At 40.8% G+C, this 288358-nt stretch overlaps 1 protein-coding gene across 2 annotated transcripts; it reads left to right on the top strand.

The window, feature by feature from the left end:
- The first annotated feature begins 64589 nt into the window (after nucleotides 1-64589).
- Nucleotides 64590-262423, top strand: SEMA3D (semaphorin 3D). 2 transcript variants are annotated; one of them, XM_067564559.1, is made up of 18 exons: nucleotides 64590-64843; nucleotides 127622-127813; nucleotides 159088-159248; nucleotides 172408-172470; nucleotides 174686-174805; nucleotides 184973-185066; nucleotides 188714-188842; nucleotides 198065-198207; nucleotides 219892-220006; nucleotides 220405-220474; nucleotides 224005-224149; nucleotides 237315-237537; nucleotides 240442-240530; nucleotides 242380-242421; nucleotides 244010-244167; nucleotides 246490-246554; nucleotides 248660-248799; nucleotides 259933-262423. In XM_067564559.1, the coding sequence occupies exons 2-18, from the start codon at nucleotides 127663-127665 to the stop codon at nucleotides 260359-260361; spliced, it is 2337 nt and encodes a 778-aa protein (XP_067420660.1). In that variant the 5' UTR covers nucleotides 64590-64843; nucleotides 127622-127662; the 3' UTR covers nucleotides 260362-262423. The 2 variants fall into 2 exon arrangements, with proteins under 2 accessions (XP_067420660.1, XP_067420661.1); XM_067564560.1 differs by lacking the exon at nucleotides 64590-64843 and adding an exon at nucleotides 109583-109670.
- The last annotated feature ends 25935 nt before the right edge of the window (nucleotides 262424-288358 follow it).

The following is a 288358-nucleotide window of genomic DNA, read 5'->3' as shown; positions in this document are numbered from 1 at the left end:
GTGGTTCTTGTCACAGCTCTGCCAGTGGTGTGCTGGGCGATCTTGAGCAATTCATTTTAGACTCTGTGCCTAAGTTTCCCCATCTATAAAACGAGGACAATAATTCTTACTGCCTAAGTAAAATGTTTTGAGATCTACAGATGAAGAGTGCTATAAAAGAGCTATATGGTATTTATTTATTTCATTGTATTGCTTTTTTAGCCTGTCTCCCACGCTTGGAGATATTGATCTTTTGAAATTCTTGCCAACCTAAGCTCCAGATGAATACATGAATTTGCCACGAATTACTAAAGGGGTTAGTTTGAAAGTGGCACTTGACACAATGAGAAGACATTGACCTTTCTGGGACACATGAGTAATACAACAAAAGCTCCAACAAACCTCAGAAACTTAGACCTACCCTGGACAGCTGTGATGTCTGTAACTATTTATTTTAGTGGTCTACTACAATATTTGTCTAATTAAAGAACATTACATTATGTTTATAATGCACATGTGCCAAGATTAAACCTTCAGACCCACATCAAAACCTGTAATTACTTTCTGGAAGGGATTTGCAAAATTTTAAAATAATGTGATGAACTTAATTCAAACACATGGTGCCGCAGGAAATATTTTCAGTAATATTTTCTGCTGTCTTTCTATATTAAGCCAGATTGTTTCTCAGCCTTACCAAATTATAAATGAATTAGGACATAATTTCAACCAGCCTGCAGTTGTCATTGCTGTACCCAAGCCCATTTCAAACATTTAGATTTTTGCCCAGTAGGAAAAGTAATATCTTCACACACAATATATTTCCACCTCCATCACCAGAAACTAAAGATCAAAGAGAAAAACCAGTAGCCATAACTTTTGTGGGACCACCCAAAAACCCATGCATAAACACTTTTATGCTTGATTTGCAAGTAACATTGACCTAAAAAGAAAACCCTGAGAGTTTTGCTGTCATCCATTCTGTCCTGAATCTTTTGTCTTCCATCTGACAAGAGGTATTTCCTCAGCCCAGGAGAATGCTGATAAAATATCATTTCAGGACCCAGCCTTAAAAACCTTTAATCATCTGAGTAGCCGCAATGAAGCCAATAATACATTATGTAGGAGGGTAATCCGGAGCTTGTATTGTGTAATGTCTTAGAAAGTGTGTCCCAGAGTGCTTGTCCAAGTCACATAATAGAAATGGAGATAAAGAGCAAAAAGATATTAGAGATACTGTCCACTTACGATTTATCTTAACAAGATTAACAAATGAGTGTGTTTAAAACTGGACATATCTTACAAAAGAACTTTCATTTAGATTCCTACCCTTTGCACTGTTAATAGGGTTTTTCCATTGAAACCCCTCCAGGTTGGGCATTCGCTGAGAGCAGCCACTTGATTCATCTTTTCTCTGCCCTATTGTTCCCTTTAAAACTGCTGTCACTTCATCTGGTTTAAAGCAGGAATAACTCAACTAAAGTTAATGGCACTTTTTATTTATTTAGGTTTAAGTAATAAAGAAGATTTCTACACTAGGATCTAGATGCTCTAACACATAATTATTTTAATGCTTCTGGGATTTTGTTGTATTACAAATCATTGAAACAGGAACCCAGCTACCTACAGAAAGTCCTTTCCACTCAGTCATTATTCTGGGAGGCATGCCCTCAGGCCTCTCTACAAACCCAATTGAACAGAGTTTTCTCGTATAAAACTGTGATGTGAGTGTGAGGAGAATCAGAACCTCAACTTTCTTTTTCAAGTTCTGTTAACCTTCCTTTAAGCAATATGCTCTACATTATTAATTCTTAAAAATAAATGTGTATTGGTATTTGGCTTTTCATTCTCCACTTGGGTGATGAAAATAGACTGGTCAGATTCATATAGTTTCTAGTCAATATGTTCATTTTGCCTTTAGTGTACATCGGACTGGAAGGGAACCCTGGGGTTATCTACTCCAGTCCCCTGCTATTACAGGCAACCCAGTCATATAATCCTTTTTATCAATTTATCAAGCTCCATCTTAAAACTAGTTAAGTTGTTTACCCCCTTGCTCCGGATGGAAGGTGTTCCAGAACTTCTCTCCTCTAGTAGTTAAAAAATGTAATTTCCAGCTAAAATGTATTCATGGCAAGATTAGACCCATTTATTTATGTTCCAACATTGTCCTTCTGCTTAAATATCATTTCTCCCGCCCTGGTGTTTACCTTCCTGATGTATTTATAGAAAGCAATCATAGCCCCACTCAGCCTTCATTTTGCTGGGCTCAACAAGCCAAGCTCTTTTAGTGTCCTCTCATAAAATAGGCTCTCCATTTCCCTGATCATCCCAGTAGCCTTTCTCTTCACCTATTCCAGTTTGGATTTCTCTTTCTTGAACATGCATAACCAGTTTCTCATTCACAAACACAGTGTTACAATACCTGGCTTGTAAACATTGCAGGGGAATACTGGTTTCTTTAAAAACATTTCCAATGGAATTTCTAAAAAATCATGGAAACATTTGTTTAGCTTAAGAAAAAGCTTTACCTGGCACTTTTAGGCCCCAGAGTAGGAAAACTCTTACCCATTGACTCTGATGAGACTTAAATACATGTTTAAGTATTACCTGAATCAGGGCTGAAAATGTTAGGCCATATCTGACCTTGTGATTTCTCTCTAGATACCACTCTCAGGAATCTTTGTTTCTTATTAGAGCTCCTGTACTGATTTCACTCTGTGCAGGAGTAAAGAGGATGTTTAGCTTCATTCTGTTAAACTTAAATTCTGTTAACTTGGGGGTTAAAAGGGACCCCAGTTCTCCTTATACTAGTTTCTCCAATACACGCTCCTTATCCAAACCTACAAATAGATAGTTTTATGCAGCTAGTCTCAGTGACTTCTAAAGAACTATTTCTGTGAGTAAGCATTACTGAATGAAAGGACTGATATCTGATATTCAAAAAAGGTGTTGATAAATTGGAAAGGATCGGAGAACAGCCTCGAGGATGATTAAAGGTTTAGAAAACCTGCCTTATAGTTATAGCCTCAAGGAGCACAATCTATTTAGCCTAAAAAAGCAAACATTATGGTATGACTTGATTACAGCCTACCAGTATCTGCCTGGGGAACAAATATTTGATGATGGGCTCTTCAATCTACCAAATAAAGGTGTAACACAATCCAATGCCCGGAGGTTGAAGCTAGACAAATTCAGACTGGAAATAAGGCATACATTTTTAACCATGAAGATAATTAACCTTTGGAACAATTTACCAAAGATCATGGTAGATTCTCCATCACTGACAATTTTAAAATCAAGATTGGATGTTTTTATTAAATATATTCTCTAGAAATTATTTGAGGGAAGTTCTATGACTAGATGATCACAATGGTCCCCTCTGCCTTTGGAATCTATTAATCTATAACTGGAGGATCTGTCATTAAATCATAATGTCGACATTTCAGATTTCATGCCTGATGTGGAACATGCATTTGTTTTTAATGTAAAGTTCCTTTGTTCCAATTTAAAAACACAATCCCTTCAACCTTTCAGCAGTACGTTAAAAATGCCATTTTTGTTCATGGAAAAACATATATTCTGTTACAATATTACAAACAACGACATTTACAATGCATCAACAAAAAGTTAAATTATGCTAAATACAAATCAACTCTTTGGCTCAGTCAGTGTCAAGGTATTCAGTTACTGGCTTTTGTCTGGTTTCTTGAAATCCTCAAGAAATCTGACATTAAATGAGAACAAGAAAGGAACCTTGTTCTGATTTAATATCCCTTTTGGCATATTCTAAGTGCAAACACATTTGAATAATCTGTAAGAGTTCTAGTATTCTTCAATTTGTTTGCATAGCAGCAGAGAATCTTAAATCTAGGGAAGAACTTGTGATAATGATATGCAGGCAAATGTAGGGTGACCATCCATCCCATTTTGGCCAGGAGAGTCCCCTTTTTAAGCCCTGTCTCAGGTGTCCCGATTTTTTTTGGCAAATCTGGGTATTTGTCCCATTTGAGCAAATGGGACAAATGTCCAGTTTTGCCAAAAAAGTGGGGTGTGCCCTCCTAGAGGGACATGGAGGAACGTTGGGGAGGGGGTAGCAGTAATGCCAGCCCTGTGCAGTGGGGCTTGGGTGACAGTGACACCACCATTGACTTGGGCCAGCCCTGCGCACAGGATGGAGGGCTCTAAGGCCAGTCCTGTGCAGAAGAGGCGGGGCTAGGGTGAGTTGCTCAGGCCAGCTCCATGGGAGAGGAGGAGCTTCGGGTGAGCCCTGCATGGTGTCCCATTTTCCCTTTAAGAAATATGGTCACCCTAGGCAAATGTGACCGTTATTATGCCAAAAGAAATACACTGATCTGTGTGTATTGGTATTACAGACGTCTGAAGATACTGAGAGTGGGAATCAGAATCTCTCTCTCTTATGTTTCTAAAATAATGTCATGGGATCTTTAGTTTCCACTTGAACAAGCACTAAAGGAAGAGAGATGGAAACTTGGATTAACTTCTTATCCAAGTGACACCTCTTGCAATGTTTTTGACCCTGCTTTAAAGCTGTCACTGAGTGCCTCAATTTATGGAAACACAATCCTTTTAAATCCTCCTCTCTTATCTCTGCGGACAGTTTCCTGATTTACTTTGTTTTCTTTTAAACATACATCGTATTCTTTGACGGGGCTGTGTGGACAGCCACACTTTTGGTTGTGTTCAGAAAGAAAAATATTGTTCTGTTATAATGCAGGAGATGGTGCGGCATTTTTTGTGGATTTGCATGCCCTAAATCTTTCTCTCTCTTTTTAAGAATTAAACCAAGAACAAAATTCACTAAAAACTGAATGGTTTTGCTGCATGGTTTTGCTGCCAATCTATAAATCACCCCCTGTCATGAACCAGATCTCACTGTGCTAAGTGTTGTAAAAGCCCAGAACCAAAAAGATGGTCCCTGCCCCAAAGAGTTTACAAACTAAGAGGAGACAACAGCTGAATCCAGACTGACTGACGAAACAATGGGAACATGTTGGTCAGCATGACAGAAATGGTCTTGGTATACCAGCAACCTAGCCATCGTCAATATTTTTGTAGGCATCATGGCAAAGGACAGTTTTTAATAGAGGGATCTAAAGGTGGATAATGAAGAAACTTTGTGGATGTTTACAGGGAGTTCTTCCCAAGTGTGAAGGGCACCGTGGATAATGGTACGAAGGTGCTTATTTGAAAATTTAAATGAGCAATGACATCTGGAATCATGGGCTGATCAAAAGCAGGAGTCAACCTCTCTGAAAAAGAGATGATGGCTAGAATGGGGATAGATCACCAAGAGTCTTGAAAATGAAGAGAAGTAGCTTATGTCTGATGTGATGGGGGAGCCAGTGACGGGATGAAAAGAGGATTGATATGATCAAAGGAACAGGTCCAGGTTTGATCAGTATACTCCTAGCCCATGTTCTACCTTGTCCATTATCCTTTCTGATGTTGGCTAGTGCAAGATGCTTCAAATGAAGGTGTAAAACCTCTAAAATAGACAAATACATAAAAACCTGATCCTGGGGGAGATTTCCAACCTCATTGTTCACTGTTTGCAAATGCTTATTCTAAGCTTTGAGTTCATTTACGTGGAAATTAAAATGAACACACAAACAAATTCCCAACACAGAATATAAGTTAATGACTTGGGTCCCAAAGCGAGAGGCAATTCACAGACCTTTTGAGAACTCTGGACTGAATTTCATTTTTACAAAGTCATTATTTGGAGTAGAAACCCACTTTAAAGTACCAGAGCCTACATCTGGAAATACCAATGATTCATTCTCCTAAGTGTATCAAGGCCTGGACCCCCTACTGGTTCTTCCTAAATGAACTTTTACCTCATGCCACCATCAACTTTGCTAATATTGCTGGCTAAGAGCATGACCCCCGGGGTGCTGGGTCTCAACTGCTACTGACCTATTGCTGTTTGCATAAGGCTGGGAATGGGTGATGGGATGGATCCCTTGATTTTTACCTGTTCTATTCATTCCCTCTGAAGCACCTGGCATTGGCCACTATTGGAAGACAGGATATTGGGCTAGATGGACCATTGGTCTGACCCAGTATGGCCGTTCTACGTTCTTATGACATTGTAGGAGTGGGCTTTAAGGTCCTATCAGTTGGGCTCCCCTGCACAATCCTTCCAAGAAGGAAAAAAATGATACAATGGACATTTTTATCTCTATCTAGTGACTTCTGGGGGAAAGACAAAAATGCAGCTTTATTCTCCATTTCAGATGGACAAGTAAAGTGTCTGATGAGTGCTGATTCTTTAGACATAAAAATATAAACATAATTTTCAGATGATATAAAGATATACTGTATGCCCAGCATTGCAATTTATACTGTGGATTTTAAAAATGGCAGGGGTGCTGTTAATTCTAGCAGCTAACTTTACTCGATATATTATCTTCAGTTTTTTAATTGATTTAAAATATGTAAAGTTGAATTCTTTTTCCCAAAGTCAATTATCACTTTGTTCTGGGAGAAAAACAATTGTTTCACCATGTAACCCAGATCCTTAGATATTCTTGTGCATGAAAACCCTGTAATGCTTTTAACAATCTCCTAAGGTAAGTTTAGACCGGTGTGACTTACTAAAGTGGAGTACCAGCAGTCACAGTCTTCTGAGAATGTTTCTAAAGACAGTAACCACTGCACCATTGGAGTTAGGTATTACCTGGATGCCTTTGTGCGAATGTCTTACCCATGTTCTTATAGGGCATGAACTCATTAGGTTTTCTTCAGCCAAACCCTTGCAACATCCTTTGCAAGAAGAGAAATCCGTGCTATGTCAAGATTCTTTGTTGTCCCTGTATCTCTTCTCTCTTCTCTCTGCCATTGTAGCCACTTCACAGTTCAAAGGCCTAATTGTGGGAAGTACTGCAGCAAAAAACAAAATAAAACAACACAAAAAATGTGTGTTAACATCACACAAGTCTGTCATTTTAGCACCTTTTGATCATCATGATGATCTAGCTCTGAACTCTATTTGTCATCTTTGGTGTGGATAAGAGGTTCCACTTTCCTAATAGAAAGACAAACTGATCTTTCATAGACATTTTGGCTGTGTTTATTCCAGAATTCCTATGACTATAGCTATTATAACGATGCTCCTTTTTACTAGTGAAATATAGGCCAACTTTTGAATACAAATTATTCTGGTGTTTGGGGAGGGGAAAATGCCCGTAAGTGTTATATTAAAATGAGAAGAGGCTTTGAGTTATAGGAGTACATGAAAGCATCACAAATGATAACCATTATGTATATCATTCTTGCAGAGTGCAGCCCTGGAGTCATCTGGATACATCTCTGACGCATATTTTTGCCAGTTGTGATTTACAAGGAAACTGTGCCCCCCTGTCATAGAAAAAGTGTGGTGGCCAGCATGCCTTTGCCACTGCTGGGTTAGCCACCTATCTAGGACTACTTGCTCTGCCCCTATAATATCTTACATGCTGTCAAGCCATCTGTTTTCACCTCTGCTCTGCCAGCAGTGTCAATCTTTATTGTCCATCAGTCCAGTTTTTACTTATACATTCTTGAACTTTCTTCTGTGCTATTCTTCATGCATGGGAGGAGATCTATAAAAATCAGCCCAGCCTCTACACTGTCCTTTAAATCTCTCCTTAAGTCATCTTTACCACCATGCTTACAAAACACTTGATAATGGCTACCCAGCTGGCATGCAGTGACCCCACCTGTTTATGACCTTAACTGTAATTGTTTCACTGTTACCTTGTGTTCTCCCTATCCCCCACAGCTGAGGTCTCTTTGTATCCACCTAGTGTGTCTTGTCATATACCTAAATGTCATGCTCTCTGGGGTGTGGATCATTTTTTGATATTGAGTACAGGGCGTAGCACAATGGGGCCTTGATCCCTGAGTGAAGCTTTCTAAGTACTACTGCAGTATAAATAATATCACCGTCAGGACCCTCTTCTTCTATATGTCTTCTGAAAGAAAACAGCTCCCCCAGCACAGTGCTCCCTAGCACCATTCTTGGACAGACATCCAGAACACACTCAGAGGGAAGATTAGCACCTATTATATCAGAACTATATCTTGGCAACAGCTAGGGGCTCAAAGCCAAAGTACTAGCACTACTAACTGGGGAGAGGTCATGGCAACACATCCCTAAGCAGTATAGCTGCAGTTCAAGTCTCCAAAAGAATAAACTTCCCTGGTGGAGGCCATACACGTGGCCTGGAGATCACAATGTGCAGAGTGCATTCTTCAGGCTGGTGTGTTCCAGGTTAGATCATTCTTCTCTGAGATAAAAACTTCCAATGAGAGCTGGCAAAGTCTTGTCTCTTTACGTCCAAAGAACCTGAAGAAAGTTCTTGTATCATTTTTTTCCCCAATTCCTTCTTTATGAAGAAGGAAGGCCTTAGGCATTGCAGAGCTAGCAGAGTGCTTTTGAGGGATATGGAGCTAAATTATAGCTGAATAATTTCTTCTGTTGTGCTGCGGTTTTATTGTGTTTGGCACTGAATGGCTGAGTTGTCATGGGAATTTCTGTTCATGCCATATCCAAAGAGAAAAAAAAACCAAATCATTGTTTCATTTTTAAAATGACATAAATGTGCATAAGCATCTGCAAAGAGAAGGACCTCTTTTGGTCAGCACAGCTTTTTCTACTGGGCAAAAGCAGGACCTTATTGCCAATTACATTGTATAAACTTCTGCTTTGACTTACTGAGGCAGCTCAGTTAAAATCGGTGGGGTTATGGTGTAATTGAGGAAGAAATTGGATGGCTGTGTTTAAACTGAGCTACAAAGTAATTAGCAACACTGTTTCACACAAACTACTGGTAACTTTGAATAGAATCACCTAAGAGAATTAATTATCCTTGCCTGAATTTATCCAAAGATTCCCTGAGAAACACAAGTTGGGAAGAGTGGAGAGAGCTTAGATACACTGGCTTGGAGAGTTAGTCAAGTGGAACTGATGTCTGTGGAGCCTGATGTGAGAAAATAAAGGACCCCAGCCCTTCCTGCTGTTCGTGCTGTGAGTATTTGCTTCTTTCCAGTCTCCTCTCAGATGAGGACCTTACTCAGCATCCAGGCATTTTCTCCTAAGTGGAGTGACAGCAAACTTGCATTAATAAAAACTGAAGTTACTTTGGGGTTGGTTTGGTTTAGCATGTGTGTGTGTGTTTTCCTTCTCAGATGCTTGTATGCCCATAGCCACTTATTTTTCAGGATGTTCACTTTGTCATGTTGTTCTTGGATGGCTGGAATGGAGAATGCTTGTATAGCAATTTGCTTCACTTGAGTGAAGATAAAATGGTTCCAGTTGTGTAAATAGATCGGGGTGCTCTTCCAGCTTGTCTCCTCACTACCCCATGGAGATGAATTTGCTTAAGCAGGGCATGTTGTGGGAAGACACACTGTGGGATTCACAGCCCTTCCAGCACATCTCCATTCTGAACGGCCATGTCCCTGTCATTCCAGTCCTTGACATTTGCTTCAGAAGAAAGCTAGTTGTGCCACGTGCTAGGTCACAGTCTTGTGTTATTAACTCCTGGGTCTAACAGGAGTCACTAAAATCTCACATGACTCAAACCAGGACTCTAACTAGTGTCTCCTGAGACAAATGATTAATGCACTAGCCAACCTAATACTTACCTGTCCTTATAAGAGCCCCTTGAGGAAACAATGATACAGCGAGTAATAATATCCAATTAACACATGGGGTTGGATTCCACTCTAGCCTGGAATGTCTCAATTAAAGCAGAACTTGCATCTTTACAGGATTTATGAGGATTACATGAAGTGCTTTTTCCCATATCCATACTGAGTATGAGTTTCACCCATGAATGCATATTTGCTTAAGCCTTGTGAAAGAAGGGTTATGCACACCCATGAAACTCTAATTCCAGTGAAAATCACAATAGAAAGTTGGACAGAAATGAATATACATATAGTGTGTATTGTCCTTATATATAATTGTATTCCTTAGTTCTTAGAAGTTAAAACGAGGCTAAGAAATAACTGCTATTTTGTATGAACGAATGCCCTTGTGTACTTGGTAACTGGAAACCATGGAGATTATAAACAATGCTCTCACTCTACTACAAGTCTGAGTAATACTACTTGATGCTTATTATTTATCTCAGAGGCTTTCCCCCCAGATGCAGAGAGGTAATCAGAAGCAGGATTAGTCCTTGGGAGTTCCTGTTTCCCAGTCCCGTGTTCAGATGACTAGATGCTGCCTCTTGAGTAACTGAAAAGCCGTGCTTTGAGCCAGGTCCTGAGCGGCTGTGAACTGGTGTAGTTCTGTTGTCAGTGGAGCTATGCAGAGTCACACCCACTGAGGACCTGGCACACTTTCTCATTTAATAAGGGAAGGGGTTTTGTGTTTTGTGCAGTGGATGAATCATAGTCTCAGTGATCCTTCCTGTATGCTCACATACAACGCTTTAGAATGGTAAACATGAGAACCCAGTAGATGGGAGTGGGGAGGCAAATGAGAGTGTCAGGGGAGGGAAAGAAGACTCTCCAGGGTTCAGTGCAGATGGGAAATAGATATCCCCCATGGCATCACCCCCAAACTGTCAAAATTAACTTCCCCTTGTCCCCATTATAGAATCATAGAAGATTAGGGTTGGAAGGGACCTCAGGAGGTCATCTAGTCCAACCCCCTGCTCCAAGCAGGACTAACCTCGGCTAAATCATCCTAGCCAGGGCTTTGTCAAGCCTCAGCTTAAAAACCTCTAAAGATGGAGATTCCACCACCTTCCTAGGTAACCCATTCCCCTTTGTACTGTGAAATCTTCCTTTCCCCCAGGATAGGAGATTACAAACAGAGGAAGTAACAGAGAAGGGCCTGGCAGCGTAGCTTTTTCAGAAACTAAACTCTCAAGAAGTCATATTCTCAAGAGTAATTCATAGCTTCCATGCAGATGTCCCTGACCTCTAGGTCCCTAGAGATCTGTGCGGATCTCAAGGGATCTGTTAGCTCTGGTGGCTGAGTCACTTACTTCTTCCATGGAGGAGCAAACCAGGCCACCCCAATGAACTCATGACAAAAGAACACAAAGGAAATGCCAGGAGCTTCCTGATCCCTCTATGAGAATAGTCTGTCATGGCAAAGTGGGAGGAAGATATGCGCCGAAGACAGGGACCTAAACTTGAAAGCGACTAGTGGCTTTGGGTGCCCATCTTGAGACATCTTAAACTAATTGTGAGACATGCTGAGCACCCTCCCTCTAAAAATCTGGCTCTTTGGGGAGTCTCAAATTGGACACAAAATTCATTAGTCACCTTTGGAAAACTTAGCCTAAGGAGTGGTAATTTTGTGACTGAGCTGCTGCTGGTGAAAGTCCAGAGGGATTCACTTCTGTCCAGGGACGCTTTTCTTCTGGCAGGGACGCTTTTCTTCTGTCATTGCTGGTAAACAAAGCACAATAAAACAGAGTTTATTTTGTGCAGAAAATATGCATATTAAGTGCCCTTGTGCTTCATTCAATCCAGCTGTAAAACTGAGCTGACATGGAGTTCATGCTGAACTCTTCAGTCAACTTTTATTTGCTTCTCTGAATCTCAGAATTTTAGGTAGAAAAATGACTTTCAAGATAAAATGGATCTTTGCAGTTGAAAGGAGACTGGGGCATATGGAGAATCATGCCTTGTTAAAATAAATTTGCTTAATGTTAAAATATTTTCAATCCAAACACTGAAACTAATGTATGAGAACAATTACCTTTGTCCTCTGTTCTCCCCCCCACATTTCCTTATTCACTTGTTTCATCGTGCCTTAAATTACACTCCAATTCTGCAAAAACTAATACACACACTTAATTTTAAGTATGTGCAAAGTCTCCTTAAAGTTAATGGGACTATATGTGCTCTGAAGGTTACACACATGTATCTATTTATGGCAGGATTGGGACTTTAGATTAGTAGATCTTTCGAGCATGTCTTTCATTGTGTTTATATGGTACTGCAATGTAATGCAAATAATTTTAAAAAACCCTGAAAGTGAAATTGATTAGCCTATTTCCAATGCCTAACCTGGGAGAAATGTAAAAAGAAAGGGGCATAGTGAAAAGAGGGGTGTGAGGAAAGGGGGGAATAGGGTCCCTAACCTGCAAACTTGTACAGCTAAATGAAGCTGATTATGTGCATAAGGTTACTCGTGTATATGTTGTGAGATCAGGGCCTAGATTAATGTTAAGTTTCAAGAGTCTAACGCATAATTTGGCAGAGATGAGGATTCAATTTTTATTTTTTAAAAATATTTTAAATCTTTCCTCTTAATGCTGCAAATATCTATGAATCATATGCCCAGCAAAGCTCCATTAAGGTTGCCAATTTATGCTAGTTGAGGATCTGATCCCATATTTAAATAAAATATGGATTGTGTGTGTGTGTGAGAGAGAGAGAGAGATTCCGGGGTGCCATCCACACCAGCGAGGGGCTGTGTCACCCCTGCCTTGAAACCTTGGGTGCCTCACAGTGACTTGCTGCTGTAGCTCCCACCCGGGCCACTCACAAATAGCCTTCCAGCATGTAGGTCACATCCTGAGTGTCTGTGTAAAGCCACAGCCCTGGTCCAGCAGCTCTGACCCCAGCATCCTGTCAGCAAACACCAGCCACACTCTGGTTTCAACCCACCTTGGTTACTATTTGCAGGATGATCCCAACATACTCCCAGTCCCAGATTTTTCCCCCTAGATGAATGTTCTGTACTGTCCAGCCCTCTCCTCGACAGTCCACATATATTATATCAGTTGTCCCTCTTAAGGAACAATACACAACAACCTGCCACCTGAAATGAGTTACCCAGATAATTTAACTTAAACACACTGGTTTGGATTAAATAATGAAACAAGTTCATTAACAAAAGAAGATGCGATTTTAAGTGAGTACACGTAATGAATCAAAAAGGCAGAAGCAGTTACAAGAAAACTAAAGATAAAACGCTTCCTAGTACCTAATTTACCAAACTATACTTGATTCAAGGTAAAGTCCTCACCACATCCTTCCAACAATATTATTGATCAAAATCTTCAGGCCGGGACACTTCCTGCAAAGTCCAACGGCTCTTTCCTTTGTCGTCCTAAGTGCAAAGAGGGAGATGGGCAGGGTGAGCGATCACTTGAGGTGTTTGCCTCTCACTTTCGTAGTTCAGTCCCCCTCATAAAGTTCTTTCCAGTTGCAAGCCAGGAGACAAGTCTGGTGGGGAAAGACGATACATGATGTTGTTTTTTTTCCACCTATGCATGAGGAGAAGCAGATTTTCTTTGTCTCCTTCCTTTTCTCTCTTTGTGTGTCTGAGGACTCTGTTTACATGCTTATATGCAAATTGAGGTAACTACACATCCCTTTGTTTAAAATCTCCTTGACCAATTGTGCCTAATGTGGGTTAGGTGTGTTTGAACAAGTGCCTTTAACATTATACAGGGGAGATTTCATAACTTTACATGCAATTTTGCTACATACATTTCACCATGACATTATTGACCAGTGAGTTATGGGTTTTCAAAGGCATATTTTGTATCAAGATTATTACAATAGAGTGTAGTGTGTGAACACAAGGGTGCATTCAGTCACAATAAGTTTCTTACTCTGAGAAATTTTAGCAGGCTAGATACAAATTGAATTAACAGTGCCCTTTTGCAAGAAAGCTGTTTAGTTTTGCAGCTGAATCAAAATGTAAAAAATGCTATTGAATTAATTATTATTATTTCCTGGAAGCTGGTGATGTGGGTGGGAAAGAGACAGGAAGGTTTAGCAAACAATTCAGCCTCAGACTGTATAAAGATACAGAAAATTAATGCTCCATCTGGAAACTGTGTACTAGAAGGGGGGCTCTAATTCCATGACTGCTTTTTAGACTAGGTTTCTGACATGTTTTATTGTCACCAGATAATCTTTCTTTCATGTAAAAGGTAACAAATGCAAATTGCATTTGCCAAATCTGGGATGCAGATAACACTAATAGGATAATGTTATTTATGTGTGTGCTTGTGTGTTTGTGTGTTTTGTATTTAGCTAAAAACAAAACAAACAAAAAAAACCCGTAAAGGCAAAGAAGTTTATTGTAAAGGGTTGATAAACTGGTCTAAATTCATACTGCTGTAAATTCTCCCCATCATACGAACAAAGCTCTGCTAAAGCTGGTGTCAGCCTTGATTATTAACCCTAACTCAGAATTGCCATGCATTTTGGATTAAAACTGGGTTTTCCTTATTGGATATGTTGGGTTAGATCTTATTCTGGGACATGCAGTTCAAATAGAAGCTAAATCTGGACACCTCAATGTGTTTTTTTGGATGTGAACCTAAGAACCTATTCAGAAAGACACAAACAGAGTAAATCCAGATGAGGTGCCAAGGCCACCAGTATGTAAAAATGGTCTTTCATGTTGATCTCCTGCTGACTAGTCCAAACCCGTCAGCGTCTCTATTTTTTAGTAATTAGAATGTTTGAATTTGCAGCAGTCTGTGTTTTGTACTGACATCGGTAAAATGCGTTGCTAATTTTTTTAAGCTTGTATTTTATATATCCATTTTACCCAACAAAGCTTGATTTAGAATCAAAGAGTGACACTGGCAGAAGAATTCTACATACAAAGTATATTAATGTGACCCCCAAATGTTTAAAAATAAATCACGAGCCAGGCTTCAAACTCACCAGATTGGCTTAAAATCATGACCTTTTGGGGGTTTGGGTCTCTTTTTATCAGTCTTTTAAGCCTTTAGGATTTATGTTTTCAGGCTTCCCAGCCATAAAGGATAGAAACTTTTTCTTTTAATGGAAGCTTAGTTTGTCATGTACTCCAAGCTTCTTGAATCAAGGGTTTTAAGAAAAATACCACATATTGTTAGACTCACGAAACATGGGTAGAGTTGGCAGCACTGAAGGTATAGAATCCACTAACCCACCTCTTAGCTTCCTTTATACTCTAGAGTGAATGTTTATTGCACAGATGAATGCAAAATTCAGCGAGGTTGCATGAAATAATTCTTACAAGTTAAAGGATTTTAAAGTGTGTGCAGTCTTTGTGTGGGGATCTCACCTCTTTTAAGTGTAGTTCAGCAGGATGCTAAGCACCCTCCACTCTCCTATTGGCTGCACCAAGGCCTCTTAAAACTTCCCTGGAAACTTCATTATCGCCCAAGCAGGGGAATCTTGCTCAGCAGCAGCACTGCCTGCGTCAATTGGCTGCCTGAGCATCTGGGAATAGGGAGTCGCTGGAAAGCCTGCCTCTCTGACTATAAGCTGTTCTGATGGCTCCATGAGGGAGAGGAGGGAAGATTTCAGTGTGTTCAGCATCCATGCCTGACCAGATCTAAGAGCTGACTGGTGAATAGCTTGCTTCCTCTTCTCCTGCTCAGTCTATGATCCCCTCGGAGCTGAAGGGTCCCATTCTTGGGCTTTTCTTCGCAGTTATCTACTCGTTGGCCCTGGGAGCTTCTACACCTGTGGCCCCCTATAGCGCTGCTGCCAATCTCTGTTAGCCATGGGCTGTAATGCTAGGGAGAAAATAGGCAAAATTTTTCTGATTAAACTTTTTTTCCCCAAAAAAAACGCACATTGGGGTTAAGCAAAACAATTGGGGATTCATGTCTAATTTGCTAAGTGGTTTCAGCTGGAAAAAAAAAAGCCAAAAAATCAAAATGTTTTGTTTTGCCATCATTTACATGTTTTAATTTTTTTTTATTCAAAATGACTTGTTTCACGTTACTTCCATTTCACTTTTTCACAAAGTAAATACCCATGGAAATGAAATAAAATGATTCATTTGATCCAAAGATTTTTTTCCCCAGTATTTGTGGGTTCAGCCACCAAAGTGAACAAATGATTATTCATGCAGCTGAATAAGTGACTTGCTCAGGTTCATGTAGGGAACTGAGCTCCAAGCTGCTCGCTGCCTAACTACAGGACCATGCTCCCTCCCTCACTCTGTGAAAGTCACAATTTTTTTTCTGTACCCTTTAGATTTTCTTTCTTCCCCCCACAGAAAACACAAAGGTGTCTTCATGCATTTCTTCTGCCCCTTATTTCTGTCAGGAAAACGATTTGCCTTTCCAAATGGACTTGCTGTGATTTCTACGTTAGAGACGAACACAAATGGAACATATTAAAAGCAATCACTTTACTGTAGATCTCATTTAGCTTTGTTAAAACACCCCCATTTGGCAGTTTGCTTTATATACATAAGATAGTTTGTTTTATAATTTAAAAACAGTTTGATGGAAATAAACCTTACATCTGACTATTTTACAGCAGTGCCTTTAATTTTTTTTTTTTTTTTTTTGTAATAAGAGTTTTACAGCATGTATATATTTCTTGGATTAGTCTGTCTAAGAGCTGTAAAGGGGACTGACTGCCTTTTCTAATCCGCAAAAGTTTTATTCACTAGTTTATTAGACACTGGGCTGCTCAATGCCAGATAACTAAAGCTTATGAGCAATGTCACTTAATTTCAAAGTTCACAGGCAGGTTATAGAAACACTGGTGGTGTGGGCAGCATTTCTCTTCTCCCCGGCCCTGGAAAACCTACTTCTTACTACCAGTTAACTTAAATTGGGGTCTCCTGCCAAAAGCAGGAGAGAACCTGACCCTGATAAAAGCACAATACACATATTTCCACTTCTCTATGCCTGGAATGACAAAACAGGCCTGCTCAGTAGGCCTAAAAACAGGTCCCGTGGTATGACTGCAACCACTGCCTAGTTCCTGTGCAGGCTGCAGGTATAATGCAGGTCTATGGCAGGAACTGAAAAGGATCTATGCCATGTGTGCAGCCTCCATTTTCCACAGGATCTGCCCACATTTTCCAGAGGATCAACCCACCCAGGAACTTTTTCATGTGTGCAGCTTGCATTTTCCAAAGGGACTAGTGATTCTATTGGAGCTTCCTATTCGGCTGCCCACACTGAGACACCTGAAAGGGGCCTGATTTTCAGAGGGTGGGTGCTCAACACTTTCTGAATATCCAGTCCTTTTTAAGGTGTCTTGCACAGAGCTCAGGCACCCCAAGTCACTAGCCACATTGGAAAATTTAAAAGTGGTGGTGTGTTCTCCGGGATCATACAAGAGAGAACTCTAGAAGCTGTCTGTGAACCACTCTGTGATCTGTAATATAGATTACGTAGATTTCAGTAATACAGGTTAGTGGCATATAATGGTCTAAACTCACATTCAGGCTGATTAGGGATATGTATGGTTTGGTATAAAGGAGAATATAAGAAACAGCTTCATGTTAAAGTGCTGGCTCATTGGTTTTCCCCAGACACTTGGGTTTTCTATTACCACCGCAATTGTAACTTCAAAGACTAAACTGAATGTCTCCCTGGCTTCTGCCTTGGCTTCCTTGTTTAAGCCAAGGATTGGAGTTTGTATAGGCTGAGCAGACAGTGTCCTAGCTATTGTAAATTAGGATTCCTCATTTCCTTCTCTTTAGGAATCAGATCATTTGGGCTGGAGAAGTTATATCAGTCCTAGTAACTAAGATTGGTAAGGATTAACCCAAATCTTTCTGGCTGTTGGAGGAGTAGGAAGGAGGAAGGCTAGGGGAATGGGTAGAATGCTCAGACTTTTAAAACTAAACTTGGATGCCTGTAACATAGCCTGAGTGTGACACTTGATACAGTTGTTGTGACAGACATTGCAACCCCCAGTAATATCTTTGAGAACCTCCGTATTATACTGGTTCATGTATGATTGTGTTCTACTCCATGGGGGAGGATTACCACAGTCTCTACAAGAACTGAATAAACAGTGGGAGGTGATAATGGTGAATCACTGAGAATAAATAACTAGAGAGAAGTTCCACCCCTTGGAGTGCCTTGTATAGACTAGTTCATGCTGGGTTTTCCAGAGACAAGGCAACCAAAAAAAACAGGCTTTTGGTATCAAAGGATGAGCTTAGACTGACTCAGACTTTCTTTCTGAGCAAAACACAGGACATTCTGTTCAAAGGGGACCCCAGCTCTTGCAGAAGGGTTGGAAAGACTTTGGCCTACTGGGGACTTGATGCATGACCTTTGGTAAACATTTAGCATGTGTATAGGAACTTTTATTGCCTTCTATGTTTCCTCTGTAAATCTTTCACATTAACAATAAATGTGCTTGCTTAGAAAGAGCTGTGTGGTGTCTTGTAACTGCTGGCAGTATACTGTTAATGGCCTTCAGTGAGAAAGTAAAGAACAGGTACTGGGTTTTAGGCAGACTAGTTGCTGGAGTTATAATGTAAAGCAGGTTGCAGTACAGATTTGAAACCTACTGGTCAGAAGGGAGTGAGACGAGGGTCCCTGCCCAGAGACGGGTGATGGCTGGAGATCTGTGACATGATGGGGGCACTGGGGATGTAGGTGCAGTTAGGCTGAAACCGTGACATTTTAGTGGGGCTTCTGGTAGGTGCAAGAAGAAGAGTTTGCAAAGATTGGGTGAGAATGTGAGATTGGTGACTGGAAAGAAAAGGGGGTGTCAGCTAATGCAGCTAGGCTATACTAATAAAGTTGTTTCCTTTGCGTGGCCAGATTATCCCAAATGTATAAATGGAGAACCCACAGGAAACATAATATGGGAGTTATAAACAAGCTGCACAGTAGCTGGTACAGAAAATCCTATCTGAAAATCACTGAAAGTAACACAAAGCTCTCTTTGCATCCTTCTGACAACACAGATATTATTCCACTCCATGCAGTGACTTCAAATAAGCACACATGATCACAGGATTAAGAAACTCCCACAGTACTAGTGCATCTGCTCTTACCTGGTTATGGACTCTTGTATATTGTGACAAAAGACAAAGGATGGCTAAAATCACAATAGCCACTGCCAAAGGAGAAACAGAGTGACTAGTTACAGCACGAAATGGACAAAGGAGTGTTGTAGTAACCTTAGTAAATAAGCTTCACATTTAAATAAATTCTGAATTATTGTATTGCTTTGCCATCTTATTATTATAGTGGGAGTCACAAGATGGCTCTGTTACCTGAATTTACAAGTTATTTTTCTTTGCGCTCAAGCAGTGTACAGTCTTGGAGGAGGTGCTGCATTGTTAGATTTTTCGTGATATCCATTCTTCTGGGGGGAACTCTTGCAAGCAGCAAGAGTTTGCTGTCTGACTTAACCGCCAACCAGAGTCATTTCTTGGGGCTGCAAAACTTCCTGAGAAGGCAGCACTGGCATAGATGTTTGAGCTGAGAGTTTGAAAGCAGCATTTGTCTGTGTGCCAGTTGCAACCACCTCTGTCCTGGTCTGGTGTTTTAAAGCATAAACTAGTTTAGTTACACTAAAAATATACCCAAACTCTGTATCGCTGTGAAACTGACCTAGATGGGCCTCAGTTCTGCTATGGCTTGTCAGAGGGGCAATGTTACAAAAAGTTAGACTAACAAATTTGTTATAAAACAAGAACTGATGCAACAAACCTACATGCAAAACTTGATGTAAACCAAACCTTTGATGAGACAAAGTTAACTTTTATTTTATTTATCATTTCAGTGAATCTCTGTCCTTCCCATCTTCATCTGGAATCATTAGTACCCAAATAATGTGCTTTCAGCACCACAAAAACAACAAAAAATTGCATCGCTTGTGAGCCTGAATTTGAAAGGATTCCAGGGTTAGGAAATTGGAAGTTGTGTACACAGTTGTAACTCTATGGGCTCTGGGTCAGCCAAAACAGTGACACAAATGATGGTATGAATTAAATACGTGTTTTCATGATTGTGCAAAATGAGCATAATGTTACAGGTCAAGGATTCTGAAGAAGAAATCATAGTAGGAAAAGTATCTAATAGGAGGATAAGGCTTGATTCTGATCTTGCTCAGATTGGTTTTTACACTGGTGAAGTTCCATTGACTTAACTTGGCTTACTCCTGATTGGAGCTGGTTGAAGTTTTTCCAGAAGGTAAGGTTTCACCAAGCCAAAATTCTCATGGGAAAATGTCACTTTCAATAACTTTTTGCTTGGAAAATTAAAAACGAAACAAATGTTTTGCTTCATATTGTGACCTTAACTTTGATGTTTGGGTGTACGTTCCCTGTTTCTATCCCTTTTATACCTTCCCCCACTTCTTTTACCCAGTGGGAGGAATGGGAGGGGTGGAAGTAGAGTAACAGGGTACAAGAAAAAATATTGTGTCCCTGTGCAAACTTTCCATCCCCTTTCTATTCCTCCTTCCCTTCTGCCCCCTTCCATAGGATAGACGTTAGCAAATACTTTTAAAGGGACAGAGGGATAGGATGGTGTGACACCTCCTGGGGTACAACCTGGACTGTGGGACTGCTGTGTCCTCTTTTTCTCTCTGGATCAGGGGACCTCTCACACTGCTCTGCTAGTGACAAGCAGACCCTTCAGGCTTTGCTTTCACACAGCCATAAGCATGTGATGGCACGCTCAAAGTTACATACAGGCTTTCACAGCCTCTCACGAACTATACAGGGAGACACCAGCAAATCCCCTCAGCCCCAGCCTTGCACCCCATAAATGCACCATCTTCCATTGCCCAATGCCCTCTTGAACAATGCAAAGTCATTAATTAGTTCACCACTTCATCGAGGTTAGTGGACATGCACCAGCCTTTGTAATCTGAGCAGATCTCTCAAATTTTTAGGACAAACTCTCTGGTTAATATTAAACATTAAAATAAGTTTATGAACTACAGAATGATAGATTTTAAGTAAATTATAAGTAGTAGGTATAAAGGTGAGAGATGGCTATATAAGAAATGAAAAGTAAGCACACATTCTAAATCCTAAACTTCATCAGACTAAGCAAGAATTGAATCAAGCAATTTTTCTCACCATACTAGGTGTTGTAAGCAGTTCACAGTTCTTAATACACAGGTTGAATTCCCTGCTCAGCCTCGGACCAATCTCCCCAGTTCAAAGTCATTTTCTTCTAAACTTTCTTGTTGCCTTCAGAGTAGATGGTGAGAGAGGTGATCTCATGATTGCACCATCTCTTATTTTATACCCTCAGTTCATGTGCCTGGAAAAATACTGGCTCAAACATGCAGTCAAACATCACATATCCTGATATCTTGCTGACTCACGGAGTTAAGTAATCCCCATTGTGTGGAGTTTAAGCAACTGTCTTTTTTGATTTATAAATCTCTTGTTTACAATTCCCCAACTGATCAATGGCTGATGATGGTCGCTTAACATCTGTCAGGGCTTGAGTCACCCCTTTGTGGCTACTGGAGAGCTAGTTGTGGGTGTCTCCCAGATTCACAACATGTTTCAATACCAACTATATAGCAAAATCTCATAATTCCATATACAATGATGATATATGTATTTTGACAGAACAATTAGTTTCAGAAAATCATGACTTTTCACATGACATCTTACAAGGCATTCTTTGTACAAAATGTATCATAATCATATAACAGTGGTGAATATGTGGGGGGACAGGGTGTTATTTTGAGGTACAGTGTGTCGCAGCGGGGATCACAGAAATCCAAAAGCTGAAACCCACATTTTTTTAGCATTTATAAAACAAAAATATAATTGGAAACAAAGCACATTTTCTTTTTTCAATTTCATGGTGAAAATTGAATTTTTTCAACATAAATGTTGAGCTTTGAAAAACATTCACATAAAAAGATTTGGATTTTTTTTTTGCCTCCTCCTGAGCAAAATCTGACCAACAGTTTAAGAGGAGGAACCTGTTTTCACACATTAGCCTTGCAAAATTCCACCTGCCTGCAAGGAGCAAAATATCAATAGTTTTTTTTTTTCTCTTAGGAAGAATATATGAGTAGTTTTATACCTCTGATGGCAAATTTCCATCTGTTATGGAAGACGTCTGCTTTTGTGATTGTACCCATCCTCAATCTCCACCATATCCGCTGAAAAGGTCAGAGCTAGTTACTGTACTTCCATTTATATACTGGAAATCAGAGTCAGAATTTACACCACCATTTGTATCATTCTTGTAACTGGCCTAAGAGCTTCATGTAGACTTCATCTGTTTGCTTGATGCAATGGGATCTCTGAACCTCTTGAAGTTCAGCCATAGATACTGGCCAGTGGCCACCCCACAAGTTTGTTTGAATGGCCAGATAAGATTAAAATCAGACATGCCATCGGAGCAGCTCCCTCAGTTACCATCACAGTAACTCCCCCGGTACCATCAGAGAGCTATATCTCTTACTGCCTATTCCCTTGATAACTTGTGCAGAGAAAGCAGCAGGTCCTGTCGTGCTGGGAGTTGAGTGCTGCACGAAGTTCTGCTGCATGGTCTGTTCAATTCCTGACTGAGTCATTTGGCTTCTGTTTTGTCAAAGTTGGTGTTTGCTTCTGGGATCTCTGGATGGCCCATCTCCACCCAGCCTGGATGCAAAGAAGGGTGGTCTCTCCCACACCTCTTCTTCCAGGAGATAATTGCAGGACTTGCTGTAAAATCCTGCCCTACCTGGTGTGTCATGTGGAGGGACTGGAGAGCTCCAGGAGCATATCCAAACTAGATGCAGATGTGAGAGAATCCAGGCAGTATCCATCCATATTCATTTAAGGTGGGAGGCACAAAGCAGGGGCAGCCAGTTCTGCAAGACAAATGCTTCAGTGAGAATATTTGGAGAGAAGAATGGTAACAAGAAAATACCTGGTGTAAACAGTTGATCATTAACCTGAATCAATTAGTAGTGCAGAATGTGTGGTAGTCTTACTTGTGTTGGACTATAGTAGTAAAACTTATGAGGAATATACATTTCATGAAAAGGCAGGAGGTGGTATTTTCAAAAAGTACCCAAGGGAATTAGGCACCTAATCCTGTTCTTCCACTAAAAGATCTTACAACCACAAAGCCAGCTCCCTAGCTGGTATAAATTGGCATAGTTCATTGACTTCAATATAGCTATGCCAATTTAAACAAGCTGATAATGTGTCCCACAGAATTACTTTGGTTTACACTCCTCTTCTCTCCATCCTACTAGCACAACTTACTTTTCCTAGCAATTAGACCTGTGGAAACTTTGACTTGTGTGGTTTCTGTCTCAAAAATAAGAGGTTGTTTTGGGCAGAAGTGGTTATTTTTCATGTTTCTTTTTCTACTCTGACTGCACCTTTCCTTGGTCAAGTGAGCATCTCTCTCCTTTCTTGTGATTAGTTTAGACAGTCGCTGTATTTGTCTCACGTCCCTGATTTTTTCCATCAGCAAATACCACTTCTAAATGTCTTTGAGCTGGATGGAGGCTGCCAACACTTGTTCATGTGAGTGGTTCCATTGACTTCAATAAAATTACTCCATCTTCAAAGGAGTTTTCAGGGAACCAGTCCTTTGTGACTAGTGAAAAAATGCCTACAGGTGCCAGTAAAACCCTGCCATTAGACTCAGTTTTCCAGATGACTCTCCTGGAAATCTAATGTAAGCTCCAAGATTTCTTCATTTAGCTTGGTAATTTTAACAGACATTTTGTACAATGAGTTCTAGAAAACAGGCTTGTGAATTCAAATGTTCTTTGTAGACCACCAGTGTAGATATGTTTTTTCACTGTCTAGACCCTATTCAAGAAAAAAAGATCTGACTCAAGATTTTTAATTTCTTTAGTAATTCCCACCGCCATATGTTTCTGGTTTTTATGTCAGACTGTTCCATTAGAAATACCGGGATGGGGGGAGGGGGAAAGCGAGTTAAAACAACCAGAGGTGATGAAAAATGTAACTACACTGTAGCCAATGACTTTCTATGAAGCTGTCAAAAATGCCCAGATGAATGCAAAATTTTAATATGAATACTGTGCGCTTAACTAAATAATTCTATACTTTCACTATGACCTACAACTTTTCTATGTATACGTTAGATTTACATAGCTATCAAACACTGGAGGACCTCTTAAAATCATGTATTAAGAACTGCAATGTATAATTATCAGCATTTCACAGAGAATCGCCTAATATATAACTGAAAAGGGGGCGTGTTGGCTCCCCAGTGGCTGAAGTTGGTAAGAAACATCAAATATAGCACATGGTATTAAAGCTGACAAGCAATGCTTTATTTGAACATCAAGACTCCAGATGTGTTTTTAGAGTGGCTTGCTTTAATCATTCCTAGTCTTTGATAGCTTAATGTGATTTTAGTTTGTAGTAGTAGAATAGCAGCTCTCTTGTGTTGCATTGTCACTTTGGGAACTGGAAAGTGAAATATGTCACTGAGTTTACTAGGTGTGTTGCGGATGCAACTGGGAAGATCTCAGCATCATGAGCTCTCATTCTGTGGGACTCAACAGCTAAGACTATTTTAAGTCTATCTTATAGCAGGGTGAACTCTAAAAGGTTCCTAGGAGTTTGATTTGGTTTGGAATTGGCATCGGACCTGCCTAAAAGGCAGAAGCCCCTAGGTGGAAACATTGCTTTCCATTTTACATATGTCAAATTTATTCATATTATAAAGTCTCAAAGTGAACATCCCAGTTACACAAACTTCCCACATCTATCATGTCCCTCATATACACGCATCAATTGTCCTCATGATGCAGTGATTTTAACTCCTCCCAAGTCCATGGGAGTAGACCACAGGATAAATCAGTGCAGTGCAACAACTACATCAGATATATTGACTTACACTGTAAAGAAGATTAAACCAGTCTCTGAATGTTTTCAGGTGCTAGGACACACAAAAGAAGTACACCTGAATCTGCCATAGAGCATGCCACAAATGTTCTTGACGTGTGCAATAAAGGAGAGGCAGAAGGGTGTGTAGGCAGAGCAACAAGTTCTTCTCACGGTTGTCCAGGGTATCCTAACTAAAAAGTTAGTTAGCATTGGTCTATGTATCCACAAAGACCAACCATAGTTTGGTCAGTATTTCAAATCTTTCCTTGAGCAATTTGACCAATAAGATGTCACAGTGCCAGCCACTAAGGCCTTTCCTAGGACTAGGAGTGCATTTCCTGAGATACTTGGGAGCTCTGAGCAGCATGCCACAAAGGATGCACCACCAGCTTCCCTTGCCATGTACTTCCCACATGGATCTTGCTACTCTTCTTTTCTCAGCACAGAGGACCACAAATGAGGGGGTTATATCTAGATTCTCAAAGCGAACAGCTCAGAATCTGGTAATGTCTCTGCCCTTCGTTAGCTATGCTTGTTTCATAGGATATCTGCAATGTAGCATGTCTACCCTCTGATAGGATTAAATCTGTGCTGTTTTACATACTGTGTATTTTGGAATGTGTATGAGAGTAACCCATTTATCAGGAAGTTGTTCAATGAATCCCTGCTAATTTGACCGCTTCCTGTTCACTTCTTACATCCAAACCCTTTGTCAATCCCTCACCCAAGGCATTTTGGCATTGGCATATGCTTCTAGAGTAGCAGAACACCACATTGTGTAGAACTGAAAAGATGCCAAATTGGCAGTGGGAAGTGGTTACAAAATGATCTGGATAAAGAATTCTATAAACCAGCCATCTGCACTATTAATATATTAGGGAGGCATCCTTTCCCCATTATACAACATTCAGTATCAATAGGCTCTTTGCTGATCATCCTGGAACAAAGATGCCTATATTGAGCCATCTATATAATGGGAGGTGTGAATCAGGTCACTGATTTATGTCCCTAAATATGGGTTTCAGCACCTATCTTTAGAAACCCAACTTTGAAGATTTTGAACAAAGTAACTTGCCCCAAATTAAAATATTGTGGTGATGCCCAACTTTTCAAAGGTGTTGAGTACCCACAACTCCCACTAAAGTCTATGGGAAGTCTGAAAACTGAGTTACACTAGAAGTGCATTCCAAGCCAGAGCATTCCTGAGCCTTAAACCATCCACTAAAATAGCTCTGAGAAATGATGGAGTGATGGGTGATGGATGGGTGGCATGATCTTGTGGTCAAAGCATAGAGCCTGGGAATCAGAGAACTGGGCTCTGTTTGTGGTTGTGCCACTGACCTTGGAAGTCCAGAATCTTCAAATGAAGGTGCCTAAAGCGAGGCACTTAAACCCATACTTACACACCTAAAACTGAGACCAGATTTTTCCAAAAGGTTCTTAGCACCCAGCAGTTTCCATTGACTTCAGCTGGAGTTACAGAAGCAGAACATCTGAAAAATCAGACCACTTATCTAGGTACCTGGTGAGACATTACCCAGGATACAATCTGGACCGATGAACAGCTGTGTCCCCTTAGTTATCCAACCTGGGGTGCCTTTTACACTGCTTCACTGTGGGAGTTACCACTCCTGGTCTCCTCACTCACAGCCTCAAGCGTGTAAATTATTCCCAGTTATACTGCAAGAGTGGTATAGCCAGCCACTCATGAATTACACTGCAAAGCAATACCAGCAAATTCCCAGTCTTAGACTTTCCCCCAGAAATGTGCATCTTGTACTGCTCAGCTCTGTCCCGGACAATTCAAGTTCATATAACGTCTGTCATTTTATTAATAGAAAATGAAATACCCAAATCCTGTTGTCCCAGATAGAGTTTCCCAAACACTTCAATCCAAACATACTGGTTTAGATAAAACAATAACATAAATTTATTAACTATAAAAGATAGATTTTAAGTGACTACAAGTAATGAGGCATAAAAGTCAGAATTGGTTACAAGAAAATAAAACTCAACTAATACCTAACTTCAGAAGCTAAGTGAATTCAAAGCAAAGGTCTCTCTCACCACATGTTACAGCAATCTTACTGGCTGAATTCCTTTCAGTTAAAATCCCTCCCCGAGTCCAAAACTGTTTCCTTTGTTCTTCATGTGTTGTGGATGTCGTGAGTCAAGAGAAAGGGAAGAATAATTTGGGAAGGGCACCTCCTCTTTCCTCTTATCATTCTTTCTCTTCTTTAAGAATCTTCTCCAACTGAGGTTCAAGAGACAGAATGTGTGTGTTGATAGGTACCCCCAACTGTTTCTTTGCCAAGATGTGGATTTTTGCCCATGTCCTCTTTCCTGCTGAAGAATAGCTATTTAACCAGGTGATAGTCCATTTGATTTTGTTGACACCTGGCTGGAGGCGTTGGTGAGCCTTTGTCTCTGGGGAACTGGTTTGTGGCTGCTCCTCCCAGATTTGGAACATGTCTATTAATGACAAACAGAGGAATCCTATAACTTTACATGCAATATTGCACCCACACATTTCACCGGGACAATAATGATCAGCAAGTTATGAGTTTTCAAATGATATCTCACAAGGCATACTTCGTACAAAATTTATCGTAGTCCTGTAAAAGGGGTGATCACAGGGGTATCCAGAAGTTTCCATTGACTTCAGCTGGCATTGCAAATGCACAGCATCTTCTGAAAAATCAGATCACTTATCCAGGATATGGACTTTAAAGCATTCTTGAACCTGGGCCAAATGCATTATGACACTTTTGAAAGTGAGTCCTGAAAAGACCTTGATTTTGGAAGACACAGCAGTTTCACTATGGATGACTTCATATCTGAGAACAAACATGAGCACACCAAAGAATACTGATTGTGAATTGCTGTGATTGTTGCATGCTCTCACACAAGTTTGTGTTTTAATGGCCTTGAAACCTTAGGAGCTAAAATGGGGAAAGCTGGGCTGGGGGCGGGGGGAAGGGGAGAGAAAGGGAGAGAGAAAACATATGGTCTTGGCTTGTGTGCAGAAAGGCAGAAAAGAAAATGGAATAGGTCTGGTGACATGCACTGCATCCCATCTATTTGGTACTTTGGTTGCCATCTGAAAATAAGTGGGTACTTACCTCACATGGGATGTTGGAGCTTCGTAATCCTTAAAGCATGTTGAGAGCATTGGAGAGAAAACACTATGAGGGGTAAATGCAAAATATTTTCCTATTTTCCATTTGGCAAGATATATGATACAATGCTACTAACTATTCTCTAATTACATCTCATTTTACATGCCTCAAAAGTTCATTTTGATCAAGTGTTAATAAAAGCACATTCCAGTGTCCAGTTTCTCTTGTGAGGGGAGAAGGGTGGTGGCAAATGTTTGTCACTGCTTGTGATATTTGAAAGATTGGACTAATGCGGGGTGATGTTTGGGGGGGAAATGTGGGGGAGTGTCACAAACAGGTTCCAAGCAGTCACAACCACCAACTTCACTTTCTTTATGGCAAGATGGAAGTTGAAAGTGCTTCATTATAAAAGGGGTCATCAAATGGAGAAGAAAATCACTGATCTAATATAATTTCACTTATGATCTCTTCTAAAGGTAGCTGAGGTATAGGAAGTGGGATACCTAGGCTGAAATTGTCCATTAAGAAGCAAGGCTGAGGGTGTCCATTAACAATGGATAATTTATCTCCCATCGCTCAACTGCTTCTAAGTCAGAATTGCCTCTTTGCTTAGGACTAAAAATACTTCTTTTGAAGACATTTGGCCCAGTACATATGCAGAGCAAGGTTAGTGTAAATCCATATTTAGAACATAGCATCTAGTGGATAAAAATTGTCACATTGTGTCAAAACCTCTCCCATGCAAATGTGTTTTTGAATTTCCTCACATCTATCTGAAGAGGGACACAGTTCAGAAAAACAAAATAATTAATTACTGCATGACAAGATTAATAGGCTCCTGTTCTGACATGACCAAAACTGTAATTTTTAGCATCTCAAGCTAAAGCAGAATTGGAATGGTAAACATAGATAAGAAAATGTATGGTGAGCCATGTTATATTACTCAATAGTACCAGAGACATGAAGGATATTTTCTTTTTTGCTCCCCCTGACTAATATATATTCGAACGACACATGCTGGAAAGAGAAGCATGTGTTTTATAATAAGGGCATTTAAACAATGTCCACATAAAATATTCATCTTTTCTCAAAGTGCATTCTAAGCAACCAATCCTACCTGCTTTATTTTCACAAACCCAGATAAACAGTAGTAGTGAGAAAGCAAACAAGGCCGTTGTTTGTAGAACTGGCCAAAACTCAGAACTTCTGGTTCATGGGAAACTGACATTTTTAAATTTCCTGTGAACTGGAAACATTACATGGTGGTTCTGACTTTGGTCAGTTTCACATTTGCCCACCATTGAACAGGAGCAAGGAAGCTGAGAAGAATACATATCCATTTCAGTCAGCAATTACCAGTGCTTTCAAGGTCAGTGGTTGCCCCAGGACTAGGGGAGCCCTGGCCTTCAAGACTCCCCAGCTAGCTAGCTCCTCAGGCTGCCCGAGTTTCACTCAGGCAAAAACTAATATAAATTATTTGTGGACAAGCTAGCCAACGGAAATCTTTCCCGCCTTTTTTTTTTTCCAAATCCGTATACTGTGAGGTGTCAATTTATATCCATCTTGGGGGAGGGGGGAGGGGTTTGTTTGTTTTTTGTTTTCTTATTTTCAAGTTACAAAAAGCCTGGTACATAAAATACAAAGTAATATTCATTTGACATTTCATTGACATAGCATAGCCAACAGACTTGAGCAGAGTTTGAATTAGGCTCTGTGACGGTACTCACTTGGGGTGATTGCCTAGTGATAAGAGCTTAGGCCCGTGATGTGCAGGGGCATGGCTGGTAAGGGCCTGGCCCTTCCACTCCACCACACGCTGACCCAGAGCCCATTGAGGGCTGGCAGTGAACTGACAGCCAGGATGCTTAAGGCTGCCCTCCCTGGGCCACGTCCTATCCCCGCTGTGATTGTCTCAAGGTCTCCATCTGGGTTAAGGGAGCATGAGTGTTGTCTGCGCACTGCAAGGCACTTTCTGGTAGCTGCATATAGTGAAGTTGCTCTCTTTCTCTCTTGGGTGGGAACTGCCTCCTCCTGCAGTATGGCCCAGCCTCCCAGGCTAACACAGTCCTAGGGCTTTCCCCCGCTGGGGTAATCCAAACAAAATAAAGGAGATTCACCAAGTCCAGAGTTTGTATGAAAGGGAAAGAGGAATTCTTCCCTCTCAGGCTGTCTCTGCAGCAGGTCCTCCCTTCCCTCAGGGATGGACCTTTTGGCAGCTGTTTATGGAGAGATTCTGCCTTCCCTCAGCTCTTGTCTCCTGGAGCTGCAGGTCACAGGTCTGCTCTCTTCACTGGTCTGCCCACAAATGAGCTGCTCCACTGCCTTTTAATTACTCCTCCAGTTGGTGCATTTGCTGCAGGTGTGGTGGGGCGGGGCTGGCTGGGCCTGGAGGTTCCTGAACCTCTTGTTGTTGCCCAGTGTGGGGTTTATATACCCCATTACAACCCTTGGATATCTAAAATATTGCAAAGCTAATATATCTCTGAAATAAGGCATGTGTTTAAAATGTGCCTCTGGTTTGGGTCAGCTTTGCTTTAGTTGGAGAACAATAATTTAAAGTGAAATGTCTGTCAGCTCCTTGAACAATCTCCTCCATCCCGCCTTCTACGTGGCTGCCTAGGTATGTTTTGACCTGCCTGAATTCAGCCATAAGGCTCACGTTTAAGACCTTCTTAAGGACCCACTTCTGCTGTGCTGCCTATGTTGCAGGCCCAGTGCAATTTGAGTTGCCTGACCACGGTTCTGGGACCTAGCATAGCTTAAGTTGCTTGCTTGACTATTCTGGCCACTGCAGCCTGACGTCTTCCGGTTGGCAGAGACAAATAACAATACTGAGTAACCTTGCAGATGTCTCAGTTTCTACATGCCATGGCACATAATAAGACAAAATACATGACATGTATGCTTGCAACTGCACATAGATAACAGTGATGGGATAACAAGCTATCCTTGAATTTCTGGGGATACATTTTTCCACTGCCAAGGGGCATATTTTCTCACCGCCTCTCCTGTCACCAGATGTTGTTTTGACAACCCCAGTTATCATGGTGAAAATAGAATATAGTCAAGGATGAGTATCCAATGTAATTAATAGATAGGTAATGAGGTGATAGTTGTGTATAGAAAGGTATAAAAAGTCACCACTTAAACAAAGACTGCTTAGCTCTCCAGGTTTAGGGAGTATGATATATTGTAGTTAATTTTAGGCTTTGTATTTAACTAGTATATTTATAGAAAGCCTTGCACATTAAACCTTATTGATCTACAAATAGGGCATGCCATGTTGCACTGGTATCCACACTGATCACTAAGAATCCAGTATCAAAATCCTACAGTGAATCTAGCTGACTTGTACAAAGGCTGAATTGGTGGTTGTTTCCCTTCTGCAACCTGTGCTTTTCTATCCTCAGTCTGTGAGCTCTTCCAGGCTGGGACTGTCTGTTCCTGAATGTCTGGAAAATGCCCAGCACATTGTAAGTGCTACAGTAAACAAATAATGGAAGAGAAAGCATAGTTTCAATCCCTTATTTCACCTCTTCTACTGAATATCCAACATCCTCCTAGAGCAAAGTTCCATCTTTGGAGAAAAATCTCATCCATTTACTTATTTTAAACATTTTAAAGCCAGATTTCCTGTAAGACTTCTGAGTTTGGAGATGACATGCAAGGTGTTAAGCCATCAAGGGATCATCCCATTCAGATGAGACAGGAGGAATCTAATGTGGGCAGAAAAAAAAAAGTCAGCAGCAGTCTCCAACTGTGCTTTCCTGGAGGCATGAAATGCTATATGATAGCTTAGCCTAAGCTGTGAGTTTAGCAAAACAAAGCCAGCATGGATGTGGGCTGTTTGAGTAGAGCAGACGTATTTGAGAACCAGTCTGAACAGATTGCTACTGTGCTCTGGTTCCAATGAAGGAAGTAGGCCATTTGGAGAAGTTTCTTCCTGCCCTACTTCCCAACCTTGCTACCACTGTGTTTTGATTCCAAGAGGAGTGGGGACATTTGAGCAGTCCCATTTTGGCATTTCTACCCAAATAGCCTACTCTGACCACTTAACAATATCTTATGTTGCTTTTTTGGCTCTGTGTTGCAACATGAACCGCCTACTCTGGTGCTTTATTCTGAATGCAGGGCAGTCTAGTTGTCTCAGAGGACAAGTACAAAAGAAGTGTGTTGGTAATGTGGAGCAAAGTAATAACCACATACAACATTCCTGGAGTTGAACACATTTGTTTCAAAGTGATTTTTAAAAAAGAAATTGCATTCTTGTACAGATGGAATTCCCTTGCCTTTTAAGTTAAATGTAACTATCCCAGTCTTGACTTTAGCAGACTGCACAGTGTTTCATTCATAAAGTGTGAAGTGGAATACTGTTTATGTTGAACAAGGGAAACTTTACTAAACCCTGTGGACTGCTCTGTGCATTTGGCTGAGTAGCTTCCAGCCTAACTCCCCACATTCCCTGTTCTACAGGTGTCCCATTGTAGCAAGGCGCTGTGGCCTTCCTTGGAGCCCAGGCCCGAGGAAGGGTCTCGATGCCCCTGCTGGGCAGAACAAGGCCCTGCAGGCTGAATACCCTGGGAGCAGAGGGGTGGAGCCAGGACAGGAAGAGGAAGCTTAAAAGGCCGGCCTAGTGGCTCAGTCAGGGGAAAGATGATGCCTGAGAAGGAAATGCTTTCCCCAAGGCTGTGGTCTGGGCTTGACCCAGGCCCTGTGGTGGTGCGGAGCAACCGCCCCACTGATCAGATACTCCAAGGCCTGCCAGGGCTGCCATGCCCTGGGGATTGGACAGGGCTGCCGAGCCCTAGTGACTGGGGAGGGCCAACAGGTCCTAGTAACTGTGAAGAGCTACCCAACTGGGAGAAACCCCCTTTACCGGCCCTGACCTAGTGGAACTGCCCGACGCCGGGGACCCACTGGAGCTGCCTGAGCCTGGTGTACTGGAGGACCCCCTGGGACCCTAGGACCTGCCTGGGGGCCGGAGGCAACCAACTCCTTGCCAGCCCTGCCTGTTGGAAGGCTGGGGGTTATAGACTACTTTGTCTGCAACGCACTGCCTGAGGGCCGGGGACTACTGACTCCTTACTAGCCCTGCCCTACTTGAGGGCCAGGGGGCTAGAGAGTGTGAGGAAGCCCGCCCCGCTGGGGGCTGGGGCTAAAGATTTATAATCCGTAAAGTTTATTCCTATAGACCAAGGTGATGTGGCTGTTTTTGCAGCCTGGGCCCGACACCCCAGCTGGACTGTTGTCACCAGTTTACATCCATCAATAACAGTACCTCCAGGAAACATTTGCCCTCTGATTTCAGTTCCACTGATCATGATACATACAGTACATTTCCTATGTTTAGAGATCATAAAAATAGTGCTATAAAAAGGAAAAGTGGTAACAAAGGTGCAATATTGAATGTATTTTAGAAATCAATTAAAAGAAAATAGAGGGGACATTTTTAATGTCCTATTTTCAACCATGTATATGAAAGAACTACTAATATTGTTTATCCCTTAAATCTTCAAAGCTTTACACTGAAATTTTAATAGTGCATCCTTTTATCATCAGTGATAAGTCATATAATGAATTCAGTGTCTAGTTTAAAACTTTAGGTGCCAAAAGTACTTGCACTGGTGTAAATGAAAGGAGAATTTGCCCCACAGCATATTCAAGTCTACAAAAGCACTCAGTGTTTCAAGAAAGATATAGATTAACATAATTTTCTATCTGCTGTAGAATTTTATTACTAGAGACATCTCCATGAAATGCAGATAGTCCTAATCTGCAAAATGAGTCAAAATGTGGTCATTGTCCCATCTGGCCTTAAAATCTATGAATCTTTGCAAAAAATCAGATCCAGAAAGGGACATGAGACATAATATGCTAGTCTGCGGCTGAACTCCCACGAAGTTTGGGGTGTTTGGGTTTAGGGTTTTAATCTCTCTATAGAACTATAGGAAATTTTTCTCATGGCTTAATTATCTCAAAACTTCCATTTTGATTTGACATCTCCATTTCCCTACCTCAACCCCGTTACGCCTTCTGGGCTTGATACTTGTCTCCCTCATCCACTATCTGGTAATTTCCCCTCAATTCTTCTTCTCCTCCTTCTCATTCCTCCCATCCCTTTCCCCCTCCCCCTGTTTTCCCCAGTCTAGGTGGAATGTTGCATATTTCTTTTTCTCATAGTCATGTTATCCTGGTATGAGTGCTTCCCTCACAGCCAGCTCCCAAATGCATGAGGGCAGAACAAAGAACAGAGCACCAATTAGACCAACACTCCCTGTTCTAATACACTGAAACTGTCCCTTTTTCCTTCCTGTTGTACTTTACGGAGAGCAAGAAATTTGTTCCGAAGGCAATGCAAGTGCGGGAGCTCCCATTTGGTCTACAGAATCAGAAAGACCAATTTGGCAATGGAACACAAAAGGCCCTTTGGGGCTGGACTTTGAAATGGCATTCAGGATGCCTCCATTCAGTTCAAGTTCCTGGATGAGCCATCCTCATTAAGTGGTATGGACTATAGTGCTATTTCTGACATTTACCGTGCAGCTAAAACATAACTTACTGTCCAAGAACAGAAAGATACTTTCACCATGAGGGTAAAGCTCATCTGTGCAGGAGACAGAGCTTTCTTGGGGACTGGTCCAAGACTGGAATGAATTACCATAAGTACTAAAGACCATCACAGACCTTAACCTCTCCTACTCTGAGTGTACAGTACACTTCTTTTACCTGTCACCTCTAACATAAACACAGAGCAGTGTGGACATTTTAAAAAACAAAACACTACACTGCACACCTAATTCTCCCCCCATCAGAGAAGATGAAAGAGAGAATGAAGCACAAGTGAATAGAGTTTGGCAGGAAAACTTTTCCTGTCTCGTGATTTTTCTAAAGTTTGACATTTTCCCCCATTCGATTCAGGCCAAAAAGTCAATCTTGTATTCACAAACCTAAAAATCAGTTTTTGTATTCAGAGCAATTCAGAAATTTTGTTTAGATCTCAGCTTTTTTTGTTTTTTAACCTTTTTTTAGTCTAAGTAGCTTACATTTCGAAACAGTAATTTCAAAACAGAAACCCAGAAATGTAATTAATTTGAAAATCTCAAGATGAAACACTTCAACAGTTTTGAAGCTTTTTTTTCTCATCCTTTTTTGAGTTGGGAAATTAATCCAACCCAACCTGGATTGGCAAAGAGTTTTGTTTTTGATGCTTTGGAAAAAAAATTGTTGAAAAATTCCCTACCAACTCTATATATGACAGATGTTAGTCACATCTCTTAGTGCACTGCTGAATTGTATTCAGTTACTATGTTCATGAGGGCAGAAGAATAATCTATAAAGAACAGATTTTGTATCATTCCTGTTTCTCATTTTATATCTCTTTACTGTATAATCTGTATGAACACAACTAAAAATGGTAGGACCCAAAAGCCGGGCTATGAGATATATTCCTTCTGTAGGACAGCAACGACACCTTTGCAGCTGGATGCACTAGTTAAATGCAGACAGAACTGCCTGCAGAGATTTTCCTGAGGATTGGCTGTCTTAGCTTGTCCATCTTCTTCCCATCACTTCACAATGATTCACCTTTATTTGAGTGGAATGTTCTCATCAATTTAAGTTTGAGGGTAAAATTTTGACAAATCTCTCCAGAGATCTATATTTATGGTTGAAATAGGTAGCTTCATAGGCATAAATCTAAATTCTTTGAGGCTCCTCTTTCTAGCAGGGTAATATGTGAAGTACATTATCATTTTTTTTCTCTTTTGAGGTATGAAATAAACATATCTCTTATTGATAGCGAGCCAAAAATGGTCCTGTTCCCTTGTTCTGACACTTAATAATTTTTTTAGAGTTCTCAGTCCTAATCTCAATGGAAAAAGGCAGGGAACTTGTTGGCTGAGCCTGAATAAGAGACTGGGTATGGGTCAATTAAAGGATAAAACAACCTTAAAATTAGCGAGTCACTGGAGAAGTCTATTTAAAACTTTTGAGAAATTACATTTTAAGATAGTGGGGAAAGTGAACTAATCTCTTGATATCAAGGCAAGCTCTGGCTGAAAAACGGCAAACTCCCCCAATATAGTGCAATTTACTTTGTGTAATCTTAACTCTTACTATATTTGGAATAAAAGAAAAGTTTGTCAAGCTCCTTAGCAAATCTGCCCTTTCTAATTTATATTTTGAAGTTACATTTTGTAAATACAGAAGGATAAATGTGTAGCAGATTTGTTTTAATTTTAAATAGGGACTGAAGGTGGATTTTAAAAATCAACAACTGCAACTAGTATTTAGCTTATTTTGCAGTTGACAGGCTTAATTCCAAGCTTTACATATTTATGACTCCAAAATAAAGTATGAGGGCTAAAATCTGCACTGTTCCCTTGGTGAAATCTCATCCGGCACAAGTCAGTGGAGTTGTACTGGTGTAACTGACACTGTTTGACTCTTCAAAGATATTACTTTCATAATCTAACATACTCAGATTTTTTCCCCTCTAATGTCAAATCTGCTGGAGGATCACAACCTACTACTGCTATTAGCTAATGGAGGAACTTCTCAGGTAGTAGAGGTCTGTTGAGGTCCTGTGTTCAAATCTTGTTGGAGGCTTGTTCCATGAGCAGGAAAAACTGAGAAAGAGCCATAATAAACTAAAGCATTCTATTTAAATGTGTCTTATTTGGAAAGATTTCTATCTTTTTATTTTTTTTTATATATGCTATGTGTTAGCTATGATGTCGATCATGCAAGAGTCAACAAACCACCCAGAGGAGAAATATTTCTGCAGTGATACACACTGAGCTTTATTCTGTCTCTGTGGCATGTTTAACACTCCCATGATCTACAATGGGATTTTTGAGTATGATAGACTAGTAGGATTGGGCGATAATATCCTAAAATGACAACATGCAAACCTAAGAGTGAACTTTGTCCCACTGATTTGTTTAAAAAACGGAAGCAAAATACAAACATGATATAACCAAACTGCCATACAAATATAAGTTACTGTGGACGTAGGCACTAAAGAAATACTTTTACATTAAAAAGTAATAATTCATTGCAAACACAGCTAATCAATCATTCCCTTGGCTTCAAGAATAAGGTTTGAGGAGAAGGAGGATAGTTCAAACTGCAATTCATTAATGATGCTACAAAGCCAAAGGCTAAAATAATTTAATGTAAGTTAAAACCAATGTAAGCACTCTTTTGAAGTTCATATTACTTTTAGAGACATTATTTTGAAAAAAAAAGTTAATTCCTCTGAAGAACATTAATTTTTAAGACACTTATTTCATTCACTTGATTGTGGTATATGTGGCGTTCATGTGGTCCATATCTATTAACCATATTGTATTGAAATCTATCTCTCAAAACTCATGCAAGTAACACAGACGTGGAATATATTCAAAATACTGGAAGACTTAGGGAGCAGCCTTCACCCACAATGGAAAATTACTAATTTATAGTCTTTTTTTGTTAATAAACCTTTCACTGTTTGATATCTTGGAAAAAACACAGCATTTTATTTAGCATAATTGGTGGCAGAATATTCTACAATATACAACAGATGCGATATCTAATTGCAATGTTATGTCACAGCTGAATTGAGATCAGTGGGAGCTATAGCAAATTACATCAACTGAGGATCCGGCCCATAATATTTTGAGTTCAGCTGTGAATTGTGTGTGTAATACAGGGTAAAACAATCCTGCTCATGGTGACAAGGTGAGAACTAACTATGAATATCAGGATTTGTTCCATAGTTAACAATTTTCTAATCTCACGTTCACTGAAATTTTAATGTTAGTTGCCTTCATTGAGTGCAGAATTCAGTCCTCAGTACACTCTTCTGGAAAGATTTTGTTCCTGACCCCTAGCGATGAAATAGGGATTCATGAACCTGTAGCTCAGTTGGTTTCTGTAAGGGGCAACAATACATAAATACAATATTGAAAAGGAACATTCAGCAAAGCCACCTGAAAAGTGCAGCTAAAACACCCATCTATATTATTTATTCAGGATTTTAGCTCCTTAGTGCAAGGGGATAATCCTAGATTTCTCCCGCCCCCTCCCTTCCCCCTCCACTCCCAACCCAACTACTGATTGGCAGAAGGTACCTTTTTGTCAGCAGATGGAGTTGTCATAAGAAATCAAAGCTGGAGGTAAGGTACCAAGGCTTTCTATTTGTGTTTTACTTAAAACAAAAGTGTTTGTTTTAATGAAATCTAAGCACACGAGATAACATAAATCCATCTTTTGTCCACAGGACCTGCACTACCATACCAGAGAAGGGATTCATCTAGTCAGCAACTTGACTCTGACAGTGGCTAGCATTAGGTGCTTCAGAGTTCAAGAAAACTTCTAAACAGACAGTTATAGAATAACCTGACTTAAAGGAAAGCTGCTTGTGCATTCAGAACTACTTTTAAGGCATAGGACTCTGTTCCCATTGCCAGATGTGGAAGGATGGCAGGATTGGATCTTATTTTATCACCACCCCCTCCAAAACACTTCTCAAACTGCCAATGAAAAATGGCAACACTGCTGTATTGTTTCAGTTAAGAAAAATGTGACGGATTCTTATATTACAGCTTGCTTTATATATTGGTGAGATTATGTCCTCCAGAAGAGTATCCGTTCTGAAGTTTAGAACATATGTAATCTAATTGTTGTTGATTTAATTGCATCTTTCTTCTTGAGTGTTTGTGGAAAGGATAATGTGCTTAAAGGAACAGTGACAGATTGAAAATTAGGGGTCAATGGGTTTGAATGGGGCATAACTCTGAGTTGAGTTTTTATATTCAATTCTATATATGTGCATGACATACTAGGGTACAATCCAGACTAATGAGCAGCTGTGTCATCTCTGCTCTGCAACTGTGGAGCCTTACAATGCCTTCCTGCTGTAAGTCCCATGTGGGCCACTCACAAACAGCCTGTCAGCATGCAAGCCACACCCGGAGTGTCTGTGTGTAGCTGCAGCCTGTCAGCCACACTTGAGTTACACTCTGGCTCTCACCAGCCTGGGTTATACTGTATGGTGACCCCATGCACACGCCCAGTCTTAGATTTTCCCACAGAAATGTATGTCTTGTACTGCCCAGCTCTCTCCTGGACAATACAAATTATATTAAAATCCATTATTCCTTTAAAAGAATAACATGCACAGAACTTGTCACCGCAAATGGAGTTTCCTAGACACTTCAATTTTAAACACACTGAATTAGATAAAACAATAAAACAAATGTATTAACTAGTAAGAGATGCATTTTAAGTGAATACAACTAATGAGGTATGGAAATCAGAAATGATTACAAAAGAAATAAAGATAAGACATTCACTATTACCTCATTTAACAAATTATATCAGATTCCAGCAAAATTTCTCACCACATGCTTTCAGCAATCCTACTGACCAAATCCTGTAGGCCAGGATATCTACGCCCGGAGTCCAACATTCAGGTGCAGTGAATGAATGCAATGGGCAGGAAGAGAAAGAGGTCCTCAGAGTATTTGTTCCTCCTTTTTATAGTTTTCAGTCCCTCTCTTGAAAAACATTTCCAGCTGGGCACCAGAAACAGAGGTGATGTAGAAGGATGTTCCCTGCCGCATTTTTCTCAACAATTTAAGCTTTCTTTGTTTCTCTTCCTGCTTGATGACTCTGTTTACTCTTAAATGCAAATGAAGTAGCGCACACATCCCTTGGATTAGGATACACCTGTTTGCCAACCTCAGTTTGGGCAGGGCTGCAGAGGTTGGAACATGTGCTAGTAACACCATACAGTGGATTCTTATAACTTCACATACAATGTTGCCATACATATTTTACCAGGATGATACTGACCAGCAATGAGTTTTCAGATGGTACCTTACAAGACACACTTTACAAAGATTATTACAATAGTGTGTAGGCTATCAATACAGGGCTGTGATCTGTCATAATGTGGTCCCTTGGATTATTATTAAAGGCCTGATCCTGACAGGGGCTAAGTATATGCAATTCCCATTGGCTTGGAGATGCATCTTCTCAAGATTTCTGTCCCTAAAAGTGAAAAAATTCCAACAAATGTACTTTCTACCTTGAAAGATGTTCATTATAATTAGTTGCATATAACATTAAATTAAATTTCAATAGACTGAGGCATATCTAATATGCCATTGTTTTAGGTGATGTCTAGACAGTTTCTATCTCGAGCTTATACATTAGCACCATGCTGCAGTGCTTCGGTTTCAAAGGCTGAATGTGAATGTTTCAGTATCACTTGAATTCAAGACTAGATGTCTAATAGATACGCTGTAGCTCAAACAGGAGTTATAGGCTAGATGCAGCAATTACAAGTTTTATGGTATGTGTTATGAAGAAGGTCAGGCTAGATGATCGTAGTGGTCTCTTTTGGCCTTAACATCTATCAATCTAAGTCCAAAATAATCCCCATTATTTCCTTTGATTTAAAAAAATTTAATATTTCTGATTATGCTAGGTTTTGTAAAACCTTTCTCCCTTCTACTCTCCAAATCACCCTTCCACACCTTTCTTGAGCTCTGGCTTTGATTCCATTGCCACATGTGAACGGAGTAGAACCAAACCTGCCACCACAAATTTAGGCTGAAAATACTTGTCTTTGTGTCTTTGAAAAGAAAACACAAACAAAACAAAGACTGTTGTGATGCATGGTTTGGATTTGTGAATTCTTAATTGTGAAGCATCGTAAAATCAGACATATTTTCCAGCGATCTCTAGACTTGCAGTTCTGGAAAATGAAGAACAGTCGTCTGTGCATGTATCCAATGATATGCCATAGACACAAACCACGAGCACAAAACCCATTTCTACCACAACTGCCACAAAACCTGGAATATGTTGTCTTAGATCCCTCCAAAAACCACCTAGATGCTGCCAAGTCTGTTTTCCTTTATAGTTTAATTCTAAATTCAAGAAACAAAAAGAGAGAGTCATCAAGTGAACTGGGGCTATGTAATTTACAATTTGACTATGTAACTGGATGTAGTTATGTCTTTCTTTGGGTTGAAGTTAAAGAACCACAAGTTTTGACAACTTGCACCTGCAATATAAATTTGCTGGGGTTTTGAAACTTAAAATACTATGTTACGTGCATACTAAAACATGTTGTTCTAAAGTAGAGCCCCATTTTGAACCCTAGTTCCTGAACTAAGTTGCCAAAAGAAACAGCTTTTGTGCTTTGCAAACAGCCAATGTTGCATAAAACTAAGCTGGTGACTGATGTTATATAGGGTATGAATAAAATTATCAAAGAGCTGAAACTCCAATCAGGCTCTGTGGGCCAAGAAAACTTCATTAAAAATGACTATGTAGAAGGAAAAAAAGGCAGATAAAATGCAAAGAATGTAAATGTTCTCATGCTGTTGAACCTGAAGCTTTCCAAATGATTCTGAGTCAGTGTATTCCTCTTTTTCAATCAGACTTCTTACAATTTAAAGTATGTTGTTATACTGCACTGACTATTAGCAGCAAAATTACGAATCTATGATTCTGTAAAAGTTTTGTTAGGTGGCTCTATTGTTATCTGAGAGTTGGGCCAAATTTATAGTTGTAAGGTGAAATGCTGAAGTCAGTGAGATTTTTGCCATTAACATCATTGGAGCCAGGATTTCTTTAGAGATTTTAAGGACAGAAGGTACCATTAAAAGCACCTAGTCCAGTGTTTCTCAACCTTTTCAGGCTCAGGCCCCATTTGTATACCTTGATGACTTGTTGTGCCCAGAGAACTCTCCTGTCCAGAAACGGTCCCACCCCAATGTCCTCCCCCAACAAGGGTCCATTGGGGGGAGGCTCTGGGCTAAGTTTTCAGACACTGAGGACAAATGTAGACAGCTGGAGAACCCCTCCAGGCAGCAAATGAGGGGAAAGGCAGTAAGAAAAAACATTCCCCCAAAAACACAGAGCCACCCATGGCCCATAGAGGGCAGAGGTCAAGAGGTGGGAGGATGGGGGGCCTGGAGCTGAAGTGGGAGATCAGGATGCCTGGATTAGTAGTGAAGGAATTGGGAGGAGGCTGAGGAAGGAATTGGTGGGTACAAGGGTGTGGGGGAGGGGCAGCAAGCTGATTCCTCCCCCAAAACACAGCCAGGACCCACATATGGCCCATGGGAGGCAGAGGGTAAAGGAATGGGGGTATTTGGAGTACTGAGGTTAAAGGGGGGGGGTCTTGGGGAAAAAGTAGGAGGCAGAAGGAAGTGGGCATAGATCTGGGGGCTAGGATTGGTGGTATGACAGCAGGGGAGTCACCCAGCTGTGGGGAGGGGGTACATCAGGTGGCTGGTGCTTACTGGAGAACATGACATCACCTACTCACTCCCATCTCCTGTGCCCCAAGGGTTGGCTGATCATCAGTTGGAAGTGACAGAGGAGGAGAAGGACTTGGGCGTATTGGTTGATCACAGGATAACTATGAGCTGCCAATGTGATGTGGACATGAAAAAAGCTAATGCAGTCCTTAGGTGCATCAGGCGAGGTATTTCCAGTAGAGATAGGGAGGTGTTAGTACCGTTATACAAGGCGCTGGTGAGACCACATTTGGAATACTGTGTGCAATTCTGGTCCCCCATTTTTAAGAAAGATGAACTCAAACTGGAACAGGTGCAGAGAAGGGCTACTTGGATGATCCAGGGAATAGAAAACCTGCTTTATGAGAGGAGACTCAAAGAGCTTGGCTTGTTTAACCTAACCAGAAGGAGGCTAAAGTGAGATATGATTGCTCTCTATAAATATATCAGAAGGATAAATACCAGGGAGGGAGAGGAATTATATAAGTTCAGCCGCAATGTGGACACAAGATCTAATGGATATAAATTGGCCATAAGGAAGTTTAGATTTGAAATTAGACGTAGGTTTCTAGCCATCAGAGAAGTGAAGTTCTGAAATAGCCTTCCAAGGGGTGCAGTGTGGGCAAAAAAACTGGCTTCAAAACTGAGACCGATAAATTTATGGAGGAGGTGGTATGATGGGACAGCCTAATTTGGCAATTGACTGATCTTTGTCAACTGGTGGTAGATATTCCAATGACCAGTGAAGGAATGTTAGATGGGTGGGTTCTAAGTTATTACAGATAATTTTTTCTTGGGTGTCTGGCTGGTGAGTCTTGCCCACATGCTCAGAGTTTAACTGATCACCATATTTGGGGTTGGGAAGGAATTTTCCCCCAAGGCAGATTGGCAAATGTTCTGGGGGGTTTTCACCTTCCTCTTTAGTATGGGGCATGGCTCACTTGCTGGTGGATTCTCTGTACCTTAAAGTCTTTAAACCATGATTTGAGGACTTTAGTAACTCAGTCATAGGTTAGGGGTCCATTACAGGAGTGGATGGGTGAGGTTCTGTGCTCTGTGTTGTGCAGGAGGTCAGACTAGATGATCATATTGGTCCCGTCTGACCTTAGAGTCTATGAGTCTGAGTCAGCAGCCTGGAGTAAGCAGATGCATCCGACTTCCTCATTGTCCCGGGCCCAAATGAGCTGGAGGCTCTGTCTTTTATACTTCTGTCTCGGCTACCACTTGTGGTGGGAGGAGCAAAGTTGGTCTGGTTCCACGCATCTGGGCATGGAGAGTGGTTCTTCCCCTTCTGGGTCTGAGGGAGGTCACACCGCCTCACTACATTCCTGTATCAGGTTGCAACGCCCAGGGTGGGGAGCTGAGCCTAGTCAGCCTATGACCCTTTGACATATTCTGGCAACCCAATTTTGGGTCACAACCCCTGAGTTGAGAAACCTCGATCTAGTCTGACCTCCTGTATAACACAGGCCACCGAATTTTACCTTGTATTTCCTGAGTCGAGCCCACAATTGATGCTTGAGCTAGAGCATAATGATTCAGTTAAACCGTTGTAAATCCACTGAGGACAGTGGATTTATACTGTTTTAAAACTGGCACAAGGGAAAGAATCAGGCCAGGATTACTTAAGAAAGCTATGCACTAATCTTAAATGCATAAAGGTTCACACAAGTCAAATGAAAGGGGCAAAATTTTCCTCTCCTGTCTGCAAAGTGGATCCCAACTCAATCTGTTCTCCTTTATATGTGTACTTATTGTTTCAATTTTTGTAATACCCAAAGGCCCCTCTGAGTTGCAGAACTCATATTATGATGTATTGCTGTATAATTCCAGTTAGCCAAATTCTTTTTATATGAAAATCCTAGTTATCTGAATGCACAGTGTGTCCTCCCTGTAGCCCTGTTAGTTAATCAACTGCTAATAACTTTTCAGTTAGCTTCCTAGTGCTTGTTAGAGCTAATCATAGAATCATAGAAGATTAGCTTGGATCAATGGCTTTGTATTTATATAGTGGCTTTGAACAGTTACCTGCAGTTCCTGAGACCTACACAAACGACACACTAATTTGTCAGTTGTTTAAAAATATATATATATATCAGTAATTCAGAATTAAATTATGTCCGCTGTGGTTTTAATACATTTTTGCTGTTTTAATAAATTCCATAAAGTTGTTTTTCATTCTTTAATAAAGTACACAGTTTTCAGCAAACATCATCATTACTCTCTTTGTTCCCTGTATTTGTATATCAATGAAATTGCAGTTCAAAATAGCACTTATTTTTAACTGAACACCCAGTTATCCGAAAGTTCTGGCTGTCTCCCAGGCCAGCTAAATAGGAGTGCTCTGTACACAAATACACAGGAAGATGGTCTCTGACCAGGAGAAATTATAATCTAATTTGAATCTGGGCAGAGGTAACAAACAATGGTAAAGAGGATGATTGTAACAGTAATAAGATCACTTGATTACAGAGGCTAGCTGCATCCAGCTAGATGGGTATGCCCAGCTAGACTGGGCAGAATCTGTGAGTCCAGTTCTGTTGTATGGGAGTAAGATGAGAAATTTGTCTTTACAGAGGACCTTTTACAAGCAGCAGGATGCCAACCATCCAACCTCTAATTAAAAAATAAAGTAAATAAATCCTAAAGAGTTAGGTTGGAAGATAACGTTAGGGGCGTATTCCATCAGCTTTGAAATAGGTATGGAACAAACTGTGCACTGAGTAAGGGGATAGATGGTGTAATAAATACTACTATTAAGAAAGGTTTCCATAGAGCCTGGTATGTTCTGTACACAGTATTTAAAGCAAAAAGCAAAGATACGATCTGGTTCCCGAAGACATTGGGACAGATAATAAACTGGTATAAATTAGTGTTGTTCCATTGACTTCGAGAGAGCTATGCCTATTTTCACCAGCTGAGGAATTGTCTCTTTATTTATTTAGCATGGAAAGAATTCTACGAAGCCAAGTTGCAGTGACGAAGTTTGTATTCCATAGAGTACGGGGCAGCAGAAGGGAAGGTGTGGGGAAGGAGGGATAACTGGGAGAAAAAGGACGTTTACCTTTTAATCGGTCTTTTAAAAACTAAGCCAAATATTGAATTAGAGTGTTTCTGTTTTTCTCTGTGTTTTGGCTTACTCTGAAAATAGGAATCCATTAATATAAGCATTCTGCAACATACTGTTCAATATATATATACTGTGTAGAATCTTTCAGGATACAGGAAGCTGGATCAGTCTCTGTCACCTAGCGCCATGTGATGAATTCTCCATCACTCAAATCACTTACATCAAAATTGGATGTCTAAAACATTAGTTCTAACTCATTCAGAAGTTATGGGCTTAATGCAGGAATCACTGGGTGAAATTCTGTGGCCTGTGTTATGCAGGTCAGACTAGATGATCAGAATAGTCCTTTCTGGCCTTCTAATCTATGATCTCATAGCCTCATAAGTAAGCCCAAATCCACAAAGGGGTTTAGGCACCCAACTCCCATTGAAATCAATGAGAGTTAGACACATGAAAACTTTTGTGAATCCCACCCCTACCGGCCCAGTGAAGTCCACACACTCTGAGTTAGGCACCCAGGCTCCCTATACAATGCATAGAGAGAGACAGGCACCTAAGAATAGGATACACAACAGCCAGTAGGCTAGGTGGGGAGCTGCCTAAAATAGCTATAGCAGATGCTAAGGAGAAGGGTGGGTCTAAACCCTGCCCCTCTCAGGGAGTTAGTTGCCTCCCTCCAGCCTGTATTTAGGTGCCTGTCTCTTGTGGGATCAGAGCACGCCTATGGGCCCCACAGTTGAGATAGGTGCATCAAAGCCTGGTTTCTTCAGGTTTGAGTTGGTGTTTAGCCATGAGACAGTTGCTGGGCATCAGGACATAGGCGCCCGAGGGGACTTTAATGGAAGAAATGTGGGCATCTTCAGAGGTGGAGTTTTGGGGATCTCACTGGTGCCTAAGTCTTTTTGTGGATCTGGGCTTAAAACCTTATTTGATCCATTTTTACAGTGTAACTGTCCAAGTAATTTAGGCCCCATTTTTTTTTTTTAACAAAACCTCCCTTTAAAAAATGAATGAAAATATTTCTAATGATTTCAGTGAAAGCAGATCTTAGCTTGGATATGCAGAATAGAAAAACCTGAAAGTGAAACCTATTAATGACAATACGCAAAAGCCAAACTGAATATCAGATTTTTTTCTGAGGGGAATAAAGTGCAAAAAACTATATTAAAAATTTTGAAAATAAAGTTATGCAAAAATGCTTTTTTGTTTTAAGCATCTGCGGCACTGGCTTTCTTTTTGCACATACATCTTTGAGCACATACAAAGCACTAACACCTACATGCAGGGCTGAGAGATTCAACACCGCTGCACACAATTGATAGGGTGTTTTAACCTGAATGTTCCTTTTAAACATAGTCACCCACATTTGCTGCTTTTCTAAGGTCCAGATACTACTTCCACTGCCGTCAACTACAGAAGTTGCACTGACTTTACTGGGAGCAGGTTCAGCCGCCAAAAGAGAATATAAAGGGTAACTACCAAAACATGTATAATTCACATCACTTTATAACTGCAGTTTGATAGGATGAGATGGTACCTACCCAAACCACAATATTAAATTCTGTATCCAGAGATTATTTTTTTTTATATAAAGCAACATACCAGATTGTCCAGATTTCAGTTCAAGTTACTGCAGTCACAGCTGATACAGCCACTGAATAATTTTTTGATGTAGATGCACATGGTTTCAATGATGCCAAATTTATGAATTTGTCATGTTATTTAAACCATAGCCCAAAAGACTGAAAGGCAGCCAGACATAGCCACATCAAGAAATTTTGCTGACGTAAACTGAATTAAGTTTAGTATAAAACTGAACAAACTATTTGTATTGGAAAGAGCAATAAATACAATTCATTAGAAATATATTTATTTAGTTTGAATCAAGTATGGTTGTTTTAAATTTTGAAGGCAAATTTTTGCTGTCAGAAATGTAGGGAGAAAGGCTGTTGATAAGTAGACACCTGACACAGAGCATGCTACAGGACAGTGTTGAAGCGAGCAAATCCCCTACCATTACAAAAAGTGAGAGCAAATTGGGGGGAAAAGACTATTGCTGCTCCTCCAAGTTCGGCCCACAAAATAAACCCTGTCAGTCTAAAATGCTGTTCACAGTGGATTGTGCAGATATTCAAAATATGATGTGTGCTGTGTGGCCTCTGTTAGCCTCCCTGGATTTCTCTTCCACTCCCTGGGGCTCAGATGCCTCACTGGGCTCAGCTAGGTTCTGTGTTCATGCAGTGAAAGCCAGTCTTTGAATTGGCTTAATCCAGGAGCCCCAAACACACAGGCAAAAAATATGCATGAGACTCAGTTTCTCTACATTAGACGAGATTAGCTGACCCTATCATCTGAGGGAGTGCAGTTCCTTCAAACATGATGCTCAGACCACTACACCGTCTCCTTCTGGTTGGGTTTTTTTAAATGAAATGTTTTTTTCAAATGTAAGTGTGCATTGTAAACTCACTTTCAGCATTTGCACTCTGCAAGTAAATCTAGCTCTGACAGAAGCACAGCTTGGAGTGAATTTGAACAAAATACTAAAAAGAAGGAAATTGATGGATTAAAGGGAATTTAAAAAATTACAACGCAAAGAGACTCAGGTTTTCCCCTTTTGAACCACCATGAGGATGACCTATAGTTTTCAAATTGCATTTGACCCAGTTTGGCCTTGAGAAAATGGGCTCAAGCAATTTTAAACAATATGTTCTTGTAAAGAACCTATAAGTAATTTAACATTTGTCAGGAAAGGACAAAATCTTGTAATGCACTCCCAAATTGGAATTTACCAGAGACAACCTTTCAAGCCAAGGCTACAAGTCCACCCATTGCACTGTATAAATCACTAAGACATGTGGTTTCATTTAACAGATATTTTTCTTGCAAAGTGATCACTCATAATGAATCTTGCTCTGAATCAGGTGGAAAACAAAAATAGCTAAAAATAAATAATAAATAGGGGGCACTTTAGGCAAAAGCTGTATCTTGAAGCCACAAAGAGCTTTTCTATCTATAGTACCTTTGCTTGTTTTTCTTCAATTAACCACAAGTACATATTTTGGGTATTAACAGTGACATTCAGGAGTGCACAAAGCCTTGTTCATGCTAAAGATAAATAGAACTGGAGATCCTGTGTTTGGAGATAAGAAACTCTTTGAAATCATTTCTTGCTATGACACTCATTTTCAGGTGAAACAGTAAGGATACTTTAACATGGGTTCAGGTCCCTTAGAAGGGGAGATGTACCCTTCTAAGCATGAGCAGAATTTATCCCCATGGGCTTGCTGGTGGACCCATTGAAGTCAATGGGTCAACTGTTGACATTGATTGGCTTCAGCAAATGAAGTATCAGACACTAAGGGTAAGTCTATACAGCAAGTGGGGAGGGTCCCAGAGCCCAGGCTATTGGGTCTGAATCTGCTTCAACAGCCAATGCATTGGAAGTATTAAAGGGACTATATGAATTTTATTTCCCTGGAGCTAGCCTCATAGGAAGGTTTTATTCAGATAAACAGAAAGCCTATGACAGGCCAGAGAAGTACATTTTGTGAAAGAAGGTTCTGTTTCGTATGGCGGGAGCAGTGCAGCCAGATATTCCTGAGTTTACGGAAGCCTTATTACAGGGCTTGTTTCCCACACTGAAGGTGACTCTAGATCCAGTGGACCTCCTTACAATTCTCCTTGCGGTAATGGAGCACAAAATTAGGACCACCTATGAGCTGCATCGAGAAGCCTTCCTGGGACCCGAAAAGAAAGTTGCCGACATAAAAGTAGGGGAGAAGTTGGAAGGGCAGAAAAGGAAGGTGGCCTTTGAGAAGAACAGTTTTTCTAGAGCGAAGGGAGTGGAAGCCCACTCAACTGCCATCAGAAAGGCAGCAGCTGGGGAACATAGTATGAAAGCAGCTCCTCAGATATGAGGAGGAGTCAATTCATGGGTTACAGACCAGTGAGCTGCTTAGAATAGGGGCGTCAAACTCATTTGCTATGGTGGGCCAGATTTGAATTAAATGTACTTCAAGGGGGCCATAAATACCATAAATCAAAATACTAGGCACAACCATTTTTATGTAGTATTATATTTTATTTGCTAGATATTGGCAATATAAAAACTGCTGTAAATTCTCTTCTACAACTACTACTATTTTACGATTAAAAGAATCGATCAAGTACCCTCCTCAAGCAGAGAAAAATCTGCAACAGACAATTAATGCTCTGAAAGAACAAGGAGTGTTAGTAAGCATGCTAAATCAGTGCAGTTCTCCCATTTGACAGTGAGGAAAGCTGATGGGAAGATGTGGAGACTCACTGTGGATTACCGGGAATTGAACAGAGTGACATCACGCTTGGCACCAGTGGTTGTCAAGTTCCAGGATATAATATCAACTATCCTGGCGGGAGCCAAGTGGTTCTCAGTACTTGACCTACCCAATGCTTTCTTCAGCATACTACTAGATGAAAGGGACCAACATAAGCTGGTGTTCACCTTTGACTATCATCAGGTCACTTTCATGAGGCTCCCTCAGGGTCTATACAATGAGCCCTCACTGTGTCATCAAGAGGTAACCCAGATGTGGAAAGACCTGAAGAATAAACAGTATGTGGTGTCATATGTTGGGAGTACATTGTTGGATTGTCGCACATCATCCTTCATACCTCTTACAAGCCCATCAGGTATGTGTTAATGGGAAGGACCAATTAACCTGACCCTAATTAACAGAGAGATCACTGTCGACAAGGTTAAGCAAGAGGCTTTGGCACCCTATGCGCTCCTGTCCCAAGGTGCACTCGTCCATTGCCTGTGTAAAAGTTTAAGAAGTTTGAGTCTCCGTTCCTTCTAGGAAAGACCTTGGAGGAAGCCATGAAGGACAAATTGGAGATTTGGGCCACATATGGGAGCAGCGCATACATAGAGGGAAAACCACAGGAGGGCTATGCAGCACCCAACTGCCGGATGGTGTAAAAGTCCCCTCTTGTGGGAGGGGCTGGAGGCTCTCCCTCGCCATCAATCTCCGAGGGAGGCCAAACCTCCCAGCGCCTGCACCCTGTGGGGAGTCCTAATAAAAAGGGGACAGTCTCCTGCCCTTAGTAGGGCAAGCCCGAGTTCCAGGCCCAGCCCTTCGGCAGGGCGGGCCAAGCAAATGGGGAAGTAGTCTCTAGCCCTTAGTAGGGCAAGCAACTGTTCAAGGCCCTGGCCTTCAGGTAGAGCAGGCCAAGCAAACAGGGACAGTTTCTAGCCCTCTTCAGGGTGAGTAAGCAGTTCTGAGCCCCTGGTCCTTAGGCAGGGCTGGGCAGGCAGAAAGGAAGCAGTCTCTAGCCCTCCATAGGGCAAGGAGACAGGTCCAAAACACGGCTCTTAGGCAGGGTGGACCGACAGCAGGGAAACAGTCTCTAGCCCTTAGAAGAGCGGGGAGATAGTCCAAAGCCCAGCCCTCAGGCAGGGCAGCCAGGCAGTGGGGAAAACAGTCTCTAGTCCGCAGAGGGGCGAGCAAGCAGTCCCAAAGCCCTGGCCCTTAAGCAGGGTGGAGCAGGTAGTGGGGAACCAGTCTCTAGTCCTTAGCAGGGCAATCACCTGTAGGTCGGGTTAGGAAGCGGGGAGGAGGACGCATGCCCACCTGACTCCACTGCCTCCCAGCCCAGGGCCGTCACTGGGTCAGTGAGGCTCCAGCCAAAATGTGCTGACTTGGTGCAAACGCAAGCTCAGCTGGACGGTAGTCGGCTGCCCCTGGGCTACTTCCTCCCATCCTCTCCCTAGAGTACCTGGTCCCACGAGTCGCTCCCCGAGTCCTCGGGATACTCTGCCTGAGGGAAGTTCCAGAATCCCTCAGCCTCATCGCTCAACAGCAGGTCTAGGAACTCTTCGGAGTCATCTGCGGAGGGCAGCTCCTCTATGTCGCAGAGTCCTGGGGTCTCTTCAGGCTTGCAGGTTCAGCCCTGGCACCAAGGGAGAGACGTCCTTCTCCCTCACTCACCTTTTCCCTACTGAGTGGGAAGACCTGCCTTTTATACCTCCTGCCCCGCATACCTGCTTCCGGTCAGGTGGTGCTGTGCTCCCAGGCTCCGACCCCCAGAGGGGGTTTGGCTGTCCCTCACCGTCAATCTCCGAGGGATGCCACACCTCCTGGCTACAGATGGGAAGGTCCTGTAAGGGAGAGTCCATCCTCAATCTGCACAGGCTGTCAAAATAGCAACCATAGTTGCAGTTCTGATAGAAGTGGACCCACAACAGTCGATATAGGTAACATCAGATTCAGAATGGGTAATCCGCGCCTTAATAGTCTGGATGCCCATCTGGTTAGAACGGAACATGATGACTAGAGATGGAAAGCCTGTCACCCATGGGAAATTCTTACTTCATGCATGGGAAATGACAGAAGGAAGATCTGGTAAGGTTTGCCTGCACTAAGTCAAGGCGCATAGGAAAAAGGATTTGGTAGCGACATCATTGAATAGCTGAGGAGATAAATCAGCCAAGGAGGCAACCCGGATGAGATCAAACACTTTGTGGACAGCCTAAGATGACAGGGAGCACCCCATTCATGCTCATAGTATGAATACAGGGACTCCACCATAAGGTATCTCCACGATGCAACAGAAAGAGCCCGAAGTACAAAGTATGCTAGCCAAAAGTGAGGCAAAAAACCAAACAATTTATAAGGACAAGAATGGAGTTATCTTTGCCTTGGACAAGAATGTGTCAGATGACATCCTAGTACTTCTAGCTCCAGTGTGTATAAGAGATGAATTAATTAGATTGGGTCATGAACAGGGCCATTTTGCCAGAGAAAAGACTAACCTGACTGAAACCTGCAGCCTGGTGGCCTGAAATTTCGGAACAGACCGAACTATATATCAACAAATGCCTGAATTGTGTCATAACAATGCTGACACGCATATCAATAAGGGGCCACTAAGACATCAGCCCATAGTGGGACCCTGGAGAAGAATCCAGATTGATTATATCAGTCCCTTGTCACAGACCAGGTGTGGCAAGAAGTACATCCTAGTAGTGATCAACTCATTCAGCAAATGGATTGAGGTGAATGTGACAGCAAATAAAACAGCTACCACTACAGCGAGAGTGCTTCTAAATGAGACCTTCTCCAGATTTGGTTTACCAGAAAGCCTGGACTCTGACCAAGGGCCACGTTTCACAGGCGAGGTGACAAAGATCCTATGTCAGGCACTGGGAATACACCACAAATTCCACATCGCTGGTAACCCCCAGTCCTGTGGTCTCATTGAGAGGTCAAATCGAACCTTAAAAATGATGCTAAGGAAACTGGTGTGTACATTGGGAAAGGACTGGGACATCAGACTGCCCCTTATTTTGATGGCCATGCGTTCCATTGTGGGGGTACATGGTTATACACCTCACAGGTGTTTACAGGGAGACAAATGGTTATACCAGAAATGTGGTGAGTAAAAGGGGGTGTACCTCTTGATAACTTCCAACTTTGTTTGAAGGTTAGGGAGTTCATTGATAAGCTCTTGGAAAACATAGAGGACACCCAAAACAGGGTGGCCCACCAACTGAAACAGAACATCCAAGTTATGGATTAAAGACTTGGAAGTAAATTAAAAACGATAGCGTGGGACACTGGGGATAAAGTCCTTTATCAATATTTTTCAGAGAAGAGATATTTATTGAGTCCCTAATGGCTGGGTCCAGTTTGTGTCACCAACATGTCTGGGCCAACAGTTTATGAAGTAGAACTATGTGACCCCAAGGGAAGATGGAGTAAGAAATGGTTTCACAGCTCTCAGCTGAAACCATGGAAAGGAAAACCCTGAAATTTACAATTGTTGTTATGTTTCTCTACAGATCACAATATGTACATCAATGGCTCATATTATGTATCTTGTGTGAATGGGGAGCAGTAACATCACTGATGATATATGAAGGAGAGCATTATACGTGTGAGACTAGGGCACCCCCTGTGGGTATGGAAGCAAGAAAGATAAAGGCACGAATGAATTTGCCACCCCAAGGTCTTGGCCCTATTTCTTTGTTTGTATTCTTAGCAGGCAAATTCTGCTACTCTGTATGGAAACAGGAAAAGGGGGAGAATGCAGGTATACTGACTATTGAAGATCATTCTGGAACTGTCTTTGAAACCCTTCACAAGCCCCGTTGTGCCTGGGAAATGAAGGACTTGGTACTGGGAGAATGCTCCAATCCTCAGAAGGTACAAGGCATTGGGAGATGTTCTTGTGTGTACCTTCAAGGCAGTGAGTGTATGAAGGAGGGGTGGAATCAAATTAGATTGCTGTCCAGTTTGCAAGGGTATCTCCCTGAGATGAGAGTGAATGTCCATTCTCCCATCCAAATTTGGACTATTAGGACAAAGTGCAAAGTGTCCAATATACCAAGATATTGTTCACGTACTAGGAGTAGGGGTGCCCTGCATTAATGCTACCACCTGAGCTCTCACTACACATTGTATTAGAGAAAAGGTGGTTCAGGTGTGGCACAATGATTCTGGGATGTGGAGAGTGTCTGGAATTTATGGAGCATACGCTGTGGTAGAGGTATCGGTATTTCCCATCCTTATACTTACCGCTTAGGAGCAATGGTTATCAAAGAAAGTGGTAAGTGACAAGTACTGGTGAATCCAGAGTATATTCTAAGAAAAGTCATTACCCCAGTCCCTGTGTCCATCACCACAGTACAGGAAAGATGTAGACCATTTATGTCGACCACATTAAGGGCATGGCATGCATGGATCAATGATCTGGTCCTAAGGGTAAAGCAAGAAGGAAATGGGATTTGGCGGCCAAGATCTTGGGTGGTATGGGGACAGGTTTAGGCATCAAGAATGCTGTTGATGCAGGAAGCCTAGCCACCATGATTAGAAATGTAGGCCAGGATGTAACATCCTTAGAACAGCCCTTATCATCGTTCTTAGGGAAAATTGCCATTCTGGAGTATGACATCACCCAAGTCATGCCTGAATGGTTTGAGGCCTAGCAGGGCAATGACAGGGTTTTACTAGGAGGGTTGCAAAAATTGCAGGAGGATAAGGTGTCATGCTGGCTCGATTGGGGGGGAGTATTTATTATATTGTGTGACATCGGTATGTCAAAATCATAATAATTCATGTCAGATGATAATACTTACATTCATGTGTTATATGTATAATGGAAGTTATGGATATATTTGATATATCTGTATTTCAAATTGTGCTGTCTGAGACACTCCCTAGCCAGGGTGGCGGCAGAACAATAGCCCGCTTAATGGCCCATTGAGGCATCCACAGATGCAAGGGGCACAGGGGGGAAAACCAGAGGTATACCTGATGAGTCACCAGGACTTGCTCATGTGACTCTGAACTCCATTTTTAATTCCTGTAAAATTCCACAAACAACCTGGCAGGGGCCAGAGGATATATAAGGCAGAGGCCTGGGAATCCATTTTGTTCTTCAGTCGGGATTCAGCTTCAGCTTCAGCTACCAACCTACCTCTGGATCAGCTTATCTACAACTGAACTGAAGCTGTGAAACAAAGGACTGAGACCCATCAAAGTACTGGATGTATACCAGAGGGACTATACAAGCCTGCAAACTCCACTATTCTTCTAAAAACCTGATGTATATGGACTTTCAAATTGTTCATATGTATTTGATTGCTTTAATCCTTTATCATTTCTCTTATAATTTGTTTCTTTCTTTTTATAATAAACCTTTAGTTTTAGTTACTAAAGGATTGGCTGGCAGCGTGGTATTTTGGGTAAGATCCAAACTTATATTGATCTGGCTGATATTGGCTGACCCTTTGGAGTCAGAGGGAACCTTTTAAGTAAAGAGCATAGAGTTTAAATAATTGGTCTCTTTACTGGACCTAGTGGCTGATTGGGAGCCAGAGACTGGAATGCAGTAAAGGGGGCTGCATGTATTTGTATACTAGCTTCTTGATAACCAGTGCGGGGAATCAAAAGCACAGTTTGTGGCTGGTTGGGAAGTCTGGCTTCAGTGCCACCCCCCAGTGCTGGGAGAAACTGCTCTCCTTTCGCAGCCTGCCCTGACCTTGGCATTTTCAGGTGGCTACCCTAGGCACGGAAGGGTCACATAAGGCATGGGCTTTCACATGTGTGCAGGATCAGGCGTGGTTTTCTTCCATCAATAGTTCCATCCATGGAAGGATGGAAAGGAAATATTCCAGTAGAGCTGAAAAGGATGCTTAAAATGAAATTGGAGGCCTTTGAAATATGAAACAAGTTCTGGTGGGAGTTACTGAATTTTACCTACACTGCAAAAACTGAAACGGTAGTGGTTCTCATTTTAACTGTTAGAAATGCAACTGTGGAGTGGGTGGACCCACTGATACCACTAGGATTGCAGTTGGGAAATGCAACATTAGTATTCTTTGATATTCCAAAGGAAGTGAAGGCAGATGGAACAGCAGTAGATTTGGGGGAATGTCAGTGGAGGCATGGTAAAGGGTACATATGCAACAATAATGTATGCCAGGGAGGCCACATTTGCTTGAACCCTGATGCTGGAACATGTTGTTATCAACTAAGACCTGCTCCCCATAACCATTCAATTGCATATGTACTTAAGAGCCAATGTACTAAGTTCATAGTAAATGAGTTTTATATAGTACTGCACAATGGATCTATAAACTTAAGTATATGTAACATGTACAGTATCATCGGTTGTGATATCTATTTTGTGTCAGATGTTCCTAAGGTGAAGGAACTGGAACTCACTTTTGAAATGTATCAGGAGATTGAGCCAGTTCACCTAGGACCTGATGTTTCTGCAATAAGTCAATTAATTGAGCATCCAGATATTGGTCGGCATTTGGACCAATTAAGGGAGACAGGGAAAGATACTGTGATTTTGGTGCATCACGCTATGAGTGAGATCACTGCCATTATGAACCAGGTTAAAAAACACACCTTGTTCACTCATTGGTGGAAGAACTTGTTCTTCACACCCAAAAAGACCTGACACCTGCTGGTACGTCCCTTCTTTGTAATCATGGTTGTTCAATTTGGCTTAATAATCGTGTAGATAATTACATTCATTTGGTTAAAATGGAAGTTCAAGCAGTTAGCCAAGTAGGAATGTTACATTGTTTCATGTATGTGTGATATATATGGAAGACGAATGTACCACATCTTCCACAGTATCAAGGAGTGGATATGATGGGTCTGAATCTGTTTTTGTAATTCCCTTACTAGTCTTGTAAAATAGTTAGTTAAATGTCCAAATAGGGGTAATGGTGAGGCAAATCGCCATATTGAAAAGGACAAACAACAACTAAGATTTCATCTTGGAATCCCTTCCTCAAGGAGCATTTCCTGCCCTTTTTGTCCCTTTTTGGGAAAAGACAGGAAAATCTGCCTGGCAACAGGAGTGTATAAAGGTTAGCACACCAGTCAGGCTGCCTGTCCTAGAGACAGCTGAGTAGTGACACGCTCCAGTGAAGATTAGTGAAGACCATCACCTCTTGGAAGGAGAAGAGGAGAGCCTCCACACCAGAAGATCTATTACTTACCTACAGTGTTCCTGTGTTGGAGTTCCTGTATCCTGATGGTGCAGTCAAGATCAGCACTCCAGCGAGAGAGAGAAGAAAAACTGCAAAGTACTAAAGTACTGGACTTTGGGGCCAAAGGTCATTTTATAGTACGGGTCCTGGAGTTAATCTCCGATCCCAGTTATTTAACCCCGAGTGAACTTTATTATTGTGTTATCCCATAATAAATTGTTATTTGAATATATTTTATAATTGGTTCAGAGTGGTTACTCATAAGATCAACAGGTGATAAATATGGGAGGAGGACCACTAATTGAAGCACACCAGCAATATTTAATTACAGAGAGGGTTTGGTGTCGCCCAGTGATTTCTCCAGTACCAGGGCTCCAGCCTGAGCCTGACCATTTACATCACAATTTCACAGTCCCACAGCTCAAGCCTAATGAGCCTGTCAGCTGACCCAGGCCAACCATGGGTGTTTAATTGCTGTGTAGACCTACCCTTTATCCATGAGGGGTCTGTCACTGACTCCAGTAGGAATAGAAATGAGCTGTAAGTTACACAATTTGAAAATAAAGTTAACAATATGGTCTGCATTATCTGGAAGATGGTATTCTAGTGAAATTTTATGCAAATGAATTTCTGATCCATGTTGCCACACACATAGCACTGCATGTTTTCACCTTTTTCTAGTTAGAACAGACAGAGATATTTAACAGGCCTTTGTGTAAGTATTTACTTTACATAAATTAATATTTGGGTTCAGATTCCGCCTTTGATCATTGTACAAAATTCCTGCTCATGTGGCCATGGTTCTAAGGCAGTTTTGGGCCCCTGATTCCTCAATGTGGTGAGCACCTTTAGTGCCCAATGAGGGCAATGGAAATTGCTTATCTCTTAAGAGCACAGCCCAGCACAGAATTGGGCCCAAATAAAGGCAGGAATGCACAAAGAAACTGGTCACACTTACACGGTGGCTTAAGCTAAATTGGGTCCATTCCATGCTGAGCACCTTAAATACCCTTAACCTCAGTGGAGTTTGAATGGATCCCTCTTCAGGATCAGATTTATTATGGCTAAAAACTGATACCTTGCCATGTATTAGGTAGCAAAGCAGAACTCCATTACTCTTCTGTTTTTACCTTCCTGACACTCTAAATAGGAAGGCTCCACATATGTACACTCTGGAGTTGGAAGGTATAATTTCCTGCCTGAACAGACATATTTATGCTAGCTCTGACTGAGCTAGTGTCCTAAAGTAGAAGTGTAGCCATGTTGGCAGGAGGGGCTGGCTGCCTGCCCTGAGTACGGATCCTGTCCCAAACCCTAGGCCTGTATTTGGGGCAGCTAGCCCCTCCTACCACTCATGCTGCTGCAGCTGCACCTCTATTTTGTGTTCTGGCTAGATCAGAACTAGCACAGTTGTGTCTCCTCAAGCTGGAAATTATATCTTCCAGTTCCAGTGTATATATACCCTAAATGTCAGCCTTGATTTCTTTCTCCCCATCCTATGTTCTACATACACTTGTTGCTCCGTGTTCCTTTTATAGAAAGTGAAGTCAGTGGGTCAGGGACTATATTCTATTGAATAGCTACACAGCATCTAGCAGTCAGCTGGGGACCCGGGGTTCTAATATAATAAATTAGTGAATGTAAAGCACACAGCTTCATAAGTTCTAATATTCAACCAGATTCTTTTTCCTACAACCCTCAATTCACTGCTGAATTCTTTAACAATTTGGTAATAATTTCTACTCCACTCTGTGCTGATTAGGCCTCATCTGGAGTATTGTGTCCAGTTCTGCGCACCACATTTCAGGAAAGATGCAGACAAAATTGGAGAAAGTCCAAAGAAGAGCAACAAAAATGATTAAAGGTCTAGAAAACATGACCCAAGGGGGAAGATTGAAAATATTAGGTTTGTTTAGAGGAAATGACTGAGAGGGGACATGATAAAATTTTTCAGGTACATAAAAGGCAGTGACCAGGAGGAGGGAAAAAATTGTTCTCTTTAACCTCTGAGGATAGGACAAGAGGCAATGGGCTTAAATTGCAGCAAGGGTGGTTTAGGTTGGACATTAGGAAAAACTTCCTAATTGTCAGGGTAGGTAAGCACTGGAATAAACTGCCTAGGGAGGTTGTGGAATCTCCATCATTGGAGATTTTTAAGATCAGGTTAGACAAACACCTGTCAGGAATGGTCTGATAATGCATGATCCTGCTGTAAGTGCAGAGGGCTGGACTACATGGCCTCGTGAGGTCCCTTTCAGTCCTACGTTTCTATGGTTCTCTGCCTAGAGGATTCTTATCTACCATCTCCCAGCTCTGCTGCTATTTGTTGATCATATTTTTTGGACCAGGTAAAACCTGAAATACAGCGTTAAGGAGCAAAGAGAGAAGCAAAAAGGAACAACTTTCTGAAACGGAATATATTTGGAACATCTCTATTTTCTGTATATCTTTCCCAAATAGGTCCACACCTTGATGGAAAAGAGAATGGATTTCAGTTGCCCACATCACTGCACTTACCTATGCATGGTTAGTCTAAATTAAAAAGAAATAAAGATATTTAAAATCACTGAGAAATCAATGATATCAAGCTCTTCTGACAGCCACTGCATAAAAGTGACAGTGTGGAGGTTGCACTCAAGCAGTATTATAGGGAAACCAAAGAGCTGGATTGCGATCAGGAAAAATCTATATTCAACATATAGAATATTATGTGTGATTGTATTATGTCCTGCAAAATTGGAATGGAAGTGGGGGCAAGTGGAGTATATAGATCTATGAAAGTCTTGGAGGAAACCAAGTTCTGGGGGGGGGGGTAACTGCCCTACTTGCCCCATAGTAAATGACATCCCTGATCATGACACTGGCTGTGAACTTGTGCAGGGGAGTAAGAAGTCCCTGCACTCCATTGCATGAGCGCTTTTATTGTGGTTAATAGCAGTGGGGGTAAAATAGCCCCATCCTGCATAGGTGGCGTCCAGCGTCTTGTTTCTGCCCCTTGACTCTCTGGCCAGCACAGCTGAGATGGTGCAGAGGGAGAAGTAAGCTGTGTCCAGAAAAGGACTGACTTAGTTTCTTTCCCCTGGATCAAGGAAACCGGGATTGAACTGTGACTCTCAGAGCTGTAAACTGCCCTTACTCTGGTGACAATCCAATTTAATACTAGCATTTCTTCCCGTCCTTCAAATCCTTTTTTAAAATCCATGACTGTCATGAGGTCTTTTTATGCTGACTCCTTCATTAGGTATGACTCCACACCCTGTACCTTCTCCACAGTCCAGCTAAAATGGCTGTATATCACTCTGTTCTATGCTGTATATGCCCCTAGGCAGGCAGATCCAATACCCACTGTAGTAAATGAAAAGACTCCCACTGATTTCAGTGTGTTCTGGATCAGACCCATAGATTGCAAGATATTCAGGACAGAGAATTTCTTTGAATTATTTGACCCATTGCACTGTGCTGTGCACATTTATGGTATAGAAGAAATAATGGAGCTGAACTGAAATGGAGCACTGCATAAACATAAATGCTAGTAGCACAGTGGCACCCAACAGTCATGCTGTAGTTAAATATTTTCCGTTGTAACCTTTATTAAGAGGTTGTCTCTGCTATGACAATTCGCTGGGGAAGAAAATATTTTTATTTGCAGTTAAATCATTTAGCTAGTATTAAATAGCTGGACACTGTTTATGTCATGACCAAAAAATGGCTTATCCTTTACTCTATATTTGACTTTTTTTAAGACCTCTTTGTTCATCTAACTTACTCCTCCTTTTGCTGTAACTGTATTTAACCTCTTCCTACGTGAGAGAAGAAAAAGAAAATAGTAAAAGTTATACAATGTCCAAATTCTGCTTAGTTAAACACAGTACTGACTTGTATATGGTTGGTTGTCTACGTGTATCAGAGTGCGGAATTTGACACAAAGGGTCTCAAGAAAATTAATTTTTCTCATCTGTGAAGGAATCTGTGGAGCTCATCTTTTCCCTTTCAGAGAACACCCTCCTCCCACAAATTTTCAGCTATGAAATCTTCAGCCATTTGAGGTGCATTTGGGGAAATCTGCCTAATAGGTAGGATACTTGTGGTCCTACTGTGAGATTTTGTGAACTGCAATGGTTTAAAATACCATGCTAACTAAGGCTGAACATTTTGTACTGTCTGATCCTAAAAAAGATACTCTGTGTGGACAGTGGATATGTCTTTTCATTCTGCTCCTAAGGCATGACCTTGCGTAACCTGGCCAGTGGTTTTATAGCCATTCCTAACTTATAGAATGAAAAATGTTCACTCTATAAAGAAAAGACAGTTCTTCTTAGATATTCACAGCTTTTACACATTGTGAAATAGCCACAAGAGGGCATCTTGGTTTCATCAGCTTCAATAAATATATGGACTAATTATTTTATCACATATTTAGCATTATATGCTTTTGGAAACATTAAACATATTGATTCTATTGATTTGAAAAATCTTATTCTAATGAACGACAAGAGGAAAAGTGGACATTGAAAAAAAAAAAAAAAACTTCCTAAAGGTTTTGTATGTTGCCCTGAGAATTCAGGCTGTGTTCAGAAATGAGAAAAGGAGACTCTTTCATGATACCTTATTATTTTCGTCTCTCATCTGAAATAGTTCCAATATTTGAGTCAGATCCTAGGAAGTTCTGAGTGCCCTCAATTTCTACTGATAACAACACATGTGGAATGTGCCCGGCACCTCTCAGGGGTACTTGATCCCTTGTAGGATCAGACATTTTCAGAGCAATCTATAGTCCAGTCCTGTAGCTCTGATGGAGGCAAAACACTAATGAAAGTCAGTGGGAATTTTGCCTTTGTCAGTCCTATAGGATCCCTATTTCTTCTTCACTGAACTTTGTCTATTGGAAGAGGACAGCTACTTGTAACTTACCTAACATTCATTTAGAATCTGACTTGATTTGGGAAGACAAGAGTTAATCTAATCTCCATGGATTAAAAATACTTCTGATTTACATTGTATAAACCACTATCATATTCTAACTTGGCAGGCGTAAGGCCCCACCCGTCTAGAACCCAGTAGTGCAGGCTACCCAGCAGCAACTGTAACCAACTTGCGCTCCACTTCCCATGACCTGCTGTGGACAGAGACCACTAGAAGTGCCGCCTCAGAGGTTTCACAGACAGCAACACATGGCACCTGATGGGCTCCCTGCCCTATATACACCTCAGGGACATCATAGGAAGTGTCTAGGCAACAGTGTGAATCTTCTGTAGCTGACATGGCCATTTGTGCTCCTTGCTCTTGAATTCCTGGCTTGACCTAGGCTTGCTTTGGATTCTGACTTGATCCCTGAAACCTGACTTAGACTCTGACCCTTGCCTGGATCTGACTATGAACTCCTCTGCTACTCCCATCCCCAGGTTTGCCCCTGCTCTGACCGCCCTTGTTGGGATCCTGACACCAGGGGCTGGCAAGTAGTTAAAGCAAGGTTGATCAACATGAAAACTTTTTTGTGATGAGATCATCTGTATTTTCTATACAATTTAAAGGAGGAAACAAGGTATGAAATCCATTTCTGCAGCCCTTCAAGCAGCCAAAAAAAAAAAAAAAATCAACGCTGCCCTTATTGCTTGGCATTCTTTATGTCCCCTTGTTCACTGAATAACCATCCTGCCTTCTTTCAAATCATTCCTTAAAACATGTGACTTTTGTGAAGAATTTAACACAAGCTCTATGAAGCAGGGTCTGTTTATCTCTGTGTAAGGCCAAGTGTCCAGTCAGCTCTCTATAAATGCTAATATAATGTATTTATTCACATGAATGATAGCACCTAGGTGATCCAGCCATGGGCCAGGATATCACTGTGCTAACCACTTTACACACACGGAACAAAAATATGCTCATCTCAGATCTTACAATAACATTACCATCACATCAGATACCATGATGAGAAACTCAGTATTAAAACCAAGATAGATAAGTATCAAGTTGCTGTTCTGCAATAAAGGGACCATTTAAAATGCAGATATAGGTCCAATTTCTGCCCTTTTTTCCACCCATACAACCCAAATTACTTTGAAATAGCACTGGTAACTGCTAATTGATGTAGAATTTTGTTGGGGAATGTGGTCCTAGTAGAAATTTCCAGTATATTGTATTGGACTTCTTTGACTGGTCTCTTGTTTCTCACTGGAGGATCCACTGTTTTGTTCCAAAAACCAGTTGACAACTGGAAATTTTAATGTGTGTTTCCAGTAGGGTAAATAAAGCCAATTTGAGGAAGGATCCTAGTGCGTCCTGCCTGGGAATTGTTTTGATACTATCCATAAAGTCTCTACAGTTGTTCTCAACCTGTGGTCTGTGAGGCTCTTCCTGGCCAGCCATGGAATGACATACTTTGAGAGCCAAGCGTGGGGAGGATGTTTTGGTGTGGGAGGCGGCTCCGTGAGTGGAGTTCTCTCTTAGAAAGTGGTCTGCAGAATGAAAAGGTTAGACAACCACTGATCTAGTGCATTCTAAGGACCACCACCCCTCAAAAATGTGTGTGTATGTGTCTTTGTAGGGGGGGCAGATCTACCTCTCACAACTACTACTTAACTAGGGTGACCAGACAGCAAATGTGAAAAATCAGGATAGAGGATGGGGGATAATAGATGCCTATATAAGACAAAGCCCTGAATATCAGGACTGTCTCTATGAAATCCGGACATCTGGTCAACCTATGCTTAACTGAAACTCACTACTCCATCTGAGCAACTCTAGTTGTGGGCAATTGCCAGTCTCCTTTCCCCCAAATTGGATAGCAAGGACATCTTGCCTTTTGATTTTGTTTCCATTCACTCAGTACAGGATCCTTCTGAGAGAGAGGATCCACCACCAAATGGGTGCAGGCCCTGGGCCAGCATCAATGGGAATGGCTCTTGTGTCTGCTGTATAATGCTTGTTAGTGAACATAAAGTTGCCTCATATGCTGTGTCTCAGGCTATACTGACACTACAGCAGCACAGCTATGGCGCTGCAGCTGCGCAGCTGTAACACCATAGTGTAGACGCTCCCTACACTGGCAGAAGGGGGTTTTCTACTTATGTAGATAATCCACCTCTCTGAGGGCAGGTCTACACTAGAAGCGCTACATTGGGGCAGCTGCGTCTGGTGAAGATGCTGTATGCTGCATAATTACTCCACCTCACAAGAGGTGGAAGCTATGTCAGAGGGAGAGCCTCTCCCGCCATCATATCACCAGTGTAGACAGAGCTTAGGTGGCTGTAATTTGCGAGGCTCAGGGGGTGTCTCTTTCACACCCCATGAGCGATGTAAGTTAGATCGACTTAAGTATAGGGCAGTGGTCCCCAAACTTGCTGCCCCCTGGCCTGGCCATGCCCCCATGCATGTTATTCGGCCTCACAGTTTGAAAACCTCCGGTGTAGGGTGACCAGATGTCCCAATTTTATAGAGACAGTCCGGATATTCAGGGCTTTGTCTTATATAGGCGCCTATTACCCCGATGGCCCTGGGTCCTGATTTTTCACACTTGCTATCTGGTGACCCAGAGTGGCCTGCCCCAAGAGGTGGTAGCTAGGTTGATGGAAGAATCCGTCTCTTGCTCTAAGCCTTCTAGGCGGGGGTCAAGCCTGCCTGACTACAGCCCTGCACTGCAGCTAGGGCCACCTAAGTTTTAGGGTGCAGTGCCCCTGCCCGGGGTGGTTACAGCGCTGCGGGCAATGCTTAGCTCTGCGCCCCAGGCCGGGACCTGGCCCATGGCCGTGTGAGCTCAGTGTCTCCCAGTGCCGGGAGGCCACCTGATGACCAGCGGCTCTGGGACTCAGGCTGGGTGGCACCTGCCAAGGGCTGAGGCCCAGGGGGCGTTTGCGCCATGCCCGGTCATGTCACCGACGCTGTCCGCTGGCCAGGGCGACCCAGCGGGACCTGCTGCGGCGTCTGTGTGCGCTCGCTGACACGGGGGGGGGGGGGGGGGAAGGCGTGTGCGCGAACTGCAGCCAACTTGCCGGAGGGTGTGTGTGTGTGTGAGTGTGAGAGAGGGAGAGGGAGGACGGGGTGTGGGGGATAGAAGGAGGAAACTCCGCCACTCCAAACCGGCCGTGAAGAGCCGCAGCAGCCGCTCGCCCCACAACCACCCCCGCCCCGCAGGGCAGCACCGGAGCCGCGTCCCGCTCCAGCCGAGGAGCCTCTGCCGGGAGGGGAGCGGCGGAGAGGAGCTCCCGCGGCGCCCCTGGTTCCCTGGCTGCGGAGAGCAGCCGCTGCTCGGTCGGGTGCATGCAGAAGTGGAGAGCGGGCAGCCTGTGCCTCCCGGGACCCGCTGCCTTCCTCCGGGGCGAGGACGCCCAGCAGGTAAAGTGCCTCTCCGCCGGCTCCCTGCGCGGGGCAGGTCCCAGCAGCTGAGTGGAGAGGGAGGGACTCGCCGGCTTGCCCAGACCCGGGCGCGGGAGGCAGGCGGCTCCGCCAGGGGCCGGCCGGGGTCCCGTGTGAACGTTCCCCCAAGATGGGCTGCGGGCTCCCGGGGCTGCTTGGGCCAGCGGCGGGCTGGGTGGGACCGAAGAGGGGCGGGCTGCGGAAGGGGCTGCAGGCGGCGGCGGCGCCTCCAGGAAAGTTTAGCGCCCTCCCGATCCGGAGTTCGCGCCGCGGGGGGCGGTGAGCCTGAAAGGTGCGTGCGGGGGTGGGTGTTAATTTCCCCCTTCACGTCTGGTTTTAGGGGCCCCAGTGCGGAGAGCAGGGGGCTTCGTGCCTCCGCCTGGCACGCTGCTGCTGTCTGCGCGGCTCCCTCCCCACCGGGGGGCAGGGTGTTATTTCGGTGGGGGGGGGGGCGGAGGGAAGTGAAGTGAGGCTCCCCTGGCTTGTCACCGGGACAGACCGGAGAGTCACCGACGGTGCAGTGCGCCAGGAAGGCTGCAAACCAGCGTGTCCGGGGATTAGATTCATGAGTAAAAATCCACCCCTGTTTTCCCCCCTCCCCGCCTCCAGAGAGGTTTGCGCTGTCCATTTAATGGCTCGGCACTTGCAGTGGGTGAAATGACCCGCGTTGGGGGCTAGTCTGCTAAAAGGGACATGTCAATGGATACACCCATTGTCAGTCTTGTTTCAATAGCTCTCTTGGCAGTCTGCGGGCAGGTCTGCCTTACACGCAGGAGATCGGGTATCTAACCCCTTGGCAGCCACCGTGCGAGGTGATCGGAGTTCCTCCCTTGGCAGCTTGCACACAAACCATTTGCATGAGCTGCTCCGGGTGTGGGGCTGCAGCCGGAGAGTGGGTTTGTGTGTCAGCGGCGCAGCCTCCAATCGCTCTGCCTCCCCCGATCCAGCCCTGTCACGTTTGCGAGGCTCGCTGCAAACTGTCTTGTGGCTAATTCCCGCTGGAGGTTGGCTGGCATGTTCACTTCTGCCTGCCCCTTACGTAGGGAGCGTTTGCCGGGGGGGGGTTGGGCGCTTGCTCTCTGGCTCCCCGCAGATGCCGGCTCCATTCCTCCAGCGAGCACCCGCCGAGCGCCGCTGCAGGTGCCAGACACCGGGCAGCAGCTCGTGGGGCGTGAGCTAGTTAGCACAGCTGAGTCTGCGGTTGTCTTAAAGCTGACAGTGAGGAACATCTCTGGGGGCTGGGTGGTTACCCGAGCACTCTCAGTGCCATGTTCTGGCCGGTGATATCATCAGCGCAGGTGCTTTGGCTTTGCACTTAATTAATATACTGCAAATAATTATTAATGCACAACTAGGTAGTAATAACTATTAACTGCTCATGTGGGTAATATACATTTATAATAACGTTTGGAGTAGGGGAGTTAGGCTGGGCCACTGACTTGCTGTATGTGATCTTGAGTAAGTCCATTCAGTCACTGTGCCTCAGTGTACCCTTCTGTCCCACGAGGATAATGATATTTACCCACCATGTAACATGCTTGGAGATCACTGGGTGCACAGTGTTATATCAGTGCTCAGTATAACTTGTGAGCTAAACTTTGTTCAGCTCTTTTTATTTGATTGGCCTTCTGGAGAGCCAGGCACTAGGGGGAAATCCTCCCAGCGCTGCAGAAAGAGGGAACAATATGCCCACTGACTGTGATATCAGCCCTTTGGGACAGACTGTAGGTTTGAACCAGAGCACTGCACCAGATTATCATTACATTGCCATCTCTTGCCCAGAAGTGGGAAAAGCACTGCTTTGGATCAGAATTAAACAGACACAGAAAGTGCTCCAGTGCTTAGGTATTCAGACTGTGGTGATGAAGGCCATTCACGTAGACAGATTAGTTCCTCTGGCGTACCTGTGTGGAATTCCTTTGAGCTTTTTTGAACCAGTTATTGTTGAAATGTTTCCTTAGACAGTGGAGGAGAAGGAATGACAAAGGTGGGTGGCCATATTCAGTCCTACTCTATGAACTCTTTTGAACTCTGCAGTTGTAGTTGCTGAGACCAATGCTGAATATTTTTTTCTCACTGCTCATATACTACAGTGAGGAGTGTGGTCTAGCGGTTTATTTTCTTCGAATGCATCCATCTGTGTAGTATCTGAGCGCCAGTTTGGCCTGTGGTGTTCACTGGAATGGTATTGCTAACTTTCTCAAATTTGCAATGAGTTGTATATTGCTTTGTACAGGCATATGCATAGATGGTGCCCAACTGTAGTTGCCAAAACTCATTGTTTCACTATAAATATTGAAAATGGCTTTTGCTGTTTCTAGAGCAGAAACATTCCACAGTGTGTGATGCAATTGGTCTTTATTGGGTATTGAAGAATCACAAAGCAGACACTTAGATTTCCATAAAACAAAACAAGACAAAACAAAACAAAAAACCTTGTCCAAGAACAATAGGGATGAATTGGGAACAGTCAGACCGTATACCAAAAAGCTTTTTCTTGTCTGCTCAGAAAACAGCTCTCAAGTTGTTCATCTGCATAGCTATGTTTTTAGAGGCATTACTTACACTGATGCAAACTAGAACATTAGTTGCATCAATGTACTCAATCACCTTTTACTATTTTTTTGCATTTCTAGTCAATAGGAAAGAGATATGGATTCCATTTTAATCTTTAGTGAATGGATTAACAGGCTGCAAAGTAGTTATCTAGTATTCCTCTAACTTGGATTATTACATGCCTGAAATGTGATTTCTTCATTTTATCTTTATCTTTTAGTAGTTTACTCATCTGAAGATGAGAAAATGATGTACCTTTCTGTTTACAGTGTTTTTTTCCCGAGGGTGATATGTCCCTACAGATATCGTGGTGATCATTGACAGTTTGATCTGCATCCATTAATGTCAATTATAATTTTGCAATTGATTTGAATGGGGTAAGCCTCAAGGAGAGATTGTTGTGTGTGTTTCAAAAATTTGTGTTAGAAAATTAAGTATAAAAACTATGTAATTTATAAAGTGTCCCCTTCCTAAACTATTGTGATGCTGCACAGTTAACATGCAATAATTATAATAGCAACAATTAATTAAAAACACAAAATTACTATATTAATATCAAAGCATTAGAAAGCAAACAAAGAATAAACTACTCACAAAAAAATCCTTAACTCCAAGTTACAAAATAGACTCCAAACAGACCACATGCACCATCCATGGTATAACATAAGTGGGGATAAGTAATAGGGTCACGAGGACTCAGGTAGATTAGAGCCTCTATGGTTTAACCTGCAAAAACGCCATAATCATTTAATGAGATGTTATATGTGCAGACTTTCTGACTCAGATACTCAAAAGTATTTAGACACCTAATTTCTATTGATTTCAATGTATGTTAGGAGCCTAAATACCTCTGAGGATCTTGGCCTTTGTTTTTAAAATGTTCAGAATTATGGAATGATTCTGCTTGGTTGTTTTTTGGTTTTTTTTGCATCCAACACTCTAGTGAAGTTCACACCCAAATTCTCCCTCTGACAGCCAGTTAGCTGGAAGCACCAGAGAGTGAGAGAGGTCAAAGGAATACTTACCCACTAATGAGTAGATATTGTGACGGGGTCAGACCAGATGGCTACCGGAGAGTGCTACTATTTGGTTCTGGGAAGTGGACAGGCAAAAGCCTGCCCACTGCTAAAGGCCCCTCCCCCAGCCTAAGGGGAGGAGCCACTGGATCCAGGACTCAACTAATTATGGGGAACAAGGAATGAAAAACAACAGGAACAGGCATGGGGGGTCAAAGGGTCAAACAGTGCCCACTGCTCCTGGAAGGTATCTAGGGAGCCAGCAGATGCTGCCCAGAGGAACTCTGTCTGGATGCGTGAATGAAAAAAGGCCCCACTGTCGCAGGCCACCCCCTCAGCCAACCTCCTCTCTCTTGGTGTTATAGATGGCCACTTTGGCCAGCGCTAGGAGGAGGTTGACGAGGAGGTCCCACGACTTTGTGGGGCCCCGGATGAGGTGCACGTTAAGGAACAGGTGTGGGGAAAAGTGCAGCCAGAACCTCAGCAAGAGGTTCTGGAGGAGCCGGAACAGGGACTGCAGCCTGGCTGCCAGAGAGGGCTATAAGGCTGGTCGCTGAGCAGGGGTTACTTCTGATTAATTACTACACCTGGAGCCAATCAAGGCCCCACCTAGGACTTGTTAAAAAGCCTCCCCTCCAGAGAAAGGGTGTGGCTGGAGTTGTGAGAGTGAGGTGAGCTACGTGACACGAGTGTTTGAACAGGCAAGATGCTGTCAAGAGCTAGGAGAGCTTCAGAAAAGGAGCAGAACAGTGGCAGCAGAGAACCCGGCAGGTACAAAGATGGGGGAGGGAAAACCTTGCCCGAAGAGGGCAAAGGACCTCTCTTAGGCTCGGAGGTCTGAGGGAAGAGACCCCGCCAGAAGGGGATGATCGAACTGGACATTTGGTTTGGCACTACCACGCCCAGTGGGGCTGTCAGAGGTCAAGAGCCTCCCCTGGCAAGGAGGGCCAGGAAGGGTCCCTGTCTGAGCAGGGTACAGACATTGGGTCAAGGGGTGCGGGATGTAACCCAGGGAAGCTAGCAGCTTTCCTGAAGCCACAGTACGAGGCTGCTACTTATAGGGTCCCTCGGTTGGGGCTAGGAGTCGAGGGTGAAACCGGGCCCCTCCCTATCCCCCACCGGCCATTCACTGGGGGGCAAGAGCCCCAGCAAAGAGGCAAGGGCCTATGAGAACCAGAAACAGGTCTGGGAGCCAGCAGGGAGTGGCCATCTTAGAGAGGCTGTATTATCCTCACCCACCACTAGAGGGTGGAAGAATACTATGTGAAGCAGGTTCCTGACCTACCGCTAGAAGAAAGCGCTAGACCCACCAAGGTAGAGGAAGAGCTTTGTCACAATATGTAAAGGTTTAAGGGTGCACAAAAGCATGTAAAGTTGCAGATAAGATGCCTATTGGAACTTTCAAAAGCACTTAGGTGCCTAACTCCCATTGACTTCAGTAGAAGTTTGGCTGTATTTCAGTGGGAGTTAGGTTGTATTTGCCTCTTTAGGTGCCTAAAATAACTTTACAAATCTGGTCATATGTGCATTGCCTGCCCTTTTCCATCTGTAAAGCTTCCATAGTCTTACAAAGAACGAAAAGATTTACCAAAAAAAAAAAAAATGACAAACTTTCTATAAAATATTACACACAATGCCTCAGACTTGTTGGCCTTAAACTGAAATAAAATCTATCTATCTCCTTATCTTGCTCCTGTGACCATAGTATCTAAGCACCTTATCAGTATTAATGTGTTCAACCTCACCAGTCCACCGTGAGATAAGAAGTTATTATTTACTCCCATTTTATAGGTGGGGAATTATGTCCCAGAGAGATTAAGGACAAAATGTTCACATGGCCAGTAATTTTGCTGTCTCACCTAGAGACAGCTTGTGTTTTAAACTCTTTATGCTTCCCTGATCCCAGGGCCGGCTGGGGATAAGGGTGGTCTCCAGCATATATTAGCACATCCTGAAGGCTACCTTAATTTACTCCAAATAAACTGATTGATCAGCCAGGCATCAACTAGATTTCCTGTCTTTGCCTACATTTCCCTGACCACAGCCTCTAGACTGCACTTGGTGACAGAGCCACTATGCCAGCCTGTAGTCAGCTGATCCTCAGCCTGGTGTCAGCCATAGTTGAGTCTCTTGCCCGTGGATCCCGTAGGAGAGCCCCCGCCCTTGGCAATCTCAATGATCCCAGTGTGAGTTCAGCTCACTCCCAGGTCCTTCCTGAGTCCAATTACAGTTCACTTGCCTCTAGTCCCTGGCAACTCTCCCCAGGTTCCCTCCTGGGTCGCTGGATGTGAAAAGCCCTCTTGTACTCCTCATTTATATCAGGCTTGTAGTACCAGTCCGGGGGGGGGGGAATCAGCTACCTCAGACTGAGCTCCCCTTGCTAGCAGAGCTCACTACCAGTCACTGGCAGCCTTACTGCTCCTGGGAAAACTCTCCCTACGTTTATGTGGCCAGTCTCATCCTTTTTAGCTCCACTTCTCCAGCTTCTGCAGGTGTGCCTGAGTGCAGGAATGCTCATTAGCCCATCACATCCCTGCCCCCCTCCCGCCCTCAACACCAGAAGTGTTTCTTGCTTGAACATCTCTCCAGTCCCAATCTCCCTGGGGAAAAAAAAATCTGCATTTGCATGCTCTTCCTTTACTTAGTGTTGTACCCAGAAGCTATAGGACTGGAGTGCTAGATACCAGCTCATAATCCAAGGGGTTAAGTCCTTTTATTCAGGATGTGTAGTGTAGCCTCCAGAAGGGCATGTGGTTTGTGACTCAGGAAAAGGGATTACCCAGAAGGTAATAGCTGAGGGAGTCCGTAGCCCACTAGATTCCAGAGCTTTCTTCTAATTAATTGAATTCAATCTCTCCCTGGGCAACAACTTGCTGCTTAAATATATGATTGGGTCCTTTTGTCCCTCCAAATCCTGGGAGAGCACCACTCCCAGGCCAATGTGGTATATAATTTATTGCTTAAATCAGTCTCTGTACCAGATGACTGGAGGGTAGCTAATGTAACGCCAATATTTTAGGAAGGTTCCAGAGGCAATCCTAGCAGTTACAGGCTGGTGAAGATGACTTCAGTACCAGGAAAATTGGTTGAAACTATAGTAAAGAACAAAATTATCAGACACAAAGATAAACTTAATATGTTGAAAGAGTCATCACGTCTTTTGTAAAGGAAAATCATATCTGACCAATCTGTTAGAATTCTTTGAGTCAACAAGCATGTGGACAAGGGTGATCCAGTTGATGCAGTGTACTTAGACTTTCAGAAAGCTTGTGACAAGTTGCCTCACCAAAGGCTCTGAAGCAAAGTACGGAGTCATGGGTGAAGAGAGTAGGTCCTCTTATGGATCACTAAATGGTTAAAAGATAGGCATGGGGCACGGCTCACTTGCTGGTTGATTCTCTGTACCTTAAAGTCTTTAAACCATGAATTGAGGACTTTAATAACTCAGTCATAGGTTAGAGGTTTATTACAGGAGCGGGTGGGTGAGGTTCTGTGGCCTGCATTGTGCAGAAGGTCAGACTAGATGATGATATTGGTGTCTTCTGACATTAGAATCTTTGAATCTAAGATAAATGGCCAATTCTAACCATGGAAAGAGGTAAGTAGTGGGGTTCCCCAAGGATATGAACTGGGACCAGTGCTGTTCAATATATTCATAAATGATCTGGAAAAAGGGGTAAACAGTGAGATGACAAAATTTGCAGACAATACAAAATTACTCAACATAGTTATTTCCAAAGCTGATTGTGAAGAGTTCAAAGGGCTCTCACAAAACTGGGTGACAAAATGGCAGATCAAGTGCAATGCTAATAAATGCAAAGTAATGCACATTGGAAAACATAATCCCGACTATACGTGCAAAATGATTGGATCTAAATTAACTATTACAGCTCAAAAAAGAGATCTTGGAGTCATTGCTAATGGAAATGCTAGAAACCATTAGGAAAGGGATAGAAAATAAAAAAGTAAATAGCATAATGCCACTATATAAATCCATGATACCCCACATCTTTATGTCTTGGAGTTGTCTTGGCGATGCTTATGCGGCACCAATAGCTGAGTTCTCATTGCCCCCAGTTGCAAGTTCTGCTCCACTCGATACAGCCCCTCTTTCTCCAGCACAAAGTGGGGATACTGTCTCAGGCTCTGAACATCTGATGCCTCCGCATGCATGGATGACACTTGTTCATAGACGTGACTAAGTGTTGCATCATCATCCTGTTCTTGGATGAACGTTTTACTTTATGGTAATGCCTTGCGGTTCATGGCAGTGCCAGCCATTCATGCATTGCTATCGCCACCCCTGGTCCCTAGGACATCCCCTTCTGGGGGGTCTTCAGAATCCCCCAGTTGTGAGGTCTATGGTGTCCACGATCTGGGGCCTGTCATGGGGCTCAGCTGCAGCATTGGTCAGTTCATTAACAATTTGCTGAAAGGAGGGCCAATCTCTGCCAGTTCTCATGAGATATAGTAATTTATCAGCTAGCCCTACCATAATTGAATCGGTGTGGGTAGGTCCCCACTGTCAGTTCTGGTCCTCTACCGGGACAGGACTTCACATCTCCGTGTGTACCCTGCAAGCAAATCATTTCTCCAGGTGATTCTCTAACCTGCTGGGGCAGCTTGCATCACTGTTTGGCTACATCCCAAGTCTACAAGTCCCAGTACCTCCTTCCCTTGGACCCATACTGGGACTTTCATCTCGGTGACTGGGGGGTTGTGTCCCTCCTATGGGCCCTCTCTTCTGCCAACCAAGACCGGGCATATTCACATTCCATCCATAGGAAGTCTTGCATCATATGCCTTTGTTGATTTAGGATTAACAGGTTACTGGGATCATGCCCGTAAGCTCCTTCCTGGAGGGGAGTAGGTTTGACTGACCCATGGGACTCTTGTCTGGGCTCAAGGGCTCCAGCCTGGCTGCTTGCCTCACAGGGCAGGTATCCAGGTGATGCCTCATGCAAGCTCATCCGCAGGTCTTCCCCCTTCTGTGCCAGTGACCCAGGTCACTGGAGTAGGGTCTGTACATGCTTACTAGTGGGCATCTGGTTCTGTTGGTGGCCATAGGTGGTGGTTAGATAGAGGCTGCACAGGTCCTATCTCTAGCAATCCATTGGCTGTGAGAAAATTCTCCAGTAGCTGCATCCTGTCCAACAACGACTCAGGGAAATCCTGAAGCACCCACTCCTGGCCCCATATGGGTAGGGTGGATAACAACTGCTCTATAGAACCAACCTCACAACTTAAGCTCTGGAGCATGCTTCTCACAAAGCCACCACCAGCAATGCTCTTAATTATTGACCTGGGAAGTGCCACTACATGATATATCTCAGCTCCTAAAGTGCTGCTGATGCATCTCTTCTCTGACATCTGGGTAATCTAGAATTAGCAGTTTTCACTTCATTGTAATCTCTAGACTGCCCTGCTTCAAGGTTATGGTTGGCCAGCTGTGCTTGCTCCATTAGGTATGGCTGTAAAACCAATGCCCAATGCTCCAGAGGCCATTGAGAGGCCAGCGTCACCCTCTCAAAGGTGGTGAGCAGTTCTCCGGACTGTCCTTGAGGCCCATCTTGGTTGGCTTCACTAGCAGGGGACGTGGAGGTCCCCCTGTGAACCATGAAGGGGCTGTGGATCTTAGCTGTTGCAGCAGTTCCTTCTGGAGGTCTTTCTGCTGGGAAACAGTCTGCCTCAGCAGCTGCTGTTGCTGCACTGCTTGTGCCACTGTGGAGATGTCCATTGCTGCTAGAATTGCTGCTGATGGTTGACCTGATGTTGTTGCCACTCTGCCATCCATGTATGCCAATGTTCGAGGTCCGTCTCAGCTGAGGTACCCACTCAGTGGTTGGAGGAACCTTTTTCTGTCTCAGTGCTCTTTATCAAGCATAAAGCTTCATGCCCTCATTCTCCACCAGTTGTAGTTAGCTGACCCTCCTCCTGAACTCAGCTGTAGTCTCTTTCCTCTGGGTCCCCTATGGTAGCACCCACTCCTGGGCAATCTCACTGTTCCTGGTGAGAGTTCAGGTCTTCCCTGGGGTCCTTTCTGAGTACACTTACAGTTCACTTGCCTCTTGTCTTTGGAGGTGCTCCTCAGGTTGCTGGATTCGAGGAGTCCTCCAGGGTCCCTTGTCTGTATCAGTATCATTGTATCTGTCAGTCTGTCCCAAAGAAGGGAGGAGAAGTGAAAGGGCTGGCAACTACTTCAGACCGAGCTCCCTTTACTAGCTGAGTTCGCTAGTAGTCCCTGGAAGCTTTCCTGCTCCTGGAAAACTCCCAATTTTCTCCCTTCCCCATTTTGTGGCTGTCTCACTCCTTTAAGCTCCACTTCTCCAGGTGGAGCATGTTCTGCAGCCGTACCTAATTGGCACTGAGCTCAGGAATGAGGGATGAGGGCATGTCCCACCACACGGCCGTACACTATTTGGGTTTATCCTACATGGGGGAATCCTTTGGAAACTGGTTCAATAGGTGTTCCTGACGCTTCGTGTTATCAAAGCAACCCATTTCAGACAGAGCTATGTTTTGGCCCATTGCCATTTTAATCCTTGTAAAGCAATTAAGGTATATAATAGCTGTGACATCTAAATACCTAAATAAATATAGTAAATGTGTTACATGTTTGCTTTCCTTGCTTGGTGGAATTTCTTTAGCTACCAATAAGGAACAGAAAAGCTCAGAGGAAAGGTTCCCTCAAGGCATCTGAATCATGAAGAGCAATGACTCCATTTAATTAATGTGCAAAATAACTTTTTATGTGATTTGTGAGCTATTTTAATCTTTTTATAGTGCTGCACCTCAGTCTTGCTGCTTAAAAAAAACCCTGGCAACTTTGTTTGGGTTTCATGTATACAAACTTAGCAATGGCAGTGAGTCAATGTTTAAATTAGCCCTATATACATCCCTAATGTTTAACCTTCTCAGCTCCATCCTACTGTATTTAATCTAAAAACACCTATCTCCTATTTTTACTTTTCACATACTCAATGGCATAAGCACTCATATTATCTGACTGTGAGTAATAAACCCCCCTAAAATTCTATTCTCCCTTGGATAGATAGATCCAGCATAAAATGGAATGGTTCCATAATGAGTCAGCTGTTTGATAGCGATGCACTCCTCCAAAAGTCCAATTTGGTGTTATGTGGATAATGTGGATTTTTACAGAAAATGCCAAATAATTTATGGAGGCCACCTGACCTAATGGTCAGCACAAATAATGGAAAGCCCAGAGGAACCTGGGTTCCCATCTGGGTTGAATTACTCAACTCTTCTGGTGTGGGGTGTGGTATTAAAATACACGCAGTTAGATGTGACTTTAGCAAAGTCATTGCACCGCCCAGTAACTCTGCCAACACAACTAGAAAATCTTACTAAAATATAGAGACCTCCTGATACTGTTATGTAGTAATTTCAACTTTCTACAGTTTTGACTGGATTTTTGCTGCCCTATGCTTATTAGCTGTTTGCTCCAACCCTCTTCCTCTCCCTCCCTCAGTCTCTTCACCTCAGCTTCACTCCATCCCTGCCCCCCACTTCTCCCTTGCCCTGTCTTGCTGAAACTTCTTCCTTTCAGTGTCACCTCTCCCTTCACTTTTATTTCCATTTAGCTTATCCCTGCCTAACTAAACCCACTTAAAAAACGTTGGGGAACTAACATGACATTTGCCACCATCACATTTGGTCACTCTGCTTTTGTGTTCTACCCTTTCCCCCACCCTGGGTCTGTCTGTCTGTTTAGATGGTAAGCACTTTGGGGCAATGGCTGTTTAATACTATGTGTTGGTACAGGGACTAGCACAATGGGGCCTTATTCTTGTTTGGTGCTTGGCTACTACTCCCAATAAACCTTAATAATAATAATTATAATAATAATAATGGACTTTCCTAATCAAACCATTTCTCAGAAGTAGCATAGTAAATCACTACTAGTTAAGGGATAAAGACTCCACAACCTTGTCTCCCATGTAGAGTCCTGCTGGCTCAGACATTAGGGGGTGCAGGGGATTTCTCTCACCAAGTGGATGTTAAATGTACATCAGGCCTTAAATGATGAGGACCCTCTACACTGGGGTGAATTTCACTCATAGGGTACTGTATATATTAGTCTGCTCTTCAGTACCCTTACACTTGACAACACCGTTTAGCATTCTAACTTTGCTCACGTTGTGTAGACAGAGAGAACAGCGGTTTGAGTTTTCTCTCTTGATGTGGTCACTTTTAAAAAGAGAAAACCCAGAATTAAATTGTTTCCAATTGGTCGATGAATCAGGATTCCTGCAGGAAACAGATGTGGTACAAAAAAAAAAGCCTTTAAAAATCTACATGTAATGATTTAATCTAGTGGGATGATGGGTGGGTTTTTTTTGGAGAGAGGTGAGGAAATTACCCATCTTCCTGGAATATTCAGTTCCAAAAATGTAGATATTGCAGACCTGATTCTGATCTCACCTTATATCAATGTGACTGTAATAGGACATAAGCATACATTTAGAGTTAAGTCTGTGCTTAAGTGCTGCCCTTAATGAGGATGTTTTCCTGAACTGAGGCCTCAAACTAATGTAAGATCAGGTCCTTAAAATGTTAAGCATGAGTTTGATACCAGATGTGTCCAAATTCTCCAACCTGATGATTGGCTAGGAGTTTAGCATTCTATACAGCTATGTCTAATGGTATGTGCATACCTAGTTTATAATATCTCCCTGGAAGTTGTCAGTGACACATGCTATAAAATTGTGGTTGCTCCTTATCCTTTTGTAATGTAATGAAAAGAGAATATGCAAAGAATTCTTTCTGTGCCCAAAGGAAAATGTTGCTTTCTCCACTCCCGACCCCATCAAGAATACTGTTATGATGAGAGATGCTGGTGACTTCATGGATCACAAAACTCTTTGAGATTGGGTGTGAACTGTGTGAACACTCTTCAGTTAACATAGTCTGGATAAATTAATCCCAAGCCCCCCTCCATGTCCACCTAAGACTAAGGGGGTTGTGAACCCTCCAAGGAGTTTTGGACTGAGTGGGTGGAGGGGTTTTGCTGAGTATTTTTTTGTGTTTGTGTGTGGGGGAGGATGCAACACCCTGCATCTGAGAGAGAGAGAGAGAGAGAGAGAGAGAGACCCAGAGGCAGGAAGAAAGCCAAGCAGCAGCCTGTAAGCATAATGTGACCCTGGAGAGACTTACAGGAAAGTTCTAGGTCTGGTGCTAGCTAAAGGGGCTTGGGGCTGTAAGCAAAGAAGCAATCCCTCGTTTGGTTCCTTCTGCATTCGGAGAAGCAGGACTCTGTACATACACTTCCTTGTAAGTAAACAAGACTGCATCAAAGAAAATAGCAAACTCCATCAGTTTCTGCTCCTACCTGGAACAACCAACCAGACCCTGAATTTTTGATTAGCTGCTTAAGCCAAAAGGAGTCTCAAATTATTCTCAAATAAATGCCAAAGTATCTGCTAAAAAAAGAAAAGATATGATTGTTCATGTAGATATGTCTCTCTGGCATGTTACTATCCTTGTAACTTTTTATGGTGGCTGGTAATGTATTATAATATGGGACAGCTTTGGTTAGCATAATATGCTTTGATCCCGAAGTTGCCATACCTAAAAAAGCCAAATCATAAAGTGTGCTGGCAAAGATGGGTAGTGGTGTGTTGCAAATGTGCTTCTTCTCCTCCAGGTATAACTACAGTGCATAGCCACGTGGCCTGTAAGGGTAGGTTTACGCTGCAGTTAAACACCTGCTGGTGGCCCATTTCAACTGATCTGGCTTGTGAGGGCTCAGAATGCAGGGCTGTAAAATTGCAGTGTAGCTCTGGGACCCTGTGATGACCTCAGATCCCAGGCTCCAGCCTGATCCCGAATGTCTACCTCACAATTTTATGGACCCGCAGCCCAAGTCCCATGAGCCTGAGTCAGCTTACATGGACCAGACATGGGTGTTTAGTTGCAGTGTAGATATACCCTAAGGGTTTTCCAGTTTGAGCCTGTCTTTCTTGGCTACCCAGACATCTGCTGTCTCTTCTGCAGCATTACAATATCTGTGAAATTTCAGTCTTTCACACAATTGACCCATTAAACAGTTTCATGACTTTTTATATTTCTGTAACAAGTGCCTAGAAACCTTTTATTAAGAGCATAACTATTCCTTTAAAGCTAATACAGGGTTTTGTAGCTACAGAGTGATTTTATGCTTCTTCATTAACGATCCCTTGATGTTTCATGGAAAATGGTGGGGAAAAAAGATTTAGATGCTTATCTATTTGTATCCATTTTCTATATTTCTCAAGCCACCTCCTTATTACTAGGGAGGCTTGTGCAATATAGGGATCTTGGACTTCATCATTTCTGTTTGTTAATTCAGTTAGTTGCTAAGAAGGGGACACTGTCTAATCAAAGGATTATTGTTATTAATGTATTTGTATTGCAGTAGCATCTGGAGGCCACAGTCGGGGATCAGGGCTGGGTTGTACTAAGCACAGTACATGTAGATAATAAAAAAGAGAGAGTTTACAATCTTAGCGTGTGATGTAAGACAACAGGTGAGGAAGGATGGTCCAGTAGTTAGTGCACTCACCTAGAATTGGGGCGATCTGGGTTCAATTCCCTGTTCTACTTTAGCCCTCCTTTGGGGCCCGGGGCGGGTCTCTCTCTGTGCTTCAGTTCCCTATTTGCAAAATGGGGCTAATAGCACTGCCTGACCTTACAGGGGTGTTGTGAGGATAAATACACTAACAATTGTGCACTGCTGTGGTAATGGTATGAGTACCTTAGATGGTTTCCAAAGGTTGGGAAGACTAAGGAACAGATGTAGTAGAAGACAAGAGGATAGTAAAAAGACTATTTAGTAAGATAAACAGTCATCTCAGCACACCCACTATCTAACCCTTGTGTTGTGTAGGCATCATGGCAGAGGTGAGCCTCAAGGAGGGATTTGATGTAGGACAGTGTAGTGGCTTTGTGGGTTTTTACAGGGACCTCTTCCTAGGTGACAACATGGTTGAAAGCATGAAGATGTTTGAGGAAATAGTGCTGGGTGCTGAAAGCTAGCATCACTGGCAAAGAAGAGGTGAGCATTGATGTCTTCTTGGTAATATATTAGAATAGTGGAGTGGAAGGCAGAGGTGGATCATTCCATAATTGTCCTGCTCTGTACACCCCCCCCCAGAAGCTCTGGTGTGGGCCATTGTCAGAGATGTGGTACTGGGCAAGATGGAGCATGGCCTCACCCAGTATGGCAGCTCTTATGTTTTGTTGTAATAGGTAGGTAAGGCAGAGTTAAACCATGAAAGACATTAAAGGCAATGAAACATAGTTTGTATTTGATATGGTAGAGTAGGGAGAGCCAATGAAGGGATGCAAACAATAGGAGTGGTGTAGCCTTTAGAGTAATGAACCTGGAAGCTGGTTTTAGCAGCAGTGTTTTGAATGACTTGGATAATGTGTTATCTTCAGTTGGAATGAGCTAGTTCAGTACAAAGTATCATTAGGCAAGAGAAAGCAGGAAAAGCTCAATTGCTCAGGAACAAACCTTCAAATGCAAAAATGATAAAACAAAATCACTGAAGAATTCCCCCCCAAGCTCCTTGCCCATACACCCCTCTGTAAATATTGCATAATAGAAATTGGTTGTAAAATGAGTATTTCTCAATGTTTCCCCTTAGGTGTTAGCAGGTCTTGAAATTCAGCAGGAATTTATCTCACAGTTATAGCTTAACAAAAGAAACCTGTGTGGCACTCCATTAAAGTGGTGGGAGTTATTTTAATAATGATCAAGGTAATAACTAAAAAAACAACCCTCAACAGCACATAGTTGTGTGGGTAGTCCAGTTTTGCAAGAGCTGAGGTGTATAAATGTGATACATGTTAGGAAAACAAAATCCCCTTTTGGGGACATGCCAGAGCTTGCAGGTAGGGAATAGGTAAGTTTTTTGCAATTATAGCGTAATCTCATTGCCACATTTGCAAAGAATTCAGGACTTCATAAACTGGACCCACAGCTGATGTAAATCGGAGTAATGTAATTGAAGTCAGTGGAGTTACACTGATTTATACCAGCTGAGTGTCTGGTCCTATATCTGGAAAAGTGTCCAGTAACACCAACTACTTTAATTGAAGGTTTCATGAAGAATTTCAGATTTTCAATCACAGTGTATAGTGTGAATACACTTTGGGTAAAAGATTCTGAAATTGAGTTGCCATTGAAAGAATCATGGGCTATTTTGTCCAGGGTCTTAGATTATATGTGGGTATCAGATATGAAGAATGCTCAATCCTGAAAAAAAATGTAGTTGTTTGTTTTTAAATTTTAGTTATTTTTTCCCAATATGATCAGTGTTAAAGGGCCTCCAGGGTAGGGAAGAAGCATTTGGAATTTCAGTCCCAAACCATTGTGGGAGAGGGGGATTACAGCACCTGTTCTTTTAAAGCAGGCACTATCAATATTAATTCTTTTTCTTTTTAGAAGCCTTGTCATTGTAAAATTATGCAATTATGACTACTCAGTTTTATCTGCCACTTGAGTGTTCTATATACTGTTTATGCTATACTGATTTATGCTGGAGTTATGACCATTGTTACTGTCTTGTAGTTACACCTACAAAAAGGAGACCTATATCTCATAAAGGTGTTTTAGCAAGAAAAAACTAAAATCCATATTAAAGAAAAGAAGGGCCCAATATAATAGCCATAATGTGATCTCCCACTGGAGTTCTACATTGTGGAAAGATTGCATCACTAGGCTAGAACCATAACAGGTAATTCATAGTTAGGAGGCTACTTAAACCCACAAAATTAAGGAGATGCAGGAAAAAGATGAACCACCATTCTAAAATCATCCCACGAAAATTCTCCAAATGTTTTCTAGCATGCATGTGTCCAAAGATAGATAACCTTCCAAAAGTAAACCGTTACGGTATTGTATTCCTGAGTCTGCAGAACCACTGCTCTGTGTCTCTGCTACAGCTCAGAGGATTCCTAAGCAGCAGCAAGAGCAACAGAATTAAATTGACAGGACACCGGTCAATTTCCTTGGTGATATTCAGAATTCTTTGGGCATCAGTGAAACTGGCAATGATGATGAGAGTGTCATTTGGCTGATGCTTGGGAAAGTTGTGGGCATCATCGTGGGTATTAGCACCATGATCCTGGACCATGCTGGTGGCCTTTTCCCATCTTTCATGACCCTATGGCTGGTAGGCTTAGTCTCTTCGATAGTAGGTGTCTGGAAAATGTCTCAAGCCCTATGCTGTTCAGTAGCTCCAGTATAACAAACACTTATAATGAATGCTTGGTTGAGTGAAGAAATAAAGCTTGTCCACTATTACCACCAAATGTATGGTATAAATGGTATTTAAGTAACTGACTGAAAAATTATGCTAATCAAAATTTTCTTAATTTGCTTTTTCACCACTGGTGAAATCGCATTTGGCATACAATCTTTTCTGTCCTCCCTGCCGTGCTTCATCACCTCTGGGCCTACATGCATACTGGCCACTGTGACACGAAGATCTTTTCCTCTGCTTTGCCTGCTTTGCCTGCTCTCTGGAACAGCCCACCTGCACCAGTTCTCTAGCTCATTTCAAGCCACAGTATAAAACATGGATCTCTTTCCCTTGCCAGCCCTTCTCAGTTTCCATCTCTCTTGGTTTTTATGATTAAGCTCTCCTTTGTGGCTTAGGAAATATATAAGTAAATCAGCAGCCACAATTTTGCTGTATCCAGCTAACACGAAATAATGATCCAGAGGAAAACTGAAAACACCAGCTGCATCCCTAAGGGTGCATCCAAATTAGTCTCCATATTTCAACAACAGTGTTGCAATCTGAGTGCTAAGCTGCTAGCATAGAGACAGTTCAGGCGTTGACAAGTCTCAGCTCTAGGCAGATTTTCATGACAGTGGTAAAAATGCCTGAGTCCTGTCTGTCTGCATTTGCACTTACAACATTGCTGTCACCGATGCAGGTGCACTCACTGCTACTGGTCATTACTGGTAGTAATTTTTCTGCGCAGACAAGTCCTAGGAGGCCAAATCCTTGTTTTATCCAAGTCTATCATACTTTTTTTTTTTTTACTGGTAAGAAAAATAAAAGCTGCAGTATGTGTAATGAAAAAAGATTAAAAAATACTATAAATATTAAGGTAAATCCCACTAAAGAGATTTTAAAAAAGCATTTTGGAAATGAAGTTCAGTTCATTGTAATGGTTTGTCTCCTATTCTAGAATTCAGGATACAAAGGAAAGAGTGTGCCTTGACGCCTACAAGATAAATGTAAAGTAGCCTATTCATCTTTATGGAATAGCCCAGCATGTCTGGAGCACAGTGACACTAAGTGTGAATAGTATTGTCATCCTCAATATAAATGTCTGCAGGGAGTACCATGGCCCTTTGTAATATCTAGTGGGGAATCCCACAAGGTCTTGCAGTGGACACTGTATTATCTTTATTGTCTATTATCTTCATTGGCACATCTGATGGATGGAAGAAGAGATCTTTTTGACCTATGCTGTCTCTCTTTATATTCATCCTTCATGCTGGGTATGTATGACTAAATGAGAGAAGGCTTGTGCATGGGGAGGCAGAGGGTACAGGAAAAGAGCGTTAATGAATAGTGGTATTAATGTGTGTCAGCTGCAGAGACACTTAAGGCCCTGATCCTGCAATGAGGCCTGTGCCCACATCAATACCTTATTCTGTTACTGGATCAGATGGGCCACTGGTCTGATCCACTAAGTCAACTCCTATATTCTTTGCATTGCCTTGGACGTGTGCTGTTTTCTGGCTGTGAAGATAGTTTTGCTGAATGAGCAATCTCATTTTTTTTATATAGTTTTTCTTTTTCCCTCTCTTGTTTAAAAAAAATGGTGGTGGGCAATGTGAGCCAGTGGATAGGTCACTGGACTGGGACTTGGGAAACATTAATCTGCTGCAAGTCCTTGGACAAGTCACTATTTCCAGGAAAGGTGATGGATTCTCCATCTTTTGATGTTTTCAACCCGAGGCTGGATGCCTTTCTGGAAAATATGCTTTATCCAAACACAAGGGACTGAGCTCAAAACAAGAATAACTCGGTGAAATTTAAATTCCATGGCCTATTTTATACAGGAGGGCAGAGTAGATGATCTATTGGACCCTTCTGGCCTAAAACTCTATAAATCTAAAATGTGCAAAACCTTCTAAAATAATTAAAAACCACCTTGCTTACAAATGCACTTTACTCCAACTGAATATTAAAAAAATGGAACAGTACACGTAGTTTTTGAGAAACAAAATATAGATTGGCTTTGGTGAGGATTCCAGGAAGGAATGGGATTGTTTTTGTTTTTTGCAAAGATCAAGGCTTCTGGCTCAGTAAAGGAAAATAGCAAATGTGTAATGCAAAAGATACGTTTGTTCATATTTCTCACAGTGCTTGATAGTGCAAGCCTGTCATTGTTTTACGTAGATGATAATTTTGTCCCAAGGACAGCTCAGTTCTTTGCTTTTCCTGCCCCACCATATGTAGTTTGTGCAGGCTACAGCCCTCTAATAGGATTTGATCTTGGATTAATACAGCCTAATTTATAAACTCTATCCAGCGTACCTGTCATTCCTAGCATCAAATTCTGCCTTTGGATGCCCATGTATGGCTCCCACCGAAGTCACTGGGAACCTTCGGGGCACACATCTACCAGATCAAATCCCACAGTCAAGATAGGAAGGAGAATGCCTATCCTCACCTGGTTTGAGGATCCCACTGCAGTTTAGGTGTAAGATAGGCATTCAGGTGCATGCCTGAGCTGCACTGTGTATGCCAATAGGCAGACACTTAGGAACCTAAGGAATTTTTGCAGTGAAAATGTAGATGCCAAGTGAGTTTAGGTGCCTACAGAATTAGGTGGCAGCTGAGCGGTGTTTTTGTGGATCAGAGTAGCACTTAAATCCCATTGGGTATCTGGCCCTTCCCTCTCTGTACCTCAATTCCCGATCTGTAAAATGGGTATAATTGCACTTAACCTACCCTATGTGTGTATTAGGAGGATAAATACAATGGAAGATTGTGAGGTCCTCAGATACTATAGTAATGGGAGCCATATAATTATCTTAGACAGATAAAAGGCAGAGTAACTAAGAGTAATGGGATGAAATTAAGACAGGAATGATTTAGACTGATAAAAGAAAAAAAATCTGCCTGACAAATTTGTCATTCTGTGGAATATTCTACCAAGGGAAGTGGAGGAAGCCTCATCACCTGGGATTTTTGAAACTCACGTGGGCAAGAACAACAGTTATTTTATTAGGGAACAATCTTGCACTGGTAGCAAAGATTAATTAGATGATAGGTCGTTTCCATGGCTAGCTTCTCTGATAGTCATTACACGCCCATACATTGTAAGAATCTGTGGTGCCCTGTGCTGGCTTAGAGGCACTGCTCGCATGGCACAGCTTCCAGAATCAGTGTCTTCATTGCAAAAATGACTCTGCAGTCCACATAAATACGCCAAGCGGGCTGGAACTGGAGCTGGGTGTTTGGCACTGATTTTGTAAAGCAACTGTAGTGTGTCCTAGTGTATTTCAGAAATCATCAAAACCACAGGGTGTACCTAACATTCTGTGAATATTTGTACAATGTGTTTTTAATGCTGTATAATTCCAAAGTATTGTGCTGTTATTAACTGTTACTGAGAGACATTAAACACAACCATCAGATTAGTTTTAAATTCTGAAGTGTCAGAATACAAAGATGCTACACTGCATTGAATTCAGATGTGGAAAATATCTTTTCAAGAGTTCTGGTTAGGAAGAGAAACATGAATAACATACTCAGAGTGGTGGTATAAAAGTAATTTGGATACTGCTTTATTGTTTGTAGTGTCCTAGAATCAGAGCACCATTGTGCTTGGTGCTATATAAACATAGAGGGTAGTCGTATCTCTGAGAGTTTACAATCCAAGGGCCAGTTCTGCACACACTCTCTCTTTAGCACAGTGGAGTCCTGGTCAATGACTATGTCTCTTAGGCATGACAGTAACACAAATAATAAATAATAAGTCAATGCAAAACTACTCATGTGCCTGGGTGTTTGTAGGCTCGAGCCCTGTGCAGGGACAGAACATGACTGGTGAAGAGGATAGAGGGAAGACAAGGATTATAGGAACTGGAATGCAAGATTGCATATATATAGCTATGCAGCTGGTGTGCTGTCTGCTGCTTATTACACTGTTCATAACACCGTTCATATACATCTCACCTTTGCTCCATTGACTGTTTGTTTTATCCACCTGGAGTCTTTCCTCAGATACTTAAATTGTAAGCTCTTATGGGTACAGACTGTCTTGTTACATCTGTGTACAGTGCCTACCACAATGGGACCCTGATCCTTCTCTGGGGAGTCAAGGCAATGCCCCAATACAAATAATATATTACCAGTGTTACATCCATATAGTTTTTCTTGAGACCCAAGCTCTGTTTTAACAGTAAATTACACTCTTGTCAGGTGTCTGGTTCATGCAATTGCCAGCACAGACTTTCTTAGCGCTAGAAATGTGTGTGTGTGTGTGTGTGTGTGTGTGTGTGAAGTCTGTTTTTACTGAGACTGGGAAGTACTGCACAGGTGATTTACAAACGTGGGACAGAATGTCATATATGATGAGGACCAGGCTTTATCAGGTTTGTTTTGGAGTTTTTTCCAAGATCAGAAAGTTCATAAATAAATAACATTGAAGTAATTCCGCTGAACAACTGAAAAGTGTTTGTCAGGTCTGTGCAGCTATTATGACACGGGAGTTTTTTCTGCATAGTAGTGTTTTAAAGTTTGCATTTCTTCTGCATAGTAGTGTTTCAAAGCTGTATTAAGTCAATGTTCAGTTGTAAACTTTTGAAAGAACAACCATAACGTTTTGTTCAGAGTTACAAACATTTCAGAGTTACGTACAACCTCCATTCCCAAGGTTTTCGTAACGGTGAGGTTCTGTTGTATTACAGCAGTGCCTAGAGATCCCATCCAACACCAGGCCCCCATTGCATATATGGTATACAACGTGAGAGGCAGATTCTACTCAGAAAAATTTACATTTTAAATGGAGAACACAGGCGTCGGTGAGAGCAAGGAAGCTTAACCCCACTTTCCAGATAGGGAACCAAGGCACAGAGATTAGGTGACTTGCCCTCTTCTAGTTCATCCCTTTTTGTAGTTAATTGCTGCTTATAATTCAGCAGATGCATATGATTTGGTGAAATGCGGACAGTGTTTTGCATTAGCATTGAAGTACTCTTGGCAGATTCACATAGTTTTGTGAACATGCTTCGTTTAGCAGGAACATTCTTGTATCACTTTGAACCTAAAGCTTTTGCAGAGCTATAGTCTAATGTCACTTGTGTTTCTTTAATTCTTTTCACCTCCACTTCCTCAAGGAGGGAGCTATTGGGAGTCTTCCAGTCCAATTCCAGAAGATGCATGGAAAGCAGTGGCTTCAATATCTTCCCACACACAGACTAAGTCTAATACCTTTGACTGGTCTCACAGCTGCAACTATTAAAAGCCAGTGAACTTGGGAGAATCTTTTAACTGGCAGTGCATTAACCTCCATGCTTGCTAGGAAGACCATTTAGTCAAATAACTTTACCATGGTTATAGGTTATCAGCAGGATATTTAGCAGATTTTTTCTCTCTCTGTAATCTGTAGAGAGAAATGCAACATTGCCAGGTCTAGCTCAGATAGCAGCCCCGTTTGTACCTAACCTGGAGAGCGAGGCTTGAAAGTGACTTCTGCACTGTAGCTTGCAGGCACAAACTGTTGGGTTGTAGAGATGGCGTTCCCAGCTAGCCTACTGGGAGTGACCCTGAACAGTGATCATAGAGTGCTTTAATTTAAGAATGGCAGTTGATGTCTCTAACAGAGTTTTTACCTACAGCACATGACATCGATTTTAGCTTGCACTAGTCGTCGCTAAGGCTATCTAGCCTTCGGGGAGCTGCCTGCTGAAATGAAATGTATTAGCCTCCTGGGTGCTTTTTATTTCACATTACACATTGCATTAAAAAAAAAGAGGGCTTGAACATAACCAGGGTCTCTCCATTGACTTCAGTGGGAACTGGATCATGTCTATTAGGTTGAAATTAGGTCTTCAAACACAAAACATGCACCCAGGAAACAAAATCTCTTATTTTGGCTGCATGTTGTTGCACCTGCGTGGAGCAGCTCTTTCGGGAAATGTCTGGATTGGGGGTGGGTGGGTAATCCCTTTTCACCTGTACTGGGATGGGGAGAGGAAAGCTTTTTTGAGATCCTTTAACTCTACTCCAGCGTTTGCTCTGCTTGTACATGGCCTTGGCCTGGATAGGTTTTTTTCAAGGGAACTAAAAGAAAAAAACAAAACCCTTCGGTTTTTAATATGCAAGAGGAAGATACTAGTTTCCTCACTGGATGTCAGTTGTGCTCCATTGTCTTAACTCTCCTGTTGTCCTAGGGCTTGATTTCAAGCGGTGCGGAGTCCCTGGAGAAACTTCAGCTGGAGTTTTATTTGCGTTGCCCTGTGAAAGTAATGCCTCACGTATCTCCATGGGCTTTCCGATTCCAATGTCCTCCATACACAGGAAGTTGGACAAATGGCTTCAGTTATGCAATAGGCCAAAGAAGTTTTAGGGTACTTGGTGAGCTGGGTGTCCCCGGAGTTAGTGTCCACTCAGCTGGCAGGGATGGGGGGGGGGTGGTAATTTTAGGGGAGCATGGGCCCACCTACTCCAGTGGGCTCTGATCCAGGGGCCCTAGGAGAGTCAGCAGCACTGACCCCTGAGGAGAGTTGTGGCCCCTCTGCGTTACCCTCCCTGGCTCACTTCTTAGCACTGCTCTCTTTGCTTCCAGTCGCAGACAAAGAGAGAGAAAATATAAAAGGGAAACCAAACCATTAGCTAACTGAGCTCAGCATACAGTCCTTGGTGTCTCAGGGAGGCATCTCTAACTCCTTTTGCAGGAAGCTGTAGGATAGGTTTGCACTCCACCCCTGCCTCCCCCTTCTGAGATGGGTCACTCCCTTTTTAACCCTGTCTCCAGCTGGAGCATGCTTTGTAGGGTTGGAGGGGTTGGGCTAATTGGGCCCAATATAGTCGTTTATCGCCTCCTGTCCCAGTGTGGGGTTTGTATACCCCATCACAGCTTGTAACTGGACCTAAGAAGACAGAGACCTCAGTTTCCCTAGAGCCAAACAAACCCCTTTATAATAAGGGAAAGAAAAAGATGCTCTTTTCCTTCTTCTGAGGAAGAGTTGGAAGAATAGAATACTCCAGCAAGGGCAGAATGAGGCAGGAAGTGGTGAGTACCCTCCATTCATATCACTCACTCTCTCACACACCACGAAGAATGTTTCCTAGAGCAGGAGTGAAACCATGAAATTAAAGAGAAACATTCCCAGGGACTTTGGGGTAGGGGAGAAAAATGAAGCTACAGAAGTTCAACTCTCATATTTTTTTAAAACAGAACAAAGATATAGATGGCAAAAAGCCTGTTCTCCGCCATCAAATATTCCCTGCGACCCTTTCCTTCAGAACCCATGGCAAATTACAAAAAATAGTAAAAAAAAAAAAAAGAACCCCAAACAAACAAAAAGCAAACAAACCCCCAAAATACCAATCCCCCCCCTGCCTTTCCAAGAGTTGGCTTAATAAAAGAATTAGACCACCTTGCCTCAGGCATCATCTGGACCTGAAAGAGGAGGAGTGAGGGTTGCTTTGCCATTAATGTAAACAGGAGCAGGATTGGGTCCTAAGCTTGAACATGTGGCTGGAGCAGCTGAGAAGGAATGCAGCCTATAAGAATGCTATCTCCTCTAGTCTGACAATGGAGTATTTTAAAAATGGGGCCCACATCAAATACTGGAATGAGGACTCCGAATGAATACACGAAAGTAAGTAGAACTCTAGTTTAGAAACAGACTGTTCTGCAGACCCTTAATCAAACAGTATTTGTTTTCCTTGTGGCATGTGACAGCTTTGCTTTGTTTAAGGATCTGCCAACTGTTCCTTGAAAATAAAGGGATTGTATGGCAGTAAAAATCAGCTGGGGTTTTAGCCTAAGACTTACCTTTTTTAAAACCAGCTAAAGGGCGTGTCTACATGAACAATTAGTTTGCAGCAAACTGGGGTGTGATTCTAGCTGACACTAGCATGCCCAGAGCTATGTGCATTAGCGGTTCATTAATGTGCTTTAATTAGTCCCTTTTCCAGGAGCCCTAGATTCACATCCCATCTTGCTGCAAACTAAATGGCTGTGTAGACAAGCCTTTAAACTCCAAAGGGCATCAGCTCTCAGACAGTTCCATGAAACCTGTAAAATGTCCTGTCTCTTTCTTTTCCAGTTTTCACTTTCACTCTTTTGTAGCCCTGACTCCAACCTTACCGGTGCGGAGGAATAACTTTTTCACAAGCAGTCCCACTGTTTCCATTGAAGCTATTCAGTGAGAGGCAGTGTCGGTCATTAGATACTATACTAGGCTGGGCCTCAAAAGACCTCATTTCTGTTTGAGTCTACCACTGCTCTGAGCACATCACTTTGTGTCTGTGTTTTCCCTACCACCTTTTGTTTAGACTGTAAGCTTTTGCGGGCAGGGACTGACACTTATTACCAGTTTGTACCATACCTGGCACAATAGGGCCCCAATCTCAGTAGCATTCAGTGTAAATAAAGGTATCTAAATCTGGTCCTTATGATTTGTGAGGCACCTGGTGTGTGCCCTTATTATAATTCCATCACCAGGGAAAAACAAAGGGCATTTATTTAAAAAACACAATATAATACTTTCAAAATAACCTTAAGAATTTAATAACTTCAGCACCAGTTATCTTTTTATTTTGTAGTCTTATGTCAGACCCTAAGGTTATAAATATTTCATTTCTTGTTTGGGTTGAGTATTCAAGGGAACACTAAAGAGGAAAAAAAAATCCACATAAATTAGCCTAATATGATGCAGAATTGCCTGTTTTTCCTGATCTGAAACGTTTTGCAAGCTGGAGCAGAATAGGCCGGCCAATGTCAGTTTCTATCCCATTTTGGACTGTGCCCACAAAGGGGGGAGTGAGTCTCAGAAGCAGCCATTTGCTTCTGTGCTGTGGGGTATTTGCTGAACCTTTGTCACTTAATGTACGCATGTTTGTTTTTTGTTCATTTCCTCCACCTCCAGTAAAGTTTGAACAATCGCAGAGTACATAACTCTGTGATGAGAATGAGAAGCAGTGAGTAATAACGTCTTTGGGTCAAACAAGGTGCAGACATGAACTCTGCTGAACGGGCCTTATCTGGCAAGGTCAGGATTGTGACAAAGTGTATATCTGAAAGGGGAATCTGCGACTGAATCTGATGCTATAACCCCATTGAGTGATGAGCTGCTGACAGAATTGCACGCTGCTGTTAGAAGTGCTTTCTCTTGTGACAGAATTATGCCTCTGATCCTCTTGTGTGATTGCTTCAGTCAGCTTCTTTTGAAAGCTTAATCTCAGTATCAAGTAAGACTCAAATAAGAGGATCCTTGTTGTATAAATGTAATAGTACCTTGAATTTGGGGCTAGAGTTAAATTAGTTAATTTGATATGTGTTGTGAGGATGCCATGTCATTTTCCAAAGATATTCATAAATAATAATTACAAACAGATGTAAAACCATTTTCATTATTATTATTGTGTTTATTTTAACATTTTGTAATGCCTTTCTGCTAGTCCGTTGTGTATATCTGAAGTTTAGAGAACACATTCATGGAGAATGAAAGCATGGAGTTCTGATTTGAAAAGAATGATAAAACAATAACAATGAGGAAAGTTCAGTGTTTCACTAGCGTTTACGAATTTGAGAACATTATTCAATATGCTCATTGCAGACTCTCTCAGAATGTCTATTCCTATTTGTTTCCTTTCTGTGGGCTTAACTACTGGAATGCAGAGCCCCATAGGGAAAGAATATTCTGAAGAATGAGAGTAAGGCACCCTTATCCACCCTCCCTTATTTATTCATCAGGAAACATCAGGAAAAATGTCACTGTACCCTATAGGTCTGAACTTATCTGGGGTCTTCCCAAAAATCAGTGGTTCAGGTTTGCCTTTATCTGGAACCCAAAGGCTAGTTCTGAGTGACTGTGAAGGGACTTTGAATAACCTGTGATCTTAAGGAAAATTAGAAATAGGCTTTCAGCTCTAAAGGGTGATTTTGCTTTGGTTACATTTTCAAGGTCTTTGCAAAGGAAATGGCTAGACATTTACTTTTGAGGAAAAAAAAAGACAAAAGCTGAGAGTCTGCCTTACATTTCTAGTCCTACTGACTGTGCCTAGTCCCCTGGGAGAAAGACCTTCAGGGATGTATGCTGCCTGCAATCTATGACTTCTTGATTTCTGCCCACTTTTCCCTCTAGAATAAAACTCCCTATGCAGTATTTACAAATAATCCTCCTGGATTTGGTCTGTACAATTCTATCCATCTAATCCTATGTCCTATCATTGGCAGTAGCCAGTACCATTTGTTTCAAAGGAAGAGGGGAAAAAACCTCACAGTAGGCAGTTGTGTTGTAAAATCTGAGAAGACATGGTTCTATTTAGATCCTTCGTTAACACATTAGCACACACAAAGTGAATTTGCTCAGTTAAGAGGACAAATTAGGAAAGGCTGGGCATTTGACTGGTCTCCAGTAGTCTTAGTCTTAGATGCTTAGGCCCAATTACAAAAAAACAAGTTACTTAATAGAGTTATTTTAATTAGCAATGTAAGGTTAGAATTCGAATTTGAACGTTGTTTAAGACTGAACAGTTACAAAAGAAAAGAAAAATGAAATAAAACAGAAATAAAACAAGCATAGTAACTACAAAAGGAAAAAAAGTCATTTTTACATGCACTTGTGCTAGGTAGGCAGTAAGCCAACCCTTCAAGCTGCTCAGTGTCTGTGCATCTTTTCTCTCTGTGGTGTGGGAAGAGGTTTCATGACTACAAACCCTCCTTTCCCTTCCCAACTCCCTTCTGAGTTGATTTCTGAATGTTTGCCTTGTAAGTTCTTCAGGGCAATGACCATACCTTTTAACTTGTTAATGCGCCTTGTAAACCGCCATGCACACTGATGGTCCGGCATACAAATAAATATATTCATATGTACAACATTTGTTCTAAAAGATGCCAGCCAATCAAGATGTTTAACTTTCAGTTAGTTCATCTTTTACTCAACAGGTGGCATTAGCATATATTAAAGTAAAGACATTTAAATAGGCTTCTAACAGATGGCACCACGATGGAATCAAAACAGTAGGCCTCAGCCTACATCAGGGCACTCTTACTGGAATATTTAACAATGTTTGACAATGCTCAAATAATAGGTGGTCAGCTGACTACTCAATTGAGATTGGCTGGCTTGTCAGGCCTAAAATCTGGTGTTATATTAACAACCCAGCTGAGAACCAAGGGACATTTATACGTTCCTGTCCTGGATGATTTATAGACATCCCCTCCCTCACTGAAACCTAGGGTTCTTCTTCGAATGATGGATCCTATATGGATTCCAGACATGAGTGCCTGCAGAGGACTAGATTGGACAACCTCTTGAGGTCCCTTCCAGTCCTACATTCCAGTCCTAGCCTCAGATGCACCACATGGCCAACACACGATGCACGTGCGGGTCAATGGACACTACTATGAACAATTCTGGTTCTGATACATGGCACGCATGCGTACCCACGTCTGGAATCCATAGAGGGACCACACATTTCAAAGAACCTCCAGTTACAGTAACCTCCCCACAACATTTTCAGTGACAGTCCCTCTGTCAGGGTCCTATGGGAAGCTTGTCTCTGGCCCCCTGTGCTCATTGAATCATAGAATTGTAAGACTGGAAGGGACCTCAAGAGGTCTCCTAGTACAGTCTCCTGCACTCATGGCAGAACAAAGTATTATCTAGATCATCCCTGCCAGGTGTTTGTCTAACCAGTTTCTAAAAATCAGCAGTGATGAAGATCCCACAACCTCCCTAAGTAATTTATTCCAGTGCTTAACTAGCCAAACAGTTAGGAAATTTTTCCTAATGTCCAATCTAAACCACCATTGCTGCAAATTAAGCCCATTGTTTCTTGTCCTATCCTCAGAGGTGAAGGAGAAAAATTTTTCTCCCTCCTCCTTGTAACAACGTTTTTTGTACTTGAAAACTGTTCTCCCCCTTCAAGTCTTCTCTTCTCCAGACTAAATTAACCCAGTGTTTTAAATCTTCCTTCATAGGTCATGCTTTCTTGGCCTTTAATCATTTTTGCAGCTCTTCTCTGGAATTTCTCCAGTTTGTCCACATCTGAAATGTGGCACCCAGAATTGAACACAATACTCCAGATGAGGCCTAATCAGCATGGAGTAGAGCAGAAGAATTACTTCTCGTGTCTTGCTTACAACACTCCTGCTAATACATCCCAGAATGATGCTTGCTTTTTTTTGCAACAGTGTTACACTGTTGACTCAAATTTAGCTTATGATCAAATAAGAACTCCAGATTGTTTTCTACAATACTCCTTCCTAGGCAGTCATTTCTCATTTTGTATATGTGCATCTGATTGTTCCTTCCTAAGGGGAGTACTTTGCTTTTGTCCTTACTAAATTTCATCCTGTTTACTTCAGATCGTTTCTCCAGTTTGTCAGGATAATTTTGAATTTTAATCGTATCCTCCAAAACACTTGCAACTCCTCCCAGACTGGTATCATTCGCAGACTTTATAAGTGTACTCTCTATGCCATTATCTAAATATATTATGATACAATATTTAATCATGTGATGACAAGACATTTGTTTTGCAGATCCACTACCTCATTTATGCTATATCTACACTACAGTTTATATTGGCATAATTTTTGTTGCTCAGAGGGGTGAATAAATCACACACCTCCCCCCGAGCAACATAAGTTACATCAACATAAGCACTGGTGTGGACAGAGCTATGTTGGCGGGAGAGCTTCTCCTGCTTAAATAACTTCTGCCGCTTGCAGTGACTGGAGTTAAGTAGTTAGAGAGGTGACATTACAGAGCTTACAGCGGTGCAGCTGTGCCACTGTTAACTCTCTAGTATAGCCGTACCCTTAGTGAGCAGGCTGGGCCTGGAGAGAGGCAGATGGTTAAAAGAAGAGAAATGATGATCTACTGTTTTTAATGCAATGTACTGAGACACAGAAATTCATTGTATTCTGTTTCTGGATGTGTCACAGATTTACTACATGGTGCTGGGCAAGATTGTATCAGAACGTGTACATACAAACTTGTAGGAAAGACTGGAATTCTTGCATTTCCTAACTTCTGAGTACTTAACTTTGCAACCTCAATGTTCTTTTAATGTAATTTATTTAATTCTATGTACGTTTGGTTTGGCCTGGAATTTTCTTTTCTCTCCTTTCAACACAGGACAACAGGGAAAGTAAAATGGGGATAAACTGTCACAATAACTACATGTACACGTAACCGGCTGGTTAAATGTGTTTTGTCCCCTTCTATTGGCTACCATATAGAGGAAAATAACCTGCTGTCAGATGATGGGGTTATTCCTTTAGCTCAAGTGGTAGAGATCCATGTTTAAGGTTTTATGATCAGTCCCAGCAGGTGACCTATGGAGAGGAGAGTTACATACACAATGGTTGTATTTTTTTTCTTCAGTTCCAGACTGTGGCAATTTGATCTGTTCTTGTATCTGAGCATCCTTGGAAGTGTTTGCCTGGGAGAGCATAATCTGGTCAGTAAACATGTTAGTAAATGGAGGCCTTAGGATTTATTTATTACTGTAAAAAGAGGAATTCTGCTTCCATTCAGCTGGATTGGACCAACATGACCATGAATTATTATTTCTGTCCAAAGTGAGGTAGCAACCATGTTAAGATAACTCAACAGGCAAGGAAAGTAATTATGCATTTGTGATATCTGTGTTCTTAAAAACACTAATGCTCTAGGGCCAGATCTTATCCTGACTTCAGTTGGTGTAATTCTGCTGAAGTCAATGGATCTAACATGATTTATACCAGCTGAGGTTCTGGTCCCCAGAACTTGTTCTGTTACAACAAAAAAGAGTTTCTTACCATGTAATGGTTACAGTCTTGAAACACACTGGTATTGGTCCATGTGGAAGACAGTCATACATGTCTGTTATTTTGGCTAGAAAGGTGGGAAAAATTCACCATGATATAGAGAAGCGATCCATTGGAGAAGGAATGAAAGGAGAAAATCCGAATGAATAGATAGGAATATGCTGCAGTGGGATGGAAATACTGAGAAATCTATCTGGCCGTTTTAAAGCATCCATCAGCCTGGTACGGACAACGTAATTGAACTCTCATGGTGGCATGCCCAGTAAGTGTATGCTCTAAGAAGATTGTGAGGGATTCAGCAATGTATAATCACCATTCACGTGTAATATGATTCCGATTGTTTGCTTGTGAATTATAACTAAGTATGGGATTATCCTGAGAAAGGATGTAATGCTCATCTGGAATGTCATGCTTGAAATGAATAAACACTAGAGTTCTACAGTATTGGCTTATCTGTCTGATTGCAAGAGCCATTGGAACACATTTTAGGTCTGTAGTACTGCGCCCCACAAGAAATGACCTAAGAACCTCTGTATTATGAACAACTAGTGTGCCTCTTAAGAGGGCTGAATGACTTGAATGGGAGCTGAATCAGGCTCTCGGTATGCAGTACTTTAAAACACATTCCACATCTCACCCATGCGGTGGGTAAGACACAGCATCGTGCATGGCTTTGTAGCTCACAGATCTACACAAAAGTATTAGACAGACCTCTTACTTGTATTCGTACGGATGGGGCTTCACCTGCTGATACTGTCAGCGGCAAAAATCTCATTGACTTCAGTGATGAATGATTTGGTCTCCAAAGTACAGTATTGTTAAACAGTCTCACTATAGCATGTGGAGCCTGATGCTTCTTTCAGCCTTTTCTTTTTTTTTAAACAAGCACATTTTCCTACTGAATATTTGTTTTGTTCAGCAGCTTTGGTGTTTACACAAATGGTAAATATGTCAATTAATGCATCCTCTAAGACTGAATGGTGTTTTCCGATATAGGTTCTATACAGTTGTTTTTAACCTTGTTATTATTGCTTGTATTATCACTGGACGTTGGGGCCCATCAAGGCTCAGTACTCCAGCATGCTGAGGTACACAGAACAAAAAGATGGGTCCTTCCACGAGGGTTTACAGTCTAAGACAAGAGACAACAGAGGGACATAAAAAGACTGACAGGGTAGCACAAGCAAACAATGAGACAATATTGGCCAGAATGATAGGCAAGGATCTCAGCATACCAGCTCCTTAACTGTCGTCAAGATTTTTGTAGGCATCATGCCAAAGGAGGGATTTGAAAGAGGATATCGTGTTAGTTTTGTGAATATTTAAGGGGAGCTCCTCTTAAGCAGGAGGGACTGCATGGGAGAAAGCATGAAGATGCGTATTTTAAATTTCAGTTATTGGATAAGAGAATGTTTTCTTTTAACCTGCCGAGATCACCGCTACCAAAATTGTGTGTGTCTTATTTTGTAAGAGAAACTGAGTTAATTGAAATCTCCAGTGCAGAAGAGATTATAATACCATTATGTATTCTAGCCCTTACATAATGCTTGCGTGTCACTGTGTTGTACAGTACATGTTAAAGGCTCAGCCTTGTAAACACACACAACTGAGATCATAGGGACTACTCGTGTGAGTAAAGTTACTCCTGTGTGTGTTTGCAACTCTCGGACCTATGATTATATTATACACATTATTTAGGATCAAATTATCTGCCTGTGTAACTGATCAGTTCCACTGCCTTCAGTTAAGTTGTGCTCATTTACAGCAGGAAAGAATTTGACCCTATATAACAAAAAATACATTTACGATTTATTTTTGGCTTAGTATGTTGAATGCACACCCACATGTAAATATCCCCTCATGCCTACATGTTGTTTTGCAATGATAGTTTTGAATTATACTGCTTTGCTCTCTGGAGAGTCCCTGTTCCAGCTTTCAAGAAAGAAAAGGCAATGTAATAGATGTGTGTTCTGCTGTTTTACCTCAGATGGATTCAACCAATTAGCAGATTTCCTCAAATTACTGCCAACATGGAATCTTTAAAAAAAATAAAAAGTTACTTGTTTGTTTGAAAGAATTCTGTCAGCATTTGGAAACAGCACAGCTGCAACTATAATTACCATTAATGATTTTAAGGTACTGGTATTTTATATATTGCCTTAGTTACTCTGATCTGTTGTCATGACATTACTATATTTAACACAACAGATAATATGTGGCTGCCATTCCCTGAGGCCCCCTTGAAAACATGTTACATGTTTGTCAGAGTTTGTCCCACCAAATTGGCTCTGGTGTAGCTTATGTATCAACTTAATATGCCTTTTGTTTCTGAGGACAGTATTCTGTAGGAAGTGCACACAGTATGATGGACTCATGTTTCGACACTTCTCCCATTTCTAACTAATCTAAACCATCTTTGAAGTAATCTTCCCCTTCTCTGCCACGTTCTTAAACTTCTTTTCACCGAGTTGCTCCACAGAGTCCCATGACATCTTACGAAATCCAAACCAGCTGGAATATTCTGAGTTGTCGGAAGACTGATAAATAAAGACTCTCTTAGTTTGGTTAACTGGGTGGAATGTTTCTCTTCATAAGGAACTGTCAATTTAACTAGCAGATATATTCAGTCAGTTCTGGGCCAGTCTGATTAGCTCTGTGGGAAATGTGTTTGAGCAGAAGGGAAGAAATGTGCCATCTCTTCAGGTTGGTTTTTTTCTACTTTCAGTTCCAGTGGTTTTGGATATGCTTAAGGAGTTGTAATCAACCACCTGTGAGATGGACTTGGGTCCTTCATGGTTGGTTAAGGTAAGCATAGAAATTATGGGCCCATTGTCATTTGAATAGGGCAAGCTGCCAGCAATGGGTATGCAAGCTCTACTTAAACTCATACTATTTGCATTGTAATATTGCATCATTCGCTTTATGACCTTGAATCTCCCTTTTTGGAGAAAGGTTATTGAGAAGGTTGTGTTGGAGTAATTCCACCTACACTTAAATTCTACAGATTTTCTTGGTCCTTCTCAGTCTGGTTTGAACTGTTTGTGATAAAATTTGGCTAAGAAGGAAGTGATGGCTATTAGGTAGAGGAAGCACTTACAGGATTGGGTGGAGGAGATATCTACACTGTGACTGAGGGTATATGCCCTCCATTCAATCTTCTAATCCAATATGATCCATTACTGAAAAAATGGGAGAACAGCAATGTGGGCATTAATAAAAAAAAGCCAGAATTTGCCAACATCTCCTTGTAGTGATATCTGAAATATCAGCATTTTCACATACTTAAGACAGGAAATTACTGTGTGCTGTCAGTTGGCAAATGTTGACTTTTTAATGGTGAGGTTCACAACAGCCATGGTCTTCACTGCCTTTCACCAGGCATCTGTGATCCTTTCTCTCTAACGTGGACCTCACACTTGTCTTTGTCACCAGGCTCCAATACTCTAATGTGCTTTACTCAAAGGTCTCCTTGAAATCTGCCTACAAGCTTTAACTAGGACAGAGCATAATTGCCCACCTGCTGAATAGGGCATACTGCTGTGAGTCCATACACTCATAGAATCATAGAAATGTAGGGCTGAAAGGTTATGAAGTTCAGCCCCCCGTGCAGAGGCAGGAGCAAATAGATAGATGTTTGTCTAACCTGTTTTAAAAATGACAGGGATTCCACAACATCCCTTGGAGCCCTATTCTTGTGCTTAACTATCTTTATAATATTAAAGTTTTCATAATATCTAAAATAAATCTTCCTTGCTGCAAATTAAGACAACTACTTCTTGTCCTACTTTCAGTGGACACAGAGAATAATTGATCATCATCTTCTTTATAACGGTCCTTAAAATTTATGAACCCGTCGCCCCTCAGTCTTGTTTCCTCAAGGCCAGCTCATGGCCAGTCTTCTTTCCTCATGGCCAGCTTTTTAAACATTTCTTCATAGGTCATTTTTTCTAAACCTTTTATAATTTTTGTTCTCTCCTCTGGATTCTCTCCAATTAGTCCACATCTTTCTTAAAGTCCAGAACTGGACACAGTACTCCAGCTGAGGCCTCACCAGTAATGTGTAGAGCTAGACAGTTTTCTCCTGTGTCTTACATATGACATTCCTGTTAATACACAAAATGATATTAGACTTTTTCACAACTGCATCACACATTTGTTGGACTAGATGACCTCTGAGGTCCCTTCCAACTCTAATATTCTAAGATTCTATGATATTGAATTTGTGATCCACTATCGTCCCAGATCATTAACAGCAGTGCTACTGCCTAGCCAGTTATTCCCCATTTTGTAGTTGTGCATAAATTTTCTTTCCTAATCACAGTACTTTGCATTTGTCTTTATTTAATTTAATCTTGTTGATTTCAGACCAATTCTCCAATTTGTCAAGGTTCTTTTGAATTCTAATCCTGTCCTTCATAGTGCTAGCAAACCCTCTGAGCTTGGTGTCATCCACAGATTTTATAAGCATACACTCCATTCCATTATCCAAGTCGTTAATGAAAATATTGAGAAGTACTGGACCCAGGACTGACACCCGCAGAACCTCACTGGATACACTCTGACAGTATGACACTGAACCATTGATAACTACTCTTTGAGTACAGATTTTCAACCAGTTGTGCAACCATCTTATAGTAATTTCTCCTAGACCACATATCACTAGTTTGCTTATAAGAATGTCACATGGGACTGTCTCAAAAGCCTTTTTAAAACCAAGATATATCATGTATACAGCCTTCCCCATTATCCACTAGGCCACTAATCCTGTCAAAAAAGGAAATTAGGTTGATTTGGCATGATTTGTTCTTGGCAAATCCATGTAGACTATTCCTTATAAGCCTATTATCCTTCAGATGCCTGTTTAATCATTTGTTCCAGTATATTTCCATGTATCAAAGTTAGGCTGTCTGGTCTATAATTCACTGCATCCTCTTTGTTCCCCTTTGTAAAAATAAGTACTATGTTCCTTCTCCAGTCCTCTGGGACCTCACCATTCCTTCATGAGTTCTCAAAGGTATTTGCTAATGGTTCTGAGATTACTTAAGCTGCTTACTTAAGCATGGTAGGGTGAATTTAATAAGAACATAAGAATGGAATACTGGGTCAGACCAATGGTCCAGCCAGTCCAATATCCTGTCTTCTGACAGTGGCCAGTGCCAGATGCTTCAGAGCAAATGAACAGAACAGACAGTTATCAGGTGATCCATCCCCTGTTGGACAGTCCCAGCTTCTGACAATCAGAAGCTTAAGGGCATCCAAAGCATTGGGTTGCATTTCTGACCATCTTGATGAATAGCCATTGATGGACCTATCCCCCATGAACTTATCTAATTTTCTTTTGAACCCAGTTATATTTTTGGCCTTCAAGACATCCCATGGCAAAAAGTTCCACAGGTTGACTGTGCATTGTGTGAAGAACAACTTTCTTATATTTGTTTTAAAACATTCACCTATTAATTTCATTGGGTGACCCCTGATTCTTGATTTTATACACTTCTATCATATCCCTCTTTTTTCTAAGCTCAACAGTCCCAGTCTTTTTAATCTCTCCTCATATGGAAGCTGTTCTATACCCTAATCATTTGTGTTGCCCTTCTCTGCTCTTTTTCCAATTCTAATACTTTTTTCTTGAGATGAGGTGACCAGAACTGCATCAGTATTCAAGATGCTGGAGTATCATGGATTTATATGGTATCTATCTCTTTTCTAATGCTTCCTAAAATTCTGTTAGCTTTTTTGACTGCTGTGCACATTGAAGAGATGTTTTCAGAAAACTATCCACAATGACTCCAAAATCTTTCTTGAGTGGTAACAGCTATTTTAGACCCTATCACTTTATATGTATAGTTGGAATTGTGTTTTCCAATGTGCACTACTTTGCATTTATCATCATTGACTTTCATCTGCCATTTTGTTGCCAGTCACTCATGTAACCCCCTTCTATTTCTGGGTTACTTGGGAGCCGGCAACAGTTTGTTAACAACAAAGGAGAGATCCCAGCGGTTGTAACTCTTCACAGTACAGTTTGGAGTAAATTATCATGAATAATTTAATATTGTCTGCAACTTTGCCACCTAACTGTTTACTCCTTTTTCCAGATCATTTATGAATACATGGAACAGCACTGATCCCAGTACAGGTCCTTGGGGGACCCTGCTATTTACCTCTCTCCACTGTAAAAACTGACTATTTATTCATTCCCTTTGTTTCCTATCTTTTAATCAGTTACTGATCCAAGAGAGGACCAGCAGCTTCCCAGCAGCAGGCAGTTTATCCCATGACTGCCTACTTTGCTTAAGAGCCTTTGGTCTTCCCAACTGTAAACTCCCAATCAAGTTCCAGGAACCTTATCAAACAGGCTTTCTGAAACTGTTTACTCCTTTTTCCAGATCATTTATGAATACATGGAACAAGATACAGTCTATTTATTCCTACCCTTTGTTTCCTATTCCCTTTTATCCCATGACTGCCTACTTTGCTTAAGAGCCTTTGGTCAGGAACCTTATCAAAGGCTTTCTGAAAGTCCAAGTACAGTCTATCCATTGGATCACCTTTTTCCATATATTTGACCCCCACAAAGAATTCTAATAGACTGGTGAGGCATGATTTCCCTTTACAAAAGCTGTGTTGACTCTTCCCCAACATACTGTGTTCATCTGTGTGTCTGATAATTCTGTTCTTTGCTATAGTTTCAACCAATTTGGCTGGTACTGAAGTTAGGCTTTCAGACTTTTAATTGCCAGGATTGTCTCTGGAGTCTTCTTTAAAGAAATTGCATTACTTAACTATCCTCTAGTCATTTGATACAGAGTCAGATTTAAGTGGTAGGTTACAAGCCACAGTTAGTAGTTCTGGAATATCATATTTGAGTTTCTTCAGAACTCTTGGGTGAATAACATCTGTTCCTGGTGACTTATTACTGTTTAATTTATCAATTTGTTCCAAAATGTCCTTTATTGACACCTCAGTCTGGGACAGTTCCTCAGATATGTCACCTAAAAAGAATGGCTCAGCTGTGGGAATCTACCTCACATCCTCTACAGCGGGAACTGATGCAATTAATTCATTCAGCTTGTCCACAACAGCCTTGTCTTCCTTAAATGCTCCTTTAGCACCTTGATTGTCCAGTGGCCCCTCTGATTGTTTTGCAGCCTTCCTTCTTCTGTTGTACTTTAAAAAAAATGGCTCTTTTTGTCTTTTTCTAGTTGCTCTTCAAATTATTTTTTGGCCTGCTTAATTATACTTTTACACTTGCCAGAGTTTATGCTTCTTTCTGTTTTCCTTGTCAGGCCCTGCTGATTTGAATACATCTAAGTTATCTAAATATTCCTTAACCTGTTCTTTCCCTATTTTGCCTGGTACAATTTACCTTTTTAGTGAAGTCTGAGGCAAAATAGGCATCTCCTTTCCCACTATGAAGAGGACACATACTCTTCTTCATTTTTCTCTTGCTCCTAATTAGGGCTGTGAATTAAGGACAGTTAATGCATATGATTAATGCAAAACAAATTAAGTAAAAAAATAGTTTTGATTAATCACAGTTTTAATCGCGCTGTTAAACAATAATAGAATACCAATTGAAATTTACTATAAATATTTTTGGATGTTTTTCTACATTTTCAAATATATTGATTTCAGTTACAACACAGAATACAAAGTGTACAGTACTCACTTTATATTATTTTTATTACATGTATTTGCACTGTAAAAAAGATAAACTAAAGATATTAGTGTTTTTAAATTCACCTCATACAAATACACTCAGTCTTACTTGTAGTTCAGCCAATTGTTCAGACAAATAAGTTAGTTTACATATATGGGAGATAATGTTGCCCACTTCTTATTTACAATGTCACTTGAAAGTGACAATAGGCATTCACATGGCACTGTTGTAGCTGGTGGAAGGATTTATGTGCCAGATATGCTAAACATTCATATGCCCCTTCATGCTTCGACTCATAGTCTCTAACATTTTGTTTTTGAGTGCAGTTATATTAAAAAAAAATTCTACATTTGTAAGTTGCACTTTCATGATAAAGAGATTGCACTATAGTACTTGTCTGAGGTGAACTGAAAATTAATATTTTCTTTTGTTTATCTTTTTTACCGTGCAAATATTGTAATAAAAATAATAATAGAAAGTGAGCACTGTATACTTTGTATTCTGTATAATTGAGATGAAAATATATGAAAATGTACAAAAACATCCAAAATATTTATAAGAAATTTAAATTGGTATTATATTATTGTTCAACAGTGTAATTGAAGTTGTGATTAATCATGACTTTTTTTTAATCTCATGATTAATTGTGATTTTTTTTAATTGCATGACAGCCCTATTCCTAATGTATTTAGAGAACCTCTTTTTATTGCCTCTTGTGTCCCTTGCTAGTTGTAACTCATTTTGTGCCTTAGCCTATGTCAAGCATTGGCTTCCTGTTTGCTTCCTTGTGCCATTTAAGGTCTGTGGTGAAATGAAAGCATTCAATGGTCTGGGATTCTGAGACCTCTCACTGTATTTCCTGCTGCAACAGTTAAGATTGCTGTCATCCCTTGTGTTGACTAGTGTCAAGGATTTCTCAGTCAAGGCATGCTTTGGAGATATGGCAGCACCCAAGACTAATGACAGGATACAATTCAAAACACATGTTTATGTGCTCTATTTTTGTTGTTGTTGTAACAGTATTATTTAAGTTTATTTTTTATTCCAGACAAGATAATTGTGATTAATATTTCTGTAAAGAAAAACAGTGCTTCTTTAGTGCTGTCATTATGGGTAGCTTTATGTTAGTGATGTTTTCATTTTTATAAATATGCATGTCATTGCTAATAGTAATAGACATTCTATAGATCATTATAATGATAACATGAAGTTTAACAGATTAAATTAAAAAAATAGAGACACTAGGTTTTTGAACAATACAGCATTATATTGTTATGAGTTATCTCATTTTGATTTTTTTTTTAGACATACAAATAAGAAAGTGCCTTGGTTGAAATAGTCTTGAAATGTAGTTTTGAAATGAAATATTAATACTTTCTGATAATTTGATAGTATGATGGTGGATTTTAAAATTAGAACTTTTACAATAAAATATTTTAGTATGAATATTTAACAATTAAAGTGCAAGAACACATGTGAAGGACATACCCGGCATTCATGGTCCCTGCTGGAGCCCTGAAATCCTACCACACCACACCCCAGGAAAGGAGCAGCAAAGATGGGTCTTCCAAGCCTGCCTAGAGAGGCTGCATGGAAGCAGCCAATCAGATCCCAGCAGGCTTAGCTAGATGGAGGTTTCAGGACTTTAGCAGTTCAGTTCTTGTCCGGGGACAGAGAGGTAGGGAAGGGTGCTCCTTTTTGGCTAAAGACACTTGAGTAATAACCATAGTTTGGCTGAATTTCCTTAAGCTGGAAAAAAGATAGGACCCGAGAACTTTAACTCTGGGGTAAGAGGTGACGATAAAGGAGCCAGGTGGGAATAGGTCTGGGGAAATAGCAGCAATTAATTGAAGGATGTGGTACGGGGCTGCTGTTTATAGGGTCCCTGGACTGGAACCTGGACTAGCGGGAGGACCTGGGTTCCCTCACCAGCCACTAGTGAAGTGGTATAAACCCTAAGAAGGGGATCAACGTAGTCTGGAAGCCCAAGCAAAAGGATGAATTTAAAGGATCCAGAGTAGGGGGTGAAGACCTTGGTGAGGATAGATAAACAGTGTTGTTGAACTCTCTGCTACCCTGGAACAGGTTCATTGTGACTGTGTGATCCAGTTGGACAACTGATACTCTGTAAGCTAGAGGGGCAGGAACCTGTGGGAATGGTGTTCCCGCACTTTTGCACACATTTGGCTTCACACACGCTGTATGTGCAAGGTCATGCTGCATGGAGAATTATATTTTATACAGAACTGTGCCGGGGGGGCCTGCAAGTGGGGTGGAGTCACTCTCCTCACCTCCCAGTGTAACAGAGGCAGAGTACCTGCACTTACAAAATCAGGCGTACATGCCAGCTGATAACTTACAGGGGGTGCTAGGAGCAGGAAAGGGTTTGCTGTATCACTTGCAGAGCAGCAAGAGATGTTCAAAAGATGAATGTCCCCTGTTATACCACCACATATATTATCTTGTCTACAGCTGACAATTTCATATTTCCTTTGATCCCAACGAGATAACAACCAATTTTAGTAGTGTCCTCTTGAGGATGGGGTTTCTTAATATCCCAGTGCCTAGAATAAATTGCCTACATTCCAGATATTCAGTGACCAGAACCAGCATGGCAATACAGTACTTGATTCTGAATTCATCAGCTCTCTCGGATGGTTTTATTTTGGCCTATTTTTGAATTAACAGTCTGAGGCAATAAAATTCACAAAGAAGACAAGGAACACATAATTCAGAATGCATATAAAACTTGCAAATTATCACTCAGCATCAAAAGAACTAAACTGTGTGTTTCCCATTGGACTATCTTTTTTTTTTTTTTTTCTTGCCTCACAGAGATTTATATTCCTGTGGGAATGTGATACCAAGCAGCTTTTGAATGCAGCTGCAGATAGTAGTAATGGAGATAAGGATTTGAAGGAATTTTGATATTTCAGCCCTGCTATGACATCAGAACTCTTCTATGAGAAATACAGAATTAGGGCAGTCAAAATACAGATAATCAATGATTGGTGATTATTGTTATTTGTAAGTACTGTGTCTATTACCATGTTCTCATATTAATTTATAGTAAGTTGTAAGAACATAATTAGCCAGAGCTCAGCTGTTGTAAATCACCAGAGCTCCATCTAGAACAAGTGAACTATTATGGATCAAAATATATGTGACCTCCTTAAGGGTTGTAAAACTCCTTATCTATTGTCAGCCAGATGGTTATGGGGAAGGGAATGAGACGGAGACAGAAAAGGAGATAGCTCTAAGATTCAAGGATACATGCAGCCCATACAATATCACCCAACTAGCGGCACAATGAACTATGTGAACACTTGAAAGCCACTGTAAAAGGAATGTAATTCTGCTCCTACTGGAAACAATAGAAAAACTCCCTTTGACATCAGTGGATGTGAGAAGTATACAAGCTTTTCTATGTGTCTGTTTAATACATTTTTATTCTAGTATTGACAAGAGCTTGGTTCTTTTTTTTTGGAGGCAGGGAGGGGGTGTAAAGTATGGTAGTTGTATAGCCTCAGAGAGCTTGGAAACCTCACGGCGAGACTGATTCAGGAAGATGTGAGCGCCTACTCTAATCTGCCCACTGCCTTCTGCTTTTATAGAGTACATTCATGTGCTGTTGACAGCCACCCACTCCTGATGGAGCAGTTAGGTGTCCTATAGCAGCAATAACCATGTGTTATAAGTGGTTTCCAACCCGTGACCCATGGGCCAAAAGTGGCCTGTGGAGTCTTTCAAAGTGGCCCGCCGCTCCCCTCCTGCTGGCTGCAGAAGGAAGCCGCTGCCTAAGGACCCAGGCGGAGCGCGTTGCTGCGGGGCTACAAGACTGATGCAGGCTCCTTGCTGCAGCCAAGAGGATGGGAGATCAGCGCTCCCCTCCCCCTGACTATAGCAGGGAGCATTGCAAAGTGCTCCGCCTGGGTCCCTAGGTGCTGGGGTCCCTTCTGGAGTCAGAGGGAGAGGAGTATGGATCTCCCGTCTCTCTGAGTGCCGAAGGGAGCCACTGCCTAGGGACCCAGGTGGAGCGCACGAGGCTACAGGATGCATGCAGTTTCCCTACTGCAGCCAAGGGGACAGGAGATCAGCAAGAAGGTAGCCTCCTCGCTGAACTCCTTCTGTCTGGCTACAGGAGGAGGACGCATTTGGCAGAGACTGGCAGCCCTTCAGGGTTGTACAAATGTTATCTGTGGCTCTCGAGCCAAAAGGATTGGGAACCCCTGTGCTATATAAATTGAAATATGTGTGGTTGTACGCTGAAAAGTGACTCTATGGCATTCTGTGTTTCCATTTTGATTGTAGCTCATTGATTTCCATACTGAATTTATTTGGTTTACAAATGTAAAAGGTACTTTCTCTAACTCCCAATCCCATAACCTCACCCCAGATTCTGGCAGTGTAGATGGGTTCTTTCCATCTCACCCAATAATGGAAGTTCTGCAGGTCAACTTGCTCTTCTCTCACCTGCATTTTTTGCAATCTCACTGTGTTCAGATTATGATTTGAGTAATACTTTTGCAAACTCCTGTATAGGGATTACATGAGCTAGATTTCAATCTCAAATTACTACGAAACGTCATTGAAACAATCTTATCTTGTATTTAGACATGACATGAGATATGGGTGGGGGAAGAGGTTCTGCTGATTTGGATTGTGTGATGTTGAGTAACTCCTGTATAATTGTGTTTGTAAATAGCTTTGTGTGCCCTCAGGAGGAGTTTCTTTAAAATGGAAATCTAGATTAAAAAGAAAGTGTTTAAATTATTTTTCCTCTGGGATTTGAATTTATTTTTAAAATATATTCATTAACCTGAGTAAGACTTAAAACAGTCATTATGTAAATGTTTATTGATATTTTTAACAAACAAAAAGATCATAGTAATCATTCTGTTATTTAAGGAACACCCAGCCAGGAAACAATACAACCTAACTGCAGTCGTTGGTGTTACAAAACTGACAAATGTAGTGGATAGCTTAAGTTCGGGTCTCTTTTTATAAGAAACTCAAAAGTTTGAGAAGCTTTTGATAAATGGGTCCAGTTTTGACCAGTATTTGTAATCAAATGTAAAGTGTTCCAAATCCCAGTATGCCTATCTTACTTATCAATTTACTATGGATTTCTAAAAGCATATGAACACTGAATAAAATATGATCGGTGGGTTATCCCTTCATTTAAGTATTAACTTTGCTTACTTACACACGCACATGTATATATATATTTTACTGCAAATGCAGTTACATAAACTGATATAGATATAATATCTGTGAGACGGGAAGACCATAGCTGAAGTATTTGAAATGGTATGGGTTTATGTAACTGCATTTGCAATGTCTTTAGTACGAAAAATGATTTAAGGCAGTTGAAAAGCTGCCTTGTGGAATCAGCTGGGAAATGGGAATCAAAGTTCCAAATGTGGCTAATGGCAATTTACATGTAATCTAGGGCAATGGTCATAATAAATGACTCTCTCAAATCAAGATACTTGCAATTGGCAGTGAACACCATTGATTGTTGCCCTCTATCTTAACTCCCTTTAACCATCTCTGAATTCAAGCCAATATGAGTTGAGCCAGTAAAAACAAGCAGAAGATGGTGTATGGTGTATAACTGATCATGTGGCAAAGTATGCTGATAACTATGGTGATTTTCAGGCTTAACTCATACAGCACCATTTCCAGAGTGCCCTGAGATGTACTTTTCAGCCCTTAGAATGGTGTCATTGGTGCTCGGGTTGCATGCTCACTGTACATATTATCACATCGTATTGTTGGATAGACAGTCTTCCAGTCACTGAGATATGGTAGCGTGTCTCAGAACAAGCCATGGGTGGGGCTGGAGAAAACACCCCTTCAGGTGTGGAATAAAATGTATCTGTTTATTGATAAATATTTTTAACGAATTGGTAACATCTGCCTGGAATAAGGTAAGGGAAAAGACTGAGGACTGTGAACTACAATAATAGAAGTATGCTGAATCCTTTAAACTAATGTTAAAGGAAGCCTTTTGATGGGATATTCAGACCCCACGCTGAGCAATAGGAGGTTAGTAAGCTAATGTGTGCTGAGGTGTCTCCATGCCATCACACCAGTGAGAAATGTCATAATTGGAGGGAAGCTCTTAAAAGGGAGAAACACAACTCAATTAATGAGAGAATAGGGAGGAGAGCAGACACTACATCCTCAACTCCTGGAGAGAGGGCTGGCTGAAGGTAGGGAGCTCCTTAGATGACTGCTGTCTGACGACCCTTCCCAGAAGGAAGGAAGGACCTGATGCAGACTCCCCCGAATAAGGGACTATGCCTCTTCATTTACTTGTGAACTCATTTCAGGGCTCTATCCTGGCCAGTCCCCTCTGAAGGAAGAATCTTAATCCATTTGTGGAACCACTCATTTGCGCTAATTCCCATCGGTTTCTGTTTGCTGACGCTCCAGAAGGGCAGACTATCTGGGGCTTGGCCAGAGCGCTGAGTCTCTTGAGACTGGACTGGCTGCTGAAAAACCCAGACATTGCAGAGCAAAGGGCCAGGTGAGTGCTGGAGCCAGACCTAGGGGGGATCCTGGCATAGGAAGTGAAGTGACAAGCCCACATTAGTTCCAGCTACTTGACCATTGGTAGGCAATATTTTCCCTTTCACTTTTTATATTAATGTAAGGGTTTGGGCAGACTTTTGCAATTTTTCCTGACAATTCCATCTAATGTTGCTCTGAAAGAGCAATGACTGATCCAGATGGAAAGCTGCTTTTCAGAGGCACCTTGTAAAGTTGTATCCTGTCTTAAGCAAATGGCATGAATTATGTTGCAGTATTTATACAGCACTGACCAGCAGAAGCAAATCACCTACAACTATTATTTTGACTAAAAATATACAATTTACATTTTATTTTAGACAGGCAATCATTAATGGAAGTAAATTAAATGGACACAGACCAATTTATAATTTGTGAGGCAGTTGGATGACTCATAATACTGTAGTTCTTTAATATTCTTTTTAGGAGGCACATAAGGTATTTATTCTTTTAATCTTTTCTTCTATTTTTCTTTTATCCTTTGGGCTATTCCTTATATTGTGGATTTTTACCTTTAATTTTGTATCTATAAATATTCTAAAATAAGCACTTCTAAAAATAAGGCAGTTATTTAGGTGTCTACATATGGATATAGATGCCTAAATTTGAATATGCTCATTTAAGTGACTTGTCCTAAGTCTGCCAACTTCCCGTGCTGTGCTGTAACCACCAAGGTTCATTTTTTCATATATGGTGAAACATTGCTACAAACAGTCCACGCTCCTATAATCCCTAAAGCTCACATTAGGCTCTCTGGATCAACCTGGATCCTACTGAAAACTATTCACACTGTGAGTGTCACTATTACTCCTATATTGACTTCCAGAATCTCATGGCGGTAATGAGATGGTACAAGATTCTGTTACCGTGTTCATCTTTGGGTACGTTAATGTGTTGGTGGTAAATTTTGGCTTCAGATTTCATTATCGGCAATGTGGCAGAATTGCCATATTTGAAAGCGCCAGGGCTGTTATGACTCATCTTCTCAGTTCTCATTGCTGAGAGGAAGTATTGTCCAGGGATTAGGTGTTACTCTGGGACCTGGAAGAACTAAGTTCAATTACCTGCACTGCACAGACTTCCTGTGTGACCTTGGGCAAGTCAGTCTCTCTGGGTCGCAGTTCTCCAACTGTAAAATACTTCCTACCTTAGAAGGATATTGTGGAAATCAATACATTGAAGGACTGGGAGGTGCTCAAATACTATAGTCTGTGTATGTGGGGGTGGGGCAATTGGGTTGGATGGAGTGATGGTGATTCATCCTGTCATGCTTCTTGGGGTTACCCAGACCTCTGAGTCATCTTGTTGCCACTTGCCTCGAGTATGAGGGAATCTAGCCTGTGCCAGCTGGGTGTTAGCTCCCTAACACAGCCAGCTGTCAGCCATTCAAGCACCCTCCTCTGGGCTATACCACCCCGGCTGGTTGACAATAGATGCAGGGCCGGCCCTAAACCAGGCACTCCAGGCAAGGAGTATCTTCGGTGCCACCCCTCCATTTGTTAAACTTTTGAATATCTTATTTTTTTTTGCATTTGTAGCCCATTTCAGGACTTTGATGCATGATTTGCATACATGGCTTATCCCGTCATATAAGATCAGACAATCATAGAAGATTAGGGTTGGAAGAGACCTCAGGAGGTCATCTAGTTCAACCCCCTGCTCAAAGCAGGAACAACCCCAACTAAATCATCCCAACCAGGGCTTTGTCAAGCTGCACCTTAAAAACCTCTAAGGATAGAGATTCTACCACCTCCCTAGGTAACCATTCCAGTGCTTCACCACCCTCCCAGGGAAAGTTTTTCCTAATATCCAACCTAGATCTCCCCCATTTAAACTTGAGACCATTGCTCCTGGTTCTGTCATCTACTACCACTGAGAACAGCCTAGCTCCATCCTCCCTTTCAGGTAGTTTATGGCTGCTATCAAATCCCCCTATATTCTTCTATTTTGCAGACTAAACAAACCTAGTTCCCTCAGACTCACCTCAAAAGTCCTGTGTTCCAGCCCCCTAATAGTTTTTGTTGCCCTCCTCTGGACTCTCCAATTTATCCATATCCTGTCTGTAATGGGGGGCCCAAAACGATACAATATTCCAAATGTGGCCTCACCAGTGCCAAATAGAGGGAAATAATCATTTCCCTCCATCTGCTGGCATTGCTTGTACTGATGCAGCCCAATATGCCGTTAACCTTCTTGGTAATAAGGGTACACTCTTGACTCATATCTAGGTTCTTGTCCACTGTAACCCCCAGGTCCTTTTGATAAATTTGCATGTTAGGATCTGTAAATCTTTTTTTATTCATGCCATATATATTCAAATTAAAAACAAAATTAGTTTCCTCTAAACTTATAGAAAAGTTCTAAAGTTATAGAAACTTTTTAATTTTAAGAAGAACTAAAATGTATTTACATCAAGAAATTGAATTGTGCACCAACGTTGGGTGGACCAGTATTAAATTGTGTTATAGAAGGTGACAGCCTTAGAATGTTAACCCTAGTCCTTTAGTTCAGAAGGTTGCTTTTCTCACCTTTGCCCTTGCAAACTGGAACACAGTGTCAGAGAGATCCAAAGACTAGCCAATGGCATTTTCCAAGTGATAAAATAGCAAATCGCTGCTTACACTCTTCAAGTCGTTAAACACAAGTACACTTTCACAATTACACAATAAAACAAGGTTAACAATATCACAGCTGGGTTCTCACTTCACTTCAGTTCATTCTTATTTCTCACTGACTGACTGCCGACACCTCACCCCTTATATACCCACAGCCGCATGGTTGACAACATTTTAGAAAGTTTGAGGAAAATGTAGTTCTAGAAAGTTTGGAAGGTTCCATGAGATTCTACAAAGGTCCAGAACATTCTAGGAGGTTAGTGAAAGATGGCTCCACATCTTTGCCCTTGAAAACTGAAACACAGTGTCAGAGAGATCCAAAGACTAGTCAATGGCATTTTCCAAGTGATAAAATAGCAAATCGCTATTATATCTGAAACATTTTACTTCAAACATGCTATTTTTCCCTTAGGGCAAGTCTACACTACAAAAAATTACAATCCCCACACCCCTAAAAAACAGATTTATACCGACCTAACCCCTTTTCCTGTCAATATAGTTACCATCTCTCATGGAGGTGGACTAACTGCACTGAAAGGACAAGCTCTCCTGTCGGCATAGTAGAGTCTTCACTGAACACTACTGTGGCACAACTGTACTGCGCTGCAGCATTCGAAGTGTAGAACTTCAGTCAGAAAAAACGCTGATTCCATTAAAGTCAATGGCCTAACTCCCACTGACATTAGCAGAGCCAGAGTTTGGCCCTTGGAGAAAACACATTATTAATTCTGTAGTCCAGATGAGGGGACAAAAGAGCCATTGGAAAGGTAGAATGTAGAGGTTAAATAGTCATTTATAGTTTGCTCTTGAAAAAGCATAACATCCAGGCTTGATAAATCGGCAAAGCTGCTCTAAAGCTTTCTTGTCCTTGCAACTATGTTTTTATTGCTCGAACGTCTTAGACTCTCCATAATTGCTTTTTTTTTTTTTTTTAGTGGACACCCAATTCCTCTTTCATTTTCATGTATAACTTCTTTCATCAGGGTGCCTTTTCTTCATAGCTGGAACATGGCATTAGTAATCACAAATTCTGGGATCTATTTCCATCTCTGCTCCTTATCAAAGCTCTTAACCACTCTATGCCTCGGCTTTCCCAACTGTAAAATCAATATAATTACCTTCAGTGCCCTGAGGAATGGCTCCAGGATGCATACATTATTTATTAGGCATGTTGAGCTGATGAAAGGCACGATATAAGTGCAAAATATTGTATTGTATTTTTATTATAGATCTACTTTGTTTATGGTGCTTTTGGTTTCTTTTAAGAAATTGTCCTTCTTAAGGTCAGTCCCTGTAAGGCTATTATATAATAACTGTTAGTTTAGTTGATGGTAGTATTTGTAAGCTCCAGCTGTATCTGTCTCTCTTTGAATGCCTCGTTGAAGGTTTTTTTTTCTAAACTCTGTCTGGCTTCATTTTTGGATGTCTCTAAATTCCTCCCTGGGTTGAGCTGCAGCTATGAAGAGAGAACTATACCTCTTTAATCCAGAGGGTCAGGAGTTTAAAAGAACTAAAGCAGCATGGAATATCTCACATAGGCTAGTTAATCAGGGGGATCCCAAAGTGTCTTGTAGTCATAGATGGTCCTCACAGCCGAGAGAGGTTGTCAGAGGTCTTGTGCGGTTTACCTGTGCTATGCAGCTTCGATTGCCCAAAGGTCCTGGGGACACAAGCAATTTTTTGGATAATCAGAAGTACCAGCTGTGCAAAATACCAAACCTAAGATGGATGCTGCAAGCTTTTACTCACATGAGTAGTCCTTACTCACATAAGCATTCTGAATGAAGTCAGTGTGACTACTTGTGTAAGAAGGGTTATTCATGTGAGTAAAGGCTTGCAAGATTAGTAGTTCAGCCACTTTTATTAACTTCCTTCAAAAGAAAATCCATCAACTACCAAGTCCTGGTGCTGTTTCAAAGACCACAGAGTCTTTGAGTCTTTCCATTGGCTTTGGATCAGAGCCCTGGTGACTTGTTGCTCTTTGATGTATCAGATTGTTCTGGCACCTCCATCTCTGACTTTGCTTCTCAATTGAAAAAAACAGGTCTAGAGCAAGTTCATGGCATTTTTCTTAATTCTCTGACTCCTGGAGTCCTGTGATTAAATGATAATCTCAGCCTTTTCCTTTTAAAGTAAATTCCAGCCCATGAAGCTGCAGATAAAAATGTGAAAAAGTAAATGCAAAGGCTATAAACTCAGAAGGCAAATAATAAGATTCCAAATTTATTATTTTTTTAATCTCATTATTTTAAAGCTAGTTTTATCATTTTCAGTTCCCAACATAATTTTTGAAAATGTAGGGTTGAAAATACTTCCTTTTTAGTTAATCCTTTATTCAGAGGAATCACGTAGTTTGTCAGGCATGTTCTTAACATCTTTAATTGCATCCTTTTCTCCTCATAGTGCAGAGCAGACTCACCAATCCTCTTGCAGGCTTTCAGCTCCTGATATACTTACAATGGTTTTATAATGTGTGTGTATGTGTATTTTCCTTGCTCTCCAAATTAGACACTCAGAAGAACAGTCAGTGATTTGGCTTAATATGATGTTTGAGTTCTCATTTATATCCTACGTTGAAATTGGCATTTGTCTCAGACTGCTCTACATATTAGAAGCAGGTATCCATTTAGGTACCTATTTTCAATTCCCCTGATATCTGAGCACCAAAGGAGGGAGGTCCTAATATGTATTTCATCATGCCTAATTTCTTGGGTGAGAAGTCTTTGAAGCTACACTCAAGGTGAAAACTACATGTGTGTCAGTGGTCTTATTATTTTTAAAAGATCCATGATTCTGGAAGATGTATGCTCATTCACACTGTGAGGGCTGTACACCAAAGCTGAATACATGGCACTCATCTACCCAGCAACTAAGAGGTTAAAAGTCTGAAAAGCTCTATTATATCCCTGTGCAGTTGTGACATTCCCTCCCTGCAATCCGGAGTGGTGTGTAGCTGTGTCACCCCAATTCCTCACTCCTGGGCCCTGACTTACCCTGCTTTGCTGTGTGAACCACCCACTCCTGGGTCAGCCCACGCCCAGCCTCCTGCGAGTAATTGGTCCCTGGCCTAGTGAAGGAGCGCTTCTGGCCAGCCACTCATGGGATAGACCCCCAGTCCCAGATGCAACCCTGGAAACTGCCATCTTGCAGGGTTCAGTGCTGTACGCTCCACCCTGTAAGCTCATTTACAGTTGTCTGTCAATTTATCAAAGAAATTGATATGCACCAGATCTGTCACTCTAAGTGAGGTCTCTGCACACACTCAATCCATATGCACTGTTTTAGATAAGACAAACAAATAAGTTTATTGATTAGGGTAAGACATTAAGTGATTTCAAGTCAGATTAATATAAACCAAAAGATTAATAAATGAGTCAAGGAGTTAATCATGATTAACTAAAAGATAACTCGTATTCTAAACTAAGGTTAATATTCCAGTCTCTTTCAATCCATGACATTAACTTTTATGATGTCAGTTTACCACATAGGCTGGTTGTGATGCATCTTGCAGCCAGGCTCCCGCTCCCTGTGGGTAGGTGCCAGTCCTTGATGTCGCTTGGGAGAAAGATTCCAGGGGAGAGCCCCTACACAAAGACACAAACTTTAACAAGTTTCCTTGACACCCCCTGATGTCAGGTGATCGTCCATGCCCAGCAGTGGATGTGATTTTTCCCTCTTGAGCCAAAGTACTCAAAGGTGCTTAGGCCAGTCCATTGTTCCTGTGTGCATACCTCTGCAGGGCACGGAAACACAGCTTTGTGTTTGTCCATATCTATTCAAGTCATGTGAGACACACATTTGGGGATATGGTACAGTAGAGTTTCATATCTCATTCATATGACATTGCAGGAAACATGCTTCCATAACAATAAAGCTCAGTATGTCATGAGCATTCCAAAAACATCTTACATGGCATACTTCGTATCAGACAATACACAGTTACAGTGTAAGCGTGAAGATGAATGACACACAAGTCACACCATAAGGGTGTATATGGGGTACAGCATGTCACAGCAGTACTGATTCGTCTTTGCACTTATGGTGTTCTCACTTTGTACTCAGATCAAAAAAAAAAAAAAGAAAAAAAAGCTATTGTCATTTTAAATCAAAGTAGAAAATAATTCTGTTTAATGGAGGTGGTCATCTCTGATATTTTTTTTTTTTTCTAGAATGGCTTTTTTTAGACCGAGAGGACATTGACACTGCATCCTTCTCAGAACAGCTTTTGCTTTTTGTGTGTGTTGCATTAAAGATAAATTGAGTCCTGATGTTACACAGGCAGAAAGCTCTGTTAGGTCATGGTAGCAGTAAGTCCTAACCTTTTAGAAATGGAATATTTAGTGAACATTAACATATTTTAAAATAATAATCTGATGTCCTTACTCACACCAAGCAGTGAATCTGTTTTAAATATTTATAAAGAATAAAACAATGATCATTTAATACTTTGAAGCTTGCACATGGGCTTTAAATCAAGAATAAAAAACTAGGAAAAGTTCCAATTTTTATTTAGTTTAAATTCAATGGAATGTGAGTCATTGGTGTCTGGCCACAAGAATCACAGCGAACAATGCATAGTACAAGGAGTGAATAGGAGAAGAAGAGGAAGGATGGTTTTGTGACTAAGGTATTGAATGGGCACTCCAGGAATGTGGGTTCTGCTTCTGGCTCTAATACAGATTTCTTGCGTGACCTTGCACAAGTCCTTTCATCTTTCTCTGCTTCCATTTTCTAGTAGCAACACTGGAATAACAATGCTTACCTGCCTGATAATGAAGTTGTGAAAATAAATGCAGTAATGTTTGTGATACTATGGTGATAAGCACCATAAAAGAGCCTATCAGAGGTCTATACTGTGAGGTTAGGATAAAGAGGATTTAATTACTCTGTGTAAAGTTGTAAACTACATATGTTAAAATGGTTCTACTTTCTCCCTCTCTGTCTCTCTCCTTAAATCTGATCCAATCATTTAAAAGAATAAAAAATAAAATAAAACAAAAACACTCATCCCAGCAGGGCCATAACGTGATTGATTACTCCTTTGCAATATATCCTTTCTCAAACTTCCATGAATATAATTTTACACATACGTTGAACAAAATGTTGATCCAAAATCTAGTTGGACAAGTGGTATAAAGAACTCTTCCAAAAGCATTTAAATATATGATCATGAATGATTAAAAGAAACCAAAATCTTTTGGAATTGTAAACTAAAAAACCTCCCCACACATCTCTCACAATACTGTAGTTTACATGCTAAATCCAAGCAAACTATATTATATAAAGTTCACTGGCAGTGAATCAAATAATGAGGCCATACACTGATGATAGAAATCCAAATTAATTAGTTAGTATAGAATAAACATTTGATCACAGTCTTGTTGTAGTCTGAAATCTACATTTCTATAGCCAGCAGACACTAAGTCACGCTAGCCTGAAGTTAAACCTGGTCTACACCTAAAAAATTAGATTGACCTAGCTACATCACTCAGGGCTATGAAAAATGTGTTGCCTATGCAGCTTAATCAGGTTGACATATCTCCCACGGTAGACACAGCAAGATGAATGGAATAATTCTTCCAGCGACCTAGCTGCTACCTCTTGTAGAGGTGGATTAACTACACGGATGGAAAAAAACCCTTCCATCAGTGGAGAAAGTGCTTACATTATGAGCAGCACAATTGAAGTGTCATAGTTTAGTTGCTATAGTGTAGACATGGCCTTAGACATGATAAACAGGCTGAACTTATTATCAAACCTTTCAAAACAGGAAACACAGGCTGATAATGAATTGCTGATAATTGGTAGTTAATGGAGCTTCCTATCCGTAGTACAGTGGTGGTAATTAAAAAAAAACCTCATTAATTGCCTTAGGTATCTCATTAAAACCTGCAATTGGCTAACCTCAATATTTGTAGTACTCAAGGTATTTCTTATAGGAAAGCACGAGAGGATTAGATTCAGAAGTAACCTTTTCTATTTAATTTAAATAAAACTGGCAAGTTTATCGGTACCACAACTGTACCAAACATTACATAAATTTCCCAACATAACAAGAAGCCTGCTAGTGCAGTATTGCAGAAAGGAAATCAGATTACACATCTGTTGCATCAGATCAATAAACTGAGAAAGTGTTTGCTATGAGTTGCAGTAAATGAAATCCCTGCTCGGTCGTTTGTATCCTCCACCTTTTAATGTCTTGTGTTTTAGAGGGAAAGGTCTATGGGGCAGAAACTGTCACTTACTACATGACTCTGCAGTGCCTACCAGAAGGGGCCCTGTCCAAAATGAGACCTTTATATGCTTTATATACTGTTATATACCCAATATAAATGTTTAGTAATGATAAAATTTGAATATAAATGTTGTACTCATTCTGTTCAATGAGTGGAAGGATCTAAGTCCTGGTGGAAGATAGAGAAGATGACAACAGATGGCATATAAGAGAACCATTGGGAAAGATGTTGCTGTGGTGGAAACAGCTGACAACAGAGCAAGAAACGTCATTAGACAGAATGAGGTAGAAGCATTAGATTGCCATATGTGTCTCTAGGCATGGGAAGATCTAATAATAAACAAATTCCCCAGTGCAAGCTTGTTAATGCAATTTGCGAGTATTGATAACAATATTATGGATTGCCAGTTGGTGAGAATCTTCCATCACAGACTGTTGCCATGATAGAACCCAATTCCTTCACATTCAGAGACATAAGCTTCTTCCAATTGAGGTGCTCCTCTAACTCCTTTATTTGGGGGTAGTTTTAGAATCTTATCCTATTTGTGAACCCATCAGTGAAGGGGTTCATAACACACTTAGCCAGTGTGTTACACAATCCCCCTGTCAAGGGAGGCTTATCCCAAGTCTGTGAGGTGCATGGAAGGACAAGTGCCAATTTGTAAAAACCCATCACTAGTAGTCAACAGCAGGGATAGACCCTGGTCCTGGAGCATGAAAGCTCAAACCTCCATTTTTGAAGATCTCTGGTTCCATTCCTGCTGATGACCTGTGGTGGGACTGCAAAAAGTAAACTAAGTAGAGAGGTACTCATAGCTTTCTCAGGGGGAGGGAGTGGGTAAAGACTCTAGTTCTTCAAACTGGTTACAGCAGCTGTGTCTGTATTTAGGATAATAGTATCTGTAGGGTCAGTGGGTTAACAGCTTGCAATTGCTGCCTGGAGTTATTCAGATATTAGCGTTTGCCAATAAAATCTGGCAGCATTTAACTGGTTAGGCAGGTAGTCCTAAGATAAGGACTGTAGTTACTCTTGCTGTCATCATGACTTTTTTTTTTTTTTGGCTTTTTATTTTCTCAATAGCAGGCAAAGGTGCTTCCTTAGGCAGGCTTCCTGTCTATTTTCTGTGCCCACTTATTTTACAGCTGTGACAAACCATCCAACTCCAGCAGGTGGGGTCTAACTCTCTGCACAAAAATTCTCTCTCTTCTGGGAAATGTTATTCTGTCAGAGGCAGCTCTCAGCATCTGTTTGTTGGATATCAACTTCACACTTTCATTTAGTGCCTCTAGAGATTTTCTATCTACTGCTTTCTTACCACTAATTGTGGTATGATGTAACCTATCATTTAAATCAGCTTCTGTATCAGATGATTGGAGGAGAGGTAATGTGACACCAATTTTTAAACAAGGATCCGGAAATGGTTCCAGCAATTACAGGCGAGTAAAACCGGGCAAATTAGTTGAAATTATAGGAAAGAACAGAATTTTCAGACACAGATGAATACGATTTGTTGGGAGTCAATATGGTTTTGTACAGGGAAATTGTGCTTCACCAATCTACTAGAATTCTTTGAGGGAGTCAACAAGCACGTGGACAAGGATGATCCAATGAATATAGTGTACTTAGATTTTCAGAAAGCCTTTGACAAGGTCCCTCACCAAAGGCTCTTAAGCAAAGTGGGCAGTCATGGGATAAGAGGGAAGATCCTCTGCTGATCAGTAACTGGTTAAAAGATAGGAAACAAAGGGTAGGAATAAATAGCCAATTTTCAGAATGGGGAAAGGTAAACAGTGGTGTCCTCCAGGAGTCTGTATAGTAATCAGTACTGTTCTAGGAATCAGTACTGTAAAAAGGGATAAACAGTGAGATGACAAAATTTGCAGATGATACAAAACAATTCAAGATAGTTAACTCCAAAGCAGTTTGTGAAGAGTTACAAAGGAATCTCAAAAACTGGGTGACTGGGCACCAAAATGGCAGGTGAAATGCAATGTTGATAAATGCAAAGTAATATACATTGGAAAACAGAATTCCAACTATACGTATGAAATGATGGGGTCTACATTAGCAGTTACCATACAAAAAAGAAATGTTGGAGTCATTGTGGATAGTTCTTTGAAAACCTCCATTCAATGTGTAGTGGCAGTCAAAAAAGCTAACAGAATGTTGGGAATTTTTAAGAAAGAGAGATCATAAGACAAAAAATATCGAATTGCCTCTCTATAAATCCATGGTACGCCCACATCTTGAATACTGCGTTCAGATCTGGTCGCCCCATCTCAAAAAAGAAATAATGGAATTGGAAAAGGTACAGAAAAGGGCAACTAAAATTATTAGGGGTATTGGAAAGCTTCCATATGAGGAGAGATTAATAACACTGGGACTTTTCAGCTTGGAAAAGAGACGACTAAGGGGAGATATGATAGAAGGCTATCAAATCATGACTGGTGTGGAGACAATAAATAAGGAAGTGTTATTTACTCCTTCTCATAACACAAAAACGAGGGGTCACCAAATGAAATTAATAGGCAGCAGCTTTAAAACGAACAAAAGGAAGTATTTCTTCATGCTACACATAGTCAACCTGTGGAACTCCTTGCCGGAGAATGTTGTGAAGGCCAAGACTATAACAGGGTTAAAAAAAGAACTAGATAAGTTCATGGAGGAAAGGTCCATCAATGGCTATTAACCAGGATAGGCAGGGATTGCTGTTTGCCGGAGGCTTGGAATGGGCGACAGGATAGATCACTTGATGATTACTTATTCTATTCATTTGTCTAAAGCACCTGGCATTGGCCACTGTCAGAAGACAGGATACTGGGCTAGATAGACCATTGGTCTGACCCAGTATGGCCATTTTTATGTTCTATGTTCTTAGATGCCAAGGTAATAAGATATCTAAAACATATTTAATATAGACAGTTCACTCTGATCAGGGTATATGCAGTAATTAAAATAATATAATGATGAGGTTTGATCTATGAGTTCTGTTTGAGTACTTTATAAACTATTTTTCACTCAGCTTTTCTCATTTGCTTTTTCAGATGAGTAAAGTTCCAATGTTTTTTTTTTTAGGTGATGTAAATACACTGTCCCCGAAGAGATACTATTAAAATAGTGATGCCTGAATGCATCATACCGCCAAAATGGGTAGATAAGGCATGATTTTCAAAATTATGTATAAAATTTGGAATATCATTTGCACATGCATTCAACACAATAGAGCACATGTACTGAGATTTGTGGATATGAATCATCAACTGGCTGTAGGGATGCAGTCTACTCTTTGTGATATCATCACCAAATGACACAAACTCCTCTCAGCCCTTTGCCTTCAATCAGAAAATGCAGACTGGAGTTGGAGAAACAGACAATGGAATCTAAAAGTACATTCCAGCATTTGCTTTTTTACATGCAAATGAGTGAGATCTGTAGCACGCAGCAAATTGCTTCTGGAGGGGTTTTGCTTTATCTTCAATCATCAATTCATGGACTATAAAGCCAGAAGGCACAATTATGATCATGTAGTACGTTTCAGTATCACAGGTTTTGGTAGTACAGTCTCTCATCCTACAAGCATGATCCACATTCTCTGGATGAAATCCTGTCATAATTGAAGTTAAAGGGAATTTTGTCACTGACTTCAGGAGGGCCAGAATTCCACCCTCTCTCCCTAGATGTATGACCTTGCATTTGGCTGCATCAAAGCATGTATTCAAATGAGCCTAGTTTACCATGTGATCCAGATCACTCTGTAGACCTGACCTGTCCTTATTGCTATTTACCCTTCTACCAATTACTGTGTCATCCTCATGCTTTACCAGCTGTTAAATCCTATATTCAGATAGTATATAAAGCAAACTGTCTGTAGAAAAAACTAATAAATCATCTCCCTTGGTTTTTTTTCTTTCATTTCCCTAGTCTCCATTTATTTCTTCTGTATGTTAGGGTGTCTTTTCTTCAGTGATTTGTTTTTTTCAGACTTACCCTTGATTTTTTGTTTTCATTCCTTTTAATATTTCAATTTACTATCATCTCTAAAACTCTTTTCTCCATTTAAAATAAAATAATTATTTTCTACTCGTCTCAATCCTTCCCCTCACTTGTCTCTGCCTTGCTTCCATTTACCATTCCCTTCATTTCTTTTTGTTCCACTTATTCCTTTCAAAATGAAAACCGGAGAAGAGGTCTATCTCATATTCCAAATACCGAGGATGCAGATGTTTTGTAGGGTGAATGGTTGATAGAGGCCCTGATTCTGCAATGAGCTCAGCCTGGGTGAATTCCTGTGCTTGCATGAAATTCATTTTAGGATGGGGGCCTTAATGTGTAGATAATACCCATTGGATGTTTAACAAAATTCTCATATGAAAAAAGCATATTGAAATTCAAAAAATGATTAAGTAAATGCATTGCACATTCACTTTAATATTAGTATTGTACCAAAGTATTTTCCTTCAGTTAATGTTAATTTTGCTAGGTTATTTTGTTTGTTTTTGGAGGTGGGGGAGGGGTGAGTATAGTGATATTGATTTTGGGGTTTTGCGAAAAGAGTAATATTTTTATGCAGAGGACAAAATTTGCTGCATTGTAAACATTACTAAAGCTGCTTTATAAAGTAAATGTTGGAGAATGGCTATGAATGATACTGTTATGTTAGCTCTCAGACGGAGTTAGTTTTATAATGAGATTTCCCATTGGGAAGAAAAGCTTTCTCTGCCAATCTGTCTATCAGCAGAATATCCAGTCTATCTGAGAGTGGTAAAAACATAGTTTCACTGTGCTCTGGATCAATGTCATCTTTGTTACTTAAAAAGAGAGTTTGGATGCTAAGTGAACCCTACATTATACTCTGTCTGTGTTTTATTTGCTGAATTATTCATCTGATTGTCATATATGTTTCCACTTTCTCTTCTGAGAAAGGCTAGATTTTCAATAACCGGTTCGTGATTATGGTGCAGTTTTGAAGTATAAGCTAGCCAACTATAGAAATATTCTTGGAAATACATCTTGCTGTTTTATTGTAATTAGTCATCTGCAAGACAGTTAGAAATAAATTTAGAACTTGTGTGGATGTTTGTGACTACGTATATAATATATTTAGAACTTCTCTATGTGTTTGTCTCTATATTTGTGATTTAACTGTAGGTGGGATACATTTCCAGTCTTGTTGCATTTACAGCCAGTATTTAACCCTTGCATACAGTATGCTCAAAATATGTCTAAATATAGGGCTGATCAACAGGATGTCTGTCATGTGCATCAAACCAGATCAGACAGCCAAAATGGGCTTCTTTACGGGACAACCGTCTTCCTCTCCAAAGAATCCCTGGTTAATATTATGCATGCTAAAACTAAGTGGCCAAGTAACTTACCCAACATATTTATGAGTAGAAATTGTCTCCCAGTTTTTCCTAACTTGTTCTTAATTATTATAATCACAATGGGCTAAACTCTCTAGATTTATTGTGGATTTACAGTAGTTACTTCAGATTTACATCACTGTTACTGAGATTTGAATATTTAATTTGCTGTAAGCAGTTTTCATTGTGCTTTTTTGCATAATAAAAAACTCATCATTTTAAAACTGTTTCAGAACACAAACTGGGTTTTAAGTTATACTCTGATTAAGTAAAAACTATTGTTTAAATATTCAAATGACTGTTATATCAGCCATGGTTGAAAAATCTACATTTATAGGTGAGTTGCCATCCTTTGTTTCTGGACCCCATGACACCAGGGAAAGTCAGAAGTCCATAGAACATCCCTGAGTGCTAGATTTTTGCATTTAGACATCAGATTTAGCTGAACAATGTATTAAAAACTCATGTAGTTATGCACCAATAGGGGACTGTCTATCTGAGGAGGCTTAAGAGTTCTGTTTATTCCAACAAAAGGCCTGGAATAAATTATGCTAAATAAATTGGCTCCAGGTTTGCCTCTTTCAGACAGTAGCTTCAGCATAATCTGTCCTATAAGTTTTACTAAGTCTGACCACTTGCACTAAGATGTCACCTCTTTTCAGGGATATAATGTCAAAAATGCACCAGTCATATTCATCTGGATATCCCTGGCTTTCCCAAGATGGCAGAATACCAGCACATCAGTGGTTTGACTGCTGGCAGCTTGCTAGCCCATAAGTCATTCCAAATTTGAGTTACAAAAGGAGGATCTAACAATAGAACCAAGCACATAGGCCCTGATTCAACAAAGTGCTTATGCACCCACCAGTTTTAAGCATGTGAATAGTCCCCTTTACTTCAGTGGAGCTACCATGTACATAAAAAGAGATTTGTGCTTACGGCCCTTTTCAGCAAAGTGCTTAAAGATGATAATCAAAAATGTAAAAGAACTGAATGTAAGTACATTACAGCTTCATGGTAAAGCATTTTAAAGTGAAACATCCCTGGCTTTAAATGTTTTGTCCACCATTTTGGTTCAGTACATCTCACAGGAGTATTGCAGCATGGGTAGATGTTTATCAGAAACATCAAAGAACTAAAGTGAGCAGAATTTCTCTTCTTTCTTTCTGATAACTCTCCTCTCTCTTTTTAACCAGTGCTTATGGTTTTGGTTATACGGAGCATAGGGCAGTGATCTATATAAGAAATGTCCGAGAAGGTGTGGGGCATTAATCTCCTGGAAGAATCAAGTATTGGAGCTGGAGTTGTATTAGAGGGTGAACTTATGAAAAAAACATAACCTAAAAAATCTGGCCAGCCTGCAGCAAGTCTATAACGGGACTTGTTTGTCTCAAACTCACTGAACAGCTGCCTCACGTGTAAAGTAGACCCCTTGTGTCAGGCCTCCTCCACAGCCAGAAGTCAGATAAAACAAAGGAAGAAGGATTTCTGTAGCCAGAAACTTCTACGTGGAAAAGTCAGGCTCCTTACAGCCAAAAGGCTAAATTCAATATTGGTTGTAAGTCAGCAGATGACAGTGACTCGTCATGTTCACCCCTTCTTATACCAATGGTGAATTTGGACCAATAACTTAATTATGCTCTTGCTTCAGGGACCCACACACCCTCTGGTGGAATCCTTATGGATGCAGCACAATCCCAGTCCCCCAAGCCATGATTCTCTCTGCAGTCTTTGCAATGAGACTTGATATTAGATAATCTCTTGCTTTGGAGTACAGTTTTCAGTCTCATCCACCAAAATGGACAGGGCTTGTGCATCTTTTTTTCCCCACAGTCTTTTCTTTTTTTTTTTTTTTTTTTGACATAGAGTAGGCCAGCATTGTTAATGTCAGCATCAGTTACTTTCCATGTCTTCATATTTGTTGGGCGCTAATAACGAACTCAGCATAACACATATATGAAGTAAACAAGATCTCTCTCTCTCTCTCTCTCTCTCTCTCTGAGGTGTTAACATTCGACTAGGATAAAGAGTAGAAAACAAAGTCAAACAATGAAATGCATAGTTTGGAGATTTATTTAATGAATGGGTAATTGTGCCTAGCCTAGAGGAATAGATTCAGACCGAGAAGCTGCAGGGTCGTAGTGTGTTTTGAGGAGAGATTTGCAGAAAGAAAGGAAGGAAGCTGAATTTGCTGGCATAGGAAGGATGTTCCAGGTGAACGTCCAGGCAAGCCATAGCGGAGGGGATTGATTGGGGTGAGGCTGGGACCAGGAAAGGTGTGCAGTGGGTGAGGGGGGGCTACAGCATGTAACAGTATAGAGATTCTGGCAGTGCTGCAGCTTCTCGGGCAGCTCTCATAGCTGAACTGACGCTAAGTTAATACCAAGAGCCACAGAGCAGCCCACATGTGGGAGGACATAAAGATGGATTAAAGCACCCCACCCCATGGGCTGTGCATTCTGTGTTTCATCTCTAAAAGGCTCAGCACAGAACCTTGCCCCCGGTACTTACATGGAATTAGCTGATCTGAGCATTGGAGTTGTTTTATTAGAGTCCACTGACATATTTTTCAGAAAATGTTTTTAAAAATTGCTACTGGAAAAACTGTCATCATTTTTCTACTAGCCCTACTTGTTAATCATTGGTGTAGTATCTGCTCTTGTCATCTTCATAGATTCTAAGGCCAGAAGGGACCACTGTTGTCATCCAGCCCGACCTCCTGCATAACAAAGGCCATAAATCTTCTCCAAAAGAGTACTCTAATTCAAACAGGAATATTTTAGAAAAAAATAACTCCATTCTTGCTGTTCCCAGTTCTACACTGGGATTACTGCATGATCTTCTGAAAGTCCCTTCAGCTTAATTGTGTCTCCATTTTTCCATGGATAGTGATAATTACCTTCCTTTGTAAGGTACTTTGAGAAATATGGATGAAAAGAGGTAGGTATTATATTAAGTAAAAGGTGATACAAAGCTTGCTTTTCTTACACGTTGTGCTGAGATGGGACTATACAAGACTCTTGACTTTTGCATGGAACCTCCCCATTAAGGTTCCTAGGATGTTTGGTGTGAACTGAGGCAGTTAAATCTCATAGTTATTTCACTGAGAAAAACATATTGAAAGACAGTTTTACATATATCAACAATCATTTTTTTCCTACTGAAAGTGAATAAAAGTTTCTGATATCCAGTTTCTTTTAGCTTATAAAGAAGTTTGTGATGAGAGTGCAATTATAAATTAGCATGTATACCCAATTAGAACATGGTGGTATCTGAGATATTATAGTGTTGCCTATTCATAATATAAGGATATAAAATACCTTTGTATCTAGACAGAAATAGCCAAGCCATTCATGTTTGGTAACTGGGTAAACACCCTCATTTTAATGGTGACTGTTATTTTTAATGGGTATTATATTTAATTTAATGTTTACTTAAATGTTAGCTATGCTAGATGTTGTTCTCCAAAAGCTTACATATTTTTCCAGTCTGTCTGCCAAATTAGTTTTATAGAAAAAGATTTACAGAATGTTGGTGTATACTGGAGAAACAAAGCCTTTATGGCAAAGTAACTTTTGCTTTTTTTTTTTTTTTTTTTTTGCTTAAGCTACTCTCTAACTATAGGCCTGGCTTGTCTTCATAAACTTTGTGTGCGACGATGCAAAGGACACACAGATGTTTTCTTTTGGCTTTCAGATTACATTTGGATTTTCTGAAAAACAGAGACTTTTTTCACCATGAATGCAAGAAAAGACTCTCAAGAGAACAGCAGAATGAGATCTTTCAAAGTGCCGCATGTCTGCACAGCGTTATCCTTAGTAATGCTGTTCCTTCCAATCACTGGAACTTCAAAACAAAATATCCCAAGACTTAAGCTTTCCTATAAAGGTAAACCCATCAGAAGATTTTCTATTTCTTTTGTGTTTGGTTTGGTTTGGTTTTTTTTAGTGTGATGGTGCCAACACTTAATTTCTATTATTAAACAGGAAAACAAACAGTTGTCACAACTATTCCTAGAAATAGACAACAATAGCATGAAAGACATATATTTTTCTATGGGACAGAAGTATTAAATTATCTTTTTGGGCTGAGGGGCAGTAATGGAAACTGTAATGTTTCTCAGATACAATTTAAAGGGATACAGTTTATAATACTCAGTAAAAACTCTGAAGTATTTGCTAAATTTAGACTTTTTTTCCTTGAAGCTAAAAACACTTATGTGACAAGCTGCAAATCACCAAGAATTGGATGAATTAATCAATCCCATATGATTGGTATGAAACTAGTCTTCATTCTTTTTTATGGTCTCCATTGAACATATATGACTCTGACAGCCACTTGATAGTATTTCTTTTTGTTTTAGGGCCCAATTCCCTGATTTAGCGTCCAATACCTTGTTCCCATTGAAATTAGAAGTAAAACTTCAAGTACAGTTGTCTGAAAACTGGCTGTGTTAAAAATGGCACTGTGGAGTTCTATAATTATTGTTTTGCAGTTTGATACCATAGCAAGTTTGCTCGGTTTAAAAAATACATAGATTTTTTTTTCTAGCTGCTACCCTGCCTAACTCAACCTGGGATCTGAAAATCTAGAGGTGTTTTTTTCCCTTACTGGTGCATCTTTAGACTAGAAAGATTCTTCAGACCATACACTGAAGTGTTGGCAGTTACACTTGTGCAATCCTTTTTGTCTTAAATTCTGCCCTCAGTAAAATGATAAAGGCTGAATTTAAATAAAGATATATTTTTAATTGTTAAATTATCCTAGTACACTTCTGGGTTTTCTGGTTGCTATCTCTGAACAGCACCCTACTATAGTTTGGTGAGATGATTCCATTCATATGTATTGACAATGATCTTGGTTTTGTCTTGCTTAGCTAGAGAAAAGTTTCCCTAATTTAGCTTTAAACCATCTCAGTGCCCTGTAATTAAGGGCACTGACTCTATTCTCACTTACAGTGGCACAGTTATTCTTCAGTGCATAGCTGATGGGTACCATGAGGCCCAAGAAGCTCTGAAATGACAAGAGGCCACATAGCCATCATCAATGAGCAGAATGTGATTATTGTAAGGTATAACCCATACAAGGATTTATTTAATCAGTGAGTACTATTCCAGGTAAAATGCTACTTATTTACAAGTTTCAATTTTGCATTTGCAGGATTTGTATGCAAGTATGTGGCTATATCTATGTGCATATGAGATCTTGACTGCTTTTGCATAATTTCAGGAAATAGTTACAGTCATGTAAGCCAATAAATACAGAAGCTGAAAATTATTCTTCGAATGCTTGCTCATGTTCGTTCCATATTAGGTGTGTGTGCGCCACATGCACCGGTGCTGAAGATTTTTCCCCTAGTGGTAACTGTAGGGCTGGCTCTAGCATCCTCTGGGGTTGCACGCGTATGCACTGGTATTTAGGGAGCCGCCGGCCCCCTCCCTCTCAGTTCTTTCTCACCGCCCATGATGATGCTGAAATGTTCTTTTGCTGTGGCAAGCTATTACAACCCAGTGAGTTTCCTTAGCTACATTATTGTATGTAGTTTAAGTTAGTTGATTTGCTAAGTGTTAGTTTTCTTAGACATACTGTAGGTTGATGAACACTTTCCAGGGACGGGGAATGCTGTGGTCCCTGGACTTCAAACCATGCGCTTCATGGAAGAAGCCTATGCCGGTCAACGACCCTCAACAGAGCTGCCTAAATGGCCTGGGAGAGGCTCACAGGTGAGACAAGTGCAGAATCTGTAAAGGATTCAGGCCTCACACCAAAAACTATTGAGATATCAGATTGAGAGCTCTCCTAATGGAGTCGGCACTTACATTGGTCTTGGAGCCGAGTCGATCTGACTTGACCCCAAGTATATCGACTTTTGTGTGGAGCGTTCTCCCCATGCCAACTTCCTCCTGGCACCAATCATCATCCCTGATGCCGAAGAAAAAATCCAAGAAGACACATACTGAATGCGGGTGCTCACCGGTCCTGAGGAGGGGCAGAAAGAGCATAGGTGACCAGGAGAGACTCGTTCCAGGCCACCTGTCCCCACTGGGACTTGTGGTGGCATCGGCCTTTTACATTTGGGTCCCAAGCCCAACACTGGACTCACTGCTGACTCCTGGGAGAAGCAAGGGCCCCTGGAACCTTATCGTACCAATCACTTCGGAGGCATTCCAAGCAGTGAACGACTTCCTGACAATTCCTGTGCCACCGACACCTCAGGAAGAGAGGTTCCCCACACAAGAACATGGTACTGATACCATCAACTGCGGAACCATCTAGAGGCAAGCTTGCGATGAGGCCCCTGCAGCGATCCCCAACACCAAGACATTAGTCCCTGGTCACATGCAGGCCACCAACGTCCTGCCAATGGTCACTGGACCCACAGCAGTGGTCCCCGAAGCCACATCGTAGGTGGTTGGGCTATGACACCAACCTCTGGACCCACAACACCAGTCCTTGGAGTTGCAGCACTGGTCTCCAGTTCACCGCTGCTGGGTCCCCAGACTCCTGGCACCAATCCCCACATTCCTGTCACAGATCCCCGGAATCCTGACACCGGTCACCACCAAGCCAGTACAGGAAGCTGAAGAATAAGAACCGGTCACTGGACACACAACACCCAGGCTCCCAGCACCGCTCTCCGGTACTGGAATGCCACCATTCCCAATAAGGTGGAGAGAGGCAAGTGACATCAGCACCACCATGGTCCCTCGACATCAGCACAACCGTAGTCCCTGGAGAGCAGCTCCTTGGACTCGGAATGGGAGGAGGTGACCTTGCCCAGGGGACAGACATCTACCTCTTTGGCTTTGGACTTCCCCATGGGACCTCCTGTGGGGGTTTGGCTGCAGGCACAGTGACCCATACCATGGCAGTTTTGGAATGCAGGTTTCCTGCTGCAGGACAAGAACAGTCATTCTCTGGGGCTTCAGGGAGAAGATTGTCACTCACCCAGCACTTGACTTAGTTGTCGAGTCAGACCAAAAGGCCAAGGCTGAGGCGTCTGCTGTAGCCCCAGAAGGGGCCACACCAGCCAAGGAGGAAGAGTTCACCCTCCACCTTTGCCAGTGTCATTGTCCTCCTCATTAGATGAGGCTATAGCGGAACTCTCCGCCACTCTCCCGGATGATGACTTCAGGGCTCACCAACAGTGGCTCAAACGAGTATCATTGAACCTGGTCCTACAGGCAGAAGAATTGAAGGAGCTGGCTGATGAGCTTTTTGACATCCTGGCAGCAGCCGCCCCATCCAAGGTGGCTCTCCTGATCCATGAATGGGTAGTAAAACTAGCAAAGACCCTATGGCAGACCTCATCCTCTCTGCTCCCTGCATCTATGTGGGCAGAAAGGAAATACTATGTACCCATGAAAGGGTTTGAATATCTTTACACCCACCCCGCCCTGGGATCGTTGGTATTAACAGCGGCCAATGAAAGGGACAGGCAAGTTCCACCCCAAAGAATAAAAAGGGTGTGCATATCAAACCAACAAGCCCTGTTGGAAAGATACAATTTTAATATCTGGCACTCCTTGACTAAGTTTGCTGACTCCCTGCCTCAGGACTTCAGACAGGAATTTGAGACTATACTAAAGGAGGGGTAGTCTGTGGCCAAGGCCTCCCTCCAAGCAGCCTCTGATGCAGCTGATTCGGTGGACAATGGTGTTGGCTGTGTCAATGAGATAAGTATCAAGGCTCCAGTCTGCCGGTCTGTCTTCAGAGGTCCAACCGTCCATTTGGGACCTCCCATTTGACGGTGCAGCCCTATTTGCAGACCAAACAGACTCAAGGTTGCATGGGTTAAAGGACTCCAGAGCCACTCTTTGGGTCTATACACCCTATAATCTGCCAGGAGGCACTTCAAGCCCCAATAGCCACAGAGATTTGGGGACCAATGCAGAGATTAACCCTACAAAAAGAAAAATGGGGTTATAAAAATGCCAGGGCCAATCCACAGCAACCAACACCCAGTTGGGCTCAAGCTGTTACCCTTCTGGAAGCAGACAGGCCTCTTGAAGGTGTGCCCGGGAGTGACCTACCAGCTCTCATCTAGGATCCAGCCTCCCTTTTATTTTCTCACCGCTTTGTATCCTTCCTCCTGGCCTGAGCTGCTGTAACATCAGACTGGGTGCTAAATACAGTGGCAGCTGGGTACAGCCTTCAGTTTATTTCACTCCCACCTCCCCATACCCCAACCCTGTCCCTCTTCAGGGACCCTTCCCATGAGCAACTTCTTAGCCAGGAGGTGCAAGACCTCTTATAGATAGGCACTGTAGAGGAAGTTCCCTAAGAATGGGGAGGGAGAGATTCTACTCTCGCTACTTTCTGATCACAGAAGCCAACGGGGGTTTGCGACCCATCCTAGACCTGAGTGGCCTCAACAAATATCTCAAGAAGTTGAAGTTCTACATGGTCTCTTTGGCCTCCATCATTCCCTTTCTGCATCCTGGCAACTGGTATGCCACCCCATCTATCTTTCCGGGCCACAGAAGATCAGAAAGCAGCGTTACCAGTTTACAGTGCTTCCCTTTGGCCTATCAACAGCACCACGTCTATTCACAAAATTCATGGTGGTAGTCACAGCCTGCCTCAGACGGTGAGGTACACAAGTCTTCCAGTATCTGAACAACTGGTGCATCAAGGGCCACTCAAAAGCACAAGTCGAACATAGCATCGGGGTCATCTGAGACATCTGTCAAGCACTGGGCCTGTTAATAAATGAACAAAAATCAACACTGGTACCAGTTCAGAGGATAGAGTTAATTGGGGTGGTCCTTCACTCCATCCAAGCCAGAGCAGTCCTATCAGAGGCCAGGTTCCTTGCCATATCTGCTCATCCCCTCACCACAGTGAGGGTATGCCTCAGGCTGCTGGGACACATGGCAGCTTGCACCTACTGGTCCAGTACATGAGGTTACACCTCAGGTGTCTGAAAATGTGGCTGTCAATGGTATTCTCACAGATCAGACACCATCTGGACATGGTTCTCATGATCCCTCCACCAATACTCGCCTTCCTATCACGGTGGTCAAAACTGTATTACATATCAAACGGGGTCCCCTTTACAGCCCCACAATTGACATTGTCACTGGTGTCATATGCTTCGGATCTAGGATGGGGTCCTACCTTGGAAGCATCAGGACCCATTCCTTTCGTCCAAGGAGAAACTGGCATTACACATTAAAGTCAGGGAGCTAAGAGCGATCTGATGGGCCTGCAAGATGTTTCTTCCCCAGCTATCTGGCAAGGTAGTGCAAATATTGACAGACAATACGACCTTAATGTACTACATCAACAAACATGAGGCCCTCCGTCTACGGGACTTCTGTGTGGGTCATGCCATCCACCTAAAGGCTGTGCATCTCCTGGGGGTCAGGAACACATTGGCTGATCATCCCAGCAGGTCCTTTTCTTCTCGCCATCTTCCAAAAGTGGGGTACTCCCTAAATGGACCTCTTTGTTACCAGATGGAACAGGAAGTTGTCATTGCTTCTGTTCCCTACAAGGGCTTAGAAGCGGCTCTCTTTCTGATGATTTTCTCCTACCATGGTCGGGCGACTTGATGTATGCCTTTCCTCCAATTCCCCCCATGTACAAAATCCTCATAAAGGTCAAGTGGGACAAAGTGTGAGTCATTTTTGATAGCCACGCCAGCACTGGTCGTGATGCTGCTAGATTTATCAGTGGCTCCCACCTGATCTCTGAAGATCATGGTCGACTACTGCACCCGGACCTAGTCTTCCTGCACCTGATGGCGTAAATGCTCCATGGCTAAGTATGGAGGAACAGGCCTGTGCCACTCAGGTCCTGCAAATCCTGTTGGGAAGCAGGAAACTGTCCATCAGAGCGTCATACCTGTCCAAGTGGAGATGTTTCATTTTCTGGGCATCTGATTTGAACATCTCCCGGACTAAATCATGTATTTTGGATTACCTGCTACATCTGAACCAACAAGGTCTAGACTTATTGTCCATTAAGGTACACTTGGCAGCTGTATTGACCATTCACACTTCTATCCAGGGCAGATTGGTCTTCTCACATGAGATGACAGCCAGATTCCTCAAAGGTTTCCACTGGTATGAGACCCGATTCCTCAATGGGACCTCAACGTGGTCCTATTAAGGCTCACTGGGCTCCCTTTGGAGCCCCTGTTGTCTTGCTCTCTTCTACACCTATCTTGGAAGGTTACTTTCTTGGTGGCAATTACTTCAGCAAAGTGGACCACAGAGATCAAGGCCCTGACTTCCAAACCCCCATACATGGTGTTGTACAAGGTGTTGTACAGCTGCGCCCTCACCCAGCATTCTTGCCAAAAGGTGATATCGCAATTTCACATCAACCAGGCGATTTTCCTGCCTGTCTTCTTTCCAAAGCCCCAAAATTCCAATGTAGAAAGGTGTCTCCATACGATCGACGTCAGGCGAGCTCTGGCTTTCCACATTTACAGGATTAAGCCTCTCTTCAGATCCACACAGTTGTTCATTGTGATTGCCAAATGAATGAAGGGTCTGCCGGTATCATCCCAGAGGATATCACCCTGGATCACTGCCTGCATCCAAGCCTGCTATGGGCAGGCAGGGGTCATGCCTCTGGCTTTGCTGACGGCCCACTCTATAAGAGCCCAAGCATCGGCGGTGGCCTTCCTGGCTCAGGTCCCAATACAGGACACCTTTAGAGCTGCAACTCAGTTTTCGATCCATACTTTTGCAGCCCATTACGTCATCACTCCACAAGCCCGAGACAATGCAGATTTTGGCAAAACAATATCGCAAGCAGCGTGTCTGTGAACTCCTAGTCCACCTGCAGAAACACTGCTGGCAAGTCACCTAATATGGAATGGACATGAGCAAGCACTCAAAGAAGAACAGTTACTGATCTTAATAACTGTTGTTCTTCGAGATGTGTTGCTCATGTCCATTCCACAACCCATTCCTAGCAAGCAGGAACCGAGAGGGAGGGGGGCTGGCAGTGCCCTATATACTGGCTAATAAGCGCATAACCCTAAAGCACTAGAACCGGCCCTATGAATATTACTAAGGAAAAAATCTCCAGCACCAGTTCATGTGGCGCACACACATGTAATATGGAATGGACATGAACAACACATCTCAAAGAACAACAGTTATGAACGTCAGTAACCGTTCTATCTGACATTGAGTTATGGATATTAGTAGGAAAAATCCCAGCTTGTAATAAAATTTTACTTCTAGTTATGGCTTCTAAAAATTTCCCCAAAGTTATTTATTCCCCATGGTGGTGATGACCACAATTACTGTATCCTTCTATACTTCAAAGATAGCCAGCCAGATGCAAAATCTTGAATAAATCAGTTGGCTGGTAGAAGAGGAGGGGAGACAAAAAACTTTGAGGTCAGCCTAGGAAAAATGTGTTTATTAAAATATTTTAAAATAGTGTGAAAGAGACCTGCTGGGAATGGTGGGGGGAAATGCTTAGTCATTTATAATGACAGTGAGTGGATAACTGAGACTGAGGCTCTGACCCAAACTTTTATTAGGATCTTCATAGAGCTCTGGATTAGATTGTAGGGATGAGTTATTATAGCTAAACTCATTGACCTAGCCCTGCAGAAAAAAGCAGAGGGGAATACAAGTTAATACACACATTCCAGTTCAGAGAGCTGTGCTGCCACTGATGAGGCCAATAGACAAATAAGGAAATATGTGGAATATTGGATTATTATTGTGCTTGCTTTTTCCAGTGTTTTTTTTCCCCCAACTGGAACAAGAAAAAAATAAAAGAAAATGTACTATTTTCAAGCTTTTTAAACAGTATTAAAATGATAGCAAGGAGGTAAAAAGTATAAACAAAAAAAAAAATACTTGCTAGTATCTCTAAGTTCTCTGAGTGTTGTATGGATGAAAAAGTTTATTAAAGAGATATGAAAAATAGAGGAAAAGTGCACATCTTGAACAGACACTAACACAGATCCGGACTCTATGTACCACCAAAGAGATTTAAATGGTTTGTACCAATTTCTTAAGCCTTTATGTGTTTTTAGAGCGTCTTTAGAATTCTTGACTAGGAGTGTCAAAATGTGTCGTCATCTGTTCATGTGCAAGAACCACCAAGCTACTCCTACAGTTTAGAAAGTAGCTGTCTCTCAATCGATATCAAAGGTTGTGCAGAAGTTTGTGATATTGGTCAAATAACCACAGTGCATCCACATGTCTCTATTTCCAAAACAGAATTTTGATGCCTCTGTTTTATGCAGGCTCTTCACTGAGTGACAGTTTGCATCATAGGCAGTGCAGATAGGGATGCCTACAGTTAAGATTTGCCCTTCCCATTATTAGAACCTCTTTTCAGTTGCTTATAACTTAATCAAATTTTAGCCCTCCTGGACTTCTGTGTAGCATTCAACACTGTTGACCATGAGCTACTACTCTCTCACCTGAGAGAGAGGTGTCAGGGGCCAAGGCAATACACTAAATGGTTTGAATTCTTCCTGGAGGGACTCACCCAATGAATAGTGATTGGAAACTGCACCTCACCGGAGCCATCTCACTTGTGGAGTCCCACAAGGATCAATTATCTTTCCAGTCCTTTTCAACATCTACGTGCAACCATGAAATGGTGAAATGGTCAGAGGACATGAACTCAAGTCCCAGCAGTATGTGGACGACACATCTGTACCTGTCCTTCACCACATATGACCTCATCACTGCCACCAAAATGAGCCAGTGCCTGGATGAGATCAGCTCATGGTTGAAGCACAGCTGGCTGAAGCTGAACCCAAGAAAGAGAAAGGTTATGTTGGTGGGCAGAGGAAAACATTTTGAAGGTTCACACCCACAATAGGTCAATTCAGTCCATAATCTAGGAGTGCTCTTGGATTTCTTCCTGACGCTGAGCTCTCGCATCACAACAGCCATGAGTAACACTTTCTGTCATCTCTGGCTGGCTAGGAGACTCCCTCACATCCTGGAAGATGATGGCCTGACCTCAAATTATAAATGCCTTCCTCACCTGTTGGTTGGATTACAGCCATGAGATATACCAGGAATGAAGTCTTCAGCAGCAAGGAGACTACAGCTAGTACAGAACACTGAAGCACATCTCTTCAGCAACCTTAAGCACATCAAACCTCCCCTCTACTCTCTGCAGTGACTTCCCAAGGAATATCAAATCAAGTTCAAGGGCTCGGCCCTTATCTTCAAGGTACTCCATGGCCTGAGCCCAGGACACCTAAAAGACCATATAAAGCTCTAGGATGAAGACTTCACTCTCTGGCACAATGGAACTCACAACAATAAGAATAAAGCTAATCTGTGCAGGAGACAGAACTTTCTTGGACTTTCTTGGGAATTTGGCAAGGAGATTGTGCGAGTGCTAGGGATATGCCTTTTGTTGTCTGTAACAGAGGAGCTGGGCCATTCAATGAACTGGGCTCAGCTCTCCTGTTCCAGTCCAGATGCTCCCAGTTGGGCCAATCCCTGTATGGGTTGTAAAAGGAGACTCAGGAGTCAGACAGGGGAAGGACAGGACAGGAGAGCTGCCAGATGAAGAAGATGGTTCCTGGGAGAAGGCTGAAGGCAAGGAAAGCAGCATGTGGTGTTTGCTGGCTGGTATCCCCAAGCCAGAGAGCCAAGGTTGAAGGCAGAAGGAACAGCAGAGAGAGAGAGGCCTGCTGGCTCTAAGCTTAGAGCCAGAGCTAAGAGAGCCAGAGAGATGTTGGGGCTGGGGAGAAGCAGAGATGCAGGGAGATAGAGGGAGAGGGGATATGGATGGGCAGGGGACACAGGGACACAAGGATCTAACCACAAGAACACTCCTCTTCAGACCTTGGAATGAAACTCAAGATTCCCAAGTCTCATCATTTCTCTGCTGTCAGCAAATATCTGTGAAACTCACAGGCAGATTGTACATCTCATCTCCCTCTAGTCCTGGTCCATATAGAGGATGACAACCTACTTCTACTATCAGTTACTCCCTTAGCTCAAGCGATAGAAGTCTGTACAGTGGATTTAAAGGTTTTTTTAAAAAAAGGCTCCAGAGGCAATCCTGGCAATTACAGAGTGGAGAGAGGTAAATACAGGTTGCCCCAAGGATCTGTACTGGGACTAGTACTGTTCAATATATTGTATACACTGGGACCTGTGCTGTTCAATATATAAATGATCTGGAAAAAGGGATAAACAGTGAGGTGGCAAAGTTTGCAGATAATACTAACTTGTTGAAGATAGATAAGTCCAAAACAGACTCTGAAGAGTTACAAAGGGATCTCACAAAACTGGGTGATTGGGCAACTCAATGGCAGGTGAAATTCAATGTTGATTAATGAAAAGTAATGCACATTCAAAAATACAAGCAAACAATACATGCAAAATTATAGGGTTTAAATCAGCTGTTACCACTCAAGAAAGATATCTTGAAGTCATTCTGGATAGTTTTCTGAAAACCTACTCTCAATGTGCAGTGTCAGTCAAAAAAATTAACAAAATGTTAGGAGCCATTAGGAAAGGGATAGATAACAAGACAGAAAATATCATAATGCCACTATATAAATCCATTTTATACCCACACCTTGAATACTGAATGCAGATTTGGTTGTCCCATCTAAAAAAAAGATATATGAAAATTGGAAAAAGTACAGAGAAGGACAACAAAAATTATTAGGGACAGCTTCCATATGAGGTGAGATTAAAAAGCGCTGTTCATTTTAGAAAAGAAACAAGTGAGGAGGGATATGATAGAGGTCTATAAAATCATGAATGGTGTGGAGAAAGTGCATAAGGAAGTGTTATTTACCCCTTCACTTAACACACGAATGAGGGGTCACCCAATAAAATTAATAGGCAGCAGATTTAAAACAAACAAAAGAAAGTGCTTCTTCAGAGAGCACACAATCAACCTGTATAACTCATTGCCAGCAGATGTTGTCAAGGCCAAAAGTGTAACTGGGTTCTAAAAATAATTGGATAAATTCATGGAGGATAGGTCCATCAATGGCTATTAGCCAAGATGGTCAGAGATGCAGCCCCATACTCTGCGTGTCCCTAAACCTCTAACTGCTAGAAGCTGGGAATGGACAACAGGGGGAGGATTGATAAATTGATAAACTGCTCTGTCCTGTTCACTCCCTCTGAAGTATCTGGCACTGGCCACTGTTGGAAGACAGGATACTAGGCTAGATGGACTATTGGTCTGACTCAGTATGGCCATTCTCTTGTTCTTAACCCTGATGATTACCTAGGTTGATGTCAAAATTATGCCAGATGATGGAATTTGGGGGGTTGTTTTGGGGTTTGTTTCTTTTGTTTTTTAGCAGGCTTTTGTAGAAAGCTAAGAAATTACACACCAGAAAACTACATTAAAGTAAGATTTTTAAGTTTGCTAAGTCAAGCACTCAAAAGTTAGGAAATGCCAGAACTAAGGTTATCAGTGCTTCTTTAATTCAATCCTCTTCTACATTCTATGCTATACAACATGAAAGTCTTTAATTGCATGATCACATACTGTTTTTTCCACGGGACCCAGCATCATTCTGTGAATAGGTAGTTATTCAATATTTCTTTTTATCATCCTTATTCAGTGTGTGTTTCCAGGCCATATTTCTCACTTTCCACACCCTTCATTAAATACAAAATTAGTCATATCTTCTTGGGTTTCTGTGGTGCTCCCACCATAGTATCTGTGTTTCACAAACATTCATGAATTTATCTTCTCAACACTTCTGTGATTTTAGGTGGCATTATTATTTTCAGATTGCAAATGGGGGAACAGACGCACAGAGATGTTAAGGACAAAATTATCAAATGTGTTTGCTAATTTTAGGTGCCTACCTTGATATACCTAGGATGCGATTTTACAAGTCTAGCACTTCAATATGTTAAAAGCACTATTTCAATCAACTTCAGCTGCAGTTGTGGATGCTCAGCTATTCTGCTAATCCGGCCTGAGATGTCTCCTGCTGGGTATTTAGCATCATGTAAGACTTTTGTGGCAGAAGCAGGAACAGAATCCAGTTCTCTAAGGCTGCATTCAACTTCCTTAACCATAAGATCATCCTTTCTCTTCCTGCAATCCCCTGCTGCATTCACTACACACCTTCCAACTTCCGTAGCAAATGAGGCAGGGATCATGGAGACAACAACCTCATTCACGACACAACCCTGATTCCGAGAGCAATGTCCATGCTGTACACTGAATGAAGCAGGGATTCTGTGGGAAAAAGTATAGCACGTTATCATGTACCATAATGCATATGCATTACAAGCAACCTTTAATTTTGGTATTTCCTAACTTTTGAGTATTTGAGTTTTCAACTTTAACATTCTTTTTTTTTTTTAATATATGACTTATTTACTTTGTCAGTGGACTAGCAGCAACTATTGACTGTCTCTTTGAAGAGAGACTCTCAACCCTAGCATTTTCATAAACAATTTTCATCTTGTGTTAATTGCCCTTTGGAGTTTGGACGTCAGTGTTCGGGCTGCATTTACTCAACCATAGTAAAGACAGTTTTGGTGGCACCTTAATGGTTAGTAAAAAAAACCATAGTTTTCTCCTGGCTTCTTCCTTCTGACACCACACGCAGAGCCTGTTGCATTAAGATAGTTTGTACAATTGAGGCATACTCTCACTGAAGCCAGTGGGAATTTTGCCATGGACATCAACTGGAGCAGGATCAAGTTCCTAATTGTTCACACCATTATTCAACTTTATCTGAAGAAGCTGTTGCTGTAAGGTCCTGTTCCATATGTTGTAGGATGAGAAGGTAAATTATCAGTTTGAACAGGAAAGAACCTTATCTTATAAGCTTATAGCTTTGTACAGATGAAAGTGGGTTTCCTTTCTTTACAGTTTGAGTGATCCATTCGTATGTACACAGCCAGCAGGGTGGAATTTTGGTGCCTTAGGCACTTTTGAAATTCTTTTACATTGGATCAATAACTTCCCTTAACAATAATAATACACTAAAAAGAAATTGTTCTGTAAAAATGGCATTGCAGTGTTCCATGTTTACTGTCTCTCAGTGATTTCTGTATTAAACACATTCTGTTTACAAGTGAAAAGATTATTATCCCTGTGTACTCAACCATGCAGTATGAGTCAAGATGGCATCTTTCCATCATTCAGTTATGCCTTCAAAACTGAGTTACAATGGTGTAGCTCCATGATCCTCATTTAAGCCACTGCAGGGGTTTGCACAGGTGTAACTGATTGGAACTTATTGAACTATTCTGCTGATGATGCACAAGAAGGAATATAATTCAGCTCATGCTCAGAGCTGTGAATAAGAGGAGGAAAAAGCAGTAAAAATTTACTTTTGTGACAAAAGTCAGCAGATATAATTCTAAGATAAGGAAGAAGCAGGTCTGTTGAGTGAGAACACCATTTTACAAAATGTCTTTTCAGAAATGAGCCACACTTCAGTCACCTTGGCAAAGCACTTTGAGATCCATAGATGAGAAGTCTTATGTAAGTGCAAAGTGTTACCCCTTGTCGTTTCATTTGAGGTGAGATCACAAATAGAAGCAACTGCTTGAAAAAGAAGCAGAACATCAGTTGCTGTGTGTGCTCTGTTACAAGGTCCTGGTTGAGGGTGTTGCTTTGCCAGCATATTAATTTTTTTCCTTACAGTTGTCTTTGAAAGATGCTTTCTGAAAGCAATTAACATTGAAACTTAAATAAATTCCAGGTGAATTTGGTTGGGCAGTGCTATCCTGCTTGGAAAATCACATGCATAGAATCAATCTGTTTTTTCTCTCAAGCATTCTTACAGAGTTACAGCCAGAAAACTAATAAGTTTTTCATTAAGATCTCTCTCTCTTCTTCCTCGTTTACCTAGAGAACTTGGAGGTCAGATCTGAGTATATGCTCTATTCTCTGTCTTACAATTATCACATATATTATGTCCAACAGGGCAGCCTCCACTAAGTGACATCAGCCGTTTACATAGCAGTTGAACTAAGAATAACCTTAAAGAGCTGACCCACATCAACCTCATAACAATATAAACAGATTGTTGCTCACAACAGTTTTCTCTTTCCATAATTGCAAAAGGGCCTCACTTGGATGAGAAAAAAATGTTGTGTTGATAAGATATTGTACCATAATACTTAGAGTTCACTTGATTAAATCCCTGAAGAAGAGAGAGAGGAAATGGAATGCACTTTGGAGAAGGTGCTGAACCAGTTAAAAAAGAGGAAGAGAAAGTACTAATGAGTTGCTTCTCTAAAGGAAGAACAAGGGGTGAATATGGCATCAATGGCTGCATTTTAGGGTGGGATTTTCAAAAGTGTTTGCGTAACTCTGTTCCCAGTTAAGTCAACAGTAAAATTCCTATTAGCTTCAATAGAAACAGAGTTGGGCCAAAGCCATGTGCTTTTGAAAACCCTTAGTCTTTCACTATGAACTGATTTTAGGACCTGATCCTGTTGTCATTGATATCAGTGGGAATAAGACTGGGCCCTAAATTTTGTTTTGCCTCCTATATCTTCCTCTGGGTCTCTGCTAATCGAGATATGGAATAGTTTTTTATACACAGGGCTAGAGAGAAAGGGAGGGGAAAATTGTGAACACATTGGAGGGATTTTGTCAAAATTTGTGCTGCTGCTCGCATACTTGCTCAGAGTAACTTAGCTAGATCAAGTTTCTGTGCTATTTACATGTCTTTAAAATGGCACAAGAGGATGCTAGGGTATCATATCAGCAGCTAAGGATATTTCTGTAGTTTCCTGTAGTATCCAAGACTTAGAAACCCATATTTAAATAGGGACTTGTGTTACCCTGCCCAGTGTGCAACTGGACTTTGCAAAGATTATCCAGGGGCAAGGGAACAAGTGTATGCAGAGGGTGGTAGAGACAGCTTTAAGGGCTAAGGAACATGATTAGATAGGGCAGGAGTTCTGTGCTGTGGCATGGGTCCCAGCTGTCCTGGAGAAGTATGCACTGCTGCTGCTCTTGCTGCAGTGTGACTAGATAAAGGATTTGAGTCTCCTATCTGCTCAGATCATTACAGGTGGAGGCAGCATGACCTAGTGGATAGAGTACTAGCCTGGGATTCAGGAGCACCTGGGTTTTAATCTGAGTTCTGCTACTGAATTGCTGGGTGACCTTGGACAAGTGTCCCCACCTCCCTCTGCCTCAGTTTCCTCATCTGTACAGTAGGGATAATCATGCTGACTTCCTTTGTGGAATGCTTTAAGTTCATATGATGAAAAGTGTGGGTTTCTACATGAGTACTATGCTCACAGCAAAGGTTATCTGTAGAATATAGAGATGATGGGGGAAAAACTGAAGCTGTATTTGATCTGTAATATCAGCCTGCAGGTGATATTTAGTTTCTCTTTATTTATACATTATAACTTTAAAAAAAATTAGATGCACACAACTTGCCTATGTAAACACATGTCCTCATTGTTTCTTTCATCTTCCTTGGCCCATTCCTTCTGATTAGTTGTGTCTTGTGTTAAAGTAGATTGTAAGCTCTGTGAAGCAAGGACTGTGTCTGCCTGTGTGTTTGTTTAGCATGTAGCACACAGGGGCTCCAATCCGGTTTGGGGGTGCTAGCCAATCTAATATCTAATACAAATAAATAATGTTTAAAAGAACAAATCAACATATATAGTGACATTTAGTTCTAAGTGTCTTATCAGAATTTCAACTCCATCAATATCACAAAGTATAATTGTGAATATAATTTATTTTTCCATGTCAGAATTTGTTATTATGCTAATCTGAGCTATTACCATGCAAATCCCTTTTTCTGCATTGCTGAAAGTGGTTCTACTCATATAGGGCATTGATTAACATCACCATTGAGAAAAACAGCTTAACTCTTAACAAGAATACCAATTAAAATTAAATGGGTATCCCAGCAAGAACATGCAAGTGCTGCAGGAGTAAATAGTTAAACTGAGTCAAACACAGTTTAATATATCATAAATGGGAGTTGAAAGTAAAAAAATGGAGCTATGGAAAAATTCACCCACACAAAATGTTTTGAAATTATCTTCTTTCCACAGTAAGACAATGAAATTCAGTAATGGAATTCACTTTTATTGATAAGATTAATTTTTTTCTTTTCCCTTATGTGGGCAGATTTTACTCATCAGTCCCCATTTCTAATCCCCATTAATAATTTAGTCTGTTTCTAAACTAACTACTCAATAAAATAATTGCTTGCATTTAAAAAAAGAGTGTCTTTAATTGTAGAGGAGCCTAAATCACTTTACCTGTGTGGTAATTATCTACACATTTCTGAAAGACCCTCATCGCTGAAATGTAGCTACTTTTGGTATCTATGTGATATTTATATGACCCTCATTACATGATCATCTCACAATATTTAATGTCATAGCACCACTGAGAAATAAGGTAGTGCTACTTTACAGATTTGCCATTTTACAGAAAGAGAACTGAGTCACAGGGAGACCATGTGACTTACCCAGGGTAATATAAGGAGTGCTTGTGACAGAGAGGGGACTTAAACCCAGGTCTTTCCAGGATGCAGCTCAAAGACCTGAGCACTGAATGATACTTTCTCACTGAATGAAACAAAGTGTGGAAGCTGTTTAACAACTTGCAGCAAGACCACAACATGCTTTAGGACAGGAAAGGAAGAATGTCATACAAAGGGTATTCAATTTATTTTTCATGTTTTGTTTTTATTTTATTTTTATACAAGTAATGGCTCAATTTTGGAGTTAAAAATGTTTAGCAGTGTTTTGAAATAGTGTGTTTTCTGAATTATATAAAATAAATATCGCCCCCCTCCACCTATGCTTCATAATATTTTTCTCAGATTTTTGCTTTGATGTGGTTTTATTGCTTTTAACATCAAACTAGAAACTCTGACCTAACTACATCAATTGGAACTGTCGAGGAAGAATATAATTACCTAAATTCTAATGTGGTCAGGATACCTTATTCATGTAGTTGCCATAAGTAGCCAGGACCTCATGTTTATATCTCATTCAGCAGCTCAGTGTCACATGACAGCATGACTGGACTCTCCCTCAATACTAATTCTAAGGGAAGAACGTCACCCACAGAACTGTTAGCACAACTTCCTGCAGAAAACTTGAGTCTGGAACTTTAGCTGGTGTGGACTGTCCTAGCTTTAATGAAGTGAAGCTGACGGTCTGGCTCTTGATTTTATTTTATTTTCCTTTGCTGTTACATCCAAGTCTTAACCAGGCCCAACCCAACTGAGGTGGTGAGACCCAATGAGCCCATAGCATGGCTTTAACACTGACACCTTTAATACTTTAATTTTCCAATGGTTTCTGAGTCAGTACAAACAGTACTACATCTGAGAGAGCCCTGTAGTTCTCACTTTTCTTTGTAGAATATTATGCCAATAAGAAAATTACCAATTGTTTTCATAGTCATAGAAATCATAAGGCATGTGGATTCTTTTGTCAATGAAACATTCTTTAAAATCTTAAAAAGGGAAGGTGCTGGAAGCCCTTTAAAGACAACCAAGCAAATAAATCTGTGTTTGTGTTAACTCTCTTAGCTCTGTCAACTCACCTATTTCAGAAAAAGTTTGTACTGTTATATCCCAGGCCTGTTAGAACTGATATTAATGTGCTTTACAAACCGTAGTCATTTGACACATTTATGCTAGGGGAGTTGTTCATGCCACAGTAGGTTAGAGTCTCACATCGTTTTACTTATAACCCCTTATCTACTTGGCTATAAAAATAGCTCTCATCAGAAACTTGTCAAATAAGTTTTAACCTGGGAAGAAACTTTAAGGGTAGTGTAATTTTTTTTTAAAAAGAGACCCTTTATAAACTGGCACCTTCATATTCAACAGATCTATTCTCTATGAGTCAAATTCTGGCACCAAACACATGGTCCAAAAAGTGGGTCAGACAAGCATGAATCAGACTAAGAAATAGATGTCAGCACCTACCAGTAGTATCAGCCATTCTATTGGAGCCACTGTGAATACCTTACACAATTTTTCATCAGTCTTTGTTTAAGCAAATTCCTATTCAAGACAAGGGTTGAAATCCCGATCCTCATTAAAGTCAATGGCAAAACTCCCAGTGGGGAGTGGGATTTCACCCAAAGAGCAAAAACTGGGTAAGGATTTCAGAATTTGCCCTCTGGTGCACAGCCTATGGAGGCAATAGAAGAAATTATCTCCCACAGCCTCCCCACCATATGGAAATTTAGGTCATTGGATCTGGTCCGTCCATTTTTAGTCACATTTCTGACTTAAAATGCACCGCAAACAAACAAAATCTGAACAGTTTTGAGGCTGGATTTTAGGACTTTGCTGTTGGAAAACAATCCAACACTTTCTGAGTAATTCAAAAGCAAAATAAGTTTTTAAAGCAAAAAGCTGGTGCTATTCTGGAGACAAATGTAATGACAGTTATTTTGTTTTAAAATGTGGCACAGTACCACAGATAATTGTATGTGCAGCACTCTGGGAAAGTAAAGAACTATGTGCTGTAAGTGCGAAGTATGATTGTTACATTTTTAACACCTGGATTTGCCTGAAATGTACAACACGAACATCAAACAGTAAAGGGCTACTTGCCTGCTGAACCCCTGACTATAACAGTTGCTAGATGCTGTCTCTGTTGCATAGTATTAATGAAAGTTAACGTGTGTCCCAGAAATGGTTGAGCTCATGTTGATGTTTTCTGCTGGGCCCATTCTGTTGCCAATTTAAAATTTTGTACCCACTGTGTAGTCCCAATCTGTTTCGGCCAGTTCTTACCTTTTACTCATTGTGGTAGCTACATGCTATGTAGCATACCCTGCACTCTGGTGGCTGAGAATCCCTAACAGCACATAGTCTGGTTTGAATTTGAGATTTTATGATCATGCACTCAAACAAATATGGTAGGGAAATTCATGGAGGAGGGATGGCAGGCTAGGGTGATGGGGATTGATGTTGCAGGGGGCAAGAAGGGTTCAGAGTGGAACAATCTTGGGGTTCATTAAATAAACCAATAAATGAGAAAGGAATAACAGTTGAATAAAACAAAGGAGAATGTCTCTGGTGAATTGCTGCACATAGCCATGTGGTGTTCCCAACCCCTACCTCCAGGGCACATCTCCAAATTCCTAAATTCATAAAACTCTTCCTTATAAGGGTGTGTCTCTAAATTATTATTTAATGCAAACATATCTCTACATCTTCCCTCTTAAAGAAAAAACAAATTCACTCTTATGTACACATATATAAACAGCTAATAACTATCTAATAACACATGCATTACATTCTCAAACCAGGAAGCACATTTCCATAAACTCAATGTGTCAACTACCTAGAGAGGAGAGTTACCAGCACATCACTTCCGAATGAGTCTTTACCACTCACTTTCCTCAAATACTCCTTCTCCAGATAGGTTAGCAAGTCTTTATGAGTCTTTCAAGATATTTAATCTCCTGCTCTGATCTTCTCTGTGTCAGTCTTTCATTAAAGTCTGAGTTGTTCTCTTGTTCCTTGATAGTGTCTCCTTTGTGCGTTGATGATAAAGTGTCAGTCATATGGGAAATGCCAGAGTCCATATCTACTGTCAACGTGTTGGAATTTTCTGGGATTACTCATAGATTCCTTTGATTACGTTGAAATGTTATCCACCTGGTCTGTCTGGGCTACATAAGACCTTGGGTGCAGCTGTTCTTTAATGTTATCCCTTTGGCCCCAGCTATTGGAGGTGTGATTCCTCAGGCACACTCTATCACCTAGGTTAAGTGATGGGAGATCACAGGACCTTTTGTCAAAATAAAATTTCTGCTTCCACTTCTGATTTTCTTTCATCTTCCGTATGGCTTCATTGTTATGAGATTTCAGCAAGTTATCAGTAATTGGTAAATTAGATTGGATCCTTCTTTCCATTAACAGCTGAGTTGGAGAAAAGCCATTCTCCAGGGGTGTACTTCAGTAAACCAGTAATGCCTTATACCAGGGGTGGCCAAACCGTTACTCTTACAGTTAAAGTGCGGCTCACGGAGTCCCCTATGTCCTTTTCCCCCCGCATTCTGCAACTACCAGACTGGGGTGGGGAGTTTGGAGCTTCTGTCCTGTGGCAAGGTGGTGGGAGTAGAGGATTCTGCCCAGTGGGGAGTAGGGCCTCGAAGAGTCAGTAAGCTTGGCCAACCCTGCTTGGCCACCCGTGCTTTATACAAATCACCCCACTGTCAAAAATCTTTCATAAGGTTCTTTACTGTCCACACAGACTTTTCCACAAGTCCACTTGATTGGGGTTAATTCGGATTTGATGTTGTGTGAGAAAATCATAGAATCGTAGGACTGGAAAGGACCTCGAGAGGTCATCTAGCCCAGTCCTCCGCACTTACAGAAGGACTAAGTATTATCTAGACCATCCATGACAGGTGTTTGTCTAACCTGCTCTTAAAAATCTCCAGTGGTGGAGATTCCACAACTTCCCTAGGCAATTTATTCCAGTGCTTAACTACCCTGACAGTTAGGAAGCTTTTTCTAATGTCCCACCTAAACCATCTTTGCTGTAATTTAAGCCCATTGCTTCTTGTCCTATCTCAGATGTTAAAGAGAACAATTTTTATCCCTCCTCCTTGTAACAACCTTTTATGTACTTGATAACCGTTATCATGTCCCCTATTAGTCTTCTCTTCTCAGATTAAACAAACCCAATTTTTCCAATCTTTCCTCATAGGTTATGTTTTCTAGACCTTTAATCATTTTTATTGCTCTTCTCTGGACTTTCTCCAGTTTGTCCACATCTTTCCTGAAATGGGGTGCCCAGTCTATGAAAATCTCAATCTATGGCAAATTGCATAAAATCTGCACTGGAAAATTGCAGCCCATTATTGCTAAAGACTTCATCTGGGATTCCATGTCTGCAGAAGGTTCCTTTCATGCTGGTTATCACTGACTTACTATTAGTACTGTGCATTGTGCCAATTTCTGAATACAGAGAATAATAATCTGTGACTGCTGAATAAATAAGTCAGTGCCTACCTTCTCATAAGTACTTTGTGAAAATGGATGAGGTCTCAGTGGCTCTGCCTATTGGCATGGTTTGCATTTCAAGCATGAAAAACAGTTTCCTACCACATTATTAACATCATGATTGATATGCAGCCAATTCAGCACCTCTTGTGCTCATTGTTTGCATTTCTCAATTCCTAAATGACCCTCATGGAACTTCTGTAGCATTTTATTTGGAGGCTCATTGGAATTACGACCTTACTGCCTGTCTATCAGTAAGTTTATGTCTGCAGTTCTAATAGTCTCTTATACTTGGACAGCAACTGCTTATTCCTTCAGGCCACACTTTAATAATCACTTCTTTAAGGATTCCCAACTATTCATCTTTCTCCATCTCCTTTCTTATTTGTTACAGTTACCTGTTAGCTATGGGAATTTACTTTACAATCAACTCTAAATAGGCTTCCATCTCTATCTCTAAATTCTTCTCTGGTTTCTTGGAAGACATTGCTCTGGAAAGTGAATGGCAGTGAACATTAATTTACTGGGTGTGTAGGGTCAAAACCAAATCATACTTTTGCAGCTTTATCATAATTCTTTGAATCCTTAAGGTGTGTCATTGAGCGGTTTGCTAAATAATGCTATTTGGGGCTTGTGGTCCATTTCAATTTTCACTGTCTGTCCATAAATATATTGATTGAATCTCTCACAGGCAAACATTATTCCTAAAAGTTCCTTCTTGATCTGTGCATATCTGGATTCTGCCTCAGTCAGTGATTCGGATGTATATGTCACTGGTTGCCAACAATCCTCATGCTTCTGTAAAATCACTGCACCTAATCCAGACTGTGAAGCATTTGCTGAAATTTTAATAGACCTTCTTAATGCATAGAACTTCAACACTGGTTCTTGTGTCAGTTGTTTTAAACCTTCCCAGGATTCCTCCTGTTATGCACCCTAATGCCATTCATTTTTCTTCTCTAGGAGTTTTCTCAAAGCCACTGCTTTGGTAGATAGATAATGTAGTAACTTTCCAAGATAATTAACCATTCCCAGGAACCTGTTGGACATCTTTCTTTGACAAGGGATCATTTCAATGGATGAAATCTTCCTCTTATCAGGTTTCACACCTTTGTTGAAAACAATGTCCCCAACAAAAGTCAGTTGTGTAACCCCTAGAATTCATTTCTCCATATTTAGTTTGAGATTTGCAGCTCTAGTTGCATCCAGGACATCCCGAAGTCTACGATCACGTTCCCCTTCTGATACCCAGGTGATGATGTCATCCATTGATGTCAACACCATTAATATGTTTATAGATCATATGTATGGTTTTGTGCTACACTTCTGGTGCTGAAGCTATACCAAAGGATAAGCATAGGAATCTGTATCTTCCAAATGGGGTATTAAATGTGCATAGCTTTGAACTTTCTTGAGTTAATTTTAGCTGCCAAAAACCTGAGAATGCATCCAATTTACTGAAATATTGAGCATTTGCAAACTGAGCCATAATCTCTTCTCTGGTTGGTAATTTGAAATGTTCTCTTACTATAGCCTTGTTGAGATCTCTGGGATCTAAGCATATGTGTAACTGGCCGTTACTTTTCTCCACAGTAACAAGGGAGCTCACCTATTCTGTTGGCTCCTCAATTTTTTGTATGACGTGCATTGTTTCAATCCTTGCAGACTCAGCCTTGAGTTTATCACAGAGTGCAAATGATCCCTTTCTTCATGGGTGGATAACTGGAGGGACATGCTTGTTTATTCTGATTGTATGTTCATCCTGCAATTGTGAAACAGGTCATGATATTCCTGAAAGAGTGTCTCATAGCCAGGTTCGGTATGATCTTGTAATGAGAGTATGTTTTACCAGACTGAGTTTCTCATGTGCAACCAGGCCTAAAATGGACATCACCTCCTTTGGCATAACAATGAAAGGGAGTCTGTACATAGGGTTTTTATGGTTGATGCTAGCAATGCATCACTGATATAGTTGTTCCAGAATAACCAGTTATTTTTTGTTTTTGTTGGTCTCAGTTTTGATCTTATTTTCCATCTCCCATAATCTTATTCAGACAGAATGTTAATCTGAGCTCTTGTGTCCAGTTTCTGTGGAATTCACTGTCACAAGCAGTTTCTAGTTCCTCTCATCAGGCTTGCTAGATCCTAGTATGTCTATGACAAGGTCTTCTGTCAGGTTATCCTCAACGGAATATACACGTGACTTTTCTGCATTTGGGATCAGCAGCATTTTGCAAAATGATTATTCTTCCCATGTATATGAGAGAGTTTACAAAGGCAACACACTGTTTGGGGCCATGCTGTGATCCACACCTTTCACATGATTGTCTGTACCCAGTCTTCCTCCTAGCGGTGATTTTCATAGCGATGGTTCCACTCTTTGATTTGAACCTATTCATGCTATATTGCTTTGTACTTAGATGGATAACTTCTCCTGGTGAATTCAACCCTTTGGCTTGTGCTTTCACAGTCTCTGCTGCCCTGCATATCTGGAGAGCTTTTTTTAAAGTTAAGTCTCCTTCACAGAGAAGTTTCTCTCTTAACACATTGTCTTTAATGTCACAAATGACTCTATCTCTGACCAGAAACTGTGTCCGCTCACCAAAGTCACAAGTTTTACTGAGTTTCCTTAATTCTGTGACATAGTGCTCTATGGTCATCATTTTTTTTTTCATGTATGTAAAAAAATTGTGTCTCTGAAAGGTTTCATTCCTTTTTGGCATGCAATGTTCCTCAGATTTAGTCAGCATTTTACTTAACTTCATACTTTCACCTTCTTCAAACTTAAAGTTGTTATAAATAGCCAATGCTTCCTCCCCAACAACATGCAAAAAGATAGATGATTTCACTTTATTCATTTTTCTTTTCTGCCCCCATGGCTGCTAAATACAATTCAAATGTCTGTCTGAATGTTTTCCAGTTCTCTGCAACATTGCCTGACAATTGCAGACTGGATGGAAGTTGCAACACCATCCATTTTTCAGCCATTTCCCCCACTTCTTAAGCCAGTTAAGCTACTACCGTGCTCACCAAATACATGCAGAAGCCTCTGTGGTTATTTGGTGCTCCACGTCCTTCTCTGGTGCCTCCCTTTGTCTCTGCTTTCAGTTGCAAACACAGGAGTTAACTTCAAAATGACTGCACACAATCCAGCACTTCTAACACCATGAAATGATCTTGGGGTTCATTAAATAACAAACTAGTGAATGCGAAAGGAATAACATTTTAATAAACCAAACTGGAGAGCTTCTCTGGTGAACTGTTGCACTCTACCCAGACAGCTATGTGGTGTTCCCAGCCCCCATCTCTAGGGCACATCTCCAGATTTCTGTGTTCATAATACTGTCCCTTATGAGGAAGTGTCTCTAAATTATAATCTTCTACAAACATATCTCCACACAGAGTAAACCCGTTTAACACAGACCATTCAACTAAGACAGCCAAAGAGAGCTTTGTCAAGCTTCCCACCCACAAAATGCCTCTTTTGGGTTGATCGTACTTACTGCATGTTAGTGCATATTGCATGCACTGCTTACCTTGAACTCTTGACACCTTCACAAATTTAAAATACTCAGCCCCAGACATGAACTATTTTGAGTCAGGGGAACAGGATCTTAAGGTGAAAGTTCATTCTCAACCCTCTCTTTAATATTGAGGGTTCAATTCTATAATCTCATTGGTCCAGAGAAAATAAAGTACTGCTACTGAGCCCCTGAGCTTCCCTGGCTAGGAGGCCATTTCTAATTCAGTTCATGTCAAGATCAGTTTTTAGGAACTGAACAATTCTAGACCTAAGATTCTCCCAGTTCATTTCCCTTTGTCTCCAATTTGTAGGACAATCCCTAACTGAACTGTGTGGCGTGTTGCTTCCATTTTTATTGGTTGGTTGATATGTGGGGAACAGATGGGAGGGGATTTGTAGGTGAACAGATTAAGGACACAGTTTTAAGATTGATGGGAGACTCCTGAAGTTTAAATCCTGATAGTGAGTATGGAAAATAGCACAGTTTTTCCATAACTTCCCTTTCAGTTAATTCTCCTCCCCATCCCACTGGTGAAAATTGTAATCCAGATTTTAGGAACAACTTTAGGATTCAGTGAGAAGCATATTAAGCGCTCAGATGTAGGGGATATGTTCTTCTTTAGATGCCTGAACCTGAGTCACTGAAGGAAAACTTTAAAAGATAGGGCAGAAGGCTACATTTATTGGACTATCCCAGACTGGCAACTCCTTTTTGTGGGGAGTCAGGATAGAGAGGAAGAAAAGAGCCTGTCAGGCTAAAGATTCAGCTTTTTTTCCTAGGTAGGATATTAGAGAATAAGGCTCCTATGACTGGGGACACTTAAAAGGACAATTAAGAGGAGGGAGGAAGAGAAATGGACTCCAGTGAAACAACGCAGACTATCTACCTAGAGCTTGCAGGCAAGTTACAACAGGAAGCTGTGGGAGGTGGATGGGGGAGAGGCAGGATGTGCAGTGCTGAGAATTGGAAATTGTGAAACAAATGTGATGGGAAGCTCATTTGCATGAGCTCTCCCAGACAGAGCTTTATTTGAAGGATGGGGTTCCTTTTCTTCCATGTCAGGATGACCTCCCATGTGAATAGGGCAGTGGGATGTGGCTTGTACCCACCCATGGTGTTCCAGGGCTGGCATGGCTGTAAATAATTTCTGCTGGATTAAACTTTCAGTATGTAAACTTTAATGGCCGTAGTTTCATTTAAAAAACAAAAACAAAAACCATCAACTGTGAATTAAACTGCCTTGGTAACAAAGATGACTTTGCTTTAGTTGGCAGTAATGCAAGAAAGATAAGCTGCTCTCGGAAAAAGGGAACCTGTGAAATCCACAGCCTGAGGTCTTCTTCATAATAACAAATGTTTCAGTCGGATACATTTTCATTTGTGCCGTCTAAAACTAACTATTTAGTTTGGCTACGTGGAGTTTGTGAACCAGGCCTTTGCATTTTTCACCAATAACATGAAGTCACAAAGCAGCATTTAATCATCTCTGGAATAATAATACTTTAACTGCTATTTGTGCAGCTGTTTCTCTAGTCAAATTTGTGTAGAAATGGAATGCAACTAAGCTAGACAGCCATAAACGTCAGAGAGAATTGTTCCGTCCTTACTGCAAATTAATGAATGCTCTGTACACCGCACCTATCTATTTCATTCTGTCGGTCTGGACATGCTTGGAAATTTAAAACATCAGCTTAGTCAGGACCTCAGGAGTTACCACTGTTATTGAGAAAAATGCCATGGGATATTAAAAATATATATGCAAATGTGTACACACACACATTCTTTTAAGACAAGATCCTCAGTAGGTGTAAATGGGTACAGTTGTGCAGAAATAAGTGGAGCTGTGCCCATTTATACCGGCTGAGGACCTGGTCCATAATTTAGAAAAATGTCTCCATTTGGTCAGAACTGCAGTTCTACATCTCATCTAAATGAGAGGGGCTCCAGCTAGCAGTGTCTGTAACACTGTGATGGAGCACTGGTCCAGCAATAACGGCCTGATCTTGCACAACTGAAGTCAATAAGACTATCCGTTCAATTGCAGTCGGGGGTGAGAATACACATTAAAGTCCAGGTAAGCAGTGCAAATTTCATAACAGGAGAATTTTTCATTAAACGCATTTTTATTTCAGCACTGCTACTGCTGCTGTACTGTAGAGTCACAAAGGTACTGGTATGGCCAGTCAGGTCTATTGAGACACTTTTCTCCATTAATAAAAATGATGGCCTGACTGTAGTTTCCACATCTTAATAGCAAACATTAACTTAGATAAGGAACTAGCTGCATGCTGATTTAATGTCCCAACTGGAGCCTCTGAGGAAATGACAAAGACTTTAATCTTTAATGAAACAGAAAGCATACCTTTTAAAGTGAATGTTCACCATACATTAATAAATGACTATATGTATAATTAACTCTGTTACTGTGCAATATGAGAACACTGTTTAACTGTTGGAATCAGTCAGACACTAACTGATCAAGGTGCAGTGATACAAATCTACACATTTTTCTATGGAGCAATAAATTCTCCTGGACAGTAGTGAACAGGGCTGTTTTTCATGATAACTTTGATCATCTTAATATCCTTAATAATCTTTAATAGATTTACCCAAAAAGGGCAGGGGGAAATCCGTACATTTGGCTTGTTTTTAATGTGAGTGTTTGGAATGATTAATTTGGCCATAATTTAATCAGTTCTCTGCTAACGTTATCTTGCCAAATTTTACTGGGTCACATCTCAGTTTTAATCCTATCAGTGCCAATGGGCAGAGTCTAATTTCCAAGCTTTTTTCCAGTAATAAATTAATTAAAATTAAAAACACTGCAAGCTGGATTCTTTCACTGCCTTGCACCTTGTGTTGTCGTTTATGCCTGTGCAAAGTCAGTGTGAAATGTGGTCATTCCCATTTGTTGCATTTTGCACCCTCTGTGCATTCACCCCGAGCAGGTGCAAGACAATGGAAAACTTGTCCAAGTTCTCCAGGCTCCCAGTTAAGTGCTTCCATCATGAGACAACCCTTTTACTTCCCCTTAATAGCTGCCTTAGATGGTTATTTAAATTTTCTTGACAGTATTTGCTCATAAAGAAGGAATAATGTATTATCCTTTTGGGATGCTCCTTGCAAAGATATTTCCTTTCAAAGGAATAAATATATACATAAATAAGGAAACCAGTACCTCATTCGTCCCCTTTCAGTTATGTTGGGCCCTATTGCTATATATAGCTTAGCAAATCAAATATGGATTGCACTTGTGCATGTGAACTGATGTTACAAGCTGTGGCAATTAGAGGCAGGTGGTGCAGGGCAGTAGCTATCTATCTCTGGTTACCCAGATTCAAATCCTGTTTCATTAGGATGCAGATGAAAATGAGGTTGGTGGTCTCATTTAGACACATCACACAATCTGTCATTTTTATTTCGTGCTCATGAGATTTGGGCTTACAATAAAAAAGACCAGTGTCTGTTAAAATATACTAGCCAACAGCAGTTCATTAATGTCTCCTGGCTCTTTAAAATTAATCCCAGCAAATTATCCATGGCTGATCTATGTAGCTGTGTATTCCCATTGCTGTTACTCTCATCCCTCCTCCTCCACCCCACCCATTGTCTGCTACACCCAACTGTTATGCATTGTTTGAATCTAGATTATAAAATCTTCAGGGCAGGGATGTATATAAACTATGGGCCAGATTCTCTGGTCTCTGCTCTCCCCTTTTCCCAGGAGAGTGTAGAGTTAATGGATGGGGAAGGGCAGGAGTGGCTGGAGCATGATGCTCTCCAGCGATGCTCAGCTCCTGAATAGTGCCTTAGGAACTACTGGTAGTGCAAGGTAGAGCAGCCGGAGGGAGCTTTAAGCGGCTGCATCCCATTACTCTGTCGAGCTCAGCCACAGAGAATCTTCTCCTAAATATTTTCACAGAACCTGGTACAATGGACCCCATTCTTGACTGGGTCTCTGGGCACTACGGTAATAGAAATAATATTAATAATAACTTTGGAAGAGCTATGCAGGAGTCTTGAACAGCTTTTAATTCCCAGTAGACAAATGGCAACGTCACACACAAATAAAAAAATGAAAAATGTACCATACGTGGCACCAATTGGCTGCCTCCACAGGGAGGCCAGCAAATGAGTGGATCATGGAGAATAAATCATCCCCTCATCCTCCACGATGCGCACTGTACCTGCTGAGTGGATAAATGGAGAGATTCAGGCTGCCCCCACTTGTCTCCACTGGAAAATTTGGTACCCATTTTCTAGCAACTGCATTTTAGCCTGCAGTAGTGTAAGGTGCAATCTGGACAGGGCTCAGATGTTTTTAGCATCATGTTGTGAAAATCTGTGCAGCCCTGGCTCCCTTCCTGTGATCTTGGTCTGAGTAAGAGACAACTCTTTTCAAATATTTTTTGCTAAACATCAACAACATCCTTGGTTCTAAAAGACACAAATAAAGACAGCCTGTGCCCTAAACAGCTTAGGGTATAACATTTGAATTAATATCCACTTTAAATGAAGATTTTCCCATATCACACTAGATAAATACTGGACAATTTGTCTGCAGATTGTACTTTAACAACATTCAATAATGGGCCAGAGAATAACACCCAAACTTCATAAATACAGATGATAAAGAGCCATTTTATAACTATAGTAACAATATTCTCAGTAGCTGATGAATAAGGATAAAATATTTATTTTTTCTTCCTCAGCACTGCTTTTCCAAAAAACTGTCTTAATTCTTGAGTAGCCTGAACTATCTGCCATATCTCTCTACGCGCAAGAGCCCTCTGGGGTATTCCCTTTACTTTGTTGAATGGAGAGTTCCTGTTTGTGAAAGCCTGATGCCATTTTTCATCATGTGCTCAGCATATAAATAAATCATGTTGGTTAGATAAATGGGTGAGAGTAAGTCCACCCATCTTGAGAAGGAAGGAACCTTAATATTGTTCTGTTGATCCTTGGATTTGTCTGTCTCTCCCAAGAGAGGTGTGTAGTTCAGTTTAGGGCACCAGTCTCCAGTCTATGGAATAATTTATGCATGGTTTAAGCATGTTCTCCCCAAATTAGGGCTCTCTTCCACAGTGTGAAGTGAAAATTGATCTAGTACTGCCACACGCTGGTCACACAGTAAAAAAAAAAAAAAAAAGTTGGAAGTTTTCTTTATGCCAGGTGGAAGAGGAGGGACTTTTTTAATAAATCTATTTTAGAATCAGAGAATGGGTCTATGATGTTAAGAACAGAGGTGTTTATGGGGACCATCAGGCAGAAGAATATCAGTAGCTGAATTGATTGGTCAACTTTAGTCCTGATTTATGCTCGTTTCCCCGGTGAGAACCCTGGAAGAGTCCCTCTAGGCGGAAAACCTTCCAGAGGCAGGTTACCGATCCTTGTCGAGCTGGTTTCAGTCATAATCTTTCTGCTCTTCTGTGTGCAAGTGTAATCCACTGATTGCTATATGTTACAGCAGCTCTACATCAGTGCAACTGCACCAATGCAGCTGTGCTGTTGTAGCACGTCGGTGAAGACAGTCTATGCTGATGGGAGAAAACTCTCCCATCTGCATAATAAATCCACCTCTGTGAGAGGCAGTAGCTATATCAGTAGGAGAAGCTCTGCCACTGATGTAGCACTGTCCACACTGGCACTTAGGCTGGTGTAATTTACATTGCTCAGAGGAGTGGATTATTCACACCCCTGAATAACATAAGAACTTCGGTTAATGTAAGAATAACCCAAGTAAGTGGTAGCGTAGGCCTGGTGTAAATACAAGATGGAACAGATAGGTTAGCGTAAGTAGTTAGCACATATTCTAAGGGACTATTCATAGTGAAGTGGTCAGCTAGCACCCTTGTAGTCATAAGACAAAAAGGGGGTTTAATGGGCTACAGATTGTTGTAATAAACCATAAATCATGGTTATTAAGACCATGTTTTTTAGTGTCTAGTCAAGTTACGAATTTAAGCTTCCAGGCTCATCTTTTAAAGGTGCTGTGCAGGTTTCCTTTGCACCTGGGAGCTTAAATTTATAACTGGGCTAGACACTAAAAATCAAGTACCTTTGCCAGACCTGAGGAACAGTTCTGTGTAACTTAAAAGCTTGTCTGCCTCACCAACAGAAGTCAGTCCAATAACAATATTATCTTACTCACCTTTTCTCACTTTTTATGCTAACCTCTGTTAATTTTATTATTACCTCACCCTCTCAAATCCCTCCATTCCTGCTTTGTCTGTTTGGTCCACCTGCTGCATCATGTCTGACAGCTCTCTGGGTCAGTGAGTGTCTCTCTTGTTACAATGGGGTCCTGATCCTTGACTGGGATGAGTAATCATAATGATGATTAAAAGAGAATAATATTAATAACATAGCCAGATTTTATAACAGCAAGGAAAAGATGTAGCAAATTTCTTCCAAAGTTTTGCCTTTTCCATATTTCCAATTTCTTCCAAATGTCTGATTCCTTAAAGATTTTTTAAAATATTTATTAACAAGTTTTTACACATAAAAAATCAGTTGTGAAAATGAACATCACCCAATTTAAAGAAAAAATCATGTCTGAGGATAACAAAAACTGTATTATGACTCCAGAAAGATATGCTGTTAGCTGCAGTTATCTCACCAGCAACTTCCATGGTGGGTGCATATATTTATAAGACACCAATGAGTCATATGTAAACATTTTGATTATAAAGATTTTCTTCATTTTCCCACAGACTTGCTGCTTTCAAACAGCTGTATCCCATTCCTGGGCTCAGTGGAGGGGCTTGATTTTCAAACCCTGCTGCTAGATGAGGAGAGGGGCCGGCTGCTAATCGGTGCTAAAGACCACATCTTTCTGCTCAGCTTGGTTGATTTAAACAAAAATGTAAAAAAGGTCAGTTTGTTTTCTGCATAGTTCATCTGATAAGTTTGTTTTCAACCCCTTCCCCTGCCTTGTGTTTTTGTTTTTTCTGTCTTCACTGGCTAAATGGCAAATGCACCACGTGATGTGTTGTAACAGGCCTTAATAATCTTATCTCCCATTGTTACATGACTTGCTTTTAATCAGTTGAGGTTGTCAATTTGTGTGACCTCTTGTAGCAATAAAGGAATGAAATAGGTTAGATACCTATAGGAGCTGTGCACTGCCTGAAAACAAAATATCAACAAATGGGCAAGGACATCTCTCAAAGTATTTGTTTCTTCTTTCCACTGGCCTAATGGAGACATTAGCAAGAACAGAACAAACAAACAAAAAAACTGAGTTTAGTTCTGTCCTTGCTTACTGACTTCATTGGGGTTACATGGGTGTAACTGAGTATAGAATATGGCTTTTTAGTACATTAGTCTGCTGTATTTTAAATGTCACTCAACATTTGGAAGTCAATTTATATATTCTCAACTGTATTAATAATCAGAATGATATGGGTTACAGGGAACCTCTACTGGGTGCTACTATACATAACCCATACCTCTACTCTGGGGTAAAATTAATTTTGTTACCTCTAGACTATATCTAAGAGGTGAACATTGGTTTAACCTTCAATATTTACAGTGGGGATGATGGTTTGATGCTTTTTGCACACACTTGTGCACAAAGTGCACTTGTGCACTTGCACACTCTAGACAGTTGTAGAGTACCAAATGCTAGCACAAGAGCTCTAACTAAAACTGCTATTTTATTGTCACATATATGCAACTTATTGAAGAAAGTTAAATCCTCTGGTGTTTTTTATAATTTTTTAAAATATAATAGGAGGTTTTAATGGGCTGTACCAGTGTAACCTGATTTAAGCCAATGGAGTCAAGAGGTGTAAGAGAGGAGAGTTTGAGCCCATATGTCTGAATGGAGCATATGAGATCATTGTAGAAAAGAGTTTCCAATACCAAACTTCACCAACTAAATAGCGAATTTCTTATGTTTTCATTCTTATTTCCTTGTGTGCGTTTCTGAATGATCATTTTGAATAGTAGAGCTCCGTAGTATAATCAGAACAGTGACAATGCAAAAATGGCACCCATCTCGTATGGGATAGTTTAGAGATACAGAATTATTCTTACTGCAGACTTGCTTGTTCCAGGTTGAGTTTCTGGCTTTGGCAATTGGATGGGGAGAGGGAGAAAATCAGATTTCTGTTTCTACAAGAGTTCCCATTCATTTCAGGGGAGTTTTGCTTTGGCAAGTTACAGGGACAATGGAATCACATAAATTATATTTCTTCAGAAGAACTTGCCAGAGTGTAAACTCACTTTACAACAGAACTAAAATTTACTTGGGATAAATTGAAATCAATAAATGAATATCTGACTGATACCGTGATCATTTGAAATACGTAATTAAATACAATTTTGCAGATTTTAGCAGATCCTGACTTTCAAGGAGGTTATATGCATAGAAGTACACCAAGATCAAATCCAGTTTTCGTTCACAGTTTTTCTGTGGAGTTTTTCCTTTAACTGTCTTTAATTTTATCACGAGAAAGCTGCACAGAATGTATGTCAGCAGCTAAATAAGTGACCAAAGGTGCAGAGAACTTACTTATTCCATTAATTTCAGTGGGAGGGGGCATTACTTTTGTAAACTGCACCATTTATTTAAATGCCTAAGTATGAATTTTGATGCCTAATTTTAGGCAGTCAAGTTTGAAAAAAATGGCATCTGTGTTTCAGTCTGTCTGTCTGTCTTATCTGTTTGGTGCTGGCATCCATAAACATAGTATACTTACATAATGATAGGAGGAGAGAGAAATTTCATATATGTTGTAACCTATTAAAAGATTTTAATGCCAAAGGGTACTCTCCAGTAGCAAATAAGTGTCAGAATATAGTGTTTGTCTGTGCTGTGTTTAGACTGACCACAGTTTTGATTGGCTCAGTGCCACTCGGCTTAGCTCCAGCCTTTCCCTGTGTGAGGAAACCACACATGTTGGGACTACAAGGATCTGAAGTGTGTCCTTTGTACTCTTTGCACTAAGAATCATCTGAAAAGATATATTGTGCTATAGGTGTCCATTAGGGATAGAAGCAACACATTAGGATATTCAATTTCTTCCTGCAAATGGTACAATTCCAAATGACTGTACGGAAGGATGATGTAAGAATACTGTGCTTAGAGGTTTGAGATGGGCACAAGAGGTTTGAAATCAGAATGAAAGTTTGTGTAACTAAGACACAAGTTTGCATTCTTCAAAGAAAAAAATGAGCATGAACAATGTTTTAATTGTATAAACCTAGTTAATCTAGAGATATGCATAGAGGTGGTTATTCAGTTTTGGGTAATAGCTGCTGCTGCTGCATTCAGGGGAACATTGATAACCCTGAATATCTAACACCGAATATCCCCCTATTTACTCTTAGAATGCCACTTCGTATATATTCTCTTGCCAAAATGACATTGTAGAGTCTGGTCAGATGTTACAATATTTTTGGAATAGTATTTAAAGAAGCTTTTAAAGACTCTTTCCCCTTTTTAAAAATATCTTTTTTACGACTTTATGTTACAGCATAGTTAGTTTCATATGTTTGAAAGTGAGGGAGCAGATACTCACTATGACTTTCTTAACCAGGAGTTCAAAGTATTATTTTAATACTTGTTACAAAATGTATAGCTTCAATGTTCTGTCATATCACAGTTTCATCACCAATTAACATAGTTTTCTTTTTCTTTGAGTACACAGTTTCTTTAATTGTAGTAGCTTTTAATCAGCTTATTCTAGGTAATTGTGGAGGTGGTTGATGACTCCCATCTATTACTGTGTCAACTGTGGTATGGTTGAAAAACCACCCCCCCTTTTCAGCACAGTATGTGCAGTCATGATAATCCTGTAGAATTTAATAGGAATGAAAACCATTAAAATTATAGATCAATTAATTAGGATTTTGTAGATGTTACTGTAGAACTCTATAGAACTTAATAGAGTAGGATCACCTTTCTATAGCAGGGATAGAATTTTCTATGAAATTAGATAGGACACAAACCTCTAGAGGGTTTTCTGTTAAACTCTATAGGGCTTTTCCATAAGCGAGCTGATATGCATATGTCCTAATTTCTTCATCCAAAGAGCTCTACACACTTGACAAATATTACAAACTGCTTATAAACAACAGATCCAGTGACTCTGTTTCAACAAAGAATGACCGCAAAATCAACACAGAAGTAGACAGAAAAAAGCACCAGTGGATGTTTGTTACAACACGTCACTCATAGACGGTATGCTTGAAGAATGGGTTGTAACCAATACAGGGTGTAGTTTAAAAGGAAGGTGTTAGGGTTTTGAAGAGGACATGCTCGCCACAATGAAGGAGAAGGAGTTTTGATAAGCATCCAGCTGGCTGAGTTCCCTCTGAAATGACGACTTCAATACCGAATGGATTCATTGCATTCACTGTATTGTTAGGGCACCTAGAGCCTTGGCTTCTTATTTTGAATTTAAATATCCGCATAAAGTAAGTAAATAACTTCAATCAATTGCACAAATCTTGTTGAAAAGGCTGCACAGAAATTCCCATATTCCTCTGCATCTCATGTACTTACAGCCCTCAGCAGCATAAGCAGGGTTACAAGTTAGCATGATTATCACGGTGTGATCACAGTGAGACACACCCATATCTGCAGCAATAGGAATGCTATCAAGGGCTGACAAACACTTGAAAAGCTGCCAACCTGCAGGAGCTGTCAGTGCTAGCAGACACATTCACATATGGGCCAAACAGATAAACATGTCAGATCCCCAGTAGCTTCTTTGGAATGAGTTATTTTGACCTGCCACAGTGTGCGCTGACTGACATGAGGTCACACGTTGTTGTTTAGGGCACCCTTAGCTTGCAGGTTGTTTTGTGGCAGTTCCGTGTGAATTTTTGAAGGGTAGCAGGTGGATTGAAAAGCTTGTGACTTATCTCTTTTCACTTTTGGACAGATCACATCCTCGTATAGCAAAACAAACACTTGATAAGGGCCCCATTTTGCCACCCATTCTCAGGCAAAACGTCTATTTAAATCGGCAGGAGTTTTGCCTAAATCTGGACTGAATTAATGGGAATTTTTGCAGAGTAGTAAAGTGGGATTGGGCCTGTATTAGGGCACTGAACCTTGGAGGATCATGCACACATCCAAGTGTCCCTCAGACTCATTACACTTGGAAAAGTAATTGCAGGTCATGTGCTCTACAGGAAATTGGATATAGAGCTTCCGACCTCTTATGCAAAGGAGCGGACAGTGGAGACCCAAGGCTATGGAAGGGGGTCTCTGCCCCAGTCAGGAGGGAAGACCTGAAAAGAAGCCACCTGCAAAGAGCAGGAGCTACCTGGGGAGAAGGGTCATCTGGGGTGGCCTGTGAAGCTCAAAAAGAAAGGCTGGAAGGGCTGTGAAGCTAAGACAAGCCCCTAGGGTCTGTGAGACTGTTCTCGCTTGTGTTTGATTTTGGTCTTTGTTAGTAAAGAAAACCCTGAGATGAGAACTGGAATCAAGTTGTTGTTAGGAGCTTGCTTGCATCTGCCCCAGCTGCTGGATCAGCCCAGCCAGTTTATGCACAGTCACAGAATAAAATAATAGAATATTCAGGTTTGAAGGGACCTGAGGAGGTCATCTAATCTAACCCCTGATGACATTCGCCTCCTTGGTGAGGCATGACAAGATCACCTTTGCATTGGAACTCGCTTCCCCATATGCTGAAACACTTTGCTTACTCCCAAATCACATAGAAACATAAAGCCCAATGACTTGGGTGAAAGAATCACTTCACCTTTCATTCATACTCAGCCACATCTGTGGCAAAAGCCCAGCAGCCTTTAAACAGTGCCTAGCAACACAACAGACCAGGACATAATGTAAAGAATACCTTATCTGACTGGAACCACACAGGAATTTTAGTTAGAAGAGAATGTATCTTTCTTTTCCTTTTGTAATGCCTCCATAAATTACAGGGCAAACATCCCTCCAACACCCTATTCATATGTCACTGCTTGGCTTTTAGCGTCATGAATAGTTGGTATGCTTCCATCTTAAAGATTCTGCTCATCTTAGGCTTTCCTCAAATTAAGGGAGGGTGGGATTTGCATTCAACTGCAAGAGGTGAGACTCACATAAAAAGAGGTATCATTTTCCCCAGCAATCATGCTGAACGTAGTTTTCCCCTTGTGACAAACAAACCGTGGGGTAATTTCTACTCTCATTTCCAGTGGGAGGTCGGGGGGAGGGAGAGGGGCGGAGAAGCAGAGTAACTCCACTGAAGTTAATGGAGTCTTTCCAGATTTACACTGGTCCATCCCCCCCCTAATTTTCATATGTGCCTTTAGTGGATCTCTGACCATTTATTTTACAAAAATAGAAATACTAGGAAAAGATAATTTTATTTTAATATGTTGATTGTTTAAATTTAATCAAATCCTAAGGTAAAAATTCTTACATGTTGATATCTCACTATCATATTCAGACAGATTCAATGCAAATTCTACACTACTTAACCTTTTTTTTTTCAATGACCTGGAAGAAAACATAAAATTACCTCTGATAAAGTTTGCAGATGACCCAACAACTGGGGAAGGGGTAAATAATGGAAGAGGACAGGGCACTGATTCAGAAAGGTCTGGATCACTTGGTAAGCTGGACTCAAGCAAACAATCTGTATGTTAATGTGGCAAAATGTAAATATAGACATCTAGGAACAAAGGATTTAGACCATACTTACACACAATGGGAAGCATTGACTCTGAAAAAGATTTGGGAGTCGATAATCAGCTTCATCTGCGCTCAAGTGTGATACTGTGTCCAAAAGTGCTAAGGACATGAAAATCTCATGAGCAGAGAGGAATCGAGAGGGGATTTTGACCATTTCTGATGTCCACAATTCAATAAAGATGTTGATAAATTGGAGACGGTTCAGAGAAAAACCACAAGAATGATTAAAGGATTAGAAAACATACTTTATAGTCATAGACTGAAGGAGCTTGATCTATTTAGCTTAAAAAAAGAACGGGTTAAAGGGTGACTGGATTACAGTCTATAAGTACTTATATGGGAAATATATATTTGATAATGGGTTCTTCAGTCTAGCAGAGAAAGGTATAACAATAGGTAGAATTCAGACTGGAAATAAGATGAACTTTTTTAACAGTGAGGGTAATTAACCATTGGAACAATTTACCAAGGACGTGGTGGATTCTCCATCACTGGCAATTTTAAATCAAGGCTTGATATTTTTTTGGGGAAAATATGCACTTGGAATTATTTTGAGGAAGTTTTTTGGCCTGTGTTACGCAGGAGGTTATTCTAGATGATTCCTTCTCGCCTTGGAATCTATCAACCTATGAATCAAAAGTCTCTGTAGCTCCCACCACTGTCCTCCAATCAGAGGTTACTTTCTACCAGCCACTTGACAGATCATTCCCATATTTAAGTTACAACATGTTTGTGAAGTGTAACATCCAAGCAGATAATTTCTGTCTTGCTTCCAGGGCCTATTTACATGGATTGATTATGTTATGAATGTGGGCGGTAATGGGGAAGTAATAAAATGTACTGGTGCTGGTTCTGTCCTCTCCAATTGGTTTTGTGGGGATGTAACTCCACTGACTTCAAGTTACTCCTGAATTAGGTTGAGCAAGAGGAGAATTGGGTTCCCTTTTGAGTAGCTTGCTTGCATATAGTGAAACATTTTTTCCAGTACCCATTTTTCAGTCAGTAATAAAATACTTGACTTTGAAAAGCCCTGTGAGATGCAAGTCTGTGAGTGTACATTTCAGGGTAGAAGTCAGCGAGTCAGGTGTGTACATATCTGTTGAATGCGTGAAGATGTGTGGCAGATGTGCACTAAAGAATTAGAGTTCAGAATATATGCCTGACATTTTAGGGCGTTGCAGCTGTTAAATCTTGATGCCTTAGTAAAACTAGTAAAAAGGAAGCAGAGTAATTATTTAAAACATTAATTATGGGAAGAGATTTAAATAAGGAATTTACTTTTCACCCTTCTTTGTTTATTAATGGTCTACAAAAATCTTAGCGTTAAGAGTACCGCCAATACAGTAGGATCCTGTTATAAGAGCTGATTTGGGCAACCCTCCTTTAATATTGGTGTGTCTGAATGATCATTGTGTTCAAATCAATAAAAAGTGAACTTCCCAAAGTGGAGACAGCATAAAAGTATTTTCTTCCTGCTGAGTAATATGCAAAAAGGTGTGAAATTCTTTCCAACATTTGAAAAAATCTAAGAAAATTACTTGGAATTTCTTTCTATCAGCTGCTCACTGATCAGTGAAAACAAATGACAATCACCTCAGCACCAATAGGAAATGATTTCTGGAAATTTAATTTTTAATCCACAGAGCTGAATAACACTGCAAATAAAGTCATATGCCATAACGTTATAATATTAACTTTCTGGGCATGTTATTTAGACATTCATCATACCTTTTATTGATGCTGCATGTTCTTTCTATCTTAATAAGTTCTTATACAGAATTCTTCAACCATATATTTCAAAGTGTTTTATAAAAGAGAGACCAGTAGCATTATCCCCATTTTAGTGATGGGGAGACTGAGGCACAGAGCAGTAGCATGCATGATGTGAAACAGGTCAGTGGTAGAGCTAGGAACAGAACCTTTGACTTCTGACTCCCAGTCCACTGCTTGAGAAGTGCCTGTCACCTGCTTTATAGTCATACTTGCCCAGATTATGAATTCTTTACTCACACTGTCAGTAGTTCCCATAACTGTAGTCCTTTAGACTTTAATAGAGTTTATCTACATAAGTAACTGCTTGTCAAGGAGCAAGAACTTCATAGCTGGGCCCAAAATTATCCTATAGGACCTTCTAGCCCATACTCCTGTTTGTGGTCCTGACATGAATAGTTCTATTAATTTCAATGGGACTGTGCTTGTGAGTTAGGGGTGAGAGGTTTGGTGTGTAATGATCAGTCTGCCTTGACATTTTATGGATGTGTTTCAGGCAGGTGCAACAAATCGATGCCAGGTGTTTACAGATTGCTAGTTCTGTCCCAGCCATTGGCATATTGACTAATCTTGGGATCCCTTCTCGGTGGATCTATACACTAAGCTCCTACTAACATCAATTGGGATATTGAACTTTTCATAAGAATATTACATATGTATGTTTTGAACCTTCTGCAAATGAAAATCTGGCGATCAAACACTTGAGCATTATAAGCATTAGTTCTTGGCATGCCTATAAATCTCTGTGTACTGTATATCTTAACATAAGATTTGTTTTAGTGTCATTAGCCAAGTTTCTCTCTCCCTGTCATTGTGGGTGAAATCCAGCCCTCTAAAGTGGGCTGTGCATCCCCTAAACCCTCAAAATAGGGATGAAGTGGTCCAACCTCTTTACAGGACTAAATTTCACCCAGTGTGTGTTGTACATGCCTCATGCCCACCACTTGGCTGCATTGCAAGGGTGTTGCGTGTACCAGTTATAAAGCACTTTGGGATTCTTCCAGACGAATGGCACTGTTGCCTCAATTCAGCAAGATACCTAAGCATATGCATAACTTTAAGCACATGAGTAGTCCTATTGAAGTCAGTGGGACTACTCAAAGTCAATGAAGTTAATGGGGCAGCTCAAATGCTTATTGTTAGACATGAATGTAACTAATTTATTTATTATTATTCAGTTATTTATATTGTGGTAGTATTTAGGAGACTCAGTCATGGACCAGGGCCCTATTGTGCTAGGTGTTGTAAAACACAGAACAACAATAAATAATAATACCCAGCTCTTAAGGAGTGTTTTTCATCAGCAGATTAGTATAATTATTTTACAGATGGGGAAACTAAAGCAGCGAGAGGTGAAGAATCATGCTCAAGGTCAACCAGCAGCAGAGCTAGGAGCAGAACCCTTATTACCTGAATCCCAATCCAGTGTGCGCTCCACCTGGCCACAGTGCTTCTCTGCCCCAAGCTCCTTACAATTTAAGTTTAAGGCCACACGTCTACAGACAAACCAGTGAAGAAGCAGAATGAAACGATAAGGGTCAGCATGAGAAGCAGTTGTCTTAGCTGCTGCTGCATTGAATTTCTTGCAGAATTGAGGCCTGTAGGGATGTAAAATAGGATGCAATTATATCATATAATTTTTTATATATAGATTTCTTCTGAGTTCATTTTTATATTTACAATTCCTTTCTCAGAGTAAAAATAAATGTTTAGAAAAAGAGAAATCTTATTCTTCTTCAGAAAGTGAGTTGCTCTTGAACTAAAAGGGACATATGTGGCATCTAGTGTTTTGTTGTAATCAGAAATCAATTTACAGATACACTTTAAAATGGTATCTAATTTATGATACATTTATGTATTTTTAATTATGTATTCCTGGGAGGTTTTCTTTCATCCTGCCAGCAGAGAACTTATTAGCCTGCATTTATTAAGTATTTTTAATTTCTTTTTTGTTAGTAAATTTAAGAAAATATTTGTAGAATTAATTAAAAATAATAATAGAGTACATTTTGGATCACAGCTACGTAAGTTGAAATCATGAAACTATAAAGGCAGCTTTGACCTTTGGATCTTCATTATAGGTACTTTCCAAGAAAAATTAATGATTAAAAGACAAATATACCTTCCAAGTAGATGGATTACATTTTTAATACAATTACATTCTTCACTTAAGTTAGATAGCTTTAATTTTCACAGGTATTTAGGATAAGATGCTCTTCATGCAATTTATAAAATATAATTGGTGGGATATATGGAGTGGAAACTAATTATTCTAATCCAGAAATAATTATCTAGATTTGAAAATAATTCTGTAATGTTCCTAGTGCAACCTCATAAAAGGTTTTAGCAGGACATGCATAGTAGCATTTGTCCATGTTCATATATCCGTATCATGAAACTGTTTTTGTTAATGGTCTTCCCTTTGAGGAATTCCAGAACAAAATGGTTTGGTAGGTAAGAGACTGCAACACTTATGTTTTGCATTGATTGCATAAACTGATATATATCTTGCGGAACAAAGTCAGTTTTGTTTTGACCTTGCCAGTCCAAGCCATCCATAGATTGATAGATTTGCATATTTTAAGGTCATAACAGACCATTTGATTGGCTAGTCTGACTTTCTGTATAATATAGATAATAAATTTTTGTCCATTTATGTCTATATTAAGCCTATATTAACTTTTGTTGACTAAAGGATATCCTCCAGAAAGGCATCCAGTCTTAAGTTTATATCTGGGATCTTGGAAATGCTTATGCAGATAAATAACTTAATGTACATGAGAAGTCAATGGGCCTATTCACATAAGTAAATTTATTTATAAGGGCCAGTGTTTGCAGGAACAAGCCCTGGGGAATTATGTATGGTTTGACCACATTTAGAAGTAAATGAGCTGCAGCTCTGTGATCATAATTTATAGTTTATTATGGAATCTTCTTGATCTGTTACATTTTAGAAATAGTAGTTTCAGGGAACCTTTCATTTCTCACATCAAAAGTAAACAAACATTCTATTAAATCTTTTGTGCATAATTGTAAATGGATTGTAAAGCTGCAGCACTTAGCTACCCTTCAGTGGCTGATTTATGTCTTTAGAATGCTAAACTCTGAGGCTGTCAAGTAGCCAGGATGTAAACAAAGTGAGTCTTCTGAAGTCAGGATTGACTGTGTCCTTTTCCTCAATCAGCTCAGCAATGAATGCTCATGTCCCAGCCTGATCTGTCATTTTGTATAACAAATGCTATCATGCCTTAGGCTTCAGCCCTGCAAAAGAATCTGCCCAGGAATTAGGGTCCCTACACTTAAATTTCTTATCTTGCTTACGCAGGGGCCCAATGAAACCAATGGCATCTTCCCCCAGCAGTCACCCCAGCATCTCACCCTGATGACCCTGCCTCTTTCCCAATACTTTCTCCCAAACATTCTGACGCTATACCTCCTGTGTGTGACCCAATGTGCTGGCATGTCTGATTCAGACCATCTGACCTAGGTACTTATGTCATCTGGAGCTACGCTCTGGAAGAGCAAATTAGAGCTACAGTTCCTGAGGTGACATTATAAGGCCTTATATTTGCTTTAAAGTAAATATTGCTGTTAAGGGTTAAAGTTTATGTAACTTATTTTTCTTTTACTAATAGTTTCTTACCACAAAGGTAATTGTAAATGAATGACTGTATTTTTACAGTAAGGGAAATACATATGGCCTGGTTGCACATCCCTTATTTATATGGGAGTGCAATTAATTTCCTTACATAAGGCCAGCACGTCCCATTTCTGGCTGAGAGGAGAATAAGAAGGGCTGGAATGCAAACAAGAGAGGCTGTTCTCAGCCCAGTTTTGCAGACTTGGGAGGTTGGGATGGTTCAGAGAAGCATTGCACATAAACATTTGGAGCAAGATCTTAACTTGTGTTAAGGCTGCTTTGGCACCTTCAAGCTGTGCTATTGAGCTGGTGCCTGGGAAGAAGGGACATGGCTGGAATGTGCTGAATTCCAGTGACTCCCAATTGCAATAATGGTCTCTATGGGTCTGTTACAAACTGACGTAGTTTAGAGTAGGCCTGGGGATCTGAGGAGCAAAAATAGTGCCAGAGAGCTACTTAAGTCTCCAAGCTTAGAGATCTTGCTCTGAGCACAGCTCACCTACACCCCAACATCCAGAACCCTAAGCTTTTGGATGTTTATCTGAATTGAACCCTAATTCTGAACCTTTCGAAGCTCACCATTATTGGGTATAAATCATATTGCCCTTTCTTCCAGTTGAAATTGTACAGAGGAATGTCTTTCAATTCAATTACCGTCAATTCAACTCCTTAAATCCCCTGTCGGAAATAACTTGTGTGTGTGTGTGAGAGGGTATGTCTGTATTGGAAAATAGGCCTTATGTAATGTCTGTTCTTTAATATAACAAATCTAAACTCTTAGCCACTGTGGTGTTAAGATTTGATAAAAGTGTGATCCAAGACGAACATTATGCTATAAGAACCTGGCTACTGGTAAATCACTTTTGGGCCCCCAAGGCATGAGGCATTAGATGTTTCCTAACTTGCATTTGATCAAGTTCTTGCCATATTAAATTCTTTCTGTCCCTTAGCTGTCAATCAGAAAAAAATTCCTAACAATCAGGCTGTCTTAAAATAATAAAAAACAGAAATAAAGATCCCTGGTCAGCTCAGGGCAAATAAATCATGTTGGTTTTAGAAGTCTACTTTTCCCTGTCTCTCCCCCCTCCTTTGTATTTATCAAAAGTTTGTGTTTCCTTGTAATCCAGATGGATTCATATATATATTTGACAGTGCCCTCTTTTGATTGCTTCATTGAAATAAATGGTTCAGCCCCTCAACTGGTATAAATCAATGTAACTCCATTGACATATGCCAGTTTATGCCAACTAATGATCTGGGCCAATATTTCCAATAATACTAACTTCTATGTCTGAATTCTAAATGTATATGAAAGAAAAGAGACCTATTAAGTATGGCATGTAATTCTGCCCTATGCACATATATCATTTTCTAAATCTACATGCTTACTATGATTCAGTTCCTGCTGATGGGTCAGATTATTAAACCATGTGCTATATATTTCTGACAAATGCCCTTTTTGTTCTAAAGATTTCAGTAAAACTATTCTTAGCTTTTCAAACAAAACCTCTTTTCATATTAAAACTGGCAGAAACAGCTAATATATATATTTCTCTAACCACTTTGCCAGACCTGTAGCCACTAGGCTAAATTGACATTCAGTGTAATTCCATAGATTTTAATCATTTTACTTTCAGGCTGAATTTGGTTTGTCATGTCCTTGAGAATCAGACGCAACTCATTGCACTAAAAATGCAAATGAATTATGGAAACAGGTAAAGTGTCCTAGAGGTTACCTTAAAATGGGTAAATAAAGTGAAGAAATGAACAAAGGAAAGGCACATTGTATTTAAAGTCTGTACAGTCATTGTGATAGTCTTCAAGAACTACATATTCATATCACAGTTCTTTAATATAGATAAGGCTATTTGAGTTGTTTTTTGCAATAAAGTACTTCAAACAAAATCATAAAAAACAGTGAAATGCTGCGCAGTCTGTGGTCCTAAAACACCTTTAAATGCATTATAGATTTACTGGCCTGCAACAAAAGAGAAAGTGGAAGTATGCAAACTAGCTGGGAAAGATGCCCAGGTAAGTACAGAACATTTTTCTTTACTGGTGCTGGTAACACTGTATAGCTATATATTTGTTTCTAAATATGTTAATTTGACTATTAAGCAGCTATTGAGAAAAAGGCTGGTAAATACACAGGCTGTTGTATGCACAAAAGACACACCAATCATAGTTTAGCCTTTTTCTTAAAAAAATGCACACAATTGTTATTTAAATCATTAACTTAAAATAGTAGTTTCATCTCTATTTCAAATACTGATGTTTCAAGCAGAATATGGAACAACACCGAGTAGAGGGAGTGCTTAGCCATCAGTATATATTAAATATTCAGCTACAGAATGTATTGAGAGGTGAATCAACTCCATTACAGAATGTATCCTGTGAGTTTCACTCACTATAGTCCTGATCCAAAGCCACTGAAGTCAGTGGGAATCCTTCTCTATATCAGCCTCGTTTTGTCAAAAGCTCTTGTCCCCATCAAACAGTCCCTTCCCTTGGGAAATATACTGAACACAGCTTTATTGCAATTCATTAACAAAACATCAGACTTGTATATTTACAAATTAACTTAATTCATAAGCAGCTGCAATTAACACCAGTCTAAAACAAAGTCCCATGGAGTCATGAGCTTTTCTCTAGTGCCACGATCCCCTTTTCTATAAGAATGTGCATCATTCTGTATAATGAAAAGACTCCCTCATCTCTCTTCTGCATAGTGAAGAGAATCCCCTCATGAACAAGAAGAAGCTCCATCAAGAAAGTGAAGCTTACCTCACCCATATGCATTAGGTTTCTTCCCCTCTCTTCCCATTAATCGTCTGGCCTCCAATGGGCATTTTTGTTACACTTTATGCCTGAGGAGGTTCCATCTGGGACGCTAACATAATGGCTGTCCCTTATCTCTATAATCCACCAGATCTGAACAACCCCTGCTCTAAGCTCTGGGGAAGTTCTGATCCCAATCTGTAAACAAACTTTGTAGCTGGACCTATCGCTGTGCTCTTGTAAAAGAGACACAGCTAGAGGGGTGAATGTTTTGTGACACCTCATAGGTATCACCTACTACATAGTCTCTTCAGCTTTCTTCCCACCTCAAGGGTTAGAATGCAGATATATTAACCTGGAAATGAGCATCAGAACTGCTTGCTTGCTTCCTTCTTTTTCCCAGTTAGGACAAGACTGTTGCTTGCCCTTTACTTCCACCCCATGCTATAACCTTGCAATGGACAGCCACAATCGAAGTCATTGCACTGCTGAACAGCAAGGGCCAGGACTGTCTAGTGACAACATTAGTGCTAACTACCCCAAAGGGGTCATAGACCTTGTGATGACTGGTGTGTGTGTGTGTGTGTGTTTTGCCTTTCTGCTTATCGCTTCCTGCTTTCTGTCCCTGTTCCTCTTTGTTTCTTGCTTCCTGAACTCAGTATTCCAGTTACTGGCTTGTGTATATGTGTACATACCATTGGATGTGTGCAGTTACTCAAGGACAACTGCTACATACCTGCCATTTGGACCATTATGATGTTTTGTTCAGACCATTGCTGACTTAATTGATTCATGGTTATTATTTGTTTTGATTGACCACCTACCTCTGTGTCTTGCTTCCGTTTCCTTGTGTTTTGAGATTCCTGTTTAGGGTGCATCAGAGCATAACACATCTGCCCCAGTCCTTGCTGGTCAATAAGGAGGGGCCAATGCAAGGGGAGTACATACATAATGCACCCTTTGACAGTTTGTTGCAGCCCTGAGGACTGCCATGCTGATGGAGGGCTTCTGCATCTATCCCCACAATTAACCTTTGTCTGTTAACGCTTGCACTGAGTCTTTAATTGGAAGAAATTATAGGGGAACCAATGTGGGGCCCACCACATTTTTGGAATCAGTTGCCAACATTCCCATTTCCAGACAATTGCTAAAGACTGGAGCTTTATTACAACAAAGACTGGTACAATGATCTCCTCAAAACCATAGTTTCACCATGTACTTTGTCATTGTTCATGGCTTTATATCCATATAACAAGAATGTAATCAGTACAACATATAAGTCATTGCCTGATGGATGTCCCTACAGTAGTTGGCCAGTGCTATTGCTTTAACTGTTACAACTTTGTTTTAGTGCAGCTATTGCTTATCGAATGTAGATGTGAAAGGAAAAATAAATAAGTGACCAAATATGAGTGTTGTTCTGTGTATGGTTGTAAAGTATTAATCTTTCCCCCATTTTTCACAACAGACAGAATGTGCAAATTATATCAGGGTTCTTCAACCCTACAACCGGACCCATGTTTATGTCTGTGGCACAGGAGCCTTCCACCCTATCTGTGGATACATTGAACTTGGAATACACAAAGAGGTAATTTAATCCACTCACCAATAGTGCATGACAAGAAATGGCTTTAACCTTGCTTAGCATCCATCATTTATTTTCAAATACAGAGTGAGCGATATAAAAAATGAACTGACAGCAGTTTGTATAAATAGCAGGGTTCTGGAGGGTTTTACAGGTCATATAAGAACTCATGTTCTCACATTTGATGTGTGCATATTGCACTTGAACAAAGCTCTTTGCCCAATAAGAATTAATATACAAATATCTTTAGAGTGACACTTTCAAATGATTAATTATGTGAAGAGCACATTTAACCCAGATGTCTTCTTTTCTAGCAAATCCTTTTCCCACTTAGTTGTTCCTATTTTTCCTTCCCTGCTTTCTGGTCACCATTGCAACACACTGCTTCTACCAATGAAAGTAGCAGCTTCTAAACCCACTGTCATCACCACTCCATGGGCCAGCTTCCCTTGGGAATGGAAGTGCTCTTCAGCTTTGGGACTGTCTAAACCACTCTGTTTTGCTCAGTGCATTCACCAGTTAGGGTGAAATCTTGCAATCCCCACGCCTGGCTTTGGAGCCACCCATTCCGAGTGGGAATAACACATTTTCTGTTGCACAGGGGAGTAGTGAAGTGGAAAGGAAGCAGAAGGGAGATTGTGTGGTGGCTTTTTGCTCATGACGCTTGGAAAGTTCTGGGGATGGAGATGGTGGGATTGATTATCCACCAATCACAATCAATTTCTGGATCTGTGTGCTGAGCCTCCAGAACACGGCAGGATTTGGGGCTGGCAAAGTTGGCTTAGTTTCCCTCCCTTTGGACTGTGAGTTTGCCTCAGGTCCCTAACCCATGTTCTGGAGGCTGGAGAGGCCAGTCCTGAGGGTCTGTCACCAAACAGCCTTCTGGGGCTGTCTTATGGGCCACAGTGCTTCCTGGAAACCAGCCCTGGCTCTGATATGCCCTTTTTCCAGACATGCATTCTGTGCCAGGGCTTGCGAGGAGGTTCTCAGAAGGCTGTCTGCATCAGTGCCTGCACTGAGGGAATCCACCCATGGCTGAACTGAGACTTACAGAGCTTGTTTATGACATTCCAGCCCTTTTACTTAGTATAAAGGCACCAGAGCAAGGGTGAAGTCCTTACCCTGGTCAGATATATCTGTTTGGGATGGGGTGGGAGGACTGAAGGGGATTTTTCCTCCTCTCCCCTGGCATTCCTGCACGGGGCACAGGCAAAGTATCTTCAAGCTTGGTTCAGACTGATTCCAACACTTTTGCCTTCACAAGCTCTAACCACAGCTCCACCATCCTGCAAAATAGTCCCCTCCCATGTGTCTGTATAGTCTGCACCTTGTAAAATGGTATAACAGGCCTCCGTGACAACAGTGGCAATGTGCTAGTCTCACCCCACAGAGTATAATCTATCCATTAACCTATAGGGCTGGAAGAAACTTCCCCTATAGACAGATTATTCCACAGTTGTCCAGTATAGGGATTTTTTCCCCCTCCTCTAAAGCAACTGGTACTGGACAATGTTGGAAATAGGACATTTGACTAGACCGACTAGCCTGATCCATTAGGACAAGTCCAATGTTCCTGTGTATCTGAGGGCAGAAGAGGCCTATGTTCACTTTTTCACATATCTAAGATTTAAAAGAGAAATTAGCACATTTCAGTGGTTCTGAAATAAAAGAAAAGCAACACTATAATAAACCTTGCTTTTTTTGTCACAGCATTTGAAACAGAATTCTTGGACTAGCTAGATGCAGCTTTTCTCCCTCATGCCTTTGCCCCCTCTGCTTGCCCTCTGCATCCCTAAGGAGTGCTCATTTCTCCCATTACCACCCAAAGCCTCACATGATAGTGCTCCTTGCCTACAGCCTTGTTTAATCAAGTGCAATGTAGCAGTGAATGCATGAGGCACTCATTCCCTTTCCTCCTGCAGCATTTATCGAACATGCTAAATCCACTGCCTCTGCAGCGTCTCACTTAACTCCTGAGAAATGAAAAGTCAGGGGCCAGACTGTGCTAGCCCTTACTCCCCCGCAAACCCATTGACTTGACTGTGGCTGCATGGGGCTGGTATTGAAGACTGAATTTTGCCTCCTGAGACTCAGAACTGAATTCAGGTGTCTTGCATGGTAACGCAGAGCATTGCCACTGACCCAGATCCTTTCTTGCTTTTTAAAAGTCTGGATTATAATTATGTCTGTTTTGTAATGAACAAACTCCGTCCAACCCTGTTGGATTCTAGACACTAATCTGCTGGTGGGAAAGCAAAGGATCAAGATGTTCTTCCTTTCTCTAATAAGCCTTTGAAATCCGCCAATGTACTGACAACCTTTGCAACCTACCAATGTGTCTGCCAACTGTCTGCTGTCTGATGCCAGTGCTCTGAAAACAGATGAGTCAGAAGAGGTCAGGTGACTTCAAACCACAGTATAAAATCTCCTGTGGCGTCACAGTCAGATTTAAGAAGATTAAAATCCCAATCTTGCTCCCATTGAAGTCAAAGCCAAAACTTCTCTTGACTGCTAGTTGAACAGGATCGGGCCCAATTTGTGCCTTTTGCCACAGCTTTCAAAACGGTGTTAAAAGCTTTGGTCAGGTTGTGTGTTAATCACCTGTGCTCTGTACTGGCTACCTGTTGATTTCCGGGAGAAGTTTGAGCTATTTGGTTTTGATGTATAATACCCTAAAGGACTTGTGTCCTGGTTAACTTAGAGACCACTCTTGTCCATATTTGATACTGCTGGAGTTGTGAGCCTCTGAGGGGCTCATACAAACAGCCACCTAGTTGAAATAGGAGTGGGATGGTAGCAGACCATTTGCAGCCTGTGATCTTTATCCTCTGAACGCATTTTCTCCATCAGGATGCCTCAATCCACTTCGGTGACCTTCTGAGAATACTGCCAGGTTTACCTTAAGTCCCCCAGGGGTGGCAGGGGGCATTATTTGAGGGAATGGGGTGATTGGAGGGGTGCAATATGTTCCTTGATTGGGAATGATTTGATTCTTTCCAGGGAGCTTAGTTAATAAATATTCTGCAGACACTGTTTGTGTTGCTGTGTTTTCATATTTTGTCATAATCCTAGAGAATATATGGATAGACATAATAGGAAAAATCTGAAAAAATAAAAATGCCGGCCGTCGTGTCACCTAAATGAAAACTTAGGCCATGTCTACACTAAAAATTATGTCAACCTAAGTTACATTGGCATGCAGCCCCTGAAGTTATTGCATCTCTTATGCACGTGCACACTTTACTTCTTGTGTTGGCAGTGCGAGTCCTCACAACAGGAATGCTTGTATCAATGCAGAGAGCAGTCCATGATGGGTAGGTATCCCACTGTGTAACTTGCCACCATTCAGCACAGGGAGTTTTGGGAAGTTTTTGCAAAGGCTGATGGAGCTGAAACAAGTCATGCAGGGATGACTGGGAGCATGGGGTCAACTTCCCAGAATGCAGTGTTCTCCATCTCATAATTTCATCTGCATCACATAATATTTCACAACTTCTTTTCAAAATCCACAAAAACCTACACGTTCCCTCCTCACTGTCTGTGATCTCTGGCAGGAGCATGGAGTCTGCATAGCTCTGCATTGTCCTGAGTGTGGCAAGCGTAGAGCACATGTTCCTGCAGTATTTACAGAGCCACAAGAAGAGCCAAGATGAACATGAAGAACTTGATGATTCCTTGGAAGCTAGATTGCAGTGGGACACAGAAAGAAACAATTCAAGGTCGTTGGTGGCATTTACAGAGCACCTGGAGATGGGGTAGTGCCGGTTCTGGGCCTGAGAAACAAGCATTGGCTGGTGGGATCACATTGTCAGGCAGGTTTGGGATGACAAGCAGCAGTACTTTTCGGATGCACAAGGCCACATTTCTGGGTCTGTGTGCAGAGCTTGCCCCAGTCCTACAGCACTGGGGCACCAAAACGAGAACTAGACTGACAGTTGAGATCCTGGGAGACCTAGCCTACCCCTTGCTCCCATGGCTCATGAAGCCATACATTGACCGCCTTGAGAGCACCAAGGAGCACTTCAACTACAGGCTCAGCATGTGCAGAATGACCGTTGAATAAGCCTTTGGTCGTTTGAAGGGTCACCGGCATTGTTTACTTACCAGATTGGACCTCAGTGAGAAAAATATCCCGCTGGCTGTAGCTGCCTGCTGTATCCTGCATAACATCTGTGAAGCAAAGGGAGAAAAGTTTCCACTGGGGTGAGCAGCTTCCAGGTGGAGCGGCTGTCTCTGCTGAATTGGAACAGCCAGATACAACACGAAGCTCTGCAGCTGAGGGAGGCTTTGGAAGACCATTTTAGTAATGAGCCAGTGTAGTGTGTGTTGTTGTAGTGCGCTCTACCTGGCCTTGCTCTTCTGTAGCCCTGTATGAATCTTGTAGCGATTGCTCTGTATGTAGGACTATAACATTGTCAGTGCACCTATTCATATTGTCTGTGAATGGTGTTATGGGTTCTGTGACACAGTGAAGTAATCGGAATTTGGTGGGTGTCACATCTGCTCAGCACCAGCCAGCATATGTTGTGAACTAATAAAGATTAATCTTGTTTCAAAAAATAGAATTTTATTCTGTAACATGAACCAGGCAATTTAAAAAAAAAATCTAAAACTTAATAAATTAAGGGAACCAAAACTTAGGAAAGGGGGGAAAAAACACTCCAGTTCAGGTACACATACACTGACTGTGGCTTTCACAGGTCAGTGTATATGAAGCTGTGATTTTCTTTAATGCCCCCCTCAAGGTGGAGTGATAAGGGAGTGCATCACCCCCTGATGCCATGTGGAATGTTGAGGTGGGGTATAGGGAGTCCCAGTATTGAGTTCTTTATGGGTACAGTGTGAGGCAAGTATGGGACTGTTGAACCTGCAGGTCTACAGAGTCTGCAGCATTCAGTTTGTTGTCTGAGAAGCACAAGCATCTCCCGCTGCATGTCCCTCTCTGTTTCCTGCACCTTTCTCCTCTCCACTCTATCCTTCTTCATGCTGTCTGCAAGGGGATTCCCTCGGGCCCTGGTCTCATTCTCTGATGTGGCACTGGCTTGCAGGATCTCCTGGAACACTTCATCCCGAGTCCTTTTCTTTCCCCTTCCTATCAGGTGTTCCACGGATGTGGAGGGGGAGACCCTGAAGGTCACAGTGTCAGCAGCTGCAGAAAAAACACACAGAAATACTATTGTCAATGTATTCACCATGAAAATTGAAACTTAAGATACTGAACTTACTCCCCTTGCTCCCCAAAAGTTGTAAGCACTACATGAGTAAGCACTACTCATTTCTACTTGGCATTGATAGAACATGGCGCCAGTCACAGCACCAGCCATGGTGAGCATGGCCCTTGGGGGGGAGGGGTGATGAAATGAAGGTGGAATAGCTCACTGTCATGATTATAGTTATACAGGGCAATGGAACTGAATACTGACACCGTTTTCCACAGGCGGTGGTGATTGTAGCTGATATCTCACTCTAGAGAGCTGATAACTGCTCTATGTGTCCTCCTCTGCCTCACTCTGGAGGGAATGAAAAGCAGATAGCAACTGTACTTCTCTTGGTTGTTCCACGTTCTCTTCCAGCACAAGTACAAAGGATTAAATCAACAGATGTGTCGTGCTACTTTGGGGGTTTCGGCCCTGTACTTTCAAAGCAAACTGCATACTTACCAGAGGTTCATTCCTCTGCATCAGGCTCGCCCATGCTCGACTGTTGGGATGCCCTGGCTCATTGCCCAACTGGATCCAATGGTTGCCTGTCCCCCATATTCCTCCTCCTCCTCCTCATTCACCGCTTCTTCCTCACTGTTCATGGTGGGGGCCCGTGACTTGGGCTCCTTGGAAGTATTCACATTGTTCCTGGGGGTGGTCGTGGGGTCTATGCTGAGGATGGCTTGCAGTACTTTGTAAAAATGGCAGGTCTGTGGCTCTTCTCTGGATCTTGGCCTTCTGGTATGCCTGTTGCAACTCCTTGGCTTTCACTCAACACTAATGCTGGTCCCTGTTGCAGACTTGCTCCTAAATCCCCCAGGTAATCTATTTCTAGATTTCCATGTTTCTGTGGCTGGATCAGAGCTGTGCTTTTGCAGCCTCTTCTCTCCACAGGCCCAGGAGATCCAATACCTTCTGTGTACTCCAGGCAGGAGCATGTCTTCATCCTGTACCTGGCATGGTCAACTGGGCAGTTGCACACAACAATGGAGAGCTGCTAGGCATGCTCACCAAGCCGGGCAACCAGGAAAAGGAATTTCAAATATTTGCGGGACTTTAAAGAGGAGGAGCAGCTTCCTGTCTCCCTGACCCCCTGGGCAGCAGAGTTCACAATGGTGACCAGAGTGGTCAGTGTCAAGCATTGTGGGACAGCGCCTGGAGGCCAGAACAGCCGATGTAAGTAACACAGTGTCTACGCTGACACTGTGTGTATGTCTACACAGCAACTAGACACCTGTGGCTAGCCTGTGCCAGCCACCTTGGGCTCCCAGGGCTCGGGCTATGGGGCTGTTTCACTGCAGTGTTGACTTGTGGGCTCAGGCTGCACCCTGAGCTCTAGGACCCCCCACCTCACAGGGTCCTAGAGCCTGGGCTCCATGCCAGGCCCAGAAGTCTACACAGCAATGAAACAGCCTCTTAACCCACACCCTGTGAGCCTGAGTCAGTAGGCATGGGCTAGCCGTGGGTTTTTCTTTGCTGTGTAGACATACCCTGTGTCAACCTAACTTTGTTGACTGTGACTCCGTTCTGCTCGGGGAGGTGGCTATTAATTCAGCTTAGTGGAGTGCTTATAGCGGCAGGAGCCAAATTTAAATGGAGACCCATCCACAAAGACACAAGCATATGCTGCCTTGCATTGAGGTAACCGTGCAGTGTAGACCAGGCCTCATTACTGATGGAGTCCGATTGTACATGGTCCTCTCTGAGTGTATAGCTAGCATGCCCTCCACACCCCAACACAGGGTGGAGTAATTTAAAACAAGATGATTTAAATCATTCATTTAAGGCACTTAATTTTTTATTTTATTTTTTAAATAATTGCTTTAAATCAGGTTGCAACGTTGTAAAACTAATTTGAAAATTTGCACTATTGCAGTTTTAGATTAAAATGTAGGATGAACAAAACTGTAAATGCAGGAGGGGTTTTTAAATGCCACTACTACTAAGGTATCTTACTGCAATTTTACAAAACTGCTACAGGCTAAAAAAAAAACCCATGGAAAATTAAATCCTGATCCAACAAATACTTTAGCAGTTGCATGATTTTACTCACACAAATAGTCAAATTGACTTCAATCAGAGTACTCAAGTGCATAAATTGAAGCATCCATGTTTGCAGCACCACTGGCTAAACTTGGTATTTTTATTAAAACTTTTCCCTAGGTGGCATAACATCTTTGTCACTTTATCACTGAAGCTATTTTGTTTTAGCAATGAAAAGCTCTTTAGACCTTCAGTATATTAACAAAGGTTAGTTTTTTTCATACATACAATCCAAAAAATTTCAAAATAGGGGCCTATAGTTAGGCTCCTAAGCCCATAGTTAGACACCTAAGGGTTGGAATTTCTAAAGCAGCTAAGTGATTAAGGAGCAGAAGGTCCCATTGACTTCAGATTGCAAACCATGTTGGAAGAGTGTAATGTGGTGGAACCATTTCAGCTTTTTTGGCTTCTGACCATTCAATGTAGTGGAATATAGTAGTGGTTGCAAATATAGCCCAGGCTATTTGCTTATCAATTTTGTGTTTGAGTTTGCGCTGTTCTCACAATAAGGATAGTAAAGCATGTCTCGACAAGAAAGTTATACCAGTGGAAACTAAGTTGTTAATTTAGACCACTTTAATCATGGCAATATAAGTCCCTATGTGGATACTCTTAGTCCAGTCTGCATAACTTTGGGGTTTTTTTTGTTTAGCTTATGCTGCTTTGGAAGGGGATTAAAGTAACCCAGAAAAGCCACTCTTAAGAAGAATGTCGATTCTGGGCATTATATTAGTATAACAATAGCGATTAAATGATACAGACATAATTATTTTGGAACAGGGATGTGCTCAGGAATTTAAATTCCATTACTTTTGGAGGGGCACATTCTGTCTTCCTGCCAGGGTCCCAGGGCCCAGAGGAGCTTGTGCTCTCCCCGCCAGGGCCCTGGAGGCTGTTGGAGCATTGTGTACACTGCTGATTATTCGGGGGGGGGGGGGCATACCTTTTCTCCCCCCCTCCCCAGTGCATGCCCCTGTATTGGTACAATTCTTCCAAAGGCCCTCTTGACTGACTGTATCAAATGCTTTTGTCAAGTCAATGCAAGTCCTATGCAGGTCGGAGTTCTGTTCCAGGCATTTCTTCTGAAGTTGACGAGCTGCAAACATCATGTCTACGGTCCCGCTATCTTTCCTGAAGCCACACTGACTCTCAGTCAGGAGCCCTTGTTCAATGTGCTGCACAAGACGATCCAGAAGAATTCTGGTGAGAATTTTGCTGGTTATTGACAACAAGGAGATGCCCCATAGTTATTACAGAGGTGTCTGTTTCCTTTCTGCTTATATAAGTGAACGATGGATGCAAAATAGAGAAGTTATCTCAGTGGTTCGGTAATTCCATGTCGGCATGTTCGCTCGTGTTATAAATGACGGTGAGCCATCTAAACCCTTCCCAGTCACCAGTGGGGTCAAGCAGGACTGTGTGTTGGCCTCAACTCTCTTCAGTATGATGTTTTCTGCCATGCTTACAAGATGCCTTTCATGACTGTGACACCAGGATTGGCCTCAGATAGCGTACTGATGGCAAGTTTTTCAGTCTGAGGAGACTACTGGCAAAGATGAAGGTTTAGGAAGTGACTCTTCATGATCTTCTGTTTGCTGATGACTTTTCCCTGAATGCCATATCTGGGTCTGATTTGCAGCAGAGTATGAATTACTTCTCTTCAGCTTGTGACAATTTTGGTCTCACAATCAACAACAAGAAGACAAAAGTGATGTAACAGTCTGCACCCGGGAAGACTTCTGTAGAGCCTACTATCACAGTGAATGTCCAAATCCTCCAGGCAGTGGACAAGTTCACCTACCTCACCAGTACCCTGCCACATGCAGTTCACTTTGATGATGAAACCAACACCAGAATTGCCAAAGCAAGCGTAGCCTTTGGCAGTCTATGTGCATATTTGTGGGAGCACAGAGTACGGTGACCACATGTCCCAATTTTATGCCAGCAGCATAAATCTCATAGCAGCAGCATGTCCACCGTTAATTAAGTAACCCATAGTGGCACCTCTTGTTCAGTGTGCCACAGACAGTTCAAAGATCAAACTGGCTTGAAACCAAACCAATCAGTGATGTCATGGTCATCTTTGAACTCGAGGGACGAACAACAACAACTGGTATACTTGGTAAAACTTTTCAAGGCTAGAGAAACCCCTAGAGAAGCCCTGGACTTGTCAGCACAGACAAACATTTTGTGTGAATTTCTTAGTGGAAAAAAATTCTCTGTAAAGCTTGAAATTTTACTAACAAATAGGAAACTAATGAAAGAAACAAGTACCAAATCTCCACTTTCATAAGGCTGAAAGTACAGTAATAGCAACATTTAATAAAAAGATTTAAATAAAAATAAGTATTTGTAATTTTTAAAGCCATATTTTGTGATTAAATCATTATTTTTCTCCATCCTACCTTATGCCTGGTGCCACTGCCCAGGTCCTAGCTGCTATGTAGATGGAGATTGGAGCCAGTGAGCTCCAATCAATAGCCTCTAAAGAAGGCAAGGAGAGAACATAGGCTGCACTCATTTAAAGAGTGACTGAGCTGTGCCTGCAATGAGCACTATTCAGGAGTCCCAGGAAAAAGCCAGGTGGAGGCAGTCAGAATCCCTCCTGTTTGCAGCACCGTCTCTCTGTACTCCATCCCCAACAGAGGCCTGTGCCTTTAAAGCACAATCCAGCCTTTAATCTGGATGGAATTGAACAACATCATCAGTTTATTTTTATTAGATTCATTTCTATTAAATGACCGTGATGCATTAAACTGATGAATGTACAAGCCAGATATCAAGCAAATCTATACAGCTACAGACATAAAGACCAGACATGTGACCAGTCTAATACACGGTTATTTCATATATGAAAAGAGCAATATGTCTGAGACTTTCTCTCTCTGCAGAGACGCCTGGCTAATGAATGTGAATTTATTCTCAGGAAATAGTATTCAGACTGGACACGCAGAACTTGGAGTCTGGCAGGTTGAAATGTCCTTTTGATCCTCAACAACCTTTTGCTTCAGTAATGACAGGTAAGACATCAACATTATGGATGTTTCTCCCTTGCGGGTTCATCAAAATTATATTTAACAAAAGACAACAGGGCCAGATCCTCAGCTGGTGTAAATCAGCATAGCTCCATTGACTTTGATGATGCTATGCCAATTTACAGTAGCGGAGGATCTGCCCCAACAATGTTGTTCACTTTGCATATGCTAAAAAAAAAATGAATGCAATAAAGCTAAAGGGGAAATATGGGAGCCAAGAAATGGAAAAGCTGGCAGTAAAGAAATGAGGTGGTGTTATCTTTACGCAGTCATTTCTGCTAAAAAAATAAAAAAATCTGTATACAGTATTTCAAATGACTTGGGGTTTCTGCTGCAATTGCCAGTGTTGTCAGCCCTTTGAAGTCTGTGGACATACATGAAGTAATCTGCATAAATACGTTTTGATGTTTATAATTATTTGAATAGCCGCTTCAGAAGCACTAGGTCTAAGGTCCATTTTCCTCTTGCCCATACTTTAGTGCTGGGTGGTCTGACGTTTGGTGCCATGTAACGTCAGCCTGACCTCTGGATTTCAAACCACTGTAAGAGAGCTACTTTTGTCATGGCTTGATTCAGAGCTTTGGACAATTTTCATTTAACTTGTCCATTAAGTGTATGAATACGAGATAAGACTGAAGCACCGTGACCTTTTCATTTCAGCAAAAGAGGAGTGGTGATAGTGCTTTGAAGTATCAGACACTCGGGGTTATAAAAAGAATATGACTAATGTTCAGCCTTTATTCCAAGATAATAAGACAGATGATTTGTGATCTTGACCCAGCTGAAGGGCCAGCACTTCCTTTATTAAAAACAATAGATAATAGCCAGGGGGTTACCATTCTCAGGAACCCCTAGCACTTCTTAAAGGCCATGAAGTCTATTTTTAAAAAGGGATTCTAAAAACTTCTACTGTTCACTTCTTCCTAATGTGACAGCGCACTCTGATTTATTATTGCACTGGTTGTTAATTTCAGTAGCACTAAAATACTTTTGAGTTGTTTGTTAAGTCTTGTGCAGTGAAGAAGTGGCGTTTCAACTCATTGAAACAATATTTAGAACCTAAGAATTCCCAGGCTCGATCAAAGTAGTGGTCTCTCTAGTTCAGTATCCCATCCCTGACATGGATGATACCAAATGCTTCAGGAAAAGGTATAAGAACCACTGCTGTGGGCAGTTGTGATATCACCTGCGCTTGGGGGAAATTTCTTCCTTACGTATCAGTGAGTTCATGTCCTGAAACATGGGAGAGGCAGTTTGACCTAGTGGTTTGGACCCAGATTGGACACTGGAATGGGACCCACTGCTGCCAAGTCCCTTGTGGCTGCAAGTTGCAGCTGTGCCAATTCAGACTGGAAATGAGGTGTACTTTTTTAACAGTGATGGATAATTAACCACTGGCACACTTTACCAAGTGTTCTGGTGACTTCTCCGTGGCTGGCAATTTTTAAATCAGGAGTAGATATTTTTCTGAAAGATACTCTACTTCAAGCCAGAATTATTTGGGGGAATTTCTATGGCCTATACAGGAGTTCTGATGAAACACTTCTGGCTTTAGAATCTATGAAAAGAGACCTCTGTTCAATTCCTGGCTCTGCCACTGGCCTGCTGGGTGACTTTGGACAAGTCATGTCCCTGCTCTGTGCCTCATTTTCCCCATATTTAAATTGAGTTAATAATACTGACCTCCTTTGTAAAGAGCTTTGAGATCTAAAGATGTAAAACTCTATACAAGACCTAGGAATTATTATATCCTTTATAAAACAGTTTTTATCTTTTGATGTAATTGGGAATGTTCTCATTCTCCTTATAAATGTCTAATCTTTTATTTTTTAATCTTGCAAAACATTTGGCCTCAATATCTTGTGGCAGTAAGTTCCACAGGTTAGCTATACATTATGTTAAAAACTAGTCCCTTTAGCTAAAATATACAAGGGCACATTGAGTGTCTATTTTAGCATATAATCTTAAAAAGCTATGGGCCTGATTCTGCAAATACTGCCTTGCATGAATAGTTACGGAGGTATAACCAAAAGCTTTGAATATCTGCCTCGCCTAAGTAGGCATTTTTATATTATTATACAGTTGCACAAAGCTTTTTAATGCATTTATTATTGATATTGTTGTTCAGAATCCATCTCTTCTTAAAAATTCTTGTCTACAAAAGCCTTTATAGGAAACAACAGGAACTTGGAATGCAGGATACCAAAGAATAAGTTAAGTGCTGAAAGCTCCTTGTCAACAGAGTTAAGTGAGGATGGGCATTTTCTTTGAGCCTTTCAGATTTATCAATCATTGAATGCCTGTCAGTTAGCAAACACTAATTATATCATCCATTCCTCCATTTGACATTTACCTTTCAGAATGTGCTATTGTCACTGCACAAAAGAGGCATGCTGTCTGAAATATGTATTTTAAAATATTGTTATGGAAGGATTCCTTGGAAAATAAATAATACTGATAAAAATAGGTTTGTCTGATTCAGATTTACCAGGGGAGAAGGGTGGTGAGGACTTATTTTTTAACGCATGTTTTTCTCTTTACAAAAGATTATTCACAACAATATTGTGTAATATTAAAAATGCAGTTACTTTCAGCACAGGATGTATCTGCAGAGAGATCACATAAAATATTTTCACCCATGTCAGAATTTGAGTAAGGGGGCCTTTTACAGGTAGTAAACGATTGCTGTGAAATTTGAAGTTCTGCCATTCGTGAATGGATTACATGCATGATAGTTTCCTGTTACAGATGCCAGAAATATGTCATTATATACAAATTTGTATATCATCCTTATTAAATATAACTTCTTATTTTTCAAGAATTAAAGAAATGTTGTGGAATGCACTGGGCAATGGAAAACTTGTAGAGCAAGGCCTTTTGGTTTCTTTTCACAAAAGAGCTATGTTTTGAACACAAAGAGAAAACATTGTTCTGGCCTTTTGTGCGCCTTTAATATTGTGCAGTGCTGAGATGTCATGAAGGTAGGCACATATGCTCTTGGAATTATTTTGGAGAAGTTCTATGGCCTGTGTTATACAGGAGGTCAGATTAGATGACCACAATGGTCCCTTCTGGCCTTAAAATCTATGAACCATACAGAAACCTAAACAGAGAACTAAACTGTAACTGCAGTTGCAGCTGGCACATGGCAATGCATGGAAACAATCTGGGACTTTCATCATGCTTAACTATGAATGGAGTTTCACTATGAGTCAAATCATCATCACCTCACCCAGACAAAGAGGCTCATTTACTTTCAAATGATCAGGTTGGGGCCCTATATCAAAGTTCATCAGTTTTCAGGGCATGAAACACTCAGCTGTATTAAATAATTTAATTAGCACTTAGGGGCCTTTGGAAATTCTCCCTAGATCTCATTGAAAGTCAATGGGATTTAGGCTCTTCAGTGCCTAAGTCACTTTTGATAATAGGACCTACGCTCTGAAGTCACCGAGACATATTTCTAAATGTTATCTTTTATCTAACATTACAGAATCAGAGACTTGGATTCTTTTGAAAGAAAAGCATGGTGTAAAATATGCATATTCTCTTCATGCAACAACACAGGAATAATTTAAGCCATATATACACCACACTTGAAGAAAGCCTTATTATTTCTTTCTCATTTACAGATGAGTACCTCTATGCTGGAACAGCTTCTGATTTCCTTGGCAAAGATACAGCTTTAACACGTTCTCTGGGCCCTTCTCACGACCACCATTACATCAGAACTGACATTTCCGAACATTACTGGCTTAACGGTAGGACACTAAACATATGTTGCTGTTGATTGCGCCGTCTCTGCTTTTTTGAAAGTTCAGAGGCCCATTCTTATTTAAACACATGTATATAAGAAACATAAATAAAGTTGCATTGTTGATTATTTCCAACTAGGGTCTTTTAAAAGTAGAATGGAGAAAATGCTGGAGAAATGCAACAGAGGGGAAAATATTGCAATGGAAGGGAGTTGAAGTATAAGACCTAAGAGTTCTTTCCATCTCTAATCTATGAGTCTATATATAGCACAGTAGTTGGAAATAATGTCATGGCATAAGTGCTTCGAGTTTTTCAGTGTAGTTGGAATAATTTTTTTTTAACCAAACAGTTGCAATCACTTGTTAAAAACTGCTTCCTACAGCGCTTTGAAATGTCAGGCTAAAAATTCCATCTTCTTAGGTAGAACGTCTTTTTTTTTTTTTAAAGGGGAAAAAATACCCTCTGCTGCTTTAAGGAGCAGTTTAAAACCACTAAGGATGCTTTAAAGCTCCTTCCTAAGCAGCACACCACTTTTCCTTGCCCAATAAAAAACATTTTTAAAGTAGTAAATCCTGTTAAAAAATGGCCATATTTATACCCAGCCGTCCTCAAACCACATACAAAGTGACACAGAAAACTTCACCCACAATCCTAATAATGTCTTTCAATTAGGAGATGTGAAAGTGTCCCCTTTCAGCCATCAATTATCTTTAAAAATGTGGTAACACTAGCTCATGATTCAGCGTGACCATGTGGCTGTTATGGGTGAATTGTAAAGCCAAAGCCTCTTGACAGCAGGGGTACGTTGACGTCTCCACAGTTATCCTCTGAAAGGAATCATTGTGCCTATTAACCCTTCAAGCCCTCTGCAACAGTATTCTCTATTTTTTTTTCACTTCCCTCTCTCCTCCCATGCAGTTGTCCCACCTTTCTGTTCACTTGTGCCCGTTCCCTTGCCCCAGTATCTTGCCTGTGTAAAAAAAACCAAACCAAACCCATATTTATTTATTTATTTATTTATTAATAACCCCTAAACTATCCTTAGCCCTCCCCATGGTTTAAAAGTGGGACACTTCCAAACAGATGGAGAATCTCATCTTCCTCAGGCCTTGCTGATCTTCCTCTCTTCTGTCTCCTGCTTTCCTCACCTGGCTGACTCTGTACCTGTTCTGTCCCACTTCTCTTGTTGCATACCATCAGCTGTCAGCTGTTACTCTTCCTGCAGGAGGGACCAGGCCTTGGCAGTGAAGTAAGGCAGGGAAAGTTCAGTTTGCAATCTAGAGCAGGAAGGGGTTCCTAGAAAGTGAAATAGGCCAGCTCAGGCTGAAACTGGCTTCTTTCAGGAGTTTTGATGCAGCCTGCTCCCTCATCAGCCAACCTTAGAACCCTGGACATTGACCCGTACTTATGGTGTAAAAATCCTTATGATTAGCCAGTTTCCTAAGGATAAAGTATTATCATACAAAAGATTGAATGTAGTTGTGGGCTGATGAATTTAGTTGTTATTGTTCTAGTACCACTGTTGGTGTTCATGGCACAGGCATATAAGAAGGTTCAATTCCCTGTCTAAAAGAACTGAGACCCAGATCCCCAAAGGTGTTTAGGCACCAATTAGACAGCTAAATACCTTTGGTGTTCTGTGCCATTCAACCTAAGAGTCCAGCCCTACAAACACTTACCTGCACTGTTAATTTTCACTTGAGTTGTTCAATAACATCAATATTACCTCTGTGTGTGTTAGTAGGATTGGGTCCTAAACAGACAAGGGAAGAGTAAATGGGTGCAACATAAAGTGAAGAAATTGAGAGTTATGCGTGTGTTTTAGTTCTGAGGTTTTTGGTTTGCCTTTTTAGACCAATTTTTCTTTTAATTTGTTTTGTTTTCCCTAGGAGCTAACATATTTGTGAGAGCTTTGTAAGGACAATGTGCATTATATGAATATGGCTGGGTTTTAAAAATTACTTAGTTTCCTCACCACAACCTCACATACCGTCTCATAACATGTAAATAATGAAGCCCCCAACATCTTTGTCAGATTTTTACTCTCTTTCCAGCCCTATTTAAAAACTACAATTACACTATGTCTGAAATTTGACATAGACAATCCATGCATTGTTCTACATTGAAATAAATATAAACTAGGTGTTTTTAATGTTTTAAAATGATTCTGATGAGGCTGGGGAAATTCTGAAGGCAACTCTAAATGTTGTGATCATTTTTTGCACTAAGTACTGTAACGTAAGACTCAGTGCATCACTAGTTCATTAAGTAATATTAACAATCACATATATTTTGTTCTTTCAGCAGATTTTGGTGCTAAGAAAATATTTACTTTATTCTAGGTTTAAAATCACTCCAGAACCTAAATTCACTATCCATTTACCAGGCATATGTTAGACCTCCAGGAATGGTTGTACATATTTAAGTAATTGTATAATTAGCAATAAATTACTTGCAGGGGTGACTCATGTTTTACTTAGGATAAGTGAAAAATGTATGGCTTGGGGTTTTTTTGAGTTCAGAGGGGGTTGTGCTATAATGCACGTTTAGCAAAAACGTTTTTGGAAGCAGTATAGTTCCTTCCTGTGGAGGGAGAAGACAATGCAAAAGGCAAAGATTTGAGGGACACCATTAGATTTGATGTAGTGTGTTACCTTCAAATCCTACTCTTGGTTGCATGAATAGCAGCCTTTCAGAAAAGATGGGATGAATAAGCCTTCCAACAGATTCACTCCCAGTGGAACGCTTACACCTGCACAGAGTCCCACTGAAGTCAATACACATGTGGATCTATTCTCACGATTGGGCAATAGATTGGAACTCCGTGGATCTGTCTTGCCCTAACCAAGCAGATTCTTGATTAGATTGATGGTGAAAAGGATTGTATGAGAATTGAAGGGTCCTATGGCAGTGTGCCTGGCTCCTGAGCCATTCTGTCTTTGATCCTCCCACTTGCACAGGGAACTAATGCCATTGTCAGAGTTAATGTCTCTCTGGATATCATTAACTTTGGTGGGTTTCTCCCACAATGTAGGATGCATGGGAAGCATTCACCATGGAGTGGCGGCTCCTCTTCTGTGCCCTGCACATGGTATGGCTGGTCCTGCCTTCCAAAAGGATCAATGCCATAGTGTCGGTGCAAAGTGTCTTCCACTGGTTCATGCTGGTTTGGTTCTGCTCCCTTCACTTCCCTGCTTTCTGGGTTTTTCCCACTCCTTTGCTCCCCTCTGCATCCAGGCCTCACGAGTCCTAGTTTGCCATGAGTCTTAATATGACTTATTCAGTTGCATAAACTTTATCGAACCTCTTGACCAAGTAGTCCTATAATATTGGATTAGAACTTACTTTAAAGTAGGTAAGCAAATACTATAGCAGGGGTATAGACTGCGTTAGTGAAGTTGCGGGTAACAGGGCATATAATTTTAGTCCTGCCCCCAATAGGCCATCAGATCAAATTTACAAAAAGTTTATACAATACCAGGATATATTGTATTATCTGTTTCCAGGCCTTGCTCACCATTCATCATCTCAGTATCTTATTGTTTGCTTATATACAGCCCAACAAATGAAATCTTTATTCAGAACAACTTTGCTTTGAAATCAGTCAGATTTTTGAATGAATACAGACCATATGATTGAGAATATAAACAATGATTTAAAATGCACAATAATGCAATTTGTTTTCTTTACAAAATATCTAAAAACATTTCACAGCTGATATAACTTGTTTTTCTATATAGTGTGAATAGGATACAAAAGCTAAGAGGAAGATCTCACTTGTGGAATAAAGAAATGTGGTTTTTTTTGTCTATTTTAGTCTATTTATAGTCTCTATATATATATTTATAGTCTATTATATACTATAGTCTAGTCTATTTTATTACATTGATTTCTATTTCTTTGTGTATGATTACACACTTTTCCAGTTTATTTGTTTGGATGTAACTTTCAATTTTAACATTTTCAATTGTGAATTTAAGTCCTTAAATATTGTATTACTTAAGTATTCCTCCTCCTTTTTTTAAAATTTGTTTGAGATCTTTTTAAATCTGTTCCAGGAACTGATATTTGTGCATTTGTTTTTGTGTTTCAATTGCCAAATAAAGCAGTAAAATTGTAATTTAAAAAACCAAACAAACAAACAAACAAAAACCAGAATTCAGAGTTTAGTTCTATAGATGTGGATATTTAAAAAAAATCTGAAAGTAATAAGGACGTTGTCAAGGCATTTTTCAGAATTTTCTGTTTATTTTAACTAGGCAGATAGACATCTTGGAAGCTTATTAATGCATTTGTTAATGGCTAGGGCTGGGATTTTCAAAAGAGCCTGAAAGGGGCCTAACTTCCTTAGGCTCATTTGAAAATCCTAGCTGGAATAATTTAGTGCATCATTCCAATTTTATACCGACCCAGCTCCATGGAGTCACACCGATGTGAAGCTGAAGTAATACAATGTTATTCTGGCCCATATATTTCACTCTCTGGCATCAAGGTGCATACAGATAATTTAAACTAATACATTGAAATACAAACACTTAACTTCTTCTTGGAGTGCTTGCTCATGTCAATTCCATTGTAGGTGCGTGCGCTCCCCGTGCATGGTTACCAGAAAATTTTTCCTGTAAGCAGATCCTGTAGGGCTGGCTTTGGCACCCCCTGAAGTCAGCCCTACACCCCCTCAGTTCCTTCTTTCTGACACTGACGATTGCTGGAACTGTATTCTTGCTCGCTTCGGTGAGTGCCTCTTAGCTGTAGTCTTTGTTCCACTTAAGTACTTGTTAAGTAGTTCTTTAGGTAGTTGCTAGTTATTGTTCATGGCAGTAATAAGGTCGTCCCATTAGGGACCTCCACCCAGCAGCAGGGTATGCCTCAATCTCCAGGCTTCAAACCTGTAAATCCTGCAGGAAGGCCTTCCCGATTAGCCACTCCTGTGAAGACTGTTTGAAAAGCCTTGGGGAGTTGCACAGAAAGGACAAGTGCCGCATCTGCAAGGCATTCAAACTGTGGACTCAAAAGGACCAAGATGTCCATCTGAAGGACTTGTTAATGGAGGCGGCTCTGAGACCAGCGTCGGAGCCATCCTGCTCCCTTTCAGCACCAAGCACCGCGTCAGTGCAGAGTACTCCTCCGGCACCGAAGAAGAAGCCACGAAAATAACGTCTAGCAGAAGACTGCTCCCCCCTGTGAAAGAAGGCTAAGGACGTGGGGTCAAGCTCCAAGGCAGCCCAGAGTCAGTGTGCCAAGCAATCCCGAAGGGGTAGTGAGCCCTTTCACAGAGCGTCCTCCAATTCCGGAGAGCGGAAGAGGACCGGAGAGGAAGAGTCAAAGCCGGAGGTGTTTCAGGAGGCAACCAATCTGTTGGCCCTGCCCATTCCTCACATCCCATTGGCCCAGATGGAAAGGGCGAGGGGTAGGTCACTGGCATTGAGGGGAAAACCTCCAGTGGGTCCCCTCCAGTGGCTGAATGGTTCACCAGAACCCCAGCACACTTTTCTGCAAGACGGGTCACCAAGGCGGAGATCAGTTCCATTGAGAGGCCGATCCCCTGGGGTGTGTTCCCTAGCACTGAGGCGATCTCTGGGATGGAGCACCAGTACTGGAGGAGCCCAGACAGACCAATGTGTCACTCACGATCACCAGCATTGAGGGCTGTGGCATCGACGAGTCACCACAGGTCCCGCTCAATATCGAGTGGACGATCCCTGTCCGAAGCTCGGCACCACTCTTGATCACCGGCACCAATGAGTTCACCTACGCGTATGTGGCACAGAACCCATTTGTCAGCATCGCGGTGCTCGCCCAGGGAGGAATCCCACTGACCTCAGTCTTCAGTACCGAGAGGCTCCCCGTCACCCAGAGGTCGCTCCCGCTCCTCCTCTTACCGCAGGCAGTCCTCCTTGCCATGTCAGTCCAGGAAGTGATGCCGTTGGTCACCGGCTTCATACTTTCCGACCCCAAGATGTTGGTCAATGGAGCACCAGGATAGGGGGTATAGATTCTGCTCACTCTCCCCTCGGTACTATGAGACCGGGAGATGGTCAAGCACAGGGCGACGCTGGTCACTGGCAGGAGGGTCCAGTGATTCCAGAGGGGGAAGGGACCTAGCAGACAAGATCCCTGTCTGGCCACTCCAGGGTGGCCTCAGGATCAACCCAATGGCAGTACTGGAACCCCTAGTGGTTACAGGTGACCTCAGGACTCTACTCCCTTGTCTCTTTGGGGAAGCAATCGGGGACCCCAGCACCACTGGTAGGGGCCCACAATTCTGGGCCACAAGTCAGGGGAGTGGTGGTTAGATCCTTGGATGGTGATGGAGGGAATGCCCTTTGCAGACAGGGGCCCCTTAATAACTCTGGTGTCAAATGCTTCGGACCTGGGGTGGGAGGCGCACATCAGCTCCAGTCACAGTACCCAGGGGACCTGGTCGGAAGCAGACCAGGCCTTCACATAAATGTCACGGAGCTTTGAGCAATCCGACTGGCATGAGGAGTGTGGACAAAGTGATTCAGGTCCTGACGGACAACACCACCGCAGTATACTATATCAACAGACAGGGTGGGGCTTGTTCCTCAGCCCTTTTTCTGGAGGCAGTGGGTTTGTGGGAGCTAGCGATAGGCCACGATTTTCACCTGGCAGCCTCTCACCTCCCTGGTATCAGGAATGACACAGCAGACTGGCTCAACAGGTCCTTTGTACCTTCTCACGAGTGGTCTTTCGACCCATCAGTTGCCACCATGATCTTCTGGAGGTGGGGATTTCCCCCAGTGGATCTCTTCGCCTCCAAGGCCAACAAGAAGTGTGACCAGTTCTTGCTCGTCACAGATGCAAACCGTACTAATGAGTAGCAGGAAGACCTCCACAAGGTCATCATATTTGGCCAAGTGAAAGAGGTTCACTTGCTAGGCTGCAGCACGGCAGATTATGTCCCACCAGGCGCCTATCCAGGTGGTCCTGGACTACCTGTTGCACCTCAAGCTTCAGAGTCTAGCTACTGCTTTGCTAAAAGTGTATCTGGCTGCCATCTCAGTCTTCCAGACCCCAAGTCACAGGAGATCAATTTTTTCTCATGCCATGGCGGCAAGATTTCTGAAGGGCATAGAAAAAATTCTACCCCCAGGTCAGAGATCCCATACCCCCCTGGGACCTGAATTTGGTCCTCTCTAGACTCACAGTGGCACCATTCAAGCCTATGGCTACTTGCCCACTTCTGTTACTTTCATGGAAGGTGACCTTCCTAGTAGCCATCACCTCAGCTAGGAGGGTATCTGAAATCAGGGCACTTACCTCGGAGCCGCTTTATATGATTTTCAATAAGTATAAGGTCCAGCTGAGGCCTCACCCGGCCTTTTTGCCCAAGGTTGTTTCACAATTCCACACCAACCAGGACATTTTCCTGCCAGTATTTTTCCCAAAGCCGCACATTTCCGAAGAGGAAAGGAGGTGGCATACGCTGGATGTATGCAGAGTCCTGGCTTTCTACTTAGAAAGGATGAAGCCGTTTCATAATTCCATGCAGCTGTTCATCGCGGTGGCCAAGAGGATGAAAGGCTTACCTGTCTCATTGCAACGAATCTCCTCCTGGATAACTGCCTGCATATGCTTCTGCTATGAGCAGGCGAAGGTTCCCCTCCCGGGCAACATCACAGCTCACTCCACCAAAGCACAGGCATCTTCTGCAGCATTCTTGGCACAGTTGCCTATACAAGACATGCAAAGCTGCTACATGGTCGTCGGTACACACCTTTACGTCCAACTATGCAATAGTACAATAGGCAAGGGATGACGCCAGATTTGGCAGGGCGGTGAACTCCGAATCCGCCTTCAAGATACTGCTTGTGAGTCACCTACAATGAAATTGACATGAGCAAGCACTCAAAGAAGAAAAGACAGTTATTTACCTTGTAACTGTTGTTCTTCGGGATGTGTTGCTCATGTCTATTCCATGCCCGCCCCCAATCCCCACTTTCGGAGTTGTCGGCAAGAAGGAACTGAGGGGGTATGGGACTCCAGGGGGCGCCAAAGCTGGCCCTACAGGGTCTGCTAAGGGGAAAAAAATTCTGGTGACTGTGCACATGCACATACCTACAATGGAATGGACATGAGCAACACATCTTGAAGAATAACAGCTACAAGGTAAGTAACCGTCTTTTCTTTACAGAGGCAGAAGAAAAGATCATTCCCTACAAACCACCAGTTCACTCCTCACTCGCCCAACATCCCTTAGTCCTCACTTTGCCCCTCTTTATTGCATCCTAGCCAAACACCTGGGAGAAAAGATCATCCTTGTGCTGCACCCTGTGAGGGCCAAAGACACTATGCTCTGTTAGACCAGTCTGAGAAAGGAATTCCAGAGTCAAAGGCCTACTCCCACTGTCTGGCCGCTAGCCCACATCTTATTTAGAACAAAGGACACTTATCTTCCGTGTCCCCAGAGGATCTCAGTATTGAGGAGATCAGAAGGATGTCTTAAAGCAATGTCCCTAAATATTTGGTCCCTTTATTTGTGTATTTGAAATGTGTTGCTGGTTCTTGCTTCACTAGCTAAGGTGTCTGGCATTTGGTTACTTTCCGGTTTGAATGCACAAGCAAAATGAAAATCCCAAGTTTTAAACCTTTGAAAAATGAGACTGTAGAGCAGAACAAGGACATATGAACCAATTGTCTTAGCAAAATAATCTCTACACAGTTGGCTTAGTAAGGCATAGAACAGGTGTATAGGAAACTATTGGCTAAGTACAGCTGTTGTTAATATTTGAGCTTGAGTCATTCAAACAATTAGAGGTTATATTGTTTCCTTGCATACTATCTCTCCTGAACATTTGTGGCTTCCTACGTCCCTGCACTACTACTAAATGCTGCCTTTTTAAAATTAAATAATTGGGTAAGTGATTTTGGAAAACATACTTAGCTGGACACAGGGTAACACAACAGCAAATCAGCTGTGTCATAGGTATGTTTTTTTAATCTAAAATCTTGACATTAACCCTGTAAACTCAAAAAGACAGCAAATTATGGCAGTCTAGGGTTCTTCAAAAGAATATAGTCTGAGGAATAAAAGATGCCATATTAGATATAAATACTTTTGGGGCCTGTGCCTGTGATGACTCATCGATTTCATTGTGAACTGCTTCATGGACACAAACACGGAATCTTGATCTCAAGCATTAGGGATTTTTTTTTTTTTTAATACTTTAATAATTTTTTTTTGTTTTGGTGACTTCTTTTAGGAGCAAAATTTATTGGAACTTACCCCATCCCAGACACATACAACCCAGACGATGACAAAATCTATTTCTTTTTCCGAGAAATATCGCAAGATAGCAGCACATCAGACAAAGCAATCCTTTCCCGAGTTGGAAGAATTTGTAAGGTGAGAAATGTAGATTCTTTTTCTCTCTTTTTTTAAAGGAAACTTTAATTTGTTTAATTAAGACATCTTAATTTTGACCATGAGGAAATAAGCTCACTCCCAGTACTGACTGAGTAATGTGCAACAACATGGATTACTAATGATGTTTAAAATTCACTTGCCTTAATTGCAAAATAGGCTTGATACTTAGTAAGTCAGCATATTTTTGGAAACATAATATTTTCGTAAATGGTAATGATGCATCTAAATAACAATTGATTAGATTTCAGCTACTCTGTGGTGAGAACCTTTGTTTTGTTATGTGTCAGTTAGGGCTAAATCCTAAGCATCTGTGCATAACCAGAGTAAATGGCCTTTTTCATGGTGTTCAATGGCTAAGGAAAAATAGAATCCTTCCTGATGTGGAAATCATATGGATCACCACCATCGGTATTATTACGATGTCTTTTTTTGTTCTGTGTTTGTACAGGGCCTGGCACAATGGGGTCCAGGTCTATGACTAGGGCTCCTAGGTGTTATAATAGTAGAAATAATAAATAATAGTAATAACAACCCATACACTGCTTTAGCAGATATGTTCAGTGCACCTAGCCTGCATCTCCTTTCCCCAGCCAGTACTATAATACATAATGCTGTAATGATACATGTTTTTATAGGGGGTGTATATATATACATCCACGGGTAAGGAACAACAATGGGGAGGGTAGGTGTTAGCAAAGTCCATTCAGTTAGAGTAGATGAGGCCTATTCACAACCATTGATTAGAAGGTGAGAATGTGTGAACAGTGACAATTACGTCTTGTAATGAGAGAACCATTCCAAGTCCCTATTCAGACCCAGTTTGATTGTGTCAAGTTTACATATGAGTTCGAGCTCTGTAGTTTCTCACTGAAGTTTGTTTTTGAAGTTTTTTTGTAGAAGTATGGCAACTTTCAAGTCAGCTACAGAGTGTCCTGGGAGATTGAAGTGCTCTCCGACTGGTTTATGGATGTTACCATTTTTTATGTCTAATTTGTGTCCATTTATTCTTTTGCGTAGTGACAGTCCAGTTTGGTCAATGTTCATGGCAGAAGGGCACTGCTGGCACATGATGGCATATATTACATTAGTAGATGTGCAGGTGAATGAGCTCCTTATGGTGTGGATGATGTGGTTAGGACCTGTGATGGTGTCACTAGAGTCGATGTGTGGACAGAGCTGGCAACGAGGTTTGTTGCAGGGATAGGTTCCTGGGTTAGTGTTCTTGTTGTATGGTGTACAGTTGCTGGTGAGTATTTGCTTCAGGTTGGGGGGCTGTCTGTAAGCAAGGATAGATCTGCCTCCCACGGCTTGAGCGAGTGAGGGATCATCTTCTAGGATAGGTTGTAGATCCTTAATGATGTGTTGGAGAGATTTTAGCTGGGGGCTGTAGGTGGTGGCCAGTGGTGTTCTGTTGTTTTCTTTGTTGGATCTGTCCTGTAGTAGGTGACTTCTGGGTACCTATCTGGCTCTGTCAATTTGTTTCTTCACCTCTCCAGGTGGGTATTGTAGTTTTAAGAATGTTTTATGGAGATCCTGTAGGTTTTTGTCTCTGTCTGAGGGATCGGAGCAAATCTGGTTGTATCTTAGGGCTTGGCTGTAGACAATGATTGTGTAATGTGTCCAGGGTGGAAGCTGGAGGCATGAAGATATGTATTGCGGTCAGTTGGTTTTTGGTATAGGGTGGTATTAATGTGACCATCCTTTATTTGTATTGTAGTGTCCAGGAAGTGGATTTCTTGTGTGGACTGGTCCAGGCTGAGGTTGATGGTGGGGTGGAAATTATTTAAATCCTGGTGGAATTCTTCGAGGGACTCTTTCCCATGGGTCCAGATGATGAATATGTCATCAATGTAGTGTAGGTAAAGGAGAGGTGCTTGGGGACGAGTTTTGAGGAAGAGGTGTTCTAGGTCAGCCATAAAAATGTTGGTATACTGTGGGTCCATGCGGGTGCCTATAGCTGTGCCACTGACTTGAAGGTATAGATTGGCTCCAAATCTGAAGTAGTTGTGGGTCAGGACAAAGTCACAAAGTTCAGCTACCAAGCGTTCCATATCATCATCAGGGAAAATGTTCCTGATGGCTTGTAGTCCATCTTTGTGTGGAAGGTTGGTGTAGAGAGCTTCTACATCCATAGTGGCTAGGATGGTGTTTTCTGGGATATCACCGATGTATTGTAGTTTTCTCAGGAAGTCAGTGGTGTCACGAAGATAGCTAAGAGTGCTGGTGGCATAGGGCCTGAGGAGAGAGTCCACATAGCTTGACAGTCCTGCTGTGAGAGTGCCAATGCCTGAGATGATGGGATGTCCAGGATTCCCAGGTTTGTGGATCTTGAGTAGCAGATAGAATAACCCTGGTCGAGGCTCAGGGGGTGCGTCTGTGTAGATTTATTCCTGTGTTTCTTTAGGGAGTTTCTGAAGTAGATGTTGTAGTTTCTTTTGGTATTCCTCAGTGGGATCGGACGGTAGTGGCTTGTAGAATGTGGTGTTGGAGAGTTGTCTGGCAGTGTCCTATTCATAATCCGACCTATTCATGATGACTACAGCACCTCCATTGTCTGCCTCTTTGATTATAATGTCAGAGTTGTTATGAAGGCTGTGGATGGTGTTGCATTCTGCATGGCTGAGGTTATGGGGCAAGCAATGTTGCTTGTCTACAATTTCAGCTTGTGCACATCAGCGGAAACACTCTCTGTAAAAGTCTAGTCTTTTGTTTCGACCATCAGGAGGAGTCCATGCGGAATTCTTCTTCTTGTAGCGTTGGTAGGAAGGTATCTGTGGTTAGTGTGTTGTTCTGTGATGTGGTGGAAATATTCCTTGGGTCAGAGACAGTGAAAGTAGGATTCCAGGTCACCGCAGAATTGTATCATGTGTGTGGGGGTGGTGGGGCAGAAAGAGAGTCCCTGAGATAAGATGGACTCTTCTGCTGGGTTAAGTGTATAGCTGGATAGATTTACAATATTGTTGGATGAGTCAAGGGTATCACAGTTGTGATCTCTTGTGGCATGTAGGAGTTTAGATAGTTTAGAGTCCTTTTTCCTCTGTAGAGAAGCAAAGTGAGTGCTGTAAATGGCCCGTTTTGTTTTGGTAAAGATCAACCACCTGGAAGTTTCTGTGGAAGTTTGGCCTTTTATGAGATTATCCAGCATTGAGAGTTCTTGACACAATCAAACTGGGTCTGAATAGGGACTTGGAATGGTTATCTCATTATAAGAAGTAATTGTCACTGTTCACACATTCTCACCTTCTAATCAATGGTTGTGAATAGGCCTCATCTACTCTAACTGAATGGACTTTGCTAACACCTACCCTCCCCATTGTTGTTCCTTACCCTTGGATGCATATACCCCCTATCTGATTTCTATTTCTTGCATCTGACGAAGTGGGTTGCAGCCCACGAAAGCTTAAGCCTGCAGAAATTAAATTTGTTAGTCTTTAAAGTGCTACAGGACTCTTGTTGTTTTTCCTGTATATAATAATCATAGAGGTAAATGCTGCATTCGTGGTATCATTGTACAGATTTCTTCATTTGCTGGTATTCTATAAAGAGCTGTCTGATGCAGCATTTTGCTCCACTGACAGTAAGCATTAGATTCCTAATAAGGACCCTTCTGGAAAAAAGCAATGGAATGACTTCTTTTGATTCAGAAGGACAAACAGGAAAAAATGAGTTAGAATGATGTGCACACACAGGAGAACAAAGAACTACATCACACACGTATGCGGATGCCTTTTCATGATTATTCTTCTATCCGAGAAGAGTCACAACTGAGACTTCAGTGACCACTGGATCTACACATTTTCAGTCCTGGGTCTACAAATGTTTGCAACAAACCGAGCAACCAGTTCTCTGTAGTAGTTGGTGTTTAGCCAAACAAGAGAATGGACAAGCTTCAGTTGGGTTTTTCACAGTAATATGATTAATGAAACACTGACAAGGCAAACAAATATAACTTACTACTAGATGTGGCTTTTGTTGATTATGAGAAAGTACTTAATGCATTAGGGGGAAAAATGTTTGGGTGGAATCTGCAAACCTAAGGCACAGAGAGATTATGTTTAACTAGGAAACATTAATTGTAGACCTCCAGCTTCTTCTACTGAGAAAAAGGACAGATAAGATATCATAATAAAAGCAAAAGTACTGTAAAGAGATCCTAATGACCAGGCATAACTGAGTCTCAAAAGAGACCAAGTTTCTAGAGTAGTAGTGTTATAGGAAATAATGTCTTGAGCCTTATGTTTTCATTCTGCCAGTCAAATGAACATTGTGGGAGAGCTTCATAATAGCTAGTTCCATTTTATTATATTCATGTTTAACTCCCAACAGCGGGCGCGATGAACATGTGTACCAATGTGTATATATGCCCAAAATGGTTGCTCTACATAAAGGACCAGATATTCCAAAGTGTTTAGAAGCCATAGTTGGCATCCAGTTATCAAAACAGCTCAGCATGCAGCAGCTCCTGTTTAACACACTCAGTGGGAGCTAATGGGTGAGGGACCTTCTGAAAAATCTGGCTGCTTCATTTAGGGACCTAAATGGGAAGCGTTGGGTGCAGAAATGGAGTAAAAAACTTAAATGAACCAAACTGTACCACTGAATCTCTATCGATAGTAATTTCATGCTTCAATAATAAAAATATAGCAGGATGGATATATCAACGACCACCTGACCAGGGTGGTAATAGTGACTGTGAAATGAGATTAGAGAGGATATAAAAATAAAAAACTCAATAATAATTGGGGATTTCAACTATACACATATTAATTGGGTACATGTTGCCTCAGGATGGGATGCAGAGATAAAATTTCTTGACATCTTAAATGACTCCTTCTGGGAGCAGCTAATCACGGAACCCACAATTCTTGATTTATTCCTAAGTGGAGCACAGGATCTAGTCCAAGAGGTAAATATAGCTGTACTGCTTGGTAATAGTAACCACAACATAATAAAACTGTAACATCCGTGAGGGGTGGAAAACACCAAAGCAGCGCACCACAGTAGCATTTAATTTCAGAAAGGGGAACTACATAAAATGAGAAAGTTAGATAAACAGAAATTAAAAGGTACAGTGCCAAAACTAAAGTCCCTGCAGGCTGCATGGAAACTTTTTCAAATCACCATAATAGAGGCTCAATTTAAATATATACCCCCAATTAAAAAAAACATAGTAAGAGGACCAAAAGACAGCCACCGTGGCTAAGCAGCAAAGTAAAAGCAGCAGTTAGAGGCAAAAAGGCATCCTTTAAAAAGTGAAAGATTAAACCCATTGAGGAAAATATAAAGGAGCATAAATTCTGATAAGTGAAGAGTAAAAATATAATTAGGAAGGCCAAAAAAGAATTTGAAGAACAGCAACCCAAAGATTCAAAAGGTAACAGCAAATAACATTTTAAGTATATCAGAAGCAGGAAGCCTGCCAAACTTGATGATGACCTGTTCTGTTCATTCCCTCTGAAGCACCTGGCATTGGTCACTGTCAGTCAACAGGAAACTGGGCTAGATGGACCATTGGTCTGACCCAGTATGGCCATTCTTATGTTATGTTCATGAAAAATCTGATTTGTTCTTTTTGTGCATGTGTCTTGATTATACTTATTTTAGTATAAATATAGTTAGAATGGGTAAATCATACACTGCCTTGATCTGGTTCAATTGTGTCTTTTCTGGATACCTTGACCTGCTATCCCAAAACTGGTTGGCTAACTCTATTTATCTGTAGGCATAGGCGTCCATATCTATGCAGCTAACTATGAGTGATTTAGTGTGGCTGAAATTTCTACTTGCCCTGCAGCATTACTTGATCGTTAATAAAGTTTCAACTAATCTAGACAATTTTCCTTAAATTAAATCTTTTGTCTTCCTTCCCTCATGTCAACAGTAATATAAGATACTGCTGTATATCAAGAGTCCGGTAACTATTTAAATGATCTGCTTGGTGGGTGTAATTCCAATTCCTTCAACTCGAGCTTCCCTGCTTTCCCTCACTGTCTCCCTAAGGCTCTTCCTGCACGTTAATGTTAGAGGTACATGCTAAAATTAAAATAGGCAATAAAAATGAAACAAGGCTGTGTCTTTAATACAACAGGTTAGTCAGCACAGCTTACTCTTCAGCTAGTATTCATTGGCTGAACAATAGAGGCTCACACTGATCCTCTCCCTTAGGGAAGTCTTCTCTGGAGAGCATTCCCCTTTCTCAGCTATTTCAAGACCTAAAAGATTACAATAATCTCACTTGAAGTTCTTTGCCCAGAGTCAAACAGCTGTCACTTGTCCTGTTCAGAGGACTGTTCTTATATTTACCAGCTTAAAGCATGCTTTGCAATTACACAGCCACCAAAGCACTAGAAAGCGCTCATTTAGGTTTACATCACTTGCATTCTGTATATCACCAGGGGATATAATTATAAACTGGGAGGGAAGTGCTTTCAACAGTCACTTCCAGACCAAAATGTATCATTTATCATGACAAATGGCGTTTTCTATTTTTGGTTTTAACGAAAAAAGGTATCGTCAGCTTATCTGCAATACCTGGAATTTCTTGTTCTGCTTAGGGAAACCAGAATGTTCCCACTAATATTAAGTGTAACATGGCTAGTTGTTTGCTTTCTTTGAAGGTAGGATTATTTGTGAGAAGCAAAAATCAGAATTAAAGATTAATCCAAACTATCTGGTTTTTATGTGTTTTTTAAATATAGAAAATTGATTAAGCACTTTTTAGGAACCTTTTCCCATTGATGTCACAAGGCCACATCCTCAGCTGGTGTAAATTGTTATTGACTTCAAGTCAGTTTGAACCAATTTATATCAGCTGAGGATCTGGCCTATATATTAGACATTCAGGGTCAGATTTTGAAAACTTGTGCAGTTTCTGTAAACTGTCACCTTTGCACCCAAATGATAAACTTTACTCACACCTACACACACACAAAGCCTTTGCATGTATATCAGGTGCAAATTGATCACAAGCAGATTTTGTGTGTGGAAATTTCATCATTTTTATTGCAAAGCTGTGTATATAGAAACATATAGAAACCCAGTAAAAGCTCCTTTGAAAAATAAGTCCAATTTTACAACAGTCCATGAGGAAGCTAAGAATTTCTTTTTTAGATAGGTTTTTATCAGCTTCAGTACATTTTCCCAAAGTTACATGCCAACTTCAGTATATTGTAATGTAATGGATATTGTCCAAGATTATTAAGGCTCAGTGTAAACTACAAAAGTCATGTTGTCATTCTTTGAAATTCATCCTAGGGTACTTAAAGCACCAGCTGAAGCAATCTCGGAAATCATTAGCAATTATCTTTGAGAACTCCTGGAGGATGGAGAAGGTCCCAGTAGACTGGAGAAGGGCAAACATAGTACCTGTCTTTAAAAAGGGGAATAAAGAGGACCCTGGGGAATTAGAGACCAGACAGCCTAACTTCAATATTTGGAAAGATACTGAAACTAATTATTACACAAACAGTTTGTAAGCACCTAAAGGATAATAGGATCATAAACAATAGCCAGCATGGATTTATCAAGAACAGATTATGCCAAACCAACCTAATTTCCTTCTTTCACAGAGTCACTGGCCTCATGAATGGGGGGGAAGCAGTAGATGTGATATATCTTGATTTTAGTAAGGCTTTTGACATGGTCCCACATAACATTCTCATAAGCTAACTAGGGAAATGTGGTCTAGATCAAATTAGTATTAAGTGGGTGTAACCAAAAGCATCCCTAAATTCATAACCTACACACCACTGTAATAATCTTTGTACAAAATATGCCTTGTGAGGTATCACTTTAAAACAAATAACTCACTGGACAATAATATCATGATGGACTATACATAGCGACATTATATGTAAAGATGTGAATTCCCCCTGTATGATGTTATTAGCACTTGTTCGAAACCAGACAGCCCTGCCTAGGCAAAAGTTGTTAAACAGGTTTATCCTAAACAAATGAGTGTGTGTTTATGTCAGTTTAAATATAAGTAGTAAACAGGATCCTTAAAACAGCAGGAGGAGGAGACAGTAGGAAACCAAACAATTTGCATTTTAAAAAACACAAGTGAGGGAAGAAAGTGCACAGAGCCTCCTTCGCCACCAGACTCCATGTTGCCTTCCCCACTGTTGGATAGTTATGGCTTTGAAGGGAACCTTCAGAAGAATCCACTTCAAAGGTTCACTGGACTATAAAAAGAAGGGGCAGAAAATTCCCAGTTACCTCCTTTCACCTAAGAAGATAAAAGCACCAAGTACTTTTGGGCCTCTGGACAGGTCCTGACCAAGGAAAGTACCCTAAAGAAAGCTGGTGGAAGCCGGAGTGGAACTGTGAGGCTGTTGACAGGCTGCTGGTATCAGAAGCAGATGCTGAGCTCCCCAAGAATCAGTTAAAAGAGCTGTGTGCACAGTGAAATCAGTCAGCAGCTGATCAGAAGATGTCAGAGCTGGTGACCATATTACATAGATATACCATGAGGCAGGATGGGGCACCTGCTCCAAACCAGGCATCAGAGGAGGTCCCTTTTTTTTTCCTACAGAGCATGCAGGAGACCAAGCAGATGGTTCCCCAGATGATCCAGCAGAGGTAGCAGTGATGGCAAGAATTTCAGAGCTCTGGAGGCTGGAGTGGAAAAGGCTGCTAGTGGAGGAGAGATGGATGGAGCTGGGGGCCACATGTCTGAGAGAGGAGGCACAGCTGGATCAACAGGAACTTGTTGAACAAGAGCTATCTAGCACACACACACTCAGGGTGTGACCTTCATGCTAGTAGGCTGACTGTGAGTGGGCCAGTTGGGAGCTACAACAGCAAAACATTGCAAGGCACCCAAGGTTACAAGCCAAGTGGTGACACAACCCCTCGCTGGTCTGGATTTGCACGCGCAAACTGTGACACCCTGTGACAATGGATGCCCAACTGATGGAATGACCGTACTCACAGATAGTTATCAGTGGTTCACTGTCAAACTGGGAGGCTATGGCTAGTGGAGTCCCACCGGGATCGGGTCTGGAACTGGGTCAATATTTTCCTTATATTCCGTGATCTCATCTAGACATGCTGCTGTGCATGGAGGGAGATGTTTTTATTTTTTCGATCACTGCTCCAGGACCAGTTCTCGGAAGCAGGTCCTGCTTCTGAAAACATTTCTTCTGATTTGCCAGCTAAGCACCTCTGCAACAGCCTTTCCCAAAGGCTTTTAGCAGTCAACATCTCATGGACTTTCAGACTTACAGACTAACGTTTGTACCATTTGACAGCTTTCAGATGTCAACAAGCAGATGCTTATCAGAATGATGTTATTTTAAGGTCTGAGGTCTTGGACACAGCCACAGAAGCTCTATACAGCATTTGTTTCTAACCCTGGTGGATTTTGAGCTATCTGACTGTAAGCTATGTCAGGTCTTTTGTGATAGTTTTATTTTATTGGCTCTGGTGAAGGCATGACTAAAGGAAGGCCTTGTATAATTTTCAGACCCTCATGGGTTAATTTCAGCACTGCAACATTAAATCAAAAATGTAAGTCATGCTAATACTAGAAGAGGAATACATAAAATTTACTGAATCTTACAGAGAGAGGAGCGCTTGTATAGTTATGACAGGGTTCGGGATGCAATCCAGGCCAGTGTGGGGTTGTGACGCCTCTTACCCTGTAACACTGAGTGCCTCCCAGTGCTGTGCTGCTATAGCTCCCAGCCTGGGATGCTCACAGTCAGCAAGCATGCAGGTCACAGCCTGAGTGTCTGTGTATGACTGCAACCCTGGTCCAGCAACTCTGAGCCTGGCAGCCACACACCAGCCACACTCCTTGATCTCTACCAGCCTGGGTTACTGCTTGCAAGGTGACCATAACGTACACCCAGTCCCAAATTTCCCCAAACCCTTTTCTCCTGGGCAGTTTTCTAACATCATAAAAGTAGCTCTGTCATTGTTATCCATTCATTCAGTGCAAGAAAGCTTCAGCCATTGAATAATTGGCTGTCCACTGCTTGTGGCTCTGGCTGAGCTGCTGCTTGCTGAGAAGGTTGTCATTCGCTCTGTGCTAATGACTCAGGATGCTAGTTGTCCTAAGGGATATTGTGAAGGTTTCATCTACACTTTCATCTTGTGTTTTCATGCTCCAAATCTATCTCCAGTGGCTGTGAACAATGAGGTTACCTTGTGGCTAGGCAAGAAACCAACATATCCCAGCCTACTTCTTTGAGATGCTTCAGAAGAATAGTTCACAGTGTAACTACATAAGCCACTTACACCCAGGTCTCCTATTGGACACTGCATTGCATGACTCATCTAGTCACCACATTGTCCTGTAGCTTTGTGAACAAGTATGTTACGTTTTATGACTTGAAGATCTTTTTTTGCTCTGTCATTTTAATAGGTTTTATTTATTTACACTGAATAATTTGTTTTAATTATGTATTGGAGACCAAACAAGAGAATGCTGGGAGACGTAGAGGCTGGTCAAAGACAGTGAACACGAATTTATAAAGAAGTGGCCATGCCAAAGACATGTGGTTGGCTCTTTTGAGTAGGTTAGCTATGAGAGCTGACTGGGGTAATGCATAAGCAGGCTATGCTTGAACTTCAGTAAGGCTTTTGATTGAGTGCTGAATAAAAGTCTTGTCCAGTTCTGCAATCACCTTTTGCTCATTTGAAACTCCCAATAAAGTCACTAAGCGTGACCAGACCAATGGTATTGCTGAACCCTTGATACTAATAAATAACTGGCTATAATTAGATAACTTGTGGCTGAGGGCTTGTCTACACTTAAAAAGCTGCAGTGGCTTTATATTGGTATAGTGTTTCAGTGAAGACACTTTCTATGCCAATGGAAGGGCATCTCCTCTCGACATAGTAATGTCTACACCGGGAGTTAGGTTGGTATAACCCCAAAGTGACTGAGTTATACCGATATAAATTGCTAGTGTAGACCAAGCTTTAGTAAGCTAGTCAGAGAGAAGAGTAGTGGTAAATAGATATTGACAAGTAGAGTGCCACAGGCAATGAATTAGCCCAGTGTTCTTTACATTAATCATCAGTGACCTGGAAGAAAGAATATGGAAAATGATACACAAGTGAGTTAAAACTGACACACATCTGTGAGAATTAGTTACAAGAGTATAGAGGACAGTATGCAGTGTTTCTGCTAGAGACTGCTTCAATTCTGGTTTGCTTCAATACATATCTTCCACTTCATATGAGACTATCCTCTCTCAGAGGAAACAACATCGTAATACACAACCACTAATGAGGTTTGAAGAGGCTTTTAGATGAAGCCAATGACTTCCTTCTATCAAAACCAAAATAACAATGTTAGTATTTTATGAAGCTGGGTGATACGGCTGAGATTAAATGACAGAAAGATGCATTATTATCATTTCCTGATTGGCTTATTATATTTTCCTAGTTGAACAGTTAACACTGTTACCAGGAATCCATTTCTACCATCTCCTGATGCCTTTTGCGGGGCTGCTTTGTCATCGGGAATTAGCCATAACTGCTGACAATGTCACTCTGTCTCTATGCAGTATTTGAGAATGCATCAAATGTTGGCAGAAGCCTGTTGTGGAACTGCAACATGAGTACTGAGTGTTCCTGGCACCTCCAAGAACATGCTGTTTGTTAGCGCTTTGATTCATGCTTACTTGTCTCCCAAAATACACACACCCATTGTAATCTCCGTCACTTCACCTAAGCCTATTGATCTCTCTGTTTTTCTGGTATGTATGGTAACCATTCCAGAGGATTCCTTACTGTATGGTCAGGCTTTCCAGTTTTGGGACACATCCAAAAATAATTCAGTGGAAACGCTGGGTGTGATGTGAAAATATTTTCTAAAATGAGAGTCGAGTTTTCCATGGTGAACGTAATAGTTCTGCACATTTGTTGTGAGTAAATTACATCTCTTAAAGAAGTAACAGCCAATCTATGAGAGGGGCAGGAACTCGAAGCTAAAATAGTAGTGTCTCCCACACACAGTTCAGACAGAGGTCATTTCCATAGGTGATGTGGCTTGCTCAAACTGAATTCCTTTCACTTTTCCTGCTGCTGTAGTTTTCACTCCTGATAAAGACATGTTTACCTGTTGTTTTAGTACCTAGACATATATTGATATCCAGAATTACATCTTTCTCCATCAAGTCTAATTTAACAATAGCCCTTAAACAAGGAGGTCCTAAAATTGGCCCCAGGCCTGCAATGATTCTACAAGGGTGGACCCCTGTTTTTGTGCTCATTGAGTGATTGAGGTCATACTATATAATTTTAGACAGTTAAACCTACTGCTTAACCTCCCTTGTGCTTTTTATGACAAACGGCATTGCTCAGGATCAGATAATGGAGCCAGCATGGTCCCGTGGAGGGGGTTTTAGATGGGGAAGCAGGAGGCCTAAGTTCATTGCTGGCTCTGTGGTTGACCTGCTATGTGATTTTGGACAGATCACTTCATTTCTGTGTTTGCGTTTCCCTTCCCACCTTTGTCTGTGTTGTCTGGTTAGGTTGTAAATTCTTCACAGTGGGGACTCTCTCTCCCTGTGTTTGTATTGCACCTAGTAGAATGGGACCACTAGGCACTACAGCACTACATACAATAATTAACAGAGCGGGAGGAGAGTTCAAGGAGTCCCCTTCCTCCACTTTAGACATTGGCACAGCTGCCTAGAAAAATCTTTCTTGCATCCTCTTGATCAGTGATCAGACACCTCTGGGGGGTGGGTAGGAGGCAGAACTGGCTGGGTGTGCTGAAGGGAGTGTAACAAAGTAGGAATTTTGTAATATTTTTTATGGATCCTCCACTTCCCTCCTGTACTTTGGCTACCTGGTGGGGAGAAAAGGATTACGTTTGCTCCCAGGGCAGGCTAAAAGATGTGTGTGTGTGTCACCTCCCTGTCTGGATAGAATGAATAGCGTCATTAAGGAATTGGCTGATACTGACCCAGATCAACCAGGGGTCCAGAGACACAGTACAAGCTTCAATGACTGTTCAGTGTTCAATGGATGAATGTTCTCAGCAGGGAAGCAGAGAAGAGATCCCAGCTTGAGAACCAGGTACTGGAAGGTTTGAGGAAGCGGATAAGTGTTGGCTTCTGGAGGCAGCTGGGAGTTTTCTCACCTGGGAACTGACTAAGAAGGTGAGATTGAGGCATTATATACACTAGAAAAATAAATTGAAATAATATGTCGACTTTCAGCCACCGTTGTACACACTGCTATCCTTAGGTCAGTGGAGTGCGTCCTCACTAGGAGCACTGCCACCGACCTAAGGGGCAGTGTGGGGAGCTGAGAGACCCGTGGGCTCCCTTGTGTGCTGCCCCCCTCCCACTTTCCGGTCCCAGCCAGGAGTGCAGCAGCCACCAAGTCCCACCTGCTCCCGGCACACAGCTGGGAACCGGGCGGCAGCCACCCACGTCCCGCCTGGTCTCAGCCCCCAGCCGGGTAGCAGGCTGCAGCCACTAGTGTCCTGGCTGGTCCCAGCGCACAGCTGGTAACCAGGTGGCAGCCACCCGTGTTCTGGGAAGCCGGGCGGCAAGCCGGTCCCGGTGAGAGCCAGGCACAGCTGGGAGCCAGGAACCAGCTGCCCTGAGCTTGCGGCAGCAGGGAGTGGGAGCCAGCCACTCCGGCTTTCTTGTCAAGAATGACAGCCCTTCCACCGCTGCAATGGGACGGAGTGTCTACATTGACACTGCGTTGCCCTAGCTCTGCCGACAAAAGCCCTTCACCTCTCATTGAAGTGGTTTTATTTTGTCGAAAAAACAGGGCAGTTTTGTCAGCGGGTGTGTGATGGCAGGGTGTACACCAGCACTGTTATGTCGACAAAAACTGACTTTTGTTGACAAAACTCTTTAGTGTAGACCAAGCCCGAGAGAGACACTCACAGCCTGAAAGTGGAGTTCACTGCAGCTTGACATTTCTCTGTGTTAACCTAAGGACTTCCTAGGCTGTGTTCCAGTGGACTAATACACCCAACTGTTTTGAAAACATTGCTTGAGTGGCACTGCAAGTGCTTGGTGTGGTGCGTTAATCCCTGAAGAGAGGATGAGTCTGTACCAAGAGTCCATCTCAGTTGGACTCACTGAACAGTTCTCATGGTGTGAAGCAGGAATGCTGAAGCCCCACTGGTTCAGTCACAAGGGGCAATGGCTTATCCTGAAGGAAGAGTGAGACTCTTTGGGGTCTGACATATCGAAGGGTTTCCTCCAAGAATATTCTCTAATATTCTTTAAAATGTTCTTTAATAATAGTAGTATGATAGCGTGTAGCAGTCCCAGCCAGCGTTGGGGCCCATGGTGCTAAGCACTGTACAAACACATGGTGAGAAACCGTCCCTGCCCCAAGGAGTATATACACATATACAATACAGATCTATCCCCGTGGGAAACTGAGGCACAGCGAGAGAGAGTAAGTGACTTGCCCGAAGTCACACGGGGAGCCATGGACTGACCCCAGGTCTCTCAAGGCCTAGTCCAGTGTCTAAACCACATGGCCATCTTTCCTCATAGTTATACATGTGTAACCCTTCTGACAGACAGAGGCGGCAGCAGCAAGGGCCAGGTTCTATATCTAGGGATTCCTGTCAATGATACAACACCAATCTGAATCGAGCCTCTACCCAGTCACCTGGAAAAATCCACACTATCCCCTGGGTGCCCCCAAAATACTTCCCCTTTCACAAGCACAGAATCTGAGTGTAGAAAATAAACCTTTTAATAAAAGGAGGGAAATAACACAGCACCGGTTTGGGAAAACAGTACAAGCAGAATTAAAAAACATAATGAGCAGAACACACCCCACCCCAGAGTACGTGGGGCATGTCCTTCACCTCTCCCTTCTCACCTTCCCTTGACCTACCAAGCATCACAGCTGCAATGTCCACATCTCCGTTGTAGGACTCAATCAGCCCCCTCTGCTGGGTCCCGCCACTTGCAGGCCCCTTCTGCTGCTGGTCCCTTAGAATTTCCCAGTTTCCCCAGCAATTTCAGTTCCAGTGATTTCAGCTCTTGGCCCATGGGAAACCCTCCTGTTGACATAGGAGTTCTGTCTCTGCTCCGCGTCTTGGGACAGACAGATCCAGCTTCCAGAAGAGCAGAGAGCTGCTGCTTTTTAACAAAACAAAAAGACTCCAAAAGGAATAATTAATTCTACCTTTTAACAGTGGGATGAGATAGTCAATCTGTGCCTGAGGTTAGCCCTTGGTCAGGACTAATACAGCCTTAGCAAGAACAACCCCACCCCTCCCTGCTTGCATTTACAGTGCTCTAGCATTCTAGAGTTCTGTTTAGATGAGAGTGAATCTTTCATCAGAACAGGCTAAACATAGTTCTGCTGCCATTTTTCATACCATAGAAGGACATTTCATTACTCCTGCAGTTAACACTAACGGGATTTGTAACCCAATACCAGACAGACTGACCATTTCCCATCATGCTCAGCACCTAGGTGTGCTTATGCAGATACAGAGCCCATGCAAGTAAAGTGCCCCTCCTTTCAGCTGGCTGAGCAGGGGAGAGCCACTCAGACACTCAGACCTTGCTTACACCTGTGTATATTTGTATTGTATCTTTCTCTCTCTCCCATCCTTCCTGTGTTGCGTATCTTCTTAGGGCATGATCTAGAGCCCACTGAAATCATGGGAGTCTTCCCATTGACTTCACTGTGCTTTGGATCAGGCCCTAAGATAAAAAGTTCTTGGAGGAAGGCACTGTGTCTCCTTGTATATGGCTAGTACCTCGCATAGTTGGACATTGCTGAAATACAAATATTAGGCAGCAGTACGTAGGGAGCCACAAAGGAACTGTGTATTTGGAGGCATAAGTTCATTGACATTAGAATGTTGGCAGTTTCTTGATAAAATTTTATTGGTCTGCTGGAAACTTTTCCATAGTGTAGCTCTCTGTTGCTTGGGATTTTATTCGTTTTGGGGGGATCTATCACTTAGCTAGAGCTCCAGGATCTTCTGCATTTCCAGCTCTTTTTTCTTTGTTTGCTGGTATTTCCTTTTGTTCATGCCAGGAATTCAGTTTGGATGGTCCTTTTTCATCTTGCCACAGGCACTAATTAATAGCCTCCTTCTTTGAATTCCATTCATTGTCTGATTTGATTTATGCAGCTGTTCAGGATAATTGCTATCTTTAAAGTTTTATGTATTACATTTCCTGACATCTTCAATGTTTAGTGGTTTCCCCCCAAAAAATTGCATTTTCCTTTTTTGCATTCAATGTTACTTACAAGCCAAATGAGAGATTAAGAATTTGTAAGGTGCACGTTTTTTTTTTTTTTTTTTTTTTGCTGTTCTGCCATCTGTTTTCCTGTGTAGTGGACTCCAAGGCACTCATCTGTGCATTTTGATTCAGCTACATTAATATCATCACAATATTTCCTTAAACTGATTGTAGAAAATGTCCCATTTAATTTTATTTTTAATCCATACCCTCCTAGATCAATAGTGGCGTGATAGCTTTTACTTACAAACAAAGTTAACACTCAGATAACTTACCTATAACCACGTGGTTTAGAAAAAATATTTATTTTGTTCTGGTACTTGCAAATTGCAGATCAGAAAGAATTATCTTTATTTTTAATCATAAAGAGACCTATTAATTTAGTAGACAGAAAGCAAGGGCTTGAAATGCATCTACATTTACATTTTGATGTTGGCATGAATGAGGAAGATCAGTTGCAGTTTCCAACATGAACCCAGTACAAAAAGCAATAGTTCTTAATTGTGTCAGTTATGACTCAGATTTTCAAGCCTGATCCATTTCCCTTTAAAGTCAGTGAGAGTCCTTCTATTTACTATAATGAGAGCTGAATCAGACCTTTAGTTTGTTAAGATATGATTTGCAAAGCAGTAGAACTATTCACATAAAATCTGCAAGATTCAGCCCTTAATCTCTTATACAAATGTTATATTTTGTCTTTTGAAGAGCATGCCTTCTTGATTTCACAAGGGCATCTATATTTCCCAGTACACCTGTAGTAATTTCAAAGTTGCCTCAAATATTTCAATAGTCACTAGAGATGGGTAGAAATTGGAATTTCCATTCCACAGAAAATTCTGATGTTTCAAAATTTGGTTTTGTTCTAAAAAGCTCAAATTTCTCATGGAAGAAATTAAAAAAAAAAAATCAGTTGACCCTTGAAACACTTAACTTAGATAATGTTGAAATATTTATTATGGATAGGGTAAAAAAATCACTTTGATAATATAAAAATTATAATTATAATGTAATGTATATTCAAATTTATATTTTAAAAGTCAAAATGAAATTAATTGAAACATGGGAGTCAAAATGAAGCATTTCAACATTGTCTAAACAAAAAGAAAAGACTGAAAGAGTTAGCTTTGACTTTTTCCTGTTGAAAATTTTGTTGCAATCGACACGTTCCAGCAAAACATCTTGATTTCATTGAAACTGTATTTTAATGACAGAAAATGATTCCATCAATTTTTTTGACCATCTCTAATAGTTACCATATCTTTAATGTACTGTACCAAGTTGAAGCAAGTCAAATTCAGATTGGAAATAAGGCATACATTTTTAATACTGAAGGTAATTAACCGTTAGATCAACTTATCAAAAGTTGTGGAGGATTCTCCATCACTGGCAATTTTTAAATCAAGAGTGGACGTTTTTTCTAAAAGATACGCACTATTTTGGGGAAACTCTGTGGCCTGTGTAATCAGGAGCTCAGCCTAGATGATCACAGTGGCCTTACAATATATTAATTTAACTTTTTTAAAAGCTCAATGAATAGGCTTCCATTTTCACTAGTTAGCTTGTTTTTAGTCTTATATAACAGACTGGTGGCTCGAGGTAAACTATCTGCTTTCCAATTGGCAGTGTATCTAAAGTTGCCTCTAACTCCCAGATACACATAAGTAGCAGAGTTTCAGGCACTTCTTTATATTACAGAAAAAGGCATTTCAGGAGGAAGTATTGGTATCTGTTACAACTTGTGAGATTAAGAAGCAGTAAGTGCTAATTAAATCTTTATTTATATAGAGAAAGAAATATGCAGATTTAAGTGCCTTCTTCTGCAATGTAACAAAGTTTATTGTAAACACTACTAAGCCAGTGGGCTCAGGAACTATAGACAGTGATGCTTAGAGATAAGATTTCAGATACCTTTGGGCTGCTCATGTAGCGTGACTGGTCTGGCCTTATTTTTAGAAATGAAAAACTAGAGTATTCTGCCTGCCCCTCCTCCTCTCTACGCATACACTTCAATTCATCCTGTCCCATCATCTCCTGCCATTGTCTCAGCTCATGGCAGTATCTATTCTTCTGCATTCCGCTCTATCTATTTCTTTTGGTGAAAGCCCCTTTATTTTGTTCACTACCTTACTCCCACAGGCCATATTTCTTTAGGATTGTTGAGCCACGTCCTCAGCTGATGTGAATCAGTGTATCTCCATTGCAATCAGTGGAGCTATACTGGTTTACACATGCTGAGGATCTGATTGATTATCTCCCCACTTCAAGTTATTTCTTGTTATTCTCCTACCTGCATAGTCTCCTCCTCTCCTGGATTCTTCCTCCTGTACTTTGTAATTTTCTCTTTCCTGTCACTACTCCCTTCCCTTCTCTTTCACCCTTCCCAATTACTGCTTACCTAGCCTCTGAAGGCTTTGCTAATATAGTGATCTGCTACCCACTGAGGTAGCATTGGAGGACCTGACAATGATTAAGTGCAGTTAAATCAAACGATCCACAAAAGACAAACAGAATAAAATGCTCCCCCTTCCCCCTGCTTCCATGTGTCACTGCAACTTCAAAAAAATGTTTGGCTAAGAAGTGCTATGAACAGGACTCTATAGACCTGCAAAGATGCTATGATGGATTGGGGATCCTACACCAAAAGCTCCCTACCTTCAGTCCTCACTCAGGAGAACCTACGGACTGTCAGCAAAAGTGCCTCAGATGTTCTCAGATGTTGTAGGGATCGAATAGGAAGTGAGGCATTTTTAAAGGCAATGCATTCTCGTATCAGGCACAGGTTTGTAGGTCAGAACCAATGCAATGAATTTAAATGGAAGCTTATGTAGCTCGCAAGGCACTACATGCCAATGCACTCCTGTCAGCAGGTGGGTCAGGATGTTCTGTTGTAGCTGAAATTTTCAAGCAAATTTCCAGGGCTGATGAAGGTAGAAGAGTTGTGGCGAAGTCTGCATCACAGAGGAAAGGCTGTACTTACTCAGCTAAGCACAGATATCAAAAGCAGCAGTTGCTACTGTTGTTACCTGAGAATCCAAGAGCAGAGGAATGTCCAAAACGACTCCTAGACGGTGACTGCTCCTGAGCATGGGCTGGGCTCATTCCACCAGCAGATAGAGCAGTTACAACCTTTATCAATTCCTGCCCCCTTTCAATCGACACCCCCATTTTTACTTTCTCTTTTCCAGCTCAATCTCCTTCAGGAAGCTATCAGAGCAGGCATTAGAAAAGCAAAGAAACTGCATCATTCAGATATGATGGAAAAGAGGCGAAGAACTGAGTGTTAGCTATACATTGATGTTTTCAAAAACAAACATTCCCCCATGTCTCCGACTGACTCTTTCACCCAGAGGTGCCGGGAGGCATAGGAGCTGCTGCTGGAGGACAGAGGATGTTATGAATAGAAAGGAGTGGATGGTTTCTTTCATTTCTAATTCGTGTACTAGAAATTTTCACCCCGTGGTTTATGGAGCACTTGATGATAGTCCACGGAGAGCTGGCAGGTCATAAGATGCTGACTTTCCTCCTTGTTTCTGTATGTGAAATAAAATATTATTGGCAATGCGTAGCATAGGTTCAGCGGCTTGCTGAAGCCCTGGTCAAAATACTTAAGCATGTGCATAACTTTAGGAACTCAGTGGGACTACTAATGTGCTTAATGTTAAGTTGGTGCTTAAGAGTTTGTTGAGCCACGTGTATGTAATTTCCAGACTGTAATAACAGCAGAATGCCTAGATTCTACTCTCATCTTGTCAGACATTCTCTTTAATGTTGTCTTTTTTCCGATCCACGCCCAATAGCCATTGCTTCCCCAACACCACCCCAAACCAACCTTTAGAAACTACTCATGGTCTTTTGAAAATGTGCAGCATCCATTTGTGAGCTAATAAGAGTATGCTGGTTTAAAAGATAGATGTAATTTAGGTGAACAGAACTGCCAGGTGCATGAAAAGCTCAGAGCTATTTACTGTTTATGTGTGGTTGGTTGCTTGTGCCAGAATGTTCAGCTGTTGCAGCTCCGAACAGAACACACATATACAGAACAGGCTTTGCTAGTCACTTAAGGCTGCTAATTTTGACACCTGTATAATAAATCTGTTGGCTAGATGCAAACCTACGGGTTGTGGAGGACTTTAGAACATTAAGCAGAGAGGTGACAGTTCTTGTAAGAACTTTGATTCAAAAGGCAATATATTAACAAAAAAAAAATGTGAGCAAGTGAGCTAAAAATATTTAAAAGGAACAAATACACAAAAAAGAGAGTCAACAGTTAGTTAACTGAGAATGCATTACCAGAGAAAAGCAACTCCTTGTGAAGTGAACTTTGACATTTAAGACCATGCTCCTGGATGTCTGTAATAGTTACCATCCAGTCACTAAGTGCTTACAGTTGACTCCTTAAAAATGTAAAACTTCATTCCAGAATCTACTCCTTTTTTTCATTTTTTGACAACTGATGAGTACATTGTGTTAAACAATTAATATTTTAGAAACAGTTTTGGTTACGGTGTCCCACTTTTTTTATACTCAATACTTTAGAAAATCTCCAAACCTTTGAGCATCATCTGTTAGTGCCATAAGTGTAACTCAGGGGAAATTATCTAGAATGGAATTTAGAGGGATACTTCACCAAGGATGTAGGTTATAATAATTTGACCAAATTTTGCCCACCCACAAACCTCCCTGAGAACTGTGTACACATAACAAACAGCACAGTATGTATGTCCATTGGTAGGTAAATTAATTTGCCTTTGGGACCTCCACCCCAAATGAGCTGCATCGTTTTTCTGTTTGTAAGACAATTCCTAGAGAACCAGTGATTGCAGAATGACTCTCTCTTGACAATAAGAGACCACATGGCTGGGAGAGATGTGGCTTTGAATATTTCAGATGTGTTCAAATAAACTTTGCACACAGATTTTTGGATAATGGGGGAAATGTATTTTTACTCTCTTTGTGCTGAAAAATGGCCAGTTTGAATAAATAAACTGTAAAAAAAACACACAAAAAAAGGGATGAGGGTTCAAAGTTTCAGTTATGCTCAAACTTTGAAAAATCTTTTTTTTTAGTTTATTTTTTCAAACAGGGCTTTTTTTTTCGACACAAAGAGTAAAAGAATACAGTCACAATTGGTATAATACCAAACCATTCAAATTTCAGCCCCAAAGCGGAAAGTCCGAAGGTCATGAGCAACTAAAAATGACGTCACAAAGAAAACTATTATGCAACCTTAAGTGCAGCAGGTCTTCCTGCACCTGTTATCATCATCTTGATACATGTTTGTGTTAAACATTTCCCATTAATCCATTTTCTACTTGAAATATAGAAACGGTGGATTAGAAATATGGCCTGTAAAACATTGCTCAGAAGGATATCAGCAGATAGGTTAGATGCTTATGTAAATGTGCCTTATTTTAATCTAATAATCATTAAGCAGAACTTTTTGCTTTTTAATTAGAATGATATGGGAGGTCAACGGAGCCTAATAAACAAGTGGACAACTTTCCTGAAAGCAAGACTGGTGTGCTCGATACCTGGGCCTGAGGGAGCGGACACACATTTTGATGAGCTGCGTAAGTTGAACTGATCTTTACTATTTTGTCCTGTAATCAGTTTTGTGTTTTAGATTTACAGAAACCCAGGTTCTTGTTCAGATCTCACTCTCATCAGTTTTATGCTGGGGGCAACTCCTTTGACTTTACTGCTGATTTACAGCTGGTGTAAGTGTGATCAGAATTATGTTCTGTTCTTTTTACTCGTCTTTTTCCATTTGGGGAGATGTTCAGCTGATTCCAGATGGAAAACAGCAGATGGTGGAAATCAGAAATTCAGAACAATTCACAGGACAAAAATTCAAAATCAAACAAACATAAGGATTAATTTTGTGTTTAGAAAGCTCCAAATGATAGGGTAATAAATATGGCGATGTTAATAGGCTGTTTAATAAAAAGAAACTTTTTCCATTTTACAGAAGATATATTCTTACTTTCCACAAGAGATGAAAGAAACCCTCTAGTGTATGGAGTCTTCACTACGACAAGGTATGTGCAGGGTCACATTTTCCCCTGGAATCCAATCCTGAAGGCCTCACTCTGGCAAAAATCTCTTAAAGTCAAAGGGAATTTGCCAGGATAAGACCTGCAGGACTGACCTCTAATCCCCTGGGCCGTATTGTGTGCCTAAAGTTATGCCCCATAGTCTTTATGTAGACATCCAAATAAGCACCTGGTTTTCAAAAGAGTCGGTTGAGAAACGGTGAATTTTTCACAAAAATCTTCAAGATGTTGAATTTCAAAATTCAAAAAAGGTGATGAGCTTTACAGAGTACCCATCATCTCCTATCGAAGTAAATCCATTCTCATCTGCTGCCAGACCCTGATTATCTTTTAGATCAAACAATATCACATCTCAAGATGATATAGATGTAGGTCACTTTTAGCAATAAAACACGTCTTTGTGCCACATCATCATTATATGTAGGGATGGTAATAAAATAATACCCCCTCACCCCACAGGAGGGGAGTGGGGTTGGAAGATTAATTAATGTTTGTGAAGCCCTCAGATATTATAGTGATGCATACCATAGAAAATCCTATGAAGAAGTTAATAATTCTGCTTTCAGAGCACGGTTTGACTAGTGTTTGGTAAAGAGGCCACACATTGAACAATGAGGTTACAACAAGATATTGAATAGCTGCAGATTAAGTGAGCAGCCTCTATCCTGTGTACTGAATGAGGCAGAGATCCTGGGGATAAAATAATGTTTGATCATGTAATTGAAGTCAGTATCATAATGCATACGCACAAGGGGACATTTCCTTACTTTTGCATGTTTGATTTCCCCATTTTAATAATGGTTAATGTAGTTTATGTGTGTCATGTAATCTACCTACTGCAGATAGAATGTGATGCAGTTATTCTAGATATAGTTTCCGTACCAGTTTGTAATAGTTTTTATTTTTATTGATTTGTATTACAGTAGCACATAGAGGCCGTGACTGAGATTGGGGCCCAACTGTGCTAATTGCAGGGCAGGCACATAGTAAGAGAGTCCTTGTCCTGAAGGGTTTATAATCTAAATAGAACAACCAAAGGGGGGGAGGGTGTGAAGATGGGAGAGTGACACAGAGGAGTGAATTGACTTGCCCACGGTCACATAGCTGGTTGGTGTCAGAGCCAGGAGTAGAACACAGGTCTCTTGGGTCTCAGTCCAGTGTCCAAAGGATGAAAGACACTGTAAATGTCAGCTATAAGAATAGTATGAATTATTACAATATTGATAGGATCAGTGCCATATGCCACAAGGCCTCTTCACACCTTCATAAAATTGAGAAAACAAATGAACAAAAATTGAACCCCATTATGGGATCTTGCCCTAAGAGATTGCATAGCAATTGAAGCTATCCAGAAGTGAATGACTGTCCATTTTGTCACACAAAGTATCGGATTAGCACATTTGTCTACAGTTTGGTTTTGGTTAGATAATTCAACTTTCCTTGTTAGAAAAGACACATAACATTTTATTTATTCATTTTTGGTTTACAATGCTCCTAACACTTTCCTCTCTAATACTCTGGTTGTCTGTAGAAGAATTAAAATACAGATCATCAAATGCAATCAGAATTTAATGGACGGTCCTTCTATTTCTATAATTCACACCCAAAAGTCCTAATCATAATAAGGATATAAGAGATCTCTGCATCCCTTCATCCACCAGGATAAAAGATATTTTTTTTCAGATGGCCAAATGTTACCAGATTTGCTCATTACCTCGGGGTGCACTCATTTATTAAGGTTATTTTCCTGGGATGTGTGTGTATTGTAATTCCATCAATGTACGTACTGCTTGTGTCACTTGTGTTTTCAAATGGAGCTTTACTTCTCCCTTCTGCAAATCCCCTCCCAGTGGAACTACCCTGCAGGACCTAAGTTTCTCAGGGCTGGGTTCCTCCAGCCGCAGACTCAGATAAACACCCACATATACACACACACATTCACAGATTAACAGAGCACATCTGAACGGACTGGGTCAATCAACACTTTCAAGGTGACCCTTTATATATCCCTGGACTCAGCAGGCTGGGTGGAACAGCACTTTCAAGCTGCCACCCTTATATGCCACAGGTTCAGCATGTCTCTCTCCCCACTTTCACATTAAAATTATTCTGGTAGTAAATCTCTTGATGAGAAAACCCCACAGGATTTTTGGGTGTTACAAGGATCTTTAGCTTAGGTAAGAGAAGCACTGCTGCAGAGTAAGATAGGGAAGCCGAGAACACGAAAGAGTAAACAAAGTTTGGAGAGTGTCTGGCAACCAGCTTGATTATAAAAGTTATTTTATTGCCAGGTATGTAAGTTATAATAATAGTAATAGCCCTATAAGGAGAACCAAACAAGCAAAGCAGTTACAATATTAAATCTAGCTTAAATTTGATTACAAAAATCAGGTTTAGAAAGCTATACCTGGATTTAAAAAGAGAGAGAGAGAGAGAGAGAGTTGGAGTCTGACCACTCTGTGAAGTTTGAACCAGTCAGGGGGGAGGGTCCCAGGTGATTGCTGTAGCTGAGGGTCCGGCCGGCTGAAGACAGTCAGAGCCACCAACACAATAAGTCAGGAAAAGATTTAATCCCCATGGAACTGATGCAGCTCCTGGATGCAGACATCAGAACAGAGTTTTGAACTTGGGTACAGGTTTTTGTAAGGAAGAAGCAATGGTTCAAGGGAGAACACTAGATTTGTTTATGCGTAAATGATGACTCAAGGGAGTATACCACAGTCGTTTTCTTTAGAATGGACAATAGGACCTGATTGTTCCTGGCTATGGGCAGTTTTCCTTCGAGGGAGTTCACAATGCAAGAAGGCAGATTCAGTATTTGGATGTCAATAGAGGGTTCATTACTAGAATTGGTCTAATAACTGCTGGGTTGTGGGTGTGCACACATGGTTTCATTCACATTGGGAGCAGAGATCCCCCATCATGCAGTGCTTCCCTGCTTCTCTGGTCCGAGAGTTCAGTGCGGTCCATGCCTTGGAATCTCTGGATTCCATTCTGTATGCTAATGGAGATGCTTACTTGTCACATCTTCGATGCAAATGAGGCTAGGGGAGTTGCCTTAATCCTGTCACCTTTGTCCAGAGGTGTTTAGGTGTGTCTCCCACTGCCTTCTCATTGATTTTTGTAAATCTTTCTTCTGATCAGTTCTGGTTCAAGCAGAGACTGAGGGTGGGAGTCCTTCATGAGTCAGACAGGCTGAGTACTGCACCCTGGTTCCCCAGGAACACAGAGCTGACAGGGTAACACAAAAGGTTAACAAACCTAGGCTCCAGCAGACCAAAGCTTTAAACGATAATTTACAATTATATTATGTATTAGAGTTTATCAGGCCAAAGTTGTAATCTATACTGTATATAATTAGCACCACCCTCAGTTATAATAATTCTCAGGTATGGGACTTGATCCAAAGTCCATCAAAATTAGGGGAAGTAATTTATTTCTCTTCAGTGGGTTTTGGATCAGGCCTGTCCTGAAGATTTAAAAAGGTGCTTCTAAACATGCTTCATTTCTTTCAGCTCTGTGTTCAAGGGCTCTGCGGTTTGTGTGTACAGCATGACTGATATCAGAGCTGTTTTTAATGGCCCTTATGCTCATAAAGAAAGTGTGGATCATCGATGGGTACAATACGAAGGACGTATCCCATACCCCCGACCTGGCACGGTAAGAGTCTCTTTAATTATATACTTCTATTTTTACTCAATGACCATTATCCCATATTTTATTTTTCTGAATGCGTAACTTGTATTTTCCTTTCAGGATGTTTTAAATTATCCTCTCGACCCTCCCTATGTTGACAGCTCAGACTTCTACCTACCTCTTTTTATATATACTTCTTCTGTTTCTCTGAGATAACATTGTGCCCAGACTGTCTATTTCCTGATTGTCTCTCACATTCTGCGCTCCTGCTGTTTGGCTATATTTCCATGTGTAGGTGGAGATCCTCTCTGAAACATCAACTCTTCATAAATAGCTGAGTGCTTTTCTTTTGTTGACTACTAGATGATGATGATACATTTTGTTTAAATCTAGTGTTTCTGAGTTTTGCTATATCTTACTGTCTTTGGTTATGATAAATTGTTTTAAAGTAACATTAATAATTATTTGTAGTAGTTTTTAGGCAGTTCTGTAGAAAAAATGACTGATGGGAGAAATAGTAAAACTTAAATCAGGAACTACTTCCCAGTAATGATCTGATAGACCCTGAGGGGGAAAAAGGGAGGAACATTGAAAAAAATCCTTTTCATTTTTTTTAATTTCAAAATTTATAATTTAATAAAAGTTTCAAATATTGAAAAAAAAAAGTTTGACCTACTCTGCAGTTGGTCAAAAAAGGACAATTTTTTATGACAAGTTTCCCCCACTTAAAAGAAAAATCAAATCAAATATTGAATTGGAAAAATTTGGACCAGCTTAACCATATGTAGAGAAGAGTGCCAGTTCCATAATGGGGGTGAGAGAACAGCAACGGAAGCCCTGTGTAGATTGAGACATGTAAATACAGACCGGATGGAGCACTAGAACAGAAGTCCTCAAACATCTTCATAGAGTTGTTCACATCTTAATAGAGATTGTCTTATGGGCCTTATCCCTTCCTATCCATGATCCCACATTATCACACATTGCTGTGAGAAACTGATTATATGCCAGGTTAAAACAAGGACATATTTTATGTCCTGATCATGACTCAGTCTGAGGCAGTAATTCACTGTCTAATTTTTCCTCTTCCTTTCAGTCTTCCTCTCATTCCTATGTGTTCTGTTCATTTCACCCTCCATGGACCCATTTCTCCTTTATTCTTTCCCCCTTTTCTCGGCAATATTTAGGAACCAGTAGTAGTTAGACATCTGTGATAAATACTAGCACATTATAAACTGCTTGTCACCCCACCCCAGCAAGGACTACTGCATGCCCAAAGTCTATTTCAGGCCCATGTCTCAGGGCACAGTTTATTAATTCAAACATAAAACTCTCAAAGTAACACAAAATACCATTCCTCTGACCAGCACAGACTTCAGGGACCACAAGGCCTTTTCCTTTGCTCCTCTATCTCAATTCTAGGCCCAGCCACAGAAACCTACTTCCTTTCTACAACTCCCCTTCCAACTGAGCTTTCTCAGCCCTTTGTAGGGAACACCTGACTCCCTTCCCAGCTGATCTGACAACTGAACAGGACTGGCTGACCTCAGGCACCCTGGCTCATAAGGGGGCAGGCCACCCTGTTATACACATGCAAACAGGTAAGCATTTTGATCCAAATGTTCAACAGAGGCCTCTAATTTAGGATGTCACAGTGTATGATTGCGCTATCTGAAACATCTAGGGCCTGAGCTGAACACCCACTTCAGTGGGAGACAGGGGAGATGAGATTCAGAAATCAAGCACTAAGTCTCTCGAGCATTCAGCATCCAGTATTTGAGATACCCAAAAGTAGAAGCTACATTTGATAATTTGGGCTAGAACTAACCAACACTTGCACTCCCAGCTCATTACTAAAAATGGAGGTGCAGTTACTCATAGGCATAAAACAGTGCCCACAAAAACAGAAACTGTGATAGACCCATGCTGTCTAAATATCTGGAATTACTCTTCTGATACTCCTGCAATGCTCAAGAAAGATGAATATTCTAAAACTTCTGCACTGATAGAGGGATCATAATTTCATTTTTTTTTTTTTTTTTGTGTATTAGCCATCACATGCCTGAACTGAGATTCACAGGAAAGGAAGTATGTGTGTCAGTGATCCTGTCAGCACTGATCTTTATCACTGATTTGGATGTCCACATCTGGAAGAATTTTAAATGTTGGAAGGTTTAAAGATAAACTAATACTTTCCGTAGCCCTTCCCTTATGTCTGCAACTACTTCCTTTAAACACCTGACAACCGCTATGAGAAAACGGTGCCATAAAAAGTTAGGGCCAAATCCTAAGGGCCTCTTTACTCAATCTTTTGTCAGTAGACTTCAGGAAGAGTTTGCCTGAACAAGGATTGAATAGGGGATTTGTCAGTCAGGGGAGAAAGTACCCTCAAAGAGGGTATATGTATTTATGTAATATTTGTAATATGTAATATTTACTTTATAAACATGTACAACTGTGCAATCATTTTCTATTTAGTATTTTTAATACTGGAATCTTTTGTCTTTACTGAGATGGAACAATCCCAGATCTGAACATCCCTTAAATTTGGGAATTTAGGATTTAGTACCCATATCAGGATAATTTGCTCTTTAATTATCTGCCAAAGCTGCAATGCCTGTTTGGGTATTGGGTGCAAGTACAATAGCCACTCTGCTCAAACAACCTAGTGAGAATAAAAATGCATAGTCCTCAACTTTCTTTTCACTGATTCTGGGCATTGTGCTTCAGATAAGGCACAAATATCAACATGCAGGCTTTTCAACGGCTTGACGAGGAGGACTGCTTAGCTGTTTTGGACAAAGTTTGAACATCCCAGGCACCAATTTTCATTTTCTGCCAACACTCAGGATACAGGAATGGCCCTTTCACAAGTTTTCATTGAGCATTTTTTCCTCAATGGCAGAGAAACTCTTGGCCATTTCAGCTCCATATTAAGTGGTAGGACAAGATCAGCAATGAGGATATTTGTAGCCAAACCCAGCAATGGGTCTCCATCAGCACAGGTTCAATTTCACCAGCTTTCTTGATATATAATTGGACATCATAGGAGGAAGACCAGTGAATTACAAAACCTATTTACCAAGGAATGCTGCTGCTCATCTCGAGATCTCATGGTCACCAAAAGCTTCAGTGATGCAGTGAGATCGCCAATGATGGACATAGACTGAACATCCAGCCAGATTGTCCTAAGGCCCTATCTAGAGATTGATCCAAGTGGTGCTTGATCTGCAAGGAGGCTACATCCTTTTGGGAGGTTCCTTGATGATAATGATAACCTGAAACACGATTCAAATTCAAATTAAGTGGCGTGCCCCCATCTTGAAACAGGCTAAACCGAAATCCTGGATGTGAATAATCTTAAACTTTGGGGGAGAGGGGCTGAAATCCAGATCTGAAAGGAAATCCTTCCTTTGCGTTGTACTCTCACATAAGGTTTTGGGCAGATTTGCAGCCCCTGTGATCAAGGGATCACAGCACTAATATCAAGATCATGCAGTACATCCACCATGCAGTACAGAACCCAAAAGAGCAGGGAAGATGTAGTTGGAGCCATGACACCTCCCTGCCTACATATCAGCTAGTAAAACTTGCTAGGCACATTGCAGGATGGGGGCTGATGTATGCTGTTCATCTTAAGGGTGTTGCCTTTTGAGTGCTCCCTGGATGCTGGAGTCACTGCCTCCTATGCTCAAATGTCACCCATGGTCTCGCTAGCATGGGGTAGCTCAGTACCGCCCAGGGCTATGCAAAATAGGTACAATTTAGCCATTAATAAATTTGTGTTTGGAAAATGGAAAAATCTGCATAGTGCTAAGACACAATTGGGGTGTTCAGAGCTCTTCCTCGATTAATTATATTTCTTATGTTATATGCTTCTGGTTGCTTAAACAATGAATACACTGTGAAATGTATTCCCTTTGATGTTGGCCTTCCAGAAATGTATTGGCTTCCTTTAAGCATTTATACAGAAGCGGGAGACTGTTACCCTAATTTAACATTCTGCTCTACTGACGTTATCTCCTAAGTAAATAAAACTGCTCACTATATATGCTGTGACCACGCTGATATTGAAATTTTGACAAAATGCTTCCTGTGGCAATTTGTGTCAGATAAATTCCCAGCATGGCTATGATATCATGATTCCACAATGCTAAATAGTAAACAAGCAGCAGGATCCCTTGCTCGCTTCAGGTCCTTTCTTGCATTGTTTGCCTGCCCTCTGGTGTTAGTTCAGCAACCACTGATATGCCTGATTCAGGAATGCACACACTCCTAGGCTTGGTCAGTATGTGATATATGCCTCTTTCAGCCGTGCCTGTCCCAGTGGCGTTAATTGGAAGCTCCAGGAAATAATGCAAATTAAACAATGGTGAAATAATTGAAATACGCTGGAATTTGGGAGCTGAAGAAGGGGACAAATGAAAAATAACAGAAGGCAGATCTGAAAGCTGCTTACATCATTCTGATTTTCATTCACCTCTTAAAAATTGAGATTGCATATCTTCCATTGTCACCAGAAAACACTGCATAAGGATTCAGCCTGGAAACCGCCATTAACATTAGAAGAAGGCCAGGACTAAATCTTCAAAAGCTCTGCTTAAAATGTATTCTGAAGGTTTTCCCATTTAGAAGCAGGGCTTGATAAAGTCCTGTTGTTGTCAGGCAGAAGGCAAAATAGCAGGATTTTGATTAATTTAGAGGGGAAAGCCTTTTAATCTGTCTACAGTTATGGCTATAATAACAAGTATCTAAGCACCTCACAAACGTTGGGTTTCTGGGTTCTTTGTTTTTCAGAGCATTCCATTTTTTAAAAACTCTAAAATAATGACAATTAAAATGAGATTCTCAGATATGATCTCGTCTTTACTCTGTCTCTCTCTCATTTTTCTGTAGAGCTCCCCACTGTAACATCTAATCTCTGATCATATTTCACTTCTCTTGTCCCCTCTGCAGTTTCAATGCAGACACAGGTAGTGGGGAGAAGCGGGGGTGCTGTACATCTCATTCTAACTAGACTGAGCCCCAAAGGAAGCAACCTTCAAAGCCAATACTTTCTGCCAAAAACTCCCACTAGCCCATCTCTGGTTGGCGTTGCTGCTGTAATAAGCGTTTTCATAAAACATTGAGGTTACACAGGTTTCACTTATTATTTGTAGACTAATCTCCCTGTTGCTCCTGATCTTTATAGGTTGGAATGCATTCTTCACTTCTCCAATTCTTCTCTCCTTTGATCTCCACACTGTAATTGGGCTGCCCGATTAAGTGAAACATTTCACTTTAATTTGTTTTCCTGAGGAAACCTCCTCCACCTCCTTACTAATGTGCTTTCCCTGATATGAATCATCTTTGAGTTAATACCAGATTTTCTGAACTCAGCAAATCCTAGTTGCCTTTCACATGTGCAAAGCTTTATGGAGGGCTGTTATAGTACCACCTGCAAAGTCAAGGTCACTTAGCGGATCCTTCTTATTCCAGTCCACCTAAAACCAATTCCCTCAATTTATTCTTTAATATTAACAGTACCAGTGCATTAACAGGAAAGTGATACAACATATTTAAGGCAGGTGATAGAACTGGGCAAAGCAGACCTTGAACAGAGGAGCAGCTGATTCCCCACCACCTGAACTAACATTTATTTTCTCTTGGTTCAATCTAGGATCAGGCATGAGCCAGGGGAATCTGAGCCTTTTAAAAAATATTTCTCTTTCTTTAAAAAAAGATTGGTCCTTGACCACCTTGCTGTTTTGCTGCTCCCCCCGCCCCTATGCCCTGGGGCTTGCGTGACATGTCAACAAAGTTAGTGCAGATTTCTGCTTTCTAAATCTCCCTGTGGATCCCTCCTGCATATTTTGTGCTGTCTCTGTACATAGAGATGCAGTGATGGTGTTGAAAGGCATGTTTGAAGACCAATAGCAGAACACACACTGGAACTTCATACACTGCAGATCAGACAGCAGAACTGGAAAAAATAAAAGTAAGAGCCTAAATGATTTAGGAGCTTATGTCCCATTTTTCAGAAGAGACTTAGGCACTTAGGAGCTCTCATGGACTTTCAATGAGACATAGGTTCCTAAATTCTGATGTCATTTTTGAAAATGGGATTCAGGTGCTTTTGGAAATGTGTCTCTTTGTCCTTATGTTGAAATGTTAAAAAAAAATAGATGTAAAAAGTCAACATCAATGCAATATTAAAGGTGCACTTTTAAAGTCAAGAAATATCAGGAAATTCAAGCATTCAGGGGGTTTATACTTAAAAAATCCTGACCATAAAGCTAGGCTCCTAAATGATTGTCCTGATTTTCAAAGTGCTATGCATCCATCAGCTCTTATTGACTTAACTAAAAGTTACAAAGTGCTCAATATTTTGATAAATCATTTATTTAGGAGCCTAACTTTTGGCACCCACTTTTGAAAATGTCAGCCAAGGTTCCCACGTAATGTTAACTCAGCAGCGCTGCACATTTTTGCATTTTGTGGGATGTACTCAGACACACACACACACTACTTTAAATTACAAATTTAACAAGACAAGCAAAAAAGAGAAAATCTTACATATATGCGCTGCAGCCAAGTTAACCTGCATTAACATACACTTGAAAAAGTTTAGTCTTAAATTACACATTCCCTGACTTTGTTTGGATTTTATTAGTGCAAATGTGATTTAGCATAGTTTATAGGAGAAAAGAAAAGTGGGGAAAAAACATCTCTCCAGATCATCTGTTGTGGTGTCTTGCTTCCTGTCATGTTTGTGAAGCTTCTGATGTTTTATCTCCTCTCATAGTACAGTGGACAATTTGAGCTAGAATTGCACATAATAATAATAATAATAATACCTCAAAGCGCCCTACAAAAGAGGTAAATATAATTATCCCCATTTTACAGATGCAGAAACTGAGGTGCAAAGAGTCAAAGTGATTTACCTGACATCACCCAGCAGGCCAGTGGTAGAACTGCAAGTAGAACCATGGGCTCCTGAGTCCAAGTCTAGCGAGCTACACAGTCGCACTAACCAGTGGGCAACACCTAATTCTCAGCTACATCTGTGTAAATTAGGAGCAATTCCAACAATTTTGGGGCACTGCTACTGAGTTTATGCCAGTGTAACTAGGATCAGAATTGGATCCAAAGCAAAAAGGGTCTAATCAAACTCCCATTGAAGTCAGTGGAAAGACTCAGATTGACTTCAATGGGTGTTGAATCAATCCCTTAATGTTCTGTGAATCAGATTTTACCCAGTAGCTGGACATGTGTGCACTGTATTTATGGGTTGTTTGGGGTGGGGTTTTTTGTTTGGTTTTTTTTGAACATTTAGCTTATGTGTGCATGAAATTATCTTTCATGAAAGCAAAGAACCAACAAGTCTTGCAAGAGTGATTTACACTGTGGATATGTTCTTTGCAGACTTCCACACACAGCTAAGCCAATCTTCCCATGACAGATGTTAGTCACATCACTTAATGCACTATTGGAAGACACTCAGATGCCATGGTGATGAGGGTATTATAAGAACCTATGTAGAATAGAATTACAGTCCTCACATGAAGCATCCTGAATGTTCCAGTCCTGTGCCCTTTGATGTGAATGTAGAGATTCCATTGACTTCAATGGGAGACACGTGTCCATATCTGAGTCTCAATCTGATCTTTCCAAATGTACACTAGTGTCCTCTATGGAGAGGTTGGAGATCACCCCTATCATTTTCACTTGTGACATATATCAGGATGTGACCTCGGGTTCCAAGAGGTGAAAAGCTACTGCACTTGCCCACTGTGCTGTCTAGCCCCTACCATCACGTATCATGATGATTAGGATGAAAGGAAGCCCAAACCTACAGAGATTGTTCTGTAATGATGGGTGGAGAATGCTTTAAACAGCTGTTTGGTGACTTGCCAAAGGGCAAAGTCCTGTTGGTGGCTGAAAATCATTTTGTATTCCCTTGTCCTGTGCCCTGTGTCACTGTCAGAGATGCCTATGGGCACAGCTAGCTTTGCCAAGAACAACATGCTTGTCCCAGGCCAGCTGTTCTTAATGGTCAGGCTCTTTTAGGACGTGATCCAAAGCCCACTAAAGTCATTGAAAAACTCCCATTGATTTCAGTGGGCTTTGTATCAGACCTTTAGACCCTACTCCAGCCAACTACTCTGTGCAAGCATCCATGGAGGCCAACTGAAGTCAGTGGGCAGGGATCTGCCAACACTACACACACTGGAGGATCCAGGCCTTTGGGAGTAATATAACTATTTCGGTTTCCATATTGGTAGAGTTTGCTATTAATCCCACAGATTTTAGCAGGTGATGTCACCTCTCCTGCTCCTCATGGTCTTCCACATAGACATTACTAGCAAAATGTTTGAATCTTTCTCATTCTTGCTCTCGGAACGTCTATCACATCTTCCAATCTCACATGCTAATTCATATTTTCTAAGTAGTATTCAGAGCAAAATAGAATTGCAGGGATTCACTTGTGAATGGAGGAGCCACATGAAAAACCCTCAAAGATGTGGACTGTGCCATATGAGGTATGACATATTTAGTAACTGATGATGCAAATCACAGAAAAATATACAAAGGAGGGAAAAAATAAATTCCATCACTGGGGAACTATTGAACATATGGAACCAGGGAAAAATCAGCCTGATTCTACTCTCACATATGCTCATGCAAGAGCCTGATCCAAATTCCACAGAAGAAAATGAAAATCTTTTCATTGGCTCCAATGGGCTTTGGCTCAGACCCTGAATGTATAACCACTCAGTTGTAATCAGTGGAGTTACTGAGGTCCCAAAACAGTATAAATTGGAGAAGCATTAAGTTCGGATAGTTCAGATGGATGGGGATAAAGAGAAATTTCCCTGGCTGCTGCCCTGAAAATGTAGTGTTTAGCTATGGTTTGTTTTGTTTACAGCTATTGTTCTATCTGAAATTTTTCTGCTGTCACTATTGATTCAACTGAATTTCTCTAGAAATCTAAAGGCTTTTGACTAGCCTCTGAATGGATTTTTAGATTCGTCACGCACACTCTGTTTTTCTTTGCTACATAATATCAAAGCAAATTATTCTGTCAGAAATTCCCTATTAAAATAACATCGTTTTCTTCACAAATGAATCGAACTTCAGTCAACCTTCAGGGAATAACCTTATAATGGCTTTCGTTTGTGAAAGCACATCAGACAACGGAACATGGGAGATTATGCTCAGCCAGTCCAGGGCATGTGATCTTATGGAAATGTTGGCAAAATGCCCCTAGGAATAACTCATAGCAAAAGAAAATATATTTCCAATATATTTCCAATATACATTTGACGTATCGCCTCTTTCTTTGCTTGTACTAAACTCGGTTTTCCAGAGATCCCCAGTGAATAACTATTACGGTAGTAATGTAAGAGTAACTGTATTTTCCAGCTGAGTCTTTAATTTTTAGCCACAGTGGTACATCAAATTGTAGGTTGGCACCAAATGATAGGACACTGAATACATGATGATGTAGGGTGCAGTTTTGCCTTTCACTGATGTAATACCTCAAGAATCTAGGGTAAAATTTTCAAAACCTCCCAAATAACTTAGGCTTAGTCAAAGGTGATTTAGGGCCAGAATTTTAAGATACGTAGGTACTTAGGTGACTAAACATCTTTAAAATCTGGGCAATAGGCACTTGGAAACGTAAGGTGCATTGCTTTCAAGAATACTTAGGCTCCTAACTGCCTAAAAGTCAGATTTTTAAAATTATTTAGGCACTTAAAAATGCAGCTACTTCTAACTCCCATTGAGTTCAATAGGAGCTAGGCATCCTAATAGGATCATACTATCTGTTTCTGCAGGCATCTAAATACCTTGAAAAATCTAGCCCTAAATCATGTTCTAAAATAGGATTTAGGTTCCTAAGTCATGTAGGTGCTTTTGATAATTTTACCATTAGTCAGAAGCCACTTTTTTTCCTAACTAGTTTCTCTTGTATGAGGCTTGTGCAGTTTTATATACAGATAAAACTCCCTTTACTTGAAGAGAATAGTTTTAGGTGTCACTAGCTGTGTTTATCACAAGCCAGACTTCAAGCTAATTTGTCTTTCTGATTAGGCTAGACTGTACAGATTGAATTGAGATTTGAATGTAGGATCGACTTAAAGGGCAAAAGTCTCTTACCTGGTTTACACAGCTGGTCTCTGCTCTGATATTGTGGTTTCCCTGATGTACATGTGTAGAACTGTAACTGATATCAGTGCAAGTTCAAGGCATGTATAGAGAGTACTGTCTCAGAGTCCAGATCTGGTACTCATCTGCCAAACAAACTTTGTTTCTTGTGCCTGTCTAGTTATCAAAAGAGGGGCCTCGATAATTGTTTGCCAGAAATTCTCTACTTTATCTGCAAAATAAGTCTGACTGTTACCTGAATGCTTGTAATACACACAAACCATGAAAAAGGAGCAGGCTCAGTCTTTGGCATAGTATTTACCATACATAGTATGAATGTTTTAAATTTTGCCAAACCTTATGTAATGCAGCAAGTCCTAACTGCTGAGTCTTTAATTGGCATCAAAGATAGGCTATCTGTCAAATTGCACATTTGGTATTTGAAAAATGTGTGTTATGAGATGAGTTGTTTCTTTAAATCAGCTGCAGAGGATGATTGCAAATGATCTCATCACAAGCCTTAATTTTGCCCCAGCGCACTACACAGAGACTCGTTTGTCAGACTTCCCTTCTCACAAACTGTGTTGTGGCTCCATCTGGCAGGAAGCACAGGGATTATTTTTATCATTTTTATCACACATATAGTAAACAGCAGTATTCACTTAAAGGCCCTTCATCAGTCAGAATGCTGTGCCCAGTTCTGGCGTCCACACTATAAAAAAGGATGCTGAAAAACTGGAGAAGATTTAGAGAAGAGCTATAGGAATGATTTGGGGTCTGGAAAACCTGCTTTATTATGAGAGACCCAAGGATATCAACCTGTTTCAGTTATACAAAAGAAAGTTAAAAGGTGGCTTGATCACAATCTGTAAATACCTGTACAAGAAGAAAATAGTAGAAGAGGGCTGTGTAATAGACCAAGGCATAACAAGGGGTGTAAGATTAAGCAGTTTTACTGCATCAGTAATAAGGATGGTCTTCTAGCAGCAGGAACTTTCGAGTAGATTCCAATCAGGAAATGTGCCATTTGCCAGGGAACGGGCCACGTCTTCCCTGCTCAGCTGCACTCCACCAGTGCTAGAGAACCACAACCTTGCAGAGAGAAAGAGCTGTTGGGTTTCTGTGGTCTCTTGAGACAGTCTTCTGGAATACTTCTGTTTACACTTCTTCCACTTAAGTTTTTGGATATATTGTGCCTCATTATACTCCCCTCTGTGATGTGTATATCAGGGTAGCCTGGGCCCTAAGAGATTAAGCAACAGTACAGACAGTTAGGAAAAAGAACCACGTCTTGTATTGGTAGCCCGGCAATTCAGAGGTTTAAGAAGCTGGGGCCTTTCCATTGATAACCACCAGAGGACACTGTAGACTAACTGTTGAAAAATACACACCAATCAAAGTGAATTGAGTTTGCCAAATATATATATACAGCCATTGGATACTGATGTATATCCAAGCCTTAAAACTTAGAGGTAGACAACATAAAAGATCTTTCCTTTCTTCCTCTATTCCATACCCGAGTCACTCGTCTGGCCCCTTCTTAAACAATCTGAAGTAATGGTCTTCTAGCTCTTCCATAACTGGGTGCATCTCCCTGTCAGGAAGTTCTCCTGATATTCAGCTGACACTTGCAGAGACTGGACTAATAGCAAACAAATTCTTACTTCATATTAAAAGTGTAAGGTGCTGTGCAGAGCGCCCTGAACTCCCCCTGACTTCAGTGGGAGTTGAGTGCTCAGGACTGAGCCTAATTAAGAAAAAGACCTGGGACCTCTACTTTTAACACTGAAAATAGTTACAAAAAATCTTGAACGTCAGAAATTTGTGGGAGTTTTTCTTATGTTACTTTATCATTAATAGCTGAAAACTCTTCACTGTTTATTATCCAAATGTCTGTTGACGAGCACTTTAAAATGTGTTATGTTCAACCCTGAGCATGCTGCTGGCATGGACCAGATCAATAATAGTAATAATAATGAATAAATATAGTAACCCTTGATACCATGATTGGTGATACAAACATAAGAATAGATGTCATAGTCATACAGACTGTTTGATGAGGGCACAGACAGGTTCTTTGACTGACCTATTTACTGGTGTATCTCAAGTTCCAAAGGTAACTTTTTCGAATAAGTTTAATTAACAGATTTGTTTTCTTGAATGGAGCAAAATAAAGACTGGGTGTTTGAATCCATATAGTTACTATTTTTCATATATAGCCTGCATTCCTACTGACTTCAGTGGACAGCTGAATAAGGGCCACCAGAAACTGCATCTCCTTTTTGAAAGAGAGTGTTAGAGCGATGGACTGAAGATTTATATTACTTAGGAGAAGTGGCAATGGACTGGGTGAAACAAATGAGAAAATTTCAGACAGTTTTAGAAGTTAAAAGAGAATTAGTGGGAGTGGAAGAAAACAGAAATGAGGATAAAAGGGACAGGCTTTTAAAGAGATGAAAAATGAAAAGAGGAGAGGGGAGTGGAAGAATAAGCATGAGAGTGGCAATCTGAAGTACCCAGTGCAGAGAGAGTTCTTGGATGCAACAATCCAATGTGTTTTTGTTATTGAACAACCCAATGTGCTTCCATGCAATGAGGACTAGAAAACTTGAAACACCTTTGAACTGTTCCCATTCTTGGCCAAATTATTTTCCTTCTAGATGAAGTCTTGGGTTTATCTCTGTCACTTGTGCTTTATAAACAGTTACAATATACACACAATAGCCAAGGTTTAAAAACAATGGTTTAAAACAATGGTTGCCTAAAGTTACACTCCTAATTCTGTTTTGTTTAGGCACCTAAACAAGTGAGTTATTTTTCAAAAGGAATTAACACCCAGCAGCTCCCACTGACTTCAGTGGGCTCCAGGTAGAGCCTTTTATGTTAAACACTGTTTCCAAGTGAGTGAGACAATTTTTTCAGTTATACTAAACATTCATTTGTCTCCCTGCACTGTTTGTGAATAAGTTTTCCTAACACACAAATGAACCCTTCAGAGTAATCTATATTCTTTCTTAATGTCCTCTTTTTATCTTCTTTTTCCCTCTCTTGTGTTCAGTGTCCAAGCAAAACTTACGACCCGTTGATTAAATCTACCAGAGATTTTCCAGATGATGTCATTAGCTTCATAAAACGCCATCCGATGATGTACAAGTCGGTTTATCCGGTGACTGGAGGACCTGTATTTACTAGAATCAATGTGGACTATAGGCTGACGCAGATTGTAGTGGATCATGTCATGGCAGAAGATGGGCAGTATGACGTTATATTCCTAGGCACAGGTAAATTAAAGAACTGTCATTGTAGTTCTTCAAGGGCAATATTACAGGAAAGCTAAAAAGGCCAGAGAAGATAATTTGGGGTCCTCATCCATCTTTCCACTTACAAAGGAGGTACCATTATCCCCATTTTACAGATGGGAAAACCGAGGTACAGAACGGTGAAGTGACTTGCCCAAGATCACTCAACAGTCCAGTGTCAGAGACAGGAATAGAACCCAGGTCTTCTGTGTCACTACCCCATTAGGCCACACTGCTCTTCTTTATCACATAAATGAATTCTGCAGCATGCCCTCAAGTTCAACAAACTTGGACTATTTGGGACCAAACTGGTGAACAGAGTGAATTTCAGAGCCAACGAGCAATACTCAGTGTCTCCCCTTTCTCACAAGTACTAATTTCACTAGCAAACAAAGTGTCATAAGGGGTCTTCTAGCATCCATGCACTTCAGGCCAGTAAGTGAAGAATGAGATGGACTGGGATTTTAGCATGAGGAAGAACTTTAGTGTGACTTGCTTTCATAGCTCAGTTGGTGTCCAGGAACAAGCACTGCCTTTGATCATGGAGCACCTTCATTGCTTAACCTTTCTGAATGAAGTCTTTCTGACCACAGCCAAAGGAGAAAAGTAATCATGCACTTTCAGAAGATTGTGAAAGCTCTAGAATTCAAATATATAAGATACGTCTGAAGGATGCACACAACACACACAATCATTCCCATGTTACTGAAACGTTATGAAAAAATTAAACATACATTCAGAAAATGTAGATTTGCTGCCTAACACATGGAATATTGTTTTGGTGTGTTCTAAAATTTGCATTCAGTTTTGTGCTATCATCTACTTCAGTAGGTTCTCATGAAGAATGAATTTATATTAGATAAGTAGCTATCATCCTGTCAGGTTAGCTATTGATAGATAGCACTGACATTAATTCTTCAATGTAATTCTTCTTAGTGTAGAGATTTGGAGGTGGCTAGGTACCATGTAGTCACTAGATGGTGCTCCATAATTTGAATGGAGAGAACATTATTAGCTACACCACTATGTTAGTTAAAAAGTGAGCTCTTATTTTCCCCCAGAAGCACCTATTTTTATTTCATTTTATATTTTAAATCTATTCTGTGTAAATTCAGGCTGAAAAATAAAATATCAAAGAGTATATAATGAATGCATAAAAAATAAATGCAGGTTTTGGTCACCAGAAGATCAGGAGCTTAAAATATGTTTTAATGTGTTCAACCAACGCTACAGGAGAATTTAGAAAAGCTTTCTGTTATGTGTACATATTCCAGCTGCAGCCCTTTGTATCTATGCAAGCCTAGATAAGGGTGTCAATATTACTAACACAGAAGACAGGTAGTGACATTTTCTAACTTCCACTTGAAGTACTAGTGATATTATCAGCTGTCGTCTGAGACAGAACCTTGAACCAGAACCTTGAATTCCTTGAAACCCAGAACCTTGAACTCCTACTTTGCTTTAAAATGTATTTATTTGTTGTTTTAATACTACACATAATATTTAGTACTAAATTGGTTTGATTCAGTCCTGGCTTGCATCTTCCAGACATCCAGGTCATTCCCCCTGACCAGCCTATGATGTTTGTTTTTGGGGCAGGGTTGGCTAGTCCCCTTGCAATGCTGGGACTCCACCAACTGGAATTTACCCCATTGGGGAGTCCCATAGGAGATGATCAAGCCTGGTATCTGGTAAGAGATGTGCAAATGTTAATGAATTTTATCTTCCTTTTGAGGTATAGAAGTGTTGTACTTCCTGCTGAGATCAGAAAACTGAGGCACAGGGTTTAAGTAAATTGTCAAGAGCCACCCAATGGCAGAGAGGGGCTTAGAACTCCAGCATGCCTAATGCTTAGTCCAATGCTCGGTTCACTAGACTTCCAACCTGCCTCCCTGGGGGCACTGTGTTCTGTCAGTGCCAAGTGGGATGTGAGTGTTGCCAAGGGCTTTGTTCAAGCATACGTCTCAACTGGGCCTCGTTTTCAGAGGCGTCACTCATTGCAATCCCCAAATTACTTTAATGCCACACAGCTTTGGTGTCCTCCCACTGGTATGGTTGGGATTTATTTTCCATCAGAAATGCAGAATTGTGTTGCTGAGGTTATCCAAAGAGTCATTCGCACTAACATAAGGGATCCCACTGCCATTTGAATCTCTTGCACCAGTCACATTTCTGTATCCCTCACTTTGGCTCACTGTCACGCAACAGGTGCCACGTTTTGGCCTCAGCAGGTGTGAGGGCTCACTCCACACGGCTGAATTTCACCCTTAATGCTTTGGGATCTTAAACAACTGTTTAGATTGATTTTAAAAGCACTTTGGTTCAGTTTTAAGTTCTGAGCACACCACACTGTACAAGTCACTAAGACCCTATTCAGCAAAGAACTTTAGGCCCTTTATAGTCCCTAAAACTGTAAATAGATGGGTTCTTACTGAAAAAGAAGGATGATCCAGTAGCTAAGGCACTAGAGAGGGACTCAGAAGACTCTGGTTCAATTCCTTGCTTCCCTCACAAATTTCTGGTGTGAGAGTGGGCAAGTCTTGCTGTGCTTCAGTTGCCCATCAGTAAAATAGGGATAATTACACTGCTCTACCTCATAGAGTATTCTGAGGTTAAATAAATTAAAAATCATTAGATGTTCAGATAGTATATTAATGGGGGCCATACAAGTACCTAGGATGGATAGATGTACTTTGAAAGCAAATTCCTGGTTACATTAAGGATGGTCTCTGATGTTTAGGTTCTTTTCTTATTGTCTTTATAAATGAAGTTTAGAGCATCACTTAGAAAAAGAATGGGAATCAATATGAAGTCAGTTAGAAACAGAACAATGCTTAAATACTGAAACATAACCACTGCTTTATACACTACATACCTTTTTTCCAGACATAGGAACAGTACTGAAAGTTGTGAGCATCACAAAGGAGACGTGGACTATGGAGGAGGTAGTTCTAGAAGAGCTGCAGATTTTCAAGGTAAGCATTAACAGCCAGTAGGTGTTTAAACAGCATCAGAAAATAGCTTAGGGAAATGTTAAGCCTTATGGAATTCAGCCTCTGAAGCAATTCATTTTTCAGAACCAGTTCAAGTTCCCAAACTCATTTTATTTTTAACATTGAGATCCTTTGGTTTTCCAAAGGTGATTGAATCCAAAAGAACATGAATTTTCAAGTTACTAGGAAGGCTATTTTATGTACATTACTGCACTGCAGCCACCTCTCTCGGTTTTATCATGAGTCTCACCAACATTGCTTGATTTTTAGAGTTTTTTCTTCAAACCTCAGCTTCTGGAGTCCTGAGATCTCCATTGTCTTTTGAAAATGTGTTCAACCCTCATGATTGTGGAGAAAAACTTGAAAACACAGACCCTCAAGGTTAAAAACAAAACAAACAAAAACCACAAGGCAAACTAAATATCTATTATTTTTAAAAGTCTAATGATTTTTAAATCAATCTCTTTTTTCATTTTGTTTTTTGGAGCCTGATTCAAGGTTTTTGTTTGCTAAGGATGGACAATACTGGTAGAATGTCAGAAAGAGAAGAAATCCACTAAGTCAGTGAGATGCTTATAAATGGTATAAATATTGAGCCAAATTCTGCTCTGTTACAATGACATAAATCCTAATTAACTCTGTTGTTGGCAGTTGATTTGGATTTACACCAGTGTAATGCAGAATTGAATATGCCTGTTGATTTATTTTTTCATTCAAGTGTTTCTCTCTCTCTCCTCCTTTTTGGCAGTCTTTTGCTGTTCCCTTTTCACTGTGTCCAGCTCTATTCATTTTTCACCTTGCTGTTTCATTAGTGTTTTCCTTACGCCCCACCATCTGCTCTTTTTTCATAGACTGTCTCCTAGTTGCAATGCAAGCCCAAGAACAGTGGGGTTGTAGTCGAACTTTCTAACACATAGTGATCAAGTGAGTTTGAAATGAGGCAGAGTGAGTTCACGCAGCACTAGTACTGACTCTGTAAAACTAATTTTTACTGAGTTAATCTCTCTGTGTGCCTTTTGATACATCATCTATAGAATGAGAATTCTCTTGATGTAAAGGCTTTCAGTGTCTTCTTTCCACTGCCATGAACACCAATTATAAATGTTACTTTGAAAATACCAAGATTGTTCGACAGTCTGCCAAGTAATCAGGAGTTTCAGTACGTACACCAATTTGCTGCATTCTTATAATATAACGTCAAGGGCAAACATGCCATATGATATTTAACACTAAAAGGGCTGGGGTTTGCTCAGCAGACATTCCTCCACTTTATAAATTTTACCTCTACATTTTTTTAATACAGAAAATTGAAGAGGCAAGAGCAGCTGCAAACCATTCATTATCCCTAAAGCCACACCAAAATTAAACAATAGGCTTAGATGTTGCGTTATGCGATAGAGCATAAATAATATACCAGGTCCATCTATTCTTACTAGTCCGTGGCACAACACCCATTAATTTCACTAGAGGTAAAATTCACCCTTGGTATAGAGGACCCACCTATGCATCTTTTATATTCCATTTAAGCCTTCAGAATAGTGTTTAAATGGAGTTTTTAGACTGGTGCTGGTCCTCTCAGCAGGATAAATTACAATCTTCATGGATAAAAGCCATCTATTTGCAAGTAGCAAAGAATATGTCCTGGAATATTTTTCTGAAAGCAGCTATTTTGTTATTTCTGATCTTTTTTCATATCTGCATAAACCAGTTCAATTGATCTGTAGTTTTATTTATTTTGTTAGGCAGGTGTTAAGATATGTAGTCTTTCTATTAGAAACAGAAACACATGTAAATTTATAGTTACACTGACACTAACTCATTAATTTTTCAGCATCCATCATTTATCTCTGCTATGGAGATGTCCCTGAAGCAGGTAATTCACAAATTTATTTAATTCACATGAATAGTTTTGGTATGTTGAGCATTTAGTTTTTTTTGCTGGTAACATCTGTTGCTTATTGGCCAAACTTTCAAAGGCTGCCATTTACACTGCATCTGGAAAGTATATGTGTGAACCAGTTTGCCTGGAAAATTGACATTTGCTAGCAAATAGTAGTTTGTATGCACAAACTGTAATTTTTCATGGATACAAATCCTTAGTCATATGGATGTGGGATTTGTGACTGAAGCTGACACACACACATTTTCTAGACACCACAAAAATTTGACTTTGTATAATCTATCAATTCATTGAGAAATTATTATTATCATTATTATTTTATTTTATTTATTGGTCATACTAGGAGTATTACAAGCAGCACCTCTATGGATCCCTAGTAGGGATCAGAACACCATTGTGCCAGGCATTGTACATACACATAGTAAGAGGCAGTCTGCATTCTATGAGCTTACAGTCTAAATACACAAGTCACAAAAGGTGCGAGAAAGGAAGTATTGTTATTCCCCAGTTTAAATATGGGAATTGAAGCACAGAGAGGTAGCGTTATTTGCCCGAGGTCATTCAGATATCCCAAATTCCAGGTCGGTGTCATATTTTAAGGCCAGCAGGGACCCTCACATCATCTTGTCTGACCTCCTGTATATCACAGGCCTTCCAACGCCACCCATAATCCACACACTAAACCCAACAAATGAAATAAGAGCGAAGTATTACAGCCCACAAGAGACTAAACTGTTATGTGCTACAGGCAGAGAATAGGAGAGAGACAGGTGCACAGTGCCTGAGGTCCCTGCAATGGCAGGGAATGATTAGTGAGATATACCCAGGTAGTCCTAGCAAGTGACCCACACCCGCATGCTGCAGAGGAAAACAAACACCCCAGAGTCACTGGTAGTCTGACCCTGGGGGAAAATGCCTTTGCGACCTCACATATGATGATTGGTTAGACCCTAAGCATGTGAGCAAGAACCAGCCAGCCAAGTACCCGAGAGGGAGAATGCCCAGTGCCACCTCAGAGCCCTGGCCACTCCATCCGTTGTTCCATCTTCAGTCATGGCCATCCATGTTGCTTCAGAGGAACGAGCTAAAAAATATATTGGAGGAAAAAATCCTTTCCTGACCTGTGCAAAACTGTGTCTGAAACCCTGAAGATTGAGCTTTTAGGAACGTAAGAGATAAACCAGAAGTAAGCCTCAAGACTGTTGAGCTTAACATTAATACCTGTCTTCCCCTTTATCAAATTATTAGTAAAGTTACTTTTGCTGTGGATTGCTGCTGATTTTTGATGCTGTAAATTCATGCCAACATCCTAGCCATGCTGTGGAGCCTTGTCCTTCCAGTTTCATAGCCCCTTTCCACCATCATGTCATCTGCAATTGATGGAGACTGGCCAGCGCACGCAGTGCCCTGAGAAACATTTTACAATGAATGTGAAATTCTCTCCCATTCAATAAAATCTGGGCCAAGGTTGAAAGATTGTGAGGGTGGTATCACGAAAGAGAACATTGAAAAGAATTGCTTGAAGAATGCTTCTAATTCATTTGCCTTGCCTGATTTTCAGCAACAATTGTACATTGGTTCCAGAGACGGATTGGTTCAGCTCTCCCTGCACAGATGTCACACGTATGGGAAGGCTTGTGCAGACTGCTGCCTTGCAAGAGACCCGTACTGTGCTTGGGATGGAAACTCATGTTCCAGATATGCACCAACTTCTAAAAGGTAAGAACATGTATAGAGTTCCTATGAAAAATCCACCCCCTCAAGTACTGTACATTAAGGACCTTGGAGGTTCCCACTGAGTTTCTAGGTCAGAGAAAACAAGTTGCCCTTTTTCAGCACGTTATTTAGTTAAACTGTAGACATAGCTTTGTCCATGTTTTGGTGGAAGTGCTGTGAAAACAGTACAGCACTTTAATATGAATAGCGATATCTGCACTAGTGTATCTAATGTAACAGAAGCATTATGCTTCCTGTTATGCTACATGCTTTAAGATACGGAGTTATGAGGCTAAGGGGTAGATTGTAGCCAGCTCTGCATGAGTGTGCAAAGGAGGGAAGTGATTCAAGGAGCCTTCCCATACTTGTGCCCCTGCATCGGAGCCAGGCACAATCACACTGGGGAGTGTGACTCTAACATGATACCCCTGGGTGGGTCATTGGCAGCAGGAACTGAAAGCATGAGCTGCTGCTGTCTGAGCTAAAAGACACAGGTCTCATGGCTCAAGTGCTTTTGAACTTAGAAACCTCTATACATGGACTAGTGAGGAACAGAAAGGCATACTATGTCGGTGTACTTATGCAAGCACAGTGCTGGGCTAGTGCCAGCTGCAGCACCCACCTCCCAAAAGAGAAAGGTCCATGGGGAGCCAAGGGTAATGAGATACTGAGCTGCAATAGGTCCTCCTGTTAGAATTCTGGCTGGGTCAGCCAGAATTTCTCAAGTCATTCCACTATTCCAAGGCTTCTCCTCAGCTCTTCAATGAAACCGTCTTGTGGGCAGTCCTTACAATTAGCATGAATAGGCGGTTTTTCAGTTTGCTGGCAGTTCTGAAAAATTGAAACAAAATTTGGTTTGAATCAGAAAATTACAGCAATCCCTCTACAAACAGTTTTTTTTTTGGTTGAAACTGCATTTTTGGCAAATAAACTATTCATTTAAAAAATATTGCCCAGCTCTCCTTACAATAAGGACCCACGGTTGCTATATGTGATGAGAGTTTTGCTTCCTTATGGACTGCAGTAGTGGATCTAACCCATTAAATGAGGTCTTGTAGTTAATGAGTTGGGGGTTATTGTGTCACATTGTGGCACTATGTATATTTTCTCCTCAGCCAAAGTAAATTAGAGTAAATTCAGAGAAATGTACGTGAGAAGAGAAATATAAGAGTTCAGATTCAATGAATAAGGTATGTACTCATGGGGGTTGCTGAAGGCTGTAGTGCTTTCCTTCCACTGGATGGTAAGACAGAGAATGAAGGCTCATGTATTTAAAGAGATCTCCGGTTTGGTGGATAAGTCAAAGCTCTGTGGGAACGAGGCTCCAGGAGGGATTGATGTTTGGCCTTGTGCATCCTCCATAGGATAATTATTGAGTATTTTCCTTTAGCTCAGTCTAGCTGTGTGGCATGCTGGTGCTTCCAGCATATTTAGTCTGTTCCCAGGATGGACATATCAGCATCCGGAGCCAGCTCTTCCACTTAGAATTTGCTATGCTTTGCACTTGTAAGAGTCTATTTCCATGTCTGACACTGGCTCGCAGTGTGACCCTGAGGAAGTCACTTTGCCGCTCTGTGGCTCAGTTTCCCTATCTGAAAAATGAAAATAATTAGATTTATCCTCTTGTGATCTATAGATGAACATTCTTAAAAAATAAGTATTATCGTCAATATTTAATGAAATTCAAAAAAAGTCACAGAGAGGTTGAGTAATCTGCCTAAAGATAACTAAGCAAGTTAAGCAGCAGAGCTGGGAAAAGAATCCAGGAATCTTGACTCCTAGTCCCCTGCTCTGTTCATCTTTACATAAAGTTCCCCAAAACATACTCTGTAGCCGCTGTTCGCAAAACTATTCTGTTTGAAGCAGCACCTACCCTTTTACAGCATTGTTTGTTTTAGTAGATTCAGTAGTCGGCGTTACACTGTGTTGGTTTTGAATTGGGTCAGGAATGTGGTGTGTTGAACCTCATAGGTTTACATGACATAGAGTGTCAAGGGTTCTGATGGTTTCCAAGATGGTCTGCCTCTCCAGATCACAGCAGAGCTCCGATAGCAGATTTGGAAGCTGTCTCTTGCCCTCTTCTAGGTAGATCTCTCTCCATACGAGGATTTTCTTAAATCACAGGCCTGTCTCTTTGTGCCATTTGTACAAATCTCTCTGTGCCACATGCCACTTTGAGAGCAAGGCTGAATTCACTTAGGGTTGTAATTGCCAACAATAGGGCAGGAGTGCTGCAGTCCCATATCTGCTGAACTCCTCTGCATTTTGTTATTGAATGCCAGCAATTATGTCTGAAGTTTACAAATTTTAATGCTCTTGCCATAGGCGAGCCAGGAGGCAAGATGTCAAATACGGAGATCCAGTTGCTCAGTGCTGGGATATGGAAGAAAGTAAGTATTTGCGCCTCTTCCTCCAACAAGATGTGTACTGTCAGTGTGTCTGTCTGTTTACTTTGCTCTTGTAGAACTAGGTCTCTGGAGATATCTAGGCAGCTAATGCACAGGCTTTTAGAATCCCCAAATATTCTGACTCTCCATTCAGCCTTCATTCAGCAGTTAGACTCACCGAGCAAAGGGAACTTAAAAAAAGTAAATGGAGAAAACAACTCCTCACACACTCCATAGGGTTTCCAGCAGAAACCCGCAGGAGGGGAGAAATAAGGCAATTGACATGGATACTGCCCATACTCCACCATGAGTGAGACGCCAGGCCCTCTGCTTCCTTGCAGAATTCTGGAGAGGGGGCCAAGTAAGAAAACCTCCAAGAAAACAGGAAATGCTCCTTCTTCCTCCCCGATCACATACACACACTTGACAAAAGTCCCAAACCCCAGTTCCAGCTGCCAAACCTCCAGTTCCCTTAAACACTCCCCTTATTAACAAGAGCCTTCGCCTTCCCCCAACCAGAAATCCCCCTCTCCCAGCTGCCAAGCAGTCTGGCTCACTCCCTTGACAACTGCTGCAGTTCACTTACAGTATGTATTGTCAATGCTAAATCCTGCGGTTACACTGCAATTTCTGTGGCAGCATGAAATAAATGAAAAGCATTCAAAACTGAAGTGTGAGTTAGTCTGGGTTTTTTACATGCAATTATTAAAATGAACAGCCCAGTCAAAACAGTATCGATAGTATTGCCGAGTTTAATTTTTGATCTAGTAGAAGTCACTCCCATTGATTGATCTGTGGTTATTTTAATGCACTATGGTGTTGGAAGCCTGCTGCAGAATTCAGCAATTGCGGCAAAAATTGGGGCTGCCTGCCATGAGATCAAAGACAAGTTCATTGCACAGTATACTGGGCTCTTATGGGGCGTATGTTCAGCAACCATCATTAAAAAGTCTGGGTGAAATCTTGAATCCATTGAAGTTAATGGCAAAACTCCCCTTGATTTCAATGGGGCTGGAATTGCACTCTCACTATTCACCCGCAGTTACCACCTAGTGGTATCTGAGATATGCCACAGAGTTTGGGGTTATGGGATTGCCAGCCTGGCTGCTGGTGGCTGGTGTCTTGGGTAGAGAAATAGGTTTTGAAGTAATTGTCATTGTTAAACAAATGCAAAATTACTTAGATGTTGCACGAATAGGAACTCAATCCTGAGCCCCAATGTGGTGGCAAAAATGGAAAGTAAGGCTAGCCTAAGCAGCTAGTTGGGGATGTCTCCTGGTGCTGTGAAATGGGTCTAGATGGCCTTGAGCCACCCCACTTCTAGCCCTGGCAGATTATTAATAATGACTGTTAATAATGGATAACAATTATACGTTGATAGCACCTACAAGCTCCAATTGCAATTGGGGCCCCATTGTGCAAGGCATTCACCGACGGAGTGCAAGAGGCAATTCCTGGACTGAAGTTCTGGCAATCTAAATAAACAAGATAGACAAAGGCTGGGATGGGAAATAAAGGCACAGAGAGGCATAGTTACTTTTCCAGGGTCACATGGCAGGTCATTGGCAAAGCCAAGAGAAGCAGGCAAGCCTCCTTACTTCCAGTTCAATGCCCTATCCAGAATACACTGAACTCCAGCATTCACTGGGTAGTAGATGGCCCCTGGAAGAGAGTGATTTAAAGTAGCCTTGAGTCTGCTCTAAAGTATGCAGAGTGCTAAAGCAGTCCCTGGTGGCTCTCAGAACTGGTGGCACTACAACCAGCTCTTATGGCTCCTACTCTTCTCAGTCTCCTCTAGGTGCGCAGAGGATGGAGCACAGGAAAAATGTAAGCAAAATACTGAATTCAGTACCAGTGACTGTATCTCTTTAAACTTAAGCAAGTCAGTGGTACAGATTTTATTAACCTCTCTAAAAAACAGTTGCATTAGAGGAAAGTTAGCAGCCGTCTCTAAATCCTACCGGTTAGATTTTAAGCTAAAAGTTAAGTTCCTTTTGTTTTTTTTATAATTCACTTGCTTCTATAGCATCTGTTCTGAATCAGTCTATTTTCCCATTGCTTTAAAAATCAGGTCAGGGTTAATCTTCTGTACCATGTTTGCTTTCCAGGCATTACTCATGAAACTGCTGATGAAAAGGTGATTTTTGGCATTGAATTTAATTCAACTTTTCTGGAATGCATTCCTAAGTCCCAGCAAGCTTCTATTAGGTGGTACATTCAACGCTCTGGAGAAGAACATCGAGAAGAGGTAAGTTATAGTAATCAAGGCAAGCTTCCTCTGTGGAGAATTCAGCTGAGTACTCAAAGGCCGGAGTTATTGGGATTAGTAGATGTTTTCCTTTTCCTTGCTTCACCTTCGGTATCACGTAGCATTCTGGTATCACCATTTGGGGCATGGAGACGGTGGGAGAGAGGCCATTTGTACTATACCACAAGCAGATTTATTTTATTTATTCTGATTTATAAACTCATTCAGAAAAAAAGAGAACTTAACCTTTGCTCTAAGCACTCCAAGGTGCATTTTAAAAAGACAGACTACTCCAGTAACACCCTTTCCCCCACTAATTAACACAGGGAATAACTCAACAGCCAAAAACATATTCAGAATCTTCTACTTTCTATAAGTTTCCATACCAACTTAATCACCATAGTATCTTAGAACCTTCCAACTAAGTGTTGTGACAAACATCTTTCATGTGAAATTTGTTCTTTCTCTCCTCCTGTCCCCAGAAGGGGAATTGTGTATACAGTGGAGTGTTTTTTATTTTGGTTGGGTTTGGTTTGTTTTTTTTTTTTTTTAAACATTTGTGTTCATCTGTGTTTAGCTTAGAGAAGACAGGTTGAAGAAGTGCACCTTGTACTTGAAGTGGAAGGGGGTAGTTTCCAATGGTGCTTAGTTCCTGGGGAAGTTAATTCCACAGTCTGGGACCAACACCCAAGAGGTCTCCTGCCTTACAATCTTTATAATTTCCCACAGAGTCTTCTCACAGCTAGTGAAAAACATATGGGCATTAGAGCGTGTCCAGAAAGTCAAAAGATTGGGACTGGTTTGGTCTGAGTTTCAAACATAAGGAGTCCTCGCAGAGAATGCCTTTTGCCCTTATACAAGCCATTTTCCATCTCAGGCCCCTCCCTGACACCTGCGTAGTCATCACGATGTGGTGGTAGTGAAAAGGGAGAGAGCTGGTCTTTTGGTTAAGTTGGTTCAAGACTTTAGATGTGCTTTATTGTTAAATGTTCATCCTACTCTTTAGTTAGATATTCCTTTGGAGCTGAACCAGATTGAATTGTTTTCCTTTCAAGCTCAAGCAGAGTTTAAATACCAGAGTCCTGATTAAATATGCACAATTGTTTATGGCCCAGTCTTCCACTCATTGTGGGTACTAGCAACTCTCCCGTTGACTGTTAGGGATGCAAGATTGATCTCTTTCTTTCCAAGGGCCAAGGAAGTCTAGCCATGGCTGATTCTTCTGAGATTATGGCCTTGCCTATTGCAGAGCACTCTGAGAACTGTCTGGGCTCTTTGGGGAAAGTCACCATGTGGGAGACCGCATGAGGGCTATGACACCAGTAGTGTGCCATGGAGAGTTGTGATGGATGCTAACCTTGGGAATCAGATAACCTATTTTATGTGCAAGTAGCTCAGAGGCTGCAACTGCTTTTCCAATTTGTGAGCGGGAGAAACAAGATTGTCTGCAGGCCTTGGCTTTGGGGTACTTTTGTTGTACCAACCCCTACATACTCGAGCTTGGCAAAGTGAACTTCACCATTGAGCATGAGCACATAACAAATGTATTTATATATCTAGCAAGTCTCATGCCCCAGGCTTAATGCCTTAGGTAAGGGTAGAGTGGTTTAAAACCTATCTTTGACATCCATCAATACCACATACTTGAAAAATGATATTGTATTCTGGTCAGCAGGCCTGCTGGTATGTCTGGAGAATGGCCAAAGAATACTAACAAACACAGGTGGTTAAACTGAAAACTGTGCTACGCATGGCTTGGAAGACCTAAGTTCATCACTCCAGCTATCTTGTAATTCTAGCCCTATTTGTTTTATCTTTGATTCCCTTGTGCAAGAAGATGTATTCTTATCACACTAGAGGCTCACTTCAGTAAAGCACATAAATATATGATTACATCCATCCCAATTCACGAAAGAAGTTGAGCAATTATTTAAGTCCCATTGTTTTCAAAGAGATTTAAGCACATTTTAGGGTTAGGTACATGATTAATTGTGTTCCAGAACAGGGAACTTGATTTAGGGCTTAGATGAGCCACAGTCATTATAAAAGCAACCTTCCACCTCTGTAATACCTAACCAATGTTCTCAAAAGGATTTACAAATGTTAATTAACAAAAGTAGCCTTTTACGTCTGAAGATGTAATAATAATAATGTTTAACACCTCTTAGATCTTTTGAAAGTGCTCTGCAAAATTGGTTTAGCATTATCATCTCAATTTTTCATGCTGGGAAACTGAGATACAAAAAGGGTTGGTGTTCTAATGTCTATGCCTGTAGCTAAATCAGGAAACGAAAAAACTCCTGGCTCTCCAGCTGATGCTTTATCAAGACCAGTTTTCCTCCCTGGGTTTTGTCTAACCCAGTTTGGAAAAACTCAGATTTTGTTAGAAACCGAAGATTCAATCAGTGCAGCTGATGGGGGGCAAAACAAAGGTGGCTTTAAGCCATCTTTTCATCTCACTTGATTGTGGAGCTGGCTTAAGGCTAAACTGGCCTTTGGCTACATTAGAGTAAGCTAAGGTCTGGGTAAACTTTTGCCAACTTGTAATAGCCCCCAAAGAGCCAATGTACCTGCATGCTTTCATCCCACTCCCTAAACCAGGCCATGAGAACAGGTAGTATAGAGTCAACCATATAGTTTTATGCCTCTCAGGGCTCCCCTACACCACAGGATTCCACGGCTAGTTTGAGAAGTAGAGCCAAGGGTCTGGCCTGAAGGACTTAAGGGTGTGTCTGTGTGTGTGTGTGTTTTATGGCATTTGTATCTCTAATATGCATCCAGCCCACATTAGCAGCCTTTCACAGCAACATTTACTAGGCTCGCAGGATGTAAACAATCTGACATGTTTGTATGAGAAAAGTAAAGCTTTACTAAAATGCTATATTAACCATTGGGCAAATTTAGAAGTAAACTCTCCAGATTGATTTTCTGTTCTATGAATGCTCATTACAGGCAAATAGTTTCTCACCATGTGCTATCACTGTTTCCATGGGAAAGTATACATGATGTTTGATCTTTGATAAAATAGATGTTGGAGCCTATGTTCTGGACTGGGTTGGGTTTTTCTATATGTTTTTTCCCCCAACAAAGTCCCCAGCCAGAATCCCTTTTTACTTACAAGATCATAGCAACTAGAGATGGGATAGACCTATTAGCTCATCTACATCCTTGCTGGTGAATGCTTGTTCCTGTGTATCATCTGCTAGTTTTTTGACCCAGTCTGGTTATTTTTTTTGCCCTAAGCAATGGGGCACCCACCATTTCCCTTTCCACAATCATCGTGTTGGTGCATTTCAATACAAAAACAAAAGGAATGTTCTTTCTTTTAGAGAAACAAGGTGGGTGAGAAAATACCTTTTATTGAACCAACTGCTGTTGGTGAGAGCTCTATATAAGCTTGAAAGCTTGTCTCGTGCCAACTGAAGTTAGTCCAACAAGATATTCCTGATCCACCTTGTCTCTCTAATGTCCTGGGATCAACATGGCTACAACAATGCTGCTCTTTCTTTTGTTTTTTTTAAAGATAAATACAAATTTAATAAAGGTGCATTTTCAAATTGAGTACCTAAAGGGTAGGTGTGTAAATTAACTTGTAGCCACCTAACTAAATCAGCCCGATTTTTAAGAGGTGCTGAGTACTCACTACTCAGTGAGTAGTCAATGAGGGTGTGGATGTTTGGCATCTCTGAACCACAGGCTCTTTTTCTTTGGATGGTCTAGCTTTAGGCACCCAGTTTTGAAAATTTGCCCTCAGTGTTCGATACCACATGGATTGCCTCTATAGAAAATCCAAAGATAGATATTAAGTTGAAGATTTTTTAATGCACTTTAGTTTGACAAAAATACCATATTTAACAGAAATAGGGTAGTTGTATTTAACATGTAGCCTGACTTATCTTTGCTCAGTCAATACCTTACTAAACTCTTCCTATTACAATTCTATATTTTGCTCTCTCTTCCTGCATTATATTTCTCTAATAACACTGAATGTTATTTTAGTGCATGTCTTAAAGATATAACTTATTGTGATGACGATACCATGCTTTGCGAATGACTCAGTGCACCTGGAACTTAAGTTACAGACTTTTAGTTACAGTGTTGTAGCTGGAATGTTTCAGCAGATCTTTAAACCTCACTTTACAAATAGATGGTTACGCATTGTCCATGACATGCAATACAGCTTCCTGAGGGGAGAGAAAGGGCAAAATCCAGACTAGATTGGGAGTCCTTGGCCCAGCAGGATATCTCCTGCATTTCACCTTTAAGGTCATGGTTCAGAATCCTACTTCCAGTCAGAATGGCCTATGGGAGGGGACAGGATCTCCTGTGGTACAGGAGCTGTCACCAGGTCATTCTGCTGCAAGGGGGAGTGCATTTCCCTGTGGTTCAGTGGGTCATGAGTCAATTAGCTAGTGCTTTTGTATCTAGTGTTGCTCACGCAATTGATCATGTTTATTCCCATATTTGGAAGGTTAGTCACTGACTTGTGGGAGAACGTTTTTGTGACTTGGATTAATAAAAAAGCCTGTACATCATTTGTTCATACAGCTTTAATGTGCTGAATTTCCTGCAGCTTAAACTCGGCTGTTTGTTTATTCCTTTTTAAATTCCTATGTGTTGTGTTATGTACATAATAGGTGTCAGGGCCAGAAAAAGCAAACCCAGGGTTCCCGGCATAGCTATTAACATCAGCCTTCTACGGTTTTAAAAAATATTAGGTTGGCCCTGACCTAGAGTCTCCTGTGGCTGTAGGTTTGCCAAGCTGTCATGTACCCTTCCAGGGTACATAGCAAGCCATATGTTTTGAAATGATGGAGTATGCATTGATATGGTTTAACTCCTTGCATGATGTGGGGGGTGGAAGATAACCTGCAGGGGACCCTCAGCATATTTCAGACTCTTCACCACTGTCCCACCCCATGTTAGCTGGCTGAGGTTGGCCATGGATTGAGCTATCCAGCCTGATTGGTAATCCTGTCTGGAAGGTATATGTTTGGTAGGGCTTTGAACTCTATTGACATAGTCACCATATTGGAGATAGGGAGCAATATTTCCCATGGTCCATTTTGCCCTGGTTTGAAAGAACAGACTTCAGTTGCATTTGGCAGTTATCTCTGTTCTGGTGTCAACATTTTTGGTGGTGAATTGGTGAGTGAAGAATTGGTGTCAGTTAGTTTAGTGGGTTGATGATTTTTGTATGATTACAGCCTATTTTCTTTGGGCACAACTTCATGGCCATGAGTTTGTGGTGATGATTGTGGATAGATTCTGTGACTATTCAACCCAAAACCCAAGAGTCAGATGTAAGCAGAATGGAAAAGAACTAAGTTTGGCAGAGAGCAGAGGTTATTGGCATAGCCATAGATCTTATTATCAAGTAAAGATTTAAGAATATACCTACATGTATCAGGCCCAATTTTTTGAGAAGGGAAGGACCAGGTGGAGATTTTGTCTTGGGAGCCGAGTGAATGGTGGCTCGTGGGAACCCTGGGCCAGACTGAAATACACATTGTCCAGCAAGGATGGAATGGAATGTTAGGTAGTTATTGACTAATTTGCTGTTGAATCTTACTGAGGTGAAGGTGCAGCTAGTTTGCTTTTTACCATAATTTGGCAGTGTGGCATGCTTTCTTGGGGAAATCTCCTGGTGTCAATAATAATGTCAACTTACTCTTTAAAAAGTTTGAATTGTTTCTGTTTGTTGACCAATTAATCTTTCACTCTTCTACTTTACTTCAACTAGTTGGGTGGTGGCGGTGTGTTGTTTGTTTTTTAAATTCCTTGAAGTCCTTAAATCAGAACATTATTTTATCCATAATTTTTAAGAAAAAAATATATATCCTGAGCTGAGATATGCCATGTGGAATTTCAGGGAGGTTGATTTGGTTTGGTTAAAGATAGGATGTGGTGTTAAAAATTATCCTTCTAATGGGAAGTTAGCTTCAACCTTAACTATAGTGGGTACTGGTGTCTCTCCATACATAATGACATTATGTCCCCAAAACCTGAAGAAGAGCTGCGTGTAAGCTTAAAAGCTTGTCTCTCTCACCAACAGAAGTCGGTCCAATAAAATATGTTATTTCACCCATCTTGTCTTTCTCTTATGTCCCCAACACATTCTTCATTTTTCCTTTAGATTTTTATTAAGTACAGATAGATGTTGTAAAAAAAAAGTTCTCTCTACAGCAGTGTTTGAATTCAATTATTATTTTTCCCAGTATAACAGTAACAATGTAGCACATAATAATAATAGCAAAGATCTACATTCTCAATGGAATGATGATCTAGGCCTCTGATAATGAAGACCAATGAGAATTTACAGTAAATGCTTCTTATTTTTGTTTTTTCCACTCTTTTTTGGTCTGAAATTGCATTTAACCCATAGTTATCTCAGCTTTACCTCTAGTGTTTTTTCACATGTTGATTAATGAGGAAAGGCAGGCTTTGAAGCCATTATCTTCTCCCAGACAGGTGCAATGTTTTAACTGTGAAAGAGTTGACAAGTGAATTATTTGTAATGAGGGAGCCTCTAAATACACCATTAACAAAGGAGCAAAGATGTTGACCTAACCTGATGTCATGCCACTGTTGAATCTTTAGTTGTTTTCCATCTTACTGTTTCAAGATTTGCCATCCTTATGGCAATTTTTCCCCCATTGCTAAATTGCTGTCTCTCCCCACCCCCATTGCTAAATTCATGCTGTAAAAATCAAGCAATTAATATAAATGAACCTCTTATTTCTTTGTCAGGCATCTTCTGTATCTGTGCTCTGTACATTTTATTTAATGCTTCTTAGACCAATCAAATTCTTAAAGTGCTTAAATCAGCGATTCAAAATATTTAAAAATTGCTGAAAGAATATACAAAATGCTGTCAAACTCTGTTTCCATTTTACTGAGAAGATATAGCATGCACACTATAACCTATCTGCAAGCTGAATCAAAGCAACTTCATGACATCAGAAAAGTTAAGTGGGCAAATGTTAATAATAAACTGCTTAATTTCTATGGCTCACAATTTTGGCTTTGATTCAACAAAACACTTAATCAATCAGTTTTAGATACCTGCTTAAAGTTAAGCACATTACTGAATTGGGGTCTTTGGTCTTCTGAATTGCTAAAAAAGGAGTTGTAGTTAAAGTTATAGTTATAGTTAAAGTAGTAGTTATGATAGTTATGATATGCTGAAAAATAATGAAACCACATATGACAGAAATGAAATGATATCTCCTATGTAAGCAGGCTTTTCACAATACTGAAAATTTAATAAAACATGTTTTACGTCTGCAGGTCAGGAACTAAAGAACAAATTAAGTATTCAAGTAAAAGGTTAAAGATCTACTACCAAGTAATGAAATGCCAGGTGTTTATGAAACTCCAGAGTCCTGTGGGGGAAAAAGTAGAGAGGAAAGACAGGAAGAGTTCTGAACCTATGGGTAAAACAACATAAACAGGATACCAAAAAGAGAAGTGGAAGGGAAAACAATAATGAAGTGTGGCTCAATATGTGTGAAATCAGAGCCATAATTTCATCCTGTCAGAGAATAAGAAAGGAATGAACAATGAAGCCACAGAAAAGGAGTGGTTGACAGTCACCATAAATCAATAACCAAGGTTTAAACGGGACATTGAATAAGAACCCTATCCTTAAAAATAGAAGTAGAGATGGATTAGGATTAAGGGACACAACCACCTTAGTGTCTGTTAGCCGGTGGTATAGGCTCCCAAGGAAAGTGGTGGGAATCTCAACCTTTACCACATTTATAACCATGCTGTGTCAAACTGCACGTGAAGGCTACTCTGCTAGAAATAATACATGGTAACTATTAGTAGGGAGATGGATTAAGTGACCCAACAGCTCTTTTCCAATTCTAGATTCTTCAAAACCCTCCATAGCTCTGTCCCTTATTTTACTGGACAACAGGCTGAGCCCCACTGTGGTCACTTTGCACTTAAACAGCTGGCTGGAGATTCCCTTACTATAGGAGGTATGATGTGGAGCCCAGTGGAGCAGGCCCTATGCTTCCAGAGCCTTCAGTTTACTGCTCTAAACTATGCTGCCAGGGAGCCATAGGATGCCTCTTTGCATCTTTTTTACCTGGTCTCAACAGTGGTTTGAGCCTCTTGTCTCATTCCATCATGACCTCTGCTCCACCGTAAGCTTTACCCACAGCCCTCTTTGCACTTCCTTGCACACTAATCTCTGCTTCTGGAATGACCTGCTTACACTGCTATGAAAAGCCACCACCCTAAACTCATTCAAGCCCCTTTTTAAAATCCACCTTTGCCATTATGCTTACATGAAATGATCCAGGTTAAGACATGTTTCCACAGAATAATTTATAAAAACCTTTCCTCATACTGTCAAGCCCATGCTGATTAAGTGCATTAATCTTGGCTTCTAAGGACTTTGGAGAAGACATTCTGGTTTTTTCCTGTTTTGGAAGACACCTAATAATACATCTTTGGATGGCCTTAGAAATAATAATAGCAAAAAGACCCTTAAAATATGCCTTTTCAAAAAACTAAAAAGATCTCCTTTATATTCTATCTTTGCAAGATACCGAATGTTGTGGTATCACTTTGCACCATATAATGCCATGTACATGTGAAATTTTCAAGAAAACTCACTCGGTCTAACTCTGGTCCTGTTGAAATCCATGTGGGTTCTAATGGCAACAGAGTTAGGCCAATGCTGAGCAGTTCTGAAAATCCCACTCTATATTTCTCTGTCTACTTCAGATACCCGGCAGTTGGCCTTTCCCATGTCAATGTTTTTCAACCAGTGGGTCACAAGACACTGAATATTTTATTATAATCTAAACCAAAGAAAAGCTCTGTCCCCCACTGCCCACACAGACTTACTCTTCAGGCTCAAATATTGTCTCTCAACAGCGCGAAACACACGGACAAATAAATTATATAGAGTTATCTTTGTTATTACTGATACTTTACAGTACATTTTTATTTACTGTTACTTTATTGTTACTTTACAATAAATGCAAGAAGCTTGCAAAAAATGTTTTCAAATAAGGGGTTTCACAACCTGAAAAAGTAAACACTACCCTATATCATAGAATCTGGAGAAGGAAAAGTCTTATTAAATCATCTATCCGTCTCCCTGCTATTGCAGGATTGTTAGCTGCTGTAAATGTACTTGTATTTTGACCATGACCAATCTAGTTTAACTCAGACAAATTTTGGGGTTGTATAGTGCCTGATGTCAAAAGATCACAAAGTACTTGCCAGACATTTATTAAATAAGACCGACTTCACCCTTGTGATGCAGTAAGTAATTATTGTTGCCAATTTATGACTGAGGAGACTGAAGCCCATAACTGACTTGCCCCATGTTATGTTGTGTGTCAGTGAAAGAACCAAAGAGAACGCATCAGTAAGACCTAGTTCTCCAAGACGTGTTCTGATTATTATACCACCCTGCCTTTTTAGAAGTTGCCATGTATGCTCTGAAGCAAGTGGGTCATCAATGGCACACAGGCAGCTGCACATATCTGACTGAAGAGTGGTTCAAATTGTGTGGTAAGAAGCCAGGCTAGCAGGAGCAGGACACATATATATTATTTACGGGGTAGGGAATTGTGTACAGATATTTCACATAAAAACAGTGTGTAGTCTACCCACTGTGAATACATTTAATTTAGTCATCTTTATGCTTCCCTGATCTTCATCCTCTGAAATATGCTGGAAGGGCAGATGTATAGTCTGGGACGTTTTCCAGATTTCTTTCTTTCTTTCATTTTTTTTTTTTTAGTGAGGCACTCAGCTCAACGGTGAATTAAACAGGGTCCTTGTGTACTATAACAATGCCACCCGTGGTGCTGAAGATGTGCTTAATGTGCATGCTGCATTGTGGGCTAATCAAGCTGAACCACAATCCCTTTGCTGTTGTTCTCCACTGCAGCCTCTGTGCGGCAGCAGAACTCTACACACTCTGTGAAGTACCAACTTCCTTTTGGAACATCAGTGCTTTCAGATAGAATGTACCCTGGAGTATGCAGTTAGGGGACTGGGAGTCAAGGGTCCACTCACAGTTCTGCCACTGAGTCTTTGTGTGACCTTGGGCAAATCACTTACCATCCATGTTTCACTATCTGCAAGGATCCTAACATACCAGTGCCTCATAGAGGGGTTGTGAGGCTTAATTAATTTTGTATATCACTTGTAGATTACCAGATTTACAAAGTAGTTGGCAGCATGGATGGCTATGTTTGCCTCAGGTACCAATTACATTGAGCTGGCACCCCAGTGGCTAACATGTAATATTGTGCTAGATATTGCAAATATTTCCACAGCCTTCAAAATCTGAAGTAGAATTCCACAAATGCTGCAGTGAATAGAGTACATAATGCACAGAAATTCAACCTGATCTTTAAATCTCACAGTTTTTTTCTAGGTTTTTTGTTTTATGGACCCTGAACCCTACATGATAAAAGAACTGCACTGGTTTTTTGCTCACTGAATCTTATTGGCCTTTTTCTGATCTCACTTACAAAGGTGTAAATGAAGAGTAACTACACTGAAATTAACAGAATTTACACTGTTATAAAACCAGTGTCAGATCAGAATCAGACTCATTGACATAATTGCTATTACTATTAATTTATTATTTGGATTGCAGTTATGGCTAGGGACCCCAGTTGTGGACCAGAACCCCATTGTGCTGTGTGTGGTATAAACACAGAATAAAAAGATAGTCCCTGCCACAAACAATTTACAGTCTAATAGGATTTATCGAGCTAACTATCCAATTCTTGCTTTGAGAAAAATAGGCTATTTTACAGTTGTTTTGGTCTGTTTAATTGTATTATTCTTTGGTGGCTCTATCCTGTCAGTCTGTATGTACCTTTTACTAATGCATGCTGATGTGCTACTGATGCAGACACTATAATTATCAATTGAATTGTAGAACTCTGAAATTCAAATGGTTGCATACACATCTGGTAATCTAACCTACTTATGTGCTGATGTCCTAGAGGTAAAAGGCTCCATAACTCATTGAGTCTCTGAGCCAACAATCAACTCTGTCTGCTCTGCTGTCCACCTAACACATACTCAAATTTTATTTTTCCTGTGCTTTTAATGCATTGTTTTCTGTTTTGTCCAACCTCACAGCTGAAGGCTGATGATAGGATCATCAAAACGGAATACGGCCTGCTGATTCGCAGCCTGCAGAGAAAGGATGCGGGGGCATATTACTGCAAAGCACAGGAGCACACATTCACCCACACCATTGTGAAGTTAAATGTGAACGTCATAGAGAATGGGCACATGGAAAGCACTCAGAAAATGGAGGACGAAGAGGGACGGACGAGAGATTTGCTTACTGAGTCGAGGCTGAGGTATAAGGATTACATCCAACTCGTCAGCAGCCCTAGCTTCAGCCTGGATGAGTATTGTGAACAGATGTGGCACCGGGAGAAGCGGCGGCAACGGAACAAAGGTGGGGCAAAATGGAAGCACGTGCAGGAGATAAAGAAAAAGAGAAATCGAAGGCATCACGAACCTGCCAGCAGCCCACACGCCAGGCCTACATCTACGTAGCTTTTATATTCTATTTAAAGAAAGGACATTTAACATGCAAAAATACTGTGTTGTGTTTTGTACATCCTTCTTATTAATTAATATTGCTTCTCACTCAGATTAGATAATGCACAGTCATTATTAATCTGTAAGGACTGTACTGTGGAATACTATAGCAAATGGCAAGTTCCTTATTTGAGTACCACACTCAAGGCAATAATTCCAAATGTGGGTTGTTGTTTTTTCCAGAAATTCAGATTTTGTAGCTAACACTTAGATAGCGAGAAGCTGAATCATGAAGTATGTCATATGGGTGTTCCATGGTTGCTTGGTTCTATGCTTCCCTGTCATGATTTTTATATGAGACTTAAAGTCTATGTTACAGTGCATTATTAATCGACTGCTACATTCCATTGCAGAGTTGGCTGCAGTCAGGGTTGGGTGGATGTATTTGTAAAAGTGCATTGGGATCTTTTAAAGTTGAGAGGTGCCATATAAATACAGGCCATTACATGACAGATCTGCAAAACAATACTAAATTACCCATTGGGCATATATTTAGATGTATGGGTGGCATTTGCTAGCACAGAGAAGCGAAGCAAAAAATCAAATTAAATATCAGCTTAGCAGTAACACCCATTTTCCCCATTAAAAAAAAAACTTAATCACTTTTTAAGAGGAGAAAATATAGAGCTTTATTCAGTCGGGCATAAGCAGCCACCAGTTTGCAGTCCATCTGCTGAAATGAAATGTTGACTCAAATTGAAACTGCCAGAAAGATACTCAAGAATAAATTTCCTAAGCAGCACGTGGGAGGTATGTGCACAAACCCTATTAAAAAATAATAGGATTTCTGCCTTCACCCCTATTGTCTCTCTGAAGATTTTACCCCCGACTGTCTCCACTCACCTCTACAACTCTAACTCCCCCCCCCCCCTCCCCAAGCTGGCTTTATTTTCTTGTATATGGTTAGTTTGTTGTGGGAAAAAAGAGAAGAGGAGAACACACACACACAAAAACCCTCCCAAACTTGACGACAAAAGACAATGAGGGAAATATATTTAGTGACAGACAGAAACTGACAGTGCTCTTACACCAGGTATAAAAATGGGGAAAGAGCAGACATTCCTCAGACGTGTGTATTCTTTGAGTTTTTTTTATGTGTATTTCAAATAAGATATTGTGTTGTTGGAATTAATGCTTTTTATTATAATTAAATGAAAACCAAAAAAAAAAAAAAGCCCAAGTGTAAATAAACAAGCCGAAGTTAGAGATGATCTGCTTTGTGATTTACAATGACATCATTTGTAAAGTGTTCCTCATTTTACTTTCTGCTCTTTAATAAGATAAGTTTTCCTGTATGAGCAAGAGACACTGTACCTCATTTTGATCTGATTTACACCAGTGTAACTCCATTGGCTTCATTGGACTTTCTCCCTATTTACACTAGAGTAAGCAAGATCAAAATCAGGCCTACTGCCTCCTCTCATGCTTTGCAGCTCCCCTCCCCCACTCTATCAAACCTCCCCCGTTTTGTCTTTCACGCCTCTGTGAGTGTGAAATGACAAATTAGCCACTTCCTCACATGGAAGAAAGCTTTGATGGATACCAAAACGACAGACTTTACTTGTTTCTCATGCATTCTACATGTCTTGAGAGCAAAGTCTGTGGGAAACCCATGTAATTGGTGTGCAATTCATTAAGGAACCGAGAACTCTGGCTCTGAATGCTGGAAATTATCCCTATCCGCTGCCCAATATGTATGTGCATTCAGTCTCTGATCAATAACTGTGTACATACAATCTGTACCATTTTACATTTCCTTTTCGATAAATGATACAAATGTGGTGATGTGTTTTTCAGATTGTAGACAGGAACCTCAGCTGACTCAAGATTATTGTAAAAAACCTAAAACTGAATGTGTGTGTATTGTATAAAGGGAATACCATGAGTCATTAATTTTAGATTTTTTGTTTTTTTTCATTGAGATGCATTAGTTAATTAGAAGGTATTTGGTAGTTTGTGTACAGTGCTTTGACAGTGTACTCTGAAAGTGTTAAATATGATAAAACATGAGTGGGGAGTTTCGTTGTACCTGACCTTTAATCACAGAGACTGATGTCCTAAGCACTTATTAGTAAGCTTAGTCCTCATTACTCTGAGTAGCCTGTTAATGTCTATAGAACTTTTCAGTAGTAAGCATTATGCTCAGAAGTAAGCTAGAACAGCAGTGGGACCTCAAGCCAAGATTTTCAAAAGTGACTAGTGATTTTGGCTGCCCCAATGTTTGTGACCAATTTAAGACTCCTTAAGGGGTATTATCCTGTAAATGTGAGACTCATTGACGAAATCTCAAGTTGGGCACCCAAAAATTGAGAGACTCAAAATCTTTAATCACTTTTGAAAATTTTGGCCTAAGGATGACAGCAGTCACCATTCAGAACCCACCAATGTATCAGTCCACAGAGTACCATCTCTCAGACTTGGTCCGTGTGGGAATGAGTGGCACCACGCCATGAATAAGCTATGGTACTAGCATCAAATAACCCATCCTTGTCCCATACTTTACATGAAATGACAAGGGACTGGAGTTAATGGGAGCAGGACCAGACTCAATATTTTAATTATTGATTACAGCACAAAATCTACTTACCTTCTTCATAAAAGTAGAACTATTGGACTTCAATGGGCCTACTCAGTGAGATAAGGTGAGCAGCATTTGGCCCTGAATAAGCTGTTTATTGTTTGTTCAGTACTTTTACCCATATTCCTAGAAAGCCGAACAAAACTGATTTCTTTTAGATTTAAATAGTTTTGCAGGGCCTAGCGCTACAGTCCTCACACAAAACTCACCATCAACTTCAACAGGAGTCTTGCGGGCTTAAGGGCCGCAGCACTGGGACTGTGAGCTTTAAAAGATTGAATTAAAATGTTATTACTCTTAAATTCAAAGGTTTTTTGTTTTATTTTTAAGTGTTCTTGCAATAGGATTCCTCTCAGAGGACTGACCTCACCACTCCTGGGTGGAGTAGCAGAGTGAAGCCCCCAAGCGAGGAATGAGGCCCACTTCCATTCAGGGGAAATAAACTCAATATCCTCCAAGTCGTTATGCCATATTGGATTCATACCACCCCGGGGAGGGGTATTTAATAATATTGTGCAGATAAAAAATCTGTGGTTCAATACATTTTATAGGAGATGTACGTTGAGCTAGCACACTGCTTGTCATACACAGTAGGTGAAACACTTGTAAGGATTCCAAGGGACACTGGAGACCAGTAAATTAGCTAAACAGTCTAAGGAACACTGAGGAAAGGTAAGAATGATTTCTTTAGACAGTTGTTTGTAATTCAGTCAATAGCCAAGGTCAGGAGTAAGAGCGGTGGGTCTTTCTGTGATGTACAATCCCAGACACAGGCTGAAAGGAGAGCCGAATGAGCTAACTCAGGAATTGTAGCAACAAGAGCCGGACAAGAAAGGATTCCCTTGCTTTCAAAAATGCAGATTTTTATATATATAGATATATATATATGTAACTGAATTATAGTTTATATATATATAATTTAAATATATATATATAATTTAAAGGCCTAAACCTGGGTCTACTTAAATTTCAAAATGAGGACTTGGGGGTCCATTGTGCTTCTATGAGCCACAACAGGCTCATAGTTAAAATGAAACTGAACCCAGCCTCCTTAAAGAGCTCAATAAAAGTAATGCTAACCAAAATTTGGGCTGCGAGTGAAAAAAATATCTCCACATTAATAACTGAAAGTTTTAAACAGATCCCCTAGTGCAGACTTTAAAAAAAACCCAAAAAAACAAAAAACACTTTGGGTCCAATCAGTAATAAATGTTCCTCCCCTGCCTCAGAAACAAAAACCAAAAAACCTTCCTCTCACCCCACTTCGGAAGATAACTGGTGTTTGCCTGAGTTGCATCAGTTTCAAACAGACTGTCAGAACAGCCAGTGCAGTTTGGATTGTAGTTGTTAGACTGATGAAATCTGATACAAGCTTTAAGATTCAAGAGGTTCCCAAATTCTGTAGTAGTCCTGAAATCAGTTAAAATTAAACAGTCAATGGGATTAGCAGAAAAAGGAAAAAAGCGTTTAACACTTACTCTGATAAACTGGTTCCTTTGCTGGAAAACATTCTAGGTATATGTATGAATATGTATTCATACCGTAGGCAAACAGTTTTCTGTGCAAGCAGTAAAATTTACACACACGCTGAAGAGTCAAGATCCTTGATTTTTCCAATGCTCAACTAGACATTGGACCTGATTCTTATGTCAATTATACTTCTGTACTCAATTAAACTTAATAGAATTCCTCTTGGTTTACACTCTTGTGTGATCAGAATTGGGCCCATAGTCTAAAATATTCCGAAATTTTAATAAAATCTATGTAAGTTTTTTAATGCACCTAACATTTAAAAATCCCTTATAAAAATGAATAAATAATTAGTGGAAATTGATTTTCCTGTAATAAGTAAGACTGTTTTGTAGGGACCTACATAAATTATTTTATTTTATTTTAAGACCATAAGATTGGCCATATTGGTCCATCTATCCCAGTGTCCTGTCTTCTGACAGTGGCCAGTGCCAGATGTTTCAGAGGGAATGAACAGAACAGGAAATCATCAAGTGATCCATCCTATCGCCCATTTTATGTGTAACACAAGGTTACTGCAACTGATTAATATGAGTTGAAAATACTTATAGAGCCAGCGTTCATTGGTGTCAGTAACCAAATTCCATTGGCTTCAGTGGAATATAGATCTTAACCTAATCAAAATAATTATAGCAAGTTATAACAAGACACAGCCTAGGGTGTAGACAACAATGTAGGGATCCATCAGCTCGGGTCTTCTCTCAGTTACACAAAGGAGAATCAGGAGTTAACTGCATGGAAGTCAACAGAATTACCCCTGTGTGACAGGAAAATCAAGCCCACATGTCTCTCCAATATACTCTGTTACAACTTATAAAAATTTAAGTGGTCCCTTATTATATTTTATCTTAGTGTTGCAAATATTATTCAGAATTAGGCTTCTGTGATTAGCTAATGTGTGAAATCCTTTGTAATTGTAATCCAACTTTTGAGGTTTATAAAACAAGTTCATTATAGAAAGGAAAAGAAAGGATAAAAGAACAGCTCGTACATTCCATGAGAGAATTTTAAGATTGTGAAAAATTATCTTGGTTTTTACTTCCATATAATATTTTAATGATGGTAATCCTAAAAGTGTCCTAACCATGCGTACATTTCCATAGTGCTGAATATTTAAATAAATTATAATACTAGGACAACAGATAATCACCAGTGTTCAGCTAAAGGGCCTGATCCTGCTTCCATTGAAATTAACGGGAGTTTTGCCACAGACTTCAACAAGCGTGGGATCGGGCTCTTAATTGTTCAGGTTTGTTTTTATATTCTTCCATCCGAGTCTGTTGTCTCAATCTATTGGGCCAAATCCATCCTTGGTTTTCATTCACTCCTCACTCAGGCAAACTCTTGCTGACATTAAGAAAAAGACTAAGAAAATCAGTGATGATTTCAGGTTTGGTGTATAAAGTTAAACACATAAGAAGGACCTTAACATATTCTCATCTCAGACAATGTTTTTTCTTAGGCATTTGTGTTTGTATAGGTTAGTGTCTACCACAAACTTTCCTAATGTTTTGACACAAAACCATTCAGTGACTGACAGATGTAAACCAGATCTGGAAAGATAAATCACAGATCGGAAGGTGAAACTTGCCTCCATAATGAGATTTTGAAAATCTTGTTTAAAGTTGGTCATTTTCCTCTTTATTGTATTGTCATTGTGTACAGTTTCCCCAGTTTAAAATCAATGTCTGTTGTGCTTTAAAACAAAAAACATTCTGGGTGATGTAAGAACCAGAAAAACTTTTCCAGGTGACTTTTTTATTGCTATGGACCGCTAGTTAATGGTTTCAAATAGCCCGTGCCAAGAAAGTCATCTGTCCACTCATAGGCAGTCATGATATTTTTAATGGACCCAGACATGCCTTGATTTTGGTGGTGTTTCATATTCTGCTCCATTACTCATTACATGTAAGTGCCTTTGGCTGCTTTTTGTGTTCTATCATTTTGTTCTTGCTACTCCTGCTGTTAAATGGAACCATGTCCAAGACCAGCCGTTTTCTGAAGATTCAACATACATAGTAATAGTGAATGAAACAGAAAGCTTAGTCAGATAACTTGTCTGCTAAGGTGTAGCATGTCTGCCCTGGGCAGAGCCTTATGGGCTTCACAACTTTAATGAGATTTGAAAGCACTCAGCACCTCATGGGACAGGGCCATATTTCTGCCTATAGGGCGAAAACCAGGATCACTTTTCAAAACTTGCATTTACTATACTTCAAAGAGCCATCTAAAGTTATATAATTTATCAAAAGTTCCAAAAATCTCATAGCTAGAAATGGTCAAATATTAAAAGGAAAAAAATACTTCATGGCCATTTTTCAAAACTGGAATTTTTTTTAAAAAAAGGTTTTCATATTTTTCAAGTTTTCCATGTTTTCCAAAAATTGTCAACGGAAATTTGTAAAGAAAAGATTTGCCGGCTTGTTGCTCTTCAAAATGTATGTTTTTGGGGGGCATTGAATGGCCAATTTTGATTGGTCATTTTAGGACTTGTTTTTATGGGGGAAAAGCCCAGAATATCCGGTATGGAGTAGCTGGTGCTCACTAACTACTTCACATTAACTCCCCATGTGGACACACTTACTCTGCACTAAGAATGCCTTTGTGTGTTTTAAAGAGTAAGAGTATTCACGTGGGCAGCTAGTGCATTTTAAATTCCCACCCTAGCTTATTACTACATACTAACTTCTCCATGTAGACAAGCCCTTAGTCACATTTTTTGAAAATTTCAGTTTGAAAATATGTTATTTTTGTACAAGAAAATTCAGGAAAAATGGAAACACCATGAATGGTGATAGGATGAAAATTGCTCTCAAATTTTCCAAAATTCACCCATTTTTTTAAAAAAAATCAACCACCTCTAAAGGATTCCTTAAGTCCTGTTTTTTATGATTACTTACATGACTTAAATTGAAGAGATTTCTTTGTAAAGTAAATTGAAAAAAGACATTTTAAGATTGCTTGTCAACATGTTGACATTGTAAAAACTGGAATATGTCACTATTGGATAAGAAGCACAGAAATCTGTGAAATGTACAAAACAAGAGAGATTGATCTATACTTTTTTCAATCAATATATGAAGATGCATGTATTTTTTTCCGATGAATGACAGAAAATTTTAAATATCTCAGAATAAGTTTAGCTAGAAATAAAGGAAACTGCTCAAAAGCTCTCTAAATGCTCTCAAGGGCAAAGTCACGGCCAAACAGACTGACCAAAAGGAATATGGTTAATGCCTCACATTCTGTCAGTAAGGCTAATATTTTCACTTAGGGCAAAATTCATACTTCAGAAGTCCAGCACAAGAACTATCTTATGGGCTTAAGTGGTGCCTAGACTGGGACCCCCTGTGCAGGAGCCAATTTACTTTTATAGTACAATTATTTACAGAATAATACGGACAAAAAAAATGGTGAAGAGGGTCCATTTGTATATTACCATAGTTAATTATAGAGACACGGTGAGTGAGGTAATACCTTTTATTGAACTAACTTCTGTTAGTGAAAGAGACAAGATTTTTGCGCTTACCCAGAGCTCTTCTTCAGGTCTGTGTAAGCTCGAAAGCTTGTCTCTTTCATCAACAAACACTGGTACAGTAAAAGATATTACCTCACCCACCTTTTCTCTCTAATATCCTGGGACTGACATGGCTACAACAACACTGCAAACAACATAGCTAATTACATAACACCATAACTAAAGCATTGTACATGGTCAGGAACTAGCTCTGAGTTTGGCACTCCTGCGGTTTTAACAGGAATTCCAGTTTTGTAATCCAAAGGTATCTGAAACTGTTAAATGTATATTTTGGTTTTATTATAATAAATAGCAAATACTGACAGAACTTTCGCCATTTATTCTCTGCCCTCTCCCCCTCCCCCCCCCCACCCCACCCCATCAGATCAAATAGTAAAATATGGATTTCCAAAGAAAAAAGACTGCAACATGATACGGAAGCGGCAAGACATAGGCAATGTCTGCCGGAGGAGTGCTTCACTGGTGCAAGAATACATTTATACTATACCAGCAAAGCCATCCCAGTGTAGATGCAACTACTCCAGCAAGTCTGTATTTTTGTACTGGTATAGTGAAACTGCCTATTGAACAAAACAAGCTCTACCAGTAAAAGGAAAGCTTTGCCAGGTGCATCTACACTAGGGACTTCTGCCGGCATAGTTATGTCAGTCAGGGATCATGTTTCTTTTCACCGCTGACCAAATAGCTATGCTGGCAGATATTTGTAGTGTGGACTTGGCCTAAGGAACTAATACAAGGTCAACGAGGCAAATCTTGTAGTTCTTACTCAAATCAGTATCTTGTTGACTTCAGCTGAATAAGAACTGCCATTGAGATTCATCCCTATGCACTCAGCTTGCTCAAGGCTTATATACTAAGTGAGCCTCCAGATAGGGCTTAAGTGGGACTTAAGTGATACATAGGCCTTGGGCATGTTTCATATACTACATGCTGAGTAATAATATGAGAGGACTCCATGTGTGGAAAAAATTAAATGGGCTCTTTATGCTAGCAACTATTGACATAGGAGGTATGACTGCAGCTAGCATTCTAGCCATGTGCACACAGACTGGCTCCTTGGTGCCATCTCCAAGCTCTTCCCTCCTGCAACCTGTGCTCCTCTCTTCAAGGTCCAGGTAGATTGCTATAGTGCACACACTCTGCTGTGAGATCAATTTCACTCCCTCATGAAAAAGGGCCTTCACAAGCCTATGAGGCCTTAAATCCCACAGAATGCTTGACAGTGCTGCAGTGGGATGTAAGGTGTGTGTGCACCCAGTGAGATTTGGCCCAATAGGCGCTGAATTGACAGCCTAAAAGTCATGCACAAAATTGACTCTATATTTGGCACACGATTCCATTGCATGCACTGTAACTTCTCTCTATGGCTCATTAAAATACAAATTGTAATTGCTTTTGGAATGGACCAATCTGCACTAAATGGCAATGAGTCCTTAACATCAGGGTTTGGGGGTTTTTGGTGCCAGGTTGGTTATGGTTATGAGGGTAATATATTATGGTTTGAATGGAAAACAAAGAGTTTCCCTGGTTCCTTTCTTTCTGCCAGCACAGGCACATATGGCTCACCGGGTTTATTAAAGACAAGTGGGAATATTTCGTTAATATACTGCCAACACATTATTACCAGAGCCATATCAGAAGTCAGTGGCAGTGGGAGGAGGGCTGGCTCCCAGTCCCATGCTGTATCCAATAGACCACACTGCTTCTGACCTCTGCACACGAGAGCTCCCATGATATTTTCTGCTTGAGACTCAAAGCCTAATTCCAACTGTGGTAATAACATTCTGCCTACCTAAATTGCACCTGCAGTTGCAATTTGATATAGTGTTCTTCATTCCTACCCTAAACTATTGCTCTGTATTACTGTGCACTGTTAAACAGCTGCTGTGTTCCACCCCCCCACAGGTGGCTGCCCTTCAAGAGCGGATGATGTGATCCGTGTGTGGGATCAATCTTGGTTCCATTGAAGTCACTTGCCATTGACTTTAGTATGACCAGGCTCTGGCCCTGTATGCAGCTGGTAAAGCAGTCTGAATTCTGACAGGATGAGATGTAGTGTTATTTATCCATTGCAGTACACTGGCTGTTCAACAGGGCACACAGAAAGAGGGGAAAAAATTAAATCCTCAGCTTGTTTCCTGCAGCCATATATTTAGTTGGTAGAGGCTAAAGCGCCACAGTAGTTCATGGGTACCCGTAGAAAGGAAAGTTAATTAAGTTGAAATATTTCATTTTAACTGAAAAGGTTTAACAGGGTCAAACTTGAAGACAATTAGTGAAGTATCTGGTTTGCCATGTCCTTTTAATTATGAGCCTCTTGCACAAGCAACAAGTTCTTTGAAACTCACACGGCAGCATTTATTAAATTGATTAGCTTTCTAAGTTTTCTGCATGCCATTACTCGCAGTGAGTAGTACATTACTCCACGTCCAGTCCCTGTGAAATCAATGGGGCTGCTGACTAAATAAGGCACTATTCAAAGGAGGAAAAGGAGGAGGGGGGGTGAAATCTTGCCCTTTGGAAGAGCTCTGGGGACTGTTCACACACAATGAGATTTATAATGTTAATGACAAGAGATTCAAAGTTTACTTGGCACGGTTAATAAGTTAGGTTTCTATCAAGAAATATATTTGATCCAATTTTGTAGTTAGGGAAAGAACAGCTAGCTGCCCACAGGGTCTCCCCATCAGCACATTTTCTCTGTGTTGTTATTGCTCGCAGCTAATGTACTGTTTGTAAATGGTGGCAGAAATTGGATTTCCTAACCCAGTGCAGTTGTTGCCTACTGGTGAGTGTGTGTTTCGGGACCTTCTCTGTGCTGATCCGGAGGGGATAAGATGTTACATCATCTTAGCTATCATATCAAGAATTGAACAGTGGGCCACCAGAGCTAAAAGTATGGGCTGCTACAGCTTGAATTAAAGAACCAATGTCTACAGCTACAAGCGGTACCAATTCATAGCCTCTGTGGATGGGCACAGAAGGGAAGCCTGTAAACGCACTCACCAGTGAGTGACACACTAACTCTGTAGCAATGCCTTTCAAAACTGGATGAACAAGTTAAATTACATTTAGCATTATTCTGTTTTAAGGGCCCTCCTTTGCTCTCCTACAGTGATATGTCAAATCCACATGTCTGCCTCAGATTAAATTCTTAAAAGAAAAAAAAGAATATTTACAACTAAACATGTTCTGGAACAGGCTGGCATTCGTCTTTAAAACAGTGTTACAGATGAATGGACCTAAACATGTTAAAGTCAGTCAGTGCCAACATTAAGATTCCCTCTACAACCTTAACTCTCCTTACAATAAAAACTTGAATTTAATTTAACAAAACTACAATAAAAACTTTAAATTTGCAGAACCATGCCTAATTCAGCATGCAGACGGGACAGTGTATAGTGAATGAGCCAGCTGTTCCGTATTTGTTTTTTTCCCCTTACCATTCCATGTGTGGTCCCCTCCATTATTCTCTGCACACCATCCAGCCTCTGCATCAGGGAACCAATTCTACCACCATCTCTCTGGGCTTTGTAAGAAAAACAACCACAAACACCTCATCTGTCACAGAATATAGCTGCCAGTGCAGCTCCTAAGGTTTTCCTTCCCCCCACTCTCCCTTTAGTGTAACCCCTTTCTTCTTCTCTCACATTCCCAGATTAATTGTGTTCTGAGATTTTACTAGAGGTTGTCCCTGATCTTGCAACCACTTTTGTGCTCAACTTTACTGCCATGAATAGGCCCATTTACTTCAGTTAACCATGAGTAGGGATAAGATTTTGTCATGGTGGTCATCACTGTCATGGAACCTGTGCATTTTGGCATTTATTTCCATTCAACGGTGAAACTAGTGAGCGCGTCTTGTGTAAACAGGAAGCAGGAAGTCATTGAAACTTTTTGGCAGTGTCAGCGGCAGGAAAAACGCTGAAGAGGCAGCTTCAAAAAAAGGAGTAAAGTGGCTAAAATAAGGGCAAAGCAGCCAGCACAGCAATACCTGCAACCATTTCATAAATGCAAATGAAAGTCATTTTGTACTTTGTAGAATATACATGTTGAATTTACTAGGCAGGCTAGCTATGACAAGCATCTGGAAAGTGCAATGCATAAGCTCATCTGAGAGACATTACAAATGGAAAAAACCGAACTCTGAAACTTCAGAAAATGGTTACTGAGATGTTTAATACTAATCCAGAAGAGCAGCTTCACAGAAGATGTGAAATTGTCAAATTAGCAGAAGCCTTCTATGCCACAAACATACCCTTGAAAATCTAAAACTCAGAGGATTTTTAGAATCCAATATGGAGCACTGTTTTTTCATGGGACATCAACAACTAGGGCATGGAGAAGGATCTTCAAGAATCAGTCCGTCTACTGGAAAGCATTATGAGTCACATTTAGTACAAGAAGATGATAGACAAGATTATGGTCTGGAATTAAATAACCACCACCTTCAGTGTAGTCAATGCACAAAGAGGAGCATCATCAACAACAAAAATTTAACTTTAACAGCAAATTCCATGAACTCAACATGACTCCACAAGCTTCAGGGAAATGGAGAATCAGGCCCATGGTCATCAAAGATGGAAGATGTTATGTTTACTGTCAGGTTTCACAATAGTCAAATTTTCTGTCTCAGGGAACTCCTGGATTAGGGCCACAATGTAATGCAATGGGTTTATTACAATAGTATGATAGTCTGGTCATTCTGCATAAAAGCAGACTCTTGAGAACCATAGGACCTGAATCACCATCGCCTGGCATCTTAGCTAGTCATTTTCACTCTTTTTCCAATGCCGTAAATCACTAGACAAGATGCAAAATGTTGGAGAAAGTGGATGTAGAACACTACCAGATCAAAATGTTATTCCTGCTTTGCCTTCTAATGTAGTGTGATTTAAGCACAATGCAAAAAATCTACACACTTTTCCCTTCAAAACACCTTCCTTTGTGACTACATGGTCACTAGTGTAGAAGCTCTGCCTTTCAGGAATTTTTTTCCCAGCATACCTGTCTGGAAACTGGCCCTTTAATTGTGGCAGAAACAAACTGCTACAGGCCTAAAGTAGCCATTTTGCAACTGTCTGCTGTGCCTTCCTTCCTGCCTTCCAGCCCGTAAGTTCTTTTATTTCCTGTTAGAATTATCCCTTTCTTCTTTCTGAGGGGATGGTACTTTCTCACAGGTAGCATATTGCATCTTATATTCCTTACTTTAGGGTGCAGAAGATGGCTATGGAAAAAACAAACAAACATATTATTTTACTTACTGTTACACAGGCTTGCCTTTTTAAGATATGTTTATTAGGGTAAAGTTTAATGGTAGACATAAATTCCCCAGTATAATTTAAATGTAACCCCCCCATAGCCCTTTTAGGGGCCACAAACTGTGGCAGTATATCTAAGTCTTCTGCAATAAGTGAGAAGCAGAAAAGCCACATCATTATACTCACTGATGCATCAACCATTGTGTTCCTACTAAGACACCTTTTGTTCTTTTTAAGTGCCTCTGTCTCCACACATGAACCCATTGAAAGAGACAACAGATCTTCTTTCTTTATGCACCTTTTATGCTGTTATTCTGGTTGTTTAAACTGTGCAGAGAGCTTTTTTGTTCATTTCAGGATTTAGGATTAAGTTCAGTAGATAATACTTATTGGGGGAAAACAGATTACTAAGAACTGTCAGAGTTTCAGACAAGGGATGGAAAACTTTGTTTCAAAATGAAGAACCCTCTTGGCTTGTAGGTTTGGAATTAAACTCAAAATATTGGAGGTTTGAGTTCTGTTTGTCTCTAGCAAAATGTACATTCAGGAGCATTGTGTGGCTTATGTTTTACTTTCTAGTAGTCCTGGACTCAAAGAAATAACTGTTTTAAAAAAAAATCTTTCTTGTCATACTATAGGCTTCTGTTTAATTAGAAATACATATTTTGATTTTAATTAAGCTTCTCCCGTAAGGGGATTGTTTAAATTAGATTCAAGCAGGGATTGTCTTTCTACTCTGTGTTTGTAGAGTGCCTAGCACTGGGAGGGAAATGCTTTAAGAAACCTAAAAAGTTTTCAGGAAACTTTAAACTTAAAAAATATAAGACTCCAGTCCTTCAACTCATTCCACACGGTGTGTTGTGATGGTGCTCTACAAAAGGGATGTGTGTATATATGTAGACAGATAGTTAACAGATAACATAGCATATATAGGGGAATAGCCAGCATTGTTCATATGTTTTCTAAGACCAATAAAAATTGTTGTGCAAATGGCTTCCTTTCTGCAGCTCTTTATATTAACTCTTAACAGGCCTCAACCTGGAATCAGCTGTGAAATCAGGGTCAATGCTACTACTAATTCTTATATAGCATTTTTCTTCAGTAGATCTATCTTTAATGTATTTATCCTTACAACACCCCTGTCAGATAGGAAAATGCTAATTTTACAGATGAGGACCAGAGAAGCTTTGCCCACAATCACACAAGAAGATGGTGGTATAGCAGGGACTTGAACCCAGCTCTCCTAAATTCTAAACTGGGGCTGTAACTACTAGTCCATCCGTCTTGTGTTACAAATCTTTCCCAGTATGCCACTAGGGTTTCCCATCCCTGTTTCAGACATGGTCAAATGGATATCATGATGGACAGAAAACAGTATGGGGGCTGCCCCATTCCCAGATCAAGAGCTGTATGGAAATGTTCATTTTTTTTTCTAGTTTGTATTATTCTGGGAAAGATCCACCTGTGAACATACTGAGTATCTATTAGAAGAGTGAAATAAAACACGCACATGTTGCATGCTTTCCCCTAGGCTTGCCTGCATAGAGGCTCCCTGGTTCTTCTGTATAGACATTGCAGAAGGAGTTTCATCCTGAAAAGAAAAAGCATATTTTTGTTCTTCTTTGAAAGCATTTTCTAAATATTGTTTTACAGCCTTTAATCAGAGGACCTTAGTTCATTGCAAAAATGAAAATTTATCAAAGGGTCTTGGACAAATTAAATATCTGGCTATAATATAATTTGCTTGGGTATGTTCTACTGGGATATGGGAGATATCTGCTAGCAGACAGTAGCACAGGTAGAAAAATATGCATCATTCCCACTTGCTTGCCATAAATAATATGTCTGAAGGCACCCAAACTTTTGATGAGGTGTAGTCCTAAACCGAGAATCTCTGGCCATTTTCTTAATTCAATGTGTGTAGTTGTTATAGCCAGGTTGGTCCCAGGATGTTAGAATGACAAGGTTGGCGAGGTAATACTACTTCACCCATCTAGTTTATCTTAAACCAATGGCAGTTAATCCAGTTTAGGCCCAACTGAAATTAGTTGATAGTAATCAAAGATTCCATGGCACTTTAACTCTATGATGAATTTCCAACTCAAGGAATTACATTCTGGCTACCTAAACCTTCCCTGCAGCTTCAAATGGATGTGGATGTGAGATTCTTCTTTATTTACCTTCCTAAATGGACATTTGGTGTTTTGTTACATTTTCATCTGAGTGGTGGAGAGTTTAAAGAGCTGCAGTAACTGTTGCTTTAAAGGCTGAAGCATGTTGTGTGCTGAGTTCAAAACTCTCATCAAGCACCACTGGAGCTGGTTGGAGACTGAACCTCAGGATGAAGTGGAGTTGGAGGAAGCTTGTAAACCAAGATCCTCTTACTGTGCTATCTTGGAACCGAAATTTCCCTCCTTGCCTGTGATGAGTAGGTCTTTGTTGCCCCTTTAGTACTGTTCAACTCAATGGGACTATTAACAAAAAGGTACTATGCAGTGTAACTAAGAATCCATCCACAAGTGGTGATGAATCAGGCCATATGTTAGCCTTTCTGATTGATTGACTCCATATTTAGGCACCATATTAGGATCATTTAAGTTCGGGTTGAAAGTGTGAGCAGGAACTATATAAATGTAAAATATCATCATTGTAGATATTTGTACAGCACCTACCAGAATGGGGCACCAGTCCTGAATAAAGAGATACTGAATACAAATATTAATAGCTGCATAGTTCTCATGAGCTCTCATAGATTTCATTACTAAATATTGTGAGCTCTTGTGCTTAGTCAGTCACATCTAATTTTGCAAGATCTTCTGCAGCTGACAGAGCAATTATGGGGCATCCCCAGGATTTCAGCTTCTCTAATGTTACTGGTCAAAACATTGAGTGCCTATTGGGCTTTGTGTAATAAACTGGTAAAAAGCAAACTTTACTCTGAAATATTTTCTCCATGTGCTTCTTCTTAAAGGCAGTGGTTTAGAATGATCAAGGTACATTTTTATTTTGATTTTCATCTGTTTTAAACATTGCAGTCTAGGAATTAGAAACCGATGGAAGTTATTTCTTTGATTTAGACTGAGTTACTTTCATAAACAGTAAGATCAGTGTTTCTAAAGATTCCAATCACTAGAGAGAAAGTTTTCCAATCATTGGTATTAGTAGATTACTTGTTCGATCAGAAGGAATTGACTGAAAGATTTTTTTTTCTAATTTCCAACTAGGAATACACTGGTAAATGTAATTCAGATGTTTTGTAGATACAGGTGGTTTTTGTTAGCAGAATGCCATTTTGAACTGAAAATTCTATATCATGGACTCGTTATTCTATATCATTGTTAGTCCTTTTTGACAACTATTCTGTATTACAGTAATTTGTGTGCATGTCTTCAATAGAGCCTTCTTGCAAAAACACAGCCTAGACCTTTAAGGTCTTGTGTGCTTCTGTACTGAATCAAATCAAACGCAAGTCACCAGAGGCAAGATGCTTGGTATTTTCTTTGTCCATTTTGCCACCCTGTTCATATCATCTTTAAAAATCTAGTTAAATCTACACATACTGGTTTCATTTGTGCATTTAACCTCTGCAAAGGTAAGACTAATAAAGATCAAATCCAACTGTCACTGTGTAAGATCAAGATCAAGATCTCGAGCTGAACATATGGTACATTAAGACTTAGATCTGTGGCATAGAGTTTCTGTCCTAACTTGGTAAAAGATGTGATGACTGTCAACAATATGATTTTCTTAGGTTATGTAGCTAGAAGTTTGGGATGACTATAATTATCAACAGAGATTAGAATTAGAAAGAGGCCAGGCTTGAACTATTCAATCTGCTCAAATACCCATAATTCAGTAACTATACCTATCTTTATCCAATATACAGTAATTCTGTTGCCTCCTTACCATATCGGGGGGGGGGGGGGAAGGAGGGAGTGCATGAAGCGCATGAAGCTGGTCAACAGCTGGAGACAGGAAGATCTTTCTTTTTGTTGTATAGGATTGTAATGTGTAGGGTGTATTTTCAAGGGCTTCTGTTTATTTCTTCTGAAGAATAAGCCACTGGTTACTTTCAGAGAAAAGAAACTAATCTGAGAGGGACCATTAGTCTGCTTTAGTTTTGAAATTCCTATGGACTTTTCTGGAGTTAAACTTAGAGCTGTTAAAAAATTGAGAATTTTTTTAGTCAAAATTCAATTTTTTTCACCAGCTGTGCTTAAAACCACCATTTCTACAGGATGAAGGAAAAAATATGGGAACACAAAAAAGGACAAAATAGAGAAATTAAAAAAAAAAAAAAAAGAGGTGGCTTAACTGTGGGCATTCCCAGATGACTAGATCCACCAGATATATGCCTCTTGAATTCACAGAGTGAATGGGCTGCAGTAAATTGAAACTTGGGGATGTTAGATTATACTCAAGAAAACAGTATGCCAGAGAAAGAATAAAAAGAATCCTCTTTTTTCTTGAAGAAAAATAAGTAAAAATTGCTTGTAATTTAATAGATACTGTATTTCTTAAAGACAAAATCACCCCTTTTTGACATTATAGGAGTTTTTTTAACAGAGATTTTTATAATCTCCTAAAATCACCTTAGTTTAAGGTAACTAACCCCACTCAAGGAATACTAATTCAAAGTATTTTTATTGTCTGTTTTCTGTACTCCAGATGATTGGTATTCATTCCAACTTTTTCCACCTTGAATTTACCCTAAATTGAGTAATTATTTAGATAACCACCAAAGACAATAACTTCTTGTAGACATTGGTTGCTGGTTGCATGATTCATCAAAAAAATGTGCTTTAACAAAAAGCAAAAATAAAGCAAATTTCAAAAGCCAGAGTAGGTCTGCAGTCCCACACTGCCTGAGAGTCATGTTGCATTTCCGATACGTCTAGTAACTTTGTTTAATGCTAAAAGGGTAATTGCAAAGCTGATTATTTATAGAACTTGAGTGTGTTATTTGTGGGATCCATTAGAAGCATAAATAGAGTGCATAGATAAGGGTTATAACAGAGGTAATGAAAGGAAACATGTAAAAGTCTTATACAAATACTTCTCCTAAACTTGCCCAGATTTTAAAACAGAGAATGCTAATGCAATAACGGTTTCCTGCACTTGAACCAACATATTTTATGGTAAACCAAATAGGCTACAAAATAGGTTAAATTCATGCCTGGTGTAACTCCATCATCATGCTTGTCAGTCAATCACGATTTTATCATAAGTCTCACAAAATCTGGTGTTTTCTTAAATTCTGAACTCCCAGAGTTTAGTGTGAATTTCAGCTGTGGTTTTTTAAAATAAAAAATGTTTTTTCTAGCCCTGGTGGTTGTGGAGCAAAGCCTGAAAATGTGAACTGAGTGCACCTGAAAGGCTTGGAAACAAAAGGGCAAATAAAAACAACCCCAATTTTTTAATCTCACTATTTTTAAGCCGCTCCCATGATTTTCTGGGGGCTGATTCATGGTGTTTGAATGCTTAAGATTGTCAATATTGCCTGTGTATGTACTCTAACCCAATGACCCATCTTTGGGGTCTAAGTAGGACTCAAGTGGTACCATAGCTTTTTATGGTGACACTCTACACAGTTGTGTTCGCCAAAGCCATGACATGTGCACCAAAAGTTTGAATTTTAGGGGTTGTTTTTAAAGTTATGATTGTCTTCACCTCAGTTTGTTCACTGCTCAGTAAGACTCTTCCCTTAAGTTTTACACACTGATTTATTTCTTTCCATTTTCCTGTCTTTGCACTGAAAATATTTAAACTATTGTGAAGATGTTGAGATACAATGGTAACAGGGTGGGACATATAAATATAAGAGAAATATAGAGAGATGGATGCTGGAAAGCCTCATACATGGTAAAAAACTTTTTAAAATGTATTGTTTGTATTGTGGTAGTACTTAAAAGGCCTTAATCCCTGATTATTAGGGCCTTTAGGAGGGACAGAGTGGTCCAATGGATAGAGTGCTGGATTTGGAGTTACGGGACTTCATTTCTATTCCCTTATCTGCCACTGCCCTACTGGGTGACATTAGCCAAGTAACTTCACTTCTGTGTCTGTTTCCTCTCCCACTCTTTGCATGTCTTGTCCAATTATGTTGTCAGCTGCTTGGGGCCAGGGCTGCTTACAATGTGTTTGTACTGTGACTAGCACAATGAGGTTTTGATCTTGGTTGAGGACTCTTGGCACTACTGTAATACAAATAAATAATATTTTTACCAGGCACTGTAAACACATGTCATGAAAAAGATGGACCCCACCCCAAAGAGTTTACAACTGTAGCATATGACAAAAGTGAACAAGAACAAGGGGAAGGTGGTGGGGAAGGAGAAAGAAACACCTAGAGTTAGCAGCGGCCAGATCACACCAATTGTCCTGCCATTGTGAAGTGTTTCGTGCAGGGGAAATATATGTGTGGGCACCCTTTCAAGTTCACCCACCAAATAAACTCTGCCAATGTGAGTCAACAAAATGAGACTCTGCTCACAATAGATTGTGGAGATGTTTTAAATATGATAGTGGGGGGTGTTTAGCTCCACTTGGTGTCTTGAGCCTGTCTCTCTCTCTCTCAGTGGGGCTTGAGTACAGCCATGGCCTCTGCTAGTCGTCTTGGGATTGTTTCCTTCTTGCGGAAGAAAATAAGTGATGGTATCACCCATAAGCCACACTCTTGCAGCAGCAGAATGAGAGGTCACCACAATAAATGGCACAGATCTATGATCCTTCTTTCCTTTCTGAGGAATGAGATAGTTAACAGTGTTGAGGTAATCATTGGGCCTCTGAGTTAACCCCAGACACCATCTGAGATGAAAGGGGCAGGTCACATCTCTCAGAGCTCTTGTTCCAGACTCATGTATACCTTTTGGCATCAATTACACCCACTTCACATTTCTCAGGCCAAAGCCAGAGTCTTAACAGCTAGAGAGCTAGAGATTCTGGAGAACATAATAGCAACTTAGCCTAAAAATATATGGTTAAAAACCCATTTTTCAAACAAAACAATTTGATCAGTTATGTCAATAAGGTGTGATCCCTAATGGGAAAGACAAATAGCTTGTGTTTAATGTGGTAGAGAAGGGGGAGCCAACACAAAACACTCCACTGCACATGCAATTCCTTCCCTTGGGGTGAAGATGAGTGAACAAACTACGCTTGATAGTAATATGAGTCACATAACTTAACACACTACTGGAAGGTGTTCAGATATTATGGTCAGGAGGGCAACCCAGGAACCTATATAAAATAGAACACTAGAAGCAAACAAAGAATGTGGAAGATGTAGCCTCAGAGCAATGAGCAAAGAAGATGATCCAAAACATTCAGATGGTTAAAATGCAAATAGTTTGAATGTAGCAGAATGAGATACAATGTCATTTTTCAAAGTGCAGGTTTAAAGGATGACTTTGCACTCAAAACAGCTCGATTCTTTTTCCATTGAAGTCCGTGGCAACCCTCCAACTGATCTCAAACCACAAACTACTGTGTACGTAGAATTTACAAAGTACTGAACTGGTGAACTGGAAACAGAGCTCGCCATTTGTATCCAACAGCATTCAAGGAAAAGTCACCAAAATCTAAACTAGTGATGATAGCCAAAGAACTATGCAGGAGGAGGCAATGACTTGTGGCAATGAAAGAGAATAAAGTAATGAAAACAGTCATCTGCTAATGAAGGAAACAGAACTAAGGCTTTGCAAATATACAGGTGATGCACTGGAGGTTCAGACTGCTGATCATGGAAGTAAACTGCATGAGCAATATTGCAGGGGGCAGTTTCAGTGTACTTGCCAACAGTGGCAGAAAAGACAGTGTGCTTTTAGTTGTGGCACTGAAGTGGGTTGTTGGGGTACAGCAGCAAAGTTCATAAGCTTCCATTGAATTGCTGGGAGCTTTGCCTTCCCAGGGATTGCTGCACTGGTCCATAATGTCTCACAAATGCCATTTCAGGAGATATTCCCCTTTAAAAGGACAGACCCAGGAGAAAAAGCAAATTCTGGAGGCAAGCTCAATTTTGAAGGTAAAAACCAATGACTGACAGGTCTGGTAAAGAAGACAAAACACACAGGGCAGATACTCAACTGCTATAAATTGGAGCAGCTATATTGACTGCAGCTGAGGATCTGGCCTCCAGTCTGTAGAAAGCAGAATAGCTAGAGATACAAGTCACCAGACCAGGTAATAAGTGAAACCTTCACACACCTCCGATCAAAAATATGAAAGCGAATTAAAATATTACATCTGTTGACCTCCCTACACTATTAATGTAAATGAGGTAGGAGATTGTTTTAGTGGATCAGCTTTAAACGCAAAACTGCATATAGAAATCATAGAATCATAGAGTTGGAAGGGACCTCAGGAGGTCATCTAGTCCAACCCCCTGCTCAGAGCAGGACTAACCTCAGCTAAATAAATCGCCTTAGCCCTATTCATTGTTGGTACCATGGTAAACGTTAGGTTTCTAACTTTGTATGTATGTTTCAGATACGCAGCCAGTTAGCATCGTTCAATAAACAGCAACTCTGAAACATTCCCAGTATCAACTTTCCATTGAGATCCCATATCTCCTCTTTAATTTTGGTCTTTATCCTTGCTGCGGGGCTGGCCCAGAGTCTGACATATATAGGAAGTGCTTTCATTATTGTTCTGTATTAACTAAGTTATTAGTAATGGCCAAGAAAAGGGTCAGATGGCCTTTTCAACTTTCATTTTAATGTGTGGCTAGCAACGCTAGAATGATGGCTTATGGTATTTGTTCTACAGAAGGTGGCATGTACATTTTGCACCTAAAGCATACAGCCTTGTTTGTGGGCATATGCTTGTTTGCAGTGGACTAAGATGTCTGGTTTGTCATTCATTCATTGTCTGTGAGAAAAAAATATAGGTAGTTGTGTTTCCTCCTCCATAGCTGTTGGAATATTACATCAGTCTTAATAAATCTGAAGTACAGAAACATGACAAACATAAACAACAAGGGCAGATAACAAAGCTGGAGGATCTGAGGATTAACAAGTTGCTCCCTGATGTCAAACTAAGAATCTGCAGAAATAACCACTTTGGCATCAGACAGGAAAAGCCAAAGGTCGGGATTAGTGCCGTCACAGCCAGATTCTTCAAATAAGACAAGCAGGTGCTTAATAAACCATGTGTATTTTTTGTATTTAGGGGTTCGGAGCAAAGTGTGATGTGAAGCAATAAGTGGAAATGTGACCATAGCTGTGAGGTCTCCATGGGAAAACAGAGGAAGGGCTCTCAATTAAGTTAACCAGCAATTATTTCTCAGTTGTTTTTTCACATAGGAAAATATATAGAACACTCATTTTCTGGGTAAAGTTCTGTTCTTTGTTTATATTTTCTTTCCCTCCTCCACTTGGCCATATAATGCAAATGAAAATCTTTAATGGCAGAATTTTGCCCTCTCTGAAGGAAATATCCTATCCTAGCTCACTGAAGCGGTATGCTAGGATAAAGCTGCTGCAAAGGTCCCAAGAGCAACCCTACCAGAGCAGAAGGGGGCTGGGGCGATGACTTCTGCACTGTCACTTATTGCTCCTTCATAAAAAGAGCAGTGTCTGATTCTTGTAGTGTCTATTAGTGATCAAGATGCCTTAGACTGCAGAGTGTTAGTGTGGTAGTTGGACTCCTTCCCTAGCACATGCAAGAATATTAAGTGTCTTGGTTTGGCAGGCCTCGTTCACATTGGTGAGCACTTATTTCTGGGAAGAGTTGACACACTGACTCCAGGACTCATTTTTAGGCCCAAGTCAGGACACCAGCTCCTGGAGTCACGTGATGAGATCAAAATATCTGTTCTCAGTAAAAAGCTTGAGAACCTGACCCAAGTGTAACCAATTCCTGTGAGTCTGCACACAACCTGAGACAATAACTGCAAGAGGTCTGAACTGCCCTATTCATCTTCATTCTGAAACCTGCTATTGCCCCATATAAGGGCAGGATCGTTTCACAGAACAGGGCCACAGACTAGAAGCTGGGGTTATGAGCATAGTATGTACCTTAATTTAGCCCTGGCTAGAGAAAGGGGAAAAACACATACCATAGCCTGAGGGTTAGGGATACTGTGTCAGGGCCTGATTATGGAAGCTTTCCTCTTCTTGGTCGTGCTTACAGAAAACTCCTTTGGTCTTTTAGTAATGTTGATAGTACAACCCATGCATTTGGGGCAGGGAGGGCAGTAGGGCTGAGCCTGTGTGATTAACTGATGCTTCTAGCAGTCAGACACATTAGGACCTCCTGGAGAAGGTCTTCAGTTGAATGTCTACTCATAGTTCTAATCCAATTGAAATCAATGTGGCAAAACTCCCATTGATTTAAATAATAATTAACTAATAATAATTAATAACTAATAATAACTACTAATAATAACTAATAACTAATATTCTAATAACCAGAATTACTAATAACTGGATATACCAGGAAGTTCTTTCAGAAGAGACGTACAGTACAGTGATATGACTTTAATGCTAAAGATAGTTTCATGGAGGCTGCCACTGTGTGCTCTGGCCGTGCCGACAGCTTAACCTTCACATCTTGCATGCTTTTAATACCTTAAATGGTAGCATGGTCCAGTGCAGTAGGCACAGCGCTAGCAGCAGGGACACCATCATCCTAGGGTTAAAACCAACTTGCTAAATACCAGGTCAGTTCCAACCATCTTCAATCTGCAGGTTATGGGTGTACTCAACACCTCTGAAAATCAGGTCACTTACTTGGGTGCCTCAGTATGGATTTTCATGCCTAACGTTCAGTGACCAAGCTTCAAAATGTTCACAATAATGCTTAAACATTAAAGGGATCCTATCCAGGGGAAAATACCCCTTGAAAATCAGAAGCACCTGTACAGATGCATAGCTAGGGATGGCAGCAGAATGTCTGTTGGATAAGCAGCCATGCAACTGCCTTGCTAATTGCTAGGGACTAGGACGGGAATTTTCAAATGGATCTAAGGAATTAGGTGCCCAAATCCCACAGAAATTCAATGAGAATTGGGGCCCTAACTCTCCTAGGTTCCTTTCAGAATCCCACTCTTGGTCCCTTTGATTTGTGTAGTTTGGATGTCAGGCCACATTTTATTCCTCTGTTGGTATTTCATCATTTACAAGTGGGTACTATAAATTCTCAGCTTTCCTATAGTTTCTCTCTCTCTGTGTTTCTTAAGGCAAAGTTTTGGTCATATTGGTCATATTGAGTGCATGATGTAGGCTAATGGCTAAATTCCTAGAAGGGCTGAGCACCTGTTGCTCCTAATGACTTCTATCACCAGAGGAATTCTGGATGTTCAGAAATTCTGAAAATCAAGCCCCTAATGACTTCTGATATTTTAAAAATAATTTGTTTCCCTTTTCAAAATGAGTTAAAAAGGGAAGTCTATTTATTCCTTTTCCTGATTTTTTTAGCATGCTGTACAGTGCATGCGAGGAACCCACATAGGAACTGTTTGAATCCATTTAATTAAAAGAGCTATTATTTATAATCTCAGGAACAGACCGATTCTCCATCTTATCCCCTATCCTGTCTCAATTCTGAATGTTTCAGGGGAAATTGTTAAATCTCCATAGTGTTCCTTACTGTACCATGGGGGAATGTGTCTTCCTGACTCCAGCTGGTGATCCCTGAAGCTTGAGGATTGAGTTCACTGTAATTACACCCTACTAACTTACTTTCTTGACCCAACAAATATTATAAATTTAAACTTTCACATCTGACAACCAAACATGGGTAATGGAATTTTCAACATTAGTTTTTTCTTTAATTTTTTTTAGGAATGCTACTACTAAAACAGAAAATGAAAAATAAAACACACACAGACTCATAGATTTTATTCATAGACTTTAAGGTCAGAAGGGACCATTAGGATCATCTAGTCTGACCTCCTGCACAACGCGGGCCACAGAACCTCACCCACCTACTCCTGTAATAGACCCCTAACCTATGACTGAGTTACTGAAGTCCTCAAATAACGGTTTAAGGACTTCATGGTACAAAGAATCCACCAGCAAGTGACCCATGCCTCATGCTGCAGAGAAGGGTGAAAAACCCCCAGGAAATTCCAACTCATAGGAAATTCCAACTCAAAAATCTATGGGCTATATCTTTTGCAATTATTATTCCTCATTCAGCCAAAATTGCTATTGATCCTGAAAAGAATTTGGAATGAATAACAATATCACAATTCAGCCCATGGTATTTAGAGCTGAAACTCTGAGTTAATCTTGTCACTTTAAATAATACAGTATAATGTGACCTCTGTGTGTTTGCACAATGACATAAATGAAACTGGAATGTCATTCTAGATATCCAGCTGTCACTCTGAATTGTATGGCTCTTTTGGGTTGTTATTAATATCTGCCCCATGATTCTAGAGTAAAAAATTCTGTAATCAGTTATGCATAAGGACATATCCTCCGTAGACTGAAATATCCTTATTCATTCATTCTTTCTTTATTGCTGGAATTTCAAAGAAGCCTAAGGGATTTAGCCTCCCAACTCCGATTGAGTTTCATAATCTTCTTTGGAAATCCCAACCTAGGTCTTCATTTATTTGTTTTATATGGTAAAAACTGTTCCTCAAACCTTACCCAATACTTCATCAGTACAGCCTGCTATTCTTTCTCTGACCAGAGTTGCCTGGAAAAAAGAATTTCTGTCACTTGGGAAAATCTGAGGTTTTGAAATTTGATTTTGTTTAGAATTGGAAAATGTCAAAATCACAGTATTTCCTGCAAAAATGAAATATTCTGGAATTTTTCATTTGGATAGGGTTGAAATGTGTCATTTCCACTTTATTTTTTCTACATATATTACATTATACCATATTAAATAAAAATCAAAACAAAAAGGCAAAACTGAAATGTTTCAACTTTATCAAAAAGAAAAGTTTCCCATGAAAATGTTGATGACATTTTGCATTTTATGATCAAAAGTTGTTTCATCCAAAAATTTTTGATGAAGTCGGTCAGTGACTGACCTGAGAGTGGCAAGTCAGAACACTGATGGCTGCTTCCTGTTAATTAAAACTATTTGTTTTAATCTATCGCTCTTTTCATGGCTGTTCTTATTTCACATACAGACAGCTTGGTACTCAATCAAAGCCTACTTGACTCATACAAAGGAACAGTTACCTTGAGTAAGGTGAGCAGGATTTGAATATTAGTAGTTAGCAGTTAAAATGTAACAATGCTGTTGAAATCCAATGTGCTTATGAAATCTGAAAATATGTTGGAATTTTTCCTTTTTCAATCTGTAGAAATGTTAGTTAAGATTTTACTATAAAAAAATCTTCAATGGGTCCTAGGTTTTGCTTCAGGCTCATTGCTATTAGAAAGGCACATAAAAGTTTACTTATGCGTGAATATTCTGTGCTTTAGGGAGTAATTCTTTTCTTGTTTCGTCCCATGCAACCTCCATTGACATCAGCGGGTATTCGATAGGTACAAAGGAGGGCAGAATTTTGCCCTGATCTACAATTTAATCTCCACATTAATGGTTTAAATGGAATTTAAGTGGTGCAGAGGGTCTGGGCCCTTTGGAAATCAATGGGGATTGCATGAGGGTAAATGGGAGGAGAATTTTGCCCTTAAAGCACAAAACTCCTATACAATGCATCGTAAAGGTGGATTTTCAAAAGCACTCAGCATTGGTCTAAGTCAGTTACCATTGAAATCAGTGCAAACAGGTTTAACAATTTTGAAAATACCACACTAAATTTATATCTCTTTTCTAACAACATTAGACCAGAATAAAAACTCAGAATCTGAATACCTCTGATCTTGATGTTCAGGGGCTATCTCAGCATTTTTACAGTTCACCCACTATTAAAAGGATCCCTCTAAATTGCCACATATATTATTAAGGAAGACTTACAGACTACATATTATATTCAGGTTCTGGAGTGTATCATCATAAATAATTCCAGATTCTCCACAGATCCCAGGTTATGACAAGTGGCAGTTGGGCCTTACAAGGAAAATGTAGGTTATTTGCCAAGAGATATTCCTGATCATTCGAGTCAGGACAAAATGTCACATCATCTGGAGGGGGTGTATTTGCTTTATGTCTAAAATGCCCTTTTACATTGAATTACACACATTCTCTAATTCCGCAACATTACAGAAGCATGCACTCTGGAGAACTCATTTTCCCCATACCGTACCAATGGCATGCTCCAAAGGAAGCACCGGGAAGCGTTCAGGTTTTCAGGATTGGCACTGTGTATTTGAACAATGAAAAAAAATCACGTCAAAGCCAACAAAGCCAGGAAAAATGTCAAAAAGTGTCATCTCTGATCCAGCTGTCTGTCAATTTCTTTAATTGGATATTAAATGTAATACATCCTCTACAGTAGAATCTGAGAGTTATGACACCAGAGTTACGTACTGACCAACCACACACCTCATTTGGAACTGGAAGTACACAATCAGACAGCAGTAGAAACCAAAAAAAAGAAAAAAAGAAAAGCAAATACGAACAGTACTGTGTTAAACGTAAACTACTAAAAAATAAAGGGAAAGATTAAAAAACTGACAGGGTAAAGAAACTGTTTCTATGCTTGTTTCATTTAAATTAAGATGGTTAAAAGCAGATTTTTCTTCTACACAGTAAAGTTTCAAAGTTGTATTAAGTCAGTGTTCAGTTGTAAACTTTTGAAAGAACGACCATAACATTTTTGTGAACATTTACGAACATTTCAGAGTTACAAACAACCTCCATTCATAAAGTTTTTGTAACTCTGAGGTTCTACTATACTTGATACTCCAAGCATGTCAGATCTATTAAATTAAATATAATCCAGAGAGAAAAAAAGCCCATATATTGTAGCAAGCTTTGAAAATTAGATGTTGTAGCTAAAAGTCCTCATATTTGTTCAATCAAATATTTTTTACAGGAGTGATAAAAGCCAAATAACTTGCAGATTCCTGGGGATTGCTGAACCAGTTGGAAAGTTACTGAGTTATGTTCTTTGGTTTGGTGAATAAATGGATGTAGATTAATGGGTCTGTAAGATATGCAGACTGACTTCCAGCT

This window comes from Emydura macquarii, unplaced genomic scaffold (genome assembly GCF_026122565.2).
Source record: "Emydura macquarii macquarii isolate MOO-44397 ecotype Brisbane River unplaced genomic scaffold, CSIRO-AGI_Emac_v2 contig_2636, whole genome shotgun sequence".
Taxonomy (NCBI): domain Eukaryota; kingdom Metazoa; phylum Chordata; order Testudines; family Chelidae; genus Emydura; species Emydura macquarii.
The sequence above is the reverse complement of the archived record's forward strand: the minus strand, read 5'-3'. Positions and strand labels throughout refer to the sequence as shown.

Bases quoted from the DNA above. Each gene is read 5' to 3' on its own strand.
- SEMA3D (XM_067564559.1), top strand. From the start codon at position 127,663: ATGAATGCAAGAAAAGACTCTCAAGAGAACAGCAGAATGAGATCTTTC. The intron at 240,531-242,379 runs GTAAGCATTAAC...TTAATTTTTCAG, and splicing joins AAGAGCTGCAGATTTTCAAG to CATCCATCATTTATCTCTGC. The intron at 244,168-246,489 runs GTAAGAACATGT...CTCTTGCCATAG, and splicing joins TATGCACCAACTTCTAAAAG to GCGAGCCAGGAGGCAAGATG.